The sequence below is a fragment of the Hyla sarda genome, chromosome 2, assembly GCF_029499605.1.
Source record: "Hyla sarda isolate aHylSar1 chromosome 2, aHylSar1.hap1, whole genome shotgun sequence".
NCBI classification, from domain to species: domain Eukaryota; kingdom Metazoa; phylum Chordata; class Amphibia; order Anura; family Hylidae; genus Hyla; species Hyla sarda.
This window is the reverse complement of record NC_079190.1, coordinates 219,276,231-219,519,588: the sequence shown is the minus strand read 5'-3', so window position 1 is coordinate 219,519,588 and position 243,358 is coordinate 219,276,231. Positions and strand designations below refer to the sequence as shown.

At 44.2% G+C, this 243,358-nt stretch overlaps 2 protein-coding genes across 3 annotated transcripts; one reads left to right on the top strand and one right to left on the bottom strand.

Annotated features, from left to right (window-relative positions):
- Window positions 1-5,697: 5,697 nt before the first annotated feature.
- On the bottom strand, window positions 5,698-12,708 carry LOC130355772 (neuferricin). The gene is made up of 4 exons (XM_056556407.1): window positions 12,335-12,708; window positions 10,527-10,667; window positions 10,228-10,411; window positions 5,698-5,937 (listed from the first exon to the last, which is right to left on the bottom strand). Exons 1-4 carry the CDS (start codon window positions 12,609-12,611, stop codon window positions 5,724-5,726), a joined length of 816 nt encoding a protein of 271 aa, XP_056412382.1. The 5' UTR covers window positions 12,612-12,708; the 3' UTR covers window positions 5,698-5,723.
- A 34,339-nt stretch (window positions 12,709-47,047) lies between these two features.
- On the top strand, window positions 47,048-239,355 carry ZZEF1 (zinc finger ZZ-type and EF-hand domain containing 1). Of its 2 annotated transcripts, none has more exons than XM_056556404.1 (55): window positions 47,048-47,595; window positions 59,493-59,637; window positions 64,143-64,337; window positions 66,012-66,183; window positions 73,385-73,584; window positions 75,820-76,030; window positions 80,887-81,003; window positions 81,087-81,265; window positions 85,625-85,723; window positions 87,855-87,946; window positions 117,180-117,325; window positions 117,883-117,994; window positions 118,203-118,418; window positions 119,642-119,736; window positions 120,164-120,306; window positions 120,767-120,900; window positions 121,490-121,560; window positions 122,729-122,843; window positions 123,045-123,204; window positions 129,841-129,962; window positions 130,039-130,161; window positions 130,442-130,611; window positions 132,190-132,271; window positions 134,333-134,534; window positions 134,669-134,814; window positions 146,444-146,684; window positions 159,061-159,140; window positions 159,270-159,345; window positions 165,206-165,677; window positions 166,025-166,189; window positions 167,789-167,908; window positions 169,698-169,859; window positions 172,338-172,467; window positions 173,343-173,481; window positions 173,614-173,779; window positions 175,935-176,197; window positions 178,275-178,429; window positions 178,520-178,658; window positions 179,920-180,050; window positions 180,325-180,602; window positions 182,415-182,589; window positions 185,058-185,190; window positions 186,386-186,582; window positions 188,541-188,660; window positions 199,255-199,434; window positions 202,535-202,635; window positions 203,198-203,333; window positions 204,866-205,225; window positions 208,825-208,968; window positions 211,673-211,841; window positions 212,241-212,339; window positions 218,924-219,089; window positions 230,785-230,935; window positions 231,683-231,754; window positions 238,258-239,355. In XM_056556404.1, the coding sequence occupies exons 1-55, from the start codon at window positions 47,215-47,217 to the stop codon at window positions 238,330-238,332; spliced, it is 8,823 nt and encodes a 2,940-aa protein (XP_056412379.1). In that variant the 5' UTR covers window positions 47,048-47,214; the 3' UTR covers window positions 238,333-239,355. The 2 variants fall into 2 exon arrangements, with proteins under 2 accessions (XP_056412379.1, XP_056412380.1); XM_056556405.1 differs by lacking the exon at window positions 47,048-47,595 and adding an exon at window positions 47,895-48,039.
- Window positions 239,356-243,358: the final 4,003 nt, after the last annotated feature.

The following is a 243,358-nucleotide window of genomic DNA, read 5'->3' as shown; positions in this document are numbered from 1 at the left end:
TGAATCACCCCCCTTTACCTATTTAAAAAAATAAAATAAAAATAAACATGTGGTATCGCCGCGTTCGTAAATGTACGAACTATAAAAATATAATAATTAAACAGCACAGTCAATTGCATACACATAAAAAATTAAAAAGTCCAAAATTACGTATTTTTGCTCACTTTGTATGTCCAAATTTTTTTTATAAAAAGCGATCAAAAAGTCCCATCAAAACATAAATGGTACCGATAAAAACTTCTGATCACAATGCAAAAAATTAGCCCTCATATTTCCCCATATATGGAAAAATAAAAAAGTGTTAGTATGTTCAAAATTGTCATCTTCTGACCCCTAAGTTTGGTGCATGTAGTTAAAATTTCTTTATAGTAGTAAAATCCATATAAATTGTGTATCCTTGTAACAGTGTGGACCGACAGAATAAAGATATGGGGTCTACCCAGCAGAATCAGAAGCCCCGGTTTTAGGTCCGGTCAGAAAACCGGATACGGGGCAAAAATGTCCCGACCAGAGTCACCATTTGACTCCGGTTGGCTCATTGAAAGAATTAGACACGGGCCAGGTCCGGCTGGGATACGGGAGCGCCCCGTTTTCGCTCCCCCTAACCGGATCCGGCAGCCGTACAGTGAAATTGTGGTTTGAACCCACCCTTAAACGTACACTTTTCCATAGACTTTAATAAAACAAATCTATCTATGTAAAACTCTATGGGGGAGATTCATAAAAAAAAAAAAAAAGTCAATAATTAGGATGGCTCACTGAACAATACCCAGTTGAAGGGACACAGATAGATAGATAGCCAGAAAGCTCACCTATACCATTGATGCATTAAAGGATAAAATAGAATAGTAGAATATATACCCAATAATTCTCATATAATATATATACAATTTAATTTGTAGGTACATTTGTAAACTGACAGCATATAAAATAAAATGTAAAAATAAAAAACTGCTCAAGCAGTACACCTTGTGGGTGAAAAACTAAAATTTATCAAAACCAGTGTAGAGAAAGAGTAGTGCAGTTGCCCATAGTAATCTCCAAAACCAGTGTAGAGAGAGTAGTGCAGTTGCCCATAGTAATCTCCAAAACCTGTGTAGAGGAAGAGTAGTGCACTTGCCCATAGCAACCAGATTGCTTTTCATTTTTCAGAGGCCATTTTTTTTAAAATAAAACAATCTGGTTGCTATGGGCAACTACATCACTCTTCCTCTACGCAGGTTTTGATAAATTTTCCCAATTCCCTCTGTCTCTCTGGCAGCACCCCACAATGCGATTGTGGGGTGTTGCTTGTTACCTTGGCAGTCAGAGGTCTGACAAAGGCCCCCAGGTCTGCCTCGCTAACTTTTAGGACTAATACAAAGTGTACAACTGACAGGCAGCATATTGTATGTTTCAGCATAACGGCTGAGCATGAGTCAATGAAACTTGGTACACGATACTGAACTAAGAATATAATGCAAAAATTCAAAATAGGATCTAAATGATCACCAGTCAAAGTGAGGTGAACACCCTAATATCACATCAACCGGGTCAACCAAGAAAATACATTACAATAGATAAGTATACTGCGACGGTACAAACAGAAGGAATTGGCAAAGTGTTATAGACATGGAAACTTCTCTGAAATTCCTCACAAAAAGAAAAAACCCTCTTGGTTGAACTGGTCAATGTGATATTTGGTGTTCACCTCAGTTTTACTGGTGATCATTTGGATCCTATTTTAAATTTTAGCATTATATTTTAATTAAAGAATACCTGTTATGATATTTAGAATTTTTTTTTATTCTACTAGTTCACTCCCTCTATCATGATAAACCACCCCTTCCTTTATTTCTATTATTTTATAGTTTTCTACCTTGATATTCTGTATATTCTCAGTCTCACTGAGTTACACAGACTGGGAAGGAGAGTTCTACAGCAGGTGTGACATCATCTGAAGCCATACAGGGGAGAACTTCCTCCCTCACTCTGCTACACACAGCCAAGAGCAGTTTAGTGTGAGATGAGCTCTGATTGGCTGTGACTGCACACACCCCCCTCAGCTCTCTGAACTCTTCCTTACACTCTATACACTGTGCTGAGCTGAGGTCCCGCATGCATTTCCTGACTTTTGTCTCAGGCTTCTACAGGAGACAATCTGCAAGCAGGGCTGCAGGCAGGACCAGAAGGAGGAAACTTTTAGGGGTTAATTTAACACAAAGTTACAAAAGGTAATTCAAATAGGCTTATCTTTAACATATACATTTTTATTACTATTGATAGGTACAGTTTTAAAGACTTCAAGGTAAGTTTTAAGCACTTTAAGTTTCTATATTATAAAAATATTGGTTAGATTATCCCTAACCCACTGTAACCTACTGCACAAGCTCTGCATTTTCTAGTAAGGAAAAGGATGTGTACCTTATACACCCCGGAAAAATGGGAGAAGACAAATATATACTGTTCTAGTATAATCTTCTAGCTATTTTTGATTAACTTTAATACGATTGTATTTCTGTTGTGTAATTATCCGTTCTAAAAGGGTACTGGCAAGAAGTAATAATGAATGGGTATGTAGTAAATAGGAAATAACTAGAAGATTATACTAGTGTAACAGTATATATTTGTCTTCTCCAATGTGTAAACTTTTGCCTTTAAGCCATTTTGAACATTTTTCAGCCTTTTTTTGCCTTTGGACCTTTGTTCAAATGGGCACTGTCAGGTACAAAAACTTTATATGTTGTACATCTTGGCAAAACATTAATCTTTCTAATATACTTCATAAGAAAATGTTATTTCCTTTTTATAGAAATCATGGTTTTGTCCAAGCTGGAAAACAGGCATAGACAAAGTCCGGCAAGTGAGGGTGAGCTAGCACTTCTCTGTCTAATAGGGCAGGAGAGAGCACAGAGGAGTCCTATCAGAAAGGAGAGGGCACAGAGGAGCGCTATCAGACAGGAGAGAGAGCACAGAGGAGTCCTATCGGACACGAGAGAGAGCACAGAGGAGCGCTATCAGACAGGAGAGAGAGCACAGAGGAGTCCTATCGGACACGAGAGAGAGCACAGAGGAGCCCTATCAGACAGGAGAGAGAGCACAGAGGAGCGCTATCAGACAGGAGAGAGAGCACAGAGGAGTGCTGTCAGACAGGAGAGAGAGCACAAAGGAGCCCAATCAGACAGGAGAGAGAGCACAGAGGAGTGGTATCAGACAGGAGAGATCACATAGGAGTCCTACCAGACAGGAGAGAGCTCAGAGGAGTGCTATCAGACAGGAGAGAGAGCACAGAGGAGTGCTGTCAGACAGGAGAGAGAGCACAAAGGAGCCCAATCAGACAGGAGAGAGAGCACAGAGGAGTGGTATCAGACAGGAGAGATCACATAGGAGTCCTACCAGACAGGAGAGAGCTCAGAGGAGTGCTATCAGACAGGAGAGAGAGCACAGAGGAGTGCTGTCAGACAGGAGAGAGAGCACAAAGGAGCCCAATCAGACAGGAGAGAGAGCACAGAGGAGTGGTATCAGACAGGAGAGAGCTCAGAGGAGTGGTATCAGACAGGAGAGATCACAGAGGAGTACTATCAGACAGGAGAGAGCACAAAGGAGTGCTAGCCCTCCCTCCCTAACTAGACTTTGTCCATGCCTGTGCTTCAGCTTGGATAAAGCCATGATTTTATAAGTCATGATTTCTATAAAAAGAAAAGAACATTTTCTTATGAAGTATATTAGAAAGGTTAATGTTTTGCCAAGATGTACAACATATAAAAAGTTTTTGAATCTGACCGTGCCCATTTAAGCTTTTTGCTTTCTCCAACTTTTTTTGGGCTTTAGCAAAAGCTACAGTTTAGAAAAACTGCTTTTTCAAAAGGAAACTACTTTGACACTTTTACATGCCAAAATATGCCCCTAAACAAGCCCCTTGAACTTAATTTTTAACATTTATACAGTGGGGCAAAAAAAAGTATTTGGTCAGACACCAATTGTGCAAGTTTTCCCACTTAAAAAGATGAGAGGCCTGTAATTTTCATCATAGGTATAAGGGTGGGTTCACACTATGTTTGTAGTGTACAGTTGCTGGATCCGGTTGGGAGGGGCTAAAACCGGCCACTCCCTTATCCCAGCCGGATCCAGCCCGAACCCTATTCATTTCAATGAGCCGACCAGAGTCAAACGCTGACTCCGGTTTTCTCATTTTTGCCCCATATACGGTTTTCTGACAGGACCTTAAACCGTGGTATACCACGGTTTTTGGTCCGGTCAGAAAACCGTATGCAGGGAAAAATGAGACGACCGGAGTCAGTGTTTGACTCCGGTCAGCTCATTGAAATGAATGGGGTTAGGGCTGGATCCGGCTGGGATACGGGAGTGGCCGGTTTTCGCCCCCTCCCAACCAGATCCAGCAACCGTACACTACAAACGTAGTGTAAACCCACCCTAACTCAACTATGAGACCCCTAATGAGAAAAATAATCCATAAAATCACTGTCTGATTTTTTTTTATATTTTATTTGCTAGTTATGGTGGAAAATAAGTATTCACCTACAAACAAGCAAGATTTCTGGCTCACAGACCTGTAATTTCTTCTTTAAGAGCCTCCTCTGTCCTCCACTCGTTACCTGTATTAATGGAATCTTATCAGTATAAAAGACACCTGTGGGGGGACCTAGTGAATAAACTGCAGAGAGCTGGGTCCAAAGTAACAAAGGCTACCATCAGTAACACTCTACGCCGCCAGGGACTCAAATCATGCAGTGCCAGACATGTCCCCCTGCTTAAGCCAGTACATGTACGGGCCCGTCTGAAGTTTGCTAGAGAGCATTTGGATGATCCAGAAGAGGATGGGAAGAATGTCCTATGGTCAGATGAAACCAAAGTAGAACTTTTTGGTAAAAACTCAACTCGTTGTGTTTGGAGGAGAAAGAATGCGGAGTTGCATCCAAAGAACACCATACCTACTGTGAAGCATGGGGGTGGAAACATCATGCTTTGGGACTGTTTTTCAGCAAAGGGACCAGGATGACTGAATGAATGGGGCCATGTATCTTGAGATTTTGAGTGAAAACCTCCTTCCATCAGCAAGGGCATTGAAGATGAAACGTGGCTGGGTCTTTCAGTATGACAATGATCCCAAACACACCACCAGGGCAATGGAGTGGCTTTGTAAGAAGCATTTCAAGCTCCTGGAGTGGCCTATCCAGTCTCCAGATTTCAACCCCATAGAAAACCTTTGGAGGGAGTTGAAAGTTCGTGTTGCCCAGCAACAGCCCCAAAACATCACTACTCTAGAGGAGATCTGCATGGAGGAATAGCCATAATACCAGCAACAGTGTGTGAAAACCTTGTGAAGACTTACAGAAAACATTTGACCTCTGTCATTTCCAACAAAGGGTATATAACAAAGTATTGAGATGAACATTTGTTATTGACTAAATACTTATTTTTCACCATAATTTGCAAATAAATTCTTTAAAAATCAGGCAATGTGATCTTATGGATAATTTTTCTAATTGTGTGTCTCATAGTTGAGGTATACCTATGATGAAAATTACAGGCCTCATCTTTTTAAGTGGGAGAACTTGCACAATTGGTGGCTGACTAAATCCTTTTTTGCCCCACTGTAAATGTGTGTGCACAAAGTCAACCTGTATAATAGTAACAGTGGTCTACCAGCTCTGCACTGAAGAAGGCAAGTCCGTATTTTCAATGATGGCACAATCGTTTTAGGTAACTTACATAAATAAAGTTTATTCTTTAAGCAAGCACCAGTCAAACAGAGGATTGCAGTCTTTATATTCCTTAAGGGAAGGATTATCTAGATCTCCTCGGTCATTGTGTTCTTTAGAGTCTGGCCATTCTGAAGGGGGACCCGTTGTCCTGACACATACACAGCGATATCCATCATATCCAGCTAGATACAGTTTTCTGGGGACACCAACCCAATCCCTTTGTATTCCACCACTGCAAAGAGAAAATTATGCAATGGGTCTGTTACAACTGGCTTTGTACAAAAACACACATTCCATCTGCTTCTATGGTTAATAATGGTGAAGAAACTGAAACTCAGGGTCATGAATACTGGATTACTCAATGTTTATTAAATGTGTTAATAAAATACATGTGTTCCGTGACACAAAGGGCCCTTGTGGGTCAGCGGAGACACTAAAATACTGTTGCATAAAAATATTGCATAAAAAATAGCCACAAGTCTGTGGGTAATCCAGCCTAAAAGAATATAAGAAATCATTCAGTAAAAACTGATTGCACTGGTATTTATGTCCAAATGGAACAGGAAATATAAATAAATAGATGTACAGAGTATAGCAATTAGTTGGACGTTGCGCTGAATAAAGAATGGTTTGTATCCATTGATAGCAATAAATGGCAATGTCTTGTAATACTTGAGGTATAAGGTTTTCGTCCTGGCTCTCTGTGCAGAGAGATCGCTGCTAGAGACTCTGCCGTCTCACGGAGGCAATGATGATGGTGGGCTTCAATAATTTTGAAGAGCTGCAGTCCCTATTATTGAAGCCCACCATCATCGCTGCCTCTGTGAGACGGCAGAGACTCTAGCAGCGATCTCTCTGCACAGAGAGCCAGGACGAAAACCTAATACCTCAAGTATTACAAGACATTGCCATTTATTGCTATCAATGGATACGAACCATTCTTTTTTCAGCGCAACGTCCAACTAATTGCTATACTCTGTACATCTATCTATTTATATTTCCTGTTCCATTTGGACATAAAGACCGGTGCAATCAGTTTTTACTGAATTATTTCTTATATCCTTTTAGGCTGGATTACCCACAGACATATGGCTATTTTTATGCTATATTTTTATGCAACAGTATTTTAAAGAGTTTTTATTGCCATAATATCTATTGTATTTATACTCTATATTTATATACGGTGTGTCACGGAACACCTATTTTATTAACACATTTAATAAACATTGAGTAATCCAGTATTCATGACCCTGAGGCTCAATTTCTTTACCATTATTTATAAATTTTTGCTTCTATGGTTAATTAACATAATAAGATGTCACTTAAAGGGATCTTGACAGCTGTTTCATGCTGCCTGAGACACAAGCAGCATAAAACAGACAAGGAACGGTAACACAGTGAACTATGATTTACTTGGAAACAGTGATGTGTTTTATAAAAATAGTTTTAAAAGCCCCACCAGCCTGAACTAAAGCATCTCTCCCTATACACAAACTGGTAGGCATGTCAGATACTGGCAGTAGGACAGAGAGCTTTTATACCTAAACACTTGTTTAGTTTCAGAGTAAATAATAGTTCACTGTGTTACTGCACCCTGCATGTTTCATGAAATGTACTATGTGAACTGCAGTATTTATTTCCATTAAAACAATGGAGAGCACATTAAAATTGGTCTTTAGCACTCAATTTGGCATGTGATGTACACCAAAATGATCCCCAAAATCCCATTGGGAACCTAGCCGTATGGTGGGAGCAGCTGTGTATGTCCCATAATGATCAATGAGAATAGGGCTCCACTAAAACATAGGGGCATCTACTTGTCAGCTGCACAAACAAATAGGCATGCTACGGATTAGATAATTTTGTACAGTTTGTGGTCATTGTTAGCTTCATACTCAGGCCCGTTGCTACAGGACAGGCAAACCAAGCAATTGCTTGGGGCCCCGAGCACAGCCAGTGCTTGCCCATCCTGTAGCGATTAACAATCCTGCTCTTGGAGTTTGTGCTCCGGGCCCCAGGCACCCAAACAAGAGGGCCCCCGAATGTCTGACATGTTTTTAAAATAAACTAATTTGCAGCTTTGGAGTTCTTCTCACCTCACCATAATCACGCTCCCCCACCCCCTCTGCACTTGGTATCTTCCCTCAGCCCGGACTCTTCTCTCAGCCTTCAGCGTCTGAGCAGGAGGAGGGAGGAGAGAGCTGTGAGGAAAGGAGACCGCAGAGGCTGTTAAACATGGGGCCTGACTAATGTAGGTGTCCCTGCATGTATATGTGTATAAGCATGTGTGTGTGGATATATATGTGTGTACATATGTGTATGTCTATGTACTGTGCCTGTGTTACTACTGTGAATGACTATATGTAAAGTGCATGTGTGTATGATGCATGTACAGTATGTAATGTGTACAGTGTGTGTGTGTGTGTATGATGCATGTACAGTATGTAATGTGTACAGTGTGTGTGTGTGTGTGTATAATGCATGTACAGTATGTAATGTGTACAGTGTGTGTGTGTATGATGCATGTACAGTATGTAATGTGTACAGTGTGTGTGTGTGTGTATGATGCATGTACAGTATGTAATGTGTACAGTGTGTGTGTGTGTGTGTATGATGCATGTACAGTATGTAATGTGTACAGTGTGTGTGTGTGTGTGTATGATGCATGTACAGTATGTAATGTGTACAGTGTGTGTGTGTGTGTGTGATGCATGTACAGTATGTAATGTGTACAGTGTGTGTGTGTGTGTATGATGCATGTACAGTATGTAATGTGTACAGTGTGTGTGTGTGTGTATGATGCATGTACAGTATGTAATGTGTACAGTGTGTGTGTGTGTGTGTGTATGATGCATGTACAGTATGTAATGTGTACAGTGTGTGTGTGTGTATGATGCATGTACAGTATGTAATGTGTACAGTGTGTGTGTGTGTGTATGATGCATGTACAGTATGTAATGTGTACAGTGTGTGTGTGTGTGTATGATGCATGTACAGTATGTAATGTGTACAGTGTGTGTGTGTGTATGATGCATGTACAGTATGTAATGTGTACAGTGTGTGTGTGTATGATGCATGTACAGTATGTAATGTGTACAGTGTGTGTGTGTGTGTATGATGCATGTACAGTATGTAATGTGAACAGTGTGTGTGTGTGTGTATGATGCATGTACAGTATGTAATGTGAACAGTGTGTGTGTGTATGAAGCATGCATGTACAGTATGTAATGTGAACAGTGTGTTGTGTGTGTATGAAGCATGCATGTACAGTATGTAATGTGTACAGTGTGTTGTGTGTGTATGAAGCATGCATGTACAGTATGTAATGTGTACAGTGTGTTGTGTGTGTATGAAGCATGCATGTACAGTATGTAATGTGTACAGTGTGTTGTGTGTGTATGAAGCATGCATGTACAGTATGTAATGTGTACAGTGTGTTGTGTGTGTATGAAGCATGCATGTACAGTATGTAATGTGTACAGTGTGTTGTGTGTGTATGAAGCATGTACAGTATGTAATGTGTACAGTATCTGTGTGTGTTTGAAGCATGCATGTACAGTATGTAATGTATACAGTGTGTTGTGTGTGTATATAATGCATGCAGTGGCAGATCCAGGGGGGGGGGGAAACGGGGCAATTGCCCCGTCCCGTGCATGCGTGCGCCCATTGGAAAGCAACGCAGAGGAGTGGAGCAGCGAACAGGACATGCGCTGGCAAGCATGGTAAGTGACCAGCGGCACATCAGCTTCAGTGCTCCGACCACCACTCCTCCAGTCCCGGGACCTACTGCTATGGTGGCCGGACAAAAGGAGCAGTGGTCAGAACACTGAAGTAGGGCAGTAAACAGGCATACAGCCTCCAGACATACAAAGTATGGCTGGAGGCTGTATATCTGTGGGGGAACATACTACACCTAATGTGGGGTAAACTATACTGCACCTAATGTGGGGTAAACTATACTGCCAACCTAATGTGGAGAACTATACTGTACCTAATGTGGGGGACTATACTAATGTGGAGAACTATACTGCACCTAATGTGGGGAACTATACTGTACCTAATGTGGGGGACTATACTAATGTGGAGAACTATACTGCACCTAATGTGGGGAGAACTATACTGCACCTAATGTGGGGAACTATACTGCACCTAATGTGGGGAACTATACTGCCTAATGTGGGGGAACTATACTGCACCTAATGTGGGGGAACACTGCTAGCCTAATGTGGGGAGAACTCTGCTGCAACTAACGTGGGGGGGGAACTGTGCCGCACCTAACGTGGGGGGGAACTGTGCCGCACCTAATGTGGGGGGGGGGGGGGGACTGTGCCGCAACTAATGTGGGGGCCTCGTATAGACGTTCGCTCACGTCGCGCTCCTAGCATTCAAGGGCCGGCGTTACTATGTCCTGACGCCGGCCCTAGAGCGTGACGTGCGTGAACATCAAGGGAGGGGGGGGGGCCTCCATGTCCATTTTGCTTGGGGCCCCCAAATTCCTTCAAACGGCCCTGTTCATACTCGCCTCTTTTTGGAACACCATACCCTGCTGGTACCAGAGCTGAATTCTGAGTTACATGGTGGGAATTGCTTATTTTCTTCATGTCTCTGCTTTTTTAACTTTACCCCAATATCAATGACTGCTTGTGCATTTTCTAAAGCTTTTGTAGGATTTCCAGCTTCATCATAAAAGTGTCCTATGAGTTTACCTAAAAAAAAAAAGAAAGAAAGACACTAAGTACTATGCTCTAAAGACATTATCCAGGAGCTGGTAAAGACAAGGATCAGCACAATTGCCTAATACATGTCCAACTAAAGACGTACCAACCGCTGCATAGTTCTTCTGATAGAAGCTAAGCCAGTTGTGAAGGTGCAGCATCTGTGCGGGTGACAGTTCGGACACATCTTCCACCAAGCCCCCTTCTGTAAAGTCACCAGTCACGTAGGCTCGAGAGGCATCTCTTGCTTTACAAAATAAACATACATACTTATTTGTTTTTAATTTGACTTATGAAATAGGTTCTCTACCTAAATATATATTTTTTTAAATTCCTTAACCCCTTAAGGACTGAGCCCTTTTTCCCAATTCTGACCACCGTCGCTTTACGCATTAATAACAAACGCTTTTACCGAATATTCTGATTCTGAGATAGTTTTTTCGTGACATATTCTACTTTATTTTGGTGGTAAATTTTCGTCGTTACTTGCATCCTTTTTTTGTGAAAAATCCCAAAATTTCATGAAAATTTTGCATTTTTCTAACTTTGAAGCTCTCTACTTGTAAGGAAAATGGATACTCCAAATACATTATATTTTTATTCACAAATACAATATGTCCACTTTATGTTGGCATCATAAAATGGACATTTTTACTTTTTGAAAAAATTAGAGGGCTTCAAAGTAGAGCAGCAATTTTCAAAAAGGTCATGAAAATTGCTAAATCTGAAGGGACAGATGTTACAGAACTACAACTCCCAGCATGCCTGGGCAGTCTAGGCATGCTGAGAGTTGTAGTTTGGCAACAGCTGGAGGGCTACCGTTTGGGCACCACTGTAACAGTGGTCTCCAAACTTTGACCCTCCAGATGTTGCCAAACTACAACTCCCAGCATGCCCAGACAGCCTTTGGCTGTCTGGGCATGCTGGGAGTTGCAGTTTGGCACCCACTAGGAAGGGCAGGAGTAAATATTGCTTACTGAGCTGGGGGCCCATACAGGAGATTTCTGGGGGTCCCAGCAGTCAGACACCCCCCCCCCCCCCCCCGGCGATCTGACACGTATCCCATATCTTTAGATGCCTGAGCGCTGTACTCGGGTCTCTTTGGCAATGTTATACAAATGAATAGAGAGAGTGCCATTGGCAGCATGTGCTCCTTACTGAGAGCCAGGTCCCCTCAGTCGGACCCCGACAAGCTATTTAGAGCCCCCTCCCCCCCAATATGCTTGTTTGAGGAGGCTGCACCTGTACTTTTAGTAATATCCAAATTGAAGAATAGAAAGTACAACAGCACTCGCCAATGAAGCAGCGTCTAATAGAACTTTTATTATAATAAAGGACATGCAGGGAACAAACAGGCGTAAATATGGGGTATAGGTGTCTGGTGTTAGACTCCCACAAATCTGATATTGAGGAAAAGTTGGATAGCCATTTTAAGTGGGCCAAATAAGGGGACTGAAGAGCCACATGAATGATGATAATTTCCAGATATTTCACACTTATGTGGGGCGACTGGTAATCAGCTGTCCGGGCATGCTGGGAGTTGTAGTTTTGCAACATCTGTACAGTATAGAGTTCCAGCGCCGGCGGCCCCCAACAAAGAGGAGGAGGGCAGTGCTTGCGGGTGACACATGAGTAGTACCCCGCTGGGGGGGAGCAGAACAGCGCTGGCGGGTCACATGATTGGGAGGGGGGGTTTGATGAAAGAAATACCGTTATATACCGCGGAAGCGCCATAAGTTACAAAAATACTGTGATACACATATTTGGTCATACCGCCCAGCTCTATGCCAAAGTACTATCCATTTGCTCCCAATGAGTAGTATAAGAAATAGCCATACACTCCCAATACCCTGTGTATGGCATTGACATGGCATCCTGCACCCATATAACCAGAGCCACGAATAAGGTTTGTACCTGCAAAGAAGCTGTAGGAGCCCCCAGGCCCATAGTGCTTCATTCCCTTCTGCACATCATACACCTGCCCCAGCACTGCCAGGTACAAGCCGGGGCTCCCGTGCCCCCCATGGTATCCGGACAGCTCCTCCCTGCTCAGCAGCCTTCCCCCGCTAGACTCGCACTTCTCTGGGAATATAAAACCCAACCCGGGGAGCTCAGCCAAGGACCATGGATCTGTCCGCATTACTAGCACTGCTGCCAGGCATAATGCAGCGGCTGCCAGGTATCCGAGCATGGGCACTGCAGAGGGCACAGCATGAACGCTTCGCCTTCCCAGTACAGAGCGGCTCCTAGCTTCTTCCGGGTGGCTCAGCGTGGTACAATTCCGCTGTATTACACTGCCATCTAGTGGTGTGAGTATAAATGACGTGCTCTGCACATTCACCAGTGCGATCACGCGAGGTTTCTGGGTACTCTAGTGACATCGCCAGGAAAACAATAACAAGCAGTATTGACTGCCCTCACTCCTAACAATACCGAACATTTCTATACAAGGCCTCATTCACATCACGCTCCAGGGCTCTGTCACCCCATATAAAGCCTATGTTCACACAGCAAAAATTCCAAGTAGAAAAGCAGAATGCGAATTTTCTGCAGATTTGCGGAATTCACACAGCAGAGTTAACCTTATGGTGAATGGAATTTATGCTGTCACATTCATATGGCAGATTTTCCGCTGCAGAAATTCTGCATTCCAGATTCTGCAAAAACATTGAACCTGTTTTTAAATTTAGCAAAATTCGGCCACAGAGTCCCATTGAAGTCAATAGCATTCTGCATAACTTCAGCACAAACTTAACGCACATTTCGCAAGGAATCTGCAAAATTGCAAAAAAAAAAAAAAACCACTGGCAGCTTGGCAGAAGAGAATGCGGAAGCACAGAAATTCCTCTGTGTGAACATAGCCTTTGAGCAGAATTTGAGTGGAATTTCAAAACACAGATTCCGCTCGAGTGCCATTAACATATCTTATAATTTTGCGCAAACCAGAATGAGGAATTTCCGTGGCGGAATATCCACCACAGAAATTTTGCTATGTGAATGGGACAACTGAATCCCATTGCACATAATGGGGAAGATTCATCAAAACCTGTCCAGAGGAAAAGTTGTCTAGTTGCCCATAGCAACCAATCAGATCGCTTCTTTCATTTTGCAGAGGCCTTGTTAAAAATGAAAGAAGCAATCTGATTGGTTGATAGGGAGAACTTTTTCTCTGGACAGGTTTTGATGAATCTCCCCCTATGTATACTGAATTTTGTGGAATTTCCGGTGGAATTCCACTTGGTGAACATAGGCTGATTCGAGATTGCTTTGAATAAAAGTATTCCATTTCCTGTGGCATACCCACAGATCAGGGGGGATTTATTATGGCTTGTGTGTCAGGAAGACAAACTTCCTAGATGTGTCAAGGCTCAGTTTGTGCAAAAATTGCTCAATTTCCAGCTGGTTTACACTGCGATTGGCAATTAAAAAAAAGTGAGTGGGGCTTAGTGGAAAAGAAAGGCAGCCTGGGACATGTAAGCAAAAAAAAATGGAGTTAATTAGAGTGGAAACCAAGTTACTCTAGATTTTAGTGTGTGGCGTACATGGTGTGGCGCACAAAGCATTGCGCTCCCAAAACCCGGCCTATGAATGTACACAGACTCTGCGGACCATATAAGTCCTTTTCCCACTACTAGCAATATCATATGGTGCCTATGGTATTCTTTATTATGGTGCCAGTGGTACTTATTTTAAATGATGGTTGACAGGTCCAAAGTGAGGAAAACACAAACTAAGTAAGCAAAACAGGTTAGCAGGGCACACACAGATGCTTAGTAATGTGTTATGAACTGTGAGGTGAGGAGTGACCCCCGGGACCTTCACTCTTCCCACCTCAGTGTGAGGACACTACAGTAAATTACAGTGCCACCACAGATTTTGTCCCAATGTATTGTGCTTATCCCCAGTAGGTGCAGTCTTCTATCTGGCTGAAGGGAATACCAGCCATTCTAGCTTCCTCTTTCGCTATGGCCCTATGTCCTGGTAAATGTATTAGTAGCTGTACCAAAGATAACTAGTAACCCATAATGTAGTGTTACTAATAAATCAGGGCTGGATTAACGTTTGTGGTGGCCCTTGAGCAAACAATCTGGGGAAGGTTTTTTTTTTTTATATGTAGATATACCTCCCACTCCTTTAAAAATAGGTAATTTTCTGATGACACATTCCCTGTAAACCATAATGTAAGAGGGATGTGGAGCTAGAGCTCCACTGATATTCCTACTACGGTAAGATACATCAGCAAGACATGCATCGTGGAGGCCAGAGACGCGCACAGACATTTTGGGAGGCAGGCGCTCAATTAGAAAAAAGGGCACTTCTCATTAGAAAAACACATTTCCAAAAAACCTTACATATGTTGTTGATGTCTGAGGAAAATTATGACATAGTGGATATAACAGAGACTTGGTTGGATGATAGCTGTGACTCAACATAAAGGGTCAACATACAGGGTTATAGTCTATTCAGGAAGGATCAGACAAAATGGAAAGGGGGAGGAGTTTGTCTGTATGTGAAATCAAGTCTGAAGGCCGCAGTGCGGGAGGATATATGGGAGGGAGATGATAATGTGGAGGCTTTATGGGTAGAAATATATGGAGATAAAAAAAAAAATTCTGATAAGGGTTTGCTATAAGCCACCAAACATAATGGAAGAGGCAGAAGATCAATTAAATAAACAAATAAACATGGCAGCAAATCAAAATGATGTGATAATAATGGGTGACTTTAACTATCCTGATATAAACTGGGAGACTGAGACCTGTGAATCTCATAAAGGAAACAGGTTTCTGACTATAGCTAAAGACAATTATCTGTCCCAAATGGTGCAGGGTCCAACCAGAGGGGGCGCCCTACTAGACTTAATATTAACCAACAGACCTGACTGAATAACTAATGTGCAGGTAAAAGGACACCTAGGAAATAGTGATCATAATATAATACATTATAACTTGTTCTTCAATAAGGGAATCTCTCGAGGGGCCACAAAAACAATGAACTTTAGGAAGGCAAAGTTTGATCAACTCAGAGAAGCCCTTAACAATATAAAATGGGATATTGTCCTCAAAAACAAGAATACTGACACTAAATGGGAGACTTTTAAAGATATCTTAAATTATCACTGTAATAAATATATACCTTATGGGAATAAAAGGGTCAGAAAAAAAAGAAAACCAATATGGATGAATAAAAACATTAAAGGGGCAATAAAGGACAAAAATAAAGCATTTAAATTACTAAAACAGGACAGCAGTGAAGAAGCATTAAAAAGCTATAGAGAAAAATGTAAAATATGTAAAAAACTGATAAATGCCGCTAAAATAGAGACAGAAAGACTCATTGCCAAAGAGAGTAAAGCTAACCCCCAAATTTTTTTTAACTATATAAATAGCAAAAAAGTCAAAAATTAAAGTGTGGGCCCCTTAAAAAATGATGAGGAAGAAATTATAAACGGGGATCAGGAAAATGCTAATATATTAAACAAATTCTTCTCCACTGTATTCACCGAGGAAAATGAAATGTCAGGTGAAATACAGTGTGATAAGGTAAAATCCCCAGTACAGGTCACCTGTCTAACCCAGGAAGAAGTAAAAATCAAAACAGACAAATCACCATGTCCAGATGGCGTTCACCCCCGTGTTCTAAAGGAATTAAGTAATGTAATAGACAGACCCCTATTTAATATTCCGGGACTCTATAGCAACAGGGACTATTCCCCAGGACTGGCGCATAGCAAATGTGGTACCAATATTTAAAAAGGGAACAAAAGGTGAGCCCGGTAATTATAGGCCTGTTAGTTTAACCTCTGTTGTATGTAAATTGTTTGAGGATTTTCTAGGAGATGCTATTTTGGAGTATCTTAATAAAAAATAAACGTATGACCCCATATCAGCATGGCTTTATGATCAATCCTGTCAAACTAACCTGATAAGCTTCAATGAGGAGGTGAGCTCCAGACTGGACCAGGGGCAATCGCTGGATGTCGTATATCTGGATTTTATGTCAGATAGGAGGCTCATATCAATTGCATTATCCTTCTTTATTTAGCCCAATAGCAGAAAGAAATGCACTGTAAATACAACACTGGAAGAAAAAAGGATGCAGGTCCCCTAGCAACTGACCACATCCCCTTCCAACAGCTCCACCAATCACGTCCTAACTTGCTCCCTAAAACCTGACTCTGGCTCCACCTCCTCCTCTTTCTTTCTTCTCAATAGCGTGGATAGACAGATAAGTACATGCTCCCTTATCCCTTGGGTTCTTACTGTGAGGGAGCTTATATTGTTGTATTCCCCTCTCCCCCTTGGGGAGTTGGATTCCTTGGCAGAGTTTTACTGTCCCATCTAGGTGGTGGGACCTGTATTTAGTGTTTTTTCTGTGGGTGCCGGTGTAGGTACTGTATGCGTCCGCACCTCCCCCCCCCCGTTTTCCTTGCGCTTGTCACATTGTTTTAACCCACTTTTCAGTGTTAATTGTTACGCCTTGCGCTCCGGGTCCCCGCTCCTCCCCGGAGCGCGTACGGCGTCTCTCTCTCCGCAGCGCCCCGGTCGGTCCCGCTGACCGGGAGCGCTGCACTGTCATGGCCGTCGGGGATGCGATTCGCACAGCGGGACGCGCCCGCTCGCGAATCGCATCCCAGGTCACTTACCCGTTCCCGTCCCCTGCTGTCATGTGCTGGCGCGCGCGGCTCCGCTCTCTAGGGCGCGCGCGCGCCAGCTCCCTGAGACTTAAAGGGCCAGTGCACCAATGATTGGTGCCTGGCCCAATTAGCTTAATTGGCTTCCACCTGGTCCCTGACTATATCTGACCTCCTCCTATGCACTCCCTTGCCGGATCTTGTTGCCCTTGTGCCTAGTGAAAGCGTTTTGTGTGTCCAAAGCCTGTGTACCAGAACTTCTGCTATCCACCCTGACTACGAACCTTGCTGCCTGCCCCGACCTTCTGCTACGTCCGACCTTGCTTCTGTCTACTCCCTTGTACCGCGCCTATCTTCAGCAGCCAGAGAGGTTGAGCCGTTGCTAGTGGATACGACCTGGTCACTACCGCCGCAGCAAGACCATCCCGCTTTGCGGCGGGCTCTGGTGAAAACCAGTAGTGACTTAGAACCGGTCCACTAGCACGGTCCACGCCAATCCCTCTCTGGCACAGAGGATCCACCTCCTGCCAGCCGGCATCGTGACAGTAGATCCGGCCATGGATCCCGCTGAAGTTCCTCTGCCTTATATCTCTGATATCACCACGGTGGTCGCCCAGCAATCCCGACAGATCGCCCATCTAACCCACCAGCTGTCGGAAGTGTCCACCATTGTGCAGCAACTTCAGTCGCAACTTCTGCAGCAATCATCTCCTCCGCCAGCTCCTGCACCCCTTCCGCAGCGAGTGGCCACTCCTAGCCTCCGCCTGTCCTTGCCGGACAAATTTAATGGGGACTCTAAGTTTTGCCATGGCTTTCTTTCGCAATGTTCCCTGCACTTGGAGATGATGTCGGACCAGTTTCCTACTGAAAGGTCTAAGGTGGCTTTCGTAGTCAGCCTTCTGTCTGGAAAAGCCCTGTCATGGGCCACACCGCTCTGGGACCGCAATGACCCCGTCACTGCCTCTGTACACTCCTTCTTCTCGGAAATTCGAAGTGTCTTTGAGGAACCTGCCCGAGCCTCTTCTGCTGAGACTGCCCTGCTGAACCTGGTCCAGGGTAATTCTTCCGTTGGCGAGTACGCCATACAATTCCGTACTCTTGCTTCTGAACTTTCCTGGAATAATGAGGCCCTCTGCGCGACCTTTAAAAAAGGCCTATCCAGCAACATTAAAGATGTTCTGGCCGCACGAGATACTCCTGCTAATCTGCATGAACTCATTCATCTAGCCACTCGCATTGACATGCGTTTTTCTGAGAGGCATCAAGAGCTCCGCCAGGAAAAAGACTTAGATCTCTGGACACCTCTCCCACAGTCTCCATTGCAATCTGCGCCTAGGCCTCCCGCCGAGGAGGCCATGCAAGTGGATCGGTCTCGCCTGACCCTGGAAGAGAGGAATCGCCGTAAGGAAGAGAATCTTTGTCTGTACTGTGCCAGTACCGAACATTTTTTGGTGGATTGCCCTATCCGTCCTCCACGTCTGGGAAACGCACGCTCGCACCCAGCTCTCGTGGGTGTGGCGTCTCTTGATGCTAAGTCGACTTCTCCACGTCTCACGGTGCCTGTACAGATTTCTTCTTCAGCCAGCTCTTCCCTCTCAGCCGTGGCCTGCCTGGACTCTGGTGCCTCTGGGAATTTTATTCGGGAGTCCTTGGTGAATAAATTCCGCATCCCGGTGACCCGTCTTGTCAAGCCACTCCACATTTCCGCGGTCAACGGAGCCAGGTTGGATTGCACCGTGCGTTTCCGCACGGAGCCCCTCCTAATGTGCATCGGACCTCATCATGAGAAAATTTAGTTTTTGGTCCTCTCCAATTGCACTTCTGAAATTCTCCTTGGACTACCCTGGCTTCAACACCATTCCCCAACCCTGGATTGGTCCTCAGGGGAGATCAAGAGCTGGGGTACCTCTTGCTTCAAGGACTGCCTTAAACCGGTTCCCAGTACTCCCTGCCGTGACCCTGTGGTTCCTCCTGTATCCGGTCTCCCTAAGGTCGTTATGGACTCTGCCCGCCTTAAGAAGTGCCTCTCCCCCCCTCCCAGTCCAGTCAGTCAAGCCTTGGTGCCTCCTCATGGCCCTCGTCCTGGTGTCACACTGCCCCGTGCCAGGCCTCGCCCTCTGCCCTCCCTCCCCATTCCCACTCCTGCTGTACTGCCTGCCGTTGAGGAATCCCTCCATCCTTTCCCGGTGTCCTCATCCCAGGGGGGGCAGTTACCGGACAAAGAGAAGGGGAGACCTAAGGGGGGGGGTACTGTTACGCCTAGCGCTCCGGGTCCCCGCTCCTCCCCGGAGCGCGTACGGCGTCTCTCTCTCCGCAGCGCCCCGGTCGGTCCCGCTGACCGGGAGCGCTGCACTGTCATGGCCGTCGGGGATGCGATTCGCACAGCGGGACGCGCCCGCTCGCGAATCGCATCCCAGGTCACTTACCCGTTCCCGTCCCCTGCTGTCATGTGCTGGCGCGCGCGGCTCCGCTCTCTAGGGCGCGCGCGCGCCAGCTCCCTGAGACTTAAAGGGCCAGTGCACCAATGATTGGTGCCTGGCCCAATTAGCTTAATTGGCTTCCACCTGGTCCCTGACTATATCTGACCTCCTCCTATGCACTCCCTTGCCGGATCTTGTTGCCCTTGTGCCTAGTGAAAGCGTTTTGTGTGTCCAAAGCCTGTGTACCAGAACTTCTGCTATCCACCCTGACTACGAACCTTGCTGCCTGCCCCGACCTTCTGCTACGTCCGACCTTGCTTCTGTCTACTCCCTTGTACCGCGCCTATCTTCAGCAGCCAGAGAGGTTGAGCCGTTGCTAGTGGATACGACCTGGTCACTACCGCCGCAGCAAGACCATCCCGCTTTGCGGCGGGCTCTGGTGAAAACCAGTAGTGACTTAGAACCGGTCCACTAGCACGGTCCACGCCAATCCCTCTCTGGCACAGAGGATCCACCTCCTGCCAGCCGGCATCGTGACATTAATGCTGGCCGGTGTACTCCCGATACCGTATTTCCCCTTCTTTCTCCCTTACCTGCATTTTTTTCTTGCCCGGGCGCATTGACATTAGCGGTGACGTCACGCCCTTGTTGTTTTCGGGCCCGCCTTCGTCTTCCTGGTCGCGCGTGCCTGCGCACTCGTCACGCAGCACGTTCGCGGCGCCGAGCGTGTATCAGATCGCGAGACTGCGGGCGGAAGTTAACCACGCCCCGTAGTGCTCGCGTCTTCTGCGCTCACTATGCCGCTTGCTGCGCTCGCTCGCTGCTGGCGCTGGGGACTTAAAGCCCAGTCCTTCCAGCGAGTGGGGGGCAGCGGCTTCTGAACAGCCCTTTTTTGTCTGGGGGGGTTTAGCATATAATGCCATACCTTCATAAGGCCCTATATTTGGGTCTGCTGTTTATAGCCATACCCTCCTCTGGACAGGTCATTAGTCCTCTGGGGGGGTATTGAGCTGGTATTATTCTGTTACTGTGTACACTAATCATACATACTTATTTGTCCTTTTTTCTGTTTTTACTTACAGCCCTGTGTTCTTTACAGTTAGTGCCTGCTCCATTGCGACTCCCACTGGTTCAGAAGCAGGTATGTCTGACAATAAATGTGAATTGACCATGGGGGATGGCCCACTACAATGAATGATATGGAGTTGTTATCGGCGGATCAGATATAACAACTTGTGAATAGATACGTTCAATCGGCATTATCATGGCCTCCATGAACGAGACAATATCAAAATCTGTTTCCATGGCTGTACATAACTCACGCCAAGATGAGATGGCCCCAACTGTCTTGCCAGATGCTGCGTTGACATTGGATAGAGCCACTGGCTCAATGAGACCCGGTAAGTCCGACCGGAAGAGGAATAATTGTACGGACATTTTGACCTCTCCGACCACTAATAATACGGCAGGAGATAGTGTAAACACGATTACTGGCTCTATACCTGAGAGCGTTAACCCAAAATTGGGTAAAAGACCCTCCACCAAGGAGGGAGTGACCAAGAGCCGGGTTTCCCAATCCGCTAAGCGGACTAAGCCGGACTCTTTCATTGATGATTTGGAGGTAGACTCCGATGCAAATTCAGAACTTTCTGACCCTCCCGCTTTCGGCAGCGAGGAGGAGGAGGAAGATGTTCCTCGCCCTAGTATGTCCAGTACGGCCGAGGTTTCACCGACCGCAATTTTGGATTCTCAAGGAATTCCGTATTTCAACCCGGAGGGAATTAAGCACCCACGGTCGGGCAAGTTGACCCCTATTCCACAAATCGCCAATTTTATTCCACAAGTCGCCAATTTATTTACTCTCGTCCGCCACGGGGTGTTTCACCAAGCTTCTGAAACCGGTAATGGCCAACCTAAGGAGTCGAGGTGTTCGTCTGATCGTATATCTGGACGATATATTGATCATGGCTCGATCACAACAGCAGGCGTTGGTCCATGTAGGTGGGACAACGTCTCTACTCACGGACTTGGGTTTCCTCATCAACGGAAATAAATCCGTGTTGATACCGGCGCAGGAGATGGAATTCCTGGGTTTTGTAGTAAATACCCAATCAGCGACTCTAAGTTTGCCATGCAAGAAACTGGCGCTGTTGCGCAAAGAGATAAGAGGGCTGTTGCGCAAACAGGTGGTGTCCCTCCGGGCAGTGGCTCAGATAGTGGGATTGCTGGCAGCCTCAGCACAGGCACCACTACAGGCGCCACTTCCAGCACCACTACAGTATCGGGCACTCCAGAGGCTGAAGAACAAACATCTGTCGAAGGGATTGACTTATTCTGTGCAGATCCCGTTATCACAGGAGGCACGAGACGAGTTGATGTGGTGGCTCAAACATGTCCAGGAATGGAACGGAAGGACGATCTTCAATTCCAAACCAGACTTAATTGTAGAGTCCGACGCCAGTCTCAACAGCTGGGGAGCCGGGTGCGGGTCATCCGCCACAGGGGGGCAAATGGTCGTGAATAGAGTCACAGTTACACATCAATTGTCTGGAGTTGCTCGTGGGCATGTTTGCTCTCAAGAGCTTTGCGCATGGACAACATCACAGTGGTACAATATGTCAACCGGTTAGGGGGCACGAAGTCACGCATGCTGGCGGACATTGTAAAGGACCTTTGATTGTTCTGCCTGGAAAAGAACATTGTACTTCAGGCGGAATATCTACCAGGAGTTTCTAATTCAGAACTCTAGACATCTCGAGGACGGCAGAGACTGGACTTTACATCCGGTAGTTTTTTGGGCCATACAGGTCTTATGGGGACCCCTAGTTATGGACCTGTTTGCGTCTCGCCTAAATTGCCAGCTACCCAACTTTTTCAGTTGGAGACCGGATCCGGAGGCAGTAGCAACAGATGCGTTCCTGCAGGTGTAGCCTCAGGTGAAGTTATATGCGTTTCCTCCATTTGCCATGATACCCAGGGTGCTATGACAGACGGAGGCACAGAAGTCGACCTGGGTGTTGATTACCCTGTGGTGGCCAACCCAATCATGGTTCCCCCAGATATTGGGGATGGTCATCGATTGTCCAAGAGTGTGCCCAGTGTTTCAGTTGGTCCTGCGGGAGAGTTGCATCCATTGGTGATGTCAGGACATTTAACTTTAGTAGCGTGGCGGATTTCGGGACATCGGAATCTGATAGAGGCTTATCACAGTCGGCTAGGGACCTCATCCATGAGGCGTGGGCCCCAGGTACCAGATCAGCTTACCGATCAGCCTGGGGACTATGGGTTCATTGGTGCTCACAACGGCAGATGGATCCCATTCATGCCCCTGTAGCTGGGGTGTTAAATTTTCTATCAGAAGCCTTTGATGAGGGTAAGGTGTAAAGGACTATTAATGTCTATAGATCCGCTATTTCTGCTCAACATTGTCCAGTCGATGGAAGGTAAGTTGGTCAACATCCGTTGATTTGCCGCCTTTTAAAAGGCATAAGATTCAAACGGCCACCGGGTCCTAGGTATCAGAATACGTGGGACGTTTTGATGGTTCTGCACATGTTCTCCTCTTGGGAAGATAATGAAGCGCTGTCCCTAAAGATGTTGTCTTACAAGCTAGCCACACTGTTGTGCTTGGTGTCCATCAAACGCGTCTCGGACGTGAGAGCGTTGGATATTTCTAGGAGATAGTTTACTCCGTTGCTAGGCGTACACGAATCGGCGTACCGTTTTTTTATCCGGTGTTTCCATCTCATCCCTTGTTGTGTGTGGTCTGTTGTTTGAAGGCTTATGAACTCAAAACAGAGGGATTACGATCTGCGCAGTGTTCACAAATGCTTATATCTTTTTGTGCGCCCCATTTGCCGGTGTCGTCACCAACGTTGGCACGTTGGGTGAAACAGCCTATGGCGTAGGCTGGGGTTGATGTTTCCGCTTTCACTGCGCATTCTTCCAGAGGAGCCATAGCTACTAAAGTGGTGTAGACTGGAGGCTCGCTTTCCGATATTTTGAAAGCGGCGGATTGTTCGTCGGAAAATACGTTTAGCACTTTTTATTTCAGACCGGAAAGTCATGTTTCAATGTCAGTATTTTAAATGTATGTTATTATTATTGCTATGTATACTTTGAACTTGAAATTAATATGAGCCTCCTGTCTGACATAAAATTTAGGATTTTCCTAGTATTATGAAGGAAAATATAGATTTTATAAAGACAGGAGGTGAGTATCATCCCTCCTGGCTTCCCGTCCCTATTATGGTGTTTGTTTTGTCTTCCTTTTAGGTTATTGACGATACGGTATGCAGGGATCCTGAAGAGTGATCTGAACAGGTTTGCAGGAGCTGACAACTTCCGTGTTCGTGGAAGAAGTTCTTCGAGTTCTGTTGCAGTTTCTCGTGTCACGTTAAGTTGGTGAAGAGGTTTCCTGTCATGGGGACTCGTTTTGTTCAAGTTCCTGTTCCGGAGGAGTCTGGCATCAAGAAAGAGGAGGAGGTGGAGCCAGAGTCAGGTTTTATGGAGCAAGTTAGGACGTGATTGGTGGAGTTGTTGGAAGGGGATGTGGTCAGTTGCTAGGGGACCTGCATCCTTTTTTCTTCCAGTGTTGTATTTACAGTGCATTTTTTTCTGCTATTGGGCTAAATAAAGGATAATGCGCACTTCTCTTTACCCTCCAGTCCCTCAGCCTTCTCCTTGTGCCTCCCCTGGCTCTTTCCCCTTGTTTTCCAATTTGATGACTGGTGTGCGATTTTTGTTTGAGCATTGTATTGGTTATTGAGACCTGACTGGTCGCTTTGTTCTCGCAATTCTCTTCATTTGGAATGCTCTTTGTACCGATTTCTAATGTTTAATAAAAACGTTTGAATGAAAGAAGGGTAATGCAATTGATACTCGCCTTTATAAAATCTATATTTTCCGTCATAATACTAGGAAATCCTAAATTTTTCCAAAGCATTTGATACGGTGCCCCATAAAAGGTTGGTGCATAAAATGAGAAGGATGGGGCTGGGGGAGAATGTGTGTAAGTGGGTAAGTAACTGGCTCAGTGATAGGAAACAGAGGGTGGTTATTGATGGTACTTATTCTGATTGCGTGACTGTTACTAGTGGGGTACCACAGGGGTCAGTCTTGGGTCCTGTTCTGTTTAATATATTTATAAATGACCTTGTAGAGGGGTTGAATAGTAAAGTAACAATCTTTGCAGATGATACTACACTCTGTAAAGCAATAAACACTATAGAGGACAGTGCACTGTTACAAATGGATCTGGATAGGTTGGAGGTTTGAGCTGAGAAGTGGCAAATGAGGTTCAACACTGATAAATGTAAGGCAATGCACATGGGGAGAAAAAAACCAGGCTGGGATTATGTATTAAATGGGAGAACACTTGGGACGACTGACATGGAAAAGGACTTAGGAGTCTTAGTTAACAGTAAATTTAGCTGTAGTGACCAGTGTCAGGCAGCTGCTGCCAAGGCTAATAAAATCATGGGGCGCATCAATAGGGGCATAGATGCCCATGACAAGGAAATAATTCTACCGCTGTACAAGTCACTAGTCAGACCACACATAGAATACTGTGTACAGTACTGGGCACCAGTGTACAAGAAAGATGTAGTGGAGCTGGAGAGGGTTCAAAGACGTGCAACCAGAGTAATACGGGGAATGGGAGGACTACAGAACCCAGAAAGATTATCAGAATTAGGGTTATTTAGTTTAGAAAAAAGAAGGCTTAGGGGAGACCTAATAACTACGTATAACTATATCAGGGGACAGTACAGAGATCTCTCCTATGAACTATTTATACCCAGGACTGTATCTATAACAAGGGGGCATCCTCTACATTTAGAGGAAAGGTTTCTACACCAGCACAGACGGGGGTTCTTTACTGTAAGAGCAGTGAGACTGTGGAATTCTCTGCCTGAGGAGGTGCTCATGGTGAACTCTGTAAAAGAGTTCAAAACGGGTCTGGGTGCATTCTTGGAGAGTAATAACATCGCTGGTTATGTATACTAGATTTATAAGGACAGAAGGTTGATCGAGGGATTTATTCTGATGCCATATTTGGAGTCAGGAAGGAATTTTTACCTCTAGTATGAGGGTTTTTTGGCTTCCTCTGGATCAACTCAGTAGGGACTCATTAGGGATATAGGTTGAACTTGATGGACTCTGGTCTTTTTTCAACCTCAAGAACTATGTTACTATGTTAATACAACACAATTCCTGAGATAAGGGACCACCGGCAGTCATGTCAGCTGAATGAGACCCCATCATTCCACAGAGGTCCCAATCAGTGGGGGCATCATAGGGCACGTGCAATAAAAGGGCAGGGGCTCAAGCCCCCTTTTGAGTCTATGTGTGCACGTCCCTGGTGGAGGCCCATACTGTGAAGACCCCAGAGTGCATGCCCCAGATGTCCTCCTTTCAATTTGTTCCTATAATGAATCTATTAGAACATAGGCAGACACAGAAGCCTGCATTCAATGATGTAGTGATATGCACAGGCAGAGATTTACCTAATATGCGGGGAGCACTTAGCCATAAGTGCATGCCCATCACTAGAAGCCAGAGTTCCTGTGAAGGCACACTTATTTATAGCAAAGGAAAAAGCCAATGTGTTCCACAGCGAATTCCCTTCTTTAGTATAGGACAGAGGGGGTGAGCTAATTGTACTGCGCATGCTTGTCCTGCTAAAATGAACTACAGCTAGATTTAGTTACCAGTGATCTTTAAGACTTTGGGTTCTTTAGACAATAATTTTTTTATTGATTATATTTTACTAGCTGAAACACTGAATGATCACTGCATTAGGAACACCTACTATATAACAGGTTGGGCAACATTTTTAGGCAATTATGGCTGGTAGATGCCAGGAAATAGATTCCACACGGTAGCAAACATCCTTTGTACTCCCTCCACTCATGCCCACTACAGTAGCTCCTTAAAGGGGTATTCCGCCCCTAGACATCTTATCCCCTAGGATAAGATGTCTAATCGCGGGGGTCCTGCCGCTGGGGCCCCCTGCGATTTTGGCTGTGGCACCCCAGACATCTGGCGCATGGAGCGAACTTCTCTCCATGCCGGATAACTGGCGATGCGGGCGGAAGCTTGTGACATCACGCCCCACTCGTGACATCACGGCCATGCCCCCTCAATGCAAGTCTATGGGAGGGGGCATGACATCCGTCATGCCCCCTCCCATAGACTTGCATTGAGGGGGCATGGCCGTGACGTCACGAGCCTCCGGCGCTGCTCCCAGCGCTCAAAATGCCGCAGGAAGATCGCGGTTGTCCGCAGCGGCGCGACTCCCACGATCAGACATCTTATCCCCTATCCTTTGGATAGGGGATAAGATGTCTAAGGGTGGAGTACCCCTTTAAAGGGATACTCCGGTGGTTAATTTTTTTGACTGTATGGCATCTTCTTTGTCAGTTTTGTTTTTTTGCAATATACATGTGTTATATGTTTTGGCAGCATGTGTGTGTTTTTCTTACCTGTTTGTTGGGCAGGAAGTTCTGTAGTTCAGAGGGTTTTCTTTTACTGTTGTCCACAGTTCTGAGTCTGTTGTGGACAAGATGTCACAGCTTTTTTTGTTTTTCTCTGTCTGCAAGAGAAAAATAAGCCACGCTCCCTCATCTCATCCAGTACACAGCTCCTCACCTCCCCTCCCCTGCTCTGTATTCTAAGGACGCAGGTCTGCACAGGAGAAGGACCTCACAGAGAAGAGAAGTGTTATCTGAAGGGGAGGATTATAAGGTGCACGGGCTGGGGATGTATGGACTGCAGGGGAATAAATCTCATACTGGGAATGATCTCTATATGTGAAGGGGGAGGGGGGGGGGACTCCTGAATGACACATGCTGGGAGTTGTAGTCCCTGTTGTGTGTGTGTATGCTAGTGTTTACAAACCAATGTGTCTCCAGCTGTTGCAAAATTACAACTCCCAGCATGCCCTGACAGACTTTGGGCATGCTGGGAGTTGTAGATTTGCAACAGCTGGAGGCACACTGGTTGGGAAACACTGTTCTAGCCTATTCAGCATACACATCATGTTACACCAGTGTTTCCCAACCAGTGTGCCTCCAGCTGTTGCAAAATTACAACTCCTAGCATGCCCAAAGGCTGTCAGGGCATGCTGGGAGTTGTAGTTTTGCAACACCTGGAGGCACCCTGGTGGGGAAACACTCGTGTATGCCCTACAGAGGTGTGGTGAACTACAACCCCCAGGAGACTACAGAGGCAGTATGCTGGTGTTATACCACAGACTGAAGACTCCTGAATGACACATGCTGGGAGTTGTAGTCCCTTTTGTGTGTGTATGCCAGTGTATCCCAACCAAGGATGATTATATTAGTGTGCTGTGTATAAGGGGGCCGACCCGGGAAAATAGTAGGGTGGGTAAAGGGCGGAACAAACAAACAAAAAAAAAAAGGAGCCACCCCAAACCAGCAAGGCATGTGGCATGCTGGAATTTGTAGTTTTCAGCACAGCAAGAAACAGGAAATAGAAGCAAAGATAGGAAAACAAAGTGGGGGATAAAAAGACCACAAAGAACAGAAATAGAGTAGGCTAAACAACAAGAATAGAAATGAAACAAAACAAATAGGGTAAGTCAAAAACAAAAAAACACGTTGACCACCGGAGTACCCCTTTAAGTAAGTGCACATTTTTCAGAAGTGGGAGAAAATCTCACAGCCTGTTCCAGTTTATCACAAAAAAGTTCAATGGGGTTACAGTTTAGGTGCCAATGCAGTGTGAAGAATTCATTGTCCTTTTCCTTTAACCTCTTCAGGACATAGGGCGTATGGATACGCCCTGCATTCCGAGTCCTTAAGGACCGAGGGCGTATCCATACGCCCGTGGGAAATCCGGCCCCCACCGCTAGCCGGAGGGGCGCCGGAGCCGGATGCCTGCTGAAATCGTTCAGCAGGCATCCCGGCATATCGCCCAGGGGGGTCATTATGTCCCCCCATGTCGGCGATCGCAGCACATCGCTCATCAATTCAGATGAGCGATGCGCTGCGATTCCGTTCCCCGCCGCTCGCCGGGCGGGGATCGGAGCCGGATGTCTGCTGATTTCTATCAGCAGACATCCCGGCAGTGTGCCGGAGGAGGTCCGGAGGACCTCCTATACCAGCGATCGCTGCAGGACGCCGGTAACTACTAACCGGCGTTCTGCAGCGGTTCCGGGTCCTCAGGGTCACGTGTGACCCTGTTACCCGGATATAGATGGTGACTGGTGGTGTAGTATACACCACCAATCACCATCCGTACTGTACTGGGGGCTGGCATTGTGGCCACCCCCCTCAGTACAGTTGTGATTGGGTGGCCAAAGCGGCCACACCAATCACAATGTAATAGGAGGGGATGGTGGGGGCTAGGAGCACGTTGCTCCGTTCTGCCCACCATTCCACAGAGATCTGGTGTGCAGGACGGAGCCCCGTGCTGCCCACCATCCCCTCAGTAAAAAAAAAGTGCCCCTTGCCCCCTTTCTGTGGCCCCTTGGCACAGAAATCCCTAGGGATAGCTTTAGATTTAGGTAGGGACAGGTTAGGGTTAAAAAAAAAAAGGTTTTTTTTTTTTTTTCTTTTTTCGGCGTACCTCAGTGGGTGTCCGTGGGTCCGTAGCACCTTTAGCTGCGTGACCCCGGCCCTGCTGGGTCGCTGCGGTCTGCCGCCAGCCTTTTTTTTTTGGCGCAGATCTTTTTTTTTTTCTTTTTTCCCTAAGCGTGTGTGCGGACCCTCTTAGTTATAAAAGAGCGGTCCGCCACCGTTTGTTAAAGCCCACCCGCCGCTAATCAGTCCCGTAGTACTGATCAGCGTTTTTTTTTGTGGTGCCAGCGCTTTTTTACGCGTTTTCTAGCGCTTTTTTTTGCACCCATAGGCGGTCCGTGCCACCAGTAGCAGGCGTGTACTGTGTGGCCGGACCTTACCTGTGTGTGCGGCGTGCCTCACCGCTGTCAGTGATTTATCACTGATCAGCGTTTTTTTTGTGGTAAAGGCACTTTTTTCGGTTAATGCGTATTTTTTTTGCACCCATAGGCGGTCCGTGCCACCAGTAGCAGGCGTGTACTGTGTGGACGGACCGTACCTGTGTGTGCAGCCTGTCCCACCGCTGTCGGTGATTTATCACTGATCAGCGTTTTTTTTTTTGTTCAGGCGGGTGCATTTTTTTCCGGGGTTAAGCGTTTTTTATTTTATTTTTCGGGTTTCTTGTGTGGGGGTCTGAGTACAAGCCACCAGCCACTGTTCTGGGCTGAGTGGCCGGACCCCCCTCTGACTTCTGCGCCCCCTGCCGCCACAAGCGCTAATCAGTGCGCACACCACTGATTAGATAAACGATTATTTTTTTGGCGCAGGGTTTTTTTTGCGCTAGAAGTCCCCCTTTTTTTTTTAAAAGTCCCCTTTTTATTTTATATTTTTTTCTGTTAGGGTGGGTTAGTTTAGTTAGGTTAGGCTAGGGCGGGTTAGGGCGGGTTAGGGAGGTAGTATCGCACCACACCACACGCAGCACACACACCAATAAAGTTTCCCCCCCCACACACACACATACCCGTATCCCCATTAGAGTAGGGAAATGGCCCGCAGAGCGTTTTCGGCGGAGGAGGCATATGCCATAATTGCCTCCGACACCGAGAGCGGCTCAGAGGACGATGAAGACCCCACCTTCCTTATTTCATCGTCCTCCTTATCATCTAGTTCTGATGATGAGCCACCAAGGCGGCGGAGACGCCGCCGTGCGGTGCCGCAAACCTCCTCTGCCCTTGACCCTGTGCCCCATGCTAGTATGAGTCCCCCTGGCGCTCATACTAGTGAAGCCCCCCTGCCAAGGTCACTGGTACCTCGTACCAGAGAACTTGTCTGGGCTGAGCCAGCGGACCACGAGCCCGTGATTCCTGAGTTTGTTGGCGACTCAGGAATCAAGATTAACATCGCCGGGTTCACTGAAAAGGACTTTTTCGGTCATTTTTTCAGTGACGACTTTGTTAATCTAATGGTTACACAGACGAATCTGTATGCCCAACAGTTCGTCGCCGCTAACCCGGGCTCACTTTTAGCTAGACCCGGTGGCTGGACTCCAGTCGATGCAGCCGAAATGAGGACCTTTTGGGGCCTTGCGCTGCATATGGGTCTAGTTAAAAAACCCAGTGTCAGGCAATATTGGAGTGGGGACGTCTTTTACCAGACACCCCTCTACAGTATGGCCATGGCACGTTCCCGTTCGAGGCCATTCGGAGATGTTTGCATTATGCTGATAATGCGGCATGTCCCCCCCGAACTGATCCCGCGTATGACCGCCTGTATAAAATCAGGCCGGTCATCAATCACTTCGGGGCCAGATTTCGGGAGGCCTATGTCCCTGGAAGGGAGGTCGCTATTGATGAGTCGCTCATCAGCTTTAAGGGGAGACTCAGCTTCCGGCAATACATCCCTACCAAGCGAGCGCGGTATGGCGTGAAGATGTATAAACTTTGCGAGAGTACCTCCGGGTACACTTGCAAGTTTATGGTGTATGAGGGACGAGATTCCTGCATTGAACCCCCAGATTGTTCCCCCACTCTGGGTGTTAGCGGGAAAATCGTTTGGGGCCTTTTGCACCCATTGCTAGATAAAGGTTACCACCTTTACGTGGATAACTTTTATACTAGTATCCCTCTCTTCACATCCCTCGCCGCCAGATCCACGCTCGCTTGTGGGACAGTCCGGAAGAATCAAAGAGGCCTTCCTTCCTATCCCCTGCAGACTCCTATCCCCCGGGGTGAGTCCCGTGCCCTCACCCATGATAACCTGTTGTTGGTCCGGTATAAGGACAAGAGGGATGTCCTTATGCTCACCACAATTCATGGGAATGGCAGCACCCCTGTCCCTGTGCGAGGTACCGTGGGACCGGTCCTCAAGCCCGATTGTATTCTGGACTACAATCGGTATATGGGGGGAGTTGATCTTTCTGATCAAGTCCTCAAGCCATATAATGCCATGCGGAAAACAAAGATATGGTACAAAAAAGTTGCGGTCTACATGGTACAGGTTGCCATGTACAACTCTTTTGTACTGTACAAGAACGCTGGCAACACAGGGACATACCTGGAGTTCCAAGAGGAAGTTCTAAAGGCCCTCATCTATGGTGACCGCCAAAGAGCGGGTCAGAGCACCTCTGGAACTTCAGGTCCCCGGATCGTCCCCGGCCAACACTTTCCAGGTGTGATCCCCCACACTGGAAAGAAGGGACGATCTCAGAAGAAATGCAGAGTGTGTCGCAAGAGGGGGATTCGGAAGGACACCACCACTCACTGCGACACTTGCCCCGATCATCCGGGCCTCTGCATAGGCTGCTTCAGGGAGTATCACACTTCCATGGAGTACAAAATTTTCCGTCATTTGCCCTAATTTTCATTACCCACAATTCGACTCCAATGTACCAGTCCAGGGTACATTGTCTTCCAAATTTTATACCAAACCCCCCCCCCCCCCCCAAAAAAAAATAACCTTTTTCTCAATACCCCCAATATCTTTTTTTTTTCTTCCCCCTAAAAAATGGGTCATGGGACACAGAGTCAACAGCATTGGAGGTTTGCAGTTGCCTCAAATGCGCAACGCTCTCTCTCCCCACCTGAGCGGGTTGCGCATTTGAGGTAACAGAATAGGGACGGGCCCACACATCCCCTTCCCAGAATGATGATTCAGAGTATAGGGTTTGGGGCGGGCATCCTTTTTACTTTTGGCTGTACTCTGGGTCATCATTCTGGGAAAATAATTGGCATATCAGTTCTAAAATTGCAATTTTCTTCCCCCCATAGTACACTTCATCCATTCCTGGAAAATAAATGAAGGGAACACCCATCTGTTCCAAATCTCCACTTCACCCTATACACCTTCCCTAGGGGGTGTACTGTTTGTAATAATCTCACATATGGGTGTTCCTTTCTTGTATTTTCCTCTGAATGTATGTAACTGTTAGGTCCGTAACAAACATCCGCCTCAAATGCGAAGAGTTCTCGCTGAGCTCTGTCGTATTTCCAGGCGACAATTCAGAGTCACATGTTAGTTGTTCCCAAAAAGATGAAGCAGAGCATAGGTTGAAAATTGCAATTTTCAAAAGCTACCCTTCATCCATTCCTGGAAAATAAATTTAGGAAACCCCTGTGCGTTAGAAATGTCCTCTTTACCCCTATACCCATTCCTCAGGGTGGGTACTTTCTGTAATGGTGTCACATGTGGGTGTTTCATTTTTGTATTTTCCTCGGAATGTATGTAACCGTCAGCTACTGATATGCCATAGGCCACAAATACAAAGTGACCTCTATGACTTCTGAACCTTGTTGTGCGCCCGCCCAGCACGTTACCCCATATGTGGATGGATTTTTATAGTCAGGGGAAAAAGCCCTCCAAAATTTGTAACCCAATTCCTCATATTACCCCTTGTGAAAATGTTAAAAATTGGGTAACCCCAGCATTTTAGTGTAAAAAAATCAAATTTTTCAATTTAGGCCCACTTTTCAAATAACCTGTGAGGTGTAAGAACTCACTGTAACACTGTTACGTTCCCCGAGGGGTCTAGTTTCCAAAATGTAATGCCATGTGGTTTTTTTTCTGCTGTCCTGGCACCAAAGGGGCTTCCTAAATGAGGCATGCCCCCAGAGCAAAATTTGCTTCCAAAAAGCCAAAATGTGACTCCTTCTCTTCTGAGACCTGTAGTGCGCCAACAGAGCACTTTTTACCCCCATATGGGGTGTTTTCTGAATCGGGAGAAATTGGGCTTCAAATTTTGGGGGGTATTTTCTGCTATTACCCTTTTCAAAAATGTTACATTTTTGGGAAAACAAGCATTTTAGGTAAAAATTTTTAATTTTTTTTACATTTGCAAAAGTCATGAAACCCCTGTGGGGTATTAAGGTTCACTTTACCCCTTGTTATGTTCCCCAAGGGGTCTAGTTTCCAAAATGGTATGCCATATGTTTTTTTTTGCTGTCCTGGCACCATAGGGGCTTCCTAAATGCGGCATGCCCCCAGAGCAAAATTTGCTTCCAAAAAGCCAAATGTGACTCCTTCTCTTCTGATACCTGTAGTGCGCCAGCAGAGCACTTTTTACCCCCATATGGGGTGTTTAATGAATCGGGAGAAATTGGACTTCAAATTTTGGGGGGCATTTTCTGCTATTACCCTTTTCAAAAATGTTAAATTTTTGGGAAAACAAGCATTACAAGTTTACTTTTTTTTACATTTGCAAAAGTCATGAAACCCCTGTGGGGTATTAAGGTTCACTTTACCCCTTGTTATGTTCCCCAAGGGGTCTAGTTTCCAAAATGGTTGTCACGATGCCGGCTGGCAGGAGGTGGATCCTCTGTGCCAGAGAGGGATTGGCGTGGACCGTGCTAGTGGACCGGTTCTAAGTCACTACTGGTTTTCACCAGAGCCCGCCGCAAAGCGGGATGGTCTTGCTGCGGCGGTAGTGACCAGGTCGTATCCACTAGCAACGGCTCAACCTCTCTGGCTGCTGAAGATAGGCGCGGTACAAGGGAGTAGACAGAAGCAAGGTCGGACGTAGCAGAAGGTCGGGGCAGGCAGCAAGGATCGTAGTCAGGGGCAACGGCAGGAGGTCTGGAACACAGGCTAGGAACACACAAGGAAACGCTTTCACTGGCACAATGGCAACAAGATCCGGCGAGGGAGTGAAGGGGAAGTGAGGTATAAATAAGGAGTGCACAGGTGAACACACTAATTGGAACCACTGCGCCAATCAGCGGCGCAGTGGCCCTTTAAATCGCAGAGACCCGGCGCGCCCTAGGGAGCGGGGCCGCGCGCGCCGGGACAGGACAGACGGAGAGCGAGTCAGGTACGGGAGCCGGGATGCGCATCGCGAGCGGGCGCCACCCGCATCGCGAATCGCATCCCGGCTGGAGACGGTATCGCAGCGCACCGGGTCAGTGGAGCTGCCCGGAGCGCTGCGGCAGCGAGAGTGAAGCGAGCGCTCCGGGGAGGAGCGGGGACCCGGAGCGCTCGGCGTAACAGTACCCCCCCCTTGGGTCTCCCCCTCTTCTTAGAGCCTGAGAACCTGAGGAGCAGACTTTTGTCTAGGATATTGTCCTCAGGTTCCCAGGATCTCTCTTCAGGACCACAACCCTCCCAATCGACCAGAAAAAAGGTTTTCCCTCTGACCTTCTTGGAGGCCAGTATCTCTTTAACGGAGAAGATGTCCGAGGAGCCGGAAACAGGAGTGGGAGAAACAAACTTAGGAGAGAAACGGTTGATGATAAGTGGTTTAAGAAGAGAAACGTGAAAGGCATTAGGAATTCGAAGAGAAGGAGGAAGAAGAAGTTTGTAAGAGACAGGATTAATCTGGCACAAGATTTTGAAAGGACCAAGATAGCGTGGTCCCAATTTGTAGCTAGGGACACGGAAGCGGACATATTTAGCGGAGAGCCATACCTTGTCTCCAGGGGAAAAAATGGGGGGAGCTCTTCTTTTTCTATCAGCAAACTTCTTCATGTGTGATGAGGCCTGTAAAAGAGAATTTTGGGTCTCTTTCCATATGGTGGAAAGATCACGAGATATTTCATCCACAGCGGGCAAACCAGAGGGCAAGGGAGTAGGGAGGGGGGGAAGAGGGTGACGGCCGTACACCACAAAAAATGGGGATTTGGAGGAGGATTCAGAGACTCTGAAGTTATACGAAAATTCGGCCCATGGTAGAAGATCTGCCCAGTCATCCTGGCGGGAGGAAACAAAATGGCGTAAATAATCACCCAGGACCTGGTTAATTCTTTCTACTTGCCCATTGGATTGAGGATGATATGCAGAGGAAAAGTTTAATTTAATCTTGAGTTGTTTACAGAGAGCCCTCCAGAATTTTGACACGAATTGGACGCCTCTATCCGAGACGATCTGCGTGGGCAACCCGTGAAGACGAAAAATGTGTACAAAAAATTGTTTTGCCAACTGAGGCGCTGAAGGAAGACCAGGAAGAGGGATGAAATGTGCCATCTTGGAGAATCGATCAACGACCACCCAAACCACAGTGTTGCCACGGGATGGGGGTAAGTCCGTAATAAAGTCCATACCAATCAGAGACCAAGGCTGTTCGGGGACAGGCAGAGGATGAAGAAGACCAGCGGGCTTCTGGCGAGGAGTCTTATTCCGGGCACAAACAGTGCAGGCTCGTACAAAATCCACAACATCCGTCTCCAGAGTCGGCCACCAATAGAAACGAGAGATGAGTTGCACGGATTTCTTGATACCCGAATGACCTGCGAGATGGGAGGAGTGACCCCATTTGAGGATTCCGAGGCGTTGGCGTGGAGAAACGAAGGTCTTCCCTGGAGGAGTTTGCCTGATGGAGGCTGGAGAAGTGGAGATCAGGCAGTCAGGGGGGATGATGTGTTGCGGAGAGAGCTCTACTTCCGAGGCATCCGAGGAACGAGAGAGAGCATCGGCCCTAATGTTCTTATCGGCAGGCCGAAAGTGAATTTCAAAATTAAATCGGGCAAAGAACAGAGACCACCTGGCCTGGCGAGGATTCAGCCGTTGGGCAGACTGGAGATAGGAGAGGTTCTTGTGATCGGTGTAAATAATAACTGGAAATCTTGATCCCTCCAACAGATGCCTCCATTCCTCAAGTGCTAATTTAATGGCTAGAAGCTCTCGGTCCCCGATGGAGTAGTTCCTCTCAGCTGGAGAGAAGGTCCTAGAAAAAAAACCACAAGTAACAGCATGCCCGGAAGAATTTTTCTGTAGAAGGACCGCTCCAGCTCCTACAGAGGAGGCATCAACCTCCAATAGGAAGGGTTTAGATGGGTCAGGTCTGGAGAGCACGGGAGCCGAAGAAAAGGCAGACTTGAGCTGTTTAAAGGCGTCTTCCGCTTGAGGAGGCCATGACTTAGAATTGGCATTCTTTTTGGTTAAAGCCACGATAGGAGCCACAATGGTGGAAAAATGTGGAATGAATTGTCTGTAATAATTGGCGAACCCCAAAAAACGTTGGATAGCACGAAGTCCGGAGGGGCGTGGCCAATCTAAGACGGCAGAGAGTTTGTCTGGATCCATTTGTAGTCCCTGGCCAGAGACCAAGTATCCTAGGAAAGGAAGAGATTGACATTCAAACAGACATTTATCCATTTTGGCATACAGTTGATTGTCACGAAGTCTCTGAAGAACCATGCGGACATGCTGGCGGTGTTCTTCTAGGTTGGCAGAAAAAATCAGGATATCGTCCAGATATACAACAACACAGGAATATAAGAGATCACGAAAGATTTCATTAACAAAGTCTTGGAAGACGGCAGGGGCGTTGCACAGGCCAAAGGGCATGACCAGATACTCAAAGTGTCCATCTCTGGTGTTAAATGCCGTTTTCCATTCATCCCCCTCTCTGATGCGAATGAGATTATAGGCACCTCTTAAGTCCAGTTTGGTAAAGATGTGGGCACCTTGGAGGCGATCAAAGAGTTCAGAGATGAGAGGTAGGGGGTAGCGGTTTTTTACAGTGATTTTATTAAGACCGCGGTAGTCAATGCAAGGACGTAGAGAGCCATCTTTTTTGGACACAAAGAAAAATCCGGCTCCGGCAGGAGAGGAAGATTTGCGGATAAAGCCCTTCTTTAAATTTTCCTGGATATACTAAGACATAGCAAGAGTCTCTGGGACAGAGAGAGGATAAATTCTGCCCCGGGGTGGAGTAGTACCCGGGAGGAGGTCAATGGGACAGTCATAAGGCCTGTGAGGAGGTAAAGTCTCAGCTTGTTTTTTGCAAAAAACATCCGCAAAGTCCATATAGGCCTTAGGGAGACCGGTTACAGGAGGCACCACAGGGTCACGGCAGGGAGTACTGGGAACCGGTTTAAGACAGTCCTTAGAACAAGAGGGGCCCCAACTCTTGATCTCCCCAGTGGACCAATCCAGGGTAGGGGAGTGGTGTTGAAGCCAGGGTAGTCCAAGGAGAATTTCGGAAGTGCAATTGGGGAGGACCAAAAACTCAATTTTTTCATGGTGAGATCCGATGCACATTAGGAGGGGCTCCGTGCGGAAACGTATGGTACAGTCCAATCTTTCATTGTTAACACAATTGATGTAGAGAGGTCTGGCGAGACTGGTCAGCGGGATGTTGAACCTGTTGGTGAGAGAGGCCAAAATAAAATTTCCTGCAGATCCGGAATCCAAGAAGGCCATAGTAGAGAAGGAGAAGGTAGAGGCGGATACCCGCACAGGCACAGTAAGACGCGGAGAAGCAGAGTTGACATCAAGGGCTGTCTCACCTTTGTGCGGGGTCAGCGTACGTTTTTCCAGGCGGGGAGGACGGATAGGACAATCCTTCAGGAAGTGTTCGGTACCGGCACAGTACAGGCAGAGATTCTCCATGCGGCGTCGTGTCCTCTCTTGAGGTGTCAGGCGAGACCGGTCAACCTGCATAGCCTCCACGGCGGGAGGCACAGGAACGGATTGCAGGGGACCAGAGGAGAGAGGAGCCGGGGAGAAAAAACGCCTTGTGCGAACAAAGTCCATATCCTGGCGGAGCTCCTGACGCCTTTCGGAAAAACGCATGTCAATGCGAGTGGCTAGATGAATGAGTTCATGTAGGTTAGCAGGGATTTCTCGTGCGGCCAGAACATCTTTAATGTTGCTGGATAGGCCTTTTTTAAAGGTCGCGCAGAGGGCCTCATTATTCCAGGATAGTTCTGAAGCAAGAGTACGGAATTGTACGGCGTACTCGCCAACGGAAGAATTACCCTGGACCAGGTTCAACAGGGCAGTCTCAGCAGAAGAGGCTCGGGCAGGTTCCTCAAAGACACTTCGAATTTCCGAGAAGAAGGAGTGTACAGAGGCAGTGACGGGGTCATTGCGGTCCCAGAGCGGTGTAGCCCACGACAGAGCTTTTCCAGACAGAAGGCTGACTACGAAAGCCACCTTAGACCTTTCAGTGGGAAACTGGTCCGACATCATCTCCAAGTGCAGGGAACATTGAGAAAGGAAGCCACGGCAAAATTTAGAGTCCCCATCAAATTTATCCGGCAAGGATAGTCGTAGGCCTGAAGCGGCCACTCGCTGCGGAGGAGGTGCAGGAGCTGGCGGAGGAGATGATTGCTGAAGCTGTGGTAGTAGCTGCTGTAGCATCACGGTTAGTTGAGACAGCTGGTGGCCTTGTTGCGCTATCTGTTGTGACTGCTGGGCGACCACCGTGGTGAGGTCGGCGACAACTGGCAGAGGAACTTCAGCGGGATCCATGGCCGGATCTACTGTCACGATGCCGGCTGGCAGGAGGTGGATCCTCTGTGCCAGAGAGGGATTGGCGTGGACCGTGCTAGTGGACCGGTTCTAAGTCACTACTGGTTTTCACCAGAGCCCGCCGCAAAGCGGGATGGTCTTGCTGCGGCGGTAGTGACCAGGTCGTATCCACTAGCAACGGCTCAACCTCTCTGGCTGCTGAAGATAGGCGCGGTACAAGGGAGTAGACAGAAGCAAGGTCGGACGTAGCAGAAGGTCGGGGCAGGCAGCAAGGATCGTAGTCAGGGGCAACGGCAGGAGGTCTGGAACACAGGCTAGGAACACACAAGGAAACGCTTTCACTGGCACAATGGCAACAAGATCCGGCGAGGGAGTGAAGGGGAAGTGAGGTATAAATAAGGAGTGCACAGGTGAACACACTAATTGGAACCACTGCGCCAATCAGCGGCGCAGTGGCCCTTTAAATCGCAGAGACCCGGCGCGCGCGCGCCCTAGGGAGCGGGGCCGCGCGCGCCGGGACAGGACAGACGGAGAGCGAGTCAGGTACGGGAGCCGGGATGCGCATCGCGAGCGGGCGCCACCCGCATCGCGAATCGCATCCCGGCTGGAGACGGTATCGCAGCGCACCGGGTCAGTGGAGCTGCCCGGAGCGCTGCGGCAGCGAGAGTGAAGCAAGCGCTCCGGGGAGGAGCGGGGACCCGGAGCGCTCGGCGTAACAATGGTATGCCATGTGGGTTTTTTTTGCTGTCCTGGCACCATAGGGGCTTCCTAAATGCGGCATGCCCCCAGAGCAAAATTTGCTTCCAAAAAGCCAAATGTGACTCCTTCTCTTCTGAGACCTGTAGTGCGCCAGCAGAGCACTTTTTACCCCCATATGGGGTGTTTTCTGAATCGGGAGAAATTGGGCTTCAAATTTTGGGGGGCATTTTCTGCTATTACCCTTTTCAAAAATGTTAAATTTTTGGGAAAACAAGCATTTTAGGTAAAAATTTTAATTTTTTTTTTACATTTGCAAAAGTCATGAAACCCCTGTGGGATATTAAGGTTCACTTTACCCCTTGTTATGTTCCCCAAGGGGTCTAGTTTCCAAAATGGTATGCCATATGGTTTTTTTTTTTGCTGTCCTGGCACCATAGGGGCTTCCTAAATGCGGCATGCCCCCAGAGCAAAATTTGCTTCCAAAAAGCCAAATGTGACTCCTTCTCTTCTGATACCTGTAGTGCGCCAGCAGAGCACTTTTTACCCCCATATGGGGTGTTTTCGGAATCAGGAGAAATTGGGCTTCAAATTTTGGGGGGTATTTTCTGCTATTACCCTTTTCAAAAATGTTAAATTTTGGGGAAAACAAGCATTTTAGGTAAAAAATTTTACTTTTTTTTTTTACATTTGCAAAAGTCATGAAACCCCTATTGTGTATTAAGGTTCACTTTACCCCTTGTTATGTTCCCCAAGGGGTCTAGTTTCCAAAATGGTATGCCATGTGTTTTTTTTTTGCTGTCCTGGCACCATAGGGGCTTCCTAAATGCGGCATGCCCCCAGAGCAAAATTTGCTTCCAAAAAGCCAAATGTGACTCCTTCTCTTCTGAGACCTGTAGTGTGCCAGCAGAGCACTTTTTACCCCCATATGGGGTGTTTTCTGAATAGAGAGAAATTGGGCTTCAAATTTTGGGGGGCATTTTCTGCTATTACCCTTTTCAAAAATGTTAAATTTTTGGGAAAACAAGCATTTTAGGTAAAAAATTTTACTTTTTTTTTACATTTGCAAAAGTCATGAAACCCCTGTGGGGTATTAAGGTTTACTTTACCCCTTGTTATGTTCCCCAAGGGGTCTAGTTTCCAAAATGGTATGCCATGTGTTATTTTTTTGCTGGTTTGACACCCTAGGGGCTTCCTAAAGGTGACATGTCCCCCAAAAACCATTTCAGAAAAATGTTCTCTCCAAAATCCCCTTGTCGCTCCTTCGCTTCTGAGCCCTCTACTGTGCCCGCCGAACAATTAACATAGACATATGAGGTATGTGCTTACTCAAGAGAAATTGGGCTACAAATACAAGTAAAAATTTTCTCCTTTTACCTCTTGCAAAAATTCAAAAATTGGGTCTACAAGAACATGCGAGTGTAAAAAATGAAGATTTTGAATTTTCTCCTTCAGATTGCTGCTATTCCTGTGAAACACCTAAAGGGTTAAAACACTGACTGAATGTCATTTTGAATACTTTGGGGGGTGTAGTTTTTATAATGGGGTCTTTCATGGGGTATTTCTAATATGAAGACCCTTCAAATCCACTTCAAACCTGAACTGGTGTCTGAAAAATAGCGAGTTTGAAAATTTTGTGAAAAATTGGAAAATTGCTGCTGAACTTTGAAGCCCTCTGATGTCTTCCAAAAGTAAAAACTCATAAATTTTATGATGTAGACATAAAGTAGACATATTGTATATGTGAATAATAAAAAAAAAAAAATTGGAATATCCATTTTCCTTACAAGCAGAGAGCTTCAAAGTTTGAAAAATGCAAAATTTTCAATTTTTTCATGAAATTTGGGGATTTTTCACCAAGAAAGGATGCAAGTTACCACAAAATTTTACCACTATATTAAAGTAGAATATGTCACGAAAAAACAATCTCAGAATCAGAATGATAACTAAAAGCATTCCAGAGTTATTAATGTTTAAAGTGACAGTGGTCAGATGTGCAAAAAACGCTCCGGTCCTTAAGGCCAAAATGGGCTTGGTCCTGAAGGGGTTAAAGGGTACCTCTCATCAAAAAAACTTTTGATATATTATAGATTAATGTATGCAGAATAACTTCACAATTGCATGTTATTAAAAAATATGCTTCTTTCTATTTAATTTTCCACTTTGAAGAAATGACCACTAGGGGTCTCCCTACCAGTCCTGGCAGCAAGCATTTCAGACTCATGCTGGAGTCCTAAACACTACGAGCTGCCAGTCTGCTTTGTTCACAAAGGAGATCACTCGGAGCTGCCAGCCTGCTTTGTTCACAGCCTGTTTGGCTATGAACAAAGCAGGCTGGCAGCTCTGAGTGTTTAGGACTCCAGCATGAGTCAGAAATGCTTGCTGACAGGACTGATCGGGAAAAATACAATAGAAAGAAGCATATTTTTCATTAACATGCTATTGGAAAGTTATTCAACATTCATTAATCTAAAATATATCAAAAGTTTATTTGATGAGAGGTACCCTTTAACCACTTTCTAGTCATCCAAGCCCAATGAAATGAAGCATTGTCCTGTTAAGGTCTGGGAAGACCTCTAAAAGATATGGGTGCAGATGGTTTTCGGGGTGATAAAGGTTTTCCTGTTCTGCTTTAAGTTTAAGATAACATATTAATGATCCTCAAAATAGACAAAGAGATGGAAGAACATATATGGACTGAGGAAAGTAGTACTGAACTTGTTAATAGTGTAACGTCTAGTCTGTCCATGATGAATAGAGAGTGAAGTGAACCAAGAATTGGATGATCTAATGAGAGATAAAGCTAACTATGCTAATAATAAAATAGATGTCGGCAGCATGTTGATAGTAATGTTAAAGCTGACATGAATAAATGATGAACTAAGAGCCCTGTAATGAATAATAGGAACAATGTAAGTAATGGAGAGATGCAGTGGAGAATAGAAAGAGAACTTGTGTTTCTTTTCTCTCACTACCTCCCCTCCTTATTTTTTTTAAACTTTTTTTCCCCTCTGCCTTGTCTGCTTGGGGGATATGTTTGGTGATATAAGTCATCGCTGGTTGAGCTACTTGATAATGTGGTCCCCTAGGTCCTATTACGCTAAAGGAAAATGCTCTGCTTGGATAAGATATACACTCGTAATAGTTGGAAAGTGTTGTTGGTAATCCATGCCTTGTTTTATGTATTTTTTTTATTAAAAAGGTTCAGTGTTAAAATAGACTTATTACTCCAGACAACCTTCTGTCATGTGTCCAAGGTCCACTGAAATCTTCTCTTGACCCATGAGAGGGGATGTTTGTGATGATGCAGGGTTGTCAGTGGCACACTTGTTGGTCTTGAAGTGAGGTACACTACAAGAAACTATGGGCTTCCCATTGCCTCCTCTGGAACCAGCACTTAAGTGTCTGTGCTGACATCATGCGCCATCCCTTTAACTATAGCACAGTCTAAAGACTTTTCTGACAGATTCTACCGAAGGTTTGAACAAGTTAAATCTTCTGGCTGAATCAAATTCCTTGTAGAAGGTCCTGAGATGTTTGAACTGTGCAGCGGAATCTCATTGAAATCAATGGGAGGCTGCTGCAAGCAGAACATCATAGTGTGAATCGGGCCATACTTGCCTGCAGTACTGGTCCACCAGGTGGTATCATGTAGGGTAAGGTATACTACATGTATATCCAGTTCTATGTCTATGTAATAATCATCTGTTTCTACGTCTTCATCCATCTATATACTACAAGTATACCCTGTCCTATGTCTATGTAATAATCATCTGTTTCTATTACGTCTTCATCATCTATATACTGTACTACAAGTATACCCTGTCCTATATCTATGTAATAATCATCTGTTTCTATTACGTCTTCATCATCTATATACTACAAGTATACCCTGTCCTAGGTCTATGTAATAATCATCTGTTTCTATTACGTCTTCATCATCTATATACTACAAGTACACCCTGTCCTATGTCTATGTAATAATCATCTGTTTCTATTACGTCTTCATCATCTATATACTACAAGTACACCCTGTCCTATGTCTATGTAATAATCATCTGTTTCTATTACATCTTCATCCATCTATATACTACAAGTATACCCTGTCCTATGTCTATGTAATAATCATCTGTTTCTATTACGTCTTCATCATCTATATACTACAAGTACACCCTGTCCTATGTCTATGTAATAATCATCTGTTTCTATTACGTCTTCATCATCTATATACTACAAGTACACCCTGTCCTATGTCTATGTAATAATCATCTGTTTCTATTACATCTTCATCCATCTATATACTACAAGTATACCCTGTCCTATGTCTATGTAATAATCATCTGTTTCTATTACGTCTTCATCATCTATATACTACAAGTACACCCTGTCCTATGTCTATGTAATAATCATCTGTTTCTATTACGTCTTCTTCATCTATATACTACAAGTACACCCTGTCCTATGTCTATGTAATAATCATCTGTTTCTATTACGTCTTCATCATCTATATACTGTACTACAAGTATACCCTGTCCTATGTCTATGTAATAATCATCTGTTTCTATTACGTCTTCATCATCTATATACTACAAGTATACCCTGTCCTATATCTATGTAATAATCATCTGTTTCTATTACGTCTTCATCATCTATATACTGTACTACAAGTATACCCTGTCCTAGGTCTATGTAATAATCATCTGTTTCTATTACGTCTTCATCATCTATATACTACAAGTATACCCTGTCCTATGTCTATGTGATAATCATCTGTTTCTATTACGTCTTCATCCATCTATATACTACAAGTATACCCTGTCCTATATCTATGTAATAATCATCTGTTTCTATTACGTCTTCATCATCTATATACTACAAGTACACCCTGTCCTATGTCTATGTGATAATCATCTGTTTCTATTACGTCTTCATCATCTATATACTACAAGTATACCCTGTCCTATGTCTATGTGATAATCATCTGTTTCTATTACGTCTTCATCATCTATATACTACAAGTATACCCTGTCCTATGTCTATGTAATAATCATCTGTTTCTATTACGTCTTCATCATCTATATACTACAAGTAAACCCTGTCCTATGTCTTTGTAATAATCATCTGTTTCTATTACGTCTTCATCCATCTATATACTACAAGTATACCCTGTCCTATGTCTATGTAATAATCATCTGTTTCTATTACGTCTTCATCATCTATATACTGTACTACAAGTATACCCTGTCCTAGGTCTATATAATAATCATCTGTTTCTATTACGTCTTCATCATCTATATACTACAAGTATACCCTGTCCTATGTCTATGTGATAATCATCTGTTTCTATTACGTCTTCATCATCTATATACTACAAGTATACCATGTCCTATGTCTATGTAATAATCATCTGTTTCTATTACGTCTTCATCATCTATATACTGTAATACAAGTATACCCTGTCCTAGGTCTATGTGATAATCATTTGTTTCTATTACGTCTTCATCCATCTATATACCACAAGTAAACCCTGTCCTATGTCTTTGTAATAATCATGTTTCTATTGGTTTTTCATCCCACTATTTACAAATATCTGTCCTATGTCCATATGATAGTAAACTGTTTATAATGAGTCTTTATCCCTCTATATAGTACAATAATTCCCTGTCCAATGCATAAGTGACAGTAATCTGTTTCTATAGCGTCTTTATCCCTCTATATAGTACAAGTATACTCAGTTCTACGTATATATGATAGTAAGCTGTTTCTATTGAGTCTTTATACATCTATATAGTACAAGTATACTCTGTCCTATGTATATATGATAATAATCTTTTTCTATTGAGTCTTTATACCTCTATATAGTACAAGTATACCCTGTCCTATGTATATATGATAGTAATCTGTTTCTATTGAGTCCTTATACTTCTATATAGTACAAGTATACCCTGTCCTATGTATATATGATAGTAATCTGTTTCTATTGAGTCCTTATACCTCTATATAGTACAAGTATACCCTGTCCGATGTATATATGATAGTAATTTGTTTCTATTGAGTCTTTATACCTCTATATAGTACAAGTATACCCTGTCCTATGTATATATGATAGTAATCTGTTTCTATTGAGTCCTTATACTTCTATATAGTACAAGTATACCCTGTCCTATGTATATATGATAGTAATCTGTATCTATTGAGTCTTTATACCTCTATATAGTACAAGTATACCCTGTCCTATGTATATATAATAGTAATCCGTATCTATTGAGTCTTTATACCTCTATATAATACAAGCATACCCTGTCCTATGTATATATAATAGTAATCTGTTTCTATTGAGTCCTTATACTTCTATATAGTACAAGTATACCCTGTCCTATGTATATATGATAGTAATCTGTTTCTATTGAGTCCTTATACCTCTATATAGTACAAGTATACCCTGTCCTATGTATATATGATAGTAATCTGTTTCTATTGAGTCTTTATACCTCTATATAGTACAAGTATACCCTGTCCTATGTATATATGATAGTAATCTGTTTCTATTGAGTCCTTACACTTCTATATAGTACAAGTATACCCTGTCCTATGTATATATGATAGTAATCTGTATCTATTGAGTCTTTATACCTCTATATAGTACAAGTATACCCTGTCCTATGTATATATAATAGTAATCCGTATCTATTGAGTCTTTATACCTCTATATAGTACAAGCATACCCTGTCCTATGTATATATAATAGTAATCTGTTTCTATTGAGTCCTTATACTTCTATATAGTACAAGTATACCCTGTCCTATGTATATATGCTAGTAATCTGTTTCTATTGAGTCTCTATACCTCTATATAGTACAAGTATACCCTGTCCTATGTATATATAATAGTAATCTGTTTCTATTGAGTCTATATACCTCTATATAGTACAAGTATACCCTGTCCTATGTATATATGATAGTAATCTGTTTCTATTGAGTCCTTATACCTCTATATAGTACAAGTATACCCTGTCCTATGTATATATGATAGTAATCTGTTTCTATTGAGTCTTTATACCTCTATATAGTACAAGTATACCCTGTCCTATGTATATATGATAGTAATCTGTTTCTATTGAGTCCTTATACTTCTATATAGTACAAGTATACCCTGTCCTATGTATATATGATAGTAATCTGTATCTATTGAGTCTTTATACCTCTATATAGTACAAGTATACCCTGTCCTATGTATATATAATAGTAATCCGTATCTATTGAGTCTTTATACCTCTATATAGTACAAGCATACCCTGTCCTATGTATATATAATAGTAATCTGTTTCTATTGAGTCCTTATACTTCTATATAGTACAAGTATACCCTGTCCTATGTATATATGATAGTAATCTGTTTCTATTGAGTCTCTATACCTCTATATAGCACAAGTATACCCTGTCCTATGTATATATAATAGTAATCTGTTTCTATTGAGTCTATATACCTCTATATAGTACAAGTATACCCTGTCCTATGTATATATGATAGTAATCTGTTTCTATTGAGTCTATATACCTCTATATAGCACAAGTATACCCTGTTCCCCACATGTGTATAAAGCATCAGCCTCTCCGTACAGCCCTCCTCCAGTAGTCACACGTTGTATTCCCCGTCTTCATTCCGTCTAGCGTGTCCCCCTGGCGGATGAGGAGGCGCAGCTCCCCTGGTGACAGGTGTCAGGCCGGATCTGTCAGTGCGGGGCGGGCTGCGGGGCGGGACCAGGCCGGTGGAGACGTAGGGGTGGCTCGGGCCTCACAGGCCCTCCGGACACTCAGATCTGCTCGGCGCCGACATCACTATGGGGAATGTGGTGAGCGGCGGGAGCGGAGACGAAGATGAACCCGGGATGGAGCCGGAGGAGAGCGGTACAGCAGCAGGAGACACAGCGGCAGGAGGATCGGTCAGCCTACAGGGGACGGCACAGCTGGGGATCCCCGGACCGGCTTCACCGCCGCTGCTGCCGCCCTCCTCCGGTGTGTTGCTGGAGCAGGCCCGGCTGAGGGAGGCGGCGGCCCGGCTGAGGGAAGTGGGAGCTCCGGAGTCGGTGGTGTCCCGGCACCAGAGCGCCCTGCTCCGCTGGCTGGAGGAGAGACTGAGCCGAGGAGAGGAGGCGCTGAGCCGGGAGCAGTTCATCGAGATGCTGGAGAGCAGAGCCAGTGGCCGGGAGGAGTGCGAGGAGGTAAGGCCGCGGACCTAGGCCGGGGAGGGGAGCTGCCATATACACTGTGCAGGTAGACTGCTTCCTGGTGCAGGGCAAAGGCCTAGGAGACTGGCATGGCCGCACCACAACACTAACATTAACTTCTATGGGAAGGAAAGTCGCCCAACTCTATTGTCATGACTCATGGCCTGTATTTCATCACCTGTCACACGGCATTCAGCTGGCTGTACTGTACATGTGAGGGCTGTGTGCCAACCGTCTAATGCCATCACTCAGCCATGGCATGACATCCAGCCACCTGCAGTGTGTTTGAGGATAAGCCTTCCACATGGCACATGTTGGCTTCTAGAACCAGAAGCCCCCATGTCAAGTTGTCAGGGGTCCCCCTACTCATGTGGAATCAGGTCAGGTACATGGTGGCTGTGCCCTCCTCCTACCCTGAGGCCTGGGCTCTTCTATGCAGTAAGGCTAATCACACATAGTTTTTTTTCCTGTTTTTTCTTTCTTAATACAAAAATGGACGTTGTTTGACCGTCTGACTCCTAAATTGACTCTGTACTCACAAGGCGCTGTAAGATTCTACAAGTCTCTCTGGTGATCACCGTTTTGGTCGGTGTGCTTCTTTAACATGTCACTGTCATTTGTAACAACTTGTACCATGTTTCCCAGGTTTAGATCCACCAAGACTCCGAGTTACAGCCTGGTGAAGTGCGCGCCTCACTCCCTGGCTGTCACTCAAACCTTACTCATTCCCTATAAACTATAATAGAGGTAAAGAGTCGGATCATCCAGCCGGGAGTGAAGAGTGCTGCCGCCTGTTACTGTTTCTGTTATTCATGATCGCAGGGGGTCCTGGGACTTTTGACATGTCTGGAGATCATGTCAAAAGTTGTTTTGGATGACACTAATTAGGGCTGGGCGGTATGACCAAATATGTGTATCACGGTATTTTTGTAACTTATGGCGGTGCCACCGTATATAACTGTATTTCAACACCACCCCCCGCCCCAAATCATGTGACCCGTGAGCGCTGTTCTGCTTCTCACCCCCCCAAAAAAAAGATTATCAGCAATGTGCTGTCCCCATCGGGGTACTTCTCATGTCACCCACAAGTGCTGCGCTGTCCCCATCAGGGTAAATACTCACGTCACCTGCAAGCTCTGCCCTCCTCGTCCTCCTGTTTGTTGCGGGCCGCCGGCGCTGGATCTCTATACTGTTCGCTGTATCCCTATGCCCGGGCTGCAAAATATAAACAAAATAAACTTTAACGCACCTTCCTACCTCAGCCTTACACTCTTCCTAGGGACGGGAAAGACTGAGAGCCGTCAGCCTATCACCGGCCGCAGCGACATTCCACCTCGGCCGGTGATAGGCTGAGCGCAATGTCATGTAAGAAGCCGGCTTCTTACATCACAGTGCGCTCAACCTATCACCGGCTGAGGCGGAACAACGCTGTGGCCGGTGATAGGCTGACAGCTCTCAGTCTTTCCCGTCCCCAGGAAGCAGGTCCGGACCGACAGGGGAAGGTGAGTTAAAGTTTATTTTGTTTATCTTTCGCAGCCCGGGCATAGGGATACAGTATACAGTATAGAGCGTCAGCGGACCACAACAAACAGGAGGGCAGAGCAGTCTACAGTCTAGAGCAGTGTTTCCCAACCAGGGTGCCTCCAGCTGTTGCAAAACTACAACTCCCAGCATGCCCGTACAGTGGTAGGCTGTCCGGGCATGCTGGAAGTTGTAGTTTTGCAACAGCTGGAGGCACCCTGGTTGGGAAACACTGGTCTAGGGACCTATTCTCCCTAGTATCCTGTGCATAGGGATGTACAGCTGTGGTTAGTGTATGTTCCCATTAGAAGTAAGCCTTGGCCTTATCTGTGACTACTTAGACATGTGCTTTATTGTTTGTCTTGAGGCCTTTCACCACAAGCAGGTTCTAAAGAATAATAAGAAGCCATAAACTACACCGCTGCTTGGTTACAGTGTTACAAACATAAACATAGTTCATAAGGTTGAAAAAAAGACCAGAGTCCATCGAGTACAAATTTTATTCCTAAATTGATCCAGAGGAAGGCAAAAAACCCTCATACTAGAGGTAAAAATTCCTTCCCGACTAAAAATATGGCATCAGAATAAATCCCTGCATCAACGTTCTGTCCCTATAAATCTAATATACATAACCTGTAATGTTGTTGTTTTCCAAAAATGCATCCAGCCCCTTTTGAATTCTTTTACAGAGTTCACCATGACCACCTCCTCCTGGAGAGAATTCCACAGTCTCACTGCTCTTACAGTAAAGAACCCCCATGTGCTGGTGTAGAAACCTTCTTTCCTCTAAACGTAGAGGATGCCCCCTTGTTATAGATACAGTCCTGGGTATGGATCATGGGAGAGATCTCTGTACGGTCCCCTGATATATTTATACATAGTTATTAGGGCTCCCCTAAGCTTTCTTTTTTCTAAACTATATAACCCCAATTCTGCTAATCTTTCTGGGTACTGTAGTCCTCCCATTCCTGGTTGTGAGGAGCTGGGAACAGATAAAAGAATCATGAAGTAAACAGAATTCAGTGACTACGAGCATATATATTTAAAGGGTATACCCAGCTTACAAAGTGATGGCATATTGCTTTATGATCATGGGGGTCTGACCTCTGATCCCCCTGATCAGACTGAGACATGGTGCTGGTATTGTGATCTCCATCTGAGTTCCTTGCAGCACTGTGGCCCACAGCTAATCGGCTGTGCATTGAATTCCATAGTGGGCCCATACAGTTAAAGGCCAGTGCTGTACCCTCCCAAGAAATATGTCACTTAAAGAGTAGCTATCATTAACTATCCCTAACCCCCCTCCCCATCTGTCCCTGACACTAACTACCACTATCCCTGTATTCATTTAAAAAAAAATCCCCATTAAAATACCATTTTAATGAATCTTCGGTAGCTCAGTGTGGAGCTCTCTTCGAAAGGCAGGAAGTGGGCTTGGCCCGGCAGGCGCAACGTCATCTGAAGCCTGGCCGGGGCTAGTTTCCGCCCGTCTTCCTGTATGCTGTGGTCCCTCTCGGGAGCGTGCATACAGGCTAAGTACAGGCCAGGGACAGCAGCCTGTCTCCTCTCTCGTCTATCTCTCTCTCCTGTATCAGAGAGAGACTGCAGCTCGCGCGCAGCAGTGAGAAGAGGGATATGCAGGGGGCGGGGATATTCAAATTTTGCGTGCCGCGCGCTCTCTGCCTGTTTCATAAACAGGCAGAGAGCGAGCTGTGGACGAGCATTTCAGACCATGCTGGACCACGCTGCCCGGCCAGCAGTGGTCCGAACGTGCTCAACGTGAGGGGGGGGGGGGGAAAGGATTCCTAAGCCATATAGGGTGACACCTAGTGGCCAGGTTTTCTAATAATCAAAAAAAAGCTAGTTTTCAGTGTTTTTTTTTTCATAACATATTAGAAAGTTATTTATTTTTGCATAATCTTTTTAATAAAGAAAATTAAGTTTAATGAGAGTACCCATTTAAGGCCTACCTGTCATTTCCGGGTAAGCTGCTCTGGGTGTGTACAGAGCAGCACTGTTTCTGGCCGTTATATAACTTGTATATGGCATTTTTCAGCAGATTTCTGCTCTGCAGGCTTCATCTATAATTTGCAGTTCTCCTGGAGCTGGTGGGCAGAACCCCCAGACTTGTATTGCTTGTCTTGCAGATGCAGGACAAAGCGGAGCTGATTTTCAAAGTGGAATACAGTCTTATAGGAGTTACAATTGGGTGAAGCAAGCAGCAATGTACTTGGGTCCCCAGCTGGGCAGTCATTGCAGGAGAAACTTGCAACATAAAAGATTGAGCGTGAAGGCAATGTAAAGAGAACCTTACACCTTCCTGCCAGTGGTAACCACAAACCGCTTTACATGTGCCTGCTGGTAGCGGCAATACGCGGCTACCAGCAGACACACTGCGATGTGCGAGTTGCAGTATACGCGCACATCGCGGGAGCTCTCTGCCTAGCTCAGAGCAGGGAGAGTGGCAGCGATGTGCGAGTACGCCTGGCACATTGCTGCACTGTGTCTGCTAGTAGTGGCGTATTGGCGCTACCAGCAGGCACATGTAAAGCCAGCATAAAGCGGGCCTTAACCAGCGGATCCGCAGATTAATTCACTGTGAAAATCCGCACGTGTGAACGTACCCTAAGTGTAACTCTGTGGAGCGTGTCTTGATCATGTGACACAGCAGAGAGACAAGTAAAAAGTTTTTTTTTTAAGTGAAATGTACTCTTTTAAGGAGAACTGCGGCATACATTTTTTTTAAGTCTCCCTGTGCCCATGCTGCAAAAAAATAAAAAAACTAACTTTAGCACACTTTGTCTCGTCACAGTGCAGGCATTGCTGGCCGCAACGATGTCCCACCTTGGCCGGTGATAGGCTGAGCGCACTGTCATGTAAGGAGCCCGGGGCCCGCCTTCTTCCTGCTTCCCGGGCTCCTTACATGACCGTGTGCTCAGCCTATCACCGGCCGAGGTGGGACATCACTGCGGCCAGCGATATGATGACAGTGCTGTGACATTCTGAGCCTAAGAAGCACAGAGAAGAACAGCGGAGGAGGAACGGGACGGCGATATCTCCGCAACAGGGGAACTTAGGAAGGTGAGTTTAAGTTTTTTTTTTTTTAAATTTTTGCCGCACTGGGCACAGGAGGACTTAAAAGATTGTCACCATATATATCTTTTAATCATGGCTGCTGACAGTGGGAAAGTGATGACGGGATACCTTGAATATACAAGCAACCAGTTGTGTTAAAGGGGTTAACCAGCTTTTAAAAACTTCTCCCCTATCCACAAAATAAGGGATTTGTGTCTGATCGTAGGGAGTCTGACCTTTGGGATCTACTGCTATCTCCAGAATGGGGCCTTGCACTTCCCGCTTAACGCTCCGGCCCTCCCCTTCTGATGTGTATCTGTCTTGACAGTAATGCTTAGCCAATGACCAACTGAGGCGGGACATCGCTGCGGCCGGTGATTGACTGAGCAGCCCATCTTTGCTGGGATGAGTACATTTCTGAAGGTGGGAACCATACAACTCAACGGGAAGAGTTGGGCCCTGTTCTAGAGGTCACGGGATCAGACACTTATTCCCTATCCTATTTACAGGAAAGGCGTTTTTAAAAGCTTTATAACCCCTTTAAAATTGCAGGCAATCCCAAGGTTTAAAGCAGCCTTTTTTTTCCCGCCAATTTGTCCTCACGGCTAAAATACCTCACATTAGACTAATTTCCCACCTGTCTGTTCTGGTCATTGGACCCACAGTCAGGATGGGACTTGTGACCCTAATATGAATGCAAAAAATTGTCTATAATATGCCTGTGTGAAGCTGGCCTAACTGTAAGAGAATGCACAAGAGGAAGTGAGACTGTAAAAATGGTGAAGTAATATTACAGCTCGGCCAGCGCTTCTGCGTTCAGTTATGATATTACGTTTACAAGACATTAGAAAGGATTGGATGGAAATGACCCGCCCTGTACTTTATACTTGGTGTCTGGCATGGTGACCAGCTAAACTAGTCTTTGGAATTTACCTAAGGATGAACCCTGACTGCACCTGTGGTTACGGTGCACTTCTGACTCCAGCAGAGGGACGGAATAGATAGATCTAGCTGGTGCAAAATCATTTCCCAATAAAGAAAGAGGCTCGTACTGATAGAACATTGCTGTTGGCCACTGTTTTTCCAACCAGGGTGACTCCAGCTGTTGCAAAACTACAACTCCCAGCATGCACGGACAGCCAAAGGCTGTCCAGGCATGCCGGGAGTTGTAGTTTTTGCAACAGCTGAAGGCACCCTGGTTGGTAAACACTGCTGTAGGAGTGTAGAAAAATCTTCCAGTATGTGCATGATCAAGATTTGTACAGGTTGAAGTATGTGTCTTAAAGTGTACCTGACATTTTCAGGGGTGTGGAAATTAAAAAAAAAAACTACTTGTCCAAGGGACTAAAGCGGAACACAATCTACTTGTCCCTCAAGAAAATCCACTTGTCCTGGTAGATAAAATAATTTCAAGCAAAATAGTACGATTTCCCCCCCCCCCCCCCACTAGACCACCAGGGATGGATATAAGATTCCTTTAGACACTGCTGTCAACTTAGACAGCGCTGATCTAATGGTTTAATAGCGGCCATGGTGATCGCAGCATGCCAGGCTATTAGCGGACGGAGAGCTGTAGCTAGCCCCCCCCCCCCCCATCTGACCCCTATAACTCCAATGTCTCCATATACAGGGATGTATTATGAGGGTTATCTTATGTGCCGTGATCTGTAGTTTTTATTGGAACCATTTATTATCAGAACTTTTATTAGGAAAGGGGCTTATTCACATATATACGCACTTCTTAAAATATTTTAATCACTATTTTTCAGTCTTCATAGGGACTTATATATGGAGTCTTTTGATTGGATAACAGTGAACGCCGCTGTGTTACTTGGGGGGGGGGGGTTCTGCTTCTCCAGTTTATATGGTGCCTTTTATTAAATGCTGGAAGTTGCATTTAGTTAGTAGATAACTACAACACCCAGCATGCCCTGATACAGCCTATGGTTGTGTGGGTGTTGCAGCATGTTGCACTGTATAGTAGTACAGTAAAGGTTATGGTGCAACATGCTGGGAGTTGCAGTTTTGGTTCGGGCGTGTTTGCGTGCATCCGTGGGGCTCATGGTTGGCGGGCGAGTATGAAGGGGTGGGATTCTGGTGGTGCACAACTGGCAGCAGCACTTGTCCCTGTAAAAAACATACATGCATACACACATCATACATACACCGGCCACTGCCCCCTATATCATACATTACATGCATAGACACATCATACATACACCGGCCACTGCCCCTATATTATACAGTATATACATACATCATACATACATACACCGGCCACTGCCCCTATATTATACAGTATATGCATACATCATACATAGACACATCATACATGCATACACCGGCCACTGCCCCTATATTATACAGTATATACATACATCATACATAGACACATCATACATACATACACCGGCCACTGCCCACTATATCATACATACACTGGCCACTGCCCCTTATATCATACATTACATACATACATCATACATAGACACATCATACATACACCTGCCCCCCCCCACATCATTCATTACATACACCCATCACACATATACCATACACACATCATATATACACATACACTCACACCATAAATATACACCATACATATGCACACATCATACATACACCCGCCGCTGCCCCTCTATCATACATTACATACACACATCACACATACACACATCATACATACACCTGCCACTGCCCCTATATCATACATTACATACATACACCCGCCGCTGCCCCCTATATCATATATTACATACACCATACACACATCATGTATACACATGACACATACACCATACATATGCACACATTATACATACACCTGCCACTGCCCACCCCACATCATACACACATACATATATACACATGACACATACACCCCCCTATCATACATTACATACATATACAACCACCCTTCCCGCCGCCTGCATGCTTGGCCTCCTCACCTGAGCCGGTGTGAGGTGAAATCCCCAGCCCGTGCAGTGCAGTCTTCTCAGACACATGTCCTCTCCCCTCCCCTGCTCTGTTTCCCCCGTGAATACTTGAAACCTCCCCGTGATGAATTAGGTCCTGTGTAGACAGAGCGGGGGAGGGAGGAGCTGTGTACGTCCTCATTCTCCCCCTGTTTTCCTGTGTTATGCAGAGCTGTGCTCCCCATCCTCCGGGAGGGGGGGGGGGCTTAATCATCTCCAGCAGACGTGCTATCTCGGGCTCTGCTTGGGCTCAGCTGTGAGGTGAGATCCCCTCACACCGGCTGGGGGGGCTCTGAGCAGCGGCCCCCGGCTACTGAAGTCAGCTGGGGGCCGCCGCCGCCCCCTCCATACACTGAGCGCCGGTGTGAGGTGCAGACTTGCATCGGCTCCTGCGCCTCACACCGGCATTAAAGAAAAATAAGGGAGAAGTCTGTCTGTCCCTGCCCGATACAGGGCTAAATCTATGATCAATTCACCTGCCCGGCGCCCAAAACTACTTGTCCCGGGCGTCGGGCAATAGGATTTCCACATCCCTGCATTTTGCAAAAACTTTTTATATAATGTAGATAACATTATATGTATTTGTAATTTATATAGGTTTATAAAAAAAAGTGTATGTTTTTGTGTGAAAAAATATTGTCCCTGCAGCTATTGTTTGTGTGTCTCTATGCAGAGACAAAATACAGAAAGTATGAGTGAGGACAAGATGGGCGCTCTGTGCCGCCGTGAGGACAAGCCGGGTGCTCTGTGCCGCCGTGAGGACAAGCGGGGCGCTCTGTGCCGCCGTGAGGACAAGCGGGGCGCTCTGTGCCGCCGTAGAGGACAAGCGGGGCGCTCTGTGCCGCCGTAGAGGACAAGCGGGGCGCTCTGTGCCGCCGTAGAGGACAAGCGGGGCGCTCTGTGCCGCCGTAGAGGACAAGCGGGGCGCTCTGTGCCGCCGTAGAGGACAAGCGGGGCGCTCTGTGCCGCCGTAGAGGACAAGCGGGGCGCTCTGTGCCGCCGTAGAGGACAAGCGGGGCGCTCTGTGCCGCCGTAGAGGACAAGCGGGGCGCTCTGTGCCGCCGTAGAGGACAAGCGGGGCGCTCTGTGCCGCCGTAGAGGACAAGCGGGGCGCTCTGTGCCGCCGTAGAGGACAAGCGGGGCGCTCTGTGCCGCCGTAGAGGACAAGCGGGGCGCTCTGTGCCGCCGTAGAGGACAAGCGGGGCGCTCTGTGCCGCCGTAGAGGACAAGCGGGGCGCTCTGTGCCGCCGTAGAGGACAAGCGGGGCGCTCTGTGCCGCCGTAGAGGACAAGCGGGGCGCTCTGTGCCGCCGTAGAGGACAAGCGGGGCGCTCTGTGCCGCCGTAGAGGACAAGCGGGGCGCTCTGTGCACAGAACCCTACTTGTCCTGCCCTCACTTACTGTATTGTGTCTCTGCACAGAGACACACACGCAATAGCTGCAGGGACAACAGTATATACATATTATGGTATTATCTACACTATATAAAAAAATTTGCAAATGACAGGTACATTTTTAGACATAAATATTTATTTAGTAAGTTATTTATTTAAACAGTCATGGCCATAAATGTTGGCACCTCTGGATCTAGAAAATGAAGTATTTCTCACAGAAAAGGATTGCAGTAACACATGTTTTGCTATACACATGTTTATTCCCTTTGTGTGTGTATTGGAACTAAACCAAAAAAGGGAGGGAAAAAAAGCAAATTGGGCATAATGTCACACCAAACTCCAAAAATGGGTTGGACAAAATTATTGGCACCCTTAATTTTAATATCTGGTTGCACACCCTTTGGAAAAAATAACTGAAATCAGTGGCTTCCTATAACCATCAATAAGCTTCTTACACCTCTCAGCTGGAATGTTGGACCACTCTTCCTTTGCAAACTGATCCAGGTCTCTCTTATTGGAAGGCGCCTTTTCCCAACAGAAATTTTTAAGATCTCTCCACAGGTGTTCAATGGGATTTAGATCAAACCCAGCTTTCTGACACTGGGCTGTACAGTGCGACCCAAAATCTGTTGGTAATCCTCAGATTTCATGATGCCTTGCACACATTCAAGGCACCCAGTGCCAGAGACAGCAAAACAACCCCAAACATTATTGAACCTCCACCATATTTCACTGTAGGTACTGTGTTCTTTTCTTTGTAGGCCTCATTCCATTTTCAGTAAACAGTAGAATGTTGTGCTTTACCAAAAAGCTCTATCTTGGTCTCATCTGTCCACAAGGTATTTTCCCAAAAGGATTTTGGCTTACTCAAGTTCATTTTGGCAAAATGCAGTCTTTCTTTTTATGTCTGTGTCAGCATTGGGGTCCTCCTGGGTCTCCTGCCATAGCGTTTTTCATTTAAATGTCGATGGATAGATCGCGCTGACACTGATGCTCCCTGAGCCTGCAGGAAAGCTTGAATATCTTTGGAACTTGTTTGGGGCTGCTTATCCACCATCCGCACTATCCTGCGTTGAGACCTTTCATCAATTTTTCTCTTCTGTCCACACCCAGGGAGACTAGCTACAGTGCCATGGGTTGCAAACTTTTTGAGAATGTTGTGCACTTTGAACAAAGACAAATCTAGATCTCTGGAGATGGACTTGTAACCTTGAGATTGTTGATATTTTTCCCCAATTTTGGTTCTCAAGTCCTCAGACAGTTCTCTTCTCCTCTTTCTGTTGTCCATGCTTAGTGTGGTACACACAGACACACAATGCAAAGACTAAGTGAACTTCTCTCCTTTTTATCTGCTTTCAGGTGTGATTTTTATATTGCCCACACCTGTTACTTGCCCCAGGGGAGTTTAAAGGAGCATCATATGCTTGAAACAATCTTATTTTTCCACAATTTTGAAAGGGCGCCAATCATTTTGTCCAGCCCATTTTTGAAGTTTGGTGTGACATTATGTCCAATTAGCTTTTTCTCCTCCTTTTTTTTTTTTTTTGGTTTAGTTCCAATACAGACAAAGGGAATAAATGTGTATAGCAAATCCTGCAATCCTTTTCTGTGAGAAATACTTAATTTTCTAGAAAAATGTCAGGTGTACGGCCATGACTGTGTATTTATATGTTTGTTTATTTTTATTTTTTCAAATTTGAGATTTTTGTTTCTTCAATTCAAACAAATTAAAAAACAAAAAACAATTACGCAGAAAAGACTCATTGACAAGTATCAGAGATATGTTAAATGGTATAGTGCATGATGAATAGCGGGGTACATGAATAAGATTCTCTGTGTGTGAGAGGACCAAAAAGTTGCCCACTGGAACCAGATGGTTGTTGCTGCAGTTCCTTCGTCCATATTTCCATTTACCACTCGTCTAGGTTTGGATGGTCTTTGGATTTGTATCCCTCAGGGATACATTTTTAGCTGCTTGCAAGAGATAATGATTTTGTCCGACCGCTGGGACCCCTCGCAATCTCTGGGAAACTTTTTCACCATTATTATACATTTTATATTAATATTATACAAACTAGCCATCTTCGGCTGGGTTCACATCACATTTCTTACATATGTGGACCGGATCTGGCCGGAAGATGGGAAAACCGGGTGCTCCCGTATCTTAGGTTAAAAGAATTATTATTTTTTTTTTCACAAAACCGAATTGGCCAATAGATAACAAACACGGCCAAAAGAACAATACAGAAATAAATAGAACAGAATCATACAAATTCTTTAGAAATGATCACTCAGTTTAGATACACTTCTGTAAAAAAAAAAAAAAAAATTATAATTAGATCCATCGGATATTGTATAAGCATATCCGGAATGTGTTGGAAAAATCTATAAGATTTACCATTAATTAAATGAACAGATAACTAATAATTTTACTATACCTGAAGTAGTCCATCACATTCGCATAACGTTTTTGCAATACTGTTTTGTGTTTAAAAACCGTATACGACTGTATTGACTTTGCATTAAAAAAACGTACACAAAATAATGTATACTTTTATGTAAATTTTTGTACATTTGCGTTTTTCCTAATTTTTCCCAATGCACATGTGGTTCCTGATGGTCTACAATGGTTTATAAAAACCCTAGATCACCCTTATACGTTTTTTTATAACATTGTAGTCAATGCAAACTGCATTGAGCATACAATTCATACAGTTTTGACAAAACCGTATTGCAAAATCTGGATGTGACTGTAGCCTTAGAAAGGTTGGGAAACGTAGGCTGGTATGTGTGTGGTCTGAATTACTCAGAATACAGTAATGTAATGCAGTAAAGGTTCCTCTCTATGATTCACATGCTTATTTTTCTTAACCTTTTGCCGAGCACCCTTTTCATCTGGGATTAACCCCAGGCATCTCTTCCAGGCATTTGCACAGTTTGACGCGGAAGGTGATGAGGTGGTAGACTTGGAGAGCATGCTAGAAGCCATCAAGGCCTCCAGTGGTGCCAATCTACAAGGGGAATTAAGTCATGTTATCCGACAGCTGCAAGCCTGCTCTCTCACACCAGGTAATATTTCTACGTGTTATTTTTATATTCTGCTGCAAGTACACAAACATTACTACCTATATTTAGTATTTCTGTTCATTTCTATTTCACTTGTGCAATAGTCATCCAAGTTTTAAACTGGTTATCAAGGATTTAAAAATGTATGGCCTATACTCAGTAACCACTATTATTAGATTGGCAGCAAGGGAGCGGGTAACACAGGGCATCGGGGATTTTTACCCAGTGCACCACATCTCCAGGTGACTGCCTTCTCAACTGCATCTGTGGCTTCCAGTTATGTAGAATGGTGGAGTCGGAGCTTTCAGCAATCTCCGCACTGGCCAGCTTGATGTTATTGTGCCTGTGCTGGGATCCGTCCATGCAGCTTGAAGGCTGCCGGCATGAAAAGAGAGATGGAAACTTCATTCACTGTGGGAGCCAGGACTGGGTGAGTATTAGTTTTTATGTTTTTCCTGTTTGGCCACAATAGAGCATTATTAGTATGGGTGGCATTGTTACTATATGGGGGCATTATCGATGCCCCTGATTACTGGGGTCAAACTCCCAGCACCTTAGCTGATGGAATAGGCCACAGCCCTATTTAGGGTTTACAAGTGCTGTGTGCTACAGTGGTGTCCTAATCGGGAACTGGTGCAAGGTACTACAGTGATGTCCTAATCGGGAACTGGTGCAAGGTACTACAGTGATGTCCTAATCTGGAACTGGTGCTAAGTACTCCAGTGGTCCTAATCTGGAACTGGTGCAAAGTACTACAGTGATGTCCTAATCTGGTACTGGTGCAAAGTACTACAGTGATGTCCTAATCTGGTACTGGTGCAAAGTACTCCAGTGATGTCCTAATCTGGTACTGGTGCAAAGTACTACAGTGATGTCCTAATCTGGTACTGGTGCAAAGTACTCCAGTGATGTCCTAATCTGGTACTGGTGCAAAGTACTCCAGTGATGTCCTAATCTGGAACTGGTGCAAGGTTCTACAGTGATGTCCTAATCTGGAACTGGTGCAAGGTTCTACAGTGATGTCCTAATCTGGAACTGGTGCAAGGTTCTACAGTGATGTCCTAATCTGGAACTGGTGCAAGGTTCTACAGTGATGTCCTAATCTGGAACTGGTGCAAGGTTCTACAGTGATGTCTTGTTGACTTAGTCTATGTTGCTGTAGTGCTGTGTCTAGACATAAGTGTAGCCCAGAGCCAAGGGAGTTTAACCTGGCAGCAGGAGTGTCGCTCTACTGTTCTACCTACAGGTTCTGTATCGAAAGTGTTGGTTGCTGTGCACTTCTGCGCTTATTAGGGTAGGGACGGAGGTATCTTTGAAGTGCCTACAGTTTGGTCAAAATGTGAACTATACTGTAAGAACCTCCATATATTTTAGTTTTTGAATTCTTATTCATCAGCCATAGATCACTTAAATACATTTATGGAGATTTGGGGGATATTGATCAAAACCTGTGTAAAGGAAGAGTGATGCAGTTTCCCATAGCAACCAATCAGATGGGTTGAAAAAAATAAATTTTTTTAAAGTCTCTAAAGTGAAAGAAGCAATCTGATTGGTGTAGTTGCCCATGGTAACCACTCTTTCTCTACACCGGTTTTGATAAATCTCCCTTGTCTTTTAATTTTCGTTTTGGAATATATTGATGCTTTCCTTTCCGGTCAATAACTTTCTGAACTGCTGACCGCACGGTTTGTGGTCATTGGTAGTTACTCTGTGCAGCACAGGATACAGACAGGAAGTTTGCAAGATGGCGTCATTCTCTATGCCGGGAGGGTAGAATCTAAGAATAGGCCGAAAGCTCAGATGAAATGCAGATATATGATTCTAACTAGGGATTTTTGCGACTGAAAAATGAGTTAAGCTGCACATATACATGAGTTGCTAGGCCTTATTAGTATGTGACATAGTAAATGAGGGCCAATGTGTACAAGCTGAACTAACAGGATCCCAACACTTTTTGTCGGGTTTTGCGCCAGAATTGTGTCTGCGCCAGAATCTGGCGCACAACCCGACATAATCAAAATCACTGAGTGGGGAAAAAACCCGACAAAAGGGGCGGTTTTCCCGACAAAAGGGGCGTGTTCCAGAAAAAAAAAAAAAATACAAACACTCCGAGTGTGAAGAAAACTCACAGGAAAACCTGTGAGTTTTGCTTCACAGAAAACCGGCAGCTCAGAGCTGTCGGTAAGTTCCTCAAAACAGAGTGAATCCTGCTACCCCCAGCATGGAACAGGGTCTGTTCCATGTTGGGGGTAGTAGTAGAGGGGCTGAGGGATTGATCGCACCGGGTCTAACTTCTGAGTCCCGATCCGATCAGATGTTATTAAGCAGGGGAGCGGGTGGCATGTTCCGATCCCCTGCAATGTACAGTAAACTTTCATTTTTAAATTCCCCATTTTTAAGGAGCCCTGAATGGCCGGGGCCGAGGAGCCAATCAGGGCTCCTGGCAGGGTCTTAATATAGAAGCGCTGTGGTGGGCAAAGATGTATAGAATCGCTGGGGGGGGGTATATATCTGGCCCCTCTAACGTTTCTATATATCTTTCCCCCTGCTGCGCTATATCAAACTTAGTGCCCGCTGCGCTTGAATAAATGTACTGCCCCCCCCAGCGCTATTATATATCTATACTGACCCCCGGTGCGCATATTTATGTATATATACTGACCCCCCCCCCCCCCCAGCTGCGCATATTAATATTCATGCTCTCCCTCCCCTGGCTGCCTATGAATGAAAACTCTATTAGCGGTGGAGCGGAAGGCTGCTGCCTGCTCACGCTGCTAATAGTTTGTCATTCATAGCGGGCGCTGGGGGGGGTAGTACATTTATTCAAGCGCAGCGGGCACTAAGTTTGATATAGCGCAGCAGTGGGGAAGATATATAGAAACGCTGGAGGGGCCAGATATATATACCCCCCCCCCCCACCAGCGATTCTATACATCTTTGCCCACCACAGCACTTCTATATTAAAACCCTGCCAGGAGCCCTGATTGGCTCCTCGGTCCCGGCCATTCAGGGCTCCTGGTGGGGAATTTAAAAATGAAAGTTTACTGTACATTGCAGGGGATCGGAACATGCCGCCCGCTCCCCTGCTTAATAACTTCTGATCCGATCGGGTCTCATAAGTGAGACCCGGTGCGATCAATCCCTCAGCCCCTCTACTACTACACCCAACATGGAACAGACCCTGTTCCATGATGGGGGTAGTAGTACAAGCACTAATGTAGTCAGAATTTGCAGAGACTTTTTTTCTGTCGCACAGAATACATTTTGTGCGACAGAAAAAAAACCTGCGACAGAAAGAAAGGGAAATTCGGTGACAGATTAGTAAATAGTATCAGGGAAAAAAAAGGAGTAAAGGACTTGGAAAAACACAAACCGACACTCCACTCTTAGTAAATGAGGGCCATTGGGCGAGATTCATCAAAACCTGTCCAGAGGAAAAGCTGCTGAGTTACCCATAGCAACCAATCAGAGCTCTGCTTTCATATTTAAAAAGGCCTCTTAAAAATTGAAAGAAGCGATCTGCTTGGTTGCTATGGGTAACTCAGCAGCTTTTCCCCCTGGACAGGTTTTGAAAGATCTCTCCTATTATGCTTTAACCCCTTAACGACCACGGACGTAAATGTACATTCTGATGTGGCGGTACTTAGCGCTCCAGCACGTACATTTACGTCCTGTGTATGACCGCGAGCATTGGAGCGGTGCTCGCATCATATGCGCCAGGTTCCAGCTGCTAGCAGCAGCCTGGGATGTGACTGTGATGGCTGACATCCACGATCGCGCGGATGTCCGCCATTAACCCCTCAGATGCCATGATCAGTACAGATGACATCATCTGCGGCAATGCGCATGTTAAAATAGATGATCGGATCGCCCGCAGCGCTGCCGCGGGGATCCGGTCATCTGTCATGGCGGACGGAGGTCCCCTCATCTGCCTCCATCCGTCTCCCTAAAAAAATGATTCTTTGGGTTCGCCATACGTTTTCTGGTAAAATGAGAGGTTTCATTATAAAGTACAATTGGTCACGCAAAAAACAAGCCCTTATATGGGTCTGTAGATGGAAATATAAGAGTTATGGATTTTAGAAGGTGAGGAGGAAAAATCGAAAACTCAAAGATAAAATTGGCCTGGTCCTTAAGGTTAAAATGGGCTTGGTCCTTAAGGGGTTAAAGGGCCTATCCTAGAATCAACACTTATGACTGTTTGCAGGATAGATCACTGAGGGTCCCACTGCTGGTACCCCCACTAGTCACAACAAGCACAGGGGTAATGTTTGAATGGAGCATTGGTTGAGCATGATGCTGCTCTATTCGAAGGCTAGGGAATTGACGGCGACGGTACTCTCTATCTCCATTGGTCCCATAAACATTGAATGCTTTGGTAATGTGCATGATCCAGTCTGATAGTGATTCATTTACATTTTGTTTTTGATCTGGTGGTGTAAAAAAATAAATAAAATAAAATTAAAAAAAATTTATTCTGGGTCTCACTATATTTCCATGTGTTTTAGGCTTTATTGACATATTCTCCAAATCAAAAGATCGACTCAGTTTACATTCTTTGAAGACACTGCGTTTTTTGCATCGAAATCGCATTTCCAGTACTGTGATCCCTTACCCCATGCTAGAGTGCTGCAATAATATATGTACCATGAGATCTTCTGTACTAAAGGACTACCTTGACAGGCTTCTTAGAAAAGAAAAGGGTGAGTGTAGTTTTTCATATTACTTGTTCTCTGTTTATTTTATCTCTCCGACTTCCTGCCATACACTAGTGCACCTTCCAGGAATAGTGGTCGAGAAACATAGGCATATAGGGGGAGATTTATCAAAACCTGTCCAATGGAAAAGTTGAGTTGCCCATAGCAACTAATCAGATCGCTTCTTTCATTACTCAGAGGCCTTTTCAAAAATGAAAGAAGCGATCTGGTTGCTATGGGCAACTCAGCTACTTTTCCTCTTGACAGGTTTTAATAAATCTCCCCCATAATGGTCATATAAATTTATATGAAGTGTGTACGGTATTTAGTTCTTTGTTATATTTTTTTCTAATATCTGTAACAAATTTTATATAGGATGCATTTTTGTTTGTTTTTTATAAAAGATTACAAAACTGGAGACACCAGTTACTCAATGAGCAAATCCTAAAACACGTATCCATACATTTTTGAACAAATTGTAAGTTTAACATTGGAGTTATAGATGACATCTGTAACCCATAAAAGCCAACTGCCTTTAGGCTGGGTACATAGTCAGTATTGGTGGCCAATAGAATACCGCCAAGCGTACCAAGATGATGCAATATTAGCTAATATTACATCATCAAATTCTATAAAAGTCACAGTATCTGTTGTTTGGTGGGTTCAAGCTGTGTTTACTAACTACGGGATCTGTATCTGGCTGGATGGAGTGAAAACCCAAATTTTTGCCCTGTATCCAGTTTTCTGACTGGATTGAAAACCATGGTATGATGCGGTTTTCAGTCCGGTCCAAAAATCGGATAGGGGACAAAATGTCACTATGTGAATCCGTTCGGCTCATTCAAATGAATGAGAAGGGGTCTGGGTCCGGATGGGATACGGGAGCGCCTGGTTTTCACTCCTCCTTAGCCGGATCGGTTCCCATAGTTAGTAAACGCAGTGTGAACCCACCCTAAACCCGCCAAAGAACAGATACTGTGACTTTTATAGAATTTGGTGGCGTAATATTAGCGAATATTGCATCATCTTGGTACGATTGGTGGTTTTCTATTGGTCACCAACACTGATCTATGCTGTAAGTTGCATCATGCATTTTATGAACCTTACTTCATTGGTTGGTTGCTTGTATCATGGTTATTTTAGTTTTTAGCACCCCAAAATTATGTAAGAACAGCTGTCTTGATGCTCGCAACTTTTCACCTGTAGAACAGTGTTATTTGCCTATTACCTGTAGTTGGGAAATGTAGAATGTCCGTTGCATGAAAACTAGAGCCAACTAACAAATGTCATTATTATATTTGAATTCAGCATGTGAAATTCATTAAGAAATGGCACATTTAATTTCTGAAACTAAAAAAATTGATAATGTGTAGAACAGTGTTATTAGAGTTCATTAGGTTGCTGAAAAAATATGTTCTTTGGGGAGCCACGGAATTTAAATGGCTAGGGTAAAGATCTTCCAGGAAGACTTAAGTGCATACCAACATAAAGTAATTGTGATATAATATATACTACCATTGCTCTGAATTATTTTCTAGATGCATTTATTTTTTTTATTTTTTTTACTTTTATGGAAATAAGCACTTAGCTTATTGAGTGCCATTTAGGACTGACGGCACAGTTTGTTTTATTTGTTCCTCATAATATAAAAAATGTATTTAACATTTCCTTATTTTACAGAATCGTCTTCTGTTTTGAGCAGCACTGATGAATCTCTGAAATATAAAACCGTGACAAAGTGTTACAGTAGCATAGAAACATCCTCTAACTCCTCAGATATCGACAAGATGACTAATGGGGAGACAACCTCATATTGGCAGTCAGATGGAAGTGCTCGCTCTCACTGGATACGGTATGTACTGTTTGTCTTGTAGTTTTATTTTCCGCTGTTGGATGAAACTCTTATCAGTGTCTTGATACAGTGTAGGACAATTTATCCCTTATCCATAGGATAGAGGATGTGTCTGATTTGCAGGGGGGCGGACTACTGGTACCCCACCAGATCTCCTGCTTGGCTCTCCTCACGTACGGAGTTGGGGTTGGCATGCGCCCTCCATTCATCTATATGAGAGAGCCAGAGATACACAAGTACAGCACTCAGGTATCTCCAACTTTCCCATAGAGATGAAAGGAGGACGTGTGTTGGCCCCCCGCTTTGCGTGCAAGGATGGCCAGAGGGCTGTGCAGGAGATTGCAGGGGGTCCCTGCAATCAGACAATTATTTCCTTTCCTTTGGATAAGGTATAAATTGTCCTTCACTTCAGTACTCCTTTGAAGGTTTATTCACACACACCAGATGTGCTGCAGGTTTGAAGTTGCAGATCCTTTTGTTGTAAAATCTGATTTTATTAGGCAACTAAAAATACATAAAAATTGCCTGGTAAAACTTGTAGTTGCTGATCCGTAACTGCAGATTTTACAACTTCAAAGCCACAGCGGATTCTGTGTGTGTGACCTACCTGACCGAGAAAATAACACTAATATCATACAACTTACAAAATAAAGGTGGGTCGAGGAGGAAAGAAGATAAAGCAGGTTTCTGCTGACTAAACTGGGGTTTTTTTTTTTTTTTATAGTTCATTAATGCTGCTTTTCAGGTATGGCAGCTATTCAGAGATAAAGAACAACAATGGTGGAGATGAGTGACAGATCAGCAATGGTTAATGTTGTATAACGCATCTGAAATCTGTCAAGAAAGTTTTTTGAGGTAGAATGTAGTATTACATTAGGTTCATTCAAATGAACAATCTACCTTGTAATACACAGGTGTGTAAAAGTTTCTTTAACCTCCCTAGCGGTATGATTCTGTCTGGAAATTTGTACCAAAAGCGGTACAATTTTTTGCATTGAAATTCCACATCTCCCCCCCCGTCACATTCCCCCTTCCTTGTCACATTCCCCCCCCCTGTCACATTCCCCCCCCCCTTGTTGCATTCTCCCCCCCCCTTGTTGCATTCTCCCCCCCCCCTGTCACATTCATCCCCCCTGTCACATTCTCCCCCCTTGTTACACTCTCCCCCCCGTCACATTCATCCCCCCCTGTCACATTCCCCCCCTTGTTACATTCTCCCCCCCCCCTTGTTACATTCTCCCCCCTCCATGTTACATTCCACTCCCCCCTTTGTCACATTCCTCCCTTTGTCACATTCCTCCCCCCCTTTGTCACATCCTCCCCCCCTTGTCACATCCTCCCCCCCCTTGTCACATTCCCCCCTCTGTCACATCCCCCCTATGTCACATTCCCCCCCCCTTGTCACATTCCCCCCCCTTGTCACATTCCCCCCCCTTGTCACATTCCCCCCCCTTGTCACATCCCCCCCCCTTGTCACATTCCCCCCTCTGTCACATTCCCCCCCCTTGTCACATTCCCCCCCTTGTCACATTCCCCCCTCTGTCACATTCCCCCCTCTGTCACATTCCCCCCTCTGTCACATTCCCCCCTCTGTCACATTCCCCCCTCTGTCACATTCCCCCCTCTGTCACATTCCCCCCTCTGTCACATTCCCCCCTCTGTCACATCCCCCCCCCCCTCCCCTCCTTGTTACATTCTCCCCTGTGTCACATTCTCCCCCCCTTGTCCTGCAGTAACATACACTAGGTTTGCTGGGCAGATTTCAAACCTAGTGTATTTGCTGCAGAACAAGCCCTTTCCCCTTCAGCCAATCACAGGCTTTACACCACTGCGGCCTGTGATTGGCTGAAAAGTGAAAGGTCCTGTAAGATGAATAGAGCAGTGACCAGAGCGCACGGAAGGGAACGACATCTTCAGGGACCGGGATTAGGTGAGCAAAAGGTTTTTTTTATTTTCTTCCTTTTTACTTTTACACTTAGTTCAGGGTTTTTCTACCAGGGGGCCTCCAGCTGTTGTGAAACTACTTCTCCCAGCATGCCTGGACAGCCTTTGGCTGTCCGGGCATGCTGAGAGTTGTAGTTTTGCAACATCTGGAGGCCCCCTGGTTGAGAAACACTGACTTTTAGTATATGTCTTTACCTGCTCTGGCCGGCCCCCGCAACGGGAGCCGACCCGAGCAGATAATAACATATTTTCCCGGGGGGCTGCATCACTACATCGCAAAAAGCAAAAATCGCGATTCGATTGCTTTTGCGATATACTGTGCAGCCCGCACAGCAACTTTGCAATTCTACCCCGAGCGTGACTCGGGGTTACCGCTTCTAGCAGCGAAAATTAACCCCGAGTCACGCTCGGGAATACCGCTAGGCTGGTTAACTATTAGAACATTGGTGGAAGTGGCTCAATGTGTCAGCTTTTCATGTTCTAAGTGGAGTGGGGACCCTTTCTATTCGTATTCATATATTTGTTATAAAAAATAAAATAAAAAGTAGCACTTAAATATTGCAACCAATCCTATTTCAGTTCTGGACCTTTTTCAGATCGTTAAGTATTTATTTATTTTTTTTTTGCTTTGTATCTATACTTTTTGTTTTACATCTTCATGCCTTCAGTGTGCTGTGAAAGCATTAAGATAGTTTTTTCTAAGACTACAATGGGAATTTCAAACTTCTCATGTACTTTCATTTAATTTTCCCGCTTAAAAAATGTTTCCCTTATACTGTGGATAGGGCATAAGTGTCCAATCGTGGTAGGGCCAACCTATGGGACCCACAATCTCTACAATGGAGCCCCACCTCTCCCCGCTGAATGAACCCGTGGGTCAGCACGAACTCCAGTCAGTGTCCATGGTGCCGGTGCGGCTCTGTTTTAGGGTATGTTCACACTACTGATATGTAGCTGAATCTTCGTTTGCGGAATTCAGCGAGCGGAGATTCAGCCTGGCAGCCGCTGAAATTCCGCAGTGTGAACGTACCCTAAGTGATAGTGGAGGTCCCAAGGGAAAAAAGCAGCCCCCCCCCCAATCAGCTGCTATATGCTCCACAGGAAATTCTTTTCTTTTTGAATTTCCTTTCTGTCTGACCACAGTGCTCTCTACTGACACCTCTGTCCATTTTAGGAAATGTCCAGAGCAGTAGCAAATCCCCATAGCAAACCTCTCCTGCTCCAGACAGTTCCTAAAATAGACAGAGGTGTCAGCAGAGAGCACTGTGGTCAGACAGAAGGGAAATTCACAAAGAAAAGAACTTCCCGTGGAGCATACAGCAACTGATAAGTACTGAAAGTATTAAGATTTTTGTATAGAAGTAATTAACAAATCTGTTTAACCCCTTCAGGACCAAGCCCATTTTGGCCTTAAGGACCAGAGCGTTTTTTGCACATCTGCCCACTGTCACTTTAAACATTAATAACTCTGGAATGCTTTTAGTTATCATTCTGATTCTGAGATAGTTTTTTCGTGACATATTCTACTTTAACATGGTGGTAAATTTTTGTGGTAACTTGCATCCTTTCCTTGTGAAAAATCCTAAAATTTGATGAAAAATTTGAAAATTTTGCATTTTTCTAACTTTGAAGCTCTCTGCTTGTAAGGAAAATGTATATTACAAATAAAAAAAATTTTATTCACATATACAATATGTCTACTTTATGTCTGCATCATAAAAGTGACGAGTTTTTACTTTTGGAAGACACCAGAGGGCTTCAAAGTTCAGCAGCAATTTTCCAATTTTCACAAAATTTTCAAACTCACTATTTTTCAGGGACCAGTTCAGGTTTGAAGTGGATTTGAAGGGTCTTCTTATTAGAAATACCCCACAAAAGACCCCATTATAAAAACTGCACCCCCCAAAGTATTCAAAATGACATTCAGTCATCATTTTAACCCTTTAGGTGTTTCACAGGAATAGAAGCAAAGTGAAGGAGAAAATTCACAATCTTCATTTTTTACACTCGCATGTTCTTGTAGACCCAATTTTTAAATTTTTACAAGGGGTAAAAGGAGAAAATGTATACTTATATTTGTAGCCCAATTTCTCTCGAGTAAGCACATACCTCATATGTCTATGTAAATTGTTCGGCGGGCGCAGTAGAGGGCTCAGAAGGGAAAGAGCGATAAGGGGATTTTGGAGAGTACGTTTTTCTGAAATGGTTTTTGGGGGCATGTTGCATTTAGGAAGCCCTTATGGTGCCAGAACAGCAAAAAACCCTCACATGGCATACCATTTTGGAAACTAGACCCCATGAGGTACGTAACAAGGAATAAAGTGAGCCTTAATACCCCACAGGTGTTTCACGACTTTTGCATATGTAAAAAAAAATTATTTTTTTTCACTAAAATGTGTGTTTCCCCCCAAATTTCTCATTTTTCCAAGGGTCAATAGCAGGAAATACCCCCCCCCAATATTTGTAACCCGTTCTCTTCTGAGTATGGAGGTACCCCATAAGTTGACCTGAAGTGCACTATGGGTGAACTACAATGCTCAGAAGAGAAGGAGTCATATTTGGCTTTTTGAGAGCAAATTTTGCTCGGGGGGCATGTCGCATTTAGGAAGCCCCTATGGTGCCAGAACAGCAAAAAATACCCACATGGCATACCATTTTGGAAACTAGACCCCTTGAGGAATGTAATAAGGAATAAAGTGAGCCTTATTACCCCACAGGTGTTTCATGACTTTTGCATATGTAAAAAAAAAAAAAAAAAATTTCCACTAAAATGTGTTTCCCCCCTAATTTCACCTTTTTGCAAGGGTTAATAGCAGAAAATACCCCCCAAAATTTGTAACCCCATCTCTTCTGAGTATGGAGGTACCCCATAAGTTGACCTGAAGTGCACTATGGGCGAACTACAATGCTCAGAAGAGAAGGAGTCAGATTTGGCTTTTTGAGAGCAAATTTTGCTCGGGGAGCATGTCGCATTTAGGAAGCCCCTAAGGTGCCAGAACAGCAAAAAAAAAACACACATGGCATACCATTTTGGAAACTAGACCCCTTGAGGAACGTAACAAGGGGTACAGTGAGCATTTGCCCCCCACTGGTGTCTGACATATCTTTGGAACAGTGGGCTGTACAAGTTTTCATTTTCATGGACCACTGTTCCAAAGATCCGTCAGACACCTGTGGGGGGTAAATTCTCACTGCACCCCTCATTACATTCCGTGAGGGGTGTCGTTTCCGAAATGGGGTCACATGTGGGGTTTTGTTTTTTTTGCGTTTGTCAAAACCGCTGTAACAATCAGCCACCCCTGTGCAAATCACCTCAAATGTACATGGTGCGCTCTCCCTTCTGGGCCTTGTTGTGCGCCCCCAGAGCACTTTGCGCTCACATATGGGGTATCTCTGTAGTCGGGAGAAATTGCGTTACAAATTTTGGGGGGCTTTTTTCCCTTTTACCTCTTGTGAAAATGTAAAGTATAGGGCAACATCAGCAATGTTAGTGTAAAAAATAAAAAAATTTTACACTAACATTCTGGTGTAGACCCCAACATTTCCTTTTCATGAAGGGTTAAAGAAGGAAAAAAGCCCCCCAAACCTTGTAACGCAATTTCTCCCAGAGTACAGCGATACCCCATTATTGTCGCCCTAAACTGTTGCCCTGAAATACGACAGGGCTCCAAAGTGAGAGCGCCATGTGCATTTGAGGCCTAAATTAGGGATTTGCATAGGGGTGGACATAGGGGTATTCTACGCCAGTGATTCCCAAACAGGGGTGCCTCCAGCTGTTGCAAAACTCCCAGCATGCCTGGACAGTCAACGGCTGTCCGACAATACTGGGAGTTGTTGTTTTTCAACAGCTGGAGGCTCTGCTTTGGAAACAGTGGTGTACCGGACGTTCTTATTGGGGGAGGGGGGGCTGTGTAAGGGTATGTGTATATGTAGTGTTTTTAACTTTTTATTTTATTTTGTGTTAGTGTAGTGTAGTGTTTTTAGGGTACAGTCACATGGGCGGGGGATTACAGCGAGTTTCCCAGCGCAAAATTTGCTGCATCTCAAGATGCGAGAAACCCACTGTAAAAGCCTCGCCCATGTGAATGTACCCTGTACATTCACGGGGGTGGCGGGGCGGGGGGGGGGGGGGGGGGGGGGGCTTGCATCAGCTGTTGCAAAACCACAACTCCCAGCATGCATGGTCCTGTTAGTGCATGCGGGGAGTCATAGTTTTGCAACAGCTGGAGGCACACAGGTTAGGAAACACTGAGTTAGAAACTGGACAATGTTTCCCAACCAGTGTGTCTCCAGTTGTTGCAAAACTACAACTCCCAGCATGCCCAGACAGCTGAAGGGCATGCTGGGAGTTGTAGTTCGGCAACATCTGAAGGGCCAGATGTTGCTGAACTAAAAACTCCCAGCATGCCTGGACAGTCAGTGCATGCTGGGAGTTGTAGTTTTGCAACAGCTGGAAGAGCACAGATTGGAGACCATTATACAATGGTCTCCAAACTGAGGCCCTCCAGATGTTGCAAAACTACAACTCCCAGCATGCCCAGACAGCCAAAGGCTGTCTAGGCATGCTGGGAGTTGTAGTTTTCAGACTCCTAGAAGCAGCAGTGAAGATCTTCACTGCTGCCTCTGAGGACCACATACTTGCCCGTCGCTGCTCCTCGGTCCCGCCGCTGGATCAGGTAAGTCCGCCGGTCCCCACGTGTTCCCCCCGAATGCCGCAGGTCCCCGCGAGCCCCTGCAGCCTTCGTCCCCCGTTCTGCCCGACTTCCAGGGGCGGGCAGTGCGGGGGATCTGAACTTTCACCCCAGATCACTGTGATTGGTCCACAGGGACCAATCACAGTGATCGCTGACCAGGACCATCAATTGATGGTCCTGGGGGTGAAGCAGAAGTTGTCCCCTGCTGGAAACAGCGGGACTTCTGCCAGTTAACCCGTGCGATGCTGCGCATCGCCGGGTTAACTGAATGTCATTTATAAACGCCGGGATGCGCGAACGCACTGCACAACCCGGCGTTTATATATGACATTCTGCGGGAAGGGGTTAACTAACTTTCTGGTACCAGTTGATTTAAAAAAAAAATAAAAAATAAAAAAAAAAGTTTTCCAGGGGAGTACCCCTTTAAAGTGGTCATATACAATCACCAGCGGTTTTCATTTTTACACTTTAATCAATATAAATATGTAGTTATTTGTATCTTTTTATCTCAGCATTTGCATCCATTATTTTATTTTTTCTGCCATTATCTTTGTTTTTTACAGGTTGAGAATGAAGCCCGATGTTGTATTGAGGCACCTGTCAATTGCTGTGAGTTCTACAGACCAGAGTTATATGCCCCAGCAAGTGGCAGTCGCGGTGGGACGGAATCCCAGCAATCTGCAGGAGGTTCGAGAGGTCCACATTTCCAGCCAGATTACAGGCTACGTGACATTGCTGGAAAATGCTAACATAAGTCAGATGTGTGAGTCAGCCCTGTAAATTAACTGCTTTTTTTCTGCCTTTATTTATAAATTAATATTTAGTTTCATACTGTAAAATAAAGCTACATAGTGGAGGACTCTCTTAGTGACTGATGGGAAAAGACAAGTCCATTAGAACTAATATGGGAAACTATTGTCCTTGGCGAGCTTTTTCCTGTCTACATGTACTCTATGGAAGGATTCAGGAGCACTGTCAAGCTCAATTTTCCTTAGTGGTATGAAGTATTATATGTCTAAGGCCGGTTTAACATAAGCTTATTAGATGCACAGTTTTACATCTGTACTATGAACGCTTATCCAACCCGGACTACAGGCCTAATGACCCAAAAAGTCAGTGCTCAGGCCAGGACTAGTGTCAGTAATACGGATGCAAAAATTTACAAAAAATCTGGTGTAAATCTATCCCTAGGCTCTGTTAACAGTTAGTTTATCACTTCCATCGGTGCTGTATATTTTCAAACATGTACATCCAATGGAAGCCTCCATTATATGCCACCGTACAGGCATACATCAGTCAATGGCTTTTGTTTTAAAATGTTCCTATAAAGCTTTGTTTTTTCAAATTTTTTTATATTACTGTGTAGGTCCGTATAGGGGAGCGAAGCAGACCAGGTTTTCTTTTTCAAGAGAAGAAAAAAAAAAAAACTAGTTGACAAATAACCCAGACCAGTACACTTTTGGCATACACTTTGTGCTAGAGGCCATAAAGATATTTTCAGCTTGTATACAGATGACATGTGAACAGAGCCTATAATGGTTAGACAAAATAAAGTGGTTACCTAGGAATGTAATTGAGGCTGCTGAACTCAATTCTGCTGGTTGAAGGACTAATAACATTACCACTGACGGTTTTACACAAACTATACTTATTCATAGTAGCTTTTTCTTCTTTAGAAGTATAAATAGGTATAATTTCTGATGAAACAGTTATTTGTACACTTGAGTGATATAATCTGTGTACTTTGGATTCTTGTAAAAAGTCAAGTCACATTTAGAGCGTACTACAGTTAAAGTGTCATTGTCTTTTAAAAAAACTTTTCACATGTTGCCAAGACATGTCAAAAGATTAGATTGCCTCGGGTCACAGTCCTGAGACCCTGATCGCGAGTCACAGCCAGGTGAAGTGCGCAGCAGTGTACGCCTCACTCACAGTCTTCCAGTCAAACCCGACTATTTCCCATAGACTCTAATGCAGTAAATGAGTCTGATGAGGAGTACTGCCATGCTCTCTCACCATTGTAGCCTGAATCTTGCATCTAAACTTTTGACATTTTCTGGACAACATGTCAAATGGTTTTCCAAATGACACTACCGCTTTAAAGGTCTTTGCTTTATTCTTGTGTAGAGTCCACGGGATAGTTTTCGGATTGGTTAGTGATGATGTGTTCATACATTAACTTTAACCGTATATACTCGAGTATAAGCCGACCCGAATATATGCCGAGGCCCCTAATTTCACCCCAAAAACCCAGGAAAAGTTGATTCGACTATAAGCCTAGGGTGGGAAATACATCATTTCCCCCCCCCCCCCCCCCCCCCCCCGTCATCATCCAGACCCCCGTCATCATCACCGCCTGTCAATCAGTGGTCTTCAACCTGCGGACCACCAGATTTAGCAAAACTACAACTCCCGGACTAGTGACGTTGCCTTGACGACGACGCACAGGGACGTCCCTGTGCGTCGTCGTCAAGGCAACGTCACTAGTCCGGGGCAGGGCCCGGAGCCAAGAAGAGGACCTTCCGGTGAAGATGGACAGCCCGGAACGACTAACCCTCCCCACCGGATGGTCCCTTCAGCATAGATGGCCCGGACCAGTTCACCCTTCCTTCCCACTGAAGGGAGGTGAGTGGAAAACTAAAGGGGGGGGGGGGGGGTCTGGATGATGACGAAGGCCCGGCAGTGGCCTTCAACCTGCGGACCTCCAGATGTTTCAAAACTACAGCTCCCAGCATGACCGGACAGCCGATGGCTGTCCAGGCATGCTGGGAGTTGTAGTTTTGCAACATCTGGAGGTCCGCTAGTTGAAGACCACTGATTGACAGGCGGAGAGTTCATTCGAGTATAAGCCGAGGGGGGGGGGGGGGGCGGGGCGTTTTCAGCATAAAAAATCGTGCTAAAAAAAACTCGCCTTATACTCGAGTATATACGGTACATAATATGCATCTTGTACTTGCATGTCTGACATTAACTCAATTTTACCTTGCCTGTTTTACAGATGTACAGATAAATATTAAGCGATGTCTGAGCGATGGCTGTGATACGAGGATTCATGGTCTCAGAGCAGTTGGCTACCAGAAGATAAAAAAGTCTGCATTATCTATATCTGATGCATCAGCAATTTGGTATCTTTCTCTGCTGACGTCACTTGTGACTACTTCAATGGAGACAAACCCAGCTCTTGCACAAGCTGTCCAGCAGCACACACAGTATGCAAAATTTACTTTCTTTTGCTTTAAGTTGGTATTTAGTGGTTGTAATTCACGGCAAATCTATGTACGCTGCTCAAAAAAATTAAGGGAACACTTAAACAACACAATGTAACTCCCAAGTCAATCACACTTCTGTGAAATCACACTGTCCACTCAGGAAGCAACACTGATTGACAATCAATTTCACCTGCTGTTGTGCAAATGGAACAGACAACAGGTGGAAATTAGAGGCAATTAACAAGACACCCCCAATAAAGGAGTGGTTCTGCAGGTGGTGGCCACAGACCACTTCTCGGTTCCTATGCTTCCTGGCTGATGTTTTGGTCACTTCTGAATGCTGGCGGTGCTTTTACTCTAGTGGTAGCATGAGACGTAGTCGACAACCCACACAAGTGGCTCAGGTAGTGCGGCTCATCCAGGATGGCACATCAATGCGAGCTGTGTCAAGAAGGTTTGCTGTGTCTGTCAGCGTAGTGTCCAGAGCATCGAGGCGCTACCAGGAGACAGGCCAGTACATCAGGAGATGTGGAGGAAGCCGTAGGAGAGCACCTCCTTGCACAATGGCAGAGCACTGCCAGAGCCCTGCAAAATGGCCTCCAGCAGGCCACAAATGTGCATGTGTCCGCTCAAACGGTCAGAAACAGACTCCATTAGGGTGGTATGTGGGCCCGACGTCCACAGGTGGGGGTTGTGCTTACAGCCCAACACCGTGCAGGACGTTTGGCATTTGCCAGAGAACACCAAGATTGGCAAATTCGCCACTTGCGCCCTGTGCTCTTCACAGATGAAAGCAGGTTCACACTGAACAAATGTGACAGAGTCTGGAGACTCCGTGGAGAACGTTCTGCTGCCTGCATCATTCTCCAGCATGACCAGTTTGGTGGTGGGTCAGTAATGGTGTGGGGTGGCATTTCTTTGGGGGGCTGCACAGCCCTCCATGTGCTTGCCAGAGGTAGCCTGACTGCCATTAGCTACCGAGAGGAGATCCTCAGACCCCTTGTGAGACCATATGCTGGTGTGGTGTGCCCTGGGTTCCTCCTAATGCAAGACAATGCTAGACCTCGTGTGGCTAGAGTGTGTCAGCAGTTCCTGCAAGAGGAAGGCATTGATGCTATGGACTGGCCCGCCTGTTCCCCGGGACTTGAATCCGATTGAGCACATCTGGGACATTATGTCTCGCTCCATCCACCAATGCCACGTTGCATCACAGACTGTCCAGGAGTTGGCGGATGCTTTAGTCCAGGTCTGGGAGGACATCCCTCAGGAGACCATCTGCCACCTCATCAGGAGCATGCCCAAGCATTGTAGGGAGGTCATACTGGCACGTGGAGGCCACACACACTACGAAGTCTTATTTTGAATTGTTTTAAGGACATTACATCAAAGTTGGATCAGCCTGAAGTGTGGTTTTCCGCTTTGATTTTGAGTGTGACTCCATATCCAGACCTCCATGGGTTGATAAATTTTCCATTGATAATTTTTGTGTGATTTTGTTAGCACATTCAACTATGTAAAGACGAAAGTGTTCCGTACGATTACTTCACTCCTTCAGATCTAGGATGTGTTCTTTTAGTGTTCCCTTTATTTTTTTGAGCAGTGTAGATCTGAGTGAATGAACTAATCGTATGAAATACTTTTGTCTTTATATGCTATTGAATGTGCTGACAACAAAATCACACAAAAATGATCAATGGAAATCAAATTTATCAACCCATGGAGGTTTGGATATGGAGTCACACTCAAAATCAAAGTTGAAAACCACACTACAGGCTGATCCAACTTTGATGTAATGTCCTTAAAACAAGTCAAAATAAGGCTCAGTAGTGTGTGTGGCCTCCACGTGCCCCTATGACCTCCCTACAACGCCTGGGCATACTCCTGATGAGGTGGTGGTCTCCTGAGGGATGTCCTCCCAGACCTGGACAAAAGCATCCGCCAACTCCTGGACAGTCTGTGGTGTAACGTGGCGTTGGTGGATGAAGCGAGACATGATGTCCTAGATGTGCTCAATCGGATTAAGGTCTGGGGAAGGGGCGGCCAGTCCATAGCATCAATGCCTTCCTCTTGCAGGAACTGCGTACACACTCCAGCCACATGAGGTTTAGCATTGTCTTGCATTAGGAGGAACCCAGGGCCAACTGCACCAGCATATGGTCTCACAAGGGGTCTGAGGATCTCATCTCGGTACCTAATGACAGTCAGGCTACCTCTGGCAAGCACATGGAGGGCTGCGCGCCCCCCCCCCCCCCCAAAAAGAAATGCCACGCCACACCATTACTGACCCAAGTGGCGAATTTGCCAATTTTGGTGTTCTCTGGGAAATGCCAAACGTCCTGCACAGTGTTGGGTTGTAAGCACAGGATGGAGATCCTCCATCTCTCTACAAGGAAGAGGTGAAGGGCATGAGCAGCACCGAGATGGAAACCGCCTTAGTACCTTGATGCTGGCTATCTAGACACGGTGAAGGTAGAAGGGAGGAGCATAAACTAGGTGCAAGTAGCCTCTCTACACAGGGGGAAGGGTTTGTGTCCATGAGGAGCACAGTGATGTCACTTCCCTGAACTGACCTGCCCACTTCATTGCCAGGAATTTGAGATTGTAGAGCTGGGATCTCGTGACTGGCTGGGAGCAACTCCATTAGCAGCAGAATGCTGCGGATAACGGGAGAGTGGTGCCATGAAAAGTAACAGGATGCTTACTGCTGTAAGGAAGACGTCACATGGCATCCATCTGGACACTTGTGACAGATAAATAATACTGAAGGTGAAAACCCCCTTTAAATGGACCTAGTATTTCAAGGATGCCTGATATGCTATCAACAGCCTACATGCGTTGGCAACCTGTCCAAATAGGATGTAGGCATATACAAGCAAACACAGACACATTGACAGTGGCCCAAACATAGACAGCTAGTTACTGCATTCTCCAAATGGCTCAATAACAGTTACTAGCTGACTATACTTGGACCATTGAATTCAATGAGGTCCATGCCTGTCCGGGCTCTTATATGCCAACATCCCGTTTTTACAGGTTCCCCATACATGGGCACAATTGTGAATTAAATGTGGCAAAAGAGAGGTTGCATGTCAGCATTTATGCCTTATATAAATGGGTCTTGAGCCAGCAGATATCAACGTGGGTTATTGTGATGTAGCAAGACTCTTTTTTTTGTGCATTTTAAGGCTACATGTCGAATTTGTGTTATTTAACAAAGTAGATAAATATTTTTAAAGCACCTTTATGTAGTATATATATTTCTTTGCCTGTGATTTTGATTATCTATTATCTTTTTCTCCTTTTTTTTTTTTTTTTTTTTTTAATGGCTAGAATAGGCAGCACTCCATGCAACTGAAACCTGATAGAAAAGAACTAGTGCAAGTGTGAACACAGCCTAACAATTATGTGCCATAGAACAGGTTTGTCTGGCAGACTTTTTGCAGGCACCTGTATTTGCATTGTTTTACTGTGTTTATTTTCATTTTATGCAAAGCAGATTTTAAACATCCGAGTCTCCATTTTGTGGCAGAATGGTCATTTTCCTAATAGGAATAATAAAAGTAGCAGAGAGAACTAGCTCGGAAATAACTTTGATTTAAGAAAAAGTCCCTAGCAAAAAATGGTGACTGGATTAGTTGTGAATATAATAAAAAAAAGAGATTTTCTCTCCTAAATGTGGCTAAATTGAGGTGTAAAATCACCTGGGACTCTGCTGCATTGACAAAGATTTAAAGGAACACTAAGCAGAAAAAGCACAATAAATATCATCTTCATGTGTCCCAGGAGATCAGCAACGCCCCTTCATCCTCTTTATCATTGTTCTGTGTGAGTCGCTGTAAGAAACTGGCTGCCACAGTAGCCTCCCTCCTCTTTTCAAAACTATCGAGGAAGGTGTAAAAGTATCTAAACATAAATGTAGCCCGAACCATATACTGCATTTTTTGTAACAAATTGTTCTGACCTATTTTGCATAGTATTACTGCATACTCTGAACGATACAATAAGCTTCAACACTGATTTTAGTGGTGGCTGCAGTATGGAGCACATATTGTAGTCAGCCGGCCAGTCCCCTGTCTAGTGTTAATTGTTTTTCCATTGATGCTGGAATTAAAGGAAACCTGTCACCAGTATATAATCTTGCCTGAACTCCGGCCAGCTTAGACACTGACATGCTCAATCTGTACAATGATGTATGATTCATTATGAAATGCTGCAGCGTTGTTCTAAAGCCAGCTGGGAATGCGGGTCTTCTCCCCACCCCACCAGCTCTGATTGTTCAGAGAGAAGTGTAACTTAAGCTTGATGGGGCAGGGAGAAGTCACCTGGAAATGCCCCAATGCCACCAGAGACTGCCCCAATGACTCCCATTCCCACAGAGGGAGCTTTTCAATTTTTTATGCTGCCTGTAGTTCTGGCAGCATGAAACTGGTGACTAGTTTCATTGGGTACCTATCATTTCACCCAGATAGCTGCATTCGCAGCTCTGAATTCTGACTGTTGGTAAAGGGAATTGCCGGAAGTCCCACAAAGTTGCGTTGCTGTGGGACTTCTGGCAATTCTGTATACCACCCTCTAAACAGTGGGGAAACTGATAGGTGTCCTTTCGGAACAGATAGGAAAGAGTATGACTGCAGGAGCAGACTATGCAAGATCTGTTTGAAATTGTTACCCTGGAGATACTTTGGCCCATCATAGAGTTTTACTGTAGACAGAAAACAATAGGGAATTGTTCATCAAGACCTACAGCAAACCTTTTCATTTTATACTTTAGCACCATAAACAAAAATTGGTTGTGAAGTTCACAGTGCACAGGTTACATATGATGGCTTCATAAGATTAATTTTTTTAATTCCTAGGAAGGCTTTGCAGCACATGACACCTCTTTCCTTAACGCAAGGTACCGCAGAGTTCCCAAATTTCTTATCACCAAATGTTCTTGAAGAGGTAAACAGCTTCCTTATGAGGACGGCAAGGTAATGATGATTTATTATAGAAAGCAACCTTATTTCTTGGGTAAAACATATTATGGAATTAATCCTTCTTGTGTTCTCTTCAGCTGCTGCCCTACACCAGAAGTGGATTTAAATCTCCTTGCATTTGCATTGGCAAGAGGAAATGTAGCTAAAGTGCTTACATCCCTTTGTACCATCATGGATCACATCGATGGGCAATATAAGGCCTCTTCTCTTATTGCTTCCATGGAATCTGTTAGAATTAGTCTACTCTATAAATATGGTATAGTCTTGTTCTTTTTTCCATCTTATCAACCCTCTCCTTCTTTAAATCCTAATGTAGAAATTACAGAATGAACCTTCATCCTAATGATATTGTATTGATGACAGAAATTATAGTTACCATTTTGTATAGGAAACATTTACTCTGAGGAAATTCTACAAGGGACATTTCCTCACTAAATTCCTCTGTACATCCACAATCTTCCTGCTCCAGCAGAAATTATCCGAAATAGGTGCTTATATTCTCCATAGTGTGAATGGGGCGTTATAGTTTACATTGCTGTTGTCAGTAGCTCTTAGAAATAGAAGTAAGGCTGGGTCCACACTACGTTTTGTCCCATACGGGAGCGCATACGGCAGGAGGGAGCTAAAAGCTCGCGCTCCCGTATGTAACCGTATGCGCTCCCGTATGTCATTCATTTCAATGAGCCGACCGGAGTGAAACGTTCGGTCCGGTCGGCTCATTTTTGCACCGTATGCGCTTTTACAACCGGACCTAAAACCGTGGTTGACCACGGTTTTAGGTCCGGTTGTAAAAGCGCATACGGCGCAAAAATGAGCCGACCGGACCGAACGTTTCACTCCGGTCGGCTCATTGAAATGAATGACATACGGGAGCGCATACGGTTACATACGGGAGCGCAAGCTTTTAGCTCCCTCCTGCCGTATGCGCTCCCGTATGGGACAAAACGTAGTGTGAACCCAGCCTAATACTGGCACCAGTGTACAGGACGGTAACCGATTCTGATATCACGCTGAGTTGCTGACACTATATTTTTTTTCAGCAAAACGTAAGCAGTTAATGCAGCAGAACGAATCCAGATTAAAAACATCTTTATTTTAGAAATTTTTAAGACCTCGCCTACAGGATATTTAGCTCTCTTTCTTTCTTTCTTTCTTTCTTTTTCTCTTTCTCTCTCTCTCTTTTTCTCTTTCTCTCTCTCTCTTTTTCTCTTTCTCTCTCTCTCTCTCTCTCTCTCTCTCTCTCTCTCTCTCTCTCTCTCTCTCTCTTTCTCTCTTTCTCTCTCTCTTTCTCAGACTTTTTGTGCTCTGCTTCTTGGCAGTCGGCCCGTTGTACGGCTTTTGCCGTAGTGGCACTTCGTAATCTAGTGGCACTTCGTAGTTCCATGTGGCTCAAGGCCTGGGAAGCTGATGACACTTCCAAGAAATCTCTCACTGAGCTTCCTTTTACTGGGTCTCGACTTCTTGGGAAATGCAGGGATGAGGTTATCTCAGAGGCTTACTGGAGGTAAGAGCTCCTTATTACCACAGAATAAGTCTCGCTGTACTGACTCCTTCTGACTCCCTCTGCTCAGAATGGACGCCCCCACCCGAAGATTCTTCTCGTGCAGGACTCTTGGGTCCGATATGTCGTTTATAACTGCTATTGAATTGAGTTTACTACTTTTTGCAAGGGATCGTTTTTTCCTTCCTGCCCTCGGACCCTTCTCGCTCAGGGAGTGATCATCCCAGTTCTTCCCAATGAGCATTTTTCAGGCTTCTATTCGAACCTGTTTGTACTTCCCAAGAAAGGGCGTTCCGTCTGCCCGATCTTGGATCTGAAGCTCCTCCTCCGTCATTTCCGTATGTAGTCTCTCCGTTCCGTATTGGCATACGTGGATCAAGGGGAGTTTCTGTCCTCGGTGGATATCTGAGACTCCTACCTCCACATTCCCGTTTTTCCGGCACATCAGCGATATCTTCGCTACGCCGTTCCGGAGGGCCGTTTTAAGTTTGTAGCCCTTCCCTTTGGTCTGGCCACGGCTCCAAGGATCTTCACCAAGGTCCTGGTGGCAGTGATCGCCATCCTGCGGGCTCGGGGTGTGTCCGTAATTCCCTACCTGGACGACCTCCTGATCAAGTCTCTGTCTCACTCTTCAGACCTTGTCCCGTTTCGGCTGGGTGACCAGTAATCAGGACAAGTCCGATCTGACTTCCACCCAGTATCTAATCTTCTGGCGAGTGGTCTCTTCATCCAGAAGCCCTTTGCAGAAATCTGCAACCTCTGGGGCTCCCCCGGATGTGGACCTTTTTTGCTTCCCACCACAACCAGAAATTTCCTTGCTTTGTGGCGAAGTCCCAGGATCCCTTGGCCCTAGCCGTGTTCGCCCTGGTGCTTGCTAGGTCGCACATTGCCCTTCCCTATCTTCTCCCTCCTCTTCCTCTCCTTCCCAGGGTCCTGAGGAAGTTCAAAGCAGAGGGCATTCCCGCCATTTTCGTGGCTCCGGACTGGCCCAGGCGGGCGTGGTACACTGACGTGGTTCGTCTAGTGGACGACGTGTCGCTGCGCCTCCCAGTTCGTCCCGAACTGCCCTCTCAGGGTCCCCTTTTCCACCCCAATTTACAGTCGCTGCATTTCACGGCGTGGCAGTTGAGAGAGCAGTTCAGGTCTTATTTTCGTTGGTGTGAATCTCGCTCCTTTTCTCCAGTTACGTTCTCTCTCCCACGACTTATTTTCTTTCCTTTTGACAGTCAGGGCTGGAACAACCCTTGGCTCTCAGTTCCCTTAAGGGACAAGCTTCGGCTCTCTTCATCCTCTTTCAGCATCCCCTGGCGTCCGATCCTCGTATCCGGACTTTTCTGCAGGGTGTTGCTCATGCGGCTCCGCCTTGCACATCTCCTACTCCACCTTGGGATCTAAATTTGGTTCTCAGTGCCCTACAGGGTACTCTCTTCGAACCTCTCTGGGATGTTCCTCTTTGTATCCTTTCCTAGAAGGTGGTCTTCCTCATTGCAGTCACTTCTATTAGGAGGGTTTCGGAGCTGGCAGCCCTCTCCTGCCGTTCTCCCGACCTGGTCTTACACCAGGACACGTTTTTTTTTCATCCAGTCCTGTACATTTTGCCTAAGGTGGTCTCCGCCTTTCACCTAACTGAGGACATCGTCCTTCCGTCCTTTTGTCTTGTTCCATCTCATTCGAGGGAAGGTTTGCTTCATGGTCTTGATGCGGTACAGGCTGTTCAGATTTACCTTTCAGTCCTTTCGCCAGAGTGACTCCTTCTTTGTGCTTTTGGAGGGTCGTCGTAAGGGGCTTACTACTTCGAAGGCGACCTTTTCACGGTGGATCCGTTAATTTCGGAAGCTTACCGCTGCAAGGGGAAGACTCCTCTTTTCAGAGTCTTGGCTCATTCCACTCGTTCCTGCAGGGCCTCCTGGGCTCTCCACAACAAGGCTTCGGCCTTGAAAATTTGTAAGGCGGCTGTGTTCCAGCCTTCCTCCGAAATTGCTTAAATCTTTTGCCCACCCCGGTGACTGCTTTGGTATGTCCCACGGTTTCTGTGTCCCCCAATGGAGACGATCGAGAAAAGTAGATGTTTTATGCTTACTGTAAAATCTCTTTCTCAGAGGATCCATTGGGGGACACAGCACCCACCCATTTATTCTGGTGTTTCTGGTTGTTACCTGTGCGAGGGTGATTTCGGTAAATTTTTATTCTGTGGTTTCCTCGGACAGTTACTGTTTTTTTTCTTGCCTGTCTGTCCTCTCCTACTGCCCTGGGCCTAAACTGATTAGCTCAGGTGCCTGTGGGCGGGTATATCCTGTTGGGAAGGGCCGACTTTTCTTGTTGCCTAGTGTCAAGCCTCCTAGTGGCAGTAGCGTATACCCACGGTTTTTGTTTCCCCCAATGGATCCTCCGAGAGAGATTTTACGGTAAGCATAAAAATCTACTTTTTATTTGGATTCGTTCTGCTGGATTCACTGCTAATGTTTTGCTGAATGACTGTAGGCCACTGCTCCTGGCCAATTGTGTAGATGAACACCAGGGAGACAGTGAGAGCTGGTGTTTTCTATTTATATATAAACAATATATATTTTTAATTTGCCACATGTAAGGAGGGTCATATATAGCAATTTACACCATAGATTTGTGATCTTCACTATATAAAATGAATTGGGTGTGGTGGAACTTTTTAACTGATTTAACTGAAAAAAAAAAAAAACTGGTTAATATTTTTACATGTTTTATAATGTGTTTGAGTCATAGTCTTTGTCACTTGCCATAAAGTCATTACGAGATAGGACAATAAGTTGTTGATTTTATCCTTATGTCATCATATAAGTATTTACTATTTTATCTACAAAACCAAAAACAGTGATAGGCTAGATAACATTAATTGTTATCTGCTATTCATCAGGCCAGGTACAGTTGTCTAAGCCCCAGCATTTCAGTCTGTTGGATATGTACTCCAGAGCTGTAAATGTCATATTGTGAAGGGTTTTAAGGAACTTATGCTGTGCATTAGCAGGTTGCACAATGTGTGATCATAGCCATGAGGTTATCTCTATGTAATTTGTGGCTTATGAACCATGCTTTCTTTTTTTAATCTGTTTTTATTATTTATCATCTTTTTTATTTTAGGAAGACCATTGCAATTTACCTTACTTGCTTGTGATGTCAAAGGGAAAGAGGACAAATCGGGACCAGAAAATTTGTTAGTCGAACCGTGGACAGGGGATGGTGAGTAATTTTATTTTTTTTGTTTTTAAAGACATATATTCTAGCTAGGATATATTCTATCTATCTATATATCTATATATCTATATCTATATCTATATCTATATCTATATCTATATCTATATCTATATATATATATATAATATATACCGTATTTATCGGCGTATAACACGCACTTTTTAGGCTAAAATTTTTAGCCTAAAGTCTGTGTGCGTGTTATACGCCGATACACCCCCAGGAAAGGCAGGGGGAGAGAGGCCGTCGCTGCCCGCTTCTCTCCCCTGCCTTTCCTGGGGTCTAGAGCGCTGCTGTCGGCCCTTTTCACCCCCTGGTTATCGGCGCCGCTGCCCGTTCTGTCCCCCTGACTAGCGGTGCCGGCGCCGATAGCCAGGGGGAGAGAAGCGGCGCCGACAGCCAGGGGGAGAGAAGGGGCAGCGGCACCCATTGCCGGCGCCGCTGCCCCGTTGCCTCCCCCCATCCCCGGTGGCATAATTACCTGAGTCGGGTCCGCGCTGCTCCAGGCCTCCGTCGCGTGTCCCCGGCGTCATTGCTATGCGCTGAACGGCGCGGCGCTCTGACGTCATGTGCAGCGCCGTTCAGCGCATAGCAATGACGCCGGAAACGCACGACGGAGGCCTGGAGCAGTGCGGACCCGACTCAGGTAATTATGCCACCGGGGAGGCAACGGGGCAGCGGCGCCGTCAATGGGTGCCGCTGCCCCTTCTCTCCCCCTGGCTGTCGGCGCCGCTTCTCTCCCCCTGGCTATCGGCGCCGGCACCGATAGTCAGGGGGACAGAACGGGCAGCGGCGCCGATAACCAGGGGATGAAAAGGGCCGACAGCAGCGCTCTAGACCCCAGGAAAGGCAGGGGGAGAGAAGCGGGCAGCGACGGCCTCTCTCCCCCTGCCTTTCCTGGGGGTATATCGGGGTATACACTCGCACACACGCACCCTCATTTTATCATGGATATTTGGGTAAAAAACTTTTTTTTACCCAAATATCCTTGGTAAAATGAGGGTGCGTGTTATAGGCCGGTGCGTGGTATACCCCGATAAATACGGTATATAATATATTCTAGCTATCGGCCGATAATCACGATTTTGGGCATTATCGGTATCGGCAATTACCTTGCCGACAATGCCCCTCCCCCACCGCACATTGAGTTGCACCGTCCCGGCCCCATTGCCTCCCCCATCCCCGGTTTTATAATTACCTGTTCCCGGGGCCCGGGGTCCACGCTACTTCTGGCTCCTGCTGTGTCCTGCATTACTCTGTGCACAATGACGAGTGACGCGACGTGACGTCACCGTCAGTGCGCACAGTGACAGCTCAGGAGGACGCCACCGGAGCCAGATGTAGAGTGGACCCCGGGTACAGGTAATTATAAAACCGGGGATGGGGGAGGCAATGGGGCCGGGGGGGGGGGGGTGCGACGCAGTGCGGTGGGCCGGTAGGGGGCACGGAGTGGGGGGGGGGGGGTCGTTTGTTGGTGGCGATGATGGGACTCAGGACCCCCAGACAGGCAGGGGGAGAGAAGCGGGTGCCGGCGGTGGTCTATGGCACCGCAAAAGCCACTGCAGTTCATTGATTTAAAGCACCCGCTTTAAATCAATGATCTGCAGCGGTGTCGCAAATGGATAAATAGCCCATAACTTAAACCAGAATATCGGTATAAGTTATCGGCTATCGGACCTAAAAAAAAACGATATCGGTCAATCCCTGATTCTAGCGTTGATTTTTCTAAAAATAGTGCATACTTTTCCTCCCTGATTCCCCCATCGCTGGTGTCTTGATGTGGCAGATCCCTGCTGCTGCGGTCATCAGCCTTAGCCATTTTCTGTAATGTAAAGCAGTAGGGCAATAGTAACGTCAGATCTGCTGCTGTGGGAGAGCAGGGAATTTTTTCTAATTCACCCTCACTCACTTATTAAAAAATAAAAATAGTCGTGACTGGAAAAACCCTTTAAGATTACATATAGCGCATATAAATTATCAGAAGGTGTGCAATATTTTCTGGTAGAATATCATACAGTTTTAACTTTAAGGTTTTGTGTTTTTAAATTACATTTGTGTGTAATTATTTTAAAAGTATATTAAACTCTCTCATGTCTTTTTTGTGTGTTTGCTTCCTAAGGATTTCTTACAGAGACCGGAAAAACAAGGGCTAGCATTATCCTTTCTGCTGCAGCAGAATCAACCTTTCAGGTTACACAAATGAGGATTAGGGTAAGCCTGTGTTTAGGAACAAAAAATGTAAAAGTCTATCTGTATGTATCTACATATATTTTTAATATGCATACGCCCTTGCGTCCTGGTACTTAAGGACGAAGGGCGTATCCGTACGCCCGTGGGAATTTCGGTCCCCGCCGGGCGGGGACCGGACCGGGGTGACTGCTGATATCGATCAGCAGGCAACCCGTTGAAATGCCCAGGGGGGTCATTAGGCACCCCCCCATGTCGGCGATCGGCGCAAAGCGCAAGTGAATTCACACTTGTGATTTGCGCCGATTCCGGGTCATTACGGATCTATGGTGACCCGGAATACAAGGGCATCGCAGTTGTCTAAGACACCCACGATCCCCCTGAAGCGATAGGAGTGAGGTGGCAGGGTTGCCACCCTTCCTATCCCTGCTATTGGTGGTCTAGACGCAACCACCAATAGCAGATCGGGGAAAACGAAGAGGATCGAATGCTGTCGTCCACTTACCGATTCGGAGGCTGCCTAGCGACGGTGATCGGCGGGCGGCGACTGAGATCTGCGGGCGGCGTGCGGCAGAAGAGGACGGCTCCCTGGATGCGACGGAAGCCGGTGAGTTGTCTCGACATGCTGGGAGTTGTAGTTGCGTAACTCCAGCTGTTGCATAACTACATCTCCCAGCATGCCCTTCTGTGATCAGCACATGCCGGGAATTGTAGTTTTGCAACAGCTGGAGGCACAATGGTTGGAAAATACTGAGCTAGGTAACAGAACCTAACTGAAGGTTTTCCAACCAGTGTGCCTCCAGCTGTTGCAAAAGTACAACTCCCAGCATGCACAGTCTGTCAGTACATGCTGGGAGTTGTAGTTTTGAAACAGCTGGAGGTTTGCCCCCCATGTGAACGTACAGGGTACATTCACACAGGCAGGTTTACAGTAAGTTTCCTGCTTCAAGTATAAGCTGCGGCAAATTTTACGCCGCAGCGCATATTCCTGGCGGGAAACTCACCGTAACCTGCCAGTGCGAATGTACCCTAAAAACACTACACTAACACATAATAAAGGGTAAAGCACTACATAAACACCCCCTTACACTGCCCCCCAATAAAAATGAAAAACGTATTGTACGGCAGTGTTTCCAAAACGGAGCCTCCAGCTGTTGCAAAACAACAACTCCCAGCATTTCCGGACAGCCACTGACTGTCCAGGCATGCTGGGAGTTTAGCAACAACTGGAGGCACCCTGTTTGGAAATCATTGGCGTAGAATACCCCTATGTCCACCCCTATGGAATCCCTATGGAATCCCTAATTTAGTCCTCAAATGCACATGGCGCTCTCTCACTTCGGAGCCCTGTCGTATTTCAAGGAAACAGTTTAGGGCCACACATGGAGTATTTCCGTAATCTGGAGAAATTGCACTACAAATCTTTGGCGGGCTTTTTCTCCTTTTACCCCTTATGAAAAGGAAAAGTTGGGGTCTACACCAGCCTGTTAGTGTAAAAAAAAAATATTTTTTACACTAACATGCTGGTGTTGCCCTTTACTTTTTATTTTCACAAGAGGTAAAATGGGAAAAAAAGACCCCAAAATTTGTAACGCAATTTCTCCTGAGTACGGAAATACCCCATTTGTGGGCGTAAAATGCTCTGCGGACGCATAACAAGGATCAGGAATTTTTTTTTTCATTTACACATCCGACTTAACCCCTTAAGGACCGAGCCCTTTTTCACCTTAAGGACCGGAGCGTTTTTTGCAATTCTGACCACTGTCACTTTAAACATTAATAACTCTGGAATGCTTTTAGTTATCATTCTGATTCCGAGATTGTTTTTTCGTGAAATATTCTACTTTAACTTAGTGGTAACATTTTATGGTAACTTGCATCCTTTCTTGGTGAAAAATCCCCAAATTTGATGAAAAAAAAGAAAATTTTGCATTTTTCTAATTTTTAAGCTCTCTGCTTGTAAGGAAAATGGATATTCAAATTAAATTTCTTTTTGGGTCACATATACAATATGTCTACTTCATGTTTGCATCATAAAATTGATGAGTTTTTACTTTTGGAAGACACCAGAGGGCTTCAAAGTTCTGCAGCAAATTTCAAATTTTTCACAAAATTTTGAAATTCGATATTTTTCAGGGACCAGTTCAGTTTTGAAGTGGATTTGAAGGGTCTTCATATTAGAAATACCCCATAAATGACCCCATTATAAAAACTACACCCCCAAAAGTATTCAAAATGACATTCAGTCAGGGTTTTAACCCTTTAGGTGTTTCACAGGAATAGCAGCAAAGTGAAGGAGAAAATTCAAAATCTTCATTTTTTACACTCGCATGTTCATGTAGACCCAATTTTTGAATTTTTGCAAGGGGTAAAAGGAGAAAATTTTTACATATATTTGTAACCCAATTTCTCTCGAGTAAGCACATACCTCATATGTCTATGTAAAGTGTTCGGCGGGCGCAGTAGAGGGCTCAGAAGGGAAGGAGCGACAAGGGGATTTTGGAGAGAACATTTTTCTGAAATGGTTTTTGGGGGGCATGTCACCTTTTAGGAAGCCCCTAGGGTGCCAAAACAGCAAAAAAAAAAAAAAACATGGCATACCATTTTGGAAACTAGACCCCTTGGGGAACGTAACAAGGGGTAAAGTGAACCTTAATACCCCACAGGTGTTTCATGACTTTTGCAAATGTAAAAAAAAAAAAAAAAAAGATTTACCTAAAATGCTTTTCCCAAAAAATTTACATTTTTAAAAAGGGTAATAGCAGAAAATACCCCCCAAAATTTGAAGCCCAATTTCTCCCGATTCAGAAAACATCCCATATGGGGGTGAAAAGTGCTCTGCTGGCGCACTACAGGTCTCAGAAGAGGAGTCGTCACATTTGGCTTTTTTGAAGGAAATTTTGCTCTGGGGGCATGCCGCATTTAGGAAGCCCCTATGGTGCCAGGACAGCAAAAAAAACCTCACATGGCATACCATTTTGGAAACTAGACCCCTTGGGGAACGTAACAAGGGGTAAAATGAACCTTAATACCCCACAGGGGTTTCACGACTTTTGCATAAGTAAAAAAAAAAAAAAAAATTTTACCTAAAATGCTTGATTTTCCCAAAAAATTACATTTTTACAAAGGGTTAAAGCAGAAAATACCCCCCAAAATTTGAAGCCCAATCTCTCCCGATTCAGAAAACACCCCATATGGGGGGGAAAAGTGCTCTGCTGGCGCACTACAGGTCTCAGAAGAGGAGTCACATTTGGCTTTTTGGAAGGAAATTTTGCTCTGGGGGCATGCCGCATTTAGGAAGCCCCTATGGTGCCAGGACAGCAAAAAAAAAACCACATGGCATCACATTTTGGAATCTAGACCCCTCCGCTAAAGTAACAGTTATACAGTGAGTACTTAAACCTCACAGGTTTTTTGAACAGTGGGCCGTAAAAGTGAAAAATTTGATTTTTTTTGCACTATATTGATAGTGTTACCCCAAATGTTTCATTTTCACATTGGGTAATAGGGCAAAAGGCCCCCAAAATTTGTAGAACAATTTTGTCTGAGAAACAAAAATACCCCATATGTGGATGTAAATTGCTCTGTGGACGCACTGCAATGCTCAGAATAGAAGGAGTGAAAATTTTGTTGAAATTGAAGTCGGGGGTCCCGTGCATTTATAAAGCCCCCAAAAGCAAAAATAAACCCACATGTGACACCATTTTTAGAAACTACACCCCTCAATGAACGTAACAAGGGGTACAGTGGGAAATAACACCTCACAGGTTTTTTGAAAAGTGGTCCATAAATTGGAAAATTTTATTTTTTTACACTAAAATGCTGGCGTTATCCAATTTTTTACATTTTCACAAGGGTTAATATGAGATATTGGGTTACAAATTTTTGAGGGCATTTCCCCCTGACTATAAAAATACATCCACATATGGGGTAACATGCTGGGCGGGCGCACAACAAGGCTCAGAAGTCATAGAGGTCACTTTGTATTTGTGGCCTATGGCATATCAGTAGCTGACGGTTACATACATTCCGAGGAAAATACAAAAATGAAACACCCACATGTGACACCATTACAGAAAGTACCCACCCTGAGGAATGGGTATAGGGGTAAAGAGGACATTTTTAACGCACAGGTGTTTCCTAAATTTATTTTCCAGGAATGGATGAAGGGTAGCTTTTGAAAATTGCAATTTTCAACCTATGCTCTGCTTCATCTTTCTGGGAACAACTAACATGTGACTCCGAATTGTCGCCTGGAAATACGACAGAGCTCAGCGAGAACTCTTCGCATTTGAGGTGGATGTTTGTTACGGACCTAACAGTTACATACATTCAGAGGAAAATACAAGAAAGGAACATCCATATGTGAGAATACTACAAACAGTACACCCCCTAGGGAAGGTGTATAGGGTGAAGTGGAGATTTGGAACAGACGGGTGTTCCCTTCATTTTCCAGGAATGGATGAAGAGTACTATGGGGGGAAGAAAATTGCAATTTTAGAACTGATATGCCAATTATTTTCCCAGAATGATGACCCAGAGTACAGCCAAAAGTAAAAATGATGCCCGCCCCCAAACCCTATACTCTGAATCATCATTCTGGGAAGGGGATGTGTGGGGCCGTCCCTATTCTGTTACCTCAAATGCACAACCCGCTCAGGTGGGGAGAGAGAGCGTTGCGCATTTGAGGCAACTGCAAACCTCCAATGCCGTTGACTCTGTGTCCCATAACCCATTTTTTGGGGGACACAGATGTTATGAGGGGCATTGGGAAAGAGCTTTTGGGTTTGATTTTTTGGGGGTAGGGTATTTTGGTATAAAATTTGGAAGTCAATGTACCCTGGACTGGTACATTGGAGCCGAATTCTGGGGAATTAAAATCAGAGAAAAGGATTAAAAATGTAGTACTCCATGGAAGTGTGATGCTCCCTGAAGCAGTTTTTAACGCAGAGGCCCGGATGATCGGGGCAAGTGTCACATTGAGTGGTGGTGTCCTTCCGAATCCCCCTCCTGTGACACACTCTGCATTTTTTCTGAGATCGTCCTTTCTTTCCAGTGTGGGGGACCTCACCTGGAAAGTGTTGGCCGGGGACGATCCGGGGCACTGAAGTTCCAGAGGTGCTCTGACCCGCTCTTTGGCGGTCACCAAAGATGAGGGCCCTTAGAACTACCTCTTGAAACTCCAGGTATGTCCCTGTGTTGCCAGCGTTCTGGTACAGTATAAAAGAGTTGTACATGGCAACCTGTACCATGTAGACCGCAACCTTTTTATACCATACACGTGTTTTCTGCATGGCATTATATGGCTTGAGGACTTGATCAGAAAGATCAACTCCCCCCATATACCGATTGTAGTCCAGAATACAATCGGGCTTGATGACCGGTCCCGCGGTACCTCGCACAGGGACAGGGGTGCTGCCATTCCCATGAATTGTGGTGAGCATAAGGACAACAGGTTCTCATGGGAAAAGGCACGGGACTCACCCCGGGGGATAGGAGCATGTAGGGGATGGGGCGGAAGGCCTCTTTGATTCTTCCGGACTGTCCCACAAGCGACCGTGGATCTGGCAGCGAGGGATGTGAAGAGAGGGATACTAGTATAAAAGTTATCCACGTAAAGGTGGTAACCTTTATCTAGCAATGGGTGCAAAAGGCCCCAAACGATTTTCCCGCTAACACCCAGAGTGGGGGGACATTCTGGGGGTTCAAAACGGGAATCTCGTCCCTCATACACTATAAACTTGCAAGTGTACCCGGAGGTACTCTCGCAAAGTTTATACATCTTCACGCCATACCGCGCTCGCTTGGTCGGGATGTATTGCCGGAAGCTGAGTCTCCCCTTGAAGCTGATGAGCGACTCATCAATAGAGACCTCCCGCCCCGGGACATAGGCCTCCCAAAATCTGGCCCCGAAGTGATTGATGACCGGCCTGATTTTATACAGTCGGTCATACGCGGGATCAGTTCGGGGGGGACATGCCGCATTATCAGCATAATGCAAACATCTCCGAATGGCCTCGAACCGGGAGCGTGCCATGGCCATACTGTAGAGGGGTGTCTGGTAAAAGATGTGCCCAGTCCAATATTGCCTGACACTGGGTTTTTTAACTATACCCATATGCAGCGCGAGGCCCCAAAAGGTCCTCATTTCGGCTGCATCGACTGGAGTCCAGCCGTCGGGTCTAGCTAAAAGTGAGCCCGGGTTAGCGGCGACGAACTGTTGGGCGTACAGATTCGTCTGTGTAACCATCAAATTAACAAAGTCGTCACTGAAAAAATGACCGAAAAAGTCCTTTTCAGTGAACCCGGCGATGTTAATTTTGATTCCTGAGTCGCCAACAAACTCAGGAATCACGGGCTCGTGGTCCGCTGGCTCAGCCCAGTCAAGTTCTCCGGTACGATGTACCAGTGATCTTGGCAGGGGGGCTTCACTAGTATGAGCGCCAGGGGGACTCATACTAGCATGGGGCACAGGGTCAAGGGCAGAGGAGGTTTGCGGCACCGCACGGCGGCGTCTCCGCCGCCTTGGTGGCTCATCATCAGAACTAGATGATGAGGAGGACGATGAAATAAGGAAGGTGGGGTCTTCATCGTCCTCTGAGCCGCTCTCGGTGTCGGAGGCAATTATGTCATATGCCTCCTCCGCCGAAAACACTCTGCGGGCCATTTCCCTACTCTGATGGGGATACGGCGCTGTGTGTGTGCTGCGTGTGGTGTGGTGCGATACTACCTCCCTAACCCGCCCTAGCCTAACCTAACCTAACCCGCCCTAACAAAAAAAATATATAAAATAAAAAGGGGATTTTTTTTTTTTTTAAAAAGGGGACTTCTAGCGCAAAAAAGCCCTGCGCCAAAAAAAAGCGTTTATCTAATCAGTGGTGTGCGCACTGATTAGCGCTTGTGGCGGCAGGGGGCGCAGAAGTCAGTGGGGGGGTCCGGCCACTCAGCCCAGAACAGTGGCTGGTGGCTTGTTCACAGACCCCCACACAAAAAACCCGAAAAATAAAATAAAAAAAACGCTTTACCCCGAAAAAAAAATGCACCCACCTGAACCCCAAAAAAACGCTGATCAGTGATAAATCACTGACAGCGGTGGGACAGGCTGCACACACAGGTACGGTCCGTCAACACAGTACACTCCTGCTACTGGTGGCACGGACCGCCTATGGGTGCAAAAAAAAAATACGCGTTAACCGAAAAAAGTGCCTTTACCACAAAAAAAAACGCTGATCAGTGATAAATCACTGACAGCGGTGAGACACGCCGCACACACAGGTACGGTCCGGCCACACAGTACACGCCTGCTACTGGTGGCACGGACCGCCTATGGGTGCAAAAAAAACGCTAGAAAACGCAAAAAAAAGCGCCGGCACCACAAAAAAAAAACGCTGATCAGTACTACGGGACTGATCAGCGGCGGGTGGGCTTTAACAAACTGTGGCGGACCACTCTTTTATAACTAACTTAGGGAAAAAAAAAAAAAAAGAGATCTGCGCCAAAAAAAAAGGCTGGCGGCAGACCGCAGCGACCCAGCAGGGCCGGGGTCACGCAGCTAAAGGTGCTACGGACCCACGGACACCCACTGAGGTACGCCGAAAAAAAAAAGGCTTTTTTTTAACCCTAACCTGTCCCTACCTAATCTAAAGCTAACCCTGTGTGATTTCTGTGCCAAGGGGCCACAGAAAAGGGGGCAAGGGGCACTTTTTTCAACTGAGGGGATGGTGGGCAGCACGTGGCTCCGTCCTGCACACCAGATCTAAGTGGAATGGGGGGCAGAACGGAGCAACGTGCTCCTAGCCCCCTCCATCCCCTCCCATTACTATGTGATTGGTGTGGCCACTTTGGCCACCCAATCACAACTGTACTGAGGGGGGTGGCCACAATGCCAGCCCCCAGTACAGTACGGATGGTGATTGGTGGTGTATACTACACCACCAGTCACCATCTATATCCGGGTCACAGGGTCACACGTGACCCTGATGACCCGGAACCGCTGCAGAACGCCGGTAAGTAGTTACCGGCGTCCTGCAGCGATCGCCGGTATAGGAGGTCCTCCGGACCTCCTCCGGCACACTGCCGGGATGTCTGCTGATAGAAATCAGCAGACATCCGGCTCCGATCCCCGCCCGGCGAGCGGCGGGGAACGGAATCGCAGCGCATCGCTCATCTGAATTGATGAGCGATGTGCTGCGATCGCCGACATGGGGGGACATAATGACCCCCCTGGGCGATATGCCGGGATGCCTGCTGATTTCAGCAGGCATCCGGCTCCGGCGCCCCTCCGGCTAGCGGTGGGGGCCGGATTTCCCACGGGCGTATGGATACGCCCTCGGTCCTTAAGGACTCGGACCATACGCCCTATGTCCTGAAGAGGTTAAAGGAAAAGGACAATGAATTCTTCACACTGCATTGGCACCTAAACTGTAACCCCATTGAACTTTTTTGTGATAAACTGGAACAGGCTGTGAGATTTTCTCCCCTTCCCTTCTGAGCCCTCTACTGCGCCCGCCGAACACTTGACATACACATATGAGGTATTTTCTTACTCGAGAGAAATTGGGTTACAAATTTTGAGAGAATTTTATGGGGTCATTTATGGGGTATTTCTAACCAGAAGACCCTTCAAATCCACTTCAAACCTGAACTGGTCCCTGAAAATTTCCGATTTTGAAATTTTTGCGAAAAATTAGAAAATTGCTGCTGAACTTTGAAGCCCTCTGATGTCTTCCAAAAGTAATTTTTTGAATTTTTCACCAAGAAATTATGCAAGTATCGACGAAAATTTACCACTAACATAAAGTAGAATATGTCACGAAAAAGCAATCTCGGAATCAAATTTATAAGTAAAAGCATCCCAGAGTTATTAATGCTTAAAGTGACAGTGGTCAGATTTGCAAAAAATGCTCCCGTCCTTAGGGTCATAATGGGTTCCGTCCCCAAGGGGTTAAGACCTTTATTTTAAAGTCTAGATTTTACAAAGTGATTACAGTGTAATATTTCTCCAAGGCTTTTTCTTTTACAATGTTGTATACATACAAGAAAAAATAACATCGAGCACTCACTATATACTGTAAGATTCTTCTTTATTTCATGTAAAATTTTAAACGAAAAGAGAACTGTGGCGTAAATTTTTTTTAAGTCCCCCTGTTCCTGGGCTGCAAAACATAAGAAACAAACTTTAACTCACCTTCCTACATTCCCCTGTTGCGGAGATATCGGCATCCCGTTCATCCGGCGCTGCTTGATTCCTTGCTTCTCAGGCTCCAAACTTCACAGTGCAGGTAGTGTATCGCTGGCCACAGCGATATCCCGCCCTCGGCTGGTGATAGGCTGAGCGCACTGTCGTAAGGAGCTCGGGCCCCGCCTGTTGCCCAGGCTCCTTACATGACTGTCCGAGGTGGGACATCCCTGCGGCCGGTGATACGCTGCCTGCACTGTGACGTTTCGAGCCTAAGAAGCCAGCAGCACCGGAGGAATGGAATGCCGATATCTCCGAAACGGGGGAACATAGGAAGGTGAGTTAAAGTTTGTTTCTTATGTTTATGCAGCCCGGCACAGGGGTATTTCCATATTCAGAAGAAATGGGGTTACAAATTTTGGGAGTCTTTTTCTCCTATTACCCCTTGCGAAACTGAAAAATTCGGGGTAACACAAGCATTTTAGTGAAAAAAATCACATTTTTCATTTTCACATCCAACCTGTGGGGTTTTAAGGTTCACTGTACCCCTTGTTACCTTCCTTGAGAGGGTGTAGTTTCCAAAATAGAATGCCATGTGTTTTTTTTTCTTCTTGTTCTGGCACCACAGAAGCTTCCTAAATGCGACATGCCCCTCCAAAAACAATATTAGCAAAATTCACCCTCCAAAATCCCATTGTCACTCCTTCCCTTCTGAGCCCTCTACTGCGCCCGCCGAACACTTTAAATCCATATATGAGGTATTTCCTTACTCGAGAGAAATTAGGTTACAAATTTTGGGGGGATTTCTTTCCTTCTACCCCTTGTAAAAATAAAAAATAAATGGCTCTAAAAGAACATGCGACATATTGTATATGTAAATCAATATATAATTTGTTTGAGATGTCCATTTTCCTTTATATTCAAAGTAAAAAAAATGCTAAATTTAAAAAATTTACCTAAATATTTGCTATTTTTCACCAAGGAATGATGAAAAGTATTGCCGAAAATTTACCACTAGCATAAAGTAGAATATGTCACGAAAAAACAATCTCTGAATCAGAATAAAAAGTAAAAGCATCCCAGAGTTATAACCCCTTAAGTAGGGATCGACCGATTATCGGTGTGGCCGATATTATCGGCTAATATTCATGATTTTGGACATTATCGGTATTGGCGACGTCACAGTCGGTGCGCACAGTGAAAGCTCAGGACGCTGCCGAAGCCAGAAGTAGCGCGGACCCCGGGAACCGGTAATTATAAAACCGGGGATGGGGGAGGCAATGGGGCTGCGGCGGTAGTTGGACTCAGGACCGGCAGGGGGAGAGAAGCAGGCGGCGGTCTCTTGCCAGAGGACAGGCAGGGGAGGGGGGCGGCGGGGGCAGTGGTTGGACTAGGGAGGAGGCCAGGCAGGGGGAGAGAAGCGGGTGGCGGTCTCTGGCCCTGCAAAAGCCGCTGCAGTTCATTGATTTAAAGCGCCCGCTTTAAATCATTGATCTGCAGCGGCTTCTGGGGGGAAAATAGCCGATAATTTATACCGGAATATCGGCTATCGGCATCAAAGTTCACAGATTATCGGTATCTGCCCTAAAAAATCAATATCGGTCGATCCCTACCCTTAACCCCTTAACGACGCAGGACGTATATCAACGGCCGGGACCCGCGGCTAATACCACACATCGCCGATCGTGGCAATGTGAGGTACTAACCCTTTAGAAGCGGCGGTCAAAGCTGACCGCCGCTTCTAAAGCGAAAGTGAAAGTGACCCGGCTTCTCAGTCGGGCTGTTCGGGACCGCCGCGGTGAAATTGCGGCGTCCCGAACAGCTGACAGGACACCGGGAGGGCCCTTACCTGCCTCCTCGGTGTCCGATCGGCGAATGACTGCTCCGTGCCTGAGATCCAGGCAGGAGCAGTCAAGCGCTGATAACACTAATCACAGGCGTGTTAATACACGCCTGTGATCTGTGTAAAAGATCAGTGTGTGCAGTGTTATAGGTCCCTATGGGACCTATAACACTGCAAAAAAAATGTTAAAAAAAAGTGTTAATAAAGGTAATTTAACCCCTTCCCTAATAAAAGTTTGAATCACCCCCCCTTTTCCCATAAAAAAATAAAACAGTGTAAAAAAATAAATAAATAAACATATATGGTATCGCCGGGTGCGTAAATGTCCGAACTATAAAAATATATCATTAATTAAACCGTACAGTCAATGGCGTACCCGCAAAAAAATTCCAAAGTCAAAAAAAGCGCATTTTTGGTCACTTTTTATATCATTAAAAATGAATAAAAAGTGATCAAAAAGTCTTATCAAAATAAAAATCATACCGATAAAAACTTCAGATCACGGCGCAAAAAATGAGCCCTCATGCCGCCCTGTACGTGGAAAAATAAAAAAGTTATAGGGGTCAGAAGATGACATTTTTAAAATTTTCCTGCATGTAGTTATGATTTTTTTCCAGAAGTGCGAATAAATCAAACCTATATAAGTAGGGTATCATTTTAACCGTATGGACCTACAGAATAATGATAAGGTGTAATTTTTACCGAAATATGCACTGCGTAGAAACGGAAGCCCCCAAAAGTTACAAAATGGCATTTTTTTCTTCGATTTTGTCGCACAACGATTTTTTTTCCGTTTCGCCGTACATTTTTGGGTAAAATGACTAATGTCACTGCAAAGTAGAATTGGCGACGCAAAAAATAAGCCATAATATGGATTTTTAGGTGGAAAATTGAAAGGGTTATGATTTTTAAAAGGTAAGGAGGAAAAAACGAAAGTGCAAAAACAGAAAGTGGTTAAGGGACACAGCCCATTTTGACCTTAAGGACACAAACAATTTTATTTTTGTGTTTTTTGTTTTTTCCTCCTCGCCTTCTAAAATTCATAACTCTTTTATATTTCCATTCCCAGACCCATATGAGGGCTTGTTTTTTGTGTGACCAGATGTACTTTTGTAATGACATCACTCATTTTACCCTAAAATGTATGGTAAACCCAAAGAAATATTTTTTGTGTAAGGAAATTTAAAACGAAAATCGTAATCTAGCAAATTTGGGGGGGGTTTCTTTTTCACGCTGTACACTTTGCAGTAAAAATTACATGTTTTCTTTACTGTCTGGATCAATACGATTAAAATGATACCCATGGTTACATACTTTTCTATTATTGCACTGCTGTTAAAAAATCTCAAACTTTTAAAATTGCCCTATTTTGACCACCTCTAACTTTCTTATTTTTCAATAATAGGGGATATGTGAGGGCTCATTTTTTGCGCCACAATCTGTAGTTTGTTTTGGTACCACATTTGCGTATATGTGACTTTTTGATCACTTTTTATGATAAGGGATCATTAACATATATTTATAATTCGGACATTTACGCACGCGGCGATGCCAAATATGTTTATTATTTATCTTTTTTTAACGCTTTTTTTGTATTAACCTGTTGGGGACGAAGGGCGTATGGATACGCCCTTGCGTCCTGGTACTTAAAGGACAACTGTAGTGGTCAAAAATCCCTGCCCAAATGTTCCCCAAACAAAAGTTATACAATTCAGTCAATTAGTCCTATTTACCTATATGCAGCCGTTTCTGAGATATTAGAGTTGCCAGCATAGCCCAGTAGTCCTGCGTCCGTCCCCTATTCATTACATTGCAGCCGCCATCTTGGGGACGGAGATCTCTTCCTCCCAGCAGTGTTTGTGCTCCCCCTAGCCTCTGTCAGCTCCTCCCTCTTATGCATATGCATGAGCGGGTGCTTTCTGAGGCAGCCATAGGCTCATCCTCAGAAACGCCCCTATCTGTAAGATTCAATCAGGGGGAGAATGAGGACGTCCACAGCTCCTCCCCCCTCCCCTGCTCTGTCTACATAGGACCTCACTTATCACGGGGAGGTTTCAAGTTTTCATGGGGGAAAACACAGAGCAAACCACAGAGCGGGGAGGGGAGGACGTGTGTGTGAGGGAGACATATAACACTGCAGGGGCTGGTGGTGTATAGACTACAGGGAATAAATATCATACTGGAGATGATTCTGTGTGTGAGGGGGGGGGACTACTGAATGACACATGCTGGGAGTTGTAGTCCCTGTTATGTGTGTGTGTATGCCAGTGTTTCCCAACCAGGGAATGCTGGGAGTAGTAGTTTTGCAACATCTGGAGGCACCCTGGTTGGGAAACATTGGTGTATGAACTACAACTCCCAGGAGATTACAGAGATACAATAGAGGTGTTGGTGAACTACAACCCCCAGGAAACTACAGAGATACAATAGAGGTGTTGGTGAACTACAACTCCCAGGAGACTACAGAGATACAATACAGGTGTTGGTGAACTACAACTCCCAGCCAGGAGACTACAGAGATACAATATAGGTGTTGGTGAACTACAACTCCCAGGAGACTACAGAGATACAATACAGGTGTTGGTGAACTACAACTCCCAGCCAGGAGACTACAGAGATACAATATAGGTGTTGGTGAACTACAACTCCCAGGAGACTACAGAGATACAATAGAGGTGTTGGTGAACTACAACACCCAGGAGACTACAGAGATACAATAGAGGTGTTGGTGAACTACAACTCCCAGGAGACTACAGAGATACAATAGAGGTGTTGGTGACATACAACTCCCAGGAGACTACAGAGATACAATAGAGGTGTTGGTGAACTACAACTCCCAGGAGACTACAGAGATACAATACAGGTGTTGGTGAACTACAACTCCCAGGAGACTACAGAGATACAATACAGGTGTTGGTGAACTACAACTCCCAGCCAGGAGACTACAGAGATACAATATAGGTGTTGGTGATCTACAACTCCCAGGAGACTACAGAGATACAATAGAGGTGTTGGTGAACTACAACTCCCAGGAGTCTCCTGATACAGTAGAGGTGTTGGTGAACTACAACTCCTTTATACACTCAAACAGCAGAAAGCTGTCACGGCATGCTTGGATGTATAGTCTTACAACAGCTGGAGTCACCTCTGCAACTCCAAGCATGCACATACAGCAGAAAGCTGACAGGACATGCTGGGATTTGTAGTCTTGCAACAGCTGGAGGCACCACTGGAATTCCCAGCATGCCCGAACAGCATATAAAATAACTGGGCATGCTTGGAGTTGTAGTTGTGAAAAAGATGGAGGGACCCCTATCAGGACAGTTTTAAAGACAAACAATTATGTTTTTTTTTTTACCATTTTTACTTTCACTATCCACTCTCCAGTGCTGACACTGCTGATTCTAGCTATGCAGACTGTCTGTCTACAGTGAGCATGGAGGCAGCCTGCTTCATCACTGGACAGGAGCCAGTGTGGGGAGGGGGAGATGAGCAGAAGGGGAGGGTGTATGCATAGGGAAGGGAGATGTGGGCGTTACAATATAATAATTTGCTCGGGGGATTGAACAGGGGGAGGGCAGCAGCTTACAGGAAGTAAGCACAAGGCATGATGGGAGATGTAGTTTTATTTTCACTTCTCCGTAATTCGTGTGCTGATAACGGGAGAACGACTGGGCCAATTTTGATGGGGGAGACATCGTTGGAAAGGTCTTTCAAAGACCTATTAAATGAGGTAAAAAAAAGTTTTTTTGCCCAGCACTGCAGATGTCCTTTAAGGATGAAGGGAGTATCCATACGCCCGTTGGAATTTCGGTCCCCGCCGCGCGGGACCGGACCGGGGTGACTGCTGATATCTATCGGCAGGCACCCCATGCAAATGCCCAGGGGGTCATTAGACCCCCCCCCCATGTCGGCGATCGGCGCAAATCGCAAGTGAATTCACACTGGCGATTTGCGACGATTCCGGGTCATTACGGGTCTATGGTGACCCGGAATAGAAGGGGGATTGCGGTTGTCTAAGACAACTACGATCCCCCTGAAGGGATAGGAGTGAGGTTGCAGGGGTGCCACCCCTCCTATCCCTGCAATTGGTTGTCTAGACGCGACCACCACTAGCAGATCGGGGGGCGGAGGGGTTTACTTTCGTCTTCCCTGTCCTGCCCACCCACAATAGACAGGGGGGAACGGGGAAACGAAGGGGAAACGCCTAAGGTCCACTTACCCCTCCAGAGGCTGCGGGCGACGGTGATCGGCGGGCGGCGACGGAGATCGGCGCGTGCGGCAGAAGACTGCTCCCTGGATCCTACGGAAGCCGGTAAGTTGCCTAGCAACATCTGGAGGGCTATAGTAGCCCTCCAGATGTAGCCCTCCAGATGTTGCAAAACAACTCCCAGCATGCCCAGACAGCTGTTTGCGGTTTTGGCATGCTGGAATATGTAGTTTTGCAACAGCTGGAGGGCTGCAGTTTGAGACCACTATATAGTGATCTCTAAACTGTATCCCTCCAGATCTTGCAAAACTACTACTCCTAGCATGCTCAAATAGCTGTTTGCTGTCTGGGCATGCTGGGAGTTGTAGTTTTGCAACATCTGGAGGGTCACAGTTTGGAGATGACTGGGCAGTTGTCTATAAACTGTAGCCCTCCAGATGTTGCAAAACTGCAAATCCCAGCATGCCCAAACAGCAAACAGCTGTCTCACCATGCTGGGAGTTGTAGTTGCGTAACCTCCAGCTGTTGCATAACTACATTTCCCAGCATGCCCTTCGGCGATTAGTACATGCTGGGAGTTGTAGTTTTGCAACAGCTGGAGGCACACTGGTTGGAAAATACTGTTAGGTAAGAGAACCTAACTGAAGGTTTTCCAACCAGTGTGCCTCCAGCTGTTGCAAAAGTATAACTCCCAGCATGCACGGTATGTCAGTACATGCTGGGAGTTGTCGTTTTGCAACAGCTGGAGGCACACTGGTTGGAAAATACGTAGTTTGGAAAACCTTCAGTTAGGTTCTGTTACCTACCAGTGTGCCTCCAGCTTTTGCAAAAGTACAGTGCATGCTGGGAGTGGTTTGATTTTGAAACAGCTGGAGGTTTGCCCCCCCCCCCCCCCCATGTGAACGTACAGGGTACATTCACAAGGGCAGGTTTACAGTAAGTTTCCTGCTTCAAGTTTGGTCTGTGGCAAATTTTTCGCCACAGCTCAAACTCCTAGCGGGAAACTCACCAGTGCGAATGTACCCTAAAAACACTACACTACACTAACACATAATAAAGGGTAAAACACTACAGATACACCCCCTTACACTGTCCCCCCTAATAATAATGAAAAACGTATTGTAAGGCAGTGTTTCCAAAACGGAGCCTCCAGCTGTTGCAAAACAACAACTCCCAGCATTTCTGGACACCCACTGACTGTCCAGGCATGCTAGGAGTTAAGCAACAGCTGAAGGCACCCTGTTTGGGAATCACTGGCGTAGAATACCCCTATGTCCACCCCTATGCAATTCCTAAATTAGTCCTCAAATGCGCATGCACTCTCTCTCATTTTGGAGCCCTGTCGTATTTCAAGGAAACAGTTCAGGGGCACATATGGGGTATTTCCGTAATCAGGAGAAATTGCACTACAAATTTTGGGGGGCTTTTTCTCCTTTCACCCCTTATGAAAAGGAAAAGTTGGAGGCTACACCAGCCTGTTAGTGTAAAAAAAAAAAAAAAAAATGTTTACACTAACATGTTGGTGTTGCCCCATACTTTTTATTTTCACAAGCAGTAAAAGGAAAAAAAGCCCCCCAAAATTAGTAACGCAATTTCTTCTGAGTACGGAAATACCCCATTTGTGGGCGTAAAATGCTCTGCAGACGCACAACAAGGCTTAGGAGTGAGATCGCACCATGTACATTCGAGGCCTAAATTGGTGATTTGCACAGGGGTGGCTGATTTTACAGTGGTTCTGACATAAACGCAAAAGCATAAATACCCACGTGAGCCCTTTTTGGAAACTACACCCCCCACGGAACGTAACAAGGGGGGGTATAGTGCGCCTTAACACCCCACAGCTGTTTGACGAATTTTCATTAAATTTGGATGGGAAAATGAAGAAATATTTTTTTTTTTTTGACTAATATGCTGGTGTTACCCTAAATTTTTCATTTTCACAAGGGAAAATAGGAAAAAAGCCACCAAAATTTGTAGCCCCATTTCCTCTGAGTAAGAACATACTCCATATGTGGATGTAAAGTGCTCGGCGGGCGAACTACAATGCTCAGAAGAGAAGGAGCACCATTGGGATTTTGAAGAGAAAATGTGTCCGGAATTGAAGGCCGCATGAGTTTACAAAGCCCCCATAGCGCCAGAACAATGGACCCCCCCCCCCCACATGTGACCCCATTTTGGAAACTACACCCCTCATGTAGTGTATTAAGGGGTACAGTGAGCATTTACGCCCCACATGTGTCTGACAGATTTTTGGAACAGTGGTCCGTGAAAATGAAAAATTTAATTTTTCATTTGCACAGTCCACTGTTCCAAAGATCTGTCAAACGCCAGTGGGGTGTAAATACTCACTGCACCCCTTATTAAATTCTGTGAGGGGTGTAGTTTCCAAAATGGGGTCCACTGTTCTGGCACCACAGGGGGCTTTGTAAACGCACATGGCCCCTGACTACCATTCCAAACAAATTCTCTTTCCAAAAGCTCAATGGCGCTCCTCCTCTTCTGAGCATTGTAGTTCGCCCGCAGAGCATTTTACGTGCTAACATGGGGTATTTCCATACTCAAAAGAGATGGGGTTACAAATTTTGGGGGGCATTCTCTCCCATAACCCTTTATAAAAATTGTAAATTTGGGGAAGAAATTGCACTTTAGTAAAAAAAAAAAAAAATTTTTCATTTACACATCCGATTTTAACGAAAAGTCCTCAAACACCTGCGTGGTGTTAAGGCTCACTGGACCCCTTGTTACGTGCCTTGAGGGGTGTAGTTTCCAAAATGATATACCATGTGGGGTTTTCTGCTGTTCTGGCACCATAGGGGCTTCCTAAATGTGACATGCCCCCCCCAAAAACCATTTCAGCAAAATTCACTCTCCAAAATCCCATTGTTGCTCCTTCCCTTCTGAGCCCGCTACTGCGCCCGCCGAACACTTGACATACACATATGAGGTATTTCCTTACTCGAGAGAAATTGAGTTACAATTTTTTGGGGGCTTTTTCTCCTATTACCACTTGTAAAAATTCAAAAACGGGGTCCACAAGAACATGCGAGTGTAAAAAATGAAGATTTTGAATTTTCTCCTTCACTTTGCTGCTATTCCTGTGAAACACCTAAAGGGTTAACAAACTTACTGAATGTCATTTTGGATACTTTGAGGGGTGGAGTTTTTATAATTGGGTCATTTTGGGCTATTTCTAATAGGAAGGCCCTTCAAATCCACTTCAAACCTAAACTGGTCCCTGAAAAATTCCGATTTTGAAAAATTTTTGAAAAATTGGAAAATTGCTGCTGAACTTTGAAGCCCTCTGGTGTCTTCCAAAAGTAAAAACATGTCAACTTTATGATGCAAACATAAAGTAGACATATTGTATTTGTGAATCAATATATAATTTATTTGGAATGTCTATTTTCCTTGAGAGAGCTTCAAAGTTCGAAAAATGCTAAATTTTCTCATTTTTCATCAAATTTGGGAATTTTTCACCAAGAAATTATGCAAGTATCGACAAAAATTTAAGTAGAATATGTCACGAAAAAACAATCTTGGAATCAAATTTATAAGTAAAAGCAGTTATTAATGCTTAAAGTGACAGTGGTCAGATTTGCAAAAAATGCTCCCGTCCTTAGGGTCATAATGGGCTCCGCCCCCAAGGGGTTAATATGGGGAAAAGGGTGATTTAAAACTTTATTGGGGGAGGGTTTTTTTTTCCCACTTTTTTTTAAACCTTTTTTTTTAATATTTATATTACACTTTTTTAGCCGCCATAGAGGACTACTTATAGCAATCATTAGATTGCTAATACTGTTCAGTGCTATGCATAGGGCATAGCACTGATCAGTATTATCGGCGACCTTGTGCTCTGGTCTGCTGAAAGGCAGATCAGTGCAGAAGATCCCGGAAGACGGACTGAGGCAGGTGAGGGGACCTCCGTCCGCCATCTTGGCTGATCTGATCCCCACGGCAGTGCCGCGATAAGTGCCACACTGCCACAGATGCCGTGATCTGTATTGATCACGGTATCTGAGTGGTTAATGGCAGACATCAGCGCGATTACTGCTGACAGCCGCCAGGAGTGAAGTGAGCGCATCTCCTGCGCTCGCATCACAGCCGCGCCTTAACTGTACGGTGCTGTGCGCTAAGTGACACTATGCACTATCCTTAAGGGGTTAAAGCAACAACAAAAAAAAGTGAAGGAGGCTTATGATTTTGATTTATTTGTTTTGGTGAAAAAAAATTACCAGTGTATGGGAAACTTTCACAAAGATGGGAATATATCAGGGTCTGCATGCCCTTTTTTTTTTCACTTTAAATTTTTGCGCAATCCTTATTTTGCTTAAAAGTATGTGGATTTTCCTGTGTCTTTTGTTAATAGTTATGCAGTGGTAAGGAAGAAAAAGACCCTTTTCAAAGGGCGCTGCTGTTGTCCTGGTGAGATGAAGATGAAAAGTCCGAGGCAGAAGTATTTTGCAAGATATAGCTTCTTTATTGGTGTAGAATCATAGCAAGCAGGGATACAGGCTAGATAACGCGTTTCGGGGGACAGCGCCCCCTTCTTCAGATCACTGATCTGAAGAAGGGGGCGCTGTCCCCCGAAACGCGTTATCTAGCCTGTATCCCTGCTTGCTATGATTCTACACCAATAAAGAAGCTATATCTTGCAAAATACTTCTGCCTCGGACTTTTCATCTTCATCTCACCAGGACAACAGCAGCGCCCTTTGAAAAGGGTCTTTTTCTTCCTTACCACTGCATATCTATCCAGGACTGGCTAGTCCTGTCCTGTACCCTGGGCTTAGCAGCTGTATCCGGTGGACTATTATCCATACTACTAACCCCACTGTGGGTCTACATGCGAGTTTGTTGCTCGCTCAAGGTGAGCACCCATCATCTACTCTTCGATTAACCCCTTCCACCTGTCATCAACGGTATCACACTAGGCGCCTTTCCGTCGGTCTTTCCTTCTTTTGCTCTTTTCAGATTTTGTTAATAGTTGGAACTTTTAAATGCCAGTTTTGTGGTGTAAACATTGAAAAAATTCCCCTTAAAAATGTATGTGATAAAAACTTTGCTGTATCAATTTTTACCCTCATAGGAAATAGTTGCCGTTATATCCCCATTGTGATTTTGATGCTATTATAGGTTTTCCAGAAATCTTTACATTAAAGATTATTGTGACAGTCAGTCATAACAAGGCAAATCATTCCCAGTATCTCAAGATTATTTTTCTCTTCTGTTTATATCATTGATTCTATTGTCAACCTATTTGTTATCCTGTGTCAGACTTTACGGAAGGTATTCTTTTGTCCAAATGCTATTTTAGCTGGTCCGTCACCCAGCTGTTAATCCAAATGTCTCTTTAACTTGTACATATTGTTGCATGTGCATGATTTGGCTTTTTACACCCTAAGCTAAATTGCTGGGTTGGGAAGGACACCTATACTTTCCAATCTCCTACATATAAACTTTTAATACAACAAAAACACTTAATTGTCTATTCACACATACATGTATTCTGCGCAAATTAGATGGGGGGGGGGGGGGGGGGGGGAGGAGGAGGAGGAGGAGGAGGTGTCGCTAGTCTGCTGGGGTCAGCACGAGGGCTTTACTTATATATCTCCAGCTCTCCCATTGAGATGCATGGTGGGGGCGTGTTGACCACCATTTTGTGTGGTGATCGACATAGCTCTGTGCATGGGGAGAGCCAGGGCCCTGGCCAGGAGATCGGCAAGTTCCCGCGGACTGACCCCACGTGATATGACACTTATCCCACCTTTTGATAGGGGTTGAATTTTTCTAAACTGGACTTCTCCTTTAAAAGGTGGTTATCCTCGATTAAAAACTCTGTACATGGTTGCTTTAATCCACAGAATGTTCATTTATGTTGTGGATTCTTTGTGGATTAGTATCTGATTTTCCCCATTGAAATCAATGGAGAAGGTAAATTCCACAGCAAATCTGCATCATTTTCTGTACCTCTTTCACTGTGTATTTATTGGAGAAAATATTCACAGCAAATCCTACCAGTATGCATTTAAACTTTTAACATGGACCCTTTCTATCTGGCTGGTAAAGTCTGGTTTATTTGTACCTCTGAAAATGTAGTCCAGTATCTAGCATGTGTCAAACGTAACATTTCCTGGAACATTTTTTTTTTTTTTTTTTTAGCTGCAGTTGTCTGGTGTTTTTACTTGTTTTACCTGCATAAAAAGACAACAACAAATGAAGCACCTAAAAGCTGCAGCCCACAAAATGCCACAGAACAGTTTGTGAAGGAGGACTGAGGGTATGTTCACACAATGGAATTTCCATGCAGAATTCCGCACAGAGACTCTGCAACAGCAGTATCCCATTGATATGAATGGAGTTCTGCTGTGCTGAACATACAGCTGAGTTTCTGCTGCAGAAATCCTGATTCTGGAGTCTGCAGAAAGAATAGATATGTCTATTCTTTACGTGGAGTCTGCATGGAAATGCATTGCCATCTATGAGGGAGCAGATTTCCAAGCAGTTCTGTTCTGGTCGTCTCACTAACATTTTCTCGGATAATCTCCATGTGCGATATTGAGTGTGATATTTTGATTATCAGTCTTGTTCAAGTGTTTGTCCTATTGCTCAGGCCTGTTGAATAGAAGTTTGTGTAGATAGCTTGCATTTACACTGGTTTCTATTGGAATTGATGCACAAGCTTTTATAGATGTTAGTTTTACCATATGCTCAGGGCTTTATGTAACTTGGCAGAAAAGATTGCTTTTCTTTGGAAGGTTTAGTGAAACCTCACCCTCTTCTAATATTGTGCTTCCATTTAAGGATAGTTTATAACCCAAGTTAATTCCAAGCTAAATAGTATTACTGAATTGTGCCGTGTGAATATTTTACCACAACAATGTCCTTTACTTCTAGCCGTGATGGTGACGCTGTATCTTCCTGTTAACATAGAATTTATTTGCTATTCAATGCAATATTACACAGTAATAACATAATGGTGTAGGATTCTGGCTTTGTTTATTTGAATAGGAATATGTTAGACAACAATTACCAAGGACCAGCCTGTCTGGGTAAGATTTACTGAAAAATAACAAACACGACAATACTTTAACTGAAATTAGTCTAAAGCCAATTTTCAGATAAATATAGACCTGCCGTAATGCTATATGGGGGAGCCACACAGGTGCAAAATACTGATGAACGGTCCGTCACACCCTGACTATTCCTGAGGAGGGCGGCTTAATATTATACTTGCACATGAGGCTTCTATATGGTGCCAGTCACAAGGCTACATGCAAGTTTACAGCCGGTTAGTGACATCCATACTATTTGATCAGGCACTCTGCCCATGACCTTCTAAGTGCACAACACAATGTACCAATACCCTATACTTCCCCCCAACATCACATGGCCAGACTGCATCTTGACAAAGTTATTTGCTCACAACTTGTTTCCAGAATCTTTATTCTCCTTTAAGTCCTTACACTTATCCACGATGACCAATCTGTGTAGCCGAAACTGCTGTATAAGTAACTAGCAGAGTACCTAGCATTGCCCGGTCTCCTACCTAACGCTTGTGGGAGAGAAAAAAAGCAACAATGACACTCTCGTCCTCATATCCTGTCTCCCATAGTAACTATTCTCTGCGCCTGCCTGCCGGTCAGTCAGCAGGATGTTTAACCCCTTAAAGGGGTACTCCGGTGCTTAGACATCTTATCCCCTATACAAAGGATAGGGGATAAGATGCCTGATCGTGGGAGTCCCGCTGCTGGGGACCCCCGTGATCATGCAAGCGGCACCCTGTTTGTAATCAGTCCCCGGAGCGTGTTTGCTCCAGGTCTGATTACCAGCGACCACAGGGCCGACGGCGTGTGATGTCACGCCTCCGCCCCCGTGTGACGTCACGTGATAGCTGTCACGCCCCCTCCCATAGACTTGCATTGAGGGGCGGAGTGTGAGGTCACACGGGGGCAGAGGCGTGACGTCACACGCCACCGGCCCTGTGATCGACAGTAATCAGACCCGGAGCGAACACGCTCCGTGGACTGATTACAAACGGGGTGCCGCGTGCCAGATCACGGGGGTCCCCAGCGGCGGGACTACCGTGATCAGGCATCTTATCCCCTATCCTTTGGATAGGTGATAAGATGTCTAAGCATCGGTGAACCCCTTTAAGGACCAAGCCCATTTTAACCTTAATGACCAGGCCAATTTTGTTTTGCGTTTTTGCTTTTTTCCTCCTCGCTTTCTAAAAAAAATTAACTTTTATGTCTCTATCGGCTCCATTGGGGGACACAGACCGTGGGTGTATGCTGCTGTCTCTAGGAGATGTGACACTATGGTAATAAAAAAAAATCGGCTCTTCCCAGCAGGATATACCCGCCTTCAGGCTCTGAGCTAATCAGTTAAAGCTTAGTGTCTGAAGGAGGTGGACATGGTCTGGAATTATCCAGACCAGGTCTTCTGATTTTTTGTTTTCCTAGTATAGGGACGTGTTAGTTTTTTATTTCTTTTCTTTTCTGTTTTCAGGTGGGGACTCAGGGACTCAGTCTCCACCCGCACTGTATGGAAGTCCTGGGTCGGATGGTGGCAACTATGGAGGCCGTACCCTTTGCCCAGTTTCTTTACCTCCCCTTTCAACTGGCGATTCTCTCTCTCGATGGAACAGGTCTCCTCAGTCCCTCGATCGTCAGGTTGTTCTCCCTCGCAGGGTCTGTCAGTCTCTGCTCTGGTGGCTCCGCTCCCCCCTTCTTCTCCAAGGGCGGTTGTTCTTCCCCTTCACTGGCAGGTTGTTACAACGGATGCCAGCCTGTCAGGCTGGGGCGGCGTGTTCAGGGATTGGACGATTCAGGGACTCTGGTCTCCCCAGGAGACCCTTCTTCCGATAAACATATTGGAATTACGGGCGATTCTTCTTGTCTTATTCATTGGGAGTCCCGTCTTCAGTCCCGTCCTGTCCGCGTTCAGTCGTACAATGCCACGGCCGTGGCGTACATAAATCGACAGGGCGGCACTTGCAGCTCGGCAGTCATGGCCAAGGTGACCAAGATTCTCACCTGTGCGGAGAGCAAGGTTCCGGCCATTTCGGCGATTCACATTCCGGGAGGGCTCAACTGGGAAGCGGACTTCCTCAGTCGGTCCTCACCCGACCCCGGCGAGTGGTCTCTACATCCGGAGGTCTTCACGCAGCTGCAACCTCTGGGGCATTCCGGATGGGACCTCTTCACGTCCCGGCACAATCGGAAGATCCTTCCTTTTGTGTCCAAGTCCCGGGACCCTCAGGCTCTGGCCGTGGACGCCCTAGTGATTCCTTGGGCGGGGTTTGCCTTATCTTATCTGTTCCCTCCTCTTCCGCTCCTTCCCAGGGTGCTGAGGAAGTTCAAGGCAGAGGACGTCCCCGCCATTCTGGTGGCTCCAGATTGGCCCCGAAGGTCGTGGTACGCTGACGTAGTCAGGCTCCTGGATGACGCTCCACTGCGCCTTCCGCTCCGCCCGGACCTGCTCGCTCAGGGTCCTCTTTGCCACCCCAATTTGCTGTCGCTGCATTTGACGGCGTGGCGGTTGAGACCGCGGTTTTGAGGGCCTGCGGGTTCTCTTCCCAAGTCATTCACACCATGCTCAAGGCTCGTAAGCCCTCCTCCGCAAGAATTTACCACCGTACTTGGCGGTCTTATTTTCGTTGGTGTGAAGCTCGGGACTTCTCCCCGGTAACCTTCTCGGTTCCCCGTCTTCTCTCCTTTTTGCAGTCGGGGTTGGAACTGGGGTTGTCTCTCAGTTGACTTAAAGGTCAGGTTTCGGCCCTTGCTGTTCTTTTCCAGCAGCCCCTGGCTTCTAATTCTCATATCCTTCAAGGAGTGGCGCACGCTCTTCCTCCTTATCGGTCACCCTCTCCCCCTTGGGACTTGAATTTGGTTCTGAGTGCCCTCCAGGGTGCACCCTTTGAGCCCCTTTAGAGAGGTGTCTCTCCGCCTCCTTTCTTGGAAAGTGGCGTTTCTTGTTGCTATCACCTCCATCCGGAGGTTGTCTGAATTGGCAGCTCTTTCCTGCCATTCTCCGTTTCTGGTGATCCACCAGGACAAGGTTGTTTCTGGCCAGATCCTTCCTTTTTTCCTAAGGTGGTCTCGGCCTTTCATCTCAATGAGGACATTGTCCTCCCGTCTTTTTGTCCTGCTCCTTCTCATCCTAAGGAGCGCTTACTACACAAGCTGGATGTAGTTCGGGCTGTTCGGTCTTATCTTTCCATCACTTCTGCTTTTCGTCAGTGTGATTCCTTTTTCGTCCTTATGGAAGGTCGTCGCAAGGAACAACCTGCTTCCAAGGCCACCATTTCTCGGTGGATTCGGTCCGCATTTTCGGAAGCCTATCTCTGTAAGGGGAGGATTCCTCCTTTCAGGGTTGTGGCTCATTCTACCCGTTCTGTTGGGGCATCCTGGGCTCTCCAGAATAGAGCCTCGGCCTCGCAGATTTGCAAGGCGGCTACCTGGTCGTCTTTGCACACTTTCTCGAGGTTTTACAGAGTTCATACTTTCGCATCGGCTGATGCTAGTCTGGGTCGTAAAGTGTTGCAGGCGGCAGTGGATCGGCCATTTGCCTGACTGCTTATCTGCCCACCCAAGGGACGGCTTTGGTACGTCCCACGGTCTGTGTCCCCCAATAGATAGAGAAAAGGAGATTTTTGTTTACTTACCGTAAAATCTCTTTCTCAAAGGATCCATTGGGGACACAGCTCCCGCCCTTTTTGGGATTTTCCTTTTGGTTCTCTGTCCAAGGGTGTATTCAGTTATGTTTTTCTTCTGGTTCTCGGACAGTTCTGGGTTTTCTTTGACCTGTTGGTCTCCTCCTATTGCTCTGGAACTTAAACTGATTAGCTCAGAGCCTGAAGGCGGGCGTATCCTGCTGGGAGGAGCCGACTTTTTTTTATAACCATAGTGTCACACCTCCTAGAGACAGCAGCATACACCCACGGTCTGTGTCCCCCAATGGATCCTTCGAGAAAGAGATTTTACGGTAAGTAAACAAAAATCTCCTTATTTCCATCTACAGACCCTTATAAGGGCTTGTTTTTTGCGTGAACAATTGTACTTTGTAATGAAACCTCTCATTTTACCATACAATGTACGGTGAACCCCAATATTTTGCACATTTTGGAGGGTTTCGTTTTCACACTCTACACCTTACTGTAAAAATGATGTGTTCTTTATTCTGTGGGTCAATACTATTAAAATGATACCCATGGCTAGATCCTTTTATATTTTTGTACCGCTTAAAAAAAAAAAAAAAAAAACGAAAACTTTTTGCCCAAAATCAGTAATCAAAAATCGCCGTATTTTGACCACCTATAACTTTTTTTCATTTTTCCGTATATAGGGCGGTATGAGGGCTCATTATTTGCGCCGTCAACGGTACTTTTTATAAATACCACATTTGCATATATAAAACTTTTTAGATCACTTTTTTTTATACATTTTTGGGGGAATCAAATGTGACAAGCAGCATTTTTGGGCTTTTTATTTTTTATGATTACGCCATCACTGTACTGGATCATTAACATTATATTTTGATAGTTCAGACATTTACGCACACAACGATACCAAATATGTTTATTAAAAAAAAAAAAAAGACTTTTTGGGGGTAAAATGGGGAAAACAGCAATTTTTATTAGGGGAGGGGATTTTTTATTTATTTTTATTTTTTTCTGCTTTATTTTTACATTTTTCAACTTTATGTCCCCATAGGGGACTATCTATAGCAATCATTTGATTGCTAATACTGTTCAGTGCTATGCATAGGGAACTGATCAGTTTTATCAGTGATCTTCTGCTCGATCTCGGAGCAGAGCAGGAGACGCTGGGAAACGGAGGTGAGGGACCTCCGTCCGCCATTACAGATGATCGAATCCCTGCCGCAGATGCTGTGATCTGTACTGATCACGAAATCTGAGGGGTTAATGGCGGAAATCCGCGCGATCGCGGATGTCGGCCATCACCGGCGGGTCCCCGGCTGCATTGCCGTATATGAAGTGAGCACCGCTCCGATGCTCGCGGTCATACACAGGATGTAAATGTACGTCCTGGTGCGCTAAGTACCGCCACACCAGGACATACATTTACATCTGTGGTCTTTAAGGGGTTAAAAGTCCCGGGTAATCTCTGCAGCCTGAGACTAACATGATCAGGTGACGTTCTATAGACTGCATGGGACTTAATAGAAAACTTCCCACACTCTTTAATGAGGAAAGCTTATCACAGATTGCATTTTTTTTTTTTTTTTTTACCAAAATAAAGCTTTCACCAAAAATTTCTATGTTTTGAGAGCGTTGCAAACTTTTTTTACGCCTGCTTTCTGATGTGCACATTGATAAATTCCCCTCTGTAGTGTCAGCCTGAATAAAACCTCACACTATCTTCAAGAGTTCTGAAATCTCCAGCAAATGAAAGCGCATCCTTTGAGAAAGGGAGGTAGATTCATAATCATTTCTTTAGTTTAAGGGGTACTCCGGTAATACATTTCTTTGGTTATATAGTGTGCTTGTGGCTAGTTGAGCCCTTTTTGTAATTGGCATGTGTTACATATGTTCGCAGTATGTGTTTTTTTATTTTTATTTTTTCACGGACCTGTTTGTGGTGCAGGTAGTTCAGTAGTTTTTATGGCTGGTTGTTACGGTCGTCCACACTCGCTGCCATGTCTGTTCTATGTTGTGGACAATACGTCTGGTTTGCGGGCGTTCCTTTTTTCTTTCTAAGAATGTGATCGCCTTTTTCCCCTCCCATCTAATAAATATTCAGTGTGGACAATTGCTGATCTCTGGGGATTGGTTCCATGTTTCCTCGTCTCCATGCCGCCATCACCTGATGTAAAGTTTTCTTGGAGCCATAGAAAACTAAGAGCGCATGCACAGCTTCCTTCCTGCTTCCTTTCACTACGCAGTTAGCGTAGGCTGGCTAGGGTATGTTGGCGCATGCGCAGTTGTTCAGAGGAGTCCATAGTAAACTGTATGCGCATGCATAGTTTACTAGGACTCCCAGGAACAATTGCGCATGCGCCAAAAGACGCTAGCCACCCTACACTAACTGCATAGTGGAAGGAAGCTGCGCATACTCTCTTAGTTTTCTACGGATCGTAGAAAACTATGCTTTGTCCCAGGCGCTGTGACGCTGCGGTGGCTCGTTACATTGGGCTGGGTGCTGCGAGTCTGCAGGGCGGGAACAGCTAACGAAGTGGGCATGAACAAACAGGCCACAAGGCATGCTGGAAACAGTAGTTTAGTGACCGCATGAAAAACTGAAATGAGCGCCACACGACAGGGACAATCTCGTGGAGGCAAAGTGCAAAAAAGGCAACCAAACAGAGACTACAGAGAGAAGGAAACTCATCAAAAAGTTAAGAAAACCCAAAACTAATTGGTCACCGGAGTACCCATTTAATGTAGGTTTCCTTTTTCCTTTGTACTAGGACACATTCTTTCTTTTAATGATAAAAGGACATACAGGAGAGCTGATCTCATGAATGGAGGGTGAAGATAGCTGTGGCTGCAGTCACCAGTGATAGCTATGTCCTTTTAACAAACTATAAAGACAACATAGTTAAAGAAATGTTAGGCTGGTTCACACACCGTAATTTGGTCAGTATTTATTTATTTCCGAAACAAGAAGTGGAACTGAAACGAAGAAAGATTTGCACATTTTCTGTGATTTGTCTCCTCACCTGGTTTTGGCTAAAAATATTGACCAAAATATGATATGAAGCCCATGTTAAATATGGCATAGCAGTGATGTATCCAAAGCAGCATATTTATAGAGGGCCGGATGAAAGCCTGGTAAATTATAGGATCAGTTGGTCTGTGAGCCTATGGCCACAAAGCTAAGAGTGCATTATTTCCAATTCATGGCTACTTGTAATTGACTGCAACGTTGTTATGGCAGCTTTGTTTTTCTTTTCCATGTGGGGCAAGATATTCTGGTGCTTTTAAACAGTTTATAATTTTTTTTATTTAGTGTCAAGTGTCGTGTGTCTTGGCATTTATTGAATTCATGTTCCTTGTCTTTCAGGTCCGGAGAGGTGCTATTGGTGCCAAGTGTGGCTTGGTGTTTGCTTACAACTCAACAGAAAAGTTCCATGCAGAAGAGCATTTCCAAAGATTTGAAAAATTTGATACATGGAAATTATCAGACTTTAGACATTTTGTGAAAGAGAGGTAATTCCTTTTATAGAGTGGCTTTAATTATTTATTGTTGAGGATACTTTGGTGATACACACGATATGCTTGGTAAATAGCATCTTCAGCTGTGTACAGATGGCCAGACAGTTGGCAGACATCTAACTCTTCAGATCCCCACGTGCACTCTCAGCTTGGCCAATGTATTCTGATTGAGGAGAGGGCAAAATGGCGCCGCCAAACACCTCTAGCACTGGCTTATCTCTCCAAGAACAAAAGGATTGTGCATGTTGAAATCAATCATACTATACACTTCGTTCCTCTGACATCTGCCGTAGAGAAAAGATTTGAAGGTTCCCATACTCATTAGATGTCAGCTCATCCTCCCGAAATCGGTTGGTTCATCCCCTTTTAATCTAATTTCTATGGCCATCTTTATACCACTACTTTGTGTTTTATAAAACCATAACTTTACTGGACTTAAAGTATACTTTAAGCTTATGTTTACTATGTATACTTTGAATGTATTTATCAACTAAATATACTTTGTGCACACACCTTTTTAATGCAGGTTTCTTCATTCATTCAATTCATAGGACTAGCAAGCAGTTCACAGAGCGTGGGGAGAATGATCCTGTTGCCTGGTTTGAACTTGAGGAGGAATGGGATGAAGTGGACATCAGAATGCAGCAATGTAAAACTGCCAAGGTGACTTTGACTACATCTGATAAAAATTCTTAACATTAGTCTGTATCCTTATGTTTGTATTTATTCCATCTCTATACAGTGCAATTGAATGTTTTCGTGTTATAGAAATACTAAAAAGTAAAACAATAATATAGGTCGATAGATATGTGTGTAAATATATATTATATATGAAATTTCTGCTTATGTGTTCTATTCTTAATTCTTTTAGTACTGGATGGTAAAATTCCTGTGCACTCGCGAAGATACAGCAGAGCGTCTAGGCGTCCAGGGGATCAGCGCTTTTGGCTACTGCAGGCCACTGGAAACAAAAATTGATGTGAATGTTATGTGTCTGAAATGTAAAGATTTAGCACCTGACAACGTATGTGGAATGACTCTGATTCTTAAAACATTGCTGTTTGTTCAACAACTGGCACATGATATGGTGAGTAACAGCAACTGATACGTCTATATTCAAATATGTCTCGGATATGCCATATTATTATTAAAAAATATTACAACGGTGCAGTTTAACTATCATTATTATTACTGTTAGAGTAGATTATTATTATTACAGTAGTATTAACTATTATTTTTATTAGGGTAGACTCACAAAGCTTCTGGCGTATAGGTTAAACATATCCATTTACCCCCATTTATCTAACAGAATCTAGTATATATCTATAGATCTTTTTTGTTGGATAGCAGCGTAGTTGACTACTCGATTCCCTCTAGACTGAGGCACTCAGCAACTGAACATCTACCATGCCAGATACTTGTTTGGGTATCTGAATGAATGGGTATTACAGTTCATCTGTGAGTCCTATTACTAACCTGGTATACACACCACATGTGCCCTAAAATCCTCATTAATGACCCTTGCCCAAAACTTCAACACAGCTCTCTGCTGGTAGACAGTGTATGTCAAGCATCAAGAGAGCGGGTAGAGGCAGTATTGCTCAGAGACAGAGAGTATTTACTAGGGGGGCCCCCTGCGATCACTGGGAGGGGAGATGGGGATGAGTGATGCGCTGCAGCCGTCATGTTTTCCATTCATTTCTATGGAAGCGCCAGAATGACCCAAGTACAGCGCTCAGGCATCATCGGTGCTCCATAGAAATTAATGGAGCATGTGCAGTCTACAATTAGATGACACGTGCTCTTCACTCCTTTTAATGTTGATATGTTTCTTCCTGATTGACATTGCCTGGCTCATTGGACATGATCAGAGTAGGGTTTTTGCAGCAATATCAGAAGCGCAAGATATCAGACTGGAATGGACATCATTAGAGCCTACCCTAGTGACTCAACGTACACTATCCACAAACTGTGAGCTTTTCTGGCAGAATGTGATATTTCAATTCAATTCAGATTTATTGCAAATTTTGACTTTCCCATTGGGTGCGGAGAATCTGAATAAATCGGCATATCTGCAACATGAATTGACATGTGGGTTTCAAATCCACACTGCTTGGGAATTTCTGTGTGGAAACTGTGCAGATTTCTTCCACAAAGTGAAATGTTTCATCCACACGTGGCATCTAGGCTGCAGTTGAAAGCCCATTTTTCCAACCCCTGCTTCTTGTATTCAGGTGCTACAGTGTGAAGGGAAAGGGGGGTTATAACGATAAAAACAAAACCCTTGACTTTTTGTTACTTTTTGTGCAGGAAAAAGACAATCGATCTCGGCACAAATCACTTCTTGATTTATCTGGCCTGGATTTGGAGCTCCTTTGGAAGTTTTATAAGAAATTACAAGACAGGTATTAATATTTTATATTTCGCTAAATTACTTTATTTGGTCGCCAGTTGTGCAGGAAATGATTAATCCTATGCTCATAAAATAGGACATGTCTGTAGTCTTTCAGTTCTATAGTTTTACTACTGTTAGTGAAAAATCCAGTGGTGAGCTATTCCTGGGCTATGCCATGACTCCCTAATTTCCGGATTAGATGTTCATCTGCCAGGATCCACTGGAGAGATGGCTATAACATTAGTTGACCTCTGCAGCTCCTTCCCTCTTTTTCCCTAGCAAATTGAGCTGTGTTGTATTTTACTGCACAGCGGTTGGTCAGCACCACTTCACTATGCAAACAATGTGGTCCGAATTGACTTCATGTATTGTTGCAAATTGACTTCTATAGAGATAAAGTAACGATATATTCATTTTGGCTTTTTTTCTGCTGACAGCTCAAGAGAAGAATGTACCTCTGCCCAAACCATTCTATTGCAGTTACTTCAGAGCTGCTCCAGTGTTCTCACTGCTGGAACTTCAACTCCTAATTCTAGCCAAGTACAGTATGCTCAGGAATTATACTCTCATCTGTGTAATGGTAATTTATTTATTTTTTTTCCTAATTTCTTAAGATTTACAAATATTCCTTTCATAAGAAAACACAATTAGGAAATGCATGAGAGCCTACCAAGCCTCCTCTACTGGCCATTTAGTGTTTCTAAATAAATTCCAAATTATGGCAACTTTTTATACCATGAAAGAATAAATATTAACATTTAAATGTACATAGCCTGAATAGTTGCATTTTATATACTTCACCTCCATGCTTTACGGGGGTAAAACATACCCAGGAGTTGAATATCTGCTGTATGCTCTAGCTTGCACCTAGATTTTATATGCTACACGTGGATGTAGTCTTCAAAATCCCATCTGCATGTATGTTATAGCCATTATGTTGGTTGTCATTAGAAATGGTTGAAGGACATATTGTTTAGTTCTGAAGTTCTGCTTATGGCACCATTTATTTAATGACCGTTCCGTGTCCTGTCTCGTTTCAGCTATGGACAACATGGACACTTCCTCTTTGTCTTCCAAAGCACTAAAGCAAGAAATTACTAACACTTTACTGAATGGAGCTGCAATTTTTTTCCCTGATCGTCTGACAAGACGAGATCGACTGTTTTCTTTAATGGTAAGAATATTATTATAAAAGTGCATCCAAGAGAAAGTCCCGGCACTGCTAGTAACTGACACTGCCCTTGGAAGTAAATTGACCGCTCCTGACAGCTCACCTGCCAAGGTGGTGCTCACTGCTCCCAAAAGAAAGTAATCCAGCATTTACAGTGTAGAAAAGAATGGCAGGGCACTCGCCAAAGGCGTATAACTTCTTCTTTATTCCATATCAAAGAAAGGCGCTTTCAGACAAAGGGGCGGGGATGACTCTATGGGTAACAGTGCCATTTTGCACAATTAGTGCTTCAACGCGAAACAGCACCGTTGGCCGTGGAGTCATACCCGCACCATTGTCTGTCCGTTCCTTGTGTCTGTAAGCACATTTCTTTGATATAGAATAAAGAAAATGTTAAATGCCTTTGGTGAGTGCCCTGCCATTCTTTTCTATACTGTAAATGCTGTATATTATTATTAATAATAATAAAGCCTAACTCAAAATACAATTAAGAAGTTTCATTTTTTTGCAAGTGATATGTATAACACTGTATACAATGATCTTCTGAATTATAATTTGTACAGTAACATTTGTTTTTGTTTTTTAAATATAGAAGACTATTACTGAAGAGAAGCAGCCTGAATCTGCTCAGATCACGTTCCAGTCATTGTGTACTTACTTCAGGTGACAACTTTAATTCCTTACATAATCTGTAGGCATTTTCCATTGTCTAATAAGATTAGTCAACACAATATAATTGTCTAAATTTGCCAAGATCAGTGTGAAAAAGTTAAGGTGTAGCCCCTTCTGATATTATGAAAAAAGCTAGATAGCAATTATATAAGTAACAGATACTACAATATTTTTAAGAGTTACGGGCATTTATACAAACTTTTTACATGTTGTCCAGACATGTCAAAAGTTTAGATGGCATCAGACCTACTGCAATCGTGAGGTTTATCCAGATGAAGGGCACGGCAGTGTGCTTCACTTCCCGGCTGCCCGATCCAACTGACACATTACATAAGACTATAGGGTAAAGCTCCTATAGCTTGAAGCCATTCAGAGCTATACATAGAGCATTGGGAACTGCCTGCTACTTACTGCCAGTACTGCAGAATACGGGCAGTATTGGGAAGCTGTGGCTGGAGGTGCTCTCAGTCTTGCTGCCATACCTAATGTTCCGTGTCCCTAACTTCACACACAGCATCTAATAAAGCTATTTAGAGCGATAGAGCACTGGGAGCAGCGTGGGACAGTGCAAATACATTACTACTGTACACAGCTACTACTACAGACAGTGTAACAGCTAAATGCACACAGAAGGGTAAAGAATAGGATCATAAATTAAATAATAAAAAAAAAAAGCTTCAAATCAGCTATATTTTCTCATAAAAAAAGGAAAATTAAAATGAGTTACATCTTGAAAGAGAAGTTTTTTAAATTATTTTTAATATGCTCTAATTTTTTCAAGTGTTTTTAATATTTTCTATGTTACGTTAGATAAAATATTTTGCCCACATACATTTTTTTTTTATAATAATAAAAAAGATGGCCTTAGGAAAGTAAAGAAGAAGCGGCCCCACAAACTGTCTGCCCTAACAAAAGTGGTTTAATAAAGCATTTAGTTTAAAGGGAATTTCCACCTTTTATCATAGTGTCGTTTTTAGGTCCATTCTTTTGTGGCAATTGATTCTTTTTTTTTTTTTTTTTTTTTTTTTTTTTTTTTACACATATGCCTATAACAGAGCCTGCGGCAGTCTATTCAACTGTACACTTTAATTCAACTGTGTATATGTCCAGGTTTAGCCACTGAATTACTATTTAAATTCTTTTTATTTTTTTTATTTAGTGAGCAAGACCCAAGTGGATTACTATTACTGCCAGATACTGATACTCCTCCAGATTTAGACATCAGTCAAGTGCTTTCGGTCATGGACAAATTTTTGGTGATGGCAACGAGGGAGGTAATAACTCAATTATAATACTTTGAGTCTTATGAAAAAAAATATTAAATGTATTATCAAGTTTGATATAGAGAGAGAGAGTTAATATTTGCTTCTTATTAGATGCAGTTCCTTTTTTTGGTGTGGAAGGACTCTATGGTTGGTGATGGATTTTTCTCTGTTGCCAGGATTTGTAAAGCAGTTCTATTTTTCTGTTTGCAGAGTAAGACATTGGTTCTGCATGATTCCCAGGGAGAGTGTGGCACAAACCTACATTCCTTGTTCTGGGCAGTTCAAGGTAGCCTCCTGTCATGGTGTGTTTGCCAGCTAAAAGGAGAAGATCCAGTGTCTCAGTTGATAGCAAGAGAATTACTTGTCAAGTGTAAGTTGTGGTCTGGTTAGAACATTTCACTTTACAATTTTAGTTGACCATTGTGTTTTGTTACTGAACTTTCTTTGGCAGGACTGAGGAAACTGAGCACAATCCTGAGATGCCTCTCAGCATCCCCTTTCGCCCCCCCCCCCCCCCCCCCCCCCCTGTTTTTTATATATATTTTTTTTCCCATCTTCCTTACCTAGCCGCGCTCGGCAGGCCGGGTCCGTTCTCGGGTCTTGCGGGCTGCGGTCAGTGAAGCAGGATGAGTGACGTCCTCTGCCGGCTGCACAGCATCAGGGACATCACTCATCATTCGCTGCAGCCGCCGCTGGTCAGTGTGGCCGCAGCAACCGCAGCCATTAGAATAGACACAGCGGCAGCAGCATTGAATGAGTGACGTCCCTGATTCTGTGCAGCGGAGCTAGCAGAGGACGTCACTCAACCTGCTTCACTGACCGCAGCCGACACCGGACCCGGCCTTCCGAGCGCGGCTAGGTAAGGAAGATAAAAAAAAAAACACAATACAATAAAAAGCAGGGGGGAAAGGGAGGAAAATCTAATAAAAACAAAGCGGGAGCCGCACGCTGGTTACTGATTTAAAGTGGCAGCGGCCAGGCTGCTAATCCTTAACAAGCAGCCGCTCATGCGGCCACTTTAAATCAGTGACAAAAAGATTTATCGGCGTATAACACGCAGACTTTTTGCCTTGAATTTAAGTTTTAAAAGTGCGTGTTATACGCCAATAAATACGGTGTATATGCAACTGTGGTCCTCGGCAGCCTGTTTAGTGAAGAAGGGGCCCAGCACACACCATCTTCGGTTTCCTGCAGCTCCTTTCTCCCTCCCTAATCTATCTTACCAATTATCTTTTTTCCACTATGGTTATTTCTATCCCATTAGACGATTAATCGAAGCAATAATTGCCCAACTAAGTCGCAGCCCTTAATAATATGCAGTACTTTAACTAGCTATTATTGCTGTTAATTTTATGGCAGAAAACTTACATTAATCTTTTAGAATATTTGCCTTAAATGGTCGGATGTAAAAACTTCAGATGTAAAAACTTTTTATATGTTGCACATCTTGGCAAAACAATAGTTTCTCTATCGGCTCCATTGGGGGACACAAAGCTTGGGGTATATGCTGCTGTCACTAGGAGGCTTGACACTATGGCAACAAGAAAAGTTGGCCCCTCCCTGCAGGATATACAGGCACCTACAGGCACCTGAGCTAATCAATTTTAGCTTGGTGTCTGTAGGAGGCAGACGCTTGATCTGGAGCTCTCAGACCTGGTCACTTATATTATTGTTTTTCAGTTTGGGGACGTTTAGTTAGATTTTTCTCACCCTTTTTTTTTTCTCTTTTCAGGTGGGGTCTCAGGAACATAGCGTTCACTGTTTCCCCATTTGCGAAGATGGGGCACAGACAGAGTCATGTACTGTTATCCCCTTCTCGCCACCGGTCAGCACCTGGGGTTGTACATTTGGGTCCGGGTCCCCCTACCTTCGCTGCTCGTCTCGCTGTCAGGTGATTAAATGCTGACTGAAGACATCATGAGGTATTTTTTCTATGGAAGGTGAGTATTTCTCCCCCCTTTTTCTTTCAGGTTTCTGGACTCTCAACCTCTGTAGCCCCCTGCTTTGGTGCCCTTTCCTTTTTATTCCCCCTAGGGATTGTCCTTCTCGGCCATTCTGATATAAGGAACGTTATGTGGTTCAGGAATAATGTTCACTTCACTTTTATTCACATGTACTTCACCGGTTTTACTTTCTGCGGATGCGCCGGTATATATATTCTAGTTTCCCTCTGGCCTTCGCTTTGCGATGCGATCGGAGTGTCGGGGATCCCTTCCCCTGTCGGCAGTGCTGTTCGCACTAGCCCGGTGGATTTCTGTCTCCTCCGGCCTCAACCACATTACTTTGCCGGCATTAGTGGATAAATTAATTATGGCCACGGCACACTCTGCTCACGGACAATAGCCCCGCCCACTCTCTCCCGGTGGGGATTCAGGCCCTATCACGTGTTGGCGCACGCATTGTGAGCCCTGATGGTTACCCTATCAGCGCAGGGCTCTTGCTCCTGGGGGCAATTCTAAACAATCATGGCCTGCCTGATACTAGTCCGGCCCCCTCCTTTTCTTTGGTCTAGCCCTCCTGCTCCTCTTGCTCTCTCTGCAGAGCTATCTCTCTGACTGAGGACCGGATTTTTTTCCTCACACAACCAGCTTCTTCTCTTCAGGAGGGACACAAACTTGTGTTGAACTGCTTCTTTTTTATCTGGCTTGCGCAATGTCTGAACCCAGAACTGATACCCCCCCACCGCCTCCAGACAGGTCCCTGGGACCCTGGTCACCTATTATGCCTGTAAGGCCTGCAAACTTAAAATGCCTTGTGGTTCTGCTGAACCCATTTGTCATGCCTGCACCACTGTGCCTCCCGACCCTCCTAGTATATCTTCCCAGGATGTCCCAATAGAACCCTTGGGCTCTGCTCTCCCTCCGGAGTGGATTTCTTCCCTCTCCCAGTCTATTTCCGATTAGGCGCAGGTCTCCCATTCTGTGGTGACTGCTTTGGAGAAGTCTTCCTTACCCAACCCTCTAGAGAGCCTTGCTCTCATTCCCCTTATTCCAGGCACCCTCACAAGCGCCCTAGGGGTTTGTCCTCTGGCTCATCTCCAGAGTCCAGGAGTGATTATCCCAGTTCCTCCGAGGGAGCGTTTTTCAGGTTTTTATTCCAACCTATTTGTGGTCCCCAAAAAAGGGGGTTCCGTTCGCCCGATCTTGGACCTAAAGCACCTCAACCGACATCTATTCCTCCTTCATTTCCGCTTGGAGTCTCTTTGTTTGGTATTGGCGTTCATGGATAAAGGGGAGTTTCTTTCCTCGGTGGACATCCAAGATACCTACCTCCACATCCCCATGTTTCCAGCACATCAGCGTTTATCTTCGCTTCGCAGTTCCAGAGGGCCATTTTCAGTTTGTAGCCCTTCCTTTCTGACCTGCCACTACTATGAGGGTTTTCACGAAGGTACTGGTGGCAGTGGTCGCCCTCTTGCGAGCAGGGGGTGTATCAGTGATCCCCTGCTTGGACGATCTCTTGGTCAAGGCTCCACCCAGGGCCCAGAATCAAGAGAGCCTCCACCTCACTCTGCAGACCTTGTCTCGGTTCACCTGGATGATCAATCAGGACAAGTCCTACCTGACTCCCACCCAGTCCCTAGTCTTCCTAGGACTTCAGTTCGACACTGCATCCGCCAGGATCCGGCTCCCTTCGGACAAGCGGATGGCTCTTTTATCAGGAGTTCAGATTCCACGGAAACCTGTGCCAGTTTCCATTCGATTCTGCATGGTGGCGGCCATGGAAGCCGTTCCTTTTGCCCAGTTTCATTATCGACCTCTTCAACTTGTTCTCCTGTCCCAATGGGACAGATCTCCGCTATCCCTCGATCTCAGGATCGTCCTTTCCCCCCCAGGTCTCGCCATTCCCTTCTGTGGTTGCTGCTCCCCCCTCTTCTTTGTCTAAGACAATCCTTTCTGCCCCTCACCTGGCAAGTCATCACGACGCATGCCAGTCTCAGCGGTTGGGGAGGAGTCTTCAAGGACCGGACAGTCCAGGGCCTTTGGTCCTCCCGAGAATTCCTTCTCCTCATCAACATCTTGGAAATCCGGGCAATCTATCTTTGCCTGTGCCATTGGGAGCACCTTCTTCGCGACTGTCCTGTTCGTGCCCAGTCGGACAACTCCACAGCTGTGGCGTATATCAATCGCCAGGGTGGCACCCGCAGCGATGGCCGAAGTCTCCAAGATCCTTCTCTGGGCGGAACTCAGAGTTCCATCCATCTCAGCGGTTCACATACCGGGTGTGGACAATTGGGAGGCGGACTATCTCAGCCACTCCTCAACCGACCCAGGCGAGTGGTCTCTTCATCCAAAAGTGTTTACGGAAATCTGCAATCTCTGGTGCACTCCAGACGTTGACCTGTGAGCTTCGTGTCACGACCAGAAGGTTACTCGTTTTGTGGCGAAGTCCCGGGATCCCTTGGCTCTAGCCGTGGACGCCCTGGTGATTCATTGGTCGCACTTTGCCCTGCCCTATCTCTTTCCTCCTCTTCCTCTCCTTCCCAGGGTCTTGAGGAAGCTCAAGGCAGAAGGCGTCCCCGCCATTCTCGTGGCTCCGGACTGGCCCAGGAGGGCGTGGTACGCAGACGGGGTTCGGCTAGTGGACAATGCTCCACTGCGCCCCCCCGCTCCGTCCAGAGCTGCTCTCTCAGGGTCCTCTTTGCCACCCCAATTTACAGTCTCTGCATTTGATGGCGTGGCGATTGAGACCACGGTTTTGAGAGCCAGGGGATTTTCTAACCAAGTTGTTTCCTCTATGATCAGGGCGCGTAAGCCCTCTTCTGCGATTTACCACTGTACTTGGCGGTTTTATTTTCGTTGGTATGAATCTCATGCCGTTTCCCCTGTTAATTTCTCTCTCCCACGACTTCTTTCAGTCGGGGTTGGCTCTCAGTTCCCTTAAGGGCCAGGTTTCAGCTTTTTCTATTCTTTTTCAACGTCCCCTGGCATCTGATCTTCATATCCGGATTTTTCTTCAAGGTGTGGCTGACGCGGCCCCGCCGTAAAGATCGCCTACTCATCCTTGGGATCTGAAATTGGTTCTCGGTGCCCTGCAGGGTGCTCACTTTGAACCTCTTAGGGAAATTCCTCTACGTCTACTTTCCTGGAAGGTGGCGTTCCTTATTGCGGTGACTTCTATTTGGAGGGTTTCGGAGCTGGCAGCTCTATACTGCCGCTCTTCCTACCTGGTCATCCACCATGACAAGGTTGTTTTTCGTCCAGTTCCATCCTCTCTACCTAAGGTTGTTTCCGCTTTTCATCTCAATGAAGACATCGTCCTCCTGTCCTTTTGTCCGACCCCATCTCATCCAAAGGAACGTTTGCTCCATAAACTTGGTGTGGTAGGGGCCAGTCAGACCTACCTCTCAGTCACTTCTTCTTTTTGTCAGAGTGACTCCTTCTTTGCACTTACGGAGGGTCTTCGTAAAGGACCACCTGCTTCCAAGGACACCATTTCCCGGTGCATCTGGTCTGCTATTTCGGAAGCTTACCACTCTAAGGGGAAGACTCAACCCTTCAGGGTCTCAGCTCATTCCGCTCGTTCTGTCGTAGCCTCCTGGGCTCTCCGCAACAGGGCTTCGGCCTTGCAAGTTTGTAAAGCGGCCACCTGGTCATCTTTGCACACTTTTACAAAATTCTACCAGGTTCATACCGTTGCATCTGCTGATGCTAGTTGGGTTGCAAGGTGTTACAGGCGGCTGTGGTCCAGCCTTCCACCTAGCTTGCTCCTCTTTTACCCACCCTGGGGACTGCTTTGGTACATCCCAAGGTCTGTGTCCCCCAATGAGCCGATAGAGAAAAGGAGATTTTTATGCTTACCGTAAAAGCGCTTTCTCGGAGGATCCACAGCACCCACCCATTTTTCTGGTATTCCGGGTTTGGTTACCTGTCCGAGGGTGCTTCAGTTAATTTGTATTCTGTGGTTCCTCGGACAGTTTCTGTTTTTTTTTTTCTTACATGTTGGTCCTCTTTTTTTTTTTCTTACCTGTTGGTACTGCTCTGGGACTAAAACCGATTAGCTCAGGTGCCTGTAGGTGGGTATATCCTGCTGGGAGGGACCGACTTTTCTTGTTGCCACAGTGTCAAGCCTTCTAGTGACAGCAGCATATACCCCAAGGTCTGTGTCCCCCAATGGATCCTCCGAGAGAATAGAGATTTTACGGTAAGCATAAAAAAATCTCCTTTTTTCTAATATACTACTTAATTTTAAAACATTTTTTTCATTTTATTAAAGAAAACTGCCTTTGAAAAATCCCACCACTAGGGGTCCCCATACCTCTTGGGACACTGATTAGTCCCACATCAGCAGCTTGGACAAGAGGGCTGTTGCACAAGGCAGGAGGATGAACACCGCTTGCAGCAACACTGCTGTAACACAGTTTAACCAAATATGTGCCTCCAGCTGTTGCAAGACTACAACTCTATGCATGCCTGGACAGCCAAAGAATGTCAGGGCATGCTGGGAGTTGTAATTTTGCAAAAGCTGTAGGCACACAGCTGAAGGCAACACTGCTGTAAAAATAAAAAAAATAAAAAGTTACCCAAACACTGTACCTCCAACTATTCCAAAACTACCAGCATTACAGGACTGCCAAAGGATGGCACATGGGAATGACATAGGAACATACAGAAAAGAGAGAAAATATATGCATAAAAACTACTGTACTTTTAGCACTAAACCTTTTGCACTTATTTAGAAAGATCTAAGTGACTTCCAGGCTCACTCCTGAGAGCAGTGAGTCAGCAGAGTGAGGGAGAAAGCTGAGTCATGCACAGTGCAGACAAGAGAAGGACACGCCCCCTCCCTCTGAGAGGTTGAAAAGACAGTGATCAGCTTTAATATGCTATTTTTTTTTTGTGTGTGAAATATGGGTGTTAGGCATACACGATCAGGATTAGGTACTGAGTAGCATATAAAAGTTTTGTTTGTGGGATCTGACAGGTACACTTTAAAATCTATATGCCTTATTCAGCTTTACTCTTTGACTCTTTTTGTTCTACCATTGTTTTCTGGTGTTTTCCAGATGTTGACCTTTTCTTGACAAACACCAAAGACATTTTGGAACCCTTGTTAAGTGAGTGCAGTGGGAAGGTGATCATTGAAAAATTGAACAAGTCAGTGTTCGCCATGTCAACACGCCAGCTTGTGAGTATAATCCACATAGGGTTAAATATGTCACAATTGCAGTGTTTTGTTGACTAAGACAGTTTTATTTTGACAGATGACATTCATGTTGGAGTTTTGCTCTCTTGATATTCCACACTGTTTACTACTTCAAAGATTCATTAACTTAGCTAAGTTAATGAAGAAGCTTTGTGGGGATCCTGGTGAAAGTGCCAACAAGGTAGTCTACTTTCAGACATTTTAATCTTACCCTTAGCACATTTCTGTTTTATATTGTGTGCATATGAACACAAAATGGTTCAGGTTTAACACATTGAGATATTAAATCGATAAACTTATTTTATCAGCCATTTTCAGGTGGTTCATAACTTCATTCCTGTGCAGTACTGAAACTTAGAACTTCCTCTGAAAATTTTTGAACATTTTGAATATTAGCAAAGTACGTGGGTATAAAGTTCTTCTTTTTTTTTTTTTTTTTTTTTTTTTTTTTTTTTTTGTAGATTGAAATGGAAAGTTGGAATCAGGTTCAACAACCAGTGGTTCTACAGACCTGGAACATGGAATCCCCCCACAACTATGAAAACAACTGTCGTGATACAACAGTTTTCCTTTGTCCTGGAGCCACCTACTTTGAGGTGGAATTTGATGAGAAGTGTGAAACTGAAAGGAGGTAATTCATATACATGCCACTTTTATATAATGTTGTTATAGCACATTTAAAATGTGTAGTTAAGACATTTACTTGTCCTAGTTTTTAAAACCAATGACAAATGATCTGTAATTTGGAATGAATACTGAATGGAGGTTTTGATTATATTTACTATAGATCTGCTGCCATTTCGATGGCAGATTTGCTCATAGGCCTAACCTCTTTCAGACCATTGACTGTTATGTCATGATGATGTGAGGGTTGTATGGAGGGTGCCCATCAGCTTAAAGCTTCTTATTCAGTTGAATATACTTTGTTTTGTAAATATGTCAGCTTAGAATAGCATTCAGGAAAGCAGACAAGAGGGCATTAAACCCCTTAACGACGCAGGACGTAAACTTACGTCCTGGAGCGTTGGTTCTTAACGCACCATGACGTACATTCACGTCCTGTACATGACCGTCATGCGCGTCAGGTCACGGCTGCTCTCGGCAACCAGGGACCCGCCGGTAATGGAGCACATCAGCGATTGCGCTGATGTGTGCCACTAACCCCTCAGATGCCGTAATCAATACAGATCACGGCATCTGCGGCAGTGCGGTCACTAAAATGGATTATCGGATTGCCCGCAGCGCTGCTGTGGGGATCCCGTGGGAATACGCGGTAATACTGATAAGTGCTATGCCCCAATCAAGTAATTGCAATAAATAATAAAAAGTAAAAAAATATATATAAATAAATCCCCTCCCCCAATAAAAATTTAAATTGGCCCTTTTTCCCACTTTACCCCCAAAAAGTGTAAAAAAAATAAAGAAAAAAGTAAATACATTTATAAACATTTTTGGTATCGCCAAGTGTGTAAATGTCATAACCCTCAAAATATGAAAATTATCCCGTATGTTGAACAACGTAAACGTAAAATAAAGTCCAAAAATGCTGCTTTTTTTTGTCACATTATGTTCCATAAAAAAATGTATAAAAATGTACTAAAAGTTTTATATACGCAAATGTGTTACCAATAAAAAAGTACAGATCACGGTGCAAAAAGTGAGCCCTCATACCGCCACTTATACGGAAGAATTAAGAAGTTATAGGTTGTCAAAATATAGGGATTTCAAATGTACTAATTTGATTAAAATGTTTGAGATTTTTTTTAAAGCGGTATAATAATAGAAAAGTATGTAATCATGGGTATCATTTTAATCGTATTGACCCATAGAATAAATTCTTATCAATTTCCCCACACAAATAATATTTTTTTTGGTTGCGCCATACATTTTATGGTAAAATTAGTGATGTCATTACAATGGACAACTGGTCGTGCAAAAAAAAAAAAACAAAAAAAAAAAACAAGCCCTCTGTGGACAAAAAAATAAAAAAAAAGTTATGATTTTTAGAAGGCTAGGAGGAAAAAACTAAATTAAAATTTGCTGAGTCCTTAAGGGGTTAAAAAGAGCGTATGTGACAGAATGAGCACTGAATGGCATTCAGCAGCTGGTATTATATTGTAGGACCGAACAGCTGCAAAAGACAAATGGCCCACAACTTTCAACCAAAACCTACTTATGGATTTAATGTGGATTTTATATTTCTGTGCAGATATGACTATTTGGAGTTTACAGATGCCAGAGGTGGCAAAGTTCGTTATGATCACAAAGTTGGTACTGACAAGTGGCCAAAGGTAAGTAGTAAAAAACAATGCATAGGGCAGATTTATAAACAGTCTATAAGAAAAAATGCTTTGTTGGCCCTAGAGCTCAAGCCCGACCTCCCGAGTGGTGTCACAACCTCTGACAAGCCTCTACAGCCTACATCACCCTCTCCCTTTCATATACCTGTTTATTTTTTTTAGGGACAATGAGGTATGTTTACAGCCCATTTCAGCAAAATTTGCTCTCCAAAATCCCATTGTCGCTCCTTCCCTACTGAGCCCTCTAGCGACCCACAGAGCACTTTACATACACATATAAGGTATTTGCTTACACGAGAGAAATTGTGTTACACATTTTGGGGGGCTTTTTCTCCTTTTACCCCTTGTAAAAATAAAAAATATGGGTCTACAAGAACATGTTAGTGTAAAAAAATTAAGATTTTGAATTTTCATCTCCACTTTGTTGCTATTCCTGTGAAACACCTAAAGGGTTGACAAACTTTCTGAATGTCATTTTGAATACTATGAGGGGTGCAGTTTTCATAATGGGGTCCATTATGGGGTATTTCTAACATAAAGACCCTTAAATTCACTTCACAAAACGGAACTGGTCCCTGAAAAATTCAGATTTTGAAAAATTTGAAAATTGCTGCTGAACTTTGAAGCCCTCTGATGTCTTCCAAAAGTAAAAACACGTCAACTTTATGATGCAATCATATAGTAGACATATTGTATATGTGAATCAATATATAATTTATTTGGTATGTCTATTTTCCTTACAAGCAGAGAGCTTCAAAGTTATAAAAATGCAAAATTTTTGAATTTTTCACCAAGAAATTATGCAAGTCGACGAACATTTACCACTAACGTAAAGTAGAATATGTCACGAAAAAAAATCTCTGAATCAAATTCAAAAGTACAAGCATACCAGAGTTATTAATGCTTAAAGTGACAGTAATCAGATGTGCAAAAAATGCTCTGGTCCTTAGGGTCAAAATGGGCTTCGTCCTCAAGGGGTTAACCTGATGTTAAAGTACCCCTAGGGGTATTCCGGGCAAAAACATCTTATCCCCCATCGAAAGGATAGGGGATAAGATGTCTGATCGTGGGGGTCCTGCCGCTGGGACCCCCTGTGATCTCCCTGCAGCAGCCCGCATTCTAGAAGTCTCGGAAGCCCGGCAGTTTCCGAAACTTCAGAAGCAGCTACACATAGAATGGGGGTGCTGCAGGGAGATGGCGGGGGGTCCCATCGGCGGGCCCCCCGCGATCAGACATCTTATCCCCTATCCTTTCGATAGGGGATAAGATGTTTTTGCCCGGAATACCCCTTTAACTAGCTACATCTATAAAGCTGTGCATTGAGCTGTATGCAGTCTTGTAAATTCACAGTGAAAGTCACAGTGTAGCCATAGCCTAAAGATAGTTTCAAACACTGCGTTTTTTGGAAAAACACCATGGCAGTTTTTGATGAGGTTTTTCAGCAAAAGGAAAAAAGTGGACATTTACTGGACATTTGTTGAACTTTGGCCAAATAAAAATTGCAGTGTCATTTATATAAAAATACATATATGCAGTGTGTGAAACCACCCATAGGGCATGTTCACATGCACAAAATTGGCATAGTGTTTGAGGCAAATACTGTATGTTTAGTCTTAAAAAAACAATCAGTTTAACCCAAAAACCCCATGCCCACTTATTCCAATGGGAGCCTCTGGAAAGAGATGTTTTTTCCCCCCTGGCTAAACAGTGACATGTCATTTCATTGGTCAGGGTTTCCAAGTAGCATGGTTCAAAAACAATTAGAGAGCTAAAAAATAAAAACAAAACAACCCCATCCTGGCTGTTCAGTAGAAAACCTCCCCCAAAACTGCCCCAAAATAATAAAATACACTGAGTTTTTTTGGAGCAGTTTTATGAGGTGGTTTTTATACACGTGGACGGAGATTTATCAAAACCCAGGCAGAGGAAAAGCTTTTTTGTAAGCTCAGCTGGCACTGGATTATGGGCAGAGAATGATGAGGAGGCTTTTTTTTCTTATATGTGCTCTATATTTATGTACTGTAATGTTTCCCTTTTCTTATAATCTTTCAGAAAGTGACCTTCAAGGCTGGTCCACAACTGCATTTTATGTTCTTCTCAGACAGTAGCAACAATGAATGGGGCTTTAAGTTTACAGTGACTGCATATGGCCTGCCAGACATTGCTTTGTCTTGGAGTTCAGATTTACAGCTACTTGTTGCACGCTTATTGGGCCGTCTTGCATCACAGTCTATGGCCATGAAATCTACATGCGGTAAGATATTCCTGTATAGCTGAGCTAAAAGTGAAACTTTTTATCATATTTCAAAATAGTAATTATGTTACTTTTTAGCAAACAAAACGTGAGTGAGCATTGCCTGTCTGATTTTTGTTTTTTTTCTTCTATAGAGTTGGGAACTGCTGCAGACTTGCCGGCTGCAAAGATAACCTCAATTGTAAGCTCCCCATTGTGGAAATCTGTATTTAGTCATCAAACGTGCGTGGAGGGCAACTTAGTAACAAAACCAAATCTCCCAGATCAAGGATGTCTTGAGGTATTTTACTTAATTTTATTGTTTTGAATATATGGTTTTGGCTTACAAATACTGATATGAAATACTGCTGTAAAAGTGATAAAGTTGCCTAGAACTAACCATTAGTATACATAAATGTTTTAAATTAAATAGATTTGTGTAGACTCTTCCTGCTCTTCACAACCATATTTGTGTATAAATATATATTAAAAAGTCTAAAATGTTCTCAATGCTTTTCATTTTTGCTGAAATCGCAGGAAAATAAAAAAAAATTTTGCTCAAAAAGTGTGACAAATTTTCACCAAAATCTACACATTCCTCTCCTGGTCCTGCTGTAAACCAAGAAGCAAGTACGATTGTATCTATTCGAGGCAGTACTCCCTGAGCTAAATAGCTTGACTTAAGGAGTACTCCGGTGGAAAAAAAAATTTGTTTCAAATCAACTGGTGCTAGAAAGTTAAACAGATTTGTAAATTACTTCTATAAAAAATCGTAACCTTCCAGTACTTTTTAGCTGCTGTATGTTCCAGAGAAATTTGTGAAGTTCTTTTCTGTCTGACCACCGTGCTCTCTGCTGACATCTCTGTCCATGTCAGGAACTGTCCAGAGCAGGAAAGGTTTGCTATTGGGATTTGCTCCTATACTGGTTTGTTCCTGACACGGACCGAGGGGGCAGCAGAGAGCACTGTGGTCAGACTGAAAAGAACTTCACAACTTCCTCTGGAGCATACAGCAGCTAATAAGTACTGGAAGAATTATGTTTTTTAAATAGAAAAAATTTACTTATCTGTTTATCGTTCTAGCACCAGTTGATTTTGAAAAAAAAAAATGTTTTCCACAGGAGTACCACTTTAAGATGATGCATTGTAGCACACAATTTGTGAAACTTGAGAAACTACTTCCAAGTATTTAACCCATTAAGGACCAAGCCCATTTTCACCTTAAGGTCCAGGTTAATTTTATTTTTGCGTTTTTTTGTTTTTTCCTCCTCGCCTTCTAAAATCCATTACTCATTTATATTTCCATGTACAGACCCATATAAGGGCTTGTTTTTTGCGTGACCAATTGTACTTTGTAATGAAACCTCTCATTTTACCATAAAATGTACGGCGAACCCCAAAAAAATTTTTAGGGGGGAAATTTAAATTAAAACCAAAATTTTGCACATTTTGGAGGGTTTTGTTTTCACTCTGTACACTTTACGGTAAAAATTATAGGTGTTCTTTATTCTGTGGGTCAATATGATTAAAATGATACCCATGGCTAGATACTTTTATATTTTTGTACCGCTTAAAAAAAAATCTAAAACTTTTTGTACAAAATCAGTAATCTAAAATCGCCCTATTTTGACCACCTATAACTTTTTAATTTTTCCGTATATAGGGCGGTATGAGGGCTCATTTTTTGTGCCATCATCTGTACTTTTTTTAGATACCACATTGGCATTTATAAAACTTTTAGATAATTTTTTATAAATTTTTTTTGAATAAAATGTGACCAAAAAGCAGTATTTCGGGACTTTTTAAATTTTTTACGTTTACGCCATTCACCGTACGGGATCATTAACATTATATTTTGATAGATCGGACATTTACGCACATGGCGATACCAAATATGTTTATTAAAAAAAAGTTTTACGCTTATTGGGGGGTAAAATGGGAAAAACTGACAATTTTCATTTTTATTGGGGGAGGGGATTTTCCCCTTTTTTTTTTTTTTTCTTTTTTTTAACCCCTTAAGGACGCAGGACGTAAATGTACGTCCTGGTGAGGTGGTACTTAACGCACCAGGACGTACATTTACGTCCTAAGCATAACCGCGGGCATCGGAGCGATGCCCGTGTCATGCGCGGCTGATCCCGGCTGCTGATCGCAGCCAGGGACCCGCCGGCAGTGGCCGACGCCCGCGATCTCGCGGGCGTCCGCCATTAACCCCTCAGGTGCCGGGATCAATACAGATCCCGGCATCTGCGGCAGTTCGCGATTAAAATGAACGATCGGATCGCCCGCAGCGCTGCTGCGGGGATCCGATCATTCATAACGCCGCACGGAGGTCCCCTCTCCTTCCTCCGTGCGGCTCCCGGCGTCTCCTGCTCTGGTCTGTGATCGAGCAGACCAGAGCAGGAGATGACCGATAATACTGATCTGTTCTATGTCCTATACATAGAACAGATCAGTATTAGCAATCATGGTATTGCTATGAATAGTCCCCTATGGGGACTATTCAAGTGTAAAAAAAAATGTAAAAGTAAAAGTAAAAAAAAAGTGAAAAATCCCCTCCCCCAATAAAAAAGTAAAACGTCCGTTTTTTCCTATTTTACCCCCAAAAAGCGTAAAAAACATTTTTTATAGACATATTTGGTATCGCCGCGTGCGTAAATGTCCGAACTATTAAAATAAAATGTTAATGATCCCGTACGGTGAACGGCGTGAACGAAAAAAAATTTTAAAAGTCCAAAATTCCTACTTTTTTTAATACATTTTATTAAAAAAAAAATTATAAAAAATGTATTAAAAGTTTTTTTTTTTTTTCTTTTTTGAAATGTTAAATATATTTTATTTTTTTTTTTTCCAAATCAAAAGGTTTATTGAATTTTTCATAAACTTTTACAAGCACGAAATGGGTAACAGTTCAAGAAGTAAGCAAGGGAGTGCCCTTTCACTCGGTAACTAATAACAGTCTAAACAGAGTGTCTATTGGTTAGTAGGAGGAAATCACACAAAAATAAATTTCTAGTATTAGAGCAATCTCACTCCGTTCAGAGTGGCCTAAGGCCAGGCGGCTGGGAGGCGACTCCCGTATCATCATTGTCTATAAGAATGGAATGGGAGAAGAAGAAGAAGAAAAAACAAAAGAGAGAGAGAGAAAGAAAAAAAAGAAGAGAAGGGGCTATGTCAGGGGGAGAGGGTGGGAGGAAAGAAGGAGTGTGGGGTAAGGGTGGAGGATGGAGGGGGGGGGGGGATATGTTGGAAGGTGTAAGGACCAGAGAGAGATAACTGTGAACTAACCTCCGAGCCCGGAACAATCTGGAAACTCCGAAGCACCCGGGTCTGAGCTGTCTGTCAGTCATGGGATCAAGGCGTCAGAATGTCCAGAGAGTGAGGAACGGTCAGCAAATGCAGCGCGACGTAATGGCATAGAGAGTTGTCAGTTACTGAGGTGTAGTGTTTCATAATCCGTGGAAGTGGCGAAGGCCACCCAGGGGGACCAGACTAAATGATATTTTGTCAGTTGCTTACTGGATTCCGCTAACAGCTCCTCCATCCTGTGTAGTCTAGAAACCTCCTGTAACCATGATGAAATGGATGGTGAGACAGTCGTCTTCCATAACCTTGGTATCACTGCCCTAGCAGCCAATAATAGGAACAGGATCAAACGGGTCGTGTGTCTGGGGACCGATGAGGGTATGATTGATAGAAGTAGAATATCGGGTGTACGCTGTAAGCGTACTTCTGTTATGCGTTTGATCACATCCAGCACCCTTGACCAAAAGGGGGCCAGAGAGGGACACGTGAGCCACGTATGTAGCATTGTACCTCTATCTGAGAGACATCTCCAGCATAAGTCCGGGACATTAGGGTACATGGATGCCAGTAAAGTAGGAACTCTGTACCATCTTGTGAGCAATTTATAATTAGTTTCCTGTGCTTTACAGGATATAGAGGTTTTATGACAATTATAGAGAGCTTTCCTCCAGTCTATGTCAGAAATCGAGGATCCCATGTCCCTCTCCCAGCCCGCCCTGAAAGGCAAAGGCCCGGTGGAGTGTTTCGCCAAGAGCAATGGGTAGAGTATACTGATTGCGTTCTGGACAGGCGCGGATGATACACAGTCGTTCAAAGTCACTAAGCTGTCTGTGAAGGTGCAACTTTGTTTTTGTAGAGTTGTAGAAATGGGTCAGTTGTGCATATTGGAACAAGTGAGTCGTTGAGGGGGGGTGACCTCCAAGTAGGTCCGGTAACGGCTTCAGTCCCGTCTGCGTGAGGAGTGATGATAGGGTGGTATACGTCTGTTTATGGAGTGTAAGGAATTGGCTCTGGTGTAATGTCGGAGGGAACAGTGGATTATTGAACAGTGGTAAGAGTGGGCCATTCTGGTCAAGCAGTTCAAGTCGGGACATGAATCTAGACCTAGCTTTACAAATAGAGGATATTACCGGGGGTAGATTGTCCAGGGTCATACGGCTATTAGCTGTTCTCGGGCTCCATATTACTGCTCTTGGGTCACATCCCACTGACTGATGTTCAAGACGTACCCATTGCTTGTCTTGCGTATGGTGGAAGCAATCTAGGACGCGTGTCAGCACCGAGGCCAGGTAGTAGGAGGTGTATTCTGGTAGGGCAAGGCCCCCATCGCATTTCTTTCTGACCAAGATTCGCCTGGCCAGTCTGGGGTGTTTGTGTGTCCATATGAATTTTGATTGGAGTGATACTAATTCTTTAAAAAAGGTGCGAGGGAGAAGGACTGGCAGGCAGGAGAAGAGGTAGAGTAGGCGGGGTAAAATATTCATTTTGAAGATATTGATTCTCCCTAACCAGGAAAAGTCTCTCTTGTCCCATCTAGTGAGGTCATTTCCCAGCTGGAGTAGTAGTGGGGGAAAATTGAGACGGTAGGTGTTCGTCATATCCGCTGGGACCCTGACCCCTAGATATTTAAGAGAGGTAGGTTGCCACCTGAATGAGTATGCGGATTGGAGTTGCTGGACCAGTTGTTGGGGGAGAGTAATGTTCAGGGCTTCACATTTAGACATATTTAGTTTATAATTACTAAGGGCAGAGAAGTGTTTTATGGTGCGAAGCAGGGAAGGCAATGATGTGAGGGGTGAGGATAGGTAAAGTAAGAGGTCGTCTGCGAATGCAGCACATTTGCAATGGCACAAGGGGGTGGGCAGCCCCCTAATATCTGGGTTCGTCCTTATGGCTGTTAGCAGGTGTTCCATGCATAGTACATACAACAAAGGGGATAAGGGGCAGCCCTGTCTCGTGCCATTGCAGATGATGAATGCGGGGGATAGCTGGCCATTGAGCTTAATGTGAGCCTGTGGGTTTGCGTATAGTGCCATAATCCTCGATTTCATAAGGGGACCTATGCCTATTTGAGACAATGCCGCCGACATGAAATCCCAGTCCACCCTATCAAAGGCTTTCTCTGCGTCTAACGACAGCAGGAAAAGAGGTGTATTTTGCTTTCGGGCCTGGTGTATGATTGAGAACGTGCGGAGGGTGTTATCCCTCGCTTCTCGTCCTCGAACGAAGCCCACCTGATCTGGGTGGATAAGGGATCTCATGTGGGGTGCCAACCTATTCGATATCAATTTTGCGAACAACTTGGTGTCCGAGTTAAGGAGCGAGATAGGCCTATAGCTTGGGCAAAGCAGGGGGTCCTTGCCCTCTTTCGGTAGGACGGTGATAAAGGCTGTTAGGAATGATGTGGAGGGGGGGGGGATGAGGTAGAAATATCATTAAATGCTTCCAGCAGTGGAGGGGCAATCTCAGTTTGGAGGGTTTTATAAAATTTAAAGGTATACCCGTCAGGACCGGGACTTTTACCTGCGGGCATTGAGGCTATCGCCTCTGATAGTTCTAAGTGAGTGAAGGGCTCCTCCAGAGCTTGGATTGCATCAATGGGTAATTCGGGAAGGGCAGTGTCGGCTATATATTGAGCCAATGTGGGAAGGTCTGAGTCAGGTGGTTGGGCGGTGGCCGGTTTGGGGAGGTTGTATAGTGACACGTAGTATGACCTGAATGATTCTAGCATTTCAGATGTCAGGTGGGAAACTTCACCCGAGGGGGGTTTGATAGCCGGGACAAAGAGAGAGGACTTTCTATTGTTCAGAGCTTTGGCGAGGGGTTTCCCGGACTTATTTCCCCACTCATAAAAAAGCTTTCCGGTCAATTGTCTATAGTAACTGTGTGATGCGTTCATGTGGGCCAGGAGATCTGTGCGGACTTTAGTGAGTTCTCTAAAAACTAGATCCTGCTGCGTCCGTTTATGGAGTGCTTCAAGAGTCTGAAGTCTAGTTTGCAGGGCAAGGAATTTCGCTGACGCCTCCCTCTTCAGCCTAGCTCCGTGTTTCATCAGGATGCCCCTGAGAACACACTTCAAGGCTTCCCACCTACTTAGCGGGGATGAAGGGTCTGAAGCATGATCTGATATGAAATGCGTAGTGGAGGACTTCAATTCCTGGAGACATAGCTCATCCAGTAAAAGAGATTCGTTCAGGCGCCAATTGGAATGTGGCTTTGCGAAAGAGGGAAGCGAGAGCGAGCATAATACAGGGGCATGGTCAGATATTGTTATGGTGCCAAGGTGGGTATGGGTTATGGAGTCTAAGAGGTGGTGCGGGCAGAACAGGTAATCTAGCCTGCTATATGTTTGGCGAGCATGGGAGTAAAAGGAGTAGTCTCTATCTTGGGGGTGTAGAGACCTCCAGATGTCAGCGAGTTGCATGGCGTGAAGCTTCCTCCGTAATGCCCGGAGCTTGCTGTGGGAGATTACTGATGTGCCTGTTGAAGTGTCCATTTGTGGGAAAAGTGGCAAGTTGAGGTCCCCTCCCATCAGAATGGTACCGGTGGCAAAGGATGTCAGAGCATCCAACTTTTTAAGGAGAAAGGAAATCTGTTCTCTATTAGGTGCGTATATAGATGCAAACGTGAACTTCTTACCAAAGATGTCGCAGTTTACAAATACATGGCGAGCGTGGGGGTCTACGTCTGTGGAGGTTATTACTGCGGGAAGGGACTTGTGTATGGCAATCGAGGTACCCCTAGAGCGGGACTCAGGATTAACGCTATGTATCCAGGTGGGGTAATATCGGTTACGGAGAGTAGGAACATGTCCTTCTTTGAAATGTGTTTCCTGAAGAAAGAGTACATGTACTCTTTGTCTATGGAAGGAGTAAAGGGTGTGAGCCCGTTTCTCCGGGGTATTGAATCCCTTAACATTAAGGGACGCCAGTTTAAGGTCAGTCGTCATGTTTAGTCCAAGTCAATGATTGCCACTTACCCCAGGTGCTCCAGGGCTCCAGCTCGTCCGGTCCGGGGTGCGTTCGATGATCTGGGGGTGAGGTCCTGTGCAGGTTGGTAAAAATAGGAAGGAGAAGAAACCAAATGTTAGAGAGGGTAAAAGATAGAAAAGACATAAAAAAAGGTGTCCATAAGGGAATGGAGACACGGGTCCTAAAAGGGGGGGCCATAAGGGCCGGTGGTACGACTAGAACCAGTCTAGTCACCAGTCTAGAGAGGGCAACGTGGAAGGTCGCCAGGGGTATGCGCCGACGTGTTAATAGGAAATAGGTGGGTCAGTCAGGGCCCTGGCCGCTCCATCATATATCAGCGTTTAGTGTTGCGCATTCAATACTGTGTAGCAGTAAGAACGCGATTAAGGGGGGACGAGTAAGTGAAAAGAGATGATCCGTAGATCAAACTCTATCTTAGTTGAGATGCTATGGGAGGTAGTGATCTGTGAACATATCAATCAGGAAGGGAGAAAATTTGAAGCCTAATTGGGAGGGGTAAGGGGAGAGGGGGGGGGATCAGAACAACTTCAGATAGCAGACAGCAAGTCAGCATTAGTATGAATTTCTAGACGACACTTCTAAAAAAAAAAGGAAAAAAAATAAGAATGATAATAAAAATGAACAACAAAGTATCCGTATGTATTGATAAGGGGAGAGCTAACTGTAGGAAAAACAGCATATACAAACGGCTGGGAGATGTCTAACTCAGCCTAAAAAGAAATAAAAAAAAATAACTATAACACTACGCCTTGACCTAGGGGATAGCATATTCAACAAGCACCAACATGGCACGGCATGTAGAGACAGATCCAGAAGGTAGGGTCATGTGCGATCAGGTCTTGTATCTCGGTGACGCCGTCTGAGGTGTCAGGCGCTGCGCTCCCTGCGATGGCCGATCCGTGCGCAGTGGATGGTTCTTCATCAATGGAGGAGCCGAAGTAATGTCAAATAGTCTGTGCCAGTCAGGTAGCGGTACATGTGGAAGCTTGAATGTAGACAAAAAGTTCTTTAGGTCCATAGGATTGCGGAGTACAGCAGAGGTCGTGCCATGTTTGGCAATCAAAGAGAACGGGAAGCCCCATCTGTATACTATCTGCGCATTCTGCAATATCTGGAGGAGAGGTTTCAACGCAGCTCTGAGTTGTAGGGTGCGCAGTGATAAGTCGGGAAATAGGCTGATTGGGGCACCATTATAGGTCAGGTTCTTCAGTGGTCTGGCCTTCCTCATAATGTCCTCCTTCAAGGTGTAGTGGTGGACCCTACAGATGATATCTCTCGGTTTAGTCGGGTCAGGGTTTTTAGCTCTGAGAGCTCTGTGTGCCCTATCTAGCTCAAGAGGGGTGTCAGGCGGTCTTTGCAATATCTCATTAAAGACTTTCTGGAGGGTAGTCGTGATGTTCTGAGGAGCCACTGTCTCGGGTAAGCCTTTGACCCTGATATTATTGCGGCGATTTCTATTGTCCAGGTCGTCGATATGACTAATTTCAGCCGCCTGATGTAGTGATAGGTTTTTAGTGGCTTCTTGCAAAGATTTAAGTTGTGTGGAGGTAGTGGAGCGGAATTCCTCTAAGGAGCGCACTTTGTCCTTTAATTGGTCAATTTCCTTTTTGACAGGTTTGAGGTCCTGTCTCCAGGCTAGGCGCAGGTCAGTTGCCATCGCTTGGATGTCAGATTTAGTAGGTAGCAGCGCAAGCAAGGCCTGCAATTCAGGGTGGTTTTTCAAGGTATTTGTTGCCATTTCTGGCGATGGTAGTGTTTGGTCCGGTGCTGGGAGCTGGATGCAGGGACGGTCTTCAGGTGAACGAGTTCGTCTGGAATAGTGGCGTTTATCAGACAGGTTGTCATCAGAAGAGGAATGATCAGTTTTCGTAGCGGAGTTCACAGATGCTTTTATAGGCGTTTTAAAGAGTTTTTTCTTAGCTGGGGGACTCGCTCCCCAGTATTCCGGAGTGTCACTGTCGTCAGCTGATTCAGGAGTGTCCCCACCCGAGTGAGATATGTCTGAGTCCATGGTCTCTGCCCAATTAACTGCGTCAACAGCTGGAGGACCAGGAATGGGTTTCTGAAAGGGAGTAACTTTGTGGTTAACAGGTGTCACTTCACGTGCAGGTTTTGAAATTGAAGTGGTGCAACTATCTGGGGCAGATTTCTTGGGCTTAGCAGGCGAAGCCAGGGGAGGGTCAGCAGTCAGGGATGGCCATTGCAGCTCCATTAGATCGTCAGGGGCTGGAGGAGTGAGTGTGAGAGAGAGATGGTGGCTTCCTTCTGACCCCTTATTAGCAGCTGGTGGGGTTATGGTTTGAGCAGCAGATCTCACATATGGCCTGGAGTTGGAGGGAGGAAGGGGAGAGGGTACAGCAGTCTGAGTGAGGGCATCCCGCTCACCTGTCACAGTGGTGGTTTCAGTAGCGGAGGGGCCTCTACTCCCCGGAGTAGCAGCAGGAGCCAGGGAGGAGGCCTCTCTCCGAACCCCGGCCTGGGGAGGTGTGGAGCGACAGGTCCGGTCTTCTGATCTGGGCGGCAGTGGGGTTGATGCGACCCGGAGCGGGCTGTGCTCCCTGGTCGCAGCTGCCATTGTATTCTGAGGCACCTCCGAGTCAGCGGGTTGGCGTACAGTGGGATCTGAGCTTCCGGATGTGCGCGGCTGCAAATCGCGCGCAGCGAAGTTTCCCTGGGGCGGCGGAGGGGATGCAGGCCTCGGCCGGGATCCGGAGGACTGCGGTGGAGCGAAGTAGGTAGTGATGGACCTGGGTTGGTCGCTGGGAAAGTGCAGTTTCTTACGATGTTGTTTTCTCCTTACTCTGCCTCCCATAGCAGGATAAAGTGTCCCCAAAGAAGCGGTCCAGGCAGGAGCTCCTAAGACATGCGGCTCATCCCGAGCGTGCCAAGCCACGCCCCTCTTAAAAGTTTTTTATATGCAAATGTGGTATCAAAAAAAAGTACAGATCATGGCGCAAAAAATGAGCCCCCATACCGCCGCTTATACGGAAAAATAAAAAAGTTATAGGTCATCAAAATAAAGGGATTATAAACGTACTAATTTGGTTAAAAAGTTTGTGATTTTTTTTAAGCGCAACAATAATATAAAAGTATATAATAATGGGTATCATTTTAATTGTATTGACCCTCAGAATAAAGAACACACGTCATTTTTACCATAAATTGTACGGCGTGAAAACGAAACCTTCCAAAATTAGCAAAATTGCGTTTTTCGTTTTAATTTCCCCACAAAAATAGTGTTTTTTGGTTGCGCCATACATTTTATGATATAATGAGTGATGTCATTACAAAGGACAACTGGTCGCGCAAAAAACAAGCCCTCATACTAGTCTGTGGATGAAAATATAAAAGAGTTATGATTTTTAGAAGGCGAGGAGGAAAAAATGAAAACGTAAAAATTTAATTGTCTGAGTCCTTAAGGCCAAAATGGGCTGAGTCCTTAAGGGGTTAAACATTTTTCAACTTTTTTTTTACACTCTTTATGTCCCCATAGGGGACTATCTATAGCAATCGTTTGATTGCTAATACTGTGAAGTGCTATGCATAGGACACAGCACTGCTCAGTATTATCGGTGATCTTCTGCTCTGGTCTGCTCGATCGCAGACCAGAGCAGAAGACACCGGGAGACAGCTGGACCCAGGTGAGGGGACCTCCGGCTGTCATGCTGGATGATCGGATCCCCGCGGCAGCGCTGCGGGCGATCCGATCATCCAATCAAAATGCCGCAGATGCCGTGATCTGTATTGATCACGGCATCGGAGGGGTTAATGGCGGACATCCGCACGATCGCGGATGTCGGCCATTACCGGCGGGTCCCCGGCTGCTGCTACCAGCCGGAACCTGCCGTGTATGACGCGAGCACCCTTCCGATGCTCACGGTCATACACAGGACGTAAATGTACGTCCGGGTGCGGGAAGTCCCGCCAAACTAGGACGTACATTTACGTCCGTGGTCGTTAAGGGGTAAAAGGGGCAGTTTCCAGAAAGATGTGCTTGGAAGCCCATAGAGAAAGAAGGGGGTGCACCATGCATGGTTTACCTCAGTTCTCATGACTTTGATTCATTGCCTAAAGTGGATACAGCATATTGGACTAGCTATGTATCTGTTTGCCCTCATGACTGTGGTGAGTTATCATGTTATAAAGAAGACCCTGTAACAAGTGGAATCATTGTGTTCAGTCATGATTGTGAATGTACATTTCTTCCATTTATTTAGGGAAATATCCAGGATTAACTTGTATGCTAGCCTTTGCTATAAGGTGCCATGTTGATAAAAACAAAACAAAATAATACATTTCTATCAGATACCCCCTATGTGGCTGGTAGTAATGAATTCTATATACAGGCAGAACCACAGCTGTATGGTTTACACATAGCAGTGGTCAGCAAGGGGGAAGCTTCCATAGATTAAGAAAGTACATTTTAATATAAATAAAACTGGCAATGAATACATTTTAATAATATGGCCACTTACAGCGAACATAAACAAGTTATTTCTAGACAGCCGCTTCAAGTGCATGTGAAAAAAAATATTTGCTATGTGAGAAAAAATAGTTGTCAAATAGAGCAAAGTGTTGAGTTGGAACCTAATATTATGTAAATGCTCTTTTACATTATTATTTTATTTCCAGACTAAGAACTCTCATGCAGATGACTGTCGTAACTTTCTCCTTGACTTTGCCAACTCAGATCCTACCCAGGATTTCTGTGGCCCTAATTCTGAACTTTTCAAAGGACTGGTACAAGCCATTAGAAAGCAGCTGGCAAAGAATGAGATAGCGGCGGGTTCTGCGGTTGATCAAGCTGTGAACTGCACCTTTGCTGCACTGGTGTATCTTACACCACAGTTATATGGAAAACTGCAAAAATATGGTAAATACATTGATTGTATTAACCTACAGAGGGTGAACAGTGTTCGCAATAATTATTATACAAGACTTGTCCTCTGTATTGTGTATAGTAACCACTTGCAGCATTGACGTATCTGTGAATCTGCTATGCACATCTATGCATTTGTTTTTATAGGCTTTTTTTTTTGGCCTTCCCACCAAAGTAAGGTTACTGTATGCATGTGTCATAAATGTGTGCTTGTGATGTGAAACGGGTCCTCTATAAAATATCTTAATGGTGGGTGTACAGGCAATACTATAAATTTTTATCTTTTTGCTATCTGTAAAGGGAACATCCCAGACTGCCAAATATTTCCTGCTGCCAATGTAAATTATGGTCGTACCTGCAGGCATTTGATGCCTTTGATCATACAAGAAGAAACCACGACGAGCTAACAAACATCACACCGCATTAGTGCTGATACTTTTTACTCTACTACATGTCGACAGCAGGAAAGATATTGGGGCTTAGATATCCGCTTGTATTTCAATTTATAAAATAAAATGCAAAGTTCATCACTTTCTAGAACACCTGTTCACTTTTTTTTTTTTTTTTTTTTTTTTGTTATAGACTTTTTTATCTTCCTTTTTTAAACTAGGACTCTATACTGTATATGATAGCAACATCAGCTAATTTCCAGAAGGGAGCAGTATCCAAAAGTACAGTTTGTTTAATGCAATTTTTGATGCTTTTATTTCTCGGTCGCCTACATTTGGGGGGACACAGGGAACCGTGGGTATATGCTGCTTGCCACTAGCAGGCGCCACTAGGCAAAAAAGAAGTCTTCTCCTCCCAACAGGATATACCCGCCCACTGACTCTGAGCTAATCAGTTTTAGCTTTGTGTCAGTAGGAGGCCGATGCAGGTCTGGAGCTCTCCAGACCTGGTCTTTTTCTTTTTTTCAATTTAGCTCCAGCTCGATTATTTTTTTTCTCCTTTTTTATTTTCATAGGTTGGGATGACAGGAGCATGGCACTGCCTGGTCTCCCACTGCGAAGTCGGGGCACGGCACGTAAGGTATGTTCCGTTAACCCCCTCGCCAATGGTCAGTTTCAGGTGGTTGACCCTGGGTCCGGGTCCCCCTCTGGCCCCTGCTCGTCCTGCTTTTTGCGGCCTGGCATGACGCAGTGCGGCACCATACTGGCTGAAGACACCTTGGGTGAGTATATCAGCCTCAGTGGTAAGTATCACTCCCATCATCCTGCCTGTGCTCCTGCATCCTTCTCCTCAGAGGTTCTCTCAGTACCCCTGCTGCTGGCTCTGCTGCATCTGCAGCCATTCTCCACAGCTTCTGGACACAGGAACCTGTGTGAGCTTGCTCCTTTTTACCTGGCTGGCTGTCTAGGCTTGTCATGTCCAACCCCAGACCTGATGCCCCTCTCTGGCCGGTGGCCCCTTGGTTGCCTACTACTCCTGTTCGGGTTGCAGAACAAAGATGCCTGGCGGTTCTACTGAACCTACTTGTTCTGCCTGCACTATTGTGCGACCCAGCCCTCCCCTGACCGACCCTCATGATGGTCCGCTGGAGTGTGTGGCCTCAGAGCCCACTCCAGGGTGGGCCTCCACCCTTTCTCAGTCCATCTCCGATTTTGCCCGGGTATCGCAGGTGGTGGCTACCGCCCTGTAGCGTTCCTCCTTGCAGCCATCTGTCCAGGACACTTCGGCGGTTTCCCAGCTCCGCTCCTCCAGGTGCTCTCCTCACAAGTGCCCAAGAAAGGAGTGCTTGGCCTTCTCTCAAAGGCGCGGCTCTTCCTCCAGCTTTCCTGCTGGCCGCAGCCGGCCTCTCTCCAGCAGCTGTTCCCCCAGGAGCCGCTCAGGGTCTACTCCACAGGGTTCCAGGTCCACCTCGTCCCGCTCCAGGGATCATACGGTCCTCGATGACACAGAGTTGGACCCGCCTTCGGACAGTGTGGACAGTCTGGTATTAGCTGTCAGAGACACCTTTCACTTGCAGGACCCTGAATCTTCTGAGGCAGTTCCAGAAGTCTATTTCCGTAGGATGACCTCACCCCCCCCAGGTCTTCAATTCTCATGTTGAGTTTGAACTCCTGAATGCGGTGTAGAAGCACCCTGAGAAACAATTCCAGGGCTCCAAGAAGCTTCGAGCCCTCTTTCCATTCGCTCAGGACTTGCGGGGAGATTTATCAAATCCTGTCCAGAGGAAAAGCTGCTGAGTTGCCCATAGCAACCAATCAGATCACTGCTTTCAGTTTTCAGAGGCCTTTTCAAAAATTAAAGCAGCAATCTGATTGGTTGCTATGGGCAACTCAGCAGCTTTTTCTCTGCACAGTTTATGATAAATCTCCCCCTTGGTCTCTAAATGGACCTCTCCACCTACGGTGGATCCTCCGGTGTCTCGATTGTCTAAGTCCACCACTCTGCCACTGGCGGACGTGGCTTCATTTAAGGATCCTTCTGACAACCTAGCCAAGTATGAGGCGGCTGGCTCTATGCTTTTACTAGCATTTGCATCTACCTGGGTGGCAAAGGCTTACTCAGCTTGGGCTTCCCAGCTTCGCAAGGATTTACTTTCCGGGTGCTCATCCCAAGTACCTAGCTGACCTGGCCCATCAAATCTCTGGAAGTTTGTCCGCCTTCCAATACCGGCTTTCCCAAGGCGTGATTGTGCCAGTTCCTCCTCAGGAGCGTTTTTCGAGGTTCTACTCCAATCTTTTTGTGCTCCCAAAAAGGAAGGCACGGTTCATCCTATACTGGATCTCAAACGACTCCATCACCACCTGCGTCTGCGACATTATCACATTGAATCTCTGAGATCAGTAGTCGCTTCCATGAACCCGCCGGGACATTCAGGATGCTTACCTGCATGTCCCCATCTGCCCGTCTCATCACCTCTTTCTATGTTTTGCGGTTCCTGTCGGTCACTTTCAGTTTGTGGCTCTGACCTTCGGGCTGGCCACGGCTCATGGGGTCTTCACCAAGATCCTTGTGGCAGCGATCGCCATCCTCTGTTCTCGGGGAGTTTCTGTGCTTCCTTATCTGGATGACCTGATGGTCAAGGCTCTCTCCCTGTTGGAGAATCTTGAAAGTCTCCACATCACTCTCCAAACTCTGGATCGCTTCGGCTGTATTGTCAATGGGCCAAATCCAATCTCTCTCTCCTTCCCAGTCCTTGGTTTTCTCGGGACTCCACTTGGACACCGCGGCAGCCAGGATTTGGCTTCCAACAGGAGACGCGCGTTGAGAGAGGGAGTTCGACTCCAGCCTCGATCAGAACCTGCATGATGGTCCTGGGCAGGATGGTAGCATCCATAGAGGCAGTTCCCTTGGCCCAGTTCAGGTATTGTCCCCTGCAACTGGCCATCCTGTTTCAATGGGACAAGTCTCCCCTTTCTCTTAATCGTCCCATCCGGCTATCCCCTCGAGTTTGCCACTCCATAGTCTGGTGGCTCCAGGAGGGTCATTCCTTCCTCTCCCCCCCCCCCCCCCCCCCAGTGGCGGATGCCAATCTCCTGGACTCAGGTGGAGTGTACCAGGACAGGACGGTCCAGGGCCAATGGTCCTCCCGGGAGTCCCGTCTCTCAATCAACGTTCTGGAACTGAGTGCAATTTTCCTATGCCTTCGGCATTGGGAGTCTCTCCTTAGGTCTCTCTATCCAGAGGTTTTTGCAATGATATGGGGGACTCCGGACGTGGACCTGTTTTGCGTCCCGCTGCAACAGTCAGGTTCCCAACTTTGTAGCCAGATCCCCGGGACCCACTGCCACTTGCCGTGGACAAGCTTGTGATCCCTTGGTCCGACTTCTCCCTTCCGTATCTCTTCCCACCACTTCCTCTTCTTCCCAGGGTGATCCGGAAGCTCAAGGCGGAAGGCGTCTCGCGATTGTCATAGCCCCGGATTGGCAGCAGCGCACGTTTTACGCGGATGTCATCCACCTCCAAGCGGACGCTCCCATGTGTCTTCCCGATCGGCCCGATCTTCTCTCTGAGCCCCCTTTGCCACCCGAATTCACTTCCGTTGTGTTTAACGGCGTGGTGGTTGAAACCACAGTGTTGAAGGCCAAAGGGTTTTCTGCCCAAGTCATGCGCACCATGCTTCATGCCCGGGAGACCTCTTCAGCCAGAATTTATTATAATACCTGGTGGGCTTACTCTCGCTGGTGTGAGACCAGGTATCTGTCTCCCACAGTTTTTTCTCTCTCTAACCACCTGTCTTTCCTGCAGGCCTGTTTGGAAACGCGTCTGGAACTTAGTTCCTTGAAGAGTGTCTGCGCTCTCTATTCTTTTCCAATGGCCCTTGGAGTCTGACTCTCATGTCCGCACCTTTTTACAAGGGGTGGCCCACGAGGCTCCTCCTTACAGGTCCCCCACTCCTCTTTGGGACTTAAATTTGGTGCTGTCCACCTTGTGGGACTCTCCTTTTGAACCTCTCCGCGAAGTCTCTCTTCGTTTCCTTTCTTGTAAGGTAGCCTTCCTCGTGCCCATTACTTCTATTCGGAGGGTCTCGGAGTTGGCGGCCCTTTCCTGTTGTTCTCCCTTTCTCATCCTTCACCGGGATAAAGTTGTGCTTCGTCCTGTCCCCTCCTTTCATCTGAATGAGGACATCTTTCTCCCCTCCTTTTGTCCCAACTCTTCCCATCCTCAGGAACGCTCTCTCCATAAATTGGACCTGGTTCGGGCCTCAAGGCCTATTTGTCGGTCACTTCTTCTTTTTGGCCCTGTGACTCGCGGTTTGTGATTCCCTATGGTCAGCGTAGTGGGCTTCCTGCTTCTAAGGGGACCATCTCCAGGTGGATCTGGTCGGCCAATTCGGAGGCGTATCGCTGTAAAAGGAAGGTCCTGCCCTTTCGAGTTACAGCTCCCTCTACCCGCTCCGTAGAAGCCTCTTGGGTGGTCCAGAACTGGGCTTCTGCTATACAGGTGTATACAGGCGGCCACTTGGTCGTCCGTGCACACTTTTGCTAAGTTCTATCAGGTGCACACGTTTGCATCTGCCGATGCTAGTCTTGTTGCAAAGTTCTACAGGCCTGACTTCTTCTTGCTGGGATTTTGTTCTTCCCACCCCAGGGACTGCTTTAGGACATCCCACGGTTCCTGTGTCCCCCCCCCCCGATGTAGTCAACCAAGAAAAGTAGTTTTTTTTTTTTTTTTTTAATGCTTACTGTAAAATCTATTTCTCTGAGCCTCATTGGGGGACACAGGACTCACCCATCAGCTGTTGTTGGCTTCCAAGTTTTGGTTGGTTGTCTCTCGGTGAGGGGCTCAGTTATATATTTTTTTTCTGGGTTGTTCCTCTGTTTTGTCTCTCTCCTGCTTTGGGACTAAACTGATTATCTCAGAGTCATTGGGCAGGTATATCCTGCTGGGAGGAGCAGACTTCTTTTTTGCCTAATGTCGCCTCCTAGTGGCAAACAGCATAAACCCACAGTCCTTGTGTCCCCCAATGAGGCTCAGAGAAATAGATTTTGCAGTAAGTATAAAAAAATATATTATTTAACCCCTTAAGGACTGAGCCCTTTTTCACAATTCTGACCACCGTCGCTTTACGCATTAATAACTTTAAACCGCTTTTACCGAATTTTCTGATTCTGAGAGCGTTTTTTCGTGACATATTCTACTTTATTTTGGTGGTAAATTTTTGTCGTTACTTGCATCCTTTTTTTGGGTGAAAATCCCCAAATTTCATGAAAATTTTGAAAATGTTGCATTTTTCTAACTTTGAAGCTCTCTGCTTGTAAGGAAAATGGATATTCCAAATAAATTTTATTTGTATACACAAATACAATATGTCCACTTCATGTTGTCATCATAAAATGGACATATTTTTACTTTTTGAAAAAATTAGAGGGCTTCAAAGTAGAGCAGCAATTTTCAAAAATGTCATGAAAATAGCTAAATCTGAAGGGACAGATGTTACAGAACTACAACTCCCAGCATGCCTGGGCAGTCTAGGCATGCTGAGAGTTGTAGTTTGGCAACATCTGGAGGGCTACTGTTTGGGCACCACTGTAACAGTGGTCTCCAAACTGTGACCCTCCAGATGTTGCAAAGTACAACTCCCAGCATGCCCAGACAGCCAGGCTGTCTGGGCATGCTGGGAGTTGCAGTTTGGCACCCGCTAGGAAGGGCAGCAGTAAATATTGCTTACTGCCCCCTTCCTCCCCCCCCCCCCCCTTCCTTCGTTTCTCTACCTGCGCCTGTCTCCAGCAACTATCTGCGGTCCCCAGGCATCATCTTCTCACGTACCGGCCTCCATCTTCTCTCCCCCGTTCTGCCCGACATCCAGGGGTGGGCAGAATGGGGGTTGCCATGGCAGCCCAGTATCCTGTGCTGTCATTGGTCAGAATCTGTTCTGACCAATGGCAGGGGATAGGAGGAGATCGCAGCACTGCAACCTCGCTCCTATTCCTCAGGATGATCGGGGCTGTCACTGACAGCTCCGATCATCCCTATTTTCCAGGTGATCGGGTCACCAGAGACCTAATCAGCCCGGAATAGGAGAAAATCGCATGTCTGAATTGACATTCGATTTTCTGCGATCGCCGACATAGGGGGGGGGGGGGGAGGGGGGGTCTCAGGACCCCCCTTGGCAATGTGCCGGGATGCCTGCTGAATGATTTCAGCAGGCATCCCGGTCCGGTCCCCAACCGGCTAGCGGCAGGGGCCGGAATTCCCACGGGCGTATGCATACGCCCCACGTCCTTAAGGACTCGGGATGCAGGGCGTATGCATACGCCCGGCGTCCTGAAGAGGTTAAAGGGTGTTGTCTAAACACCCTTAGTTGGCTGGGTACTCTTTCCCAGAGCTGAGATGCCTGAATATACTGTTAAAAAACAAAAAACAGCTACTTACCTCTTTGGGCTTAATGTGGTACAGTTAAATGGGTATGTACAGTAACTGAACTTATCAGACACTTACCCCTTATCTACAGTTTGCAGAATAGGTGTCCGATTGTGGGGGTCTGACCGCTGGGGCCCTGCACAATCTCCTGTATGGGGGCCGTCCTTAGGCACTCCTTCCCCCACCTTCCTGGATATGGGCATGTGATGACCCACTCAGCAAGTCACCCGAGTGATGTCCCGCCTCAGCTAGTGACTGACTGAGCAGGCTGTCACTTGCCTGCATCCAGCAAGATGGGGGCTGGTCCCGTATAGGAGATAAGTGTCTGATAAGTTAAGTTCCCTGCAGAACACCTTTAAGGCACAACTATGAGTGTCCTCTTTATGTATCCATGCAATTAAAAAGTCTTCTAGGCTGATATATTTTTGTTATATAAATTGAGTATTCAGATTCAGACCAGTTTTGCCCACCTGTGAAAAAGCATACAGCTCCAGTATCCAGGCCCCCTCTGTTCTACTGACCCTAACATATTGTTTAATGGCAGTCTGTTTCCAAACCAGCACTAGATTGTAGTTTTAATATTCTTAAGCGAATGTCAAAGCAGTAGTTAGTAGTTAGCACAGCTGTGTTTTTTTTTTTTGTCTAGGTCCATTTTACATTAGTGCACGTTAATCACCATTACTTTTTCAGAATAAATTGTTGAATGTTACAGGGAAACTGTGTTTATTGGCAGATCTCTGCCCATACATAAGTCAAAGTCGGTAGGGCAGTAAGAGCCGCTCGGAGCTTAATTTCTTTCCGTTTTTATAAGCATAAGTCCTCTGAAATGCTGCAGTGTTTCAGAGTGAATCATACATTATTGTACAGAGGAAGCCTGTCCCTGTTTCATGCCCCATAGATTTGCATTGCAAGGCCATCCAGGTCACTTGACACAGAGCCAGGAGAAAAGGTGCATACTTTTGCCAGCTTGTTCTCGTGGTCTGAACACTCAAACCCTGACTCATAAAGTTTTTCTACATGCCAGGTACGATTTACAGGTGAAAATCTAAAAATTAGAGAATCGTGCAAAAGTTCATTTATTTCAGTAATTCAACTCGTCTGCGGAAGGAAGCATGAAGTGCCCCAAAGATCTCCTGGTAGACGGATGCGTTGTCCCTGGACTTAATTAAGCACAGTGGACCAACACAGCAGATGACATGGCTCCCCAAATCATAGTAATTGGGGGGGGGGGGGGGGAGCTTTGAGGTTTTCATGAGCTGTAAGCCATAATCTTTACAATTATGACAAATCACAGCTTGAACTATGTTGCTTTACATGTAATGAGTCTCTCTCATATTAGTTTAACCTTTTAAGTTGCATTACTGAAAGAAATGACCTTTTGCACGATATTCAAATTTTTCTAGTTTCACCTGGTAGTAGAAGCGATGCCTGGTTAACTGGTGATACATTTTGGTCAATAACCGTTTTACTTTGTTAACGCAAAATTTGGCAAAAATTTAACTTTTAAGAAAGACAGTTATTCCACATAAATTAGCTAACAGTTCACATTTACAATATGTCTACTTTATGTTGGCATCATTTGGTAAATGTCCTTTTACTTTTTAGGATGTCAGAGGGCTTAGAAACTTTGCAGCCAATGTAAAAATTTTCAGAAATGTATAAAATCGAATTTTTAAGGGACCAGTTCATTTCTGAAGGGCATTTGAGAGGCCTGGGTGTTAGAAACCGCCACATATTACCCCATTCAAAAAACAGCACCCCTAAAAGAATTTACAACAGGATTAAGAAGCTGGTTTACAGGAAGTAAGACAACATGGAGGTGAAATTTAAAAAAATTTAACTTTCTTGCAAATTTTCAATTTAAATCGCTAACTGGTTAGGACAGGCTGGTACTGCCTGTGACACTGGTAATGATTCTTACCTATCCCTGATCCATCACTCCGTGCACAAGTTTTCCTCCTTATTCGGGCAGAAATCTTGGTACGCTCTAGGAGCAGATGATGTGACCTCAGCATGCTCCTGAAGCGCTGCCGATGCACCAAGCCTGCTGCCCGGATTAGGACGAGGTAAGTATCATTATCATCAGTGTCACGCACACTATAAGCCTGTACTAAAAGGTTACAGTGAGACTGATACATTTACAAATAGAGAAAAATGAATGAGAACGGATCCAGCTCAGTGCAGGTAAAATCAAGTTTAATCCATAGGACAAGGAAGGAACAAGTAACGGATTTCAAGCGCTATACGCGCTCTTAGTCATACAACTAGTCATATGACTAAGAGCGCGTATAGCGCTTGAAACGCGTTACTTGTTCCTTCCTTGTCCTATGCATTAAACTTTATTTTACCTGCACTGAGCTGGATCCGTTCTCCTTCATTTTCCTATCATTGGCTGGTGCCGTCCAGCACCTGGATCCGTGCTCTGCTGTCTGGGGCGGGGTGAGCTGGTCCTCACCTTGTTTGCTTTCCATTTACAAATAGAGATTTACTGCAAACTCCATAAACATGAGACTGGTTGACTGGAGGTACCACTATTGGCATCTGTAAGAGTGTTTTCTAGACATGCCCTTTGACCTGTGCTAAGGTCATTGTGCAGGTAGGGGTTTGAAGTGAAGTCCATTGCCAATTGTGAGAAGGCTAAATCCATCTTATCTATTGGGATGACCTTTCACTGTAATCCTTCTTTGATGATGATGAAGATGAGGGTACTGCTAAATCTTTTCTGTACGGAAGTGTCAACTTATTAGTGGGTACAGTGGTGAGAATGAAAACTGCAAGATTTCAGATTATATTATATACATAGTAAAATGGAACATGTAGGTATAAAACTTTACTAAATGCGCAGCTCTATTGGGACCAGAAACTTTAGCTCCCATTCTTAAAAATCACGGGGGCCAGAGGTGTAATTCATCACACAGTAATTCACTATGCCATTGTTTCCCAAGCGCTGTCCTCAAGTTCCCCAAATAGGATTTCCTTAGTCTTTCACAGGTGATATAATTGTGGTCAGTGCATCAGGCATCATCACAAGTGTTCTCTGTATGGGGTATCCTAAAATCATGAACTGTTGGCGATACTTGGGGACTGCGCTTGAGAAAAACTGCACTATGATGCAGAGAGGGCATAGCTTTTTATGTTGGGACAGCCCTTTTGTAACATAACATTTTTGTTTAAATACTAAGTAATTTTCTAAAACCTTATAACTTGTAGGTTCTAAGTTGGAGCCTCAGTGGGATGAGTTTGTGTGTCATCCCACATTTTGGCAGTGTTGCAGGGCACATAATCCTCCTCAAAAAAGTCTCTAGGGAATACCATTGCCATGAAGGGGTGAACCTGGTCTGCAAAAGATTGTTTAAGTAGGTGGTACATGTCAAAGTAGCATTGACATTATGCTAGAACATTGCCATGACCCAATGCTAGAACATTGCCATGACCCAATGCTAGAACATTGCCATGACCCAATGCCAGAACATTGCCCATATCATCACACATAGTCTCCCTGCTTCTTACATTCCCATAGTGCATCCTGGTGCTATCTCTTACCCAGGGAAGTGACACAAACATCTGGCTGGAAACATAATTAATGGAAATAATTTGGAGATTGGGTGGCTACACACTAAAATAGATAAAGCTTGTTTAAACCAAGGTACTGAGTTGCACTATACCCAAAGTGCCAATAAATAATAAATACATTAATCAAACCTCAAGGTATAAACAAACACAATAGTTAAATATGAGTGCAAAATTTAATAAGATGTAGCTGGTTTATCTGAAAATTGCTTATTTATTAATAAAAATATATAAAGGTATCTAGGTATATGAAGTACTGGTGTCAGAGCGGGGCCCTTGCTACAGATCCAGTCAAAATTCCATAAATACAATATAGTTACTGATTAGTAAGAACATGCAGTAGATTAGGAATGCAATGATAATACAAACAATGGAAATGAATAGGATAATATAAGATATAAAATTAAATATAATAAAATAATGAAGTAAGCCCCCTTGTTGAAAAATGTTCCAATACTGCATTAGAATGGGTATAGCAGTATTTCTTATATTAGAGTCAATGGTATAAAAGAGGCCTTAATTGCTGAATGAGTTCTGATTGTAAATATCTCCACAGTTCTAAGTTATAATGGTGCACTTCAATGTTAACAGTTCAAAAATCACATCCTGTCCAATTCCTAGAACATGCACCTTAAATGTGAATATTCTGCACAGGTTGGCACGGGCTGCACCCGGCCTCTGGGTAAATGTTACCTGTGGTTCAGATGAAGCTCACAATGGGGAGTAGGTATCTGTGGAACAGACTGACTCCATATGCTGCGGGGAGATGCCGACTAGCTCCGCTGCCCACAGCATATGAAGTCAGTCTGTTCCAGCATCTTATATACCACTGCTACATTGATTCGAAGAAATACTGCTAATACCCATTCTAATGCAGCATTGGAACATTTTTCAGCAGGGGGGCATACGTCATTATTTTATTATATTATTTTATTCTATTTTGTCTTATATTATCCTATTCATTTCCATTGTTTGTATTATCATTGCATTCCTACTATACGGCATTTTCTTACTAATCAGTAACTATATTGTATTTATGGAATTTTGGCTGGATCTGTAGCAAGGGCCCCGCTCAGACACCAGTCCTTTATATATCTATATACCTTTTATATATTTTTATTAATAAATAAGCAATTTTCAGATAAACCAGCTTCATCTTATTTAATTTTGCACAGATTTTTAACTATTTGTTTATACCTTGAGGTCTGATTAATTTATTTCTTATTTATTGGAGGCATAATTAATCTTACCAGACCACTTTCTTCCATTACTTCATGGGGTCCAGTTTTTGTCACTTACTTGCCCATTTTTTAGGGGCTTTCAGCAGTGGAAAGGGGTCAACATGGATACTTTGATCAGTCTTAAGCTACATCACCTTATACCCACTTAACTGCATTGCACAGTGTGTTCTGACACCATTCTGTCATAGCGATTTTTATTTATTTATTTTGCACTTTGCTTCCCATGTACACCAATGCCCTGCCTTTTTTTTTATTTTTTTATACTCTAGTCTTCACAATTTGGCCCCTTACACTTGCCCATCTACCTGCTTCCAACATAAGCTTAAAAAAATCTACTGTTCATTTGCTCCCCAATATATCCCTCTCCTTGACAGACTCCATTGTCCAAAGATAATTTATGTTATTTACATGCCTCACTAGTGATTTTTATGGCCTTATCTTATGGCCGATCTGTGTTTTATATTTTGCTCAAGTTGAGTTTACAGTTTTCAGCTATTGCTAGGAATTTGCCCTCAATACATCCCCATGTTTAACAAAACTTTAAAGAGTTATCTCATAAAGGCAGCCTCTTTTCATATGCCATCTTATTGCGTATAAATAGTCAAAAAAGCTGATCACCCTGGATTTTTTTAAGCTAGACCTAGCCATAAATGTATTGTCTGGCCAGTTTCTTTACTATACCCTCTTATTGTGTATCGATGGTTGACAAAATAATCACGGTTTATATTTTTTAAAATTTTTTGTTACAGTTCTCAGTGGTGGCACTCTTGGTTTAAGTGAGGAATTTACACAGGTGTATGCGCTGGCAGATGGGATAAGAATATGGATGGTAAGGATTTATATTGGTTTTTTGGAGGTGTTATGTACTTTATTCTATGATTTCAGTAGTGCTAAGATTTCAAGCCCTTTAATCATGTTTAATCTTTTATGTGGATATTTTATTTTATTACTTGTACAGCTAGAAATGAAACAGAAATCTCTGCATATTGGTGGAAGTGAAAAACCTGGAGTAGAAATTAACCCTGACACCTTAGGTAAGCAGCATATTTAATAAGATACTACTTGGTAAAATCTTCTGCATCATATATTACAAGAAGGAACCAATCTATTCAATGTGCAGTTTTCTCTCAGGTTACAATACTTTCAACATAAAATGGTCTTTCTTGGACCACTGTAACTTAAACCCTACTCTGTATACAATGCTACAGAGAGTTTTGATCTGTAACATGTGTGAATGGCTTTATGATCGATCTATCCAACCAGCATGGACATTTAACTGCTAAAATCCCTGTGATGCACTGACTGTCTGAAGGCACCTCCCTACATTACAGTGCTATATATACTGTATGGCTCTATACATTGACAAGAATGAGCTGCTCCAAGTAAGGGCAGCACCTTGTTCTTTTTCTGGTACACTATGGGGGAGAATTATTATCCTGATCACTGTATCAAAATACATTGTATCAAATGTATCAAAAGTTGCATGCTGTTTCATAAATGTTGCGCACAAACTTCCCATCACCTATTTAGATTGTATTACTGCCTGGGTCGACATGGTCTGCGTTGATGCAATTTGTTTGTGACTTTTCAGGAAAAGTCGCAGTTGATCAATTAATGACCACTGCATTTTGTGCTCTATTATAGACCAGTATGATTGTTGGGAAGAGAAAAGCTCTAAATCAAAAGTCGCAAAAAAGCCTCAAATAAACTGACATAGACTTTCTGAGACACAAATTTAGACCATCTCAAACATATTGGTTATATGCTATTAATCTTTCTTCAGTTCTTTGGTTCATTTTCTTCTATTTTTCCTACTTAACACTGTTGGTAGGATTCTGCTCCTTTAACCCCTTAATGAGACAGGACGCAAATGTACGTCCTGGTGAGGTGGTACTTAACGCACCAGGATGTACATTTACGTCCTATACATAACCGAGAGCATCAGAGCGATGCACGGGTCATGCGCGGCAGGTCCCAGCTGCTGATAGTGGCAGGTCCCCGCTGCAATCGCGCGGATGTCCGCAATTAACCCCTCAGATGCCATGATCAATACAGATCACGGCATCTGCAGCATTACGGACACTAAAATGAATGATTGGATCATCCGCAGCACTGCCGCAGCAATCAGATTATCCAGAACGGTAGACGGAGATCCCCTCACCTGCCTCCGTTGCCTTCCACGGGTCTTCTGCTCTGGTCTGCGAACAGACTAGAGCAGAAGACGACCGATAACACTGATCAGTGCTAAGCCCTATGCATAGCACTGAACAGTATTAGCAATCAAATGATTGTGATAAATAGTCCCCTATGGGGACTATTAAAGTGTAAAAATAAATGTCAAAAAAGTTTTTATATATATTTATAAAATGTAATCTACATATTTGGTATCGCCGCATGCGGCGTGAACGTTTAAAAAAAAAAAAAAAAAAAAAGCCAAAATTGCGGCTTTTTTTTTTTTTTTTTATAACCTTTTATTCCAAATTTTTTTAAATAAAAAATGTATTACAAGTTTTATATAAGCAAATATGATATCAATAAAAAGTACAGATCACGGCGCAAAAAATGAGCCCTCATACCGCCGCTTATACGGAAAAATGAAAGTTATAGGCCTTCGAAATAGGGGGATTTTAAACGTACTAATTTGGTTAAAAAGTTTACAATTTTTTTTTTTAAGCGCAACAATAATAGAAAAGTATGTAATCATGGGTATCATTTAAACTGTATTCACCCAAAGAATAAAGAACACATGTCAATTTTACCGTAAATTGTACAGCGTGAAAGAGAAACCTTTCAAAATTAGCAAAATTGCGGTTTTATTTTTAATTTCCCCACACATATTGTATTATTTTGGTTGTGCCATACATTTTATGGTAAAGTGAGTGATGGCATTACAACGGACAACTGGTCGCGCAAAAAACAAGCCCTCATACTAGTCTGTGGACGAAAATATAAAATAGTTATGCTTTTTTGAAGGCAAGGAGGAAAAAACAAAAAAACTTAAAAATAAAATTGTCTGAGTCCTTAAGGCCCAAATGGGCAGAGTCCTTAAGGGGTTAATCAGTTGGTTGTATAAGTTGCTTAACATTGGACTGCAATCGTCAGATATTGATATCAATATTATAGCTCTGGAAAGCTCCTTTAGATGGGTTTTCTTTGTAGAGACATTCTATATTGCTAGGATATCAGGTTGCAAGGAGGAGAAAGCTGAGAGCCAACATAAAACAATGTAAGGCTACTTTCACACTGCCGCTGAGCTCTGCCACAAACGTCTGATTAGGCTCTTTTATTTTTATTTACTTATTTATTTTTTGCCTTTAACTGCCGTTAGTGTGACAGAGTCCAATGGGAGGCATAACTGGCATGGATGGGATTCTCTGACATCCGTTATTGTGGCCGTTATTCCACCAGAAGATAGCGGGAGAAAATGACATTGCAAGCACTAATCTTTCTCCCGCTATCTTCCAACAGACCGGCTACTGATGGGCAGTAGTGTGAAAGGAGCCTTACATCACTTTTTTAGTGCTGTTTCCATTTTAATCTAGCAGGCAGCCTGAGCCGTAACCACCACTGATCTTACAATGAAGGCCTATTCTAGTGGTATTAAAGGGGTATTCCAGGCCAAAACTTTTTTTTATATATCAACTGGCTCCGGAAAGTTAAACAGATTTGTAAATTACTTCTATAAAAAAATCTTAATCCTTCCAATAGTTATTAGCTTCTGAAGTTGAGTTGTTGTTTTCTGTCTAACTGCTCTCTGATGACTCACGTCCCGGGAGCTGTGCAGTTCCGATGGGGATATTCTCCCATCATGCACAGCTCCCATGACGTGACATCATCATTGAGCAGTTAGACAGAAAACTTCACAAGCTAATTACTTCTATAAAAAAAATCTTAATCCTTCCAATAGTTATTAGCTTCTGAAGTTTTCTGTCTAACTGCTCAATGATGATGTCACGTCCCGGGAGCTGTGCATGATGGGAGAATATCCCCATCGGAACTGCACAGCTCCCGGGACGTGAGTCATCAGAGAGCAGTTAGACAGAAAACAACAACTCAACTTCAGAAGCTAATAACTATTGGAAGGATTAAGATTTTTTAATAGAAGTAATTTACAAGTCTGTTTAACTTTCCGGAGCCAGTTGATATATAAAAAAAAAAAAGGGCTTGCCTGGAATACCCCTTTAAATCATTTGCTCTCCTAAGATAACCCAGTTAACTCATGTCTGCCCATTACTTAAGTGTTTACTTACCTTAATGGTGCATTCTCCCTGCTCTGCTTATGACTTTCTGAATCCACTGCAGTGTGTTTGCAACTTCAGAAACAGTGCAGTGTGTCATAAGAGTAAGGAAACTGAGGACGGAATAGGCGAGGTGTATATGCTGTATATTGTCTTTTTACACACCCTGCAAGCTACAAAAAAATGAACTTGAATACTCCTTAAAGGTATGTTCACAAGGGTGGATCACCTGCGAAATTTCCACAGCGTATTTGCTGGGAAAATCCACAACAGATATTGCTACCATTGACTTCCATGGGTCAGCAGAAAATCCGCAATTGAGACAGATTTTGCAGCACATACACTGCGGAAATTCTGCAGGTAATCTGCTCTTGTGAACATGCCCTTAGGTTACTTCACCTGTGCCTATTTTCTGCTGCAGATTTGCTGTAGCAGAGTTTGCTACCCATTGAAGGCAATAGGAAGCAAAATTTGCAGCAAAAATACTCACGATTGAACGACCGATGAGGGTATGTTCACACATACTGATGTCTAGCGAGTTTACCACTACGGGAAGTCAACATAATCTGCTGTGGATTTACTGAGGCGGAAACATTTTCTGTGGCTACATCAGACATCAGGAAACTCACTACATATCCGCACATGTGAACGCACCCTAAAAGCAGATCTACAAACCCCCCTTCCCCCAGCTATAACTGTACGGAGATGAATTTTCCCTCAGTATATGTGAGATTGTTACGTGACAATTACTCACTAGTGGTTAGCTTGCATCATATAATCTTTGTGTCCTTGCTGTAATGAAAATTTGTGCTGAATGCACTGTACTAAGTGGTGGATGCCAGCCAGCTATATTGTGTGTGGGCTGCCTTAGTCATCATGCTCAGTGGAGCTTAAGTCGCTTTGACAATGTTATTTTCCTTCTTTTCCACTTGAAGTAGCCATAGGGTGTAAATCGTGTCAGTTTTAAACAAATGTATTTACTCTCAACATGGGAACATTAACCTGAAGGGATTTTGTTCCCCGTTTTTATTTTATATTCACTTTACCACAAAAGAAAACTGGCTGTCATTGACTTGTTTTCAACTTTACTGCCTAAATAATAGGTAATATGCACTAAGGGAGCACTAAGATAACACATCCTAGATCTGAGTGAATGAACTAATCGTATGAAATACTTTCGTCTTTACACAGTTGAATGTGCTGACAACAAAATCACACAAAAATGATCAATGGAAATCAAATTTTCAACCCATGGAGGTCTGGATATGGAGTCACACTCAAAATTAAAGTGGAAAACCACACTACAGGCTGATCCAACTTTGATGTAATGTCCTTAAAACAAGTCAAAATGAGGCTCAGTAGTGTGTGTGGCCTCCAAGTGCCCGTATGACCTCCCTACAACGCCTGGGCATGCTCCTGATGAGGTGGCGGATGTCCCCTGAGGGATGTCCTCCCAGACCTGGACTAAAGCATCCTCCAACTCCTGGACAGTCTGTGGTGCAACGTGGCGTTGATGGATGAAGCGAGACATGATGTCCCAGATGTGCTGAATTGGATTCAGGTCTGGGGAACAGGCGGGCCAGTCCATAGCATCAATACCTTCCTCTTTCAGGAACTGCTGACACACTCCAGCCACATGAGGTCTAGCATCGTCTTGCATTAGGAGGCACCCAGGGCCAACCCCACTTGTATATGTTCTCACAAGGGGTCTGAGGATCTCATCTCTGTATCTAATGGCAGTCGGGCTACCTCTGGTAAGCACATGGAGGACTGTGCGGCCCTCCAAAAGAAATGCCACCCCACACCATTTCTGACCCACCGCCAAACCGGTCATGCTGGAGGATGTTGCAGGCAGCAGAACGTTCTCCACGGCGTCTCCAGACTCTGTCACATGTGCTCAGTGTTAACCTGCTTTAATCTTTGAAGAGCACAGGGCGCCAGTGGCGAATTTGCCAATCTTGGTGTCCTGCACGGTGTTGGGTTATAAGCACAACCCCCACTTGTGGACGTTGGGCCCTCATACCACCCTCATGGAGTCTGTTTCTGACCGTTTGAGTGGATACGTGCACATTTGTTGCCTGCTGGAGGTCATTTTGCAGGGCTCTGCGCCTTGCACAAAGGCGTAGGTTGAGGACCTGCTGCTGGGTTGTTGCCCTCCTACGGCCTCCTCACATCTCATGATGTACCGGCCTATCTCCTGGTAGAACCTCCATGCTCTGGACACTACGCTGACAGACACAGCAAACCTTCTTGCCACAGCTCACATTGATGTGCCATCCTGGATGAGCTGCACTACCTGAGCCACTTGTGTGGGTTGTAGACTCTTTCTCATACTACCACTAGAGTAAAAAGAATCACCAGCATTAAAAAGTGACCAAAACATCAGCCAGGAAGCATAGGAACTGAGAAGTGGTCTGTGGTCAACACATGCAGAACCACTCCTTTATTGGGGGTGTCTTGCTAATTGCCTATAATTTCCACCTGTTGTCTGTTCCATTTGCACGACAGCATGTGAAGTTGATTGTCAATCACTGTTGCTTCCAGAGTGGACAGTGTGATTTCATAGAAATGTGATTGACTTGGAGTTACATTGTGTTGTTTTAAGTTAGATTTTTTTGAGCAGTGTATAAGTATGTGATATGATTTTCTCTTTCAGCGAAACAGTGCATTGAGAAGTGTCTCCTACTCTTGAGCTTTATACCTACATCAAGGCCTCCATTAGACAGCTGTATTTCCACAGATGAAGACTTGTACAGTCAGAGAAAGGGGTCAATTGTGGAGGCAGATTTTCAAGCTGCAAGTGCCTCACCCATTAATGCCTCTCCTGAAGCTGCTCATCCTGGTCTGATAGGGAAGTTTCAAGTGCCTGACCTGGACTCTCACAAAAAGCAAGAATCAGACCCCTGTAAATATGACACCCCGGTAGGCACCCAGATGAAAACATCAGAAGACTCTGCCTCTCCTCCCCCTACTCCTACTCGTAAGGTCCCTTTTAGTCGGACAAGGCTACGGCTGCTCTCATTCCGCTCCATGGAAGAAGCAAAAGTGTTGCCATCTGTAAAGGAAAAGTATCCCATTGTGAAGAACATCTTAGATTTTGTAAAGGATCCAACAATTTCCCATGAAAGGTAAAGACTGAAAATGTTTCTTCACATTTGTTATTTTTAGACCTTAAGGCTTTTAGCAGAAGGTATTATGAAAAATGCCAGTGTAAAGTGATCAAAGCAGATCACTCATCCATATAAATGTGTTCTAATTATCCTTTTATGAGGAAGAAATGTCTAATATGGGAGCGCCTACAACACTGAAAAGTGAAGCTGATGTAGGTGTAAAAGACTGCAATGAGGGGGATAGGAATTATTAAAAAGTTATCTTCAAAACAAAAGCTTTGTTAGTAGCTTTGTTAGTTAATGTGTCTTACTTCATCTTACATATATACGGGCTGTACAAAGTATTTTTTGTTTCCTTCCTCAAGTGTTCTGCAGGTCCTCTCTCTCAGAAGAGCCCAGGCTGAAAGCATTCTCAAGGTGCTCAAAACAATTCAGGAATGTCTGGATACACTGGGGCAACCTCATTTTTTTCAGCCCCCTTGTGTACTCTTCTTACTGGAGCTGCTTGCATGCCAGAACGACTTCACTAAGTAAGTGCAGCACTGTGTATTGTGATGCCCTACACTGGTGTTTCCCAACCAACGTTTCGTGAAACCTAGGTAGTGATTTCCCCACCAGTTATAAGTAGTGGTGCATTGTTCAGGTTCACAATTAAAAATTTTATATTGGCCAATAATTGTTCGTTTTCATCTATGGTGCCTCAAGCTGGGACATAAAAATGTAGCTGGCAATAATAAAAATGTAGTGCGTGTGTGTGTTTCACCTTTTTTTCTTAATTTTTTTCATTTTTTTAGGTAGTACTACTACTCCCAGCATGGAACACACTGTTCCATGATGGGAGTAGTAGTACCTGTACTAATTGACAGATCACTCCTTGTGATCCTCCTGTATAATGTATAGATGCGGCCGGCCGCTCTTCTATGGTCCCCTGCACTGCCGTATATATACACATATTCCTATTTCCCACAGAGAGCTGTGATTGGCCAGATGGTTCCAGCCCTATGGGAAATATGAAAATGTGTGTGTGTATATATATATATATATATATATATATATAATACATATATACACACGTCAGTGCAGGAGACCATAGAAGAGCGGCGGCCCACATCTATACATTATACAGGAGGATCACAGCGGGTGTCAGGAGTTACCTCCACTGTGATCTTTCCTTCACTGCAGGTACTACAGCTCCCAACATGGAGCACACTCTGCTCCATGCTGAGACCTGTAGTACCTGCATTAATAGACAGATCGCAACAGGCGTCAGAAGTTACACTCGCTGCGATCTGTCTATTAATGCAGATACTACAGGTCCCAGCATGGAGCAGAGTGTGCTCCATGTTGGGAGTAGTAGTACCTGGAGGTGAGAACAGATCACAGCGGGTATCACTACTGACACCCGCTGTGATCGTCCTGTCTATTGCAGAGATGGAGCAGCTTTCTCCTGCGCTCGCATCTCTGCACTATACTCCGGCCGGCCACTCACTCATTCATATTTCCCACAGAGTTATGATTGGCTGCAACCATCCGGCCAATCACCACTCTGGGCGGAAAATATGAATGAGTGAGGTTCTATTCACATCACTGGCTGGAGTATAGTGCAGAGATGTGAGCGCTGTATAGAGCCGCTCGCATCTCTGCTATATTATGGACGATTGCATCGGGTGTCACGACTGACACCCGGGGTGATTATATCTATTAGTACAGGTGCTACTACTCCCATCATGGAACAGTCTGTTCCATGCTGGGAGAAGTAGTACTACCTAAAAAATTTAACATTTATATTTCGTTAAATAAATAACACAGAAAAAAATTTCCACACAAATGAAAAAAAGCCAGAAAAAAAGCCAGAAAAAAAGCCAGACGCAGGAAATTGCACTGGCGTTTTTTCAGGTGTTTTTTTGTCAACCCAAAAACGCAGGACAAAAAAACAAGTAGAAACTTAGCCTAACTCCTATTCAAAACATATGCATGTTAGGCCGTGGCAATCATACATTTGTGTTGTGGGACTGGGAGAGATCACTGTTGTCCAACAGCTATCTACTGTGCATGACCAGTTTAGGAACCATTCACAAATGACACAAAAGGCTACAAAAATAATTTCTTCTCCTTTCTTAACTTTAAAGTTATTTTGGTCACTTGGAAGGCTGTGGTACAGAACTACATGGAGAAGTCCGGGAGTCCTACTACAGGCTTGTAGTTCTCTTAGTTAATGCTGTAAAAGGTTTTAACAACCTCAATGACAGGTATGTAATAGCCTTAAAAGTGTGATACAATATTTTATTCATTGTCCTATTCCAACAATGGAAATGATGAACTTCCATTTGTCCGATCTTCTGTTCTCGCTGGTCAGTACTGACCTGTGAAATTTCCCACTAAGGTCTGTTCACAAGTACTGTATCCTGTGCAGGGTTTGAAGCTGCAAATTTAAAGGTGTGTTCAGTCATTTAGTTTACATTGAAATAAGCAGCATAAAATCTGCAGCTACAAATACTGCACATCAAATATGTGCAGCATACTGTATGTGTACCTGTACCCCAAATGAACATGTATTGCCACAGACCTGGGGCAAGATTATAGGACATTGTAGGTTTTTTTTTTTCTTCATTAATAGAGATGAGCAAATCAATTTAGAAAAAATCACTTTTTCCCAAAAACGTGATTCTGTTCATTCACAACTTTTAAGTTTTCTCTCAAAATGGTGTCTGTTACTACTAGCCCTACAGAGCTATATATCTCCTGTGTTACCTCTCATGTTCCATACTCTGCTGAAACCTAGGAGACCCCTCGGAGGGTGAGACTGAATTGAATTCTCACAAATTGGACCCACAACAAATTTCGGGAAATGTGCTCCTCTCTATTCATGAATAATAAACAGTGAGTTGTTGTAGTGGAATTAGGTGATATAAAAAGCTTTTGGATACAGTTAATGTAAAAGCAAGGTTTAACAGTTAAAGAAATTAAAGTAAATGTTTTTTTCTTTTTTTTTTCAAAGGTTATTTTGCTTTTTTATTTGTGATATTTATTTTTTTTACCTTTATTATTTAATACCGTATATACTCGAGTATAAGCCAACCCGAATATAAGCCGAGGCCCCTAATTTCACCCCAAAAACCCAGGAAAAGTTATTGACTCGACTATATAAGCCTAGGGTGGGAAATACATCATCCTCCATGTAATCATCCAGACCCCCATCATCATACCTCCCCCCCCCCCCCCTTCATCATCACCACCTGTCAATCCCTTCATCAATGGTCTTCAACCTGCGGACCTCCAAATGTTGCAAAACTACAACTCCCAGCATCCCCGGACAGCCATCATCCATCCCCGGACAGCCTCATCCAGACACCCCCTTTAGTTTTCTACTCACCTCCCCTCGGTAGGAAGGAAGGGTGAGCTGGTCTGGGCCATCTATGCTGCAGGGACCGTCCGGTGGGGAGGGTTAGTCGTTCCCAGCTGTCCATCTTCACCGGGAGGCCCTCTTCTCCGCTCCGGCCCCGGACTAGTGACGTTGCCTTGACAACGACGCACAGGGACGTTCTTGCGCGTCCCTGTGCGTCGTCAAGGCAACATTACTAGTCCGGGGCAGGCCCGGAGCGCAGAGAAGAGGGCCCCCCGGGGGAAAATGGACAGCCCGGAACAACTAACCCTCCCCACCGGACGTTCCCCACAACATAGATGGCCCAGACCAGCTCACTCTTCCTTCCCACCGAGGGCAGTTGAGTGTAAAACTAAAGGGGGTGTCTGGATGATGACGAAGGCCGCAGTGGTCTTCAAGCTGTGGACCTCCAGAGGATTCAAAACTACAACTCCCAGCGGGCATGCTGGGAGTTGTAGTTTTGCAACATCTAGAGGGCCGCAGGTTTAAGACCACTGAGAAGGGATTGACATGCGGAGAGTTGACTCGAGTATAAGCCGAGAGGGGCGTTTTCAGGTCGAAAAATCGTGCTGAAAAACTCTGCTTATACTCGAGTATATATGGTATTCCATATTAATAATGGGTATGTAAAACAATGCTCCCCCTTGTCTGTTTAGGTCACTCCTTCCAGCGTTATCGTGTGTGCAGACAACTCTCTTGCACATGTTAGACATGAGCTGGGAGCCACAAGATCTGCAATTCTTTCAAAGTATTGATCTTCCAGAACTTCTGCTGTCAATGTCTCAGGAGAACATCAGTACTCATGACAGCATTGTGAGGTGAGAAATAGGTTTTTCTTCTCTAGAACAAGTCATGTTTTGAATAACAGTATCGAGATCCAAAAACTGGAATCACTAGAATAACTGCAATATCGAAAAATAAATGGATTAAGATTTTAAGTGTTATTCCAGTTTTAATTAGAAACCTGACAAAGACGTTCTGTGTGTGTGTAAAATATCAAGCTACTTCATATTCACCTCTCTGAATCCAATCCTGGGACAGTCCTACAGTCCTGCTCTTCACTTACCCAGATGACACACTTTCTCAGCTTTCCTGATGACTTTTATGGACCTACTGAGTTGGCCTCAGTGTGTTGGGAACATCATCAGCATTGCTGGGAGCGCAGGACTGGAATGGACCCGAGTGCTGAACTGGGAGAGGAGAGTATGTGGTAGTTTATTGTACACATGTAGAACACTGTAGTTAGGCTTTTAATTCATTAAATATTAGGATATCAGTTCAAATCTGGGCCCTTTTTCTGTGAATGACAGGTGTAAAAAACATTGGGGAACCTTTGTTTTCATAGTAGATTTAATGAGCACTACAAGCTAGGGGTCTTCATCAAACACTCATACAAAATTGACCATAGAGTGCAAAAGGGAAATAAGATTGCAAGTCCAATTAGAGGCTGGGACAGATATAATTAGTCTGTTTCTGTTTTAAGCATTTGGAATATATTGCTGCTATATAACCGGATATGCCATTAAAGGGGTACTCTGCTGCCCCAGCATTCTGAACATTTTTGTTCCGAATACTTGGAGCGGGCAGAAGCTGGTAATGGCCGACATCCGCGATCATGTGGATGTCCGCCATTAACCCATCAGATGCTGTGATCAGTACAGATCACAGCATCTGCGGCAGTGCGCATGTTAAAATAGATGATCGACCGCAGCGCTACGTGGGGATCCGATCATCTGTAATGGCGGACGGTGGTCCCCTCACCTGCCTTCGTCCGTCTCCCGGCGTCTCCTGCTCTGGTCTGAGATCGAGCAGACCAGAGCAGAAGATAGCCGATAATAAGGATCAGTGCTATGTCCTATACATAGAACAGATCAGTATTAGCAATCAAATGATTGCTATAGATAGTTCCCCATGGGAAAAATCCCCTCCCCCCCCCCCCCCAAAACAAGAAAATTGTCAGTTTTTCCCATTTTACCCCCAAAAAGCGTAAACAATTTTTTTTTAAATATATTTGCTATTGCCGTGTGTGTAAATGTCCATACTATCAAAATATAATGTTAATGGTCCCGTACGGTGAACGGCGTTAATGTAAAAAATAAAGTCCAAGAATGCTGCTTTTTAGTCCAAGAAAACTAAATCTAAAAGTTTTTTATATATATATATATATATATATATATATATATATATATATATGCATGCAAATGTGGTATCGAAAGTACAGATGACGGTGCAAAAAAACAGCCCTCATACTGCCCTATATAGGGAAAAATGAAAAAGTTATAGGTGGTCAAAATAGGGTGATTTTAGATTACTGATTTTGTACAAAAAATTTTTTTGTTTTTTTAAGCGGTACAAAAATATAAAAGTATCTAGCCATGGGTATCATTTTAATCGTATTGTCCCACAGAATAAAGAACACATGTAATTTTTACTGTAAAGTGTATAGTGTGAAAACGAAACCCTCCAAAATGTGCAAAATTTTGGTTTTCATCAAAATTTCCTCCCTAAAAAAATATATTTTTGGGGTTTGCCATACATTTTATGGTAAATTGAGGTTTCATTACAAAGTACAATTGGGTCTTATATGGGTCTGTAGATGGAAATATAAAAGTGTTATGGATTTTAGGAGAGGAGGAAAAAACGAAAACGCAAAAATAAAATCGGCCTCTTCCTTAAAGGGGTACTCCGCCCCTAGACATCTTATGCCCTATCCAAAGGATAGGGGATAAGATGTCAGATCGCCGCGGTGCCGCTGCTGGGGAGCCCCGGGATCCCCGCTGTGGCACTGCGGTATCATTACAGCACAGAGCGAGTTCGCTCTGCACGTAATGACAGGCAATACAATGGCCGGAGCATCGTTACGTCACAGCTCCGCCCCTCGTGACATCACGGTCCGCCCCTTTCAATACAAGTCTATGGGAGGGAGCGCGGCGGTCGTCACGCCCCCTGCCATAGACTTGCATTAAGGGGACGTGCTGTGATGTCACGAGGGGCGGAGCCATGACATCACGTGGCTCCGTCCCCTGTATCGCCCGTCATTACGCACAGAGCAAACTCTCTCTGTGCTGTAATGATAGCGGGGTGCCGCAGCGGGGATACCAGGGCTCCCCAGCAGCGGCACCGTGGCGATCTAACATCTTATCCCCTATCCTTTGGATAGGGGATAAGATGTCTAGGGGCGGAGTACCCCTTTAAGGTTAAAATGGGCTTGGTCCTTAAGGGGTTAACCAGTGTTGTTTTGTTTTGATTATTTTTGGAACATAAACTGTCTGTTTAAATGTCCTCTTTCCTATCAGTCAATGGGAGGAAGAAGATGAGAGAGCAGATTACAGACAGAACCTTTTGTGGTTAGAAGAATGCAAAGATGGAATGTTTGAAACTTGGTATGAAAAGATAAGTCAGGCTGAGCCAGATGTGAGGAGAAAGGTAAGTCATTTTTGTCTTTTCTAGTATATTGCATTACAGTTTATTCATCAGAATTATAAGCAGCAGAGCACCTATTCCTTAGTCTCTCTCTCTCTTTTCTTCAGCATGTGGTTATAACCTGTAATATATGCAATTGCCTGATGCTCATTCCTCCTGCTGGATGTGGACTGTCAGTGGGAGCTATTTTCTCTCCAAAGATGTTTGACTGGGTTTAAGTCAGGGCTCTGGTTGGGCCCCTTAAAGACAATTCAGAGTTGTCCTTACGCCAATCCTGTGTTGTCTTGGCTGTGTGCCTTGGGTTATTGTCTTGTTTGATGTGTGGATGAAACCTTTGGCCCGGTCTGGGTCTAGCGCACTTTTGATCAGGTTTTCATTAAGAATATCTCTGTATTATGCACTAATTTAGCTTTCCCTCAACCCTGACCAATCTTTCTGTCCCAGCTTCTAAAAAAAAAAAAAAAAATCCACAGCATTATGCAGTCACCACCATGTTTTAGGCATGGTATTGAGTGCAGTGCCTAGTTTTCTTCAGACATGAGGCATAGAATTGAGGCCAAAAGCTTCAGTCTTGTTTCTCATAGTCTGAGAGTCCTTTAGGTGTTTGTTTTTTATAAACTCTAGGAGGGTTTTCATGTGTCTCTTACTGCAGAGAGGCTTCCTTTACCAGTTTATTTTCCCATCTGCACACAGACTCTTTGGAACTCAGCCAGAGTTACCATTGGGTTCTTGGTCACATCTCTCAACAAGCCCCTTCTCCCCCAATTACTTTGTCTGGTGGGATGGACAGCTCTAGAAAGAGTTTGGAGACTTTTTGAGTGCTTTGTAAATTTCATGCAGAATGTCTTTTAACCTTTGCTTGCTTTCATTGGTTATAGATGCACATGTTTATCGCGAGATACTGTGACCTGTTGAACGTTGAAATATCCTGTGATGGATGTGATAAAATCGCACCATGGCATCGATACAGATGTTTGCAATGCAATGACATGGATTTATGCAAAACTTGCTTCCTCGGTGAGGTTTTGGCTTTAAGAAAGTTACTTTTTCCGAACACATTGCTTTCATATTTTCTGCTGTGATAAACTTCCTAGACATGTATTAAAGGGTTAAGTATTAGAATTCCTAATAGCTTGTTATGTATTACAGGTGGTGTGAAGCCTGAGGGACACGAGGATGACCATGAAATGGTTAATATGGAATATGCATGTGATCATTGCCAAGGACTTATTATTGGTCACAGAATCAACTGCAATGTATGCGATGACTTTGATCTGTGCTACGGATGCTACGCTGCCATGAGATACTCGGAAGGGTAATGCTACCTTATATTTCTGTTAACAAAGTTGTAATCTTAACAGAAATTTTAAGATTATGTAAGATTATATATTGTTGTTTTTTATTATAATAGTTTTTTCTTATTTATTAGGGTACAATTGCTGGTGCCCCACTGATCTGTAAAATGGATTTAAGTTGCACCCTGAAATCAATTTGTCGCGCAATGTTTTTGCGTGTCTAATGCTCTATTCTTTTTTGGACTCTGGAACATTGCCAATTGCCGAACAATGTTCAGAAGCCCCCATAGCGAATGATTGGATAGTTGGCTGCACATACACAATGTGACCTGTTCATTGCAAAGTATGTTTTATGTCTATATGATACAGATCAATGGGAATCACAGAGGTCGGTCCCCTACCTATCAGCATGTTATTTCCTGTCCTGTGAATAGGGGATAACGTCCTGTGATGAAAATACCCCTTTAAAGGAATTTTCCTAATTTGCTTCTTTTGGCTTTTTCTGCTTTTCTGGCTTGTTTTGCAGTGGCCAGAAGTGGTTGGAAAAGCAGTAAGCAGCCGTATTGGGGAAGTTACTCTTTTTGACTTTTGACTAATGGGAGTTGCGCAAACCACGCAGCTCCTCAAGCCACATTGTTTACATAACTCGTACAACACCTATGAAGTTACAGAAATTGTGAAACTTCTGTGCTTCGGCTGCTTTCAGTTCTGACCACCTCTGACGCTGCAAACGGGCAGGAGGAGCGGAGAAAGCCAGAAGGAGCTAGCTGGGAAAACCCCTTTTAAGTCCATGACTTATTAAGTGTATCAGAGCTCTAGTAAACCATTTAACTGTGCAGGCAGGACTAGGTCAGGACAGGTTTTCATCTTCTGCCTGCAAACAATACTGTATCCATTCACTTGGACAGCATGCAGGAAATCTTGGTAGAAAAGGTACTGATTAAATAAACATGTTAAAATGGAAGACCAATGGGGTTAAAGGAGTTGTCTGGTGAAAATGATCTTATTCCCTATCCACAGCATGGGGAATAAGGATCTGATTGCAGAGGGTCTGACTACTGGAACCTTGTTGTGGTTCTTGGCTTTGGGGTAGAATTAGATTTGGCTCCAAAGGTTATACAACCAGTTAAATATTTGCAGACCATCTGAGGTCATCAATGGCTGAGACACAAGATGGCTGCCACCGTGTGGTCTAGTGAATACAATATATATTCACAAAGACCAGGTACATTAGACACTTAACTAAGCAGTATTACTGGAGACCATATGCATAAACACCCCACAGACCAACCTATTTATTAGGAATTTTGGAAGAGTTATACCCTGATTTCCAATGCACAAATTAACACTACACACCCAAATACTGGCAGAAATAAAGATGTTTAATTAACAAATAACTAACTAAACGTGTTCTAACTAACGGAAAAGGTAGAAGACTTAAAACTGCAGTGTAAAGTAACACCTTTTCAACACTGTCTGTTGGCTATTTGGGTGGATTTTCCTTTAAAGGTACAACTATCATAAATGAAACACACAAAAGAATATAACTGAAAATACTTAGCTTCAGGGAACCTTTACGGCAAGTATGAGAAACAAAGACGGGCATGGCAGTAGCTGCAGTCCTTTGTCTCAGGATCAGGCCCAAACAAGAAGTTGAAAGGGAGCTGGTGTGGTGGTTGTCCAGCGGAAGAAAGAGCGAGTTTGGTCCCTCAGATATGCCTGGGAGACCCCATTTACCTGTGGGACAGACTCCATCCTGCCTTTGTCTAAACTAACTCCATGTGGCTTTCTGGTACAGGATCACTAAATAGACTGCTATAACAAACCTCGACCCAGTTTCCGGAATGGTGCCCCAGAGAGTGCATGTTGTAGACTATACACGCTCCATTCATTTGTACGGATGTGCCGCAGATGCCCGAGTGCTGAAGTGTGTACCAGACCCTTGATTATGTATTTTTGAAAAGGTTTTGCAAAGACTATGGGGGAGATTTATCAAAACTTGTGGAGATGCAAAGTTGCCCATAGCAACCAATCAGATTGCTTCTTTCATTTTTTCACAGGCTTTGTTAAGAATGAAAGAAGTGATCTGATTGGTTGCTATGGGCAACTTTGCCTCTCCACAGGTTTTCATAAATCTTCCCCTATAACTATAATTGTTTTTGTTTCCATTTTCAGCCATTTGCCCAGCCACAGTATCACAATTTATCCAACAGTCACAAGTAAAATCAGTGACCGCCAGCGTCTTATCCAGCCGTACATACACAACTACTCGTGGTTACTCTTCATTGCCCTAGCTCTCTACTCTTCAGACCTGTCCAGTAATGGAGAGAAGGATAGCGAGAAGCTTAGCTCCTCTGTCATTTCCAGTGCTCAGAGTTTGCAGGCAAATTGCACGGATTTAGTTGCAAGTTGTCTTATGAAAGCGCAGAAAGGAAAGGGTAAGCTAGAAGTCTTTTTTTTCCTTGAATGGCTAACTCTTGTTACTCCTTTGTTGTTGTTGTTATTGTTATCATTTTTACTGTTTTCTTACAGTGACATAATCCCTCTGATGTATTGTCCCGACTTGCTACAAACAGCTGCACTTGAAAGGGTATTTTTTGCCTAATAACTCCAGAAAGCAGCATCAGAAACTGTGCCTATTTAGTCCAAAGACCATTTGCCTCTTTCGGGTGTGATGTTGTATAAGAAGGCATAACTCATAATTTGGGGTTCTGTACATGCTACTTGAGTTCCTTCATACCAAACTTGCCCAACCATGCCTTTATTGACCTTGCACTGGGGCACAGTCATGCAGAACAGATAAGGACCAATCTTAAACTGTTCCCAAGTTGGATGGTTACAATTGTCTAAAATGTATTTGTATGCTAAAGCATTAACCCCTTAACGACAATGGACGTCAATGTACATCATGGTGCCATGGGACTTAACGCACCATTACGTACCTTTACACACCGGACCGATGCCCCCGACATGCGCGACAAGTCCCGGCTGCTATCAGCAGCAAGGGACCTGCCGGTAATGGCGGACATCCGCGATCGTGCGGATGTCCACATTAACTCACCAGATGCCGTGATCAATACAGATCACAGCATCTGCGGTAGTGCGGTACTTTAAATGGATGATCGGATCGTGAAAACAAAACCTTCCAAAATTTGCTAAATTGTGGTTTTCTTTTCAATTTTCCCACAAATAATATTTTTTGGGTTGCGCCGTACATTTTATGGTAAAATAAGTGATGTCATTACAAAGTAAAATTGGTGATGCAGGAAACAAGCCCTCATATGGGTCTGTGGATGGAAAGAGTTATGATTTTTCGAAGAAGAGGAAAAAACGAAAATGCAAAAATAAAATTGGCCTGGTCCTTAAAGGGGTACTCCACCCCTAGACATCTTATCCCCTATCCAAAGGATAGGGGATAAGATGTCTGATCGTGAGGGTCCTGCTGCTGGGGACGGGGCGTGACGTCACACAGGGGCGGAGTCGTGACGTCACGAACTTCCGTTCCCGTGGACTGGATCCAGACCCTCCAGTGCTTCCGGACAAGAAACAGGTGGGTGCCGCATGCTATATTGCGGGGGTCCCCGCGATCAGACATCTTATCCCCTATCCTTTGGATAAGGGATAAGATGTCTGGGGGGGGGGGGGAGTACCCCTTTAAGCCCAAAATGGGCCTGGTCCTTAAGGGGTTAAAGGGTTTGTCCAGAGAACAGAAAAGGTACTACTGGAAATTCCGCAGCAGCAGACTCCCATGGATTTCATTGGGATTCTGCTGCACTGTGCAGACAGCAGAATATCCGTGCCAGATGATTTTAGCGTCCGCAAATACATTGAACGTGTTCAATGTTTCTGCAGAACGTGTTCAATGTTTCTGCAGAGTCTGCACAGAAATGCATTGCCGTCTGTGAGGCAGCACATTTCTGAGCGGTCCTAGCTGTCGGTGGATTGTCCGCTCAGAGATTTTTCGTGCGGGCGTTCCACCATGTGAACATAGCTTTAGATTGCAAGACACATTTTCCCATCCAACAATTTTCAGACAGCAATTACTTTGACAGCTAATTAATGACTATATCATACATGCATACTCTTAATAAATAGATATTTGGGATTGACCATATACAAGTGCACTTTATGGTGGATTAAATAGAATCTACACCATGGAACTTTTCTTGAGATGCTAATCCTTCTTCTTCATATACTTTAGGCCATATGATTAATTTTGACATTGGTTGAGGTTTTGCTTTTCTGATACTGTACAGACATCCAAGTCCCCTTTATAGGCTTAGAGTTGAAATAGTTAAAATAGCTCCCTTTAGTGCAGGGGATTTGAAGTTGAAAAAAACTTGAGCAAGAGGAGCATGAGCAAGAGGACATTCAGTTTAGGTAAACACAACCTGGGAAAAATGCTAAACTAAAACAAAATGTTCATAGCTAAGTGACATTACTCTACAGGACATTGTCTTCTAAAGTGCTGGGAATAGTGTGTGTTGTAAATATATATCTTTTATTTTTCTGTAGGTGTCAGAGTATCTTCACTACTTTCCATGTGGACCAGTACTGAACATGAGCCGCCTTCTGCTGAGTCTTCTGGTAATGAGGGCAATAAATTGAGCTTAGTAAATAAGACTGCTCAGGCTGAAGATACCACAGTAAAACATACTGTGCCAAAAAAGGTATTTGTGATATATACACTGTAGTGATTTCCACAGCAATAAGCTTTCTTTTTAATATGAGAATAGTAATGTTTTGTTTTATTTTTGTAGAGCAAAGGGGATACCGACACAAATATACCTATCCTCAGCAAGGCACGCTGTATAGGGGGTTATGAAGAAAAGGATAATTCCTCAATTTCATCCAATTGTGATGAAAATGACGAAGAACACCCTAAAGAGCAATATCTTTGTAAGTTATTTTGTCATACTCAATGGCCCTGATTACTATTGTAAACCCGACATGTTTTGTCGGGTTGTGTGCCAGATCCTGGCGCATTGAGCCAGAAATTCTGTCTGTGCCAGAATTTGCGCCAGAGTTTTCACAGGAATTGAAAAAAAACCCGACCAACTTTCCATTTTACCGTCCTCGGTGTGGTAGGTTGGAAGCCCACCTGGTATGCTGTGGGACTGCCCTCTCTTAGATGCTTATTGGAGTGATGTGATACATCTTATTAGGACGGTTTATGGTGTGACGTTGTCTTGGATCTCGAAAGTGTATCTGCTAGGCCATGTTGGCTGTGGTCAGGAACCCTCTATGGTGAAGATAGGTATATTACGAGTTCTGTATCAAGCTTGGAAACTGATTGCGAAATACTGGATTAGGCCTACCCCTCCGGCAATGGCTGATTTGATTGCTCGTGTTCAGTTTATAGTTCGGTTAGAGAAGGGGATTTACATTAAGCATAAGGTTGAATGCACGTTTGATGGCATTTGGGGTCCTTGGGTGTGAAAGTTCGACCCACCTACGGTTGTGCTTTAGGTTCTTGTTTCTTTCTTCCCCTCTGTTTCGTGAGTTGGTTGGTGTGTAGTGTGAGGTGCCTCTGTATTTGTGTCCTATTTTGTCTTTGTAGTGGAAGTGTCCCTACGTAATGGCTGGTTTGTTTGTAAGTGTCCTTATGATTGGTCCTACTTGTTTGAGAGGAGGCTTTGTCTTACATGCTCGCTATTTTGTGCAGATTTGCTATTTACCTGCTTTGTTATGCCTTTTGGGGAAGAGACAGACTGTGTGGGGTGGGTACTGGTTGGGTGGGGTGCAGGGTTGTTTCTTTGTTTTGTCTATTACTCTTCAATAAAAATAAAAAATCTGATTTAATGATGAGAACCCAAAAAGTGGGCGTGGTTGCCAAAAGGGGGCGTTTCCCCAACATTTTCACAAAAAACAACATATTTACTAAGGTTTCCACAGAAATGTAGTGGATATGAGCTGAGAAAAACCCGACAGATCAGAGCAGGTGTAAAAAAAAAAAAATTTTTTGGGAAAAGTGCAAAATGTAGGGAAACCTTAGTAAATACCGTGGGGAAAAAAAAAACCACAAAGAAAACTACACTCCACTCTTAGTAAATAAGGGCCAATGTAATTTAATTTCCTATCTGAATTCTCGTTGTAATGTAAAAAGGAGAGGTTTAAAATGAATGTTTTTAGATCTGAATGTTATTTCTTTACTGTGTAGTTGCCGGAGACTTGTCCAAAATGAATATTGTTGACAAGGCTATAATACCAAGCCCTGACCAAGTGTTTGCTGAATGTTCTCAGGAACGTATTTTGGGACTGATAGCTGCCATGTTGCCTCCTTTGAAGTTGGTAAGACCTTTTTCATACAAGTCTTCATGAAGATCTGTGGGGTTTTTTTTTTTTTTAAGGGGTTATATTTTTTTTCAACAAGCATTGCTACTTTTTTCCATCGGTGGTGCCTAGTACTGCAGGTCAGTCTTATATACCAGAAAAAAACTGATTAAAAAAAAAAAGCAAGCAAAAAATGTGTTGTATTGGAATTTTCAAAGTATCTGATTCTTTTGTAGTCATTCTATTATGTTTGTGAACCATTTTTACCAGCAATCTACATGGTCTATTCTAGGATACAGTGGGCTCTATAGTGAATCTCCAACAAGTGTTGCCACTGATGTTTCAAGTTGTCATATCCAATGCTGGCCATTTAAATGAGTCTTACCACTTAACCTTGGGCCTCCTAGGACAGTTAATCCTTAGGCTAAACCCTTGTGAGGTGGATAATGCTGTCAAGGAAGTCCTGTCTTCAAAGCATAGTATACAAGCTGCGTGTGACGGGAGCCCCGTTCCAGATGGGTGGATAACAACTCAACTGCTTTTCAGCCTAGGATCTATATGTCTGGACAGGTTTGTATCTGACGTTTTCTAATGAACATTTCTAGTATATCTTTTAATAGGAAAAATTGCAAAAAAAATGCTAGTTAGTTCCCCGGATTCTGAATTCTGGTCAGGATATGGTGTGACTATGTTAGAGCAACTCTTTGAAGATAATGTGTTGTGCTCCTTTCTGCAACTTCAAACAGTTTTTGGGGTACCTAGAGAGGCGTTTTATTAATTCCTCCAGCTGTGCCATGCGGTGAATGCCCAGTTCACGGGTACTGGTCCTCCCATCTCCTCCTACCCTCTGATTGGGGTGTTGCGGTCACAGGGTCCTGGTCATCTGTAAATCCTGTATACTAACCTCACCCAAGCCAAGATTTCCCTGTCTCTTCTTCCTGCTGAAAGGCACTGGAGGTCCCACATTCCTTCTATGACTACTGAGAACTGGGAGGACATGCAGTCTTCCCACTTGTTGGTTTCTCCAGCTGCCAATAATAAGTGTATCCAATGGTATATCATCCATTATTGCTACATTACTCCGCTCCATCTGTGTCAGATGGGGTGTGCCTCTTCAGATGCCTGTCACAGGTGCTCGGCCCCTAGGGCAGATTTTTGGCACCTTATGTAGGACTGCTCCTATGTCCTTTTTGGTGGGGGGGGGGGTCTTATGTTTACTAAATTCTAAAGTGGCCCCTTCTATACCGGCTGACCACTTGATATGTTTGTTTGGTATATTGGATGAAGCAGTATGGCAACAACATGTCCGTACCTTCCTCAGGGAACCTTTGTTTTTAGCTAGAAAGGTGATTGCACTATGTTAGTTGGATCCCGAGCCCCTACTGGCTCCAAATGGAAGAAATTGGTGAACTCTACTATCCCATTCACTAAGGTGGTGTATAAACACAGGAAATGTCCGGCCAAATTTGAGAAAGTGTGGGGTCCCTAGTGCTCCTCTGCGTCCACTCACTGCTCCCTAGCCGCCATTTGTGGCCTGACTTACCATTAGTTGCCTTAAGACAGCACCTAATTTGCGTTTACTTACTATGTCTACCTTTACAGTTATTCGATTCGTCACAAACTTCTCGGCTTGGCTTTTGCTGCATAAATTCGTTCAGCTTTCAGGTGCTCCGGTGGGCTGGAGACTCTCTCCTAGGACTGTATCCACCTTTTCCAGCCCACCGGAGCACCTGAAAGCTGGACTCATTTTATGTAGGCAAAAGTCAGCAAACGCTGAGCCGAGAAGTTTGTGACGAATCGAATCACTGTAAGTTCACTCATCTCTATTCATTTGTTGATGCTTGTTAATCGGCTTGCTCACTTCTGTTAGTCTTCACTACTGCTAGTTGGTTAGGCACTATGCACTTTATACTATATCATTTCTGGATTATGTTTGCTTTTTCTTGCCTTTTTCTTCTGTATTGCTCGTTTTTTTTTTTTTCTTCAATAAAACGAATAATAAAAAAATTGCTTAAAATCCAGCTTTGCTAAGCTAGTTTTACTTAAGCAATGCAAAAGACAATAATATTTTACATTATGGAGTTGTGTATATTTATGGATTTAGGTGAGATACACTTATTTGGCGGTTGGGATACTAAGGTGTATAGCTAGCTTTAGCATTGTGACCATCTTACTCCTGCTGTTTACTAGGAGCTCTATAAGCCACAGCGTTGGGCCACTGGAAAGAGCTGCCTGGTTACCTATTAATTTATAGGGCATGTAATACTACATGTGGATATCGGTTAAACTATTAAGATCAGATTAGAGATTGGCTTACACTAATAATAATTTCTGTTTATTTTATACATTTTTCATTATTTTTTTTCATGTTTCTCTTTTTAGCAAAGTTGGCCTTGATTGGGCTTGCACAATGTCCGATATTTTAAGAGAGTTAAACAACTCTCCAAAATGGCACAAAGTGATGACTGCTTTTACGGATCACTGTATGCAACAGCTGCCCCATCAGCTAAAGAATACGAATATCTTCACATTATTGGTCTTAGCTGGATTTCCAGAGGTAAGATGACATGAGAAGACATGTTGCTTCTACAGTGTTTGTCCATAACCATGTGGTGATAAATCAGTAGAATTTTTCATGGATGTTATATAAAGTCTGAATCTGGGAGAAACTCTAATGAAATACTTCATTGCACAAAAAAGAAGAGGCTTTGCTTAAAGTCTTTAACCATTAGGACACTAAGCTGCATACAAAAAATTGAGAAAACGCGATATTTAAAAAAAATAAAAAAAATTGGAACACATTGGAACAATAAGGGTAATTGTAAACTTGTACACACCACTAAAGTTACTTTGCCTAGAGTGGCAGATATCCTATTGGGTTTCAATAGTTATATGTATGCTGCTAATATTGCTTACATTAATGCTCTTCAGTGTTGGTCAGTTGGCTGATTTTCCCGCTTGGCAATTTTACACATACAGGTGAAACTCGAAAAATTTTAATACAGTAACCCCCCGACATGCGATGGCCCCGACACATGATCAAATCGACATACGATGGCCTCTCAGAGGCCATCACATTTTGATGTCAGCATCGACATACGATGCTTTTATATGTCGGGGCCATCGCATTAACTGCTATCCAACAGCGCAAAATGCCTAAGCTGCTGTTGGATAGCAGTTTAAGCATCCCGGACAGGTTCGCCTACCTATTCCCGGTGCTCCGGGTCCACTTTGCGATCCTCCGGCGTCTTCTGCATCTTTTCCGGGGTCCAGGCCTCGCTTTCCAGCGTCGTTATTACGTTGTGAGCACGCCGTGCCAGCGCAGCAGCGTAATAACGTCACCAGAAAGCGAGGCCTGACACCGGAGAAGATGCGGAAGAAGCCGGAGGACCCAGAAGAAGACGCCGGAGCAGCGGGACAGCATCGGGAGTGGTGAGGACGCGGTCCGGAGCGCCGGGAACAGGTGAGTATAACTTCCTATACTTTACATTGCACGAATCCCTCAACATACGATGGATGCGACAAACGCTGGACCATTTGGAACGAATTACCATCGTATGTTGAGGGACCACTGTATTGTGCAAAGTTCATTTATTTCAGTAAAGCAACTTAAAAGGTGAAACTAATATATGAGAGAGAGACTCATTACGTGCAAAGTAAGATAGTTCAAGCTGTGATTTGTAATAATTGTGATGATTATGGCTTACAGCTCATGAAAACCCCAAAGCCCCCCCCCCTACGGTGTCCATTTTAGGACCTCGTCAGTCGTCGGACATAACTCAGTCGTCCGTCAGGTGAAACGGTGTCCCGCCTCCTCCCTCGGACCAATCGCTGTCAGTCAGCCGCAACTCCGTCCTCCGTCATGTGAAACGGCATCCCGCCTCCTCCCTCACACCAATCGCCGTCCTCCTTCAGCCACAACTCCATCGTCCCTCATCCGAAACTCCGTTGTCCAAAACGCTGTCATGCCTCAGACGATTCTCCCTCAGACGCAACTTCCTGCTGCATAGCCGAGTCGAAACTGAAACTTACACATGTGTACTACAGACACTACATGTGCTACAGAGTCTGTATAGCAGAGCCAACATTGAATAGCACCCGTATAGGAAGGAGCCGACACTGACTCGTCTCTGCTACACGGCAGGAAAGTTTTTAGTCTGAGGGATGACGGCGTTTCGGATGAGAGACTTTAGGATGACAAAGGAGGGAGTTGCGGCTGACGCCTGACGGAGATTGGCCCGAGGGAGGAGGCGGGACGCCGTTTCACTGAGGATGGAGTTACGACTGACGATGTCCTAAAATGGACACCGTACCCCACAATTACTATGATTTTTGGAGTCATATCATCTGCTGTGTTGGTCCACTGTGCTTCATTAAGTCCAGGGTCAATGCATCCATCTACCGGGAGATTTTGGAGCGCTTCATGCTTCCTTTCCTATTAAGTTGCATTAATGAATACAATGGACTTTGGCACAATATTCAATTTTTTCTAGTTTCACCTGTAATACTAATAATAATGCAACAATTGAAGTAATAAGAGAATAATTGTGTTTACCTGACTTAAGGGAGTTATCCGGGTTTCGCTGGGGAAAAATAGAAAATAGACCCATAGTTTCCTGGCCTGGTCCATCGCAGCAGCCATCCGCCTCTATTCAGTCCCCCGATCTCCTGTTTTCTTCCTGTCCCATCTCAGCAAGTGATTGGCTTAGCCAGCAGGTCCTGCAACGAGCACTCTTCTCAATAGCAGAAAGAATGCTGAAGATCAGGAGACCTGACGGAGGTATACAGGAGCTGTGGGACACCCGGGTTAAGTTAGTATAGGGTTTGTTTGCTTTTTTTTCTTCAATTTTTTTCTGACCCCAGCAAGTTAATTTTTTTCTAAATGCCGGATAACCTCTTTAACTACTAGTCAGTAAAATAAGATTATCGTATATTATCATGCACTACTAAATATTAGAGGTCCTGACAGGTCCTTTTTTTCCTATATAATTAATATCTCACTTATATATATGTTTTTCAATACAGGTACTGTGTATGGGAACACGATCTGTATATATAGATAATGCCAAAGAGCCCCATGATGTAATTATATTAAAGCACTTCAATGAGAAAAATAGAGCCGTGGTTGTTGACATCAAAACAAGAAAGCGAAAAACTGGTAAGGATGGTATAGGAGAGTGATCACTATATACATTAGTGTCCTGTTATAGTGTCCTCTAATCCTCTAAATTCAGTGCAAAACTGATTATATGGTGAGCACAAAAAAATCCTATAACTTTCCATATCCAAACACAAACACTTATCATAGATTAAAAGCTTTATGTTACCAGACCCTTGGGTGAGACTCTCACAATTAAGTTTTTAAAGCAGTCTTTTAAGCCCCAAACCATAGCCATAGGGAAATTGATTTACCTGCTTTATCTCGCTGCTTCACTCCCAGTAACAGTTAACCCCTAAGGACTCAGGGATTTTTCATTTTTGCCTTTGTGTTTTTTCCTCCTTACCTTCTAATAGCCATAATGCTTTCTACGGCAAACAAAAATAAAAAATCGCTAATACCATTTTGCAACATTTTGGGATTGGGGGGGGAGGGGTTGTTTCTACGCAGTGCACTTTTCAGTAAAAGGGACATGTTATCTTTTTTCTGTAGGTCCATAGTTTTATAGAGAAAATTATGATTTTTTTTGGTAAGAAAATGAGTATTCTTAAATACAGCGCCATTTAAGGGGTCATTTTTTGCGCTGTTATCTCTAGTTTTTATCAGTAACCTTTTTCGTACAGGTAGGAACCCTCTGCCCGTCCTTTGAGTTGTTAGGGACCCTGTGATTTGGTCGATGTGGTCCGATCAGCAACTCTGATCTACAGGCAACCTAATTTCTGAACTATTAGGCACTGCAATCAACTTTGAATGTGGTATCAAAAGGGTTAATGCAGGTTACTGCATTACCCATGGGTTCTGGCTACTAATAGTAGCTGGGTCCAACCTGATATGAAGCATGTTTTGCTCTTGAGCGTGCTTCATAGACCGGAAGCAGGCAATGGGTAAACCTTTTACGCCCTTTGTCCTTAAAGGGTGAATTCTGATTGTAGGAGGTTTATACATTGCTTCAATGGATGCTTCATTCACTTCATTGGATGCTGAGCTTTAGTATCCCAGCTTTGCCACTATACAAAGTTTAGAAATGCCTGCTTCTTATTCTGTTTACTGTATATGTTTGGGTACTGGGTATTGGACCCCTACTGAAGGGGAGGATAGGCCATCAATAAATAAAGGCCTGGACAGCCCCTTTGAACATTTTTGAATACTTGTGATTTAGCCATTTCATCTAATCCCTGTTAATCTCTCATCCTAGTGAAAGATTATCAACTGATGCATAACGCAGATGGAGATGGGCACTTCACTCAAGGAAATCTTAAGAAATATCTTCACCACTTTGCCTCCATTTCTCGCCACCTCCTGCAGTCTAACTTGGACAATAGCTCTGCAGAAGCAGTCGAAGCTACTTGGGTCCTGTCTCTGGCCCTAAAGGGATTATATAAAACTCTTAAGGTAACTTCTGGGTCAACACTATCAAGGGATGTCTACAAACAGTATATTGGGAAAAAAAAGACTGACTTTGTCCAAAATAGTATAAAGGATAAATGGAGTGTTTGCCCTCTATCAAAGAAAAATACAAAACTTCAAACAAGCGTTTTGGCTTGTCGGTCAGACACCTTAAATGTTTTTGATCACACCTGGTCACTCCTGTTGCGATTGCGAGTTATTTGCCGGGGAAGCCGACGGCATTGCCAGCCATGAGGTCCGTCCATTTATCTGAAAATAAGTCTATTCAGGGAAATATACAGATCTCTCAGGGGCCAGGCAGCAGAACACAATGGCGTCCACTTTCCCGGCTAATAACTCACGACATGTCAAGTGTTTTTAAATGACCGTAACACTTTACGTTGTCTTGTAAATTCACCTAACTGAATGTTAAAGTTGTTGCAAGCATGTGAAATGAGTTGTAGTTTTCTGTTTGAATATCTTCTGTAGTGGAACTATAGGCTAAGGAGATACTTACAGGTTATCACAATACTGTATATAATATCTTTAACCCCTTAAGGACTGAGGGGTTTCGGTTTTTGCACTTTCGTTTTTTCCTCCTCACCTTTCAAAAATCATAACCCTTTCAATTTTGCACCTAAAAATCCATATGATGGCTTTTTTTTTACGCCACCAATTCAACTTTGCAGTGACGTCAGTCATTTTACCCAAAAATCTACAGCGAAACGGAAAAAAAATCATTGTGCGACGAAATTGACGAAAAAACGCAATTTTGTAACTTTTGGGGGCTTCTGTTTCTATGCAGTAAATTTTTCAGTAAAAATGACACCTTATCATTATTCTGTAGGTCCATATGATTAAAATGATACCCTACTTATATAGGTTTGATTTTGTCATACTTCTGGAAAAAATCATAACTACATGCACAGAAATTTGTACGTTTAAAATTGTCATCTCCTGACCCCTATAACTTTATTTTTCTGCGTATGGGGCGGTATGAGGGCTCATTTTTTGCGCCGTGGTCTGACGTTTTTAGCGGTGCAATTTTTGTATTGATCAGACTTTTTGATCGCTTTTTATTCATTTTTTTATAATATAAAAAGCGACCAAAAATACGTTATTTTGGACTTTGGAATTTTTTTGCACGTACACCATTGACTGTACGGTTTAATTAATGATATATTTTTATAGTTCGGACATTTACGCACGCGGCAATACCACATATGTTTATTTTTATTTACACAGTTTTTTTTTTTATGGGAAAAGGGGGGGTGATTTGAACTTTTTTTTTTTCACTTTTTTTTTTTTTTTTGCAGTGCTATAGCTCCCATAGGGACCTATAACACTGCACACACTGATCTCCTATGCTGATCCCTGCAGAGCCATAGCTCTGCACGGATCAGCGAGATAGGGGCTCGATTGCTCAAGCCTGTAGTTCAGGCTTAGAGCAATCAAACCCCGATCGGACGCCGCGGACACAGGTAAGGAGACCTCCGCCTGCGTCCCAGCTGATCGGAACATCGCGGTTTTATCGCGATGTCCTGATCAGCCCGACTGAGCTGCCGGGAACCGTTTACTTTCGTTTTCAAACGCGGCGATCAACTTTGATCGCCGCGTCTGAAGGGTTAACAGCGCGTGGCACAACGATCGGTGCCGCACGCTGTTAGCCCAGGGTCCCAGCTAAGATTAGCAGCCGGGACCGACCCGGTGTGATGCGGGGTCACGGCGTGACCCCGTTTTTAACACCGGGAGCGGGCTCAGGACGTACAGGTACGTCCTAAGTCCTTAAGGGGTTAAGAATGATTCTATAAATCTGATCTAAATATTTATTCTTTTGACATATGTAATATAATTTTAATTCTGTATTGGGTTATATCTTTGACGACTTGTGCTCATGGCACGGTTGAAATAGCAAATGTAGTTTTATGGTTATCTCAATGTTAATATCATTGCTAATTTTGCAGAATCATGATTTTGAAGAAATTCAGTCTGCATTTATTCAGTCTGGACTCTTAAAGTTATTGGTAAAAAAATGTAGCAAAGGAACCGGTTTCAGTAAAACCTGGCTGCTTCGAGACCTGGAGGTATGACTTGTTCTGAATACACATGAAATTCTTCTATGTTGGTAATGTGATATCCGTATACTACATCTGTGTACATGTAAATAATTATTTTTACTGACTCATAACCGTAGAGCTGGCTCACTATAACATACTCTTAAGTGGTTGTCCAGGCAAAGTTATTTTTATAAAATGGTGCTCAGAAAGGTGTAGGGGGAGGGGGGGAACCCACACTTGGCTGCACTTTTGATTAACCCCTTAAGGAGGCAGCCCCTTTTCACCTTAAGGACTGAGCCCTTTTTCGCAATTCTGACCACTGTCACTTTAAGCATTAATAACTCTGAAACACTTTTACCGAATATTCTGATTCTGAGGTTGTTTTTTCGTGACATATTCTACTTTATTTTGGTGGTAAATTTTCAGCGTTACTTGCATCCTTTTTTGGTGAAAAATCCCAAAATGTCATGAAAATTTTGAAAATTTTGCATTTTTCTAACTTTGAAGCTCTCTACTTGTAAGGAAAATGGATATTCCAAAAAAATTTTATTTTTCTTCACAAATAAAATATGTCTACTTTATGTTGGCATCATAAAATGGACATATTTTTACTTTTAGAAAAAATTAGAGGGCTTCAAAGTAGAGCAGCAATTTTAAAAAAGGTCATGGAAATTGCAAAATCTGAAGGGACAGATGTTACAGAACTACAACTCCCAACATGCCTGGGCAGTCTAGGCATGCTGAGAGTTGTAGTTTGGCAACATCTGGAGGTCTACCTTTTGGGCACCACTGTAACAGTGGTCTCCAAACTGTGACCCTCCAGATGTTGCAAAACTACAACTCCCAGTATGCCTGCCCCCAAAGTCGTTTCCCTACCTGAGCCGGGATCTCTGCAGTTTCCACGATGATCTTCGGTCCCCACGCCATCTTCAGGTAAGGTACCTGCAGGGGATAGGAGGAGATCGCAGCACTGCGACCTCACTCCTATCCTGCAGAATGATCGGGGGTGTCACTGACAACTCTGATCATCCCTGTTTTCCGGGTGATCAGGTCACCAGAGACCCGATCAGCCCGGAATAGCAGAAAATAGCATGTCTGAATTGACATGCGATTTTCTGCGATCGCCGACATGGGGGGGGGGGGGGGGGGGGGGTCTCAGGACCCCCCTCGATGATGTGCCGGGATGCCAGCTGAATAATTCCAGCAGGCATGCCGGTCTGGTCCCCAACCGGCTAGCGGCGGGGACCGGAATTCCCACCGGCGTATGCATACGCCCTACGTCCTTAAGGACTCGGGATGCAGGGCGTCCTGAACAGGTTAAAGGGGTACTTCGCCCCTGGACATCTTGTCCCCTCTCCAAAGGGATAAGATGTCTGTTCGTTGGAGGGTCCGGTTGCTGGGACTGCCTCGATATGCAGCCCAGCACCCCGTCGTTCTGACGTAGCTGGCTGTGCTATGCTTTGTGCAGCCGTGGTCGTCATGCTCCCCCCCAAATAATGTCTATGGTGTTGGGTCTGATGCCTGTGGTCGCCTGTCATCTGGCACAGAACAGAGTTCAATCCGTGCATGCAGATTACTCGGGTGCCGGGCCAGAGATTTCAGGGGACCCCGGCGGCCGGACCCCCAAATCACACATCTTATCCCTTATCTAGGGGAGGAGTACCCCTTTAAGAGTCCTATTAAACGGCCGATTGTCACTGCACAGTGTTTCTGCACCAATATCCTCAGAAAATCTTAATTATGTTAAAGGAGAACTCCCACCACTGGGACCCCCCGCAATCAGCTGCTTATGCCCTATCTTGTGGATAGGGGATAAATTAATTTTCTCAATCGCTCTTCATTGGGGGACACCTATACTGATGGGTATATGCTCTTGCCACTAGGAGTTGCTGACACTAGGTAAAAAAAAGTCTGCTCCTCCCACTGGAAGTGAGATAACCAGTTTCAGTTAGGGTCAGTAGGAGGCAAGACACAGGTCTGGGAGCTCCCCAGACCTGGTCTTTTTCATTATTTTCTAGTATGGGCTGTTAAGTTAGGTTTTTATCTCCCTTTTGTTTCCCTTTTTCAGGTGGGGGTTCAGGAGCATGGCGCTACCTGGTCCCCCATATGTGACAAAAGAGCACAGACATAGAGTATGTACTGTTAACCCATTCTCGCCAAGGGCCAGCGCCTGGAAGTTGTACCATGGATCCAGGACCCCCACTGCCCCTGCTCGCCCCGCTATCTTAGCCTGGTATGATGCAGCATGGCCATAAGCTAGTTGAAGACTTCAGGGTATAACAGGGATGTGGAAATCCTATAGCCCGACGCCCGGGACAAGTAGTTTTGGGCTTCGGGCAGGTGAATTGTTTATAGATTTAGCCCTGTATCGGGCTAGCAGGGACAGACAGACTTCCTTCCCCCTTATTTTTCTTTAATGTCGGTGTGAGGCACAGTCTGTACCTCACACCGGCGCTCAGAGTGTATGGAGGGGGCGGCGGCCTCCAGCTGACTGCAGACCCCCCCTTATCTCCCCTCCCGGAGGATGGAGGCACAGCTCAGAAGACACAGCAGGGTGAGAGAGAGGATGTTGACAGCTCCGTGCACAGCTCCATCCCCCGCACTCAGCTCTATCCCTCCCCGGCTCTGTCTAGACAGGACCTAATCCACCACGGGGAGGTTGCTTGTTTGCACGGGGAAAACACAGAGCAGGGGGGTGAGGGGGAGGACGGAAATCTCGCCTCACACCGGCCGGGACTACAGCTCTGATGTCCACTCATGGCGGCTCAGGTGAGGAGGCAGAGAATACAGACGGCAGCGGCAGGAAGGGTGGTTGTATATGTAGGGTGTGAGTGTATGTGTGATGTGTGTATGTAATGTATGATGGGGGGGCAGCGGCAGGTGTATGTATGATGTGTGCATATGTATGGTTTATATCAGTGTTTCCCAACCAGGGTGCCTCCAGGGTGCCTCCAGCCCTGGGCATGCTGGGAGTTGTAGTTTTGCAACAGCTGGAGGCACTCTGGTTGGGAAACACTGGTGGATATGTATGGTGTGAGTGTATGTGTGGATGATGTCTATGTGTGATGTGTATGTCATGTATGATGTGTGTATAATGTCTAAGTGTGATGTGTATGTATGTGATGTATGATGTGGGGTGGGCAGTGGCAGGTGTATGTATGATATGTGCATATGTATGGTGTGAGTGTATGTGTGTATGTAATGTATGATGTGGGGGGGCAGTGGCGGGTGTGTGTATGATATGTGTATGCATGAATGTTTTGTATAGGAGCGGACTGTCACGTCGGGCATTAGGGCAGTTGTGCCATCTAATTTTATTTATTTTTAGTGGCACCCGCACTACATTGCACCCCCAGAATCCCGCCCCCTTCATACTCACCCGCCAACCAAGAGCCCCACGGATGCAGACAAACACGCCCGAACCAAAACTACAACTCCCAGCATGTTGGACCATAACCTAAACTGTAGAACTATAAAGTGCAACATGCTGGGAGTTGTAGTTTTGGTTCGAGTCAGCTGCAGAGCTATAGGCTGCATCAGGGCATGCTGGGTGTTGTAGTTACTAACTGTAATTCCCAGTATTCCTTGACACAGACTATGGCTCTGCAGCTGACACAAACCAAAACTACAACTCCCAGCATGTTACACAATAACCTTAACTGTAATACTATACATTGCAACATGCTGCAACACCCACACAACCATAGACTGTATCAGGGCATGCTGGGAGTTGTAGTTATCTACTAACTAAATGCAGCTTCCAGCATTTTCTGACACAAAATGCAGCACATAAACTGGAGAAGCAGAACCCCCCCCCCCCCCCCCAGTAACACATAAGTTCCTATTGAGACTGAAAAATAGTGATTAAAATATTTTAAAAAGTGCGTATATATGTGAATAAGCCCCTTTCCTAATAAAAGTTTCCAATTTTCTTTAAATAAAAATAATGTACAAAAATAAACATAAGTGGTATCGCTACATGTGGAAATGTCCAGACTATTAAAATATGATGTTAATTAAACCGTACGGTGAACGGTGTAAATGTAAATAATAGTCCAGAATTGCTCATTTTTGGTCACTTCATATTAGAAATTTTTTATAAGGTGATCAAAAAGTTATATCTAGACTTTTCTGGGCTTGTCTCGGGCGTAAGAGGATCTAGCTACAGCTCTCCTGCCTCTAATATCCTGGCATGCTGCGATCACCTATTAAACCATTAGATCAGCGCTGTCAGCAGTGTCTAAAGGATCTTATATCCATCCCTGGTGGTCTAGTGCGGGGGGATCAGACTATTTTGGTTGAAATTATTTTATCTACCAGGACAAGTAGATTTTCTTGAGGGACAAGTAGATTGTGTTCCGCTTTAGTCCCTTGGACAAGTAGTTTTTTTTAAAATTTCCACACCCCTGTATAAGAAAATGGAGCCGTGGGTGAGTAAAAAAATCAACACCCCTCTCCCTCCCTCTTGCTCATCCAGGAGTCCCCTTTCTCTCATGTGCCCAGCTCCTCAGCCGCCATTCCACATGGCTGTGCTGGGCCGGACCCCTAATGGCCTCTGGCGCCATTCTGGCAAGGACAGTCTGATGGGACTGCCCTCCCCCTCTTTGGGTCCAACATGTCCTCTTGTCTTGCAGCCAGGCATACTGCCCTGGCCGCGTTGCCATTTTTATTTGGACGGAGACTCATTACTGCTGCCCAAGTGTCAGTCTCTGGAGCATTGGGTCTCCGGTCCCACGCGGCCATCCAGTTCCCCAGTGGGGGTGCAAAAAACCTGATTTCTACTCTTTTGCAGCCAGGCGCAGGTCCTGGCCCCGTTCTTTATTATTAAGCTGACCGTAGACCTACAGCTGCAGGCAGCGGGTCTCCGGTCCCACGCGGCTGACCGCGTCTTCAGTGCGGGCAAACCAGCCTTCTCACTGCTCTTAGCTGTGGCCAGGCGCAGTTTTCTGGCTGTGTTTCTGCCTGACACCCTATGCAGCTGCCGCCCTTGTTAGTTTTCTTGGGGCAGCGGGTCTCCGGTCCCACGAAGCCAGGCTCTTCCCTGGCGGGGGTGGAGCCGGCTGCGTCATTCCACATGTTCCCCAGCCCTGTACCTGTAACAGATGCTGATCGAGCAGCTGGTGTGCGTTCATACGGCCGGGTGATGAAAGGGGCGGCCGCTTCTTCTATACGTTCCCTGGCCCCACCTCGTGCCCCTTACACTATGTGGCCATCTCCGGGGCGGTGCTTCCCCAGCGCGCCCTCCTTTCCGGCGGGCTGCACTACCTCAAAAAAATAAATTAGCACTGTTCACTTAGACCATTTAGTGGGGATTGGCATCCTCTTGTGGCCATAAGTGGTATTAAACCCTTGACTTTTCGTTGTTTATTGTGAGCTCCCCCTTGTGGTAACCATTTTCTATTGCAGCCTTGGTCTGTCACATCTGTTTTTATCAGTCTAATATCTGCAGGGTACCTTTTCTAGGGACAGTTTTGGGGGTCGTCTTATTTCCTTCAGTCACCCTGAGTCGGGTGCCCTTGTAGGGTTTTTGCATACTGACGGAGGCTAAGGATACTCTGTCAGCTTCGCCGGTTACCCATCAAGGGGGTGTTCTTGGCCTCTCTTACAATATGATTCTCTTCTCCTCAGACGGTGGCATCAATGGATAGTTCTTTGGATCCTCACATCTAGTGCAAGATCTCCGTGGAAGTGTCCCTGCGTGGGTATGGGTTGCACCTGATCTCATTACGCCTGACTGTAGTCTCACCTGTCACTCATCTCTCAGATGCCGCGTCTGTGGCTGGCACGTTTAGTGCAAGGTGTCCATCAGAGTGACCCGTTGTCTACTATGGACCATTCCTGTAAGCCAGACAGTAGTCTGTGTGGTTTCCTCCGCCGCCTGTCCCTCACCACATGGCTGGTGTATCTGCGGCTGGAGTTTCGGTACCCCACTGCTGTGCGGGGTGTACGAAGAAGTGACCGAACGTGTCCTAAAGACCCTATTCAAGGTAACGGGGATACAATACACGGATTCTCAGCCTCCCCCGATCTCCCAGGGTGGCGGGGATACTATCCATGGCTCCTAGGCCTACCCGCCCTTCCACAGGCAACTGGGGAGGGGGGGGGGGGGGCACAGTGATCACCTATCTGGCTGTCCCCTTTTCTCCAGCGCCTGGAGGTGTACTTGTTCAGCCAGACTGTTGTCAGACTCCCATCTCTGGGCATGGTAAGGTTTCCCGTACTTCACTGCTGGTGTATGGAATCTGCATCAAGGTCCCTGCAGGTCCTTGGTACTGATGCCAGCCAGACTTTTGTCTTCTGGATGCCCTGCACTGCCAGGTTGCCATTTAGTTTGGCCACACTCCTGTACCTCACTTTCCTTGGGAGGGTTTGAAGGTATGACCATGTGTGTTCGGGAATCCTATACCAGTCAGCCAGACGGTTGTCTACATGGTTTACTACTATGTCGGGTCACCTACCATACACTTCCCCCACCGTGGACTGAAGTTACGGTAACTCACTACCAAGGTGTAGCTCAGAGTGATACAATGCACCAAATACTGGGTCACGGGGTTTCCTCCTTTACCAGGTCCCTTTCTACCTGCCTGCCGCTCTTTTTCGGTGTGTGGTTCTGAATGCGGGAACCAGGGTGGCCATGGTCCCTATGCCAGATAGCCAGTCTGTGTCTGCATGGTTTTCTAATCCGCCAAGTGACCTCCCCCATTCTTGCCTCTCCCGCAGCTGCTGTCCAGTGACTCGTTTTCCATGTGAAGTTCCAAACAGAGTCTTTCGGATTGTGTCTGCATGTTTCCTTCCCACATACCTTCTTCATCTCTTGCATCTGCGACAGCAGTCCTGGTGTGTGGCACCATTAGCAGATGGGGTGTGGGCGTTTTCTGTAGGTTCCATGTTCTTTCACACCAACAGCTGCACTCTGTTCCCCCTTCTCAGGGTGCCCCTTTGGTCTTCTAGGGGCATGGTTGGGACACACTGTTGGGTGCTGAGCCTGTCTTCCATACTGCCGGACTTTTGGATGTCTGCTGCTTCTTTCGTGTCTGCAGCCTTGGTACCCCACTGCTATTGTGCGTAAACCATGTCTGTGTCCCTGCGTATGCTAGGCCACTCTACGGACACAGAGCCCACCTTCCCTTCTTTTCGGTGGGGTGTACCTCTTTCCTTCCTGTTATCTTGATTCCACAGGTCTTCGGCGGGCGGTTGAGCACCTCTGTTCTGGCATGGGACCTGAGGGGGCAATGCAATCAGTTCAGCCTTCCCCTCTGCCTCCAGGTATCTGTATTGGGTTCCTGTGCAGGATGGCTCAGGCGCCGGCTCTGTTGCCTTAGACAACAACAAGGATGGCTCCGTTGTCGCCCATCTGGTCAAGGGTTTCACCACGTTGGGGTGTTCCAACGTTTTGGTTGCTGTATGTGTGCTTCTTACTTGCATTTGTAGTCAGGTCTTTGTATCTTTCGCCCAGTTCCAATGTCCAGAATTCCGATCTCTCCGGGGACATGTATTGGCTCCTCCATACCTCAATATGTTGCAAGGTTCCTGGGGGCTACATCCACCCAGTACTTTGTACCCTTGCCTTCGGGCTGCATTTCCCTGCTCCTATAGTGCCTGGTGATCTTTGACAATCCCCCTTCCACAGGGGGGGGGAAGTAGATCAAGGAGCTTGGCATGGTCGGTGCCTGAGTTTCTCGAGTCCACCCTTTGTTTTCCCCTCCACTATATAGGTGAGGTACCTGCTTGGGCCCTTGTTCTTTTTGCTGAGAGCTATCAGCAGAGCTGTTCACTTGCAGCATGGCTCTCTTCCTGTTTCTTGGTTCTCTACTGCTGCTCAGGCAGACTTGGCATTCTCCTCTATTGGAGGAATTTATGAAATCTTGACTGGCTCGGCGACAGCCGGTCTAGCACCGTTTGTTGTTTGGGTTCTGCCATTGCTCCTCATCCTCCCTCGGTGCAATCTCCCTGGAGGGGTGTGTTTCATTCTTCCCCTTGTCAGTGTCTGTTGCGCTACACTGACACTGATCTTCTGGAGTATCCTTTACTTTCCCCCCTCCGTTCCTGTCTTGACAGGATGTTGCTTCGGAGTGCTTTGAACCGCTTGGACCGCTGGGGTCCATGTCTGGCTAATCGCCTTGTCTTGGACACTATCCTGATATTATATGGCGTGCCTTCTTTTATGGGTCAGCCCTCCTGGTTCCTTGGGCCTTAGTGAAGGTTGTGGTCTCTGGCAGGTTAGCTCCCCTGCCCGGTCTCCTCTGCGATCCCTTTTGTGGGGAGGTATTTCTATACTGCACTTCTTGTCTCAACATAGAAGTTTGTCACCCGGAGCGTTTCACGGACGTTGGGTTTACCCGACTCTACAGGTGTCCATCTTCAGGCGGCTAGGGAACCTCCATTTCCCATGTCTGCCATTCCGGGATGCTCCTTTTAGCCGTTTATTCTTATGTGTACATCTTCCAGGTGACCCGGGAGCTTCCAATTCCCATGTCGGTCGCTCTGGTGTTCCGGAATGCCCCTTTTCACGGCGTTCCGCTCCTTTTTTTGGCAGTTATTACTGCCGTCTTCTCCTTCGGGGTCCAGGTACTTCCGAGATGGAGGGCGTCCCAGTCATCCGGATCACGCTAGTCGTCGAGCTTATTTCGTCTCCCAGGTGCTCGTGGCGGACCCCTGGGACAGAGATTTTGGGCCTTCAGCTGTTCAGGTCGTCTATTTACTGCACCAGGTCTCTCTAGAGCCGGTTTCCATCTTTCTTTCTTTTTCTGGTGGCTTTCTGGTCTCCACCTCTGGTGCTTGCCTTCTGCTCAGGTGTACCCTGTTCTCCCTGGCGTTTCTTCCGCCATGTTCTCTTGAATCGGTTGATTCTGGATGGGTTTCTCTTGTTGTCCCTTTTTCCATTTTTGTTCCCAGCTGGACTAGCCCTCTGTCTGTCTGGTTCTGTGTTCCTTGGAGTTGATTTCCTACCTCCTCCCGGGATGGTTCTGGCTTCCTAGTTGACTTTTTCTTCTCTCTATACGGCCTGTGGATCTAGAGTCTCTTCTTAGGACGCTCTCGTCCTTTGGCGTCTTAGTCCATCTCCATGGCCGAGGGTTCTTCCGGGAGCTCAGTTTGTGGGCCTCGGTTCTCTCTGCCCGGGATCCCGTCCACAGGAATTACAATCGAGTGGGTTCGGTCTCTGGACTGATTCCCTTTCTGTAGTGGTTGTTCTTCCCACCCTAGGGGACTGCTTTGGTACCTCCCATCAGTATAGGTGTCCCCCAATGAAGAGCGACCAAGAAAAGGAGATTTTTTTTTTTTTTGTGCTCACCGTAAAATCTCTTTCTCGTAGCCTTCATTTGGGGACACCGCACCCACCCATTTCTTCATTTTTTTGTATGGATATTCTTTTCCGGTTCTTGGGTTTTTCTCCGGGATTCTTTTCTAGGGTCCTTCGGACATGTTTCTTTGTTGGCTTCTCCTACTGCCTTGTGACAAAACTGATTACCTCACCTTCCAGTGGGTGGGTATATCCTGCCAGGATTTTTCCCTAGTGTCAGCACCTCCTAGTGGCAAGAACATATACCCATCAGTGTAGGTGTCCCCCAATGAAGGCTACGAGAAAGAGATTTTACGGTGAGCACAAAAAATCTCCTTTTAGTCAGAGATCTCCTTTAACGTTGTAGAATAAAATAATTTATTTTCAAATCCAGCTGCAAATTTAGGTTCTGGTTTGGCTGGTCAGTATGTGCATCGGTAGATGGATAAGATAGATAGCACATAGACAAAATTTCTGAAAATCTTATTCACATTGCTGCTAATATAATACCCTTTTCACATGCAAATCTGTAAACATACCCTTATACAGGCTGTTATGCACAATCAGTATAGGTGATATCATGTGTATGCAAAGTTTCTTAATGTTCATGTACATTTTATATGTAAACGGAAAAGAAATGCAAATTTCATACTTAAAGGGGTTAACCAGGAAAAAAACTTTTTTTGATATATCAACTGGCTCCAGAAAGTTAAACAGATTTGTAAATTAATTCTATTAAAAAAATCTTAATCCTTTCAGTACTTATGAGCTTCTGAAGTTAAGGTTGTTCTTTTCTGTCTAAGTGCTCTCTGATGACACGTGTCTCGGGAAACGCCCAGTTTAGAAGCAAATCCCCATAGCAAACCTCTTCTAAACTGGGCGTTTCCCGAGACGTGTGTCATCAGAGAGCACTTAGACAGAAAAGAACAACCTTAACTTCAGAAGCTCATAAGTACTGAAAGGATTAAGATTTTTTAATAGAAGTCATTTACAATTCTGTTTAACTTTCTGGAGCCAGTTGATATATAAAAAAAGTTTTTACCTGGAATACCCCTTTAAATGGGTACTCTGCTGCTCAGCGTTCGGAACAAAATGTTCAGAGCACAGTCGCCATGCCCCCTCCCATAGACTTGCATTGAGGGGGCGGGGTGGGGCGTGACGTCACAATCCCCCGATGCAGGTTTTAAACGCCCGGAACATTTTGTTCCGAACGCTGAGCAGCAGAGTACCCCTTTAAGTTAAGATGCATGTGTGCTTAAAAGATTATCATTGTTTTCTTCTGTTATTGAAAATCTAACCTACTTAATGGGTTTTTAAACATTTCTCTTTGTGCCGGTGCAGATACTGTCAATAATGCTGTATTCATCAAAGAAGGAAACAAATTCTATGTCTGATAAAGAGCCTTCAGATTCTGAGAAACAAGCCCAAGAGAAACCTTTGGAGTCTCCAACTGTTGACACAGCGCAGCTGAAGAGGAATCCATTAGAAGATCTTGATGAATCTACAAGAATATGTTTCCAGGTAAGACCAGTATATTAGGGCCCGGCACCTAAAAGGAAAAAGTCCCTCTGCTTCATTTATAATTTGGTTGCACAGGGAAGACTGGTGACTCCACACATTTCCTGCTGCAAATGCAAATTACACGGAGTCCCTGTAAACAGATTTGACGGCTCACATCCCTATTACAACAAATCCTAGAATTGTCTTTCACACCATCATAATGAAGTGACAACAGAAACTCTTATTGGAGGTTTTCCATATAATGACACTTTCTTCCTTGTATAGCCACTTTTCTTGTTTTAGTCATACATTGATTCTGCTCTCGCTTGCATGCATATATTTTCCAGTTTGGACTGGTTGACACAATGATATTGTAATATCTCCCTTAAACATAATTAAGAAAGAGCTATTCCAACCTAAACTTCCTTTTTTGGTTGTCGCTGCTATGGAATAAGAGAGTGAAAAGCATCGTCTGTAATGCTATATGCATGGGATTTAGGCATGACTTCTGTCCTTTGCAACCATATATTTACTTTCTATTTTATGCCTGAAAAATCAATGCCCAGTATTACTACGTGCTGTTATGTAATATGATGAAGGCTTGAAATGATAACAGCTTGGACCTGGCTTTTTTCTTGTCACTTTTCACGCTGTGTCACATGGATTGGTACACTGAAGGCCTGTATACTACTCCTGAGACTGGTGCAAGCTGGGAAAAAGGGGCTTGTTGGCTTTACATTATGCTGAATGATTCACATTTTTAAAGCATTTATGCCAGTCAACTGTTGATAATAGTACATTGATAATTTTTTTTATTTAACTTTTTAAAATTTACAAACTTAAAGTTTGTGGACACTTTTAAACAGACACTATTTGAATAGTATTTTTTTTTTTTAACTAGTTTTGTTGCTGTCTGTGAAGCTCCCTAAGGAGTATCCCAGCTTGCTCCTTCTGGGTTTCTCTAGCTCCTCTGACCTGTTTGCAGTGACAATTTGCGTAATTCTAACTTTAATGGGAGTTGTGCAAACACTGTGGCTCCCAGGGCACAGGAGTGAGCAGAGCAGGGAGATAATCCATCCAAATTTGCTGCTGTTAGGAGACCAAGGTTGGATGACAAAATTAAAGAGAGGGACCCCTAGTGGCCTTTTTTTTTTTTTTTAAACAAGTTTTTCACCATGCTTATTTTCTAAGACCACATTAAATTAACTGGTTAATGAGCATGGACATGCATACTCGAGCCCGCATCATACCGGCCAGCCCTCAGCTGATTCTTGTAGCTGAGGGACAGCGTTAATTGCCGACATGCCACGGCCGGCTATTAACCCTTTAGATCGCCACTGTCAAAGTTGACAGCAGCATCCAAAGAACCCTGTAAACGCTCCCTAGTGGTCCAGTGGCGTGGATCGATCCCCCCCCCCGCAGCGTGATCGCGGGGAGGCGATCCACTGTGGAGGTAGCCAGAGGGCTTACTCTCTCCTTCTGTGCAGATCCCGGCTCTTGCATTGATAAAGCCTGGCAGGACCAGGCTTTATCAATCGAGCGCAGATCACACAGATCAATGTGGTTCTATGGAACCACATTGATCTGTATGAGGAATCTAATGATTCCTCCTAAAAGTCCCCTAAGGGGATTAATAAAGTGTTTAAAAAAAAGTTTAATAAAAGTAAAATAAACACACACATTAACCCCTGCTTTAATAATAGTTTAAAATACCCCCTTTTCCAAAATTCCATATATAAAAACATAATAAAAATAAACATGTGGTATCGCCGCATGCGTAAATGTCCGAACTATAAAAATATATTATAATTTAAACCGCAAGGTCAATGGCCTACACACAAAAAAAATTCCAAAGTCCAAAAGGGTATTTTTGGTCACTTTTTATAACATAAAAAAAATGAATAAAAAGTCAGATCAAAACAAAAATGGTACTGATTAAAATTTCAGATCACGGCGCAAAATATGAGCCCTCATGTAGCCCCGTACGCAGAAAAATAAAAGTTATAGGGGGTCAGAAAATGACAATTTTAAATGTATTAATTTTCGTCCAAGTAGTTAGGATTTTTTCCAGTACGACAAAATCAAACCTATATAAGTAGGGTATCATTTTAATCGTATGGACCTACAGAATAAAGATAAGGTGTCATTTTTACCGAAAAATGTACGGCGTAGAAACGGAAGCCCCAAAAATTAAAAAAATTAAACAATTATTTTTTTTTTCCCGTTTTGCTGTAGATTTTTTGGTAAAATGACTGATGTCGTTACAAAGTAGAATTGGTGGCGCAAAAAAATAAGCCATCATATGGATTTTTAGGTGCAAAATTAGAAGGGTTATGATTTTTAAAATGTAAGGAGGAAAAAACGAAAGTGTAAAAACAGAAGAACACTTGGTCCTTAAGGAGTTACATTTTTTTTCTAAGGACACTAACGCTTTAAAGGGGTACTCCACCCCTAGACATCTTATCCCCTATCCAAAGGATAGGGGATAAGATGTCAGATCGCCGTGGTCCCGCTGCTGGGGACCCCCAGGATCTCCGCTGCGGCACCCCGCTATCATTACTGCACAGAGCGAGTTCCCTCTGTGCGTTATGACGGGCGATACAGGGGACGCAGCAGCGTGATGTCATGGCTCCGCCCCTTGTGACATCACAGCCTGCTCCCTTAATGCAAGTCTATGGCAGGGGGTGTGACAACTGCCACGCCCCCTCCCATAGACTTGTATTGATGGGGCAGGCCGTGATGTCATGAAGGGCAGATCAGTGACGTCACGATGCTCCGGCCCCTGTATTGCCCGTCATTACGCACAGAGCGAACTCGCGTGCCGCAGCCGAGATCCCGGGGGTCCCCAGCAGCGGGACCCCGGCGATCTGACATCTTATCCCCTATCCTTTGGATAGGGGTTAAGATGTCTAGGGGTGGAGTACCCCTTTAAGCCACAAGTGTTCTATCACAGCAGCATCGTGGTGTAACACATCCAGCACATGTACCAATGCAAGGTGCTTGGCTATGTCTGGAACTGGGAACAGGTTGCAAACTGCATAAAGAGGGCATGAAAATGGGAAATCGAAGTAGCAGCCGGAAACAACTAGTATATGTAAACCATTTTATTTGCCATATGCAGGTAATCCACGAGTCTCACAATGTACCCTTACATATCCTTCGTGCCATGTATGAGATGGAAATGAAGAACACAGATTCCTTCCTTGAAAAAGTTCACAAAAGGTAATATATTATTGAGAATATTTTTTTTGTGAATGTTCCCATAGAAAGTCTACTGTATTATGTTATTTTACCTCATATTTTCTGTTTTTTAGAGTGTTACTTGAAAGATTTTTGACATGTTGAAGGGACATGTCAAATGTTTTGATCGGTTGGTGCTGGGAATGGCAGTGTACTTTACTGTCTGGCTCTCTTTGATCTTTGTCTTGCTCTTACATTATAAGTCTATGGGACAGTGAGACAAAGATTGTTGAGAGCCAGGGAGTAAAGCACACTGCCACACTCTTATCCCCTCTCCATTTTCTGATTGGTGGGGGTCTCAGTAGTAAGACATCTACTGATAAATTCTTTTGATATGTCCCTACAACATGACAAAAGTTTTTATTTTTTTATTTACAGTGCCCATTTAAAGCAGCATATTTTACCATTCAATTCCCAATTCATGCTTTGTATTTGTTTTCCTGTGATATGAATTTTCAAGACTATAGACAATATCCCCACAACCATTGTACCTTTAAAAAAGCACTGATTCATATAATTATTAACTCTTTTTTTTTTCTCAAAGGTTTGATGGAAAAACAGTTGTAGTTGATGAAAAAGTCAAGAAGATGGCGCAGAAATGGCAGCCTCATAAGTCTGAAAAAATAGAGGAGCAGCTGTTAAATGTAACAGACACAGACATTATTATTCCACCATGCCTGGTATGTATGTTGATTCTTTCCACATTACACTATACAAATGAAGCGTACCTGTCAGATCACCAAAAAAAACTAAACTGTTATGTTGCTCAGTATCTCATCCTGATCATGTACATATAGGGGGAGATTTATCAAAGCCTTTAGTAGATTTTTTTTGCTTAAAATTGTCGCAAAAAAGTCGCAAGTGCGACTACTCTCTTTTTTTCTGCGACTTTTTGCATGTTCAGTGTCCTAAGCAAAAAATAAAAATCTTGCTTACCAAAGCAAAAAGTGAATTTTGACTTGCAGTGGTCAGAGATTTATCAAGTGAGAAAGTCGCAAAAAAGTCGCATCGCGTGAAAAAACCTACTAAATTTACTCCAGCTCAGACATGGAGCAGAAAAAGCTACTACCAAAGCAAAAAAAGAAAAATTGCTTATCTGAAAGAAATTTATCAACAGGCTGAAAGCAGTTGATAAATAAGTCGCACGTAAGAAAAAAATTACTAAAAAGAGGAATACATAAGCAAACATTGATAAATGTCCCCCATAATCTTTGTGCCTATGCCCAATATTTACTTGCAGTGATTGCAAAGTGAAAGTACTTTTCATTCACAGGCAGGGGGCGGGTCCCTTTCTGTGATAACCACTTCCCCTCCCTCTCTCTGATCTGGGAGCAGTAAGCAGTAAGTTGTGTGTCTACAGCTTTTGCAAAACTACAGCTCCCAGCATGCCCACACATCCTTTTTTGAGTTGTAGTTTTGCAACAGCTGGAGGCATAGGATTGTAGTCCCTCTGTATCACACACACACACACACATTCACTTCATATATTCACAGTCATACACACATACATATATATCTACACACACATACATGCAGGGACACTTACTTTTTAAACAAATAAATCCTCTATTCACAGGCTGCAGTGTGTTCCTGCCCCTCTCCCCTTTCTCTTCTCATGAGCAGGCAGTCAGTGAGAGCCCAGCTGCAGTGTGTTCCTGCCCCTCCCCTCCCCTTCTCTTCACATTGCTGACAAGTAAACACAGGCAGTGATGGAGCTCAGAGCAGAGCAGCTTGCTGTCAATTGTGAAGTGGGTCCATGACGTTGTGACACAGCAGTGTACACAGCAGGAGTGGAATGCATCCCAGGAGGCGGGGGGGGGGGGGGGGGGGGAGTTCTTTGACTAGCTTTTTCAGTATGGAAATACTGAAAATTTTCTAATGAAAGCAATTGCAAAACCTATTGGTTATACAGGCTTTACAAAAGTTTTTATATCTCACAGTGCCCATTCAAACCTTGGAAAGTAATAACCCATTCACCATTACATTTCACTCTATAGATTTTTTTATGTGTATTCTCTAGCACAAATAAAGCACATGAATTATTTTACCTTACTACAATAACTAGTCAATGTCACTTAGATTTCATGCGTGGAGACACAAAGTATAAAAAGCTTTGCTTCCCACACTTGTAATTTCAAGCACCTACACATTGTTAAAATGAAAAATAAATCGACTCTTCTAACGCCTGAAATTCTCTCTCTCTCTCTCGAAGCTGAAACCCAAGCAGTGTGAAAAAGCTACAGAGGAGTCCAACCCAGTCACTCAAAAACTTATTGTAACTAGTGAGAGTGAACTTCAGCTCAGCTATGCCAAGCAGAGACGCACCAAGAGCTCTGTTCTTCTCCGCAAGGAGCTTGACTCGCGCAGCAAACTAGCAGTACGGGATTACCTGTACCATGTGAATGATGCTACAGCTGTAATATATGCCCGCCATGTCCTGGCATCTCTGCTGGCTGAATGGCCTGATGGTGTACCCCTGAATGAAGACATCCTGGAGCTAAGTGGTCCTGCACATATCACCTATATTTTAAACATGTTAATGCACCTTGAAGAAAAGCAGCTATGGGAGAAGGTAATGCAATTTCGTTTGCATTTATACAGTGTCACATGACTGTGTGCATAAAATGTAATAAGTACCGTATGCAGTTTTTTTGTTAAACACCTAATGGACCCCTTTCAAGTTAGTGGCATCCATCGGGGCCCAGTGGAGGTGTCAGTTGTGCTCCAATCCATTAACCCCTTAAGGACCAAGCCCATTTTGACCTTAACCCCTTAAGGACCGGAGGTTTTTCCGTTTTTGCATTTTCGTTTTTTGCTCCTTGCCTTTAAAAAATCATAACTCTTTCAAATTTACACCTAAAAATCCATATGATGGCTTATTTTTTGCGCCACCAATTCTACTTTGTAATGACGTCAGTCATTTTGCCCAAAAATCTATGGTGAAGCGGGAAAAAAAATCATTGTGCGACAAAATTGAAAAAAAAAACGCTGTTTTGTAACTTTTGGGGGCTTCCGTTTCTACGTAGTACATTTTTCGGTAAAAATGACACCTGATATGTATTCTGTAGGTCCATACGATTAAAATGATACCCTACTTATATAGGTTTGATTTTGTCGGACTTCTGGAAAAAATCATAACTACATGCAGGAAAATTAATAAGTTTAAAATTGTCATCTTCTGACCCCTATAACTTTTTTATTTTTCCGTGTATGGGGCGGTATGAGGGCTCATTTTTTGCGCCGTGATCTGAAGTTTTTAACGGTACCATTTTTGCATTGATAGGACTTATTGATCACTTTTTATTCATTTTTAAATGATATAAAAAGTGACCAAAAATGCACTATTTTGGACTTTGGAATTTTTTTGCGCGCACGCCATTGACCGAGCGGTTTAATTAATGATATATTTTTATAATTCGGACATTTCCGCACGCGGTGATACCACATGTTTATTTTTATTTTTATTTACACTGTGTTTTTTTTTTTATTGGAAAAGGGGGGTGATTCAAACTTTTAATAGGGGAGGAGTTAAATGATCTTTATTCACTTTTTTTTTTCACTTTTTTTTTGCAGTGTTATAGGTCCCATAGGGACCTATAACACTGCACACACTGATCTTCTATGTTGATCACTGGTTTCTCATAAGAAACCAGTGATCAACGATTCTGCCGGATGACTGCTCATGCCTGGATCTCAGGCACTGAGCAGTCATTCGGCGATCGGACAGCGAGGAGGCAGGAAGGGGCCCTCCCGCTGTCCTGTCAGCTGTTCGGGATGCCGCGATTTCACCGCGGCTATCCCGAACAGCCCACTGAGCTAGCCGGGATGCTTTCGGTTTCACTTTAGATGCGGCGTTCAACTTTGAACGCCGCGTCTAAAGGGTTAATAGCGCGCGGCACAGCGATCAATGCCGCGCGCTATTAGCCACGGGTCCCGGCCGTTGTTAGAGGCCGGGCCCGACCCGCTATGACGCGGGGCCACGCCGTGGCCCCGCGTTATAGATCGGGAGTGGACACATGACGTTCCAGTACGTCATGTGTCCTTAAGGGGTTAAGGACCAGGCCAATTTTATTTTTGAGTTTTTGTTTTTTCCTCCTCGCCTTCTAAAATCCATAACTTTTATATTTCCATCCACAGGCCCATATGAGGGCTTGATTTTTGCATGACCAATTGTGCTTTATAATGACACCTATCATTTTAACATAAAATTTACGGCGTACCCAAAAAATTATTTTTTTTCTTGAGGAAATTTGTTTTACGGTAAAAATTACAAGTTTTATTCTGTGGGTCAGTATGATTAAAATGATGCCCATCTTTTTGTTCTTTTCTATTATTGTACTGCTTTTAAAAAAATATCAAACTTTTTGTACAAAATTAGTATGTTTAAAATCGCTCTATTTTGACCACCTATAACTTTTTTCATTTTTGAATGAGGGCAAATTTTTTGCGCTGTCTTCTGTACTTTTTATTGATACCACATTTGCATATATGAAACTTTTAAATCACTTTTTATAAATTTTTGGGGGGAATAGAATGTGACAAAGCAGCAATTTTGGACTTAAAAAAAAAAAAAAATGTGTACTTTTACACCATTCACTGTATGGGATCATTAACATTATATAGCACGCTGTGATAGCAAATATGTTTGTAAAAAATTTTTTTACGTTTTTTGGGGGTAAAATGGGGAAAAAGGTGCAATTTACTTTTTTAGGGGATTTTTCACATTTTTCTTTTTTTTTTTTAACGCTTTTTATGTCCTATATCTATAGCATTCATTTGATTGCTAATACTGTTCAGTGCTATGCATAGGGCATAGCACTGATCAGTGTTATCGGCGATCTTCTGCTCGATCTCAGACCAAAGCAGAAGATCCCTAGAGATGGCCGGAGGCAAGTGAGGGGACCTCCAGCCACCATTTCAGATGATCGTATCCCTGCGGCAGCACCGCAGGCGATCCAATTATCCATTTAAACAAACGCATTGCCGCAGATGCAGTGATTCGTATTGATCACTGCAGCTGAGGGGTTAATGGTGGACATTAGCTGATGTCTGCCATCACTGGAGGGTCCCACAGTGCATGACGCAAGCACGTGGTCATGTACAGTACCTCCGCACCAGGACGTACATTTACGTCCGTGGTCGTTAAGGGTCTGTTGGGTGCAGAAAAAAAAAAACCTGGGATTGGAGCAGAAAATGGAAAAAAACAACTCTTAATTTTTAAGTATTTTTATCAGTACATAAGCCTCTGAGTAAATGTAGTCATTTCTCTGGAAGTGCTTTGTTCTATAACTGGAATAAAAAGTCATTACTAGAGATGTTCTGCAACTGCTGGAGTTTAGCTCAACATATATAACTTAAATTGTTCTAACACATTTTTCTGAAATGTAATTTTTCATGTAACTATTTAAGAGAAGGCAAAGTCTTAAACTTACAAGTCTTATTTCCAAGTAGATGGAAATGGACACTTAAGTGCCCATGAGAATCTACCTAACCTCTTCTCCTTAATAGTGTTATTTGCCTTGCCAGTGATAGTGGCCTGTAAAGACATCTGCCCGTGTCTATGTCCATAACCAAATTATTTCCAGAGCTCTTGTCCTGTATGTTTAACCCCCTTGTGTTTTAGTTATCTCTGTTTAGTTCAATCTTTATGTCCCTGCACCCTGGTCCCTTATCACTGATGATGTTTTAGTTAATCCAGATGTACTAGAAGCAATCTGCCTGTTACAGGGCCGCTACATCCTATATCCAGCCTTCCCCTTTGTAGCTTAATAGGGAGCACTGTGAAAGGGGATGCATTATAGCAAATAGTTAGAATGAAACAGATTTGTGCATGTATTGCCTAGACTGGATCCAATTTTTAGAAAAAAAAAAAAAAAATCTGCAATATTAAGTCTATTTAAGTGTACAGCCTCTATGTAAAGATAGGTATGTGATCATTCATTAAAAACCAAATTAAGAAAATAGTGACATGTATACGAGAAATTGCAAGCCTTTCAGTTCTATAAATACAACCAGAAACCTACTTAAATTTCGAAAAACTGTTCTGTGTAATAACACCACTGTAACATCTCCAATAGTGTAAAGTAACAGTAGCTGTCTGATAAATAGTCTGGTTAGCCTGTATAATTCGAAAATTGTATTTCTTCAAAGTATGATTTCATTTTCCTCTAGATCTTACGGAAGGTGCTAGGCGGCTGCAGTGAAAGTATGCTTGGCACCGTAGCACTTACAGCTTGTCAGTTCATGGAAGAGCCTGGAACTGCAGCGCAAGTCCGAGAATCCAAGCACCCTTACAACAATAATACTATTTTTGAGGTACAAAACTGATCAATGTTTTCTTCTCTTTTTAGAAGAAGAGAAACTGTGTACACAAAATGTATATGTACATATATCCCCATTTATTCTGCACTCAATACTGAGTGAAACCAGAGTGTTAAAAATGTTTGCACATGTATTAAAAGGGAAAAACTAAACTTTCACATTCAGACCTTATGCTATGACACTTAAATATTGTAGCTCCCATTTCTCTTGATCATCTCTGAGATGTTTCTATAGCTTGATTGGAGTCACCTGTGGTAAATTTTGTTGACTGGACAAGATTTGGGAAGACACAAATCTATCTATACAAGGTCCTACACCTGACAATGTATATCTGAGCAAAAACCAAGACATGAGGCGGAAAAAACAGCTTGAAGAGCTCAGACAGGATTGTGTGGAGGCACACATCTGGAGAAGAGTACAAAAATATTAAACTTCCAAGAGCACAGTAGCCTCCATAATTCTTAAAGGAAAGAGGTTTGGAAGAAAAAAAAAAAAGGAATCTTCCTAGAGCTGGCCACCCTACCAAACTAAGTAATTGGAAAAGTGGGGTCCTTGTTAAGAGAGGTGACCAAGAACCCAATGTCATAGTGGCTGCGTGGCAGGGTGACCAGAAAGAAGCCTCTCCTGCAGTAATTAAAAAAAATAACTTTTCAGATTCCTTTATATAAAATTTTGTGTACAGAGTTTACACTAGTGTAATTGTATGTCATTTTACCTTGCTTTTCTGCATTAGGATAGGTTCCCATCTATGTGTTTTTCTAATGCTAAATAATTTATACCGTTCTCCAACTTTTGTCCATGTGTGCAAAGAAGATTTATTACTGTATTTATGGGCGTATAACATGCACTGGCGTATAACACGCACCCCCATTTTAACAGGGAAATTTAAGTAAAAAAATTAAAATGTAAAATAAATGACTTGGACTAAATGCCACATCATCCCCCCAACTTCATTTACTTCTGCACCTCAGTTTGGTCCCGTCCCCTCCAGTGCCACATGATTCCTTCCCTTTTATCAGTCCCTGTGCCACATTTACCACTCTTATCGCCACCTCCCATGTCTCATCATCCCCCCATGTCTCATCATTTCCCCCTGTCGAGACCACCCCTAGCCATACAGACATTAAGCATTTGGTGCCTCCCCCCACTGTCTCATCATGCCCCCCATCATCCCCCCCTCATCATTTCCCCCTGTCTCATCATCCCCCACCCGGTCTCATCATCCCCCACCCTGTCTCATCATGTCCCCCTCATCATTTCCCCCTGTCTCCTCATCCACCACCCTGTCTCATCACGTCCCACATCATAATTTCCCCCTGTCTCATCATTCCCCACCCGGTCTCATCATGTCTCCATCATTCGTCCCCCATCATTCTCCCCTCATCATCCCCCCACCCTGTCTCATCATGCCCCCCATCATTCCCCCCTCATCACCACCCCACCCTGTCTCATCATCCTCGCACACCTGTCTCATCATGCCCCCCATAATTTCCCCCTCCCTCAAAATTTCCCACTGTCTCATCATCCCCCCCACCCTGTCTCATCATCCCCCCCCCCACCCTGTCTCATCATCTCCCCATCATGTTCCTCCTATGGCCCAGTGGTCTTGAACCTGCGGACCTCCAGATATTGCAAAACTACAACTCCCATGCTGGGAGTTGTAGTTTTGCAACATCTGGAGGTCCGCAGGTTCAAGACGTCCCCTCCCTCATCATTCCCCCTTTTTCCCTGCTTTTCATATATATTTTTTTTCCTTACCTGGCTGCGCTTCGACTGTCTTGCGGGCTGTGGACAGTGAAGCAGATGAATGACACCCTCTCCCGGCTTCTCTGTGCGGCATCAGTGACGTCACTTTTCATTTCCTGTAACCGCCGCTAGTCAGAGTTCGGCGACTACAGGAAATGAAAAGTGACATCCCTGATGCCGCGCAGAGGAGCAGGGAGAGGACGTCACTCATCTGCTACACTTACCGCACAGCCCGCAAGACCCGCCGCCTGCCGAAACGGAGCCAGGTAAGGGGAAAAAAAAATAACTATGACAAGCAGGGAAAAGCGGGAATGATGGGGGGGGGGGAAGAAAAATTGCAAGCAGAGCAGGAAGGAGACGCCGCTGGCCACTGATTTAAAGGGGCCGCGGCAGTGCTGCTAATACTTAACAAGCAGCTGCTGCTGTGGCCACTTTAAATCAGTGACCAGAAGATTTATAGGCGTATAACACGCAGGCAGGCCTCTTACTTTAAAAGTGCATGTTATATGCCGATAAGTACGGTAATATAAACCAATTTTGACGATAGAAGCATCACATGTTCACGTTTAGTTCACTTTATCAAAACACAGAGTAACAATGGTAAATACACACACACACATATATATATTTTTTTTAAAAGGGACTTTCCAACGACACATGTGACAAGATAGGGTATATGTGTGATCTATGCGAGTTTCTACCGCTAGTACATCCACTGATCACAAGAATGGGGATCCCTATTTGAATAAAGGGATGGTTGGGAAAGTACACTGCTGATGAAGATAGTGGAGTACAGTGCTCTATCTCTGTCAGTCCTAAGCTTGTATTTATTGTTTTCAGTAACCCCCCCCCCCAAATCAGGAAATGTTTGTAGAATTGTTATTTTGGTTTGTAGCTACACTTCCAATTTAGAAATACAGGAAATATTATTTTGTTAATTATTTTTTGTCAGGACAAAGTTCACATCCCGGGTGCAATTTATCTCTCCATTAAATTTGACCCATTGTGTAACACAGAAGAAGGTTGTGATGAGCTGGTCATTTCAAGCTCCTCGGATTTCAAACAAGATCTGCACAGGTTTAGTGGACCGCCTAAAAAGTGGACAGACTTTGAACTTCCTGGTAAGTATATGTAAAGCAGACTCATCAAGCTGTGTAACTACTACTAGACAAGGTTTCTGGGTTTCTCTCTATGAGCAACATTAACCCCTTAATGTTCAACATTGTACATTTATGAGATCGCTACATACTTGGTGGCTTCCAGCTGTTGCAGCAGCTAACAACCTTTTTAACAATTTAGCGTCCTTGTTGACAGCAACATATAGGCTATGCTACTACCCGACTGCTACCCTGGCACATCTGGGGCCCAATCCATACTTGGTTACAGAGCTGTGATACTCTGCATTGTAGGTGGTACCAAATTGGGACCTAAAATAGGAGTTGCGGTGTCTGCACGCCTATCACAGATTATGAGTTGTGATATAAAAGAACAATTCCTTACATTTAATTTTTTTATTTTAGGAGATACCTTGTTCTATCGCTTTACATCTGACATGAGTTGCACAGAATGGGGATACAAGTTTACAGTGGCGGCTGGACATAGAGGGCGATTTCAGACAGGTTAGCATAATTCATATTTACTTGTATTCCAGCTTTTTTACATTTTGTTTAAGTTATCTGTCTCTCACTAGATTGTTTCCCTGTGTTGACTAATGGAGTATGAATAAGACAAATCACATGCTGCTGATCCAGCTTTACTCATAACACCTGCCATATCAATGTATCTTATAATTACAGTGGACTTAGGCTGCATACACATCCGATCTGGGGACCTGTGACCGACTCGTTTTTGGACCGTATACATTTTTTATTTTTTTTTGTCCGAAAAAAAAGAGCCAACCTGAGTCAGCTGACTCCATCTGGCTCATTAAATTAAATTGAATGGGATGGAGCTGCCGTATCCCCGAATCGTGATGTTAATGCAGCCTTAAAAGGTTTTTATTTTGTAAGAAATTTTGTTAAAAATTTTTTGTTTACTTGTCCATAGACAACCAGTGGATTTTCACTTATTATACAATCCCTTTATCTCATAGCCTATTATAGGGGAGAGTCACACAGTGTATACCCAGTGTATTTAAAATCTGCTGCGCAGTGGGAAATAAATTTTCTTCTGTTATTTTACACACACAGCTGCCCAGTGGCAGCCCTGTGTGTTCAGTGCGATTTAGAGGCGGGCTGACAATACTGTGACACTCGGCTCCGCCTCCAAACATTACTGAACACACAGCTGAAAGAAAAATACACAGCATATTTCCGGCTGCGCAGCATGACATACACTGTTTATATGTTGTGTGTGACCCTACCCTTAAAGGAGATTTACCACCTCAGACTCGCCTCTTCTATCAACAGAATAGCAAATGTGTGTGTGATCATGGTGGTCTGAACACTGGGAGCTGTACCCAGCAATCTGAAGAATACACAGTGGAGGGTGGCTTCTAGCAATCAGACCTTCCCTTATCAGCCACTTATCCCCTAACATCACAGACCAGAAAAAATGATAATTGATAGTAAGAGCAAACTGCTCAGGCATATCACACTAAGTATTATGGCTCTTAAGATTACATTAAAATATGTTAGTACTCTGACAGCAAAAAGTGTGCTACAAACAATACAATACACAGGTTGTGTACGTATGGTGCTGTTTTAGAAAGGGTTTTTCTCTATCGGCTCCGTTGGGGGACACAGACCATGGGTGTATGCTGCTGTCTCTAGGAGGTATGACACTATGGAAACAAAAAAGTCGGCTCATCCCAGCAGGCTCATCCAGGCACTGAGCTAATCAGTTTTAGCTTAGTGTCTGAAGGAGGGGGCAAGCAGCGGGCGCCATTACTATTTTTCTTCATCGGCATTTCGGCGGCCGGGGCGCTATAGGTCCGCCCACAGGGCCGCCGGAGCTTACTGGAGGCGCGAATGGTCCTCCAATCAGCGCCGTGCGTGCGATTTTAGGTTGCAGGGACCAATTAGACAGTGCCCCTGCTCCAGGCACGCCCCTCTCTGGCTATTGGCTGGGCTGTTTCTCCCTCTCTATCTACATAGAGCGGAGTTCTCCTCACAGCAGCTGCCACAGGGGACACAGACTTGGGTGAGAGAGTTCTTTTTTCATTATATCCGTACCCAGAGCTGTTCCTCCCTCTAAACAGACAACTGGAGTGTTAGTTTCCTATTTTGTCTGTAAGAGCTGTAATTCCAAAATGCCTGGTTCTGCTGAACCCACTTGCTCTGCCTGCTCCACTGCTGCCCCAGACCCCTTGGTACCCCCGGATGCTCATTCAGTTCCGGTGGATTCAGCCGCCCCTCCAGCCTGGGTTTCTTCCCTGTCCCAGTATATGGCTGACTTGACTCAAGTCTCCCGTTCGGTGGCTGAGGTCTCCCGTGACGTGGTGTCTGCCTTGAAGAGGTCTGCCCTGCGCCGGCCCTCTAAAGGGCCCCGCTCCTCTTCTCCATGTACTTCACGCTCTCACAAGCGTACTAGGGGTGCCTCTTCTCACTTTTCCATTGAGTCCTCAGGTAGACGTGGGTGCTCCCCTCGTGGGGCCCGCCCATCCACCCCCCCCCACCCCCCGTCTGGTGTCAAACGTCGCTCCTCCAGAGGACGTTCCTGGAGTCGCCGCTCTGCCTCGCCAGAGCCGCGTACTCGGTCAGGGTCGCCCCCCTCCAGGGCTGCCTCCACTCGTTCACATTCTCCTGGTGAACTGGCGGATGAGGCTTCCGAATCGGCATCTGACTCAGAGGACCGCTCGGATACAGTTAAATCGGTGAACTCATTGGTTGCGGCCATAAGAGACACCTTTCACTTAGAGGACCCAGGATCTTCGTACGTGACTCCTGAAGTATCCTTTCATCGTGCTAAACCAGCACCTCAAAGGTTCAGCTCTCACGCTGAATTTGACACCCTTCTGGAATCTGCATGGAAACATCCAGACAAGAGGTTCCCGGGAATGAAGAAGGTTCAAGTGCGTTTCCCATTCGCCAAGGACCTTGTCTCTAAGGTGGTTTCCCCTCCCTCTGTCGATCCTCCAATTTCCCGCCTCTCTAAGGCTACTACACTGCTGCTAGCAGATACGGCTGCCTACAAGGATTCAATGGACAAGAAGGTGGAGTCCTTAGCGAAGTTTGCCTCTGAAGCAGCAGGCTCTTCTCTGCTTCCCACCTTCGCCTCGGCATGGCTGTCCAAGGCCCTATCTGTGTGGTGCTCAAAACTCCGTCAGGGTATCCTGGCGGGATCCCCCCCAGAGGATCTGTCTGCATTGGTCCTCCAATGCTCTAAAGCTGGGGACTTCTGTGCACAGCTTCCATGCAGTCAGCCCGTTTGCTGCCTTTGCTGTGGGTCACCTAGCAGCCCTCCGCCGTTCCATGTGGCTTAAGGCTTGGCATGCGGATGCCGCCTCCAAAAGGTCTCTCGCCGAGCTTCCTTTTACTGGTGCCCGTCTTTTTGGAAAGCGCCTTGACGAGATTATCTCTGAGGCGACGGGGGGTAAGAGTTCCTTGTTGCCTCAAAATAAGGCTCGCTCTACTTCCCAGAGGAAGTCCTCTTCCTTCCGGTCCTTTCGGACTTTTGGCCCCAATAAGGGGTCTGGGCAGGCGCCTTCACGGGACAAGAAGGTTCCCTCGTTCCGGATGCGCCTGTCTTGTAAGTCGGACACCAAGCGTTCCGGACGTTTTGCAGCCAAACCGGACAACCACAAACCCACTTCTGCATGAAGTGAAGCCCCCACCCGCAGATTTTTCTCAGGTGGGAGATCGTCTCTTACTTTTTCGAGACATCTGGACCACACACATTAAGGACTCTTGGGTCAGGGACGTGGTGTCCAACGGATACCGAATCGAATTTGCCACCCTCCCGAGGGATCGTTTTTTTCAGTCCCGGGTCCCCCAGTCACCTTCTCTGGCGAAGCAGTTTCGGGAGGCTCTCCAGTCCCTGCTTCTCCAGGGAGTTATTGTCCCCATTCCTCCAGGGGAACGTTTTCGGGGTTTCTATTCCAATCTTTTTGTGGTCCCCAAGAAGGGCGGTTCTGTGCGTCCAATCCTGGACCTCAAGCGTCTCAACCGTCATCTTCTCATCCGCCACTTCCGAATGGAATCTCTCTGTTCAGTGGTGGCATCCATGGAACAAGGGAGTTTCTTTCTTCGGTGGACATCAAAGATGCCTACCTCCATGTTCCAATATTTCCCAGCCATCAACGGTACCTCCGCTTTGTGGTTCCGGAGGGGCATTTTCAATTCGTAGCCCTCCCCTTTGGTTTGGCCACTGCTCCTCGGGTCTTTACCAAGATCCTTGCGCCAGTGATAGCCCTGTTGCAGTCGAGAGGAGTCTCAGTGATCCCTTACCTGGACAACCTTCTCATCAAGGCTCCCACCAGAGTCCAGACTCTGGAGAATGTGGATCTCACTCTCCAGACCCTGGATCGCTTCAGGTGGATGGTCAACCGGGACAAGTCTGTCCTCTCTCCCACCCAGTCTCTGATCTTCTTGGGACGTCAATTCAACACGGCCTCTGCCCGGATTTGCCTTCTGTCGGACAAGCGTCTGACTCTCTTGTCAGGAGTCCGCTCCCTTCGGGCCCAGGTCCCAGTTTCCATCCGCATTTGCATGGAAGTCTTGGGTCGGATGGTAGCGGCCATGGAGGCCATACCCTTTGCCCAGTTTAATTACCGCCCCCTTCAACTGGTGATTCTCTCTCGATGGGACAGATCTCCTCGGTCTCTCGATCGCAAGATTGCTCTCCCTCATCGGATCCGTCAGTCTCTGCTCTGGTGGCTCCACTCCCCCCTTCTTCTTCAGGGGCGATCATTTCTTCCCCTCCACTGGCAGGTAGTTACAACGGATGCCAGTCTGTCGGGCTGGGTCGGTGTGTGCAGGGACTGGACGGTTCAAGGCCTCTGGTCTTCTTCATTGGGAGTCCCTGCTTCAGTCCCGCCCTGTCTGCGTCCAGTCGGACAACGCCACGGCCGTAGCGTACATAAATCGGCAAGGCAACACTCGCAGCTCGGCAGCCATGGCCGTGGTGACAAAGATTCTCATCTGGGCGTAAAACAAGATTCCAGCCATTTCAGCGATTCACATTCCGAGTTTGCTCAACTGGGAAGCGGACTTCCTCAGCCAGTCCTCAGCCGACCCTGGCGAGTGGTCCCTACATCCAGAGGTCTTCGCGCAGATCTGCGACCTCTGGGGCATTCCAGACGTGGACCTCTTCGCGTCTCGGCACAATCGGAAGATCCTTCCATTTGTGTTAAAGTCCAGGGACCCCCAGGCTCTAGCCATGGACGCCCTAGTGATTCCTTGGGCGGGGTTTTCCCTGCCCTATCTGTTCCCTCCCCTTCCGCTCCTTCCCAGGGTTCTGAGGAAGCTCAAAGCAGAGGACGTTCCCGCCATACTGGTAGCTCCAGATTGGCCCCGAAGGTCGTGGTACGCCGACGTGGTCAGGCTCCTGGACGACGCCCCCCTGCACTTCGTCCGGACCTGCTCTCTCAGGGTCCTCTTTGCCACCCCAATTTACAGTCGCTGCATTGGACGGCGTGGCGGTTGAGACCCCGGTTTTGAGAGCCCGCATTTCTCTTCCCAAGTCATTCGCACCATGCTCAGGGCTCGTAAGCCCTCCTGGCGGTCTTATTTTCGTTGGTGTGAAGCTCAGGTCTTGTCTCCTGTTACTTTTTCTGTCCCCCGTCTTCTCTCCTTCTTGCAGTCGGGATTGGAACTGGGGTTGTCTCTCAGTTCCCTTAAGGATCAGGTTTCGGCCCTTTCTATTCTTTTCCAGTGTCCTCTGGCTTCTAATTCTCATGTCCGGACCTTCATTGAAGGAGTGGCGCATGCTGCCCCTCCTTATCGGTCACCTTCTCCCCCTTGAGACTGGAATCTGGTTCTGGGTGTCCTCCAAGGTGAACCCTTTGAACGCCTTAGGGAGGTGTCCCTGCGCCTCCTTTCTTGGAAAGTGGCGTTTCTTGTTGTTATCCCCTCCATTCAGAGAGTGTCTGAATTGGCAGCTCTCTCCTGCCGTTCTCCGTTTCTGGTGACTCACCAGGACATGGTTGTCTTCCGGCCAGATCCTTCCTTTTTGCCTAAGGTTGTTTCGTCCTTTCATCTCAATGAGGACATTGTCCTTCCGTCCTTTTGTCCCGCACCTTCTCATCCTAAGGAGCGTTTACTCCACAAGCTGGATGTGGTTCGGGCTGTTAGGTCCTATCTCTCTATCACTTCTTCGTTTCGTCAGTGTGATTCCTTTTTCGTCCTTACAGAAGGTCATCGTAAGGGACAACCTGCTTCCAAGGCCACCATTTCTCGGTGGATCCGGTCTGCCATTTCAGAAGCCTATCGCTGTAGGGGAGGAGTCCTCCCTTAAGGGTTGTGGTTCATTCTACCCGTTCTGTTGGGGCATCCTGGGCTCTCCAGATCAAAGCCTCGGCCACGCTCATTTGCAAGGCGGCTACTTGGTCGTCTTTGCACACTTTCTCGAGGTTCTACCAGGTTCATACCTTCGCATCGGCTGATGCTAGTCTGGGCCGTAAAGTGCTGTAGGCGGCAGTGGAACAGCCGTCTGCCTGACTGATTATCTGCCCACCCAAGGGACGGCTTTGGTACGTCCCATGGTCTGTGTCCCCCAATGGAGAAAAGGAGATTTTTTAATCCTAACCGTAAAATCTCTTTCTCAAAGGATCCATTGGGGGACACAGCTCCCGCCCTTTTGGGTTTCTCTTTGGTTCTCTGTCCGAGGGTGTGTTCAGTTTTATACTTTTTCTTCTGGTTCTCGGACAGTTTGTGTGTTTTTTTCTTGACCTGCCGGTCCTCTCCTATTGCTCTGGTACGAAAACTGATTAGCTCAGTGTCTGGAGGCGGGTATATCCTGCTGGCTTTTTTGTTGCCATAGTGTCATACCTCCTAGAGACAGCAGCATACACCCATGGTCTGTGTCCCCCAATGGATCCTTCGAGAAAGAGAGATTTTACGGTAAGGATTAAAAAATCTCCTTATGCTTTGACATAACACTATGGATTTTTACATTAACCTTTACATCAAGGCTTTTTAACTGCTTTGCATATGCTGCTCCATAGCCGTAGTCATTTGTTTAAGTTTTAACTTTATTTGGTGTTTGTGGACTACATGTTGGATAAATCTGCCTTTTTTTTTTTTTTTTTTATATGGTCTTTTAGGTTTTGAAATTTTAAAACAGATGTTATCTGACCAAAGAGTTATCCTTCATGTTCCTCTGTCCAGTATATGGGAATGGCAGGTTGATGTGGCGTGCAAGCAAACTGGCCACCAGAGATTAAAGGCAATCCATTTACTATTAAAGATGTTGCAGCTTAGTCATGTGAGGTAAGATGACTAATACATCATGTTGGTTGAAATGTCCTAAATCCTTTACATACAGTATATAGGAATGTGTTAATTCCCACTAGAGATGAGCGAATCGGACGAAGTCGAATTCGTTCCGAATTTCATGAAAAATTCGATTTGGACCGAATCCGAACTTCATCTCGATTTGAAATAACGAATTTCTTCATTAGTGACACCCGCTGAGATCGACCTGTATAATGTATAAATGCTAGCGGCTTTCTCCTGCGCTCTCATCTCTACAATAGATAGGACTATCGCAGCGGGCGTCAGGAGTGACACCTGCTGTGATCTGTCCTTAAATGCAGGTACTAATACTCCCAACATAGAGCACACTCTGCTCCATGCTGGGAGAATGTAGTACCTGCATTAATAGACAGATAGCAGCGGGTGTCACTTCTTGTCTATTAATGCAGGTACTACAGCTCCCAGAATGGAGCAGCGTGTGCAGGAGGTCACCTACAGCTGTTCGGGACGCCTCGATTTTGGCACTACGATCGCAAACAGCCCCCTGACGTAACGGGCAGCAGTTTAGTTTCACTTTAGACGTGGCAATCAACTTTGAACGCTGCATCTAAAGGGTTAATAGCGCGCTGCATCGCAATCGGTGCCCAACCCGCTATGACAGGGGGCCACGCGTTATAGAAAGGGAGAGGACTCGGGGCGTGAAATCGCAGCGGGTGTCACTTCTGACACCTGTTGCGATCTGTCTATTAATGCAGGTACTACAGAGTGTGCTCCATGTTGGGAGTAGTAGTACTTGCAGGTAAGGAAAGATCATCGTCCTGTATATTGTATATATGCGGGTGGGTGGCCGCTCTTCTCTGGTCCCACTATAGTATATGCCATATATATACCTATTATTCATATTTCCCACAGAGAGCTGTGATTGGCTGGAACCATCTGGCCAATCACAGCTCTCTGCGGAAAATATAAATAAGTGATGTGAATTCTATTCACATCACTGGCCGGCTTGAGTATAGTGCAGTGATGTGAGTGCAGGAGAAAGCCTCTCCATCTCTACAATAGATGGGACTAGCTAGAGATGAGCGAACTTACAGTAAATTCGATTCATCACGAACTTCTCGGCTCGGCAGTTGATGACTTATCCTGCATGAATTAGTTCTGCTTTCAGGTGCTAACGTGGGCTGGAAAAGGTGGATACAGTCCTAGGAGACTCTTTCCTAGGACTGTATCCACCTTTTCCAGCCCACCGGAGCACCTGAAAGCTGAACTAATTTATGCAGGATAAATCATCAACTGCCGAGCCAAGAGGTTTGTGACGAATCGAATTTACTGTAAGTTCGCTCATCTCTAGATAGGACAATCGCATTGGGTGTCAGGAGTGACACCCGGGGCAATCTGTCTATTAGTACAGGTATTACAGCTCCCATCATGAAACAGTCTGTTTCATGCTGGGAGTTATAGTATTACCTAAAAAATAGAGAGAAAAAAAGTGAAACACACACACACTTTATTAAACACAATATTAAAATACAAAAAAAAATATTTTTACATTTAAATGGCCCCTTTCTACATTTTTATTATTGTCTGCTACATTTTTAGGTCCCTGCCCACCCACATAAATTGATTCCTGTTTAAAAATTAACAGTAAAAAAAATGTTTTCAAAAATGTAACATTTTCGGGAGCGGGCAGGGACCAGAAAATTCAGCGCTCAATATTAAATATGAATGAGAAGTGTATTTAATAATTTTTCTTTCTAGTTTTAGTTCTTAATCATATTATTATTATTTTTTTTCAATTTACATTTTTTAGCACCCTTTATTAAAAATGTTTTTTGCATTTAGATGTGCTGCCATTAATAATGGCAGGGGTAAGAGACAAGCCGAGGACAGGGACATCAGTAATATGTATAATACAATAGGCAAAAAAAGGCTGAGTTTCCCTAGTTCACCAAAAATCCATAAATTTACAAAGGTCTTCTATCAAAGAAATCAAAGATGCTTCAAATTGTAATTTGCGGGGGCAGATGGCCGGGACAATAAAGTATGTATGTATTTAATGTAATTGTGAAGGATGATGTAATTGTAATTATACAGTATGAGCTGGTTTTAAACGACAAATTACTGCAAAACTCTTCTTGTAATTCCAAGTAATGGATCGGAGCTATAATTTCAGTGGGATGGAAAGGACTTTCGTTGCAGTAAGGTGTAGAAGGGAATGTGGGATGTGAGATTACCTTTTTATATATGTGAAAAATCTTTACATTTTTATGTAGGGGATGATGAGAGTTGTAATTCTTGAATTTCAGTTGTCCCCACTTGCAATCACAGTGGTTGCAGCGGAGATGGTAGGGAGTCACTGGGACCGTATGAATGGAAGAAAGAAAGTTTTGAAATATACAGTAGCTGCTCTAATTGGAGCAAATTAAGGTTAATTGAATGAGACCACAGCCAATTAAGGTCAAATATGTAATAGAACATCAAAGGAATGTAGGTCAAATGGTTTGACCTTAATTGGCTGTGGTTTCATTATTCAGTTAAGGTCTCTCCCTCCTATTTCCTGTTCTTCATTCATCTCTCTGCTGTGTGAGCGGGAAAATGTTATATATATATATATATATATATATATATATATATATATATATATATATAAAATATATATATACACACACAGTGGGGATAAAAAGTTTGGGCACCCCAGGTAAAAATTTGTATTAATGTGCATAAAGAAGCCAAGGAAAGATGGAAAAATCTCCAAAAGGCATCAAAATACAAATTAGACATTCTTATAATATGTCAACAAAAGTTAGAGTTTATTTCCATCATTTTCAAAATAACAGAAAACAAAAAATGGCGTCTGCAAAAGTTTGGGCACCCTGCAGAGTTAATATCTTGTACTGTCCCCTTTGGCAAGTATCACAGCTTGTAAACGCTTTTTGTAGCCAGCCAAGAGTCTTTCAATTCTTGTTTGAGGTATCTTTGCCCATTCTTCCTTACAAAAGTCTTCCAGTTCTTCTGTTCTCTGTCACGCACTGCTCTTTTAAGGTCTATCCATAGATTTTCAATTATGTTGCGGTCAGGAGATTGTGAAGGCCATGGCAAAACCTTCAGTTTACGCCTCTTGATGTAATCCCCCGTGGATTTCGAGGTGTGTTTAGGATCATTATCCATTTGTAGAAGCCATCCTCTCTTTAACTTCAGCTTTTTCACAGATGGCATCAAGTTAGCATCCAAAATTTGCTGAAATTTTATTGAATCCATTTTTCCTTCTACTCGTGAGATGTTCCCTGTGCCACTGACTGCAATACAACCCCAAAGCATGATTGACCCACCCCCATGCTTAACAGTTGGAAAGAGGTTCTTTTCATTAATTTCTGTTCCCCATCTTCTCCAAACGTACCTTTGCTCATTCTGGCCAAAAAGTTAAATTTTAACCTCATCGGTCCACAGACCTGGTTTCCAAAATGCATCAGGCTTGTCTATATGTTCATTTGCAAAGTTCAACGCAGATTTTTGGGTGAGGGCGTAGAAGAGGTTTTCATCTGATGACTCTTCCATGAAGACCATATTTGTACAAGTATCTCTTTATAGTGGAATAGTGTACCATAACTCCAGTGTTTGCCAGATCTTTCTGGAGGAACTGTGCAGTCAAACGTGGGTTTTGAATTGTTTTTCTCACAATCCTGCGAGCTGTTCTGTCTGATATTTTTCTTGGTCTTCCAGATCTTGCTTTAACTTACACTGTTCCTGATGACTGCCATTTCTTAATTACAGTCCGAACAGAGGATATTGACATCTGAAAACGTTTTGCTATCTTCTTATAGCCTTCTCCAGCTTTGTGAGCGTAAACTATTTTCAGTTTCAGATTTCTAGACAACTGCTTAGAAGAACCCATGGTGCTGATTGTTGGGGCAAGGTCAGATGAGTCTGGGCATTTAAAACCTTTGAGATTGAAATCACCTGGCCTTCCCAGATGATGATTGAGAACAATCCATGACACTGGCAGGTCTCAGCTTAAAATTAAAAATGCTTAAAAATGCTATAAATTCTGCAGGGTGCCCAAACTTTTGCAGATGCCATTTTTTTGTTTTCTGTTATTTTGAAAGTGTAAATGATGGAAATATAACTTTTGTTGACATATTATAAGAATGTCTAATCTGTAATTTGATGCCTTTTGGAGATTTTTCCATCTTTCCTTGGCTTCTTTATGCACATTAATACAATTTTTTACCTGGGGTGCCCAAACTTTTGATCCCCACTGAATGTATATGTATATATGATCTAATGTGATAGTTACATTTACATGAGGGGGAAAAAAATATACATATATATGATATATATATAGCACTATCCATATCTCCCTCCTTCTCCTATATGTATATATATATATATATATATATGTGTATATATATATATATATATATATATATATATATGTATGTATGTATATATATATCATATATATGTATATTAGTGTGTATATGTATGTGTGTGTATATATATATATATATATATATATATGTGTATAATATAATATAATATAGCACCAGGTCCCACCAGACCTTTAGTACATTTAATGCTGTGTATTCGCTTCATAGCGGGTCTGGGCATATTAATTACCTCCTATTATTGGGAGGGCTCTATATACAGGGATGTGGAATTTCTATCGCCCGACGCCCCGGACTAGCAGTTTTGGGCGCCGGGCAGGTGAATTTGTCCAGCCCTTAGCCCGGCTTCGGGCAAGCAGGGCCGGACCTGACGACAAGTGCCGTGGCGATCTGCAGTCTGTATGGAGCGGGCACCTGACTCCTGCCGCTCCATACTCTGCAGCCTGTGTAGCAGAGCAGGGGAGATGAGAAGCTGTGTATTTGTCTTCTCTCCCCTGCTCTGCAGACGTGCGGGGGGAGATGAAGGGGGCGTGGCTTATTTCTCCCCGTGCAGACCTGCGTCCTTTGCCTTCGCTCCCCGCACGTCTGCACGGGGAGACTGTATGCGGCGCTCTGCAGTATGTATGGAGCGGGCTCCGGATTCCTGCCCGCTCCATACTCTGCAGCCCCCGGCTGTTCTCAGTAGCCGGGGGCCGCCGCTAATAGCCAGCATGCGGCGATCGCCGCAGCTGGCTATTAACCCTTTAGATCGCCGCTGTCAAAGCTGACAGCGGCGTCTAAAGGGACATGTGAACGCTCCCTGGTGGGCTAGTGGGGTCGATCGCCCCCCCGCAGCGCGATTGCAGGGGGGCGATCCACTATGGAGGTAGCCGGAGGACTTACCTCTGCTTCCTCCAGTCCCAGCTCTGTCATTGATAGATCCTGGCTGGACCAGGCTCTATCAATGGATCACAGAGCACACAGATTAATAGAGTTCAATAGATCTCTATTCATCTGTCTGAGGAATCTAATGATTACTCCTATAAGTGTAATAAAGTGTTAAAAAAAAATCATAATAAATAAAAGTTTTAATAAAAGTTTGAAAGACACACATTAACCCAGTGGTCTTCAAACTGTGCCCCTCCAGATGTTACAAAACTACAATTCCCAGCATGCCAGGACAGCCGTTGGCTGTCCGGGCATGCTGGGAGTTGTAGTTTTGCAACATCTGGAGGGCCACAGTTTGAAGACCGCTGCATTTACCCCTTCCATGTTAAAAGTTCAAATCACCCCCTTTACCTATATAAAAACATGTAAACATAATAAAAATAAACCTATTCATTATCGCTTCGTGCGTAATTGTACAACCTATTAAAATATAACATTATGTATCCCGTACGGTAAATGTAAAAAAAAAATACCAAACCACAGATTTGAAATTTTTATAATATCCCATAAAAAAAAGTAAAAAAGCGATTAAAAAGTCAGATGAATACCAAAATGGTACCGACACAAAAAACAGATTATGGCGCAAAAAATGAGCCCTCATACAGCCTGGTATGCGGAAAAAAAATAAAGCTACAGGGGTTAAAAAATGGCAATTAAAAAAAATTAGAAAAAGTCCAGAATTAGTAAAACATGACGTAAACGATACAAATCTGGTATCGCTGTAATCAGGCGCCTAAAGTATAAAACGAACATGTTACCTCAACCACAAGGTAAATGGCGCAGAAAAGAAAAACCACCAAATCTGCAAAATTATATTTTACTATTTCAATTTCACTTCCCTTAATATATATATATATATTTTTTTGGTTCAGAGAATGTTATTGAAAAATTAAAAGGTGTCATTACAGTAGGTAGTTATGGCTATTATAGGGCGAGGAGGAAAAAACGAGAGCGTAAAAGCGAAAATTGGCCGGACAAGTGGATCGTCATGAGGGACAAGTAGATTTTGCTCCATTTTAGTCCCGTGGACAAGTAGTTTTTTATAAAATTTCCACACCCCTGTATATATGTAAAAAATTTTTACCAATGAAAAAAATAGAGCTACAACAATCTCCAAAAGAATACCAAACTTTATTGTACATTATAGAAAAAATCTTTAAAACATGAGGTATAACTCACAATGGCACACCAATAAAAACTTTCAGTGCGGTACAGACCATATTGATTGCAAATGCTGATATTATAATATTGCACAATAACCTTGCAGAACTCTCGTTATGATCTGCGGACTAATTAGTGTCTCTAGGGGGGGACTAAACCTCCTGTCTGTAGTAACCTGTCCGCAGAAAAAAATGCTCTGTGTGCATGTATAATGCACGCATTAGCAGATGTAAAACTATTATAGAGTCATGTGCACTCACCCATTGTAAGTAAACGCCTGCACTCCACCGGACCCTTACAGTCACTGTTTCGCTCCTTCCTCAGGGGGCTTCAATCATACAATCCATTTTACATCTGGCATTATACATGCACACAGAGCAGTTTTTTCTGCGGACAGGTTACTACAGACAGGAGGTTTAGTCCCCCCCTAGAGACACTAATTAGTCCGCAGATCATAACGAGAGTTCTGCAAGGTTATTGTGCAATATTAAAATATCAGCATTTGCAATCAATATGGTCTGTACCGCACTGAAAGTTTTTATTGGTGTGCCATTGTGAGTTATACCTCATGTTTTAAAGATTTTTTCTATAATGTACAATAAAGTTTGGTATTCTTTTGGAGATTGTTGTAGCTCTATTTTTTTCATTGGAAAAAAAAAATAATAATAATAAAAAAAAAATATATATATATATATATATATATATATATAATATTATGTAACCTAATGTAAAAGTTTACATCTACAATATATATTACATATTTCTATATGGTACATATACTCGATATGCTGGGTCCTGCAACAGTATTGAGATATACTGTGGGACCCACCAACAGTCAGTTTGCAAACAGTGCACAATATATGCACTCACCTGTGTAAAATCTTCTTTATTTCATCATCATATAGTAACAAATATAAGCCGGCCTAGGTGGGATTGGGAAAATAAAGTGCAAAAGCCGAGGCTGTGCGGGTGGGTGGCAACAAGCTGGTTTCGCGGGTATTCCGCTTCCTCTGGCCTCACCGTGAAACCAGCTTGTCGCCCGCCCACACAGCCCCGGCTTTTGCACTTTATTTTCCCAATCCCACCTACGCCGGCTTATATTTGTTACTATATGATGATGAAATAAAGAAGATTTTACACAACGCACAGCATATCAAGTACAGTAACCCCCGACATCCGATGGCCCCGACATCAGAGGCCATCGCATCTCAATGTCAGCATCGACATACGATGCTTTTATATGTCGGGGCCATCGCATTAACTGCTATTCGACAGCGCAAAATGCTTAAGCTGCTGTCGAATAGCAGTTTAAGCATCCCAGACAGGTTCACTTACCTATCCCCGCTTAATGTTGGCACACCTGAAATTTTTCTAGAAAAGGAAGTATTGCTCACAGAAATGGATTGCAGTAACACATGTTTTGCTATACACATGTTTATTCCCTTTGTGTGTATTGGAACTAAACCAAAAAAGGGAGACAAAAAAGCTAATTGGACATAATGTCACACCAAACTCCAAAAATGGGCTGGACAAAATTATTGGCTCCCTTTCAAAATTGTGGAAAAATAAGATTGTTTCAAGCATGTGATGCTCCTTTAAACTCACCGGGGGCAAGTAACAGGTGTGGGCAATATAAAAATCACATCTGAAAGCAGATAAAGTGGAGAGAAGTTCACTTAGTCCTTGCATTGTGTGTCTGTGTGTGCCACACTAAGCATGGACAACAGAAAGAGAAGAGACCTGAAAACCAAAATTATGGAAAAATATCAACAATCTCAAGGTTACAAGTCCATCTCCAGAGATCTAGATTTGCCTTCACATCACTTATTCATATTTCCCGCAGAGAGCAGTGATTGGCCAGATGGTTCCAGCCAATCACAGCTCTCTGCGGGAAATATGAATAATAGGTATATATGGCATATACTCATACTACAGTAAATGCATTATACAGGACAATTGTAGCAGGTGTCAGGAGTGACACCCGCTGTGATCTTTCCTTACCTGCAGGTACTACTACTCCCAACATGGAGCACACTCTGTAGTACCTGCATTAATAGACAAATCGCAACAGGTGTCAGAAGTGACACCCGCTGCGATCTCACGCCCTGAGTCCGCTCCCTTTCTATAACGCGTGGCCCCCTGTCAAAGCGGGTCGGGCCGGCCTCTAACAACAGCCGGTACCCATGGCTAATAGCGTGCGGCACTGATCGCAGTGCCACGCGCTATTAACCCTTTAGATGCAGCAGTCAAATTTGATCGCCACGTCTAAAGTGAAACTAAACTGCTGCCGGTTACCTCAGGGGGCTGTTCGGGATCGCCGCTGCGAAATCGCGGCGTCCCAAACAGCTGTAGGTGTCCTCCTGGTGTCCGATCGCCGAATGACTGCTCAGTGCCTGAGATCCAGGCATGAGCAGTCAAGTGGCAGAATCATTGATCTATGTTATCCTATGGGATAACAAACATCAATGTAAAAGATCAGTGTGTGCATAACATTGCAAAAAAAAAAAGTTAATAAAGATCATTTAAATATCATTTATCAAAAGTTTGAATCACCCCCATTTTCCCATAAAAAAACTTTGTAAATAAAAATAAACGTGATGAAGAAATAGATGGTCCAGCGCAGGATAACGTGCAATAAAAGCCAAAATTTATTGTAGATTCAAGCCATAGGATAGCAGGACACAGGGTTACGCGTTTCAGCCGGAAAAACCAGCCTTACTCATACAAAGATACAAAAGAAATGGCCATTCCTTTATGGGAAATGGTGGAAGGAAACACCCAGGTGAACACCTGGTGTAATCACGCCCACCAGATCCCACAGTGGAAATACAAAAGCATGTGTATACATTCAGAAATAGACACAATATAAAATACTAACATAATTACAAAAAAAACACTTTTTAGAATATAACTATAAAAATTGGTATAATAATAGTTATAGTAATGGCCTGGACTGGTTAAAGGCATATATATACATGTATAACAAAGGGTATAAATTCCCAAATAAATTATATAAGCATATACAATATATGCAAAGGTATATAACTGTAAATTACAATAACCATAAAACCATAAAAAAGAGAGGCATTGAGAACCATAGGGTCGCAATCGTAGACAGGGGTACAATCAATTATTGTAATTCCTATTTATAATAAAATGTTATCAATAATAATAATGTAAAATCACATCCTGTCTACGATTAAGGCCCCTGGGAAATCTACAGTCTAATTCCATAATCCAGTATACCTCTCGGTCTAGCAATTTTTGCCTGAAATTGCCCCCTCTTTTAGGTGGAATAACTCTTTCAATTCCACATGGAATAATCTCCCTGGTGTACCCGGGCACAATGTTGGGTCACCATTGATGTGTGTCGGGAGTTAAAATGAGCAATATCTGAAATGTGCTTCCTGGTCCTAATTTTGAGAGAATTGGAGGTACATCCAACATACTGGAGTTTGCAGGTAGTACAGGAGAACATGTAGATAACATGCATAGTGTTGCAATTCATATATTGTTGTATTTTTTATTTTTTTCCGGTAGAATAGGAGCTGAATTCAACAACAAATGCATATTTTGTGCCCACATTTATATGAGCCCTTGGTAGTAAGCCATGTTTGTACAGATGACCTGGTGCTTATAAAAAGACTTGGGGATAATTTTTGTCCCAGAGTGGGAGCTTTTCTAGAGACACATCTATAGCCTGAGTCCATAATGGAACTGTATAATGGATCACCTGTAATAATAGGTATATATTTGTGGACTAGGCGACAGATGGTACTATAATCACTACTGTATTGGGTAACAAACATAACTGGCTTTCTACTTTTTTGTTGTTGTTGTAGTAACTCTTCCGATATGGCAGTGCTATTAACACTAGACTCTGAATTAGTGTGTTTTTTTAGGGGCAGAGGAAATTAGTTGGGAGCGATTTTTATTTAATGCAATTTGTGGTATCGCCGAATGCAGAAATGTCCGAATTATAAAAATATATAGTTAATTATGTCACACGGTCAATGGCGTACGAGCAAAAGAATTCCAAAGTCCAAAATGGCGTATTTTTGGTCACTTTTTATATCATGAAAAAATGAATAAAAAGCGATCAATAAGTCCAATAAATACAAAAATGTTACCGCTAAAAACTTCACATCACAGCACAAAAAATGAGCCCTCATACCGCCCCATATGCAGAAAAATAAGTCATAGGGGTCAGAATGACTATTTTAAACGTATACATTTTCCTGCATGTAGTTATGATTATTTTTCAGTAGTACGACAAAATCAACCCTATATAAGTAGGGTATAATTTTAATCGTATGGACCTACAGAATAAAGAGGTGCCATTTTTACCTAAAAATGTACTGTGTAGAAACGGAAGCCCCCAAAAGTTACAAAATGGCGTTTTTTCTTCAATTTTGTCGCACAATGATTTTTTTTCCATTTCGCCGTAAATTGTTGGGTAAAATGACTGATGTAATTACAAATTAGACTTGCTGGCGCTAAAAATAAGCCATCATATGGATTTTTAAGTGCAAAATTGAAAAAAATTATGATTTTTTAAAGGTGAGGAAAAAATGAAAGTGCAAAAAACGGAAAAACCCCGGGTCCTTAAGGTTAATGCAAATACTAGTAATGCAGAGTGTGCATGTTGGGAGTAGTAGTACCTGCAGTTGAGGACCGATCACAGCGGGTGTCACTCCTGACATTTGATGCGATCGTCCCATCTGCCGCCCGCATCTATATATTATACAGGACGATCGCAGCGGGTGTCAGGAGTGACACCCGGGGAGATATGTCTTTTAGCTCCGGTACTACCTCTCTGTTCCATACGTCTGTCCCATGCTGGAAGAAGTAGTACTACCTAGCAAATGTAAAAAATAGAGGAAAAAAAAGTGAAACACACACACACACTTTATTAAACACATTATTAAAATATATTACTAATACAAATTTGCTGCTAATTTATTCGGATCAAATCAAATTTTTGGGAAAAATTCTGCAAATAGGCCGAATCGAATTTTTAAAAAATTTGCTCATCTCTAATTCCCACTTATGAATCAATTACACATTATGCTTCAGAATTACGGATTTAGAGTCTTATTCACTACTACTTTTACTTTTTTGAACAATATCAGTAACACATACAATGAGGTAAGGGTGATTGAAGGCGGTTTCAGTACTATACACAGTTTGTGTTTTAACCATTAGCTTACTTTGTGTTCTTCCTTTACTCTTGACAGAGATTGCGATCTCAGACTGCTGAGACCATTATGGCCACTTTTCACATCCATGGAAAATGTAGCTTGTCAAGATGGCACTAGCTCTGGAGTTCTTCTTCCTCTACACAGATCTCTCACTGAATTGTTCTTCCTGGCAGAGAACTGTGCAAATGTAAGTGTTAAAGTCAAAGCTCATTAAGAGTAGCTGTACATATTTGAACATTGAATGCAGTTCAAACAAGACTTGCATTAATTAAAAGCATACACGAAGCAGCACTTCAACAAAAGAATCTAGAACACACTTTCATTGGGGGATAAAATGCTCTTAGAATCAGAATGTGGGAAAGGGGTGGGGTGTAAACTGTACCTGGCATTCAGCTGAAATTGCCATTTTGGAGCACCACTGTCAGCAGCTCATTGACTAACAGCATTGTTGTTTAAATGAGAACAGCAGTTTCTTCACAATGCTTTTATCAAGTGTCCTTTTGAGCTAAATGCTGGCACAGAGTTTAGCCCGGCCCCCAAGTTTTTTATGTGGTGTTGGAATAAAATTCATACTCTCCTAAGTGGTAGCCAGGAGCTCCTACCCTGCTCTGCTTGCAACTTCTGAGACTGACTAACTAACTTGTGACTGACCACTGATTGGCTGAGTAGGCAATCACTGTGGAGACAAATCCTTCTCAGAAGCAGAAAACAGAAGGATTTTTTTTTACAACCGCCCCAGTCCGTATAACTGTTTGTTTGTTTTTTTTTTACATCTGAAATATGCTTTTAAAATCGATTGCAGCCATATTGGTTGTGACTTTAAAATAGCTATTCAGCAACTGATGGCAAATGGTAACTAGTTATTGTCAATTTTTGTGTCTGAACAATGCTTTCGGTAGGTCTCTCACTCTTTCTTCATGTGTTGTCATTATAGGACCTGGGGTGTTTACAAGAATATCTTATTAGTTTAACCACAGATGATCAAATCGCCCATTACACAGAACAGGTATGTATGTTGGGATTTTGTGTAGCTTGTTCTGGGACTGTAGTATATACGCAAAGATGTACATTCATTGCTCTGATTGGTAGAAGCAGAATACAGAATCTGCAGTCCTTAACTCCTTGGGGACGAAGGGCGTATGCATACGCCCTCGCATCCCATCACTTAAGGACGGAGGGCGTATGGATACGCCTTCCGTCCTTAAGTGACGGGATGCGAGGGCGATGCATTTCCGATCACTGCCGGGCGGTGATCGGACCAGGATGACTGCTGATATCTATCAGCAGGCATCCCGTGGCAATGCCTAGGGGGGGTCCTGTCAGCGATCGCGGCAAATCGTTGGTCAATTTAGACCAGCGATTTGCCTGCGATCCGGGCTAATCAGGTCACTGGTGACCCGATCGCCTGGAAAATAAGAATGATCGGAACTGTCAGAGACAGCTCCGACCATCCTAAAGGATAGGAGCGAGGTGGCAGTGTTGCCACCCCTCCTATCCCCTGCCATTGGTCGGTCAGGCTGACCACCAATGGCAGGAGGGGGGCGTGGGGGTTAGAGTTAATTTCCCCCGCTCTGGCCACCGATCAAAGTCGGGGCAGAGCGCGGGGGAACACGAGGGGGGAGCATGGCCTGCTTACCTGGACCGGTGAAATCGGCATCCCGGAGCAGCGGCGGCCGGAAAGTGCGGCGGAGAAGGCTGCAGTGAAGATCGCGGTAAGTGATCTTCTCTGTGGCCTTCTAAAAGCTGCAAAACTACAACTCCCAGCATGCCCACAGCCAAAGACTGTCTGGGCATGCTGGGAGTTGTAGTTTTGCAACATCTGGAGGGCTACAGTTTGGAGACCACTACTTAGCGGTCTCCAAACTGTTCATCCCCAGTTGTTGCATAATTACAACTCCTAGCATGCCCAGGCATGCTGGGAGTTGTAGTTCTGCAAGTTCTGCAACATCTGAAGGGACAGATATTGCAGAACTACACACCCAGCATCCCTGACTGTCTGACCATGCTGGGAATTGTAGTTTTGCAACAGCTGTAGGCACACTGGTTGGGAAACACTGAGCTAGAGTCTGTTTCCTAACTCAGTGATTCCAACCCGTGTGCCTCCAGCTGTTGCAAAACTACAACTCTCAGAATGCACTGACAGACCGTACATGCTGGGAGTTGTAGTTTTGCAACAGCTGGAGGCACATTGGTTGGAATTACTGAGCTAGAGTCTGTTTTCTAACTCACTGGTTCCCCACCAGTGTGCCTACAGCTGTTGTAAAACTACAACTCCCAGCATGTACGGTCTGTCTGCATTCTGGGAGTTGTCATTTTGCCACAGCTGAAGGTTTGGGGCGCGCCCCACGGGCGGGTTTACAGTGGATTTCCTTCTACAAGTTTGAGCTGTGGCAAATTTTCCGCCGCAGCTCAAACTCCCAGCGGAAAACTTACTGTGAACCCCCGCCTCTGTTAATGTACCCTAAAAACACTATACTACACTACACTTTTTGCTGTTCTGGCACCATAGGTGCTTCCTAAATGTGACATGCCCCTCAAAAACCATTTCAGAAAAATTCACACTCCAAAATCCCATTATTGCTCCTTCCCTTCTGTGCCCTCTACTGCGCCCTCCGAACACTTGACATACACATATGAGGTATTTCCTTACTCGAGAGAAATTGGTTTACAAATTTTGGGGGGCTTTTTCTCCTATTACCCCTTGTAAAAATTCAAAAACTGGGTCTACAAGAACATGCGAACATTCTCCTTCACTTTGCTGCTATTCCTGTGAAACACCTAAAGGGTTAACAAACTTTCTGAATGTCATTTTGAATACTTTGAGGGGTGCAGTTTTTATAATGGGGTAATTTATGGGGCATTTCTAATATGAAGGCTATTCAAATCCACTTCAAAACTGAACTGGTCCCTGAAAAATTCCGATTTAGAAAATTGTGTGAAAAATTGGAAAATTGCTGCTGAACTTTGAAGCCCTCTGATGTCTTCCAAAAGTAAAAACACCTCAACTTTATGATGAAAATATAAAGTAGACATGTTGTATTTGTGAATTAATATATAATTTATTTGAAATGCCTGTTTTCCTTACAAGCAGAGAGCTTCAAAGTTAGAAAAATGCAACATTTTCAATTTTTTCATAAAATTTTGGAATTTTTCACTAAGAAATTATGCAAGTATCGACAAAAATGTACCACTAACTTAAAGTAGAATATAGTGTCCGGGAGAGGATATGGATCCGGCACCTACAGAACTAGGGGCAAGTAGTATTCCATGCACTACAGCAACAGCGCGGCTACGGCGTATAACTGACAGTGGTGGTGCGTGACTCCAAGCAGACACACAGATCAGTTCACAGAAGAAAAGACAGTGGATCGCACTCACCAAGTTCAGTTCTTTATTCCAACTTCATCAAGAAGACAGGTAAGTACATAGGTGGAGGCGGGGGGAGAAGGCAGGAGCTCCGGAAAAAGTTTTTTCGCGCCCTTCTGGCGCTTCCTCAAGCTGGTGTAAGAGGAAGCGCCAGAAAGGCGCAAAACAACTTGTTCTGGAGCTCCTGCCTTCTCCCCCCACCTCCACCTATGTACTTCTTGATGAAGTTGGAATAAAGAACTGAACTTGGTGAGTGCGATCCACTGCCTTTTCTTCTGTGAACTTAAAGTAGAATATGTCACAAAAAAACTATCTCTGAATCAGAATGAAAAGTAAAAGCATCCCAGAGTTATTAATGCTTAAAGTGATAGTGGTCAGAATTGCAAAAAATGATCCCGTCCTTAGGGTTAGAATGGGCGCCGTCCCCAAGGAGTTAAGGAGGCACGCCACTCATCCTACATTACTGGGTCATGCCGCATGAGTGACAACCACCATAGATTCCTATAATAGTGAGGTGATCTAACAGAGAACCAGGGACAGACATGTGGCATGATCTTGTCCCCTTTTCAGATGCCTGGGTGCCTGATTGTTTAACAATAGACTGGTTAAATCCGTGCTTTTTTTTTTTTTTATTGCTCTGCAGTAATGACTTGCTCTACATCCATGTAACCACAACAACCATTCACTGGCCTCAGTGGGGATGCTAGCATGGACAACCAAGAGCAGTGATTGGCTGTAGAGGTCACATGGATGTAACGTACATCATTCCTGCAGGAAAATAAAGACCAGGCGCTTCTAGAGTGATGGTGTTGTGGGAAGAGGGGGGGGGGATTGATCAGGCAATTTCATTTTATAGCATTTAATGCCATTAGGTTGGCAGATTTAAATTCATAAATGGCCCCCTGTAAGTCATGTGGTGAAGCTTAAAATGTGGTGTATTGTACTGTAGAGGAGGAATGAAGAAGCTAATAGTACAGTAGGGTAGGGTCACATGTGCCGTATTTTGCAGCTGTGTATTTTCCTATCCATTAAAGTCAATGGGTAGCAAAGTCAGTTGCAGAAAATACACAGAAAAATACAGCACATGTGACTCTACCCTTATACCACTCTGAATGCAGCACAGGGACAGAATTGTGATATTATAGCTATACCCCTAACTGGGCTAACAATCTTCATATTATTCAGTGACTTACATTCATCTGTCTGAGATAAAAACTGTCTGATTTTGCCCACAACAGCTACAGCTTAGCTTCCATATTTCAGATTGCTCTGGTAAAATGAAAACTGACCTGTGATTGGTTGCTATGGGCAAATCAGACCGCCCTCAGATCAATCTCTTTAAGGGTAAGGTCACATGTCTGATTTTGCTACCCATTGACTTCAATGGGTAGGAAAATATGCAGCAGCAAAATACGGCAAGGTGCTACCCTAAAGCTGGTTTCAATGGGAGCTTCAGCCTGTAACTGCACAGGAAGAGACATAAAAAAGAGGTATCCAGTTCCCAAAGAAATTTGAGGAATTAAAAGTCCAAAGTTTAATGATCCATATTGAAAACGCTGAAGATAAACACCCAGTGAAGGAAAAAAAAAAAAACTATGCCGATGCATTTTGGACCACTGGGTCCTTAGTCATAGCAAAGGAGGAAATATTAGCTGACCTTATATACCTTGTGTCTAATAGCACATGGTATCTGGGAAACCCTATTCCCAGCCTGGAAGCTGGCGTCTGTCATCACTTCCTTGGAGGGGTTACAGCAACTCAGTAAGAATTAATCCGTTCTTGTAGAGAAGAAAAATATTGAGATTTGCCATATAAATCTGCATAAAAGCTGTGCGATTCATACAAAAATAACTTAACCACAAGAAGAAAAAAGGAACAAAACTAAATAATTCCTCCAATCCAAAACAGTCCAGAATTCATAGGTTTTGAGTAACCAAAAAATGTATAAGATACGGAAAAAGGAAAATAATAATAATAATGAAAAGATAATAAGAAATCCAAAAAACTAACAAAATCCCCAAAAATAAATAAAAATATGACAAATCATCGCAACGTAACGTGAATCTAACTTAACCTTAATGCTTGAGGCCAATCTCCTCCCCTCTGGGGGCAAGGTACACGTTCAATTCCTGTAACCAGAATGAATTGCGGGTCCCCCGCATGCACTTCCAAAATATGCCTACTTAGACCAGAGAGTGCACGAGAACCACTTTCTCCTTGTACATGTTCGTAAAAACGCTTCTTTTTTACGATATATTTACGCTGGCAGATATATGGATGACCTCCTCCTAGTGTGGTCCGGTGGCAGACAGAGAATTGATGAATTTCTCACTTCATTAATAACAATGCAATGAACCTATAGTTCACCCTGGAATGGGGTGGAGAATGTATACATTTTTTGGATGTGACACTGTATGGAGATTGTATTGAGGGTCATGTGCATTCCAAATTATATAGAAAACCAACTCTGTCTGCCACGAGTTTCCCCCCGAAGCACGCGATACGTAATCTCCCAATAGGAGAATTCGTTAGGACTATAAGGGCTTCATCAGACAATGTCGCATATGAAGAGTCATGTCATGACATATTAACGAGGTTGCGAAAAAGAGGCTATGGTGTTAACATTCTAAACAGGGCAAAGAACATAGTTGACAGTAAAAACCGCAATGCTTATCTTGGTTCAGAAACAAATCAGGCAAAAACACATGGCCATAAAAGGGTTAATCTACCTGTGACCTTCTCTACTCCCTACAGCACCCATTTCAACCAGATCAGGACTATCATACAGAAACACCTACCTGTATTGTATGACAATGAGGACAACTGTCAAATTCTAGGTAACTGGGTCAGAATCGTGGCCAGAAAGGGTAAATCACTACAGGGAAGATTGTCAAACAGCGACTTCAAAGAAAGTCGAAATGAGTGCTGGTTAAGAACAGTGGGAAATTTTAAATGTTCGCGTATGAGGTGCAACCTATGCAAATACATGACACACACTAAACAGTTTCATTGACTTGCAAATGGTTAAATTCATAAAATTAAATCTTTTATAAATTGCACCTCAAGAAAACCAAAGAAGCGTTTTTACAAACCTTTTCATGTACAAGGAGAAAGTAGTGGTTCTCGTGCACTCTCTGGTCTAAGTAGGCATATTTTGGAAGTGCATACGGAGGACCCATAATTCATTCAGGTTAAAGGAATTGAACGTGTACCTCGCCCCCAGAGGGGAGGAGATTGGCTTCATGCAGTTTTCAAAAGAGAGGCATTTTGGATATTAAGGTTTGATTCACGTTACCCGCAAGGGTTGAACTCTCGCAATGACATGTCATATATTAATTTTATTTTATTTTTCTTTGGGATTTTGTTGGTTTTTTGGATTTTCATATTATCTTTTTATTATTATTATTTACATTTTTCCATATCCTATTTATTTTGGTTACTCAAAACCTAGAAATTTTAGACTGTTTTGGATCTGAGGAATTATTTTGTACTGTTCCTTCTTTCGCACAGCTTTTATGCAGATTTTTTTTCTTCTCTACAAGAACGGGTTAATTCTTACTGAGTTGCTGTAACCCCCCCAGGAAGTGATGAGAGGCCAGCTTCCAGGCAGGGATTAGGGTTTCCCTGACACCATGTGCTATTAGACACAAGGTATTTAAGGTCAGCTAATATTTTCCTCCTTTGCCATGACTAAGGACCCAATAGTCCGAAACGCGTAGGAGTTTTTACCTTCACTGGGTGTTTTTCTTTAGCGTTTTCAATTTTTTCAATCATTATACTTTGGACTTTTAATTCCTCTAATTTTTCTTTGGGAGCTGGATACCCCTTTCTTTGAAATCTACTTGCACCGAGGAAACTGCTCGGCTTCATCCTGGCTTCCTAAAACAAGTGCCCAGAGACTGATCTGCTATGAGCGGTGAGCTGGCTATTATAATTTTTCTTTGACTTTATTCACAGGAAGAAACATGTCACTTCTTTTCTGTGTAGTTCCCAGCCTCACATTGAATTAAATTGGATTGGAGTATCAGATGCTGACATGTTTTAGCCACGGAAATCAGCACGGTTTCCATGGCAAAAAAACATGTAGCGGTTAGCCATACGAGCATGCCCTTAACAATCTTTTTTGTTTGTTTCCTCTCGCAGGCACTGAAAAGCATTGCTGCTATAAGCTTTGCGATCAACTACCCAAACAAATCTACAAGTGTATGGGCTGAATGAGAACATGGCAGCATATCCTGTGACATTTCCACTTGATACTTATGAAGATCACCCCATAGGAAATGTGTATTGACGACAATACATGTACTTGCCTATAAACATTTGCACTCAAAACACCTTGGTTTTCTTTCAGCACTGCCACTAAATGTGCAACACTTGGTCTTAAATGCTATAGGATCTTTTTTGTTTGTTTCTTATTTTAATTGTTTTTGGTCTGATCTATAATGGGAATGAAATGGTAAATCAATACGGGGACATGATGGTCATAAAGAGAGGTAAATGGCTAAAGAAAAACACTTTTTGGATGTTGCAGTGCTGTTGGATATGAACTTCAAGCCGGTGAGATAAGTTTGGAAGGAATCAGTAGGATTGTCTGTAAGAAATAGTATCTGCTGGATTTCTTTGGGCCACATTATATTTTGCACTAGTTCGCTTACTTATCCTTACCCAATATCAGTTGAATCTTCTGGTCGTCAGACTTTATTTGTACCTGGATAATGTAAATTTCATGGCTAGTGCTTTGATATACAATGAATGAATAGAAATAATACAGGTATGCCTTGTTTTCCTGCTAAAAAGGGATTATCAACATTTTCTGTGTTTTCTACAGAACATTATGTTTATAGAACTGCATGCCAATACCTAGAATACTGTTGATTCTCCACAAATATAACAAGAGGAGTATGGTTTGTACTAAATGAATTGCCTATGGTATATCACATTAGAAAACCTATGATATCATTCACAAAGAGCATTGCGATATGTTGGGGAGGATCTGTTTTTAGTCCTTTAGTTTTTCAGTAGGCATTAATCACAGCTGAATGCAGGCTTCACGAATGGTCCTTATCCAGTTGTTCTCTACCAGTTGTTCTTCTCACGATCTCGCGTTCTCATGTACAGAACAGCGGCACTTTGTGTCACTCTAAAATAAATACTTGAATTTCTCATTACACAGGATCTTTATTAATTTTTTTTTATATTTCAGGTGATCAAGTTTTTATTTATTTTTTTTTTGTTTTTTTTTAAACAATGCCAGGCTTCATGTAAGCCAATCCAGTCCAAAATATCTGAAGTATGGAAGGGTTTCCATATTATTTTTAGCTTCCTTGTGCCATGCCAATAATCTAGATTGTTCACAGAGAGCAGATAGGATTGTCCTTCCCCATTGTGAAGCAGGAGCATTATGTATGCATGGTAGCTGGTATGTTTTGTGGCAAATATGCCGCTTTTCCACATCCATCTATCTTTTATCCTCTTACCTTTCTGCAGCTGTTTTAATAATAACCATTACTTATATTCAGAAAAAAATTCAATGCATGGCCAGTTTCTAGTAGTGCAGATAAATGCTTTCAAGTTTTGCACTAACAGGTGGTTTCCTATCATTTTAATCCAGGGAAGAGTTATATAGTAGACAAGTCTTTTTTAATACTTCATAATGGCTCTAAGGTTCGTTCTCAGGCTTATCATTACATTATTTTCTATTGCTTAGTTTTAATATATACTCATGTTTACATGATTACATAAGAAACCTAAAACTGTGGATGTGCTAATTGTCACACTTATTTATCATTTTTGGTTTGTTTTTCCTTGTAGTATGTAGATAAAGAATCACTTGCTTTCTTAATGTAGTCCCATGTGCTTTATATAGCACAAGGACCCAAATTTGGGCTGAAGTAATACTTACTAACCTGACTGTTCCCTCGGAGCTAGCTAGATGTCAACAGGATCCGAAGTGGCACAAATCAATTGTCACTGCTGTAAAACATAGATCATTAATAGGTTGGTAATACTTAGGTGCTTTTTTTTACCTATATTCTGTTTAATAATGTAGAATTATTATTTTTTTGCCTATACTGCAACAAGGTTTTATTGAACCACATTTCCACTGGTTTCTTTCTGATTTGTCCATGAAATATACATGTTCCATTTTCTTTGTTTAGAAATCTTTTACGAAGTTCTGTGTTGCATCTTGGAGACATGTGGTCTCTGTAGTTGGTATTGCTGGGTTGTACCAGAACTGGCCAGTGTGCATGGTATCCCGTCTGTAGTGGAGAAGCATGATTTGCACTTATCTGGTAGTAATGTATGTTCAGAATGCCCTACTCTAACAGTTAATTATTTGGCGTCATTTACACTGTGGCTCTCAGCACATAATGCAAAATGGGATGACTGTTCAACAGTGCTTAAAAAAACATAAATTGTTCTGATGTGGCTATTACCATTATTACCATTTAGGAAGACATTACTGGCTTAATGGTATGCTGTCAAAATGTGCCTAAGATATACAATTTAATATGTAGACACACACAAATAAACACTGTATTTAAGATTTGTTTCTGAAATTCTCTTGTTTTACAAACCAATTTTATTATGTTTTCTTTCTTTTTTTTCTTCTATTTTTTAAGGGTTTGAAAGATTTTGTTATTTGGTTGTAAAGAAAAATATACTATATTATAAATTTCTCATGTAAAAAGTTATACATATGATCTCAATATAATGGGAATATATTGTACAAAAAAATCACTAATAAAATATAGTGAATGCAACTGTTTGATATTTTATTATATATGTAAACAGAGGTCAGCCTATCTGCATTTCACATTATATGTCATCTTGTAAAACAATAAAAGTACACCCTGTAAGTAAATATTGTATGTTCCAATAAATTACATACAGTATTGTATCTCGCATAACTCCACGTGATGAGGATGAACTGTAGCCCATGAGACTTTTTTTTTTTTTTTTTCCCTTACAGGAGACTGGTTTCTACTGAGCTTTACATGCTAAACTCATTTTTATGCCCCTTTAATGGCCTAATTCTTGGTCATTCAGTAAAACTTGGGATGTTTGTCTAGTGTAAAGAAGTCACTGGTTGTTCATTTGTAAGGATGTGATATAATGTAATAGAGTAGTGTAGAGTAGCGGTGTGATGGATCCTCACTATACCTCCTTCTGTAGCAATCCGTGCTGTGATGGTCCTATGTAGCTTGCGGTGATCTCCTCTATGAAGTTCTGCGCCAGATTACACTAAGTTGGACTTCCCTCGGCTGGCAGCGTCTCAACTAGCGTGATACCCGTGAGTATCAGTCCAACCAAAAAAACACCTACTCGTTTCTGAAGAATAGTGAACACTATCCTTGACAAAGGAAGGTTGACCCCTTCCGAAACGTGTCAGAGGTTTTTTGGTTGGACTTAGCACCACTAGTGACATCACTATTCCATAAGCTCACTCTGTACTTATGGGTGTCACGCTGGTTGAGACGCCGCCGGCCAGAGAAGTTCTCCCAGCTTTGCATACCCGGAACGGAACTTCATAGAAGAGATCACCGCAAGCTACATAGGACCATCACAGCACAGATTTCTACAGAAGGAGGTATAGTAATGTATCATCTACCCCAAATGTTTTCGGAAGTAGTGAAGATCCATCACACCACCTCCCGTATGTAATATTCTGTTTGCAGTGGTCAGACCAAAGGGTAGCGCTCCGGGCTCCATTTGGAGGATCGCTTTCATTATCTTTATCTTGCTCTACAATAGCCCTACGCAGTGCTAGTGTATTTTTGTCCGTTTTATTTGAGCTAACCCTTTGGGGTTGTTTTGGGAGTTTTTAATAGGGTTCCACCATATAACACATTACAAGCTGCAATGCAGGCGCAGTATCCATAGCGCCAGTGGTCACTTAATTCTTAGTATAATTTAGTCTCTGTTCACATTAACATCATGGTTTCTGTTCAGTCTTCAAACCAATCAAATCTGAAAAGTCAGATGTGACTAGTGCAAAGAGCAGGTTGCATTGATGTTATGACTGCATCATCTCATGGGTTACTTGATGTTACACCCATGTGGATAAAATATCACTGCAGCCTCCATTTATTGGCTGATGCAACCATGTGACATCATTAAGGATGCAATAGATATGAATAAAGAGGAACAAGTGTGCAAATGATATGTGTCAATACCAAACATCATATAGTGAGTAACTGAAGAATGACCAGGAGAGTATTGTAGTAACCTCAATGTCAGGGTAGCGGTTCTTAAATCCAGATTTCTAAATGGTGGAGAAAAGATACAACATTGTTTTTGCAGGTCCAAACAAGAGAATAAAGGCATCTAAAAGCTCTATTACCAGGTGGTTCAGTTTCACTATTTCTGACACCTAATTGGCTAGGGGGTAGATTTCTTCCATTTCAGGTCAAGACCAATTCCACCCAAGCAGTTTCATCACTTAAGCAGAGACCATTAGCCTTGGTTGGGCAAACCTGCAAGGCTGCCACTTGGAAGAGTATACACCTTCTCTAAACACTGTAGGCTTAAAGTGTTGGCTCGTGAAGTCATGGCCATTGCACATAACTGTTCTTAGTGCTACTTCCAGACATTATTTTTTTTAAGTGTCCACGCCAGCACCCAGGCATGCCACCCTTCTTGCACTCTACCTTAGTTACCAGGATATTGGAATTTTACTATTTGGTTGACAACCTGTACTTTTCACTGAATAGTGGGGTATATAGTAGGCTCAGAGGAGTTGGTTAACCTAACATTTATACCCCATTTTGCAATTAAGTTCCCACCCATCTGACTATTAAGTGAAAAGTACAGATAGTCAACCAAATAGTAAAAACCCTATATTACAGGAGGCGGTGGACATAGCAAGGGAGTTTAAAAAAAAACAAAACTACATTTTAATAAAAAGCCTCTGCCTATAGGTGAAAGTGTATTCCCACCGAGCAACTCCTTTTAAGCCTTATTTCTGTAAAACCAGAAAATTCAGTTTCTTACTTGCAGGTGCACAGGCAATGCCATAATGTGAGCAGGAATATAAAGCATGCTGGGAGGGTGGGAGTTACTGCTGTAAGTATTAATGTAAGTTCTCTGCCAAGCAAAGGCAGGATACCTCAAGCACAACTTGAGTAAAACACAGGCTGCTCCAGTCAGTCCACTTCCATAGTCACATGATGACCATGCACTAGTCTTGCTTACAGTAATAGCAGTAGCTGCCTATACTGGAATTTCTTGGTTAATGTAATTA

Excerpts from the sequence above, each read along its gene's own strand:
- LOC130355772 (XM_056556407.1), bottom strand. The coding sequence starts at position 12,611 with ATGCTCGGATACCTGGCAGCCGCTGCATTATGCCTGGCAGCAGTGCTA. Across the intron at positions 10,412-10,526 it reads GAAGAACTATGCAGCGGTTG|GTAAACTCATAGGACACTTT; the intron begins GTACGTCTTTAG and ends TTTTTTTTTTAG. Across the intron at positions 5,938-10,227 it reads GTATGGTGTTCCAAAAAGAG|TGGTGGAATACAAAGGGATT; the intron begins GCGAGTATGAAC and ends TTCTCTTTGCAG.
- ZZEF1 (XM_056556404.1), top strand. The coding sequence starts at position 47,215 with ATGGGGAATGTGGTGAGCGGCGGGAGCGGAGACGAAGATGAACCCGGG. Across the intron at positions 122,844-123,044 it reads TGGTGATGGCAACGAGGGAG|AGTAAGACATTGGTTCTGCA; the intron begins GTAATAACTCAA and ends TTCTGTTTGCAG. Across the intron at positions 202,636-203,197 it reads CTTGAAAAAGTTCACAAAAG|GTTTGATGGAAAAACAGTTG; the intron begins GTAATATATTAT and ends TTTTTCTCAAAG.